At 40.9% G+C, this 243,793-nt stretch overlaps 5 protein-coding genes across 9 annotated transcripts; 3 read left to right on the plus strand and 2 right to left on the minus strand.

Moving 5' to 3' along the window:
• The first annotated feature begins 83,765 nt into the window (after positions 1–83,765).
• FRMPD1 (FERM and PDZ domain containing 1) lies at positions 83,766–130,923 on the plus strand. The gene is made up of 15 exons (XM_036855768.1): positions 83,766–83,866; positions 100,044–100,201; positions 101,059–101,161; positions 104,702–104,747; positions 108,086–108,193; positions 111,517–111,612; positions 115,951–116,076; positions 117,157–117,276; positions 118,126–118,262; positions 119,311–119,437; positions 119,581–119,676; positions 121,470–121,652; positions 122,484–122,631; positions 124,876–125,682; positions 128,434–130,923. The coding sequence occupies exons 1-15, from the start codon at positions 83,766–83,768 to the stop codon at positions 130,815–130,817; spliced, it is 4,740 nt and encodes a 1,579-aa protein (XP_036711663.1). The 3' UTR covers positions 130,818–130,923.
• A 4,480-nt stretch (positions 130,924–135,403) lies between these two features.
• On the plus strand, positions 135,404–148,669 carry TRMT10B (tRNA methyltransferase 10B). The gene is made up of 9 exons (XM_036856578.1): positions 135,404–135,458; positions 138,727–138,929; positions 139,386–139,494; positions 140,120–140,244; positions 142,237–142,389; positions 143,552–143,630; positions 144,279–144,346; positions 147,505–147,628; positions 148,224–148,669. Exons 2-9 carry the CDS (start codon positions 138,744–138,746, stop codon positions 148,328–148,330), a joined length of 951 nt encoding a protein of 316 aa, XP_036712473.1. The 5' UTR covers positions 135,404–135,458; positions 138,727–138,743; the 3' UTR covers positions 148,331–148,669.
• On the minus strand, positions 148,496–155,395 carry EXOSC3 (exosome component 3). Of its 2 annotated transcripts, XM_036856580.1 has the most exons (4): positions 155,040–155,393; positions 154,141–154,290; positions 151,782–151,933; positions 150,267–150,697 (listed from the first exon to the last, which is right to left on the minus strand). In XM_036856580.1, exons 1-4 carry the CDS (start codon positions 155,361–155,363, stop codon positions 150,496–150,498), a joined length of 828 nt encoding a protein of 275 aa, XP_036712475.1. In that variant the 5' UTR covers positions 155,364–155,393; the 3' UTR covers positions 150,267–150,495. The 2 variants fall into 2 exon arrangements, with proteins under 2 accessions (XP_036712476.1, XP_036712475.1); XM_036856581.1 differs by lacking the exon at positions 154,141–154,290 and having other exon boundaries at positions 148,496–150,697; positions 155,040–155,395.
• A 7,944-nt stretch (positions 155,396–163,339) lies between these two features.
• DCAF10 (DDB1 and CUL4 associated factor 10) lies at positions 163,340–209,435 on the plus strand. 2 transcript variants are annotated; one of them, XM_036856576.1, is made up of 7 exons: positions 163,343–164,509; positions 178,173–178,286; positions 190,576–190,773; positions 199,725–199,927; positions 201,611–201,724; positions 204,069–204,214; positions 205,144–209,435. In XM_036856576.1, exons 1-7 carry the CDS (start codon positions 163,959–163,961, stop codon positions 205,510–205,512), a joined length of 1,695 nt encoding a protein of 564 aa, XP_036712471.1. In that variant the 5' UTR covers positions 163,343–163,958; the 3' UTR covers positions 205,513–209,435. The 2 variants fall into 2 exon arrangements, with proteins under 2 accessions (XP_036712472.1, XP_036712471.1); XM_036856577.1 differs by lacking the exon at positions 201,611–201,724 and having other exon boundaries at positions 163,340–164,509.
• A 5,117-nt stretch (positions 209,436–214,552) lies between these two features.
• SLC25A51 (solute carrier family 25 member 51) lies at positions 214,553–243,574 on the minus strand. Of its 3 annotated transcripts, none has more exons than XM_036854632.1 (3): positions 243,267–243,574; positions 239,300–239,422; positions 214,553–222,916 (listed from the first exon to the last, which is right to left on the minus strand). In XM_036854632.1, the coding sequence occupies exon 3, from the start codon at positions 222,874–222,876 to the stop codon at positions 221,986–221,988; it is 891 nt and encodes a 296-aa protein (XP_036710527.1). In that variant the 5' UTR covers positions 222,877–222,916; positions 239,300–239,422; positions 243,267–243,574; the 3' UTR covers positions 214,553–221,985. The 3 variants fall into 3 exon arrangements, with proteins under 3 accessions (XP_036710527.1, XP_036710525.1, XP_036710524.1); XM_036854630.1 differs by having other exon boundaries at positions 242,685–243,574; XM_036854629.1 differs by lacking the exons at positions 239,300–239,422; positions 243,267–243,574 and adding an exon at positions 239,148–239,282.
• Positions 243,575–243,793: the final 219 nt, after the last annotated feature.

A 243,793-nucleotide genomic window follows, 5' to 3' on the forward strand; every position in this document is an offset into this window, starting at 1 on the left:
TTTTCTAAATGGAAAACTCAGGTACAGAGGTTAAATATTCACCCAAGGAAAATTAGGTGGTAACTGTAGAGCCGGGATACAAACTCAGGTAGTTGGGCTGCAGAGTCGTTGCTGTTAACTACCTGTGCCCTGGTGCATCTCTAACCTTTCAAGGTCATATACAACTCTCATTCTGTATCTCCAGCATCCGATCTGGGGCTGGGAAGGTAATGGGCTTTGCTGAGTGTCCCTGAACTGAATGGAACCAAGCAGACTCAGCCTGTGCCCACCTGGAGTCTGTGGGAGGCTCTGTTTGACTCAGCACAATACTTGAGAGGAAAAGAATGCTAGCCAGTCCCTGGGGGCTGTCAGCAGAAGCCCAGTCCAGCCAGCTGATGTGGGATCGTCGGCAGGATTCCCTCTCACTGCACAGAAACAGGAAGGAAAACCATGGGTACACAGGAGCCCAGAGCTGGGGGTGTGAAGAAGCAGCCTGCTGGTTCCATAGCATGTACGGAATCTCACTGCACCAGCCCCTGTACTGGGCACTGGCCACTGTGGATACAGAGTTGGATTGTCCACATTCCATGCCCTGGAGGAGCTCCATGCTAGTACTGGGAAAGGCTACCTATCTGATAGGAGCCAGGAAATTGCCTTAGGACCCCTGTCCTACTTTGTAGGGCCAGACGAGATTAATTCTCAATCCTATTGTCTCTCTTGTGGAGTTTTAAAATTCAGCTCACTGCCACTAACTGGATTCAGGAGATGGGTTATATAACTTTCAGATCTCTCAATGAACTTTCTGGATCAAGAATGTAGGGTTATGAATAGCCAAAGCAATCTTGAGACAGAAAAACTGAGCAGGAGGAATCAGGCTCCCTGACTTCAGACTATACTACAAAGCTACAGTAATCAAGACAGTATGGTACTGGCACATAAACAGAAATATAGATCAATGGAACAGGATAGAAAGCCCAGAGATAAACCCACGCACATATGGTCACCTTATCTTTGATAAAGGAGGCAAGAGTATGCAATGGAGAAAAGACAGCCTCTTCAATAAGTGGTGCTGGGAAAACTGGACAGCTACATGTAAAAGAATGAATTTAGAACACTTCCTAACACCATACAAAAAATAAACTCAAAATGGATTAAAGACCTAAATGTAAGGCCAGACACTATAAAACTCCTGGAGGAAAACATAGGCAGAACACTCCATGACATAAATCACAGCAAGATCCTTTTTGACCCACCTCCTAGAGAAATGGAAATAAAAACAAAAATAAACAAATGGGACCTAATGAATCTTAAAAGCTTTTGCACAGCAAAGGAAACCATAAACAAGACAAAAAGACAACCCTCAGAATGGGAGAAAATATTTGCAAACAAAGCAACTGACAAAGGATTAATCTCCAAAATATACAAGCAACTTATGCAGCTCAATACCAAAAAATCAAACAACCCAATCCAAAAATGGGCAGAAAACCTAAATAGACATTTCTCCAAAGAAGATATACAGATTGCCAACAAACACATGAAAGGATGCTCAACATCACTAATCATTAGAGAAATGAAAATCAAAACTACAATGAGGTATCACCTCACACGGGTGAGAATGGCCATCATCAAAAAGTCTACAAACAATAAATGCTGGAGAGGGTGTGGAGAAAAGGGAACCCTCTTGCACTGCTGGTGGGAATGTAAATTGATACAGCCACTATGGAGAACAGTATGGAGGTTCCTTAAAAAACTAAAAATAGAACTACCATATGACCCAGCAATCCCACTACTGGGCATATACCCTGAGAAAACCATAATTCAAAAAGAGTCATGTACCACAATGTTTATTGCAGCTCTATTTACAATAGCCAGGACATGGAAGCAACCTAAATGTCCATTGACAGATGAATGGATAAAGAAGATGTGGCACATATATACAATGGAATATTACTCAGCCATAAAAAGCAACAAAATTGAGTTATTTGTAGTCAGGTGGATGGACCTAGAGACTGTCATTCAGAGTGAAGTAAGTCAGAAAGAGAAAAACAAATACCATATGCTAACACATATATATGGAATCTAAAAAAAAATAAAATGGTTCTGAAGAACCTAGGGGCAGGACAGGAATAAAGACGCAGAAATAGAGAATGGACTTGAGGACACGGGGAGGGGGAAGGGTAAGCTAAGATGAAGTGAGAGAGTGGCATGGACATATATACACTACCAAATGTAAAATAGATAGCTAGTGGGAAGCAGCCGCATAGCACAGGGAGATCAGCTCGGTGCTTTTTGACCACCTAGAGGGGTGGGATAGGGAGGGTGGGAGGGAGACGCAAGAGGGAGGAGGTATGGAGATATATGTATATGTATAGCTGATTCACTTTGTTATACAGCAGAAACTAACACAACATTGTAAAGCAATTATACTCCAATAAAAATGTTAAAAAAAAAAAAAAGAATGTAGGGCTAAAGTGGTGGCAAGGCTGGGTAGACAGGACTTGAGAAAGGACTCTGCAATTAAAATGGCTAGAGAGATTGTTGGATAAGAGAAAGGAGAAAAAGAAAGACATCTGTTCTTATGTTCATATAACACTAGGACCTATTTATCCCAGGAGGGAGGAGAGAACATTTATTCTCTGTGTTAGCGATGGAACTGGCTTTGGGGTCAAGTTTCTTGAGTGATGAAGCAATTTTGGTAGTCTAGGATTCATTTGGTGATGAGCAATGAAGGTGATGCCTGGTTTGCCTGGATAGTCCCGGTTTATGCTTGTTATACTGGTGGCATTATTGAAATTGCCTTGTTTCACTCTAAAAAGTATCCTGGTTTGGATGATAAATTTTATAGTCATGCTGCCGAAGGACAAAAAAAAAACACCTGCATTTTTCTGGTGGGCTTGAGTTCTGAGTTTTAAAGCCAAAGAGATGTTGGAGTATAAACATCTCTTGCTAGATAGGCTTTTCCTCTGTTACCACCATGCCTTAATATGGACAAAAGTCAATCCTTTCCCCCTTAGCTTGGCTGGAAAATACAAAACTAAAATTTACTCTAAAAATTAATAGAACACCCACCCCCCAACCACCAATCTCCTATAAAATAGAAAAACAGACACAGGGTACAAATTCATTAAGTTTTTGCCATAGATCTACTTGACTGGCTCCATTTAGAGTTATCAGTTCTTGGATCTTTTAGCTTTCCTCCACCTGGAGTTCTGGGGCACACAGCCACACAGAGGCTGGAGTGGGGTGCTGGTAGGGAACCACAGATGTAGGGGGGAGCCTGTCAGCCTCTCACATGTCCTGCTATTTTATAGGACCCTAGTCCTTGAGGTATCATCTCCTGACTCCCGGGGGAAGGGAGGGAGGAGAGTCGTTTTCTCACCCCTGGAGATCTGCTTGAAACATAGTCACTGTGACTGTAGTGATTAGTAGAAACTTGCGAAAGAATCAAAGAGAAGGAATGAAATTGGTGTTTCATGAAATTTAATTGAGCATCGCCCTGCTCTTTAGCAGCAATCAGCTCAGTTTATGTGACCACCTTTACAGATGGAGGAAAACAAGGATTTGGGGAAGGAGCCTTTCTTGTGTGTCCTTTGCTCTCTCTCCCCTCACTGGTCCATCTACCTGTGTCTGTGTTGTTGTGCTGCTATTGCTAAAGCCATCAAACGAGACCTGTGACTGTACTCAACCTTAGTCATCTGTTTGTTACAGAAGCATTTTTGGACTGTTTGAACGGCTTCATCACCTCGTTCCTTTGGATACAGATGGAGATTAGGAGGAATATAAATAGACAATTATTGAGCATTAGGCCTGTCATAGATATTGAAGGGAATTACAGGGTCAAGAAATTATAGTCAAAATTCAAAGAGACGTAAAAAGGATGAGACATTGTTTAGGTTTTGATGTTAGAAGCTCATTGTTTCAAAGATCTGGGAGTGTGTGATAAAACCATGCCAGCTCTTTTTTTTTAATTTTTTAAAAATGTGTTTATTTCTTGTTTCTTTTTTTTTTTTAATTTTATATATTTTTTTATACAACAGGTTCTTATTAGTTATCCATTTTATACATATCAGTGTATATATGTCAATCCCAATCTCCCAATTCATCCCACCACCACCACCGCACCCCCACTTTCCTCCCTTGGTGTCCATATGTTTGTTCTCTACATCTGTGTCTCTATTTCTGCCCTGCAAACCGTTCATCTGTACCATTTTTCTAGAAAACCATGCCAGCTCTTGTTTCCACCTTCCCAACATAAAACAGCTAAAGATCACTGAATAAATTAATAAGAGATAGCAAGGGTGTGCTTCCTCAAGGAAAATTCCCCTAAGAAGCTTGCCATTTCAGGAAGACATGGGTTGTGGGTTTTGTGAATCAGCTTTAAAAGGAGCCAGATGAGCTTATGACCAGTGATAATATCTGTAGCTACTGAAGTCGAGACAGGGTAGTCAGTCAATTCTCATGCTTCCTTCATGTCACATTCATGTCACAGGGGCCACACGAATGGGCTGGGAATGTTTCCCTGCAGGGTCCTTGCTGATACTCAATTTCCTCTGATAAATTGCCTCATTCTTCACATCAAATCCTCTTCAAAACGAAGTAAATTCTGGGTTGATGAAACAACACACTGATCATTTAAGAAACGTGACATAACCTACCTGTGAAGATTATTGAATGTGTGCAGAAGCCTTCCAAATTTTAAACTCTGTGGGCTAGAAACCAATTCCAAGGCACTGCCATTGCGCAAAACCTTGTTTTCGTTTGCAAATCATGCCCAGGAACTGTCATCAGAAACAACTTGTCAATCTGAAAAGCAACCACACTCATAACTTTATAGTAATGATAGAAATACTGAGAGTATTTAAGTTTGAATAAAAACAATAGTTAAAATGTATCAAAGGCATATTGTGTGCCAGGTCCTGTCCTGAGTTTTACATGCATTGTCTTGCTTAATACTCCCAATAATAAGTATTCTTACGTAGGCATTATTATATTATTATTCTAATTTTACAGATGAATATTATTACAGCCCAACTTCTCTCTAGAATTTCTGACCAGACGTCGACTGTCTACTCAACCTCTCTGTTTGGATATTTAATAGGCATCTCAAGTTTAAAGTGTCCAAAATTTGGCCGCTAACATTCGTTTTCTCCTTCCCCTTCTTCCAACAAACTTCCACCCCTTCAGTCTTCCTCATCAAAGGTGATGGCAACTCCAGCCTTCACGATGCTCAGGCCGAAAGCCTGGGAGTCGTCTTTGACTCCTCTCTTTTCGCTCACACACCACATCCCATCTGGTTAGCAAATCCTGATGCTGCACCTTCCAACTATATCAGAATCTGACCACTTCTCACTCCTCCACTGCTACTACCTGGTTCAAACTGCCATCCTGTCTCAGCTGGATGGCTGCTGTGACCTCCGTCTGCCCTCGCCCCCTTCAAGTCTATTCTCTTCCAGGTAGCCAGACTGCCCCTGTTAAAATGAAAGTTCAGAACCCTCCAACAGCTTCTCATCTGACTCAGAGTGGAAATCAAAGCCCTTACAATGGCTACAAAGCCTCATGAGGGGCCAGCTTCTTTTCTGATCTTTACTTTGAGTTTGCACACTCTGAATTTTATGCAGTGTTTTGTGCATATGTGAATCTGTGTGTTCTTCTGGGAGAGTCTATGTAGTGGTCACCAGATTCTCAAAGGACTCAAAATCTCCCAAAAGCTTAAGAATCACTGCTTGGAGGAAACCTCATACTTGAAAATCCAATTTAAAGAAGGCATTTATTCAAATTATAAAATGATTTGGAAAGGATTCTTTATTTTTTTAAAAAAAAACATTGAGTTGTACCCTTTAATTTATTTTTTAAAAATATTTATTTAATTAACTTATTTATTTGGTTATGCTGGGTCTTAGTTGCGGCAGGCAGGCTCCTTAGTTGTGGCTCACGGGCTCCTTAGTTGTGGCACATGTGCTCCTTAGTTGCGGCTTTCCGACTCCTTAGTTGTGGCATGTGAACTCTTAGTTGCGGCATGCATGTGGGATCTAGTTCCCTGACCAGGGATTGAACCCGGGCCCCCTGCATTGGGAGAATGGAGTCTTAACCACTGTGCCACCAGGGAAGTCCCAGAAAGGATTCTTTATTTAACAAAAGGAATCATTGAAAGTGTCTTGTGCGTTTACAATACAATGAAATTAAATATATTTAATTATTTTAGCAGACTCTTTGTGACCCAAGTGCATCAGTTCTAAGAGGATTCAGAGTAAATCAGGCTACAATAAAATCTATGTGTAGCAAATAGATGTTTGAGCCTCTAGCTAACAGCTCTCTTATTTTAAATAATAGCAAACCTATATGCACAGTTTGGGGCCTGTTATGTGTAAGGTATTATATTTGGAAACATTTTTTACATATTTCAGTACATAGAGCTGGGCACAGAGTAATGATGTCTGTCTCTGTATGCTCTTCTCCCCTTACCCCTCATCCTAGAATTTGTAGCATTTCACAGATCAGCAAGCTGTGAAATGAGATTGGACCCAAAGTGATTCTCTTGCCAAGGAGAGAGATCAGCAGTGATTGCAAGTGGGTCAGCCTGGATATGGGCTCTTGGGTCCCTGAAACCCCAGCACTCAATTGTCTTCTGCATCGTTCCCTCGACCATTTATAGACTAGAAACCCTGACCTATATCCCAGGGGTGTTGTGTGGATTAACCAGTAAACTATAATTAATTGTGAAGTAAACATTAATTATTGTTTTCACGGTCAGTTCTGGTCTGGGTTCCTGACCTGGAGAGAGAACCTGCTCGTACAGTGGCCTCTGTGTGGGTTCAGAGCACCCCAAAAACCTGTGAGGGATGTGTCCTCCTTTGATGTATGTTAGGAGTACTCCAAAGAGTCGTAAAGCACTAGATTTCACACTGGGGAGGTGTCCTGTTTGTGATCGCAGGGAACCTGGTCTCCGTCTCCAACACTAGAAGGGCTGCAGAAGCTGCTGATTTGTTCTTCATGGGCGCAGAGGGCATAACTAGGACAAATGGGGAGGCAGACGTTAGCCCAAGAGTGGGAAGAACTTCAACAGCTGGAGCAGTTCAACTATGGAACCAATGCCTGAAAAAGCAGGGAGTTCTTCCTGACCATGGAAAAGTTCAAGGAAAGGCCAGATGACTTTTTATTTTCAAATAATTTATTGATTGATTACCTACCCTATGTGGGGCATGATGCTAAGTGCTGGAGGAACCCAAATGTGAACTAGACAAGTACTGTGCTTTTAGCACAGATGTAAGAGGGAAGATAAAATCCATTCATCCATCCATCCATCCACCCATCCAATGAATATATAGTCGTCCCTCATTATTCATGGGAGATTAGTTCCAGGACCTCTCTCCCACGCCCCACCCCAACAGATACCTAATCTGAGAATGCTCGAGTTCCTTGTATAAGATAGGACAGTACAGCCTGTATAAAATAGTATAGTCTGCCCTCCATATCTGTGGCTGCAGAACCCTTAGATACAGAGGGCTGACTGTATATAGAGGTATCATAGCACTGAGTGCTCTACAGTACTGAACAAAGCAAAGACTTATGTGTCTTACAGGTGGTATATGAGGTTGCCAATAAGAACTCCTAAAGCATGAAGTTATTGTTAGCCTTTGAGACTGAAATTAGGAAAAGTTAACAAGAAACAAAATCAATTGGCTAATGGGGATATAACTAGGAAAGCTTAAGTATAACAAATCATAACATGCTTTGGCAACTGTGATGACTGTTAGTGTAAACGGGGTGGTCTGCCTGGAGCTAGAAGACAGGGAGTCAAAGGAAGAATATTTGTGAATTTGTTCCTAGCATGATCTGAATACAAGGTAATGGGCCAGGGACTGAGGACATCAGGCTTTCATAGCTCAGTGACACTGGCCTTTGAGATCATTCAACTCATACTCTTTTCAAGAACCTCTTCCTCTTCTCCTGCCTGACTCCTACTTATCTTCAGGTTTTAACTTAAATGTAACTTTCCTGGAAAAGCCTCATCTGTACTCTCACAATACTATGTACTTCTCCTACACGGCACTTATCACAGCTGTAATTTATTGTTTCTTAGCATCTCTCTTCCCCACTAGACCAGAAGCTGAATGAGGATAGAAGACGTGTCAGTCTTATTCATCCCTATAACCCATTGCCTGGCACATAGAGGTACTCAGTAAATATTTGTTAAATGACTGGATAAATAAATGAAAGACAGAATGAATCTGATTTCCCAGGAAGATTTTTCCTATAAGGGAAAGATTCCCTGAGCAGTGAGATGACTTTTATTTCTGGAATTTTGGAGACCTCACTTAACAGCAGGATTCTAACGTAAGGTAGAAATGCAAGTGAACAGGAAATGAGCTATGGGACTTCAGAGATGGAATAGCAATTGTGGAAGTGGTTATGTAAGGGAGGGCACCTGACCTGAGTACCGAATCAAAGATGGGATTTGGCATGTGGAACTAAGGGGTGGAGGGTGAAAAGGTTATTCTAGCCAGAGATGAACAGCATGAACAAAGATGCCAAGTTTGGAATTCAGAGTGAAGGTAGAGGAGTGATGGGACATAACATGGGGAAAGCAGGCTGGGATCCCACTGAGACAGGCAGGATAAAGTGTTTGGACTTATTCATCTGTTGGTAAGCTTTGCCATAGAGGGGATCCCTGCATTGCATGGGGGTCAGTTCCTTTCACAGTGTTCCAAAAGATATAGCGTGGACAATGACACGGATTGGATGACTCCAGGAGAAGGCCAGCTGGCTGTCTCCCTAAAGGTCCTCACAGTAGTGTGTAATTACCAGGGATCTCATAGGGTCCAGGTTCTGGCCCTTTGTCTGTCAGGCTCGAAAACCTGTTTATCCACACTCAAAGGTTAACCTAATCTCATAAGGCTACTGTATATAACCAGGATGCTAATTTAGTAATTCACAAGGAAAACTAGCATTACTAAAGGTATCAAATGTTCAAGTCCTATGACTAGAGCCCTGTAAGCAGACCACATAAGAAGTCATATTATAATTAGGTGTCAGTTTGTTAATTCACAAGAAATATATTGCCCAAGGATGCCCAAGTCCAATGGCTAGGTAGTCATTTCCTATAGGTGGATCTACATGAGAAGCCAAACTACAATCAGTTCCTTGATAAACTTGGAGTTTAGGACAAGGGGAACTCATTAAAAGAATGTTTAGAGACATCTAACCTAGTCCTCTATAACAGGCAGGTACTTGTCACCATAATTACCTAGGTCACCTTTTTAACCAGAACCCCTCTTCTCTGGATGGTTTTAGATGGACAGTGATAAGGTTTGCTTGTCTGACCTCCTTTCCTTGCATTTTCATGGCTGGTCAACCTCCCTTCTGACTGATACTTGCCTTCTTTAACTATATTAACACTTCCAATCGGATTTCATCAAGTTCTCCTGGTCTGAGAACCATTCTGTTTCTTTAGGATGGCTTAGCAAATCTCCGCTGTAATCAATGTTGTGTTGATGTCCCAGTTTAACTCTCAAGAGGACAATCTCATTTCTGATTCTTTCAGGATCACTCACTGTTGCCCCTAGTACTGACAACACTTTCCAGTCTCGAGATTCTAGGGCACGCCAAGCCTCCAATGGCTTAGAACAACCTTATATTTAACATTGTCAGATTGTCACAAACTAGATAAAGCCTCAGTGGTAATAACCTTTCCATTCCATTCATGTGCTTTTTTGCAATCAAAACACACGTTCATATCTGTTATCATTCTAAGACGAAATTCTTTACCTCAAGAGGTAAAGAGGGCAGGGATTGGAGTTGCTCATGGTCACACTGTTAACAAGAGGCAGAAACAGAGCTCAGATCCCAGGCCACTTTCTAGTATATTCCACTCCTTCACCATGTAATAGAGGAGTTTTCTTTTAAATTCCACATACATTGAAAAGAAAAATCAAATTACACTAATGTTTAATTTATCCACTTGAAGGTTGCGCAGAGAAGTCAAGTGTTGAGGTTTAGCATGAAAGCCATGATGGAGAATTCCAGTGTCAGAACCAGGGCTTGATTAGCAGTAGAAATGCCCAATCCTGTCCCTACCTCAAGGAGGCAGAACAATGGGATTAGACAGACCCCTGTGGGCAGAGCTGGCAGGAGCAATAGGAACAAAGACCAGATCACAGACTGGAAGGCCCATGGGTGAGCCCAGAGTTGGGAAAGAGGGGGCTGGTATCCCTGAGGATGTTGCCACCAAGCCACAGGGAAGATGGGGTGAATGGCCCCTCTTAGTCTTTCTGGAATCAAAACACTCTTTCCTCTAAGCACTGCTGGATATAGGAGGATACAGTCTCACTCTTTGCTTCCTTGCCCCAGACTTTACAGAAAACACCTCCCTTTGTGATAATGACCATTAATGAGTACCACCCTGTGCCAGGTCAGGGCTAGGGATATTATTTTGCTCCTAACAAGCTTGAAGATTGTATTGCCTCCAACCTCCACCCAAGAAACTGTAACCCTTAGAGGTTAAGTAACTTGACCAAGATCACTCACTAATATATGTTGGAAATGGATTCTAAGGCAGTTTGGTTTGATGTAAAACTCAAGCTTTTCCCATTGTGCCATGCTGACCCTCAATACATTCATGTCTCAGAATGAGCAGTTATAATTCAGGCCTTTTTTGTCCTCCAATCCTGCTGGTCAGAGTGTGAGAGCAAGAGACAAGAGAAAGGCAGGAAAAGTGTTGCATTCATTACATGCTAGAACCAGACAGTCTGCGTTCAAATTCAGGTTCTACCACCTGCCAGCTGTGTCACCTGGGACAAGTCATACCCTCTCTGTGCCTTTTTTCCTCACTTGTAAAATGAGGAAAATAATAGTACTTACCTTAAAAAAAATGATAGTACTCACTTTATAGGATTGTTGTGAGACTCAAATACGTTAATATAACTAAAGTGCTTAGAAGAGTATCTGGCACATAGTAAATGCTCAATAAAATTAACCATTAATATCTTTTTATTAAATTGAGATCTTGACCTCATTCCAGTCTGACCCCTTCTTTGGATGTGGAAGACACTGCAGACTCATTAATTCCATAATTCTAAGCCATCTGCTGGGGTGGGTCACTTTCTAGATGGGCCATCTGAACTATTTTAAGGGATCATCTTAACCATTTTAAGAGATCCCTACTGATGTAAATATCAGACTTCATCTAGAATTCTAGGGTCATACCATGGATGGTCCCTACAGTTTGCCTCTGCTGTAGCCTCCTCCCTACTTTCCTAGAAATGCCTGTCTAAAGGGACTGGTGAGTTTACTGGAGATTTGCCCTGATGTGGTGCCAGCAGCCCACAGGTCATTAGTGCTCCCCAGAGAGCCCATTCCTTGCTTGCTTTGTAGCTCAGCAGACTCCTGAGTCTTCTCAGCCAGTGACATTCCAGATACCTGAGCTGGCAGGAAAGGGTGGGGCAGCCCCAGTTGAGTCCAGAAAGGAAACTAGGTCTGTCCACACAGACAGCTACAGACCAATTAAAATGGTGCATAAGCTAATTAAGGACTGTGAATGAGGTGCCGCTTCCCTGAGGTGCCACGTACATGCCAGATAATGACAGCCTTGGGCCGGAACCTTCTATGACTTGAAACTGGATAACTTAGGTGACAGGATTAAAACAAAAAGGACAACAACCTGCAAGACATAACTTCATACTTTCAAATGGAATCTTTAATACAGTTCAATTTCAGAAATATTTGTGAAACAATTAGGGCAGGAAACAGTGCTGGACATTATGGGGACACAAATGGGTGACACTCAGTCCCTGACTCAAGGGTGTCAGTTCTCCATCTCTACTCCCACTTCTTATCAGCACCTACAGTTCCTCTCACATGCACTATTGTAATCATCTCTTAACTGGTCTCCCCATCTCCTGTGTTTCCTCAGCCACAATCCATACAAACAAACTTTGGTCGTATAACACTTCACTCAAAATGGATTCCCACTGCCTACACATTAAGTTCAAATATCTTACCGATATTAAAGGCCCTACAGATTGGCCCAGATTAACCCTTCCAGGTTTTCCTCTAACTTACTGCTCTCCTCCATGCCAGCCTTATTGGTCTACTACAGTTTCCTGAAACACACTGTCTTCGTTTTCTCCTCATCTTCCTGCTTTCCCTGAATCTGTTACAAGGCACAACATGGCTTCCCTTCCCATCTCTGACTAGAGAGATCTTGCCCACCTTTCAAAACTCATCTCGAGTGCCACTTCTTCCCTAAAGCATCCCATGATGTTGGCTTCCTCTATTGCGATGTCATCAATCCCACGTTATCCTGCATTGCACTTGGTTTATCCTTCTCTCATGTCTGAGTTTTCCTCCAGCCAGTCTCCTGAGGAACTGGTCCTGGGATTGACTTTGTCATTTTCCTCTCCCACAGCATAGCTAGCACGATCCTCATGCAGAGTGAATTATACTGAATGGAATGGGGGAGATAAACCCAGCCCAAAGTGACTAACATAAGCCAAAATGCCACAAGGTTCTATGACAGAGCTCCAAAGTGGAATAAAATTCACATTGGAGTGGGGATGAATATATTCCAAGCAGGAAAGACTGGGAAAGTTTTCATTTTTTCATGTAAACCTTCCCTGATTTCTCCTCCTCTGTGACTTGTGTCCTTCCTGCACCTCCCACCCCCAGCCCCCATGGTGGTATTCACAACCCAGTATTGTAATTGTTTGCTTATATGTCTGATATATTTCCTAGACTAGAAGATCCTTGAGGGCAGGGACCAAGGCTTAATCCCTGTTATATTTTTGTACCAAGTCCAGAGCTTGGCACATAGTAGGTGCTCAATAAATATTTGTAGGGGGAGGAAAAAGAGGGTGGGAGAGAGGGAAGGGAGGGTTTATTCATGTAGAGATGGGGGAAGATGAAGGCTACAAAGAAGTTGAATTCAAAGGGATACAGTCATATATGGGGACCCTGCCAAATTGTCTTGGTGGATTAGCTTGATACTGTAATGAAGGTGCTCACTTCTCACATACTGCTTTTTGTAGGTGCTAATTGGCACTGAGTAAATAAGAAAAAAAAAAAAACCAACCTGTATTCCAAGATCCTTTTGTCCCCCTCTTCCACCCACACGCTGGAATTGGCACTGTGATACTTTCCTCAATAGAAGATAATTAGGAGGCTGTTGGCAGCTGCAGTCCATGCCTGCTCTGTAACAGAGGGTCGCTGTGATTGCTGGAGCATTCACTAACACAAAGACCAGTCAAATGGCCACTAAAGTTAAGGTAGCTCTTAAAAAAAAATCAACCGCTTCCAGTTGATGCTGAAATTCCTTTCCCTTCACTTTTACACAAATAGGCAAAATTAGGAGTGGAACATTCACTTTTATCTGCCTCCAGTCAGAGGGCCACAGCATAGTGGAAGGAGCAGTGGCTCTGGCATTGCTGAGAGCCAGGCATGACTAGCAGTTTCACCACTTACAAGGCACACAGCTTAAGACAAGTGCCTTGGACTTCCCTGGCAGTCCAGTGGTTAAGACTCCGCACTTCAATGCAGGGGGCGTGGGTTCGAGTCGGGGAACTAAGATCCCACATGCCGCTAGGCCAAAAAAAAATAAAACAAAAATAAATTAAAAAAAAAAAAAAAAAGAATGTTCACTGTTATTTAAAAAAAAAAAAGACAAGTGCCTTAATCACTGAAGCTATTTCCCTCATCTATAAAATGGGAATAAATACTATCTTCTTTTGGGACTGTTGTGAGAATTAAATAACACGTACCATAAATACCTTAGTCCAGCACCCGCAATAGAGAAAGCCCGACGTAAATGTTAGCTATTGATCATCATGATTATTTTAAAAAGCTATTCGGGGTAAGGACTCAAGGGCTTAATGAAGTAGACAGCTGTTCTATATTTCAGAAATCCTGTTAAATGTTCTAGTTGTCTGGTGGGGTCGTTTTAGAACCCTTGGTATTCCTTTCACCCCCTGTTTTTATTTTATCCCGTTCCTGTGCCTGTATTTATATGCTACAGAAAGTATGGCACAGTTATGTTGTGTCTTTAGCAATAATTAAATTCCTTCCTGACCCCAGTTTATCCTCATCTTGTTTCCTACTACTCCAGGCCCTACTAGGAACACATGATAAAGCACCTTCTTTCTATAACATTTTAAAGAGTGGGTGTTTGCAAGAGCTTTGCAAGAGCTTTGCAACTTGAACTTTGAAGAACTCCAATCCAAATTGACAACATTCTAGGCTTTGGGTTAAAAAAATTATTATGCTTGTAAGATAATCTGACATCCAGTATTTTCATTATTGCAGTTTTTCATTTTAATTTTTCTCCGTTTGCTTGTTAACCATTTTGGTACAGAAAGTGAAAACATTTTCTCACGTGTATGTACAGTGATAGCTGGAAATTTGTGGGGAGGGAGGAAGGGAGAAAGAGAATAATCGATATAACATCATAACACTTGATAGCAGGAAGGTGAAGAAGAGAATAAATGAAGAGGGAAAGCAGTAGGGAACAGCAGAGTCTACACTGGGGTAGACCTTCGACAATTGCTGGCTGGATACGTGAATGAACTGTAACAGAGCATTAGACTGAAGTTCCCGCAGAGAAGCAAGACATAATAGCTATCAGATATCTAAAGTTGTGGGGCAGACCATCGAGAAGAACCAACAAAAACATTTAGCAGAAAAGTGGTTACATGACTCTTGCACTGTCACTGCCATCGAGGGTCCAAAGATGCCACTCTTGGAAGCTTTTGAAGAGGATTTCTTTGGAGGGAGCAGTGAGTATAAGTGCCACTTGTGGCCCCGGGGGTTAAGGGATATGGGTGCCCCCCTCACCTCACTGCAACAAGACCACTCAGAGCTTGAGCTGTGTTTCCTGCAGTTATGGGCCCCGGGGACTGGGTCTGACTCCCTCCCTATAAATTTACAGGAAAAGAGCAGGGCTGGCTGATGCTTTGGCAGCAGAGCAAAGGAGACTGCTGCTGCTTCCGGATTGGCCAACACTCCCAGAACTGGTTCAGGCAAAGAATGCTCCAAGGAGCAGATATGGGCCCTGCAGGGGAGAGCCAGTGTGGGATGCCCCTTAGATCCGTTTAGCAGGGAGTTCGAAGAGGCCCCAGCAGAGGAGAAGCTGGATGAGGGCTGCAGCGTTTTCTAGGGCTGGGGGAAGAAACTCCTGCCTGAAAAGAATGTTCTTGCTCAGGTTAAGGGACCCTCTCAAGTGAGAGGCCACCAGGGTTGGGGGAGGAGAGAAGGTCTCTGAGGAACTCACAGTAATATCACATAAGAGAAAGTCAGTTTTAGACAACTGCCAGGCCTAGAGAGTATGACACCACCATCTCACCAGGGTCGCAATCAAGCAAGCCCTTTATGCCCACCTTCCCTCTCCACCTCTCTTTCTCCAGGAGGAGTCAGAAATCTCATTTAGCAAGATGGGAGTGTAACAGGAAGGGAAGAGAAGATTTAGATCCTGGTTTCCCACCTGAGAGCCCCCTGAATGAAGTTAGAAGTTTCTATTACTATTACATGGATGTGGATATTTTAATTTACTGATTTGAAGCCGTTTATAACTGTGACTTAAAGTGAAGCTAGGACTTGTGTCTACTTAGGAGTGGCCACCAAAGCCTAGGGGCATGCTTAAGTTTATATCTAGTGACAGAGGAAGCTCTGTCCCCATTCCATCCCTGATAAGTTTAAAGGGCGGTGGAAGATTTAAAATAGTGTTTTTGTTATATTCCATGAATTCTGGTTATTCAACGTACCAGCTACAGAATGAATAAATGAACAGATGAAAAAAATGAATGGATGAGTTTATATTAGGATGCACTATGATTCAAACTTAGGGGGTTTTAAAAATTGAATTCTTGTAACATTTTATCACCTTTGGAAGGTGTATGGTTTTAGGTGGAGATTACTGTAGCTCTTAGCTATACTAAGGTCCTGTATTGAAATTAACACCACCCTACCTGTTTCCTGTTACCTCAAAAGCTGTAGCAAGTGAAGTGGGTCACCAATGTCTGTCCCTCACCTCCTTTTACTCTCTTACTACATTCATTTCCTGCTCAAAACCTTAGCCAGCTGTTCTGCTGAGAAGGTGTGGAGAATTCATTCACACTCAGGTGTAGAAGAGTCAAGAGTTGGCTACATGCTTATTTCCAGGGACATTTTTGCTTTAGTAGTAGAAATGCCTGAGTTCAAAGCAGTGATGCCTTCATGGTGGCATGATTTGGGGCATTTGCAGAAGGCAAATGTTGACAGAGACTTCTTTGGGAAGGGGCTCCTCAGCATCCTGGGAACCTGGTCTCAGGACACATGGGCGGCTGCGCAGGTGCATACCATACTCCAGCTTAACTTGCCTGAGATGGTGAATGTGAAAGCGTGGTGTGAACTATAACGTACCATGCAAAAGTGAGCCAGCATTATCATTATTCTTTAATAGCTGCAGCTACTCACAACAGACTTGTAAGCTCTTCTTAAAAGATTAGTTACCCACAGAGATGTTTTTGCTGTCCTTACCAAATTATCTCCTTTTGACTGGAATTTCTTGAGCATCCCAAAGGGCCAGAAGCAACTCTCATACATCATGACGGACATAGTTCTGAAAACCAAAGATTTAGTCCCTCACGAGGCATTTTTTCCTTCTCCTTGTCTACTTCCACCTGTCCAGAAGCATTTCTGCTTCAGATCCTATCAGTCTCACCTTGCAACTGAGGCAAAGCCTCCTGCCTGGCCTGAGCTTTTTTTTGTGTTAGAAATGATAAGAAACAGCTGTCTTCGGATTAATGCCATCACCCCTGTTATGATTCAGCCATTCAGCTTGTGGCAGCAATTGCATGTTAGATGAATGTCTTTCTAAATTCAATCACCCCAAAATAAATACATTGCAGTAGCCTCATTAAACAAAATTGGATGCAAGGAGAGGATGGGGCTGACCGATAGGAAATGAGAAAGAAGTAGAATATTTCCAAGCTGCACGCATTCAATTGCCCTTCAGAAACCTCTTCTAGGACCTTGTTCAGCTTTAGAACCTTTAGGATTTTTATTTTAAAGATGCTTATGTGTGTGGTACCACTTTCTCCAAAGAGAGATCCTTTTTAAAATGGCATATGATAAAATGTATATATCCATATTAAGAGATAGTCATATAAAATCGGCAAATGTGCAAATGTGTTTGTATACAGCATCTTATATAGGACATTTAGCATAAATTAGCCAGCTTATTCAGCTGATTATTCAAATATTTTAAAGGTTAACCACACAGGTGCTGAGCGGATGTTAAATTCAATCCGTTCATGCGTTCATTCATCCAACACATACTTGCTGAGACCTACTCTGTGCTGTGTCCCATGCTCTTCATTAGGGGACCACCATGAACCAGACAGCCTCTGCTGGGAAAGCTGCTTAAAATAGGGTGTGGGATCGGATAGACACTCATTACAATACTGAGAGGTTCAACATGCTAAGTGCCATAAGAAAGAAATGCCAAAAGACTCATGGGAGTTTAGAAGAGAAAGTGGTTGCTTATTAAGAAACAAAATCTTCAGGCAGGAGGCAGCATTTGGGCTGGACCTTGAGGTCAGTGAACAGTTTTAAAGTTGAGGCTTTTCTAGGCTAAGGGAACGGTGTAAGCAAAATGAAGATCGTACATTTTGGTGAGGGGTTGGGGGATGGAGGGCACAGACACACACGGGAGAGTACCACATGCTGGGCTAAAGGGTTTGAACTTTATGCCGTAGGCACTTGGGAAGCATGGTAGGAATGATATGATCAGAATTGTGCATCAGGAAATTTAATCCAGTAGCAGGCTCTGGTTAGAACTGATTGGAGGTGGGAGGTTTTAGAGACCATCGCAAAAGTTCAGGCCAGAATAAAGAAGGACCCAAGGTAGGATTGTGACAAATAAGCACTGGAGAAACAAACATTAATTATTAAAAGGGAAAAATCCATGAGTTTGTGACTGTGGATGTTTTAGGCTCGCTGTGTTCCTCTGAGCATTAGATTTATCTGTACAGGTTAGGGCTATGTGGGAGAGAGGTATGTATGATTCAGGGTCCCGGGGGAAACAGTATCTAACTGAGGTGAGATTTTAATGAAGGCACTACTTGCAGAGGGGTGGGTGGGATTAAGGGAACCAACAAGAGGTGGTGAGGCACCCAGAGATTAGCAGGAGTAGGAAGATTTAACACCCGTAAGGGCAAGGGGAGGAAATAGTATTCCCAGTTTCCAATGAGAGCTGCAGCCATGGAGGAAGGAGAAACAAGGGAGCAGGAAAGAAATACCCTTACCTCTCCCCATTGCTGCACTTTGGTCTACTGGCTCCTTTCATTGGCCAAACTCAACTGAAAAGGTGCCTCGGTAATGCAGTTACAGGTGTGGACCTCTCAGGGCACAGAGCAGGGGGAAACATGGGCAGAAATAATGACAGGGGATAGTAGGGGGGACAAGTGGAGAATAACATACAGTGCTAAACTGTATTGTATGTTAGGTGATATTTAGTGTCCTGGAGCTTCTTAAATCCTAGGGATTTCAAACAGAGGGATTTCACCATGAAACCTGATTTCAATATGATCGTTACTACACACTTGATAATAAAAGCTGGTAATAAAATCTAAATAATGAAAGATGAGGGCCTGGGTATATAATTTAACTGTTGAATCTCAGTTTATCTGTAGAACGATGATAATTCCTGCTTTGCCTACTCTGTAAGGTAACTATGAAAATAAAATGAGATAAAGGTTGTAAAAGTGTTTTTTAAATTAATTTTTGACATAAATCACTTGAAAGATGTGAAGGATTGTTCTTACCATCTGGGATCGTTCCTTTTCAGTTTTGGTGCTCTCCACTCCATAGCACAGTGTCTGGCCCAGGGGGCTGCTCCATTGACATTTACAGCATTGAATTAACTTGAATTCTGAACACACATCCCTTTTCTCCCATGATTCGTGCACAACCTCTTTCAATCAACCTTGTTACTGTGGGACTTTTTACCTTCTTCAACATATTCTATTCTGCTAATAAGCTGTCAAGAAAAAACTAAGGGGAATTCTCTGGTGGTCCAGTGGTTAGGACTCCACACTTCCACTGCAGGGGGTATGGATTCGATCCCTGGTCGGAGGACTAAGATCCCACATGCCACGCAGCTCAGCAAAAAAAAAGACCATTCAGAATTAAAATGATTAAAAAATATTTAACTTCACGCCACCAAGGGAAAGTTCCTTCACATGTTCTCAGAGTGAGTATTGTTAGTAGCTTTGACCAAGGATCCCAGGTCTGGACATAGGATTCCTTCCCTGAATTTACTAGTTTCCTTTCACAGCCTAAAACCGCTGCACACACTGTGATTTGGAGGAGGTACAGTCTGAAAGATGAAAAGCCCTTCAAAGCAGTATGAAATCTCTAAATCCCATGTGTGAAAAGACTCAGTTCTTGTACTGTAATTGCTTTTCTTAGTCTGGCCCTCAGGGATAGACCCTAGAGGAGATATTAGGCTGGTTCCATCTCCAGTACTTATGATTTTGCATTCAGAGCTCTGATTCTGCTGAAGTCTGTTAGATGAAATGCAGGCAGGCAACTGCCTGCCAAGAAGTCATTTAAGGGAAGACCTGTGACTGCTGGCCCGGCAAGCATCGGGAGACTCCTGCACTCTAGGGAGTGCTCCCCATTGCTGGTCTCCAACATCAGCACGAATAAACCTCTCCTGAACCCTGGGCAGCTCCTAAATGCTTACGGGGTCTCCTGGCCACAGACCTGCCCCAGGGCCTATTGATATCATTGCTTTCAGAGCCAAAGGACCTGGAGAAAACGTGTAAGTAGCTAAAGGAACTGCAGGTGTGGAGAATGAAGACGAGATGTGTGCGGGAGATAACTAGGATGATGTGGTTTTCACCCTGCAGCCATCTCTGGGCATGAGGGGCGTGAGGGGGCTGTCTCCCTCAAAGAGGACACCTTCTTGTGCCTACAGCTTTGGCCCTCCAAGCCCAGAATGCTCCACCCCACTAAGTTGGCTGTATGAGCAGTGCTACTCAAAATGCAGTCCATCCATCAGCACCATCAGCATCACCTTGGAGCTTGTTAAAAATGCAGATTTCGGGCCTCGCTGCAGACCTACTGAATCAGAATCCCTGGGAGACGAGGCCCTGAAATTTGTGTTTTAGCAAGGCCCCTAGGGGTTTTGTGTGCACTTTAAAGTTTGAGAAGCATGGGTTGAGGGTGTAGAGATTGCTTTGCCCAAGAGTGTGAAGATCTTGAGGGTAAAATCATATGCAGAGAGGTGACTGTAAGTTTATCTTCATTCCCTTTAACATAACAGAGATTCAGACAGAATTGGGCTTGTCATTGTCAGTTCTTCCATCTTCCAGGCCATCTTTGCTAATCCGGTTTTTCTTACCTTTGCCCAGAGTTGTTTATTTCAGCTCCGATGGTCCCAAAAAAGCATAGTTCTTTTACTCTCCACGCTTTCAACCCCAGTTTGAAACTGCAGTCTCAAGGTCCTCTGAATTCCAGCCCAATCCCTTTATCTCAATTCCCTGAGTTTCAGGATTTCCCTGGTCTTTCTCCTTCCTGGCTAAAGAGCTGCATTAAATCCGTGAGAAACTTTTAAGTTTTTCTTTTCTGTTTTCTGCCTTCCTCAATTTCTGAAATAATAATTCTCCTGACAAAATTTTATTTCTTACTTTTATATCAGTGGCATCTTCCCACATCACTGTCCATGAGAGTTTTAGCATTCAGAGTCCTCTCCTTTCATCTCCAGTCATCATTTCCATTTTTAAAAATTTATTTATTTATTTATTTTACACCTTTATTGGAGTATAATTGCTTTACAATGTTGTATTAGGAATCAGCTATATCATTTCCATTTTAAACAACTCATTTTATTTCATCATGCCTTCCCCCAAAGTGGGTGACTTCTAATCTCTCCAGTTTTGGAATGCTGGGTGGAGGAGGATAAGTACTCGGGCATTATCACAAGGTTGACAGATTTTGGTTGGGAAAATATATAGCCTATTCTGCCTTCAAAATAATGGGAAGAATAGGAGGTTCCTAAGAGTTATCAGCAGAGTCCAACCAGGCTTAAGCTCAACTCAATTAAATAAACATTTATTGAGAGCCTAAACAACGAACAGGATGTATATTATTAGGTGCTCAGGAATAGGACCATGACATATGGCACAGTTAAAAGCAGCATAAGCTCAGACAAAAAGGAAAACCCAATACTGGTAGATCCTAATTACTAATGAGGCTTGCTCCTCTGCTCATAGTAGACACTTAAGAAATATCTTTGTTAAACGAAGAAAATAACTTTCAGACTAACATGCCCTCAATTATATGTCTTTTTATCTGTTGCTGTGAATTTGGGTTTCACAGAACGGTTTTTGTAGTGCTTTATGTTGCAAGGCTGTGTGCACCATTACTTCCAGTCCTGGTTGTCTTCCTTCCGCTTCTGCGATAATGGATGGGGCAGCAGCAGGATGGAGTTTTACTGGAAAATGTGAAGGAGACACTTGGAATGTAGACAAAAGAGAATTTGTAAACATATTAGTCTTGGGGGAAATCTTACTGCAAAGTGCTCTGAAGAATGTATACAGAGAGAAAAAGGACGGAGAAAAAGAAAGGGCAAGGAAGGAGAAATGAAGTTTTAAAAGCAAACAGAAATAATAGCTTAGACTGGATGTGTTTGTTTCACTAATAAACCTAATGACACAGGAGTCTCATTTGATTATTAGAAATTATATTAAAACTTTAAATATAAAACAAATTTTGTAGATACAAAGTGCTTATCAGACCCGTTAATTCTCTGGGTTGGCAACTAATGCAGCTACGTGAGGGGCAGTCACATGGCGTTCGCATAATAAGGAGAAGGGGGTGAGGTCCAGGCCCGGCTTTACCATGGTTTAATGTGTGGTCTTCGGCAAACCTCTTCCCTTTTTAATGCTCCAGTTTATTCTATGTAAGATGAGTAGTTTAGACCATGTCAGTAGTTCTAAATGTGTGGTCCCTGAACCAGCAACCTTGGCATCATCTGAGAACTTGCTAGAAATGTGAATTCCTGCTTCATCAGAAACTCTGGGGTGGGCCCAGCTATGTCTTTTAAAAAGACCACCAGGAGGGGCTTCCCTGGTGGCGCAGTGGTTGAGGGTCTGCCTGCCAATGCAGGGGACACGGGTTCGAGCCCTGGTCTGGGAGGATCCCACATGCCGCGGAGCAACTGGGCCCGTGAGCCACAACTACTGAGCCTGCGCGTCTGGAGCCTCTGCTCCGCAGCAAGAGAGGCCGCGACGGTGAGAGGCCCGCGCACCGCGATGAAGAGTGGCCCCCCGCTCGCCGCAACTAGAGAGGGCCCTCGCACAGAAATGAAGACCCAACGCACCCAATAAATAAATAAAGAAATAAATTTATTTAAAAAAAAAAAAAAAAAAAAAAAAAAAAAAAAAAAAAAAGACCACCAGGAGATTCTGATGCATGCTCAAGTCTGAGACCCACTGGACTAGCTATTCTGTGTTTCTGTAAATGAAGTAATTGAAGCACACGCAAAGCAGATGCAGGCAATTGAGGCAGGTGTCGGTGCTCTAGGCCAATGCACAGCTGCTTGGTTGTGGAGTGTCGTGAGGTTGCTGTATATGAGTCACAGCCTCATCATTCCCTCCCTCCAGTGCCAGTGGCCCATCGTAGGCACACTAAGTGCATGCCCAGGGCACTAGCAAAGCACCCACCAATGTTATTTTTGTTTAGAAACATTTGATATCTCATGTTTTCCAAAAAACATTAAGTACATAGTCCTCATAGGAAAAAATCAGAACGCTGTTAAGACCTCTTTATATTTAGTTTGGTGCTTAGGGCTTTTTTTTTTTTTTTATTTTGAAATTCTCAGGGTAGGGATGGGGACATGGTGGGCTCTGTATAACCTTTTCAAACTTTAGGGTATTTAAAGTTCTCCATCCTGCCCTGCCTTTCTCCTTGCTTTTCCTTGAGGTTTGCAGTAAGTAACTTACCGTACTTCTCAGACTCTAAAAAGCATATCTTTTTACCTCTGAGATTGGGATGTGTCTTACGATTGATGGTGCCTTAGAGCCGATGAAATATAGTATATTGTTGGCACTGTTGATGTTCCTTAGAAGTCATTCTATGTCAGGCTTTCACCCCTATCCTTTTCTGAAGTCTAAAACTCTCTTATAACCCCTGTGTCTGGAATTAGAAATCATGTGCAGTGTGCACCATAGTTCAGGCATTCTTCACACTCAAGCAGAAGGTATCCAGTTGGTTCTTGGTAAAGCTCCCATGGCTGTGGTGGCCCCTAGGATATTCATTGCTGGGTGAGCAGCTTCCTCTGGGCAACTTGACTACTTCTGGGGAATGATTATTGTTCTGGAAGACAGTGTAATGGGTGGAAAAGGCCTTGACACACAGCCTGCCCTCAAGGAGCTCACATACTAGTGGACACAATATCAATGTCCACAAACAATAATAGTGTCATAGGCTAAATGACATAATAGAGGCAAATATAAACTTCTACAGAAGGGAGAAATTTAGTCTGTCTGGGTTTGCTGGGTGTGACTTCACAGAGGAGGTGACACTGCCCAGGTCTTCAAGAAGAATGGGAGATGACTAAATGGAAAAGGAAGGAAAGAACAGCATGTTCAGAAGCACTTGGGTACATTGACAATGTGAATTTTATGGTATGTAAATTATAGCACGATAAAGCTGTTTAAAAAATTTTTTAAAGGAAAATACTTAGAGCCTCAAGTGCAGGGTACATTTGAGAAATGACGAGAAAATCATGAAATGACAAGCAAAGAGGGTGCTTGCATGAGCGGTAAGAGATGAGGCAAAACGTTTGGTTGTTAATGAGATTGTAAAGTTTTATCTGTTTTACTAAGAAATTTAAGTGGACAGAAATTTAGGAGAGAGCTTTGAGTAGAAAACAGAGATTGGAAGTAGGCGGGATGGTCTGTGAAGCTGTGGGAGTTGTTGCTATTGGGCAGGAAAAGCTGCTGTCATTTAGCACTAAATGTAACTAACTTTCTTGGCAGCCCAAGCAGAAAGAAATGCATGGTGAGTTAGATAGCTTTCATTAACTGATCAAGGGAAGTATGTCAGTTTTTCAAAAGAGACAAATTGTTTTCCTAGTGCTAAACTCTAAGGAATTTCTAAAGTGTATCTTAATATCAGGGTCTTTGAACAACACAGTTTAAAATAATAATGTCACGGATTTTGCATTTCTTTATACTAACTCCTGAGTCCATGAGGACGGCGACTCTGTCACTCACCTCTGTAATTCTAGAAGTCCAGGCTCGGTAATACTCGTGGAATTACTGAGTGATTCTCAGAGGCAGTGGGAGACCTGGTGCTCAGGACCCTCTGCTTTCCGGAGAGGAGACTGATGCAAACCCTAGCAACTGGGGCTGTGTTTAGTCATTTAGGACCTGCAGAGCAGGTGCATCATAGTGATAGTGGTGGAGAGAGGATACTCTGCAATTAACTCATCCTGGGATTTTGGATTAGGTTCATCTGTGTATAACAGATATTCCAAAATAACGGTGGCATTAACACACAATGGATTAATTTTCTCTTGTATTTTCACAAAATGATCTCACCCATGTGTCCAGCAACCAGATATAAAAGTAGAACATTACCCCTCTTATGCCTCTTTCCAGACACTAGCCCTGCCCAAGGGTAGCAACTGTATTGACCTCTAACGTACATGAATTAGTTTTGTCTGGTTTTGAACTTTGTTAAATGAAATTATTAGTATGTGCTATTTTTGTCTGGCTTCTGTTTTAACCTCTTTATTGTAAAATCATACATAGCTCCAGAAAACTACATACAAATATGTAGTTCAATGAGTTCTTATGACCTAGGCCAAGAAATAGAATGCAAGCCAACCCAGAGGCCCTCCCTGTGCCCTGCTGCAGTTTGAACGCCATTCCTCCATAAATAATCACTCTCCTGATTTTAGAATGACCATGTCCTTGCACTTCCTATAGTTTTATCACCCAGCTCTGCATCCCTAGACACTATATTTTAATCTTGCCCATTAAAAGAAGTTGGTTATGTCATTTAAATCTCTTTTAATCTACCAGCCTCCCTTCCATTCCTTTCTTTTTCTAACAATTTATCTGTTAAAGAACCTAGACCATTTGACCCATCAAGTTTCCCACAGCTTAGATTTGCCTATTGCACACTCATGGTGCAGTTCAATGTATTCCTGTATGCAATGTTCTTTGCATTTCCTGCAAAACTGGCAGCTGGATCCAGAGGCTCTACAGACTTGGGTTTGTTCCCACTGGCAAGACCCTAAGCAGTGTAGGATTCTTTCATCAGGAGGCACGTAATGTTCAGTTGTGTCTCCTAGTGTGATGTTAGCAGCTGTGGGAGCCAAATGCCAAGATCCACTAATTCACTGGAAGTTGCAAAATGGTGATGTTCTAACTCCATCATTTCTTTTTCACTTATAGGGTGGAATATTTTTGATAAAGAGATGTTTTCCTTCACTGACTAGTATTTTGTTACTCAGAGATAGAGTCAGCCAGCTCATGAGACCTGATTGTACACATCTCTTCCCAACCCCATGCTCACCTGTCACATTGCTAGCTCGAAATTGGCCATGGTAGCCTTTACACCATGGAAATTGGCAAATGATGCAAATTAGGGCTTTTCACCCCTAGAGAGCTAGTTGTTAAACCTTCACCAGCATATAACTGGTACAGTTCATATAGGAAAGGCAGGATAAGTACTTGATTCTTCCTCTTTGTTTACTCCAACATCATCCAAAGGTGACCAAATAGGTTTTTAAAATATATCATTATGAATTCATGGATTTAAACATGTTGAGTGAGCTTCAACCCAGTGCTTTTATTATCCTTATTGAGGCTCAGATTATCCCATCTTACGTCTGTGTGTAGGTATGATAGCTCCAGCCATTTAGGCTTGTGATTTATTTGAGTTTATTGCCACCTTTTTACTATTCTTATGCCATTGGCCCCATCTGTTATATTCTTTTTCCTATTCTTCTTTGCCTTATTTTGGATTAATCAACTATTTTTTATTGTTCCAATTTTTTCCCTCTTTGAATTTCTTAATTATACATTCTTTCATTTTAGTGGCTACCCTAGAGATTATAATATATAACCTCGACTTCTTATAGATCCAGACTTCTTTTATCTTGTTGTTCCACAGTCTTTAGCATAGGTTTCCATCTTCAAGGTCACCTCACGGTCCCAATGGCTGTTAGAGTGCCGGCTATCATATCCACATCCCAAGCAATGGGAAGGAGAAAGGGGGAAGGGCAAAAGGGAGCATGCCATTAAAGATCTTTCCTAGGACTCTCTTCCCACGACTTCTTCTTCTTCTTTTTTTTTTTTAACATCTTTATTGGAGTATAATTGCTTTACAATGGTGTGTTAGTTTCTGCTTTATAACAAAGTGAATCAGTTATACATATACATATGTTCCCATATCTCTTCCCTCTTGCATCTCCCTCCCTCCCACCCTCCCTATCCCACCCCTCTAGGTGATCACAAAGCACCGAGCTGATCTCCCTGTGCTATGCAGCTGCTTCCCACTAGCTATCTGTTTTACGTTTGGTAGTGTATATATGTCCATACCACTCTCTCACTTTGTCACAGCTTACCCTTCCCCCTCCCCATATCCTCAAGTCCATTCTCTAGCAGCTCTGTGTCTTTATTCCCGTCTTACCACTAGGTTCTTCATGACCTTTTTTTTTTTTTTTTTTTCCCTTAGATTCCCACGACTTCTTCTTAAATCCTAACGCGCACCTTTATCTGAGGTACAGGCTAGGAAATGTAAGGTTTTGGTTAGACACACTACCCAGGACTCTGCTACTAAGGAGGAAGTACAGAATGGATACTGGGTAGGCAATGAGCAGTTTTTACCTAACTTTCCCTCTTTAGACCTCATCTGAAAAAGCAGGCAGTTGGACTAGACAACATCTCAGGCAGTTTAAGAGTTCCAAGTATAGTCAAAGAAACTTTTATCTCTCTGCCTTCTTAATAATTTAAAGACAAACTAGCAAACTTTTTTCCTTAATGAAAATTCTCTGTTTCCTTTCTAAAACACATTTTTATGTTGTGAAGAAAATTCAGTGTTGAAATCTAATAGAAAAGTAAACAATTGAACAAAGCTCTCCATCTGGTTTTAGGAAAGAACAATGTTCTACACCTTCTCTCCCCATCTCCCATAATGATTTGGTTTTTGTCATCAAAAAATTTGAGGCAAGAGATTCTTTTAATAATTTGGACACAGATTATTAGAGTAGTATTGTTCAAGTGTTTCAGGAATGCAGCAGTATTAGAGTAATACAGTAATTTGTCTGTGGATGGGGATGGATGGTGTAGCTACAAGTACACAGAATTGTAGACTGAGAACTGTAGGGCTCAGAGGGACCTTGCACATCATCAGTTTTCCTTGTAAGAGAAGGAAATAGAGTCAGGGATTCCTGGGGACTCAGGTTTGAGTAGAGGTGGATGCCAATCAAATTGCTCCCCTCTACGGATAATACTCTGTTGTGTCTACCAACACTACAGTTGATGGGGCCCCATTTTGCTCTCGTTGGTTGAAAATTTGCCAGTCTATGAGAGGAGGAACCCTAGCACAGCCCTCATTCTCAGAGCGTTGCTATTAGTGCCTGAGCTTGAGGCCCAGGAAGCAAGATGTGGCCTTCTCTATGTGCCCCATCAAGGAACAGGCTCTGGGGAACACAGAAGGCTGACTTAACTCCTGAAGTCTTCCATCCATTGATTCCAGCCCCACTTCCCAGCCTCCTCCCATTGGTTGTGGCTCTGCCCTGTGAGACTCACAGAACACACATAATTTTGTTTTGTACCACATGGGCCTCCAAAGAGTTGAAAACAGCCATCATCTTCCCTCATATTTCTGACTTTTCCCCTCTGACTGAAATAATGCGTTTCCATAACGGAGGACATCTGCAGATGTTCACTGAAGATTGAAACAGCCTCTGCAGGGTTTGATACAATGCTGTCACTTTACATACCTCCTAGGAGCACATCCTCATGAATGGAGGGTGCTAATGTTGCAGCAGCCTCTGCAGAGGCTGAAGGCCCACGGATGGAGAGCCCCCATACTTTTCTGGGTTTGCTGATCAGGCTTCCTTTGCTGATTTGGGTCCAGATTTTTAAGCTGCAGGGCAGTTTGTGAGCAATCTAAAAGTGCTCACCGTACACTGTGAGGGTGGCACACCATGAGACAAACAGAAACTTTCATGTGTTTTTCTGGTAATGGTGAGAAGCTATATCCAAACATCCACAGGCTAGTTCCTCCAGAGACTTACAGTCTGTGAAATCTCTTATCCCAGATTGGGACTCAGCCCATGCACGGGACACAAAGATAACCTTCCCATAACTGACTCACAGAGTATCAGAGCTTAGAAGAAACCCCAGGGATCATCTGGGTGCTCTCTGGATGAGAAAATGATGCATAGTTACATCCATAGTTGTTCTAGTACACCAGCTGCTCTAACCAGTCATATAGACCAAATAACCCATTCTTTTCCCTTCTCAAAACAGTTGTTTCCCATGGAAAAGAAACTCATCACCTTGGCTGAGGGAGATGTTCTCAAGATACCCAGGACCTGTTTCAAGATCCAGGGCAAGTGAGACTAGAGTCAGAGATTGATGGAGGAATAGGATCCAGGCATTCCAACTCCCAGCCCAGGGCCAGGCATGTGCCTCTTGCCTCCTAGCTTGGTCTCACACGCACACAATGAAATAGAAAGAATCCTTCCTTGCCTTTGCAGAACCATGTATTATAAAACAATTATTCTGAACATGGGGATTCATTTTCTGTAATGCTGATATTCCATACCAGGATCCTTTTAGGCTCAATTAGTCTCATAAGATAATGGAGGGCAATGGAAGTTTGTATTTTTAAATATATGAGCAGTTGTTTAGACACCTTTTGTTTGTTTCACGCTGCTGCTCCATGGAGAAGCAAGTGCTGGGTGAAGTGCTTATATAAAAACACAATAATCAAAATGTTGCCGATTAACTTAAGTTCTAACAGCAATAATACTGAGCAGGTACTTGATACAACTCTCCTGAAATCTGAGCAATATTCAAATAGGACCCAAGACTACAAACTTAAACTAATAACTATTGATTAAATATTGATAAATGCATGAAAACACATTTAAGCTTCACTTACAATCAAATAAATGCAAATGCATTTTTTAAAAAATTAAATTTCCATTTTGTTACCTACAAAATTAGCAGCCCACTACATTGCATGAAGAGCAGTGCTTGGTTTTGGGTAATGCTCTTTCCAAGAAACCCTAGGACTTGAGAGAGTCCAAAGATGGAGAGTAGGATGAGGAAGGACCTCTCGTATAACAAAGAGTTTGGGACTCTGAGGGTGCTTGGCTGGGGAAGTGAAGACTCAGAGTGTCCAGATATCTCAAGAGAGTCTAGTAGGAGAGGGGTTAAAGCTGGTTTACATATGTCTGTAATGATAGAATCTGAATCAACAAGCAGAACCCACAGGGAGGCAAGATTCAACTCAATACAGACACTCCCCTATTTTTTTTTAATTTTTTATTTTATTTTATTTATTTTTTTATTTTTGGCTGTGTTGGGTCTTCGTTGCTGCATGTGGGCTTTCTCTAGTTGTGGCGAGCGGGGGCTACTCTTCGTTGTGGTGCGCGGGCTTCAGTAGTAGCACGCAGGCTGTAGAGCGCAGGCTCAGTAGTTGTGGCGTATGGGCTTAGTTGCTCTGCGGCATGTGAGATCTTCCCAGACCAGGGCTCGAACCCATGTCCCCTGCATTGGCAGGTGGATTCTTAACCACTGTGCCACCAGGGAAGCCCCCCAGACACTCCCCTATTTTTTTTTTCACTCCCCTATTTTTGAACATAATGTGCTTAAACATTTTTTGTTGATTAGGTCGTATTTGCCATATGGTAAAATATTCATAAGCTATGAAAGGATATACAGTGAAAAGAAAATTGTCTTCCCGTATCTGTCCTTCAGCCACTCAGTCCCCCTCCCTGTCAACCAAGATTAGCAATTTCTTGTATATTCTTCCATAAATAGTCTATGCATATGCAAGCATACCATAAGCAGATAATACAGACTATTCTACATACAGTCTTTTTTCATTCAAAGCTGTTTAAGATGATTCTCTATCAGCCCACATAGTGCTACCAAGTTATTTTTTTTTTATTCTTTTTAAGGAACGCATGCAACTCTTTGTGTGACTGTACTATAATTTATTAAGCCCTCCTCTATTAGCAAACATTTAGGATGTCTCCAATCTTTGGCCATTATATAATATACTGCAGTGAATATCTTTGTACATATGGAACACGTGTAAATACATCTATAGAATTAGCTCCTAGAATTGGAATTCCTGAGTTAAAAGATTTTTTTCAGCGTTAAAACTTAAAAATATTGGGACTTCCCTGGTGGTGCAGTGGTTAAGACTCCGAACTCCCAGTGCAGGGGGCCTGGGTTTGATCCCTGGTCAGGGAACTAGATCCCACATGCATGCCGCAACTAAGAGTTCACATGCCACAATTAAGGAGCAGGCGAGCCACAACTAAGGAGCCCGCCTGCTGCAACTAAGAACCGGTGCAACCAAAAAAAAACAAAACAAAAAAAAGGAAAACAAACAAAACTTTAAAATATTTAACACCATTACAGAGTTCAAGATTCATAAGATTCAAAGGGTATATGTGAAAAGTTTAACTTTCATTTCTGTCCTCAGCCTTCTAGTTCTATTCCCTGAGTCAACCAGTGTTATCAGTTTCATATCTATTCTTAAAGAACCATTTCCTTCCTTTTTCATATACATATGGTACCACATTATATTCATGATTCTGTGCCTTGCTTTCTGAAAAATTAAGAATATATCATGAAAACCATTCTCAATCAGTAGTACGAAAGAGCTTTCTTATTTTTTTTTTTTTTGGTTACACGGCATTCCATTAAATGGATGTACCATAACTCACCTGTCCTTTAATGATGGACATTTAGGTTGTTTAAAATGCACATTTTAAAAATTTTCAAAGATATTGCCAGATTGCTCTTCACAGAGATTGTAACAATTTATACTTCCACCAATAAAGTATAAGAGTTTGTTTCTTCACATTTCAACAACACAGTGTATTATGAACATTTTTGATCTTTGATATTATGATAGGTAACACATGACATCTCAATGTTACCTTTATTTGAATTTCTCTCACAAGTGAGATTGAGAATTTCTATCGATGTTAGAGCCATTTATAATTGCTTTACCATAAATTATCTATTCCTATCTTTTGCCTATTTTTCTACTGGGTTGTTGGTATTTTTATTATTGATTTTTAGAAACTTGATATATAATAAGGATATTATCCTCTTGTTTGGCACATGTATTGCAAATATTTTTCCGAATTTTTCTTTTTTAAATTTTTTTCTTTTATTTTTGGCTGTGTTGGGTCTTAGTTGCGCATGCGGGATCTTTCATAGTGGCACGAGGGCTCTTTGTTGCGGTGCACAGGCTTCTCTCTAGTTGAGGTGTGTGGGCTTAGTTGCCCCACGGCATGTGGGATCTTAGTTTCCCAACCAGGGATCCAACTGGTGTCCCCTGCATTGCAAGACGGATTCTTAACCACAGGACCACCAGGGAAGTCCTCCTAGTTTTTCATTTATTTTTTGAATATGTTTATAGTGTTTTCCCCTCCATGTGGGATTTTTTATTTATGTAATAATATCTATTCATCTTCTATTTAATGCTTGCAACCTTTCCCATATTTTCATCTAGTACTTTTATGGTTTCACCAATTAAATATTTGATTCATTTGGCTTTTATTTAGGAATAAAGGGTAAGATATAGGAAGTAAGGGGTTCAGTTTTTTAATTTTTTCAGATGGTCATATAATTTATTTAAACTTTAGAGCCTTTTGAAGGTCAGGACCACATCTGATGCATCTCTCTATGCTCCAAACTGTCTCTCACTAATAATAACTAGCACTTAATGAGCACCTACTAGGGCCAGGATGTCCTTGTGCTGAATGATTCCAAAGCTCTTGCACTTGCCAGGACAATACTCCCCCTCATCTAGCACAGTGCCTTACCCAAAAGCTCCCAGTCAACGTTACTTGAATAAATGAATAAATTTGCATATACTTAATTTGGGCCATATATGATTCAGGTGAGCAATTCGTAGGATCCAGTCAGGCCAAGTTGATACGTCTGCACATCCAGCATGGGGTTGGGCTATTACAGTGGCCTAAGCTTTAGCTCTGCCACTTACCTCTGACCTCTAGGCAAATAGTTTAACTGTTGTGAGCTTCTGTTTTCCTAGTTTGTGAAATGGGATAACAATACATAGCTCAGAGGAGTACTGTGAGGGTCAAATGAGAAATTGTCTGCATAAGGGCTCTGAAGGACATCAAGATGGTGTGCCTTAAGGGATTATGGTTCAAGTGTGGATAGTGCAGATACCACTAGTGGCACACCCCTATTATACATCTTTTTCTGGTAGGACTGAAAGAAGAGGGGGAGGCTGATCAGAGGACAGAGTTGTGGGGAAGGCAGGGGCTATAAGTAGATATTTCTGTTCCCCAAGTGTTCATTCTCTGGGCATAAACTGAAATTCCCTCTGGAGCCACACTAATGGACACATTAGTATCAGTTGACAAAGTACCATATGCTCTGAAATGTTCTCCCATTAAGCTCCATGGGAAATAGCAGGAATTCATGGTCCATTATAGGAAACCTGCCATGACTTTAGACTCTAGTAAAACACACTCCTAGATCTCCTAGGCCCTGGGAGGTCAGGCCATGCCCCCAACTACATGATGATGCATAAGACAAGGTCTGTAAAGTCAGGTTAACCTTGTCTGTCACTTCTAGGCTCATAAAGTCATCTTTTACTTTAAAAAAAAATGTATGTTTTAATAATGGATTATTTTGTGAATGCTCTTGCTGTTTGGTTTCAAGCTAATTAGCATGTGTAACAGTCATTATTCAGGGTCTAGCTTATGAAAATACACATATCTTCAGTGTCATTAACAAGTACACAGTTTTTCATAATTCACCACCTTAAATTTGTTACCTCCAGTATTCCTTTGCAAAAAGTATCTCTTTTCATATCAAAATTTTTTCATAAAAAAGGAAAAAAGAAAGCAGACAGACCCACGCTCCACAGCAGACTTAAAGTATCAGGATCTGGGAGTTTCAACGTGCATAATAATACCTTCATTTTATCGAATGTCTACAACACCCCTAATCATATGCTACGTACTTTGTCCTTATTATTTAATTTAGTCTTCACAACACTCTTCAAGGTCAGTATTATCTCCTCCTTATGATGAGAAAACTGAAAGGTTACATTAGTTGTCCAAGGTCACAAAGCTAGCAAGGGACAGAATTGGGAATTCAAGCCTCTACCACACATCCTTTCCAGAACATCCCTGTGAACATCCCTGTCTGTTTCAAAACAGACTGAAATACAATGTTGCAGTACACAGTACATAGTAACAAAACATGAATAAAGCCTTGTTTTTAGGAAAATCTAGGTCATCCATCTCTCTCCCTAGCCTACACTAAAGATGGAAGAGAATGCCTCCAAGACTTTCCCCTGTGCCTGGAGCCTCTCCATGCACCATTTCCAGAAGTTAGGTTTGTAAGAGTGTTTTAACTGAAGAGGGTCCAGGCTAGCACTGCCCCTTCAATCAGGTTTGCTCTGCCTTTACCTGTCTTCCACATTGGGCTCCGTTTAATAGGATTTGCACTGAATGAAGGATTCCACTGTCTTCCCCTCCGCCAAAGTTAGACAAACACTGATGTAGCCCGATTCTCTCTCTTATAGATGAAGACACTCAGACCCAGAGCAGCTTTGAACAAAATCACCCAGAAATGTAGGACAGACTCTTTTCTCTTTAAGGTTTTAATTGCTGGGTTACTACAGGGTAACTATTGGGGTGACAAAGCCAATCACCATGGGAAGTATGTTACAAGAGCCCTTCCAGTTTGTTGACCGAATAGGGGATGGTGGTTGACCCAGATTTAAATTTTGGCTTCATTGCCTACTAGCTGGATTTTGAGCAAGTTACTTAACTTTGCTGAGTCTCTTCATCTGCATAACAGACACCCTAATATCTGCTTATTGGAGTTTTGTGATTATTAATATTATATTTTAAACACCTCGCATATAATAGGTTTTCCTTCCCATCCTCAGAACCTTCCTATAGGCTATTCTCTCTGCCTATGAGGTCTATCTTCTCTCTCCTCCCCAGGTAGCTAACTTGTACTTATTCTTTAGTTTCTTTCATTAGACTCCTTGGGTTAGAATCTAAGCTCTGCCACACATACTAATTAAGTGACCTTGGGAAAGTTAGCCTTAGTTTTCTCATCTATAAAATAAAGGTACTAATAATATATACCTCATAGAATTATGTTAAAATGAGATAACATAAATGCTTATGACTAACAAATATTAGGTCTCAATAAATCTTAACAAGGACAGTAGGGTCCACAAAATAATTTTGGAGAGCTCTCTTTCTGTCACAAGTAAGCTATTTACATTGTCTAGAAGCTTATGACATTTATACTTTATTCTTGGAGTTCAGAAAATTTACCAGGACGTGGCAAAATCCATTCTGTCAATCTCTGTCTTTTAATTAGTGTATTTAGACTACTTACTTCTAATGTAATTATTGAAATGTTAAGACTTAAGTCTGACATTTTATTACTTATTTTCTGTTTGTTCCCCCCTTTCCATTTCTCTTTTCTTTTTTCTGCCTCCCTGTGGATTACTTGGGCATTTTTAGGAATTCCAGTTTGATTTATCAATGGTGTTTTTGAGTATATCTCTTTGTATAGTTTTTTAGTTGTTGGTCAAGTATTAAACTATACATACACAATTTGTCACAGTCTACTGGTGCTGACATTTTATCACTTCAAGTAAAACGTGCATTTAGGTCCCTTATTTATTCTCTCTCCTTTTAAATATAATTGTCTTAAATATGACCTCTATATACACCAAGAACATATGACAATATTATAATTTTTGCTCCCACCAAACATAAATCTAAAAACTTAAGAGGAAAGTAATAATCTATTATATTACCCAATATTTTTACCTTTTCTGTTATTCTTTCTTCACAGTTGATATTCCAAGTTTCCTTCTTTTATCGTTTCCTTTCTGTTTGAAGAATTTCCTGTAGTCATCCTTTTAGGGTAGGTCTATTGGTCACAAATTATATTAGTTTTTCTTCATCTTAGTTTTTCACCTTCATTCCTGAAGGATATTTTTACTGAATATAGAATTCTGAGTTGACATCAGTTTTCATTCAGCACTTGAAAACATCGCACCACTTCCTTCTGACCTCCATGGTTTCACATGAGAATTCTGTTGTCATTTGAATTGGTGTTCCCCTCTAAGTCATGTGTCATTTCTCTCTGCTATCAAGACTCTTTTTTGTCTTTAGCTTTTAGAAGTATAATTATGATGGCTATAATTATTGAAATGTTAGGACTTAAGTCTGTGGATTTCTTTAATTTTCTCTGAGCTTCTCCCTTCTGAAGTTTGTGCAGCTTCTTCAATCTAGGCTTATGCCTTTTGCCAAATTTGGGGGATTCTCAGAGACTGTTTCTTCAACTACTTTTTCATTCCCTCTCTCCCCTTCTCTCGCTCTCTCTCCTCTCCTTCTGGGACTCTGATGATATGAATTTTAGCTTAACTTTGTTCTTAAAATTTTTCCCCCAGTCTGTTTTCACTCTGTTGTTCAGACTGGTTAAATTCTATTAATCTGTCCTAAGTTCATTGACTTTTATCCTCTGTTATCTCCACTCTACTATTGAGCCTGTCCAATGAGTTTTTCACTCCTTTTATTGCATTTTCCAGTTATGAAATATCTATTTTGGTTATTTTTTATAACTTCTATTTCTTTGCTGATAGTTTCTATAGTTTCATTTGTTTCAGGAGAATCAATAAGTGCTTCTTTAAGCATTTTTATTATGGCTGCTTTAAAAGCATTGTCAGGTAATTCCAAAATTTGTAGTTTCTCCATTTTGGCATCTGTCGATTGTCTTTTTCTCATTCAAGGTGCGATTTTTCTGGTTCTTGGTGTGATGAGTGATTTTTTTTTTTTTTTTTAACATCTAATAAGATTCTGTGTTAGAGGCAGCATGGCCTTAGCTATGTAATTTGACCTGTTTAGAATGCACAAATGGAATGGAAGGGATTTAAGTTTTATATTTAGATGTTCATTTATAAATTTATTTATTTATTTTAGCTGTGTTGGGTCTTCGTCTCTGTGCGAGGGCTTTCTCTAGTTGCGGCGAGCGGGGGCCACTCTTCATCGCGGTGCGCGTGCCTCTCACTATCGCGGCCTCTCTTGTTGCGGAGCACAGGCTCCAGACGCGCAGGCTCAGTAGTTGTGGCTCACAGGCCCGGTTGCTCCGCGGCATGTGGGATCTTCCCAGACCAGGGCTCGAACCCGTGTCCCCTGCATTGGCAGGCAGATTCTCAACCACTGCGCCACCAGGGAAGCCCGATGAGTGATTTTTAAAAGCTGTATCCTGGACATTTTAGGTATCATGTTATGGATTCTGGATCTTATTTGCATCTTCTATTTTAGCAAGCCTCAATTGACACTGTACTGGTGGGGAAAGGGAACACTGCCTCATTACCTCATGGGCAGCAGTGAAAGTCTAAGTTCCCCATTTAGCCTCTACTGACCAGGGGTAGGAGAGTAGGAGTGTTGTGTGTCATTTTTTTCTAGGGTGTTTGTCTGGAATAGGGTTGGTTTTATCACAAAGGCTTCTGTCTTATTAGGCTGCTCTTTCCCATTCCTTTGACAATGGAGATCAGACTTTTCTTGAGGCTGTTTTTGTCCGTACCTATTGGCATTTCTTAGCTGTGGGCTTCTCTAGTGCCCAGTCTGGGATGTATAGGAGGCAAAAAGAAAATCTAGGGAATTCATGGTCATGTTGTTCATTGAGTCCTGAGGTCCCTAACTAGTCTGCTTTCTCCATCATTCAGAGTTTTCTTACCTTTGTTTTATACGTTATGTCTAGGGATTCAGGAGGAATAGGGAGAAATGTATCTCCTGCATCTTGTCCAGAACTGGAATTCCTAGGTATGTATTTTTAAATTACTACTCTGTAGCATTTAATGAGTCTTTTCTATCTGAAAATTCAATTTTCTGGAAGTCTATACAATTCTCCTATTATTTCTTTGGTTGTTGCATTGCTCTCTTCTTATTTTTGCTCCATTTGGTACTCCTATTATTTGCATATCTCCTAGATACTTCATCCATGTTTTTTTTAAAATTTTTCCCTCATAATTTCCATTTCTTTGTATTTTTGGATTGGTACTGTGGGATTGTTCTCCTTTTTCATCTTTCAGACCATTAAATCAATTTTTGGTGGTGTTCATTCTATTCTTTGCTTCCACAATTGAAATGTTTAAATTTAGAAATTTTTTTTTTTACTTCCAAAAACCATTTTCCCTCATTCTTATCACTTTTCCCCCAATCTCTACTTGAATCTCCTTAAAACTCTTATTTTCAAAACTTACTTTTTCTTATTTTAAATCTATCTGAATATGAGTCCTCTCTTTTAGTTATCTAGCTTGGTCTTTCTCCTTTAAGCGATTGAGCCCCTTAACTGATCTCTGATCTGCTTTGGCTACTCATACCAGCACCTGGGCAAGTCAGGCTCTTGTGGCCTCTTGGGTAGCAACAGCTGAGCAATTGTGGAAGGAAAGAAAGATGCCTTTTCTCCAGTGACCTAATGGTGAACAAAGCTGGTCAGCTGGGTCCCTCAGGCTGAGGTGACGTGGGAGAGGCTTCTAGGATCTTCAGACACTCCTGGTATGAATGGGAAAGGGTTGGGCTGCTGTGTGCCAATGTGTAAGTTGTTTGCCACACAGGGGTACCTGGTTGAGAGAATATTAAGAGCTAAAATCAACTTGCTGAGCTGTTTACCCTGGTGTGGAGCTACATCTGCCTGAAAGAAGGAAACATTACTTCCTCATTTGCACAAGAGCAGCTGAGGGGGATGCCTTTTTCTAATCCACCTTAAGATGCTGTACAAGCTAGCAGTGGCCCTGGGAGGGGTAGTTTGGCCCACCTGTGGCATTCCCTTCTAGGGAGGTGAGCCCCAGTGGAATCGGGGCCCTCACTCAGGGCTATGTGCAGGAAGTGGGCAGGGACAGTTCCTCCTCACCTGCTAAGGGGTCCTATTCAGTTGGGGCCAGCTGGGCCCCTCAGGTAGCTTCGGAATTGAAAGCCTTTGCTGCAGGCTCACTAGTGAAGCAGGTACTTCCCAGGTTCCTGGGCCTTGGTCCTCCCTGCAATTTTAAACAGTGTGGCAGAGACACCATCCTTCACCAGTCCTGCACTGGCTCGGTCTCCCCAGGATGTGTGAGGTTTCCTTTAGGCTTCAGCTGTAGGCCCTAGCATCCTACCCTCTCTATTCACTGTATGTCTCACAGTTTGTGTCACTTCTACAGAGAGCTGAGTGAGAGAAACAGTGTCAGCTCTAGGTGCAAGCCCCCATCTTTAGAGAATCCCCTTGGATAGTCATCCTAAGATCATTTAGGAAATTTTTCCATATTACAATTCTGTTGCAGTCATCTTTTTTCCCCATAGGATAGAGCTGTATTACCCAGATAAACCTGAACTTGGATCCCATTTACCACCAGCTCTATGACCTCATGCAAATCATTTGACTTCTCTGAGCTTGTCTTAGTTTCTTTGTCTGTAAAACGAGGGTCATAATGTTTGTCTTCCATAACTCAAGGAGCTATTGAGAGAATAAAATGAGACGATTGCTCTGTCTAGTGCTTTCCAAACGGTAAAGTGCAATGAAAAGGTAAAGGAGATGAATAAAGTGGTGATGGAGAGATGTGGCATCCGCTCCTGGGGCCATGGGGAGCAGAGCAGTGGTGTGAAGTTGCAGTCACCCAGTAGGTTCCGAGCAGGATCAAGCCTGTGGGAATTGGAGCAGACATAGTTGGCAAGACCAGAGTAGGGCCATGCCAGACACTGGCCACAACCTCAAGGGCATGTCTTCTTCTTAGGAGCTGATCTTCCAAAAGCTGAACTAGCAGAAGAAAAGAGAATTTTAAAAAGAGGTAAAAAGGAAAGAGTAAAAGATGCTAAAGCCACTCATATAGTTTCAAAGCTGTCCCTCAGAACACTGAAAGATTTATCATGTAAGGAATGAGATAAAAACATCTGACAGGAGACATAAAGATCTCTAATATATTTCTTTTAATTGTGATAACCATTCCCAACCCTATGCAAATATCCCATCCTTTCTCTCTGTTTCCAACCAAGTCATTAAGTCTATTGCATTAGCAATAGATTCAAATACCAGTTTTATCAAGGAGCAGAGAATGTAATTAGGAACAGGAAAAGAAATTAAGCAGGCAACGCTTATATGAGAGCTAAGGAAGCAATCCAGAAGGAAGATGTGTCTTCCACACCTCCACCCTTCACCCCTCCCCCAAAAGGAAAAATAGGTCATCTTTGAGAGAATGACTGTGACAGGAGATCATGTAAGGTTTGGAAAGTACTGGGAGACTGATCTCTCTTCACTAACACACAGACAGTGGACTTTCTAGCCTAACTCCCTATTCTTAGTATTTTACAGTGAACTGGACAATTCATTTTTAAGACATGAGCAGTGAATGTCTGCCTATGTGTCCTAGAGTCTTGGGAGTAAGAACATGTTGTTGTTATGCCATCGTTTCTCCCTGTAGGGCAACAAGAGGTAATATACTTGTTAATTTACTTGTCCTCAAGAGGTAGTATAATCCTCCTGATAAGCACCCAGTCTCTTTTTCAGACAACAGCAGAACCTCTGTTTCTGACTTAATATTTAACTTCCTTAAGGTAGTTACAAGGTATCATTCCCTCCTTTTACAAAAGAGTAAACTGCATCCCAGAGAGGTCATGTGACTTTCCCATAGCCACGTGGCAAGGTTAAGGACAGAACTAAGTTCTAGAACTCTAGGGCACTGCTTTTCTACAAGCAGCTGACCACGAATGCTGGCATGGATGTTCCTAGTGGTCTTGCTGCAATACTCCAACAGTCCATGAGTCTTGGCTCACCTAAATCTCAATGAAACTGTCTTCATTATAGTTCACTATTAACTAGAGCTTGAATATTAAAAACATGTCATCAGTTTATGTAGTATAATAATACTGCCTTAACCAAAACATTCCATTCTCTATCCAGTCTGGATTGATGTTTAAATCACTATACTTCAAAAAGCATAAGTTCATAGGAGGGCACTCAACAATGTTGAATGAATGACCACTTGGAGGCTCATTAAGGAACCATGCCATTTTATATCTGAAAGAGACCTTGAAGGTCATCCTGTCCCACTCCTCCTTTCCTTTCTTTTGCAGCCTGAAGAGTGAGGGGATTTGGAGGACAGCACTGGAACCCCCTCCCTTTTTTTTCTGTTTCCCAGACCAGCATTCTTTTTTCCACCTGCACTGCTTTCAGTTAATTTGATACAAAGGCATTAAAATTGCCAGTTTACTTGTATTCTGGTATACAAAAGAAGTGCTTCTAACATCTAATTTTAAAACACTACTCCATACAAAATGACAGGGCAGGTTTGGGGTTTTGTTTGTTTGTTTGTTTGTTTTTATTGTATGGAATTTGATCATTCTGAGGAAGAGCAGAAACTTGTCCTAAATCACTGAAGACAGTAAAGCTGAAATTTGAAGCAGTAAACTATTCTATTTTGGGAACAATAGATATGAAGTCAGGAAGAGTTAGGCATTCTAAGAAGGAAATTGTATAGAAAAGCTTACTAATAAGTCAGCTCTCCAAAGTATTTGAATGCAAAGGAGATTAATACAGATAAAGGGAAGGTATGGGCACTTAGCAGATGACGAATAATAACACATTCATGCCATAGGGAAAGCAAACTTTTAGCTGAAATGGTACTTATGGGAAATAAATTCAAACCTCAGATGTTTTAGTCAGGAAGTCTCATTAGGATGCAACACAGCTTCTCATCATGGGTTATTACACAGTGTCACTAAAAAAAGGAGAGACATCTGAGAGGGACAAGACACGACCAAATAGCAATATGAGAAATTTTAGTCTTGCTGTGTCTTGCTCTATATGAATATTGGATCATTAGATGCTATCCTCTCACCAAAAATGACTTCAGAATGACAAAAACAGAGATTAAAAGTGATCTATATTGAAATGACAGCTGTTAGGGTAAAACTCTTTTGAGAATCTAATGTATATTTTATTCATTCATGTATTTATTCATTTAACAAATATCTATGGGGTTCTACGAAGATGAAAATAAAGAAGATAATGTCTTTTACAAGGAGGTCTCAAAAAAGACAGATGTAAATAAACCATTGTGGTGAGGTGTGGTGTGAAGAATATACCAAGCACAACCTTTGGTTCTGCTGATTTTATCTAAGCTTTTGAAATATATAAACGTTTTTCTTTTATAAAAACAAAGAATATACCAAGCACAGCCCAGGCACAAAGGAGGGACTGGGGAGACCTCAGAGAGGGGAAGATATTTTTGACCAGGATTTAAAGGAGGAAGAAGAGTTTGTCTAGCAGGCTGTGGTAAACATGGGGAAATAGGGAAGGCTCCCAGAGCGAGGCAGTAGCTTATGCAAAGTATTTGGCAGTATGGGATTTAGAATCCCAGATGGATACCAGTGCAGCTACTTTAAAGCCGTGGATTCGTAGGTAAGTGGCATTACTTCTTGGAGCCTCAGTTTCCTTCTCTATAAAAGGAGCATAGTAATCTTGACGGCATATACTGATTATAAGCATCACTAATAGTGCTGGCTAGCAGGTAATGAATGCTGTTTCATCTCTAATAACTCTTTATAGAACACGCCTAGGTTGCAAGTCATCTTATTATGTTCCCTCTGCAGAGGAAGAAACCTAGAACTGAGAGCTTATGGAACTTTCCCAAGATTACATAGGTTAACAAGTGGCTGTGTTAGGATTTGAACCCAGGCAGTTTGGCTTGAGACTGTTTGTTTTAGCACAGTGTTCTATGCCTTTTATTACATGAGATATTGTATGTAAAGCACTTTAAAAAGTGACCTGTAGCATAAGTTAATAAGTTATAGCTATTTTTACTATTATAAAGTACAATTGCCCTAGGAACATGAGGTTTTCGGTGTGCAGGTATGGGGTGAAGTGGAGATGGGGCTGCAGCAGTAATGCATTGGATGGCTGAGGGCTTCATGCCATGCTAAGGAGTTAGAGCTTTATTGCCAGGCTAAGAAGGAACAATGGAGTTACCTTCAGCAGGAGAGTGACTTGTCAGATTTATGGATTAAAAAGGTTACAGGCAGCATGTGGCAGATGAATTGCTAATAGGCAAAACTGGAGGCTTTTACTACAGCTTCACCAAGAAATGGTGAGGCTCCAACTAAGGCAAGGGCAGCAGGATAAAGAGGAGGGGATGAGTATAAGAGATGTTATGGACACAGAGTTGACTGGATTTAGTGACCAGTAGGATATGAGGACCAGGAAGAGGGAAGAGTCTAGAATGTTCCCTTGGTTTCTGGTTTAAGTCCCACTACCAGTTGAGATATGGAAGCAATGCAGAAGGGGTAGTTTAAGGAAGATGTGAGTTTGGTTTTGGCTCTGTTGAGACTGTGGCACCTGAGGGGCATTCGGGAGTTGCAGCAGCCAGTTGTGTCTCTGGGTTTGGAGCACAGAAGGTCTGAGCTGAAGAACAGAATTGCAGTGGATAAAACTGCTCAGTTAGGGTGAAGAGAGAAAAGAGACCAAGAGGGGACATGAGCAGCCTTGGTATTTAAGCAGCAGGCAGACAAGGAAGGCTGAAGGGGGATGAGGGATCAGAATGGCTGAGTGGGAACTCAGGGGCCAAAGGTGAAATTGTTGACACAAATATACATAAAGCACCTGAAGATGCAGACACTTCTGGCATGGGCAGCTAGGACATTGTGAAGGACAGGACAAAATTCCATGGGCGAAATTTGTACTCACTGGACAAGAGGGTTGAGTTTTTATTTTCCTTTTTGACAAGTGAACTCTTCGGTCTTTAATATGCATTTGGGAGAGTAATTTGATTATTAATCTTTATCTACAACACATAATTTTAAAATTTAATTTTATTTAGAGATAATTGTAGATTCACATGCAGTTTTATAAGCAACAATATGGAGAGGTACAACATTTAATTTTTTAGAAGCTTACTTTATTTCCTCATGGCTTCAGAATTTTCCATCTTTGTTCACTTTCCCTAATGGTGCTTATTGTGGGGGCAGAACTCTGTACACTCTAACTAGAGAGGACACAGGTGACGGAAACAGACCCCAAGGAGTGAAGGGCTATCTCAGCCCATAGATCTGGGTGCACAGGAGCTGGGGCACTGAGAGAAAAGGGAGTTTTGGGTGGAGGTACCTAGGAGGCCTTTTAAAAATGGAGACTCTCAGGAGACCGTTTTTGGATAGAGGCCTGGATTTGAGAATGAAGGATGAGAGGAGGTGGGTGCTGGAGGGCCTTTCTTCATCCAGGCCAGTTGGGCTCCAGCTCCAACTGCTGCAGTGCTGCTGGTTTGTTTTTTGGGGTTTTTTGGGTTGGGGCGGGAAAGGAGGACACACTTGTGAACTTATATTTGTGCTCCATTCCACCACCAAAATGATCTAACATTGATGGCACCCCTTCCCTACTCAAAAACTCCTCCCATGGTCCCTGCTGACTCTGCTGCTTCAGCTCTGGGCTCCTGACCCTCCCCACTGGGCTCTCTCTCACTTTGGGGGTCTTTGTGGCTGCGGTCTGTGCCTAGAAGTCTCTCTCCACACTGGGCCCTTTCATTGGCAACCCCGTTGGCCTTTCAGGTTTCTGTTTGGAGGGCATCTTCTCCAGGAGGCAGTCTTCCCTCAGCCAGTGTGGGCACCAGCTGCCATGCCCCCCTTGGCCCCCTAGGATCACACTATGGTTACAGGAACTGCACTGTATTAGCAGTCTGCTAGACAGTACATTCTGTGAAGGTAGGAACTGTGTTTTATTCGAGGCTGTATCTCCAACGTCTAACACAGTACAGGGACCTAGTAGGTGTTGAGTAGCTATTTCGACAAGAAAGAATTCTTTGACAGAAGCATGCAAACGGGGTGGGGGGGGGATGGATAGAGAGGTGGTAGCACAGGAGCCAGAGGGGTGGGTGGGTAGCCCAGGGAGTCAGAAAAGGGCTGAGTGCAGAGTCCTTAGGGCACCCCAACATTTTAGGGTTTTAGGGTTTGAGAAGCCCTCAAGAAGACTAGGAAGGAGTGGCTAGAGAGATCAGAGGAACCAGTGCCCCAGAGCAGAAGGAGTTTGCAGAGGCAGGGTAGGTGGACCATAGTGCCATATGTGGGCCCACCCCTTCCACCTCCCCTCAGCCCGAGGGGCTGTGTGTGTGTGTGTGTGTGTGTGTGTGTGTGTGTGTGTGTGTAGGGGGAGCAGTCGGGATCATCTTCGTCCCGCAGAGTCCCGTGTAGCTGGAGCTCTTCAAAACGCCTTGGAGTACAAGAGCCAGGGGAAGGGAGGTGTGAGAAAGGGGGGTCGTTCCTTGGCACTCTCCTGGGTTCCTGTTCTGGCGCCACCGCCGCCGGTCCGGGTGACCTTGAGGAGCCCCTTCCTCTCCCGGCCTCAGTCTCCCGGTGGGTAACCGGCGGACGCTGCGTGCCCACGCGGGAGCTAGGGAAGGCCGGCGGAGGCAGGGCCCGGGTGGGAGCGGGACCGCCCACTGCGGCGGGCCGGGACCTCCCGGGCCCGCGGAGGCGGCGCGCGGGGCTCCTCCCCCGGGGCGAGGGTCGCGGCGCCGGCAGCTGTCGGCCCCGCAGCTGCAGCCTCAGCACCTGCCGCGGCCAGACGGCGCGGGCGGGCGCGGCCTGGCCGTGCGCCCCCCCCTCCGGCTGCAGCCGCGGCGCGGGAGGCGGAGCCCGAGCCGAACCCGAGCCGAGCCGCTGGCCGAGCCTTGCCCGCGTCCGTGCCCGCCGCCGGGCGGGGCCGCCCCTCGCCGAGAGCGTCAAGCCCGCCAGGTCCGCGTCCGCGCGGGTGGCGCCTCCTTGCAGGTAAGGGCGAGGTCCCGGCGCCGCAAAGTTTTGGGGGGACTGCCGGTCCCTACGCCCCGGGCCTGCGCCTCCGGGAACTGCAGACTGCCTGCCCCGCGGCTTCCTCCGCGCCGCCCTCCACCGTGCGCTCCGCTTGCACCTCCGGCCCCCGGTGACCCGCGCCCGCCTCCAGTCCTCGTGCCCCCACTCCCGGCGGGGGGCGCGTCCGCGGTCTCGCTCAGGGCCTGCAAAGGTTAAATCTTTACACAGCATCAATGTATTGCTTAAGATTTCGAGATCTGCATGGTATAGTGCAAAGAGCGGCAAACTGGCAGGTGGGAGACCAGGGTTCAGGTGCGGCCACGGCCAGAGCCAACTTTCTGAGTGATCTCGGACCAGCCTGCCCTGCTGGATCTCGACGGCTACACCTGGACCGGGAGGGGTTCGCCAGGGACGATCACCTGAACCGCCCTGCCTGTGTTGCCACTTTGTGAGTCGAGGGGCACCCCTGAGTGTCTCAGCTCCACAGCTCCTTGGGGGTGGAGAGGAATGTTGGGACCTACAGAAGTCAGTATCGGGGGTCACGTAGCTTATCTGCAGCAGCTTTGGCTGAGCTTCAGGAGGGGTTTTGAGTCAGCCTCTGGAAATAAAGGATGCTCCCAGGGCTTGGAGTTGGGGCCCTGGCTCCTGGTGGCTCCTCTGCCCTCCACTGACTAGGTAACCTTGGGCAAATACCCCTCCCGGTTTTGCCACCTATAAAATGGGGCGGGCGGGGAGGCATTGTGCACTAGATCATCATTGAGATACATCCGCGGTAAACGTGCAGAAGTGAAATGTCCGGGTCTCTGAATTTGGGGTCAGTTTGCACAGAGGCAATATTTCACCAAGAATCCACCCAGCACTTGCAAATGGGCGTTAAGAAAATAAAGGAGGTATTTGCAGTTTGCTTTGGGAGTCCCAAAATAGACATGGTAAGGATTGGTGAATGCTCGCCTTCCCTCCTTCAGTGCTTTGGACCATCATAAAATATTCAACGGCATAATGATTTGTTTTCAAAGTGGCTTATAGATCAGGAAGCATTTCTGTTTGTGAGTCAGTTATTTTAGTAAAAACCTCAAAATACTTGTTTGGGGGAAAAGTAATGCACTGATATAGAGGTCCTGACACAGAGGCCAGCATCTTCTCCTATCTAGTCTAAAGCCACGGCTGAGGTGTTTTCCAATCAAGACGAATCAAAATAACTTACAGGTCAGGCATCCTTTGGTGGGTGTTCAACATAGCAGTGATTGGAGAGGCCAACAGTTCCGCAAGTGCATATTTTCTAGGACAGGTGAATTCTGGTGCAGCCACAGCAGAACAAACACAAGGTAGTTAACTGTGACATCCTAGAAGGTGAACTTTGTGCTTTTGTCCAATCTCTTATCCCCCTTGTGCTGCAGTTAGTTTCTACCCAGTGTGTGGGTGAAATCCATTACTATGAAAGGATTCTTATGGAAGTGATTTTATTATTTTATTTCCTTCCTAGACTTCCTGGTTTTAAGTTTCAAGCTTTATGAAATCAGAGGACTAGTGAGAGTGTTTTGTGACTGGAGCAGGAAAATGGCAGAGTTGTGGCACATAAGTTTGCCTTTCCTGAACTATATAGTTGAAGCTAATTTGTCCAGAGCCTTTGATCTCTCAGATGCATTCAAATGCCACCAGTCTTTCTCCTCTTCATTCTTCAATGGTTCAGCAAGAATTTTCTCAACTTATTCAGGAGGAAACAAACAGGAAAAATACTGACAGGCTCTACCCTCAAGGAGCTCAGATTTTAGTGAGGAATAAAGAGGATTATACCACAGGGCATTCTGGGCGCTAAACCCTGGGACCTCTGGGAACACTGACGGGGGTGAATTCTAACTGGGGAGACTGGGGAAGTCTGCACCATGGAAGGTGGAAGGAAGAAGAGGATTCAACAGGTGGTGAAAAGCAGAAAGGCCACCTTAGGTCACGGAACTAGAATGAGCACAGGTACGGAGGCAGGAAAGCACAGGACCCAGATGGAGAAGAGCGAGTCTGGTGGAAGCACAAGACAAGGCAGAACACTTCAGAGGACAGTGGAAAGAAGTTCAGGAGGCTCTGACCCTGGGCTGGAATCCACACTGGTTTGGGGATGTTGGACCTCTGAGCCTCACTTTTCTCATTTGTAAAGTGGGAGTAGTAATAATTCCAAACTCACAGAGTTAAATGAGATCACAGGGTGTAAAAGTGTCTAACAGAGTGTTTGCATACAATGGGTGTTTGATAAGTTAGTTCCTCTTATTAGCAAGTTCACAGGCAAGCTCCCTAAGTGTTGGAGTATATAAACAGTACTTTTGTTTTAGCAATCTGTGTTGACTTAGAACCTCACCACCAGGATGGAGTTCCTGTGACAGTGTGATTTGTATTCAAGATGCCTCCTGATTCAAGGGGCAGGGGCTTTTTGTTATATGGTGCGTGCTCAGACCAAACACTGACGTTAACGGCAGCCAATGCCCTGTAAATACTGTTAAGTGGTGGGAGGCCACAGAGGGGTTAATTGGAAGATGGAATCCCTGCCTCCACAAGCTTATCATTAGTGCTCAAGGACCCCAGTCTGGGGGATTTGACAGACACAGTTATAAATAGATCAGCCTTATCCATGTATACTGGGAAACTGGGTGCCGCTCCCGTCTGCCTTAGTGTAGGCAGGGGCATTTGTAGTAGCCAAGGAAGGAGACTAGGACAGGGGGGTAAAGAACAACATTGCAATACCTTACGTCCCTGGGTAGCACCATGTAGCATCCACAGTACTGTCCTTCATTTGTTCATTCAACAGGTATTCATAGAACACCTACTCTGTGCCAGAGAATTATTCCAGGTACCCCAGGAATACACTGGAACAAAAGGCAAGATCCCTGCATTCCTGGAGTATAGATTCTAGTTGGGGAAACATAATAAACAAGTAAATACATAAATAATTACAGGTGGTGCAAAGGGCTGGGAAGGAAATAAGCAGCGTAATGTGAGGGAAGGTAAGGGGGGGTGCTCCACTTGAGGGTGGGCGGGGAAGGCCTGAACCTTCAGACAGGAAGGCCTGTCTGAACCATGGAGAGGTAGAGAGAGGGAACCCGTCATGCCGAGAACTGAGGGAGGGTAGCCCAGCACTGGAAGAGGCTGGGTAACTTTGTGTATGAGTATGCAGACCCTGGGGCCATACCACCTGGATTTGAATCCTGGCCCCTCTGACAACTAAATATATTTCACGGTCAGGTTATTTAATCTTCTGGGCTTCAGTTTCTTCATCTGTAAACTGGGGATAATAACCCTACCTGATAGGGTTGCTATGAGGATTAAATGCGTTGCTGTATGTAAAGTACTTAGAATAGAGCCAGGTATGTAGCAAGCACCAAATGAAAGTTAAATTAAGGGGAATGAGCCGGGGGCTGGGGGAGGTCTGTTCCAGGCAGAGGGAACAGCAATGCAAAGGCCTGGAGGCCTGAAAGGGCTTGGTGTGTTCTAGGCCCAGGCGGGCTGTCTGTACAGGTGTCATCCCCACAGTTATTGAGGAGACTCTGGAGCAGGTACTCTGCCTCTTCAGTACAAAACTATGTTTTAGGAGTTTTGAAAAGAGGAATACCCAGCCACAGCACTCCCACCTGCAGGATCAGGCCCTGAGTGGTGTGGTGAGCTGCTGCTGCTTTGGGGACATCTCACTGTAGACTCCGTTCTGCAGGCAAGGCAGGAACTGGTCCAAGAGAACTTTGGCCACACTGAACTACAGAAGCTGGAGCCCTCGGGGATCCCCAAGTTGGTCTGCTTTGGTGGACACCATCCAAGTCTATTAAAGTTGTTGACAGTTCACCTCAAAAAAAAAACACAAAACCCTATCTTGCCTTCCCTTTTCTGGCCCCTCCTCCTTGACTCTCTGTTCCTCCCTCCCCTCTTCTCCTTTCCCCTCATCCCCTCTCTCTCACTGCAACCCTGAAGAGCAGTGCCCGTGGAGATGCTCATTGATGTGCCAAAGGGAAGCTTGAGTGAGGCTGAGCCCATGGTGCCACCAAAGCTAGCCTTGCCCGCTCGCTGTGGGATACCCAATGGCCAGCATACCCCTCCCACTCCATGCTGGGAACGACACAGCAGGGGAGCATAGTCATTTGTGACCTACCAGCTCCCTTGATCCCTCCTCCTTGCAATCTAATCACTCATCAAGTCCTGTCATTTTTACTTCTAAAATCTCTCCCAAACATGTCCTTCTCTTTCCATTCTCTCTCTGAATGTTAGGCTTGTTTCTTCTAACATGTGGCCCAGAGGCCTTCAGTGGGTCCCTTGTGTATGGAGAATGAAGTCCAGGGTCCTCAGCCTGGCAGACATGATGGGCTGTCTCCATCCTGTCTCTCAGTCCCCCTCCTCCCTCACCTGGTCCTCCGCACTTAATCCCTCCCACCCCCCAGGTCTCTAGGGCTTTGCTCATCCATCTGGCCCCTCTGCCTAGCATATGCCTCAGCCCTGGTGGTTGTGCCCATGCCTGAAGGCCCAGCTCAAATCCTATTTGCCCTGGGAACTGTCTTCCAGAACCCTTTGTCCCAGGGTCTTCACCTGACGTCATCTTCACCTGACGTCCCACCTCTGCACTTGGTACCTCTCATGGAACAGCATCGCTGTCAACCTTGAAGGATTCTGTGTGCGGCCACTTGTGTATGTAGCCATGGCCTTGAGAAGTCCCTGGAAGGGTGGGCATAACACCCTTCTTACCTCTAGCCCACAGCCTTTCTCACAGAGCCCAGCCCTAGTGATATGCGTTTGCTGTACTGGAGTGACAGAAGCTGGGGATTTTCCTGAGTTCTGAAATGGTTTGAGTCAGGCCAGAAACATGCTGCTAATGCAGAGGGGGTGTGGTCCTCAGCTGAACTCACTTGCGGCATTCAGATGCCTCGAAATGTAGGCCCTTCATTTGATGAAGAGTTGATGTAACCTCAGAGATGAGTCTGAGTTTTGAGTTTAGCTATTCAAGATCGCCTATTTTAATAAATATGCTATGTAAAATTTGAACCTTCAAGCTAGACAGACTTGGCAGTAATTGTTCATATTGTAGAAGGATTCTGCCCTATACCAAAAAGATTCGGTATGGAAAGCTTTCAAATACCAAACATGCATGTATACTTAACACCAATCAGTATATAAAATTCTGATTTATGCACAGCTGTTGTAGCTGTACTTCTACCATAGTCAAAGATATACACCAGACTTACCACACATTCACGGAAGCAGGGTAACACAGTCTTAAGTTTGTTTTGGTAACTACAGATTACATTATGCAGCTCTGCAAATGGGAGGATTAAAAAAAAAAATTAACTATCTGCTTGAAGGACAATAGGAAGCTTGATTTAGTGCCTGGCCGATTGAAGTAAGGGTAGTAGCCATTTATGTTCACTGAAGTGAAACAGTAATTTCAGGGACCCACCTGGTGTTTGGAGACCTTTTTGCCAGTGGTTAGAAATGGTTCTGGCTTCCGATCATTTCACCAGCTGGCTGCTAAATGATGTGTGCGCTTAACACTGGTTCTTATGGAAAAAAAGAAGAAAACTCTAATTACAAGCTAGAAATGGGTACGGTGGTAAATCTGAAAGTATGAAAGTGTGTTCTTTTGACCTTTCTTGACGAATGATCAGAGAAGCTCAGCCATTTCAGTAAAAGGGTAACATGGCAAACTTTCAAAATCCTGACTGGAAAGAGCTTCAGAGGAATTCAGATGCAACAGTGCTTAGTTCTCTGAGATTTTAAGAGAAGACAGATGTGCAGGCAGATGCAAAATGCTGCACTTCCTGTTCTCTGAGTATCCAGAATGTAGGGTGTAGGTTAGAACTTGTTGCAACCAGTGGCAACAATGCCAACTGCCATCCCTGCAAATAACCTCTCCAAGGCTAACGTGTAAGCGTCATGTGGTTAAGCTTCTGAGTTACTGCTTTGTTGTTTACTTTGTTCCACATGTAGAATTCAGAAGGATGCAAAAGGAAAAGCAATTATCAAAATCAAGATGAGGGTGCCATTGATTTGTTCTTATAAAAGTAATTCAGTTGGTAGCTGGAGTGTGTGTTCTCTCTGGTTTTCCCTGGAGAAGGACATCAAGCCCAGGCTGTCCAGAGCTCCTCTGGTACCGGTGTGCTGTTGGCTCCTGGCCAGCTTAGAGGTGATGTCCATATGGAGGTATATGCTTTTCCTTTTCCTTTCCTCCCTGGGGATGAGGGACATTTTGAATATAGAAACAGGAAGAATTATTTCTTTTTGGAGCTCATTTCTGGGTAGTTGCAGTACTTAGTTCTTCACAAAAGCTGTGTCATAAGTTTCAGTGAGAGCATTCCCTGTCTATATGCTGAAAAGCTAGATTCACACAGGATATTTTAGCCAAAAGGCATAGACCTTCAAACAAAGTTGCCAACTCTGGAGAAGATCAAGTGCAGCCTTTGTCTGGTACAGGAATCTCCCTAGCACACCCAGCCTCTGTGCTCGGACCTGCCCATCCCCCAGGCATTCCTAGTCCCTTGTTAGTTGGCTCTGACTGTTAGAAAGTTCTTCATTATGCTGAATCAAGCTCTTCCTCCAGGCAACGGCTGTCCCATCGGCCTTGATTTTGCCCTTTGAAGCCCCACACAAAAATCCATTTCTTCTTCCCCATGACAGCCTTTTTAGCCATTTGGACATTCAAACACAGGGATTAGGTCCCCGAGTCTTCACTTCTTCAGTCAGAGTGCCCCCAATTGATCCAGTCCCCTGAAAAAGACAGAGCTAAGAATTGGACACAGCTGTGCAGGTGGGGTCTGAGGAGCCTGACTTCAGAGTCTGTCCTTATATCAGCACAGCCTGCCGACCAGTTAGGCCCCCTGGGGGGCCCCCTTAGAGTTTGCTCTCAGCTTCCTCTTCTGGGCTCTACACTGGGCAACTGGGGACCTGTGTGCATGTTGGTGTCACAGAGACCTAGTGGGCTGTGGAGGAGTGTCCTGGACCAGTGTCTGACGCAGAGTGGCTCTGGGTGAGTCGGCCCCCTCTCTGGGACTCAGATCCCTCATCAGTCCCATTGCTTGTAAGGTGCTTTGTTCGTTTCCTGTGGCTGCTGAAACAAATCGTCCCAACCTTGTCTTAAAGCAGCAGACATCTATTCTCTCACAGTTCTGGAGACCAGAAGTCTGAAATCAAGGTGTCAGCAGGGCCACACTCCCTCTGGAGGCTCTAAGGAAGAATTCTTTCTGTGCCTCTTCCAGCTCCTGGTAGCTCCTGGCATTTCTTGACTTGTGGCTGCATCACTCCAGTCTCTGCTTCCTTAGTCACATTGTCGCCTTCTCTTCTGTCAAATCTCCCTCTGCCTCACTTTTATAAGGACACTCATCATTAGATTCAAGGCCCACCTGACTAATCCAGGATAAGATCCTTAATTATATCTGCAAAGACCCTTTTTCCAAATCAGGTAACGTTTTCAGTTCCTGGGATTAGGGTGTGGACATATTTTTTTAGTGGGCCACCATTCAGCCTTTGGCTCTTTCCTTTTTCTACTTATGTGACTGTCTTTTCTTTCAATCATATTTGGACCCAGCTCTCCAGGGGCAGCCTTGGGTCTTCATTCTGCGTGTTTCACGTCTCTTCCTTCAGCATCATGGCTGCTACTCTGAGGGTGCTGAGGCTGCTCTAATCATCCCTGCCCCACAGATGTGGGAGGGGCTCAGGGATTAGGCTGCCCAGGCAAACGCAGGTGTTTCTGGTCCACACCCTCATCTTCACTAGCGTGCTCTGGCTGGTCAGTGGAGTTTTTATCAATGGGAAGGAGAAGCTGTGCCTATTAAAATATTCATTACCAGTTCTTAGACTTATGGGCAATCCCACAGTGAATGTGCTCTGGGTAGAGAAGGGACATATAGAGGAAGACTTAATGTCCTTGCATTTCCCCTCTAATTTAGTCCAAGATTGGTTCATTGAACTCGAGGGAAATTATTTATATTCTCAGTGCCCAAGTACATATCTCTTTCTGTAAGAGATGAGGAAATGCTGCTTTGCAGCCCTGAAAGTGCGTTGTAGTGTGATCTTCTTGCCCTTCAGCTAGCTGAAGTTCATGGTCCTTTAAGTGGGGTCTTCCATCTGCTGCTGGCTAATGAGCTCTCCAAATGCAATGCACAATAAAATATGCTTTTCTCCAAAAAGTGTGTGTACCACTTTGTTTGCACTTGACATTCCAGAGTGCCAGAGAGGCCTAGGGCAAATGGGCGTGTTGGGTCTGGTGAAGCAGGTGGTGGAGCTGAGAGGAAGCAGAGCGAAGAGAGTGACCTGAGAGGATCTGGCACCAAGCAGCTCCAGACTCTCTGCTCATGGCTGTCAGTGCTGCTCCAGGGTTACCGGCTCACAACCGCCCAGAGCATCCTCCTAGACCGCTCCTCCACTCAGGTCAATATGCTTTGCTAAGAAAGGCCTGCACAGGGATGGGGACAGGAGTGGGTGGGGAGGAGGGAAGAGACAGATGAATCCGATGGTCCCTGCCTGGCCTGCAGCAAGTCAGTGTGGCGCAGGGTGCTGCATGTTACAGAGACTAATGGGAGCCCAGCAGAGGGCTGGCCATGCCTCAGGTGAGATCCAGGAAGGCTTCCGGGAGGGATTGGCCTTTGAACTGAGTCCTAAGGGGACAGGCGGATAGAGAAGGCCACCCAAAGTTGCCCTCAGTTGTGTCCCCACCAGGGCCCCAGATTCCCCCTTCCTGGTCACCCCACCAGACCTGACCTGGAAGAACCTCAGGTTTGAAAGGGGCCTTAATATCTAGTAAAGCAGCTAGTCCACTGCACTGCTCGGAGCCCTAAGGGCAGGGGAGGGAGAGCAGTTCAGAGATTTCTGCTTCTCATTTTGCTTACTGGGTTTAAAGAACAAAGATTTCCCATTTTGACAAGGCTTGTTTAATGTAGCTGCTTGGAAATATCCCCACATCAAAATGTCCTGCTTTGTCTGGGAAATTTCTTCCAGGCTGGGAGAGCTCCCTTCCCCCACCCTGTCATCCCTCCACGATAACACTCCCCAGGCTATGTGGTCATGGGGTGTTTCCATGTAACCTGCCCCACTTGACCGTGAGCTTCTCCCAGGCAGGGACTAGGCCTGGTTCAATCCAGAACTGAGAAGAGGCGGGGTCCTGGGCAGAGGCTCGGCATACAGTATTGACTAATGAAATGAAGGACTGTGATTATGACGACTGCCTTACTTGCATCTGGCTCCCAGCTGCCCTCATTGCTTTTACAGTCGTCAGCGATATCCTAGCTAAGTCAAGGGCAAATGTGGGCCTCTTGTGTTTCTCCATCTTACACCTGTTTCTGCAGTGGGTCTAGCCTGTCAGCCAAGTGCTAGCGAGGGGTGGTGCCCGCTCTCTGCCCTTTCAGAGGGTGGGGAGGCTGCAGACCTAACATTCAGCCTCTGGAGCTGCTGCCTGTCACCCTGGGACATGGCCAAGGCCACCTGTGACCTCTCTCTGTCCAGCTGGCTCTTCCTTGGTACCCTGTAGCCTCAGGACTAGGGTCAGAGAGAAAGTGGGGTGCAGGAGAAAGCACCTGGGCTTTTGACTCTGTCAGACCTGGGTTTACTAGCTATGTGACCTGAGGCACATTATTTACTTGTTTATGTAATTGATTATCTGTGAGTGTTAAACTTACACAGGGAGGACAGGATTGCTGTTTTCCACCTGCAAGAGGTAACTATTCAATACATGTTCATTTCCTTTTTATATTATCTGAAGGGCTGTCACGGAGAAGAGAGATAAAACTTGTTCTGTGTGTTAGAGGCTGTCCAAAACCAAACTTAGTTTTCCCCCATGTTGTCATCCTTCCCAAGTTCCATCAAACCCCTAAGCCTCCCAATTTCTCAAGCATTGCTAATATCTTTGATTTCTTTCTCTCTTCCACCTGCCAATTACCACCAGCTCTCGGTGTATTTGAGAGGCTGCGTCCCCTGTCTGGGCCTCCGCTTCCTATATGTGGACTGAGTTATTTCTACGGTCCTTTCCAGCCCTGGCATGACATTTAATTCCACAACATAGATTGATCATCCACTGTGTGGAGGGTGATGTTCTAGGCCTCAGGGCGCACAGGACTGGAAAAAAAGTCATCAGCCTTGTAGAGGTCATGGCCCAGCGTGGGGACAGACAAGCAAAGCAGTGTGGTGAATGCTGTAGATGAATTCAGAGCTGGGGGGGATACGAACTAGAACAGGGAGAGACCAGCCACTGGATGTATGGGCTCTTTGCCCTCAGGGAAGACTTATCTAGAAATGTTGCCTGCATGAATGATGGAGACTAGTTCCTCCCAGGTGGCATTAGGATTTTCACTTTGAATGGGAATTATCAGTATGGAAAATCCTAGCAGAGATGGCATATAATAGGGGCCTTCTTTTCTCTCTTCTCCTCCTACCTCCCTGCAAAGAAAAAAATCCAAATCTCCAGAATATATTGACCTTTATGCACGGAAGCTTCTAAGATATGCAGCATAGTTTAACAAGTACTGTTTGTGTGCCAGCGAAATGTCTAGGTAGATGCAGAATTACAGGCCTGAAGAGAATTAATCCATCTTTTGCCACGATTGTGTTCAGAAGCTAATTTTCAAAGACAATTTCCATTTCCCAGCTGTCTGGATGATGCATACATGTGCACTCTCATCCCTTCTCTTGTATTTATTCTGCCCAATTTAATTTGGTTAGATTCTATAGGCTTATATTGATTGCCAATTATAAGTTAAGCCCTGTGTTGAAAAGCTAGGGGTACAAGAGAATATACTACTATCCAGAGGTTTCTTTCTGGCTGGACTGATAAGTCTTATACTCAGGAATCAGTGAACAGAGCCATCTATTCGTTGGTGGTTGCTGAGGAGACTGGTGTGAGGGCCAGGATTCCTGTCCCAAGCAGAGAGGTGTGGAGAAATGGATGGTTGGGGATGCTTCTCAAGAAGGCTTTTGGAGGAGTCTGTCTGCATTGGAGATGGGCCAGGGAGTACAAGCAGAGTTGAGATGCAGGGAAGAGAGCAGTTCAGCAGGTGAATTCAGCAGGAGCTAACTTTTCTTTTCCTTTTTTTTTTTAACATCTTTATTGGAGTATAATTGCTTTACAATGGTGTGTTAGTTTTCTGCTTTATAACAAAGTGAATCAGCTATACATAAGGAGCTAACTTTTCAGTCTCGTCCTTAGCCCCTCATTCTCATGCCTTAATAATGAAAATATTCCTTCAACGCATGACGCTTTAGCATGCCTCAGGACCTTTGCTCATGCCGTTCCCTTTGCCTAGGCTGCTCTTTCCCCTCTCCTACCAGCAGAACTATGAGTTATCTTTCAATTCAAGTATACTTCTGCTTTCCGGGCCTCATTGACTTTCCCTCTCCTGGTTTCTCATAGTGTTCCATTTATACTTCGGTGCCTAGAGCATTGCAGAACCCCAAGAGATAGCAGGTGAATAGATGGATGAGTGAATAAATGACTCATTATTGGGTTCTTAGTCTGACTTAATGCTGGAACTGTGAAATGTTTGTTGAGAAAGGAGTGAAGGGCACCAAGGTGAAAATGTGGGTGGCAGGTGCTGAGCAGGGAGACCCTGGGGCTGCCCTTGGAGGTGGAGTGGCGGAAAAAGTACTCTTTGGAGAGGGAATAGAACGTTGGCTTTCTGATGAATAGAAGCACACAGTTAAAAAAAAAACTCTGCAAAAATACTGTAGACACAAAAATTTGGAGAAAAATTTGCCTTTCAAAGGACTGCAAATAAAAGCAGCAACACCCCCTTCATAAATCTACTAAATTAGGGATCAGTGAGCAACTGGAGGAAGTAGCTCTCCTACTGCTGGGGAGTGAGCCTGGGATAACCTTTCTGGTGGGCAATCTGACTGCATCTAAAGCCTTACAAACTTGAGCAGGCTTTCACCCAGCAGTGCCACTCCTGGGAATTTATCCTAAGAGAATAACTGAAGATGTATTATGCAAAGATATTTATCTCAACATTATTTGTAATACAGACACTGACAAGATAAACCAAATGTCCAGCAGTAGAGGATTAGCTTTACAAATGACACTCCTCTCTATAGGACATAAAAAATAATGCCATAGAATAATAGAGACATGCAAATGTTTATAGCGTATTGTTCTAAGAGGAAAATCAGGCTATAAACCAGTATATACAGTAAGTTCCCAATTATGTCAAAAATGTGTATTTTCACACAAAAAGGCCAGAAGGGTAATTAGCAACTTGTAGATTATAGTGGACAATTTTTATTTTCTTCTTTCCAAACAAGAAAAATTTCAAAATTTTCTACCAGACACACATATCACTTTAATTATCAGAGGGGGAAAATGAACGTTATTTAAGAAGAAGAGAGAAGCTTTTGGAGAGCATTGTTTGAACTTCAGTGGGTTGAAAGCAAGACAGGCACATCGTTTATTTTGCAAATTCCAGACAGGTAGTGTTTTCATAAGGAAGAGTGGTCTTAGGTCCATTTATGTGAGTGTATTTATAGAAGTGAAAGCTTTGGGGGGAAGGAAATAGATTGATTTTTTTTCCCCTTGAACTTTTGAAATTATTGTTTCCACTCCATTTGTAATTGAGCCCAGGGAGCTATTCTTATTTCTTCCTTTCTTGGGCACTGCGTTAGATCTAAAAATGTTAACTGGCTTAGACATGGGTTTTGCTAAAATGATCCCCCTTGAAGTCTTCACTAGACTCTCTGTCATGCTTAAAAAATGGGGTCCCAAGAAAGACCGCCTTTTGAATGTTTTGCCCCCTTATCCTTGGATAACCCTGGATAACCCCAGATAACCAAGTCGGGAACCACCTTTGCCTTGTTGTGATCATGGGCGCCATCAGCCGCATGCAAGGGACTCAGGAGGAGGCATCTGTGTTGGGTGCTGTCTGTTGGGAAGGTTTATTTAGAGGCCAATCTGGCATCACCTTATCCTGTGGACGTAACATTAGTCTGCAGAAAAAGAGATCAGAGCTGGGTAGAATCTCTTTAAATATTAATTATAGTGATGCCTTTTGCCACACATCTCCAAAGAGCTTGGAGCATTTCACAAACATTACCTCATCATTAATTTTCATAGTGTTCTTGAGTGAGAAGCCGATGGCAGGTACTGTGGGCTCCATTTGGGGCAGAATATAGCATATATTTTAGTTAAACTTAGGAGTTGTCCTGACTATATATCCGTTGATTTAAAAAGTTGAGGCATCTTTTTTTGGCGTCTTCTTTCACAGTTATCCTGCATCTTCCATGGCTTAAATTGCCTTCCTGCATTTTGTTCCACCAACATTTGAGTGCCTGCTGTGAGCAAGGTACAGTGCTGAGCACTACGGCTAGCAGTGAAATGTAACCTCCTTAATCCGACACTTAAGGCCTTTGGTGAGATGGCTTCTACCTGCCAATACTACCCTAAATCCCTCACCCCTACCTCGCATACCCTTTGTCCCCCACATCCCTCTTCCTGAGCTGGTCTCCAGGATAGCCCTGTGCCATTTCCCTTCTATGCACTCCCGTTGCCCTTCTCCAGCCCCAGTACCCTTCTGGCCACCCCTGCAGGCCTCACTCTCCTATGCTTCACAGCCTGGTCACCTTGTCCACTAAGCCTGCCCTGATATCATCCTACTGTATCCACAGGTGGATGTTACCTCCCACCATCAAACCCAGGCATTCTACCAGCCTCTCTGTTGTGGTCCTTACTAATTTTTACTTTGCATTTTAGTAATTTATGTGCACTCCTTAATGACATTTCTAGCTTCTTGACTGCAGAGATGGTCCATTTCATCTTTCTGTCTCTCAGTGACTTGCCCATGTTAGACGTACAAGTACTTGTATAGAGGAACGAAATGGGCATAATTTCAGGCCAGAGTTCACCAGTTTGTGCAGGGCCCTGCGGGGTACAGAGGACAGAGGTCATTGATAGAACCCTGCTTGGCCTGACCCCTCCTTTGATCCTAACCACTGAGGCCCCTTGCTGCCTACAGGCCTGTTCTGTCCTCTTCCTGCACCCACACTCACACCATCTTTCAGCTAATACTTGTGTATTAAAAATCATTCTTCCCTCATGGCCTTCTAGGGAGACACAGGAAGAGAGACAATTGGAGTGGTTTTAAGAAGGTTACCTCTGTGCTCATTTCTTTCTTGACCTCTGTTGTGCAAATCATCCACACTGCCAGGGACCCTAGAACTTCAAAGGGCTTCATCCAGAGCATCTCTGTTCATGAGCTGGCATGGGGGCTGGGATCGTCTCGTGCTCCACCTGTGGCAGGCTGTTGAGGCTGGGCAGGTTATTTAATCTTCCCGTGACGTCATTTCCCCGTCTGTTAAGGGGGGATAATGTGCTTGAGGGTGACCTGCCTCCCTGGGATGCTGTGAGACTTATCGACTTAATGCTGTTGCTATTAAGTTGAACAGAAGACAGCTGGGCAGAAACAGTGAGAGACCAGGCACAGAATAAACTCTACAGCCATCCAATAGACGCCTCATGAGACCTCGGGCATCACCTTCTGTGTTGCCCTTGGCACAGAGGAGGCCAGTTTGCTATTCAAGAACCTCTAGGGTTTCCTCTCTCAGCCAGCTCAAGTGGCTTAAGGTCTTGAGGATGACGATGGCATCTGGAGGGCTTCTGGGCCTGTTGAGCTGAAAGGAGAGAGGCCAGACTCATGTTGAGGGCATAGCTGCAGCTGTGCAGTATCAGCGGATAAGTGGGACCCGTGCCACAGAGACCATCCAACTTTGCCCACATGGCCCAGCAATCGGTTTTACTCCGGCTCATTGACGAGCTTTGGGAAGGTCATTTGATATTCACATTCTTGTGGCCACAATCTTGGGAATGTGGCCTTTTATCTTTAAAAATAGCTGTGTGCTGGGAGGCCCAGGAGCAGTGTCCTGGGATGGGAGGGAGGTGCCAGCATTGGGAAGAGGGGCCGATTTCTTTCCTTGGAGGACTTGCTTTACCTCTGCTCGACTGGTGAGTTGATGTTTTCTCATTCTGTAACCTGTCCTATTTTCTCTAGACTGTTGTCAGAAAGGGAATGGTGTTTGTTTTTTTTTAATTGTAATATCTTTACTGTATATTTTTTATCTATTTTTATGGCATATTTATTCTTGAGCACTTATTATTATACATGAAACCTATTTAAGTAAAAGTTCTTTCAGTCTTCATAATTGTACTTTATTATAGGTTCTTCTCAAATTTAATTGGTAATTATTTCTCATGTTTTATGTTTTGAAATTGCAGTGTCTTTAATCATTTTATATATAGATGGGATAATCATTAAATACTTTTGGAACTAAACTGCCAACAGTTTTTCAAAATTGTGAAATCATAGGATGTAAAACCTGACACTGGAGATTTTGGGGTGTTTCACATGGTGCAATGATGTCCTGAGAAGGTAATGAGTGGTCTTTGCTTACACAGCTAAGTGGTGACAGAGTCAGGACTTGAACCCAGGTCTCCCTTCTCCAAAACTCTCTAGTTTATCCTGTAGAATTTAACTTCTGAATTACAAGTGAGAAGGAAAAAAAATCACTCTCCAACTTGATTTTTCCGTGTGCTTTAATCTAGTTAAAGATGAATTTTCTAGCTTTAGGAATGCCTGTGTCATGTACCACAGCGGATCCTCCTCCCCTAAATCCTTTGATTCATTTTCCAGTCTGCATGGGTGATCCTTAGAGTGTGGTCCCTATCAGCATTACCTGGAGCTTGTTAGAAATGCGAAATCTCAGCCCCACCCCTCAGACCTACAGACACAGAAACTATGGGGGTGGGACCCATCTTTTAACAAGCCCTCCAGGTGATCCTATACTCAGCACTAAGTCAGAGAACCACTGCCTGACAGGACTTAAATCATACCTCACCCCCGCCCACCGCGTTTGACAGCCAGTGCAATGACACACTTTGGCTCTTTGGTAGATTTTGAGTTTTCTTCACCGAAGAAGGAGCTTCTCTGTTGCCAGTTTTTAATAATAATTCCCTTTCTTCATTCTGCTTCCTTTCATCATCACAAAACACACACACACACACATCTAGCAGGAGTGAAATATCTGTGGGCAAATAATGAAAGTAAATAGGGGATTTCAATAGAAGCAGGTTTGTAGATAGACAAAATGTCCCAACCACCGAGGTATATTTCTTAAGTTTCAAGACTTGCTGCCTCTCTAAGGACAGTGATAAACTAGACTACTGCTGACTGTATTGTGCTATGTTTTCTATCATTTGTTATTTTATTCATTCATTCAACAAATATCTTAGTACCTTCTGTTTGCATGGCATGTGGTAAATGTGAGGGGAAAATGTATTTGAATTTATAGTTTATCAGGAAGTAGAGACTATGTTCAGATATAACTGTAATATGTCAGCCATTGATAAATACATGAGAATCATCTCCAGTAAAAGGGTTGTGGAAGCATAGAGGTGGTAGAGAGCATGTGTTATGGAGGAGGACATCATGGGGGACTTCATGGAGGAGGTAGCATTTGAGAGAGTCTTAAAGGGAGGTAGGCTTTTGACATGGGGAGTTTGGGGGTGGGTAAAGAACATTCTAGGCAGAGGTAGAAAAAAGATAAAGGCATGGCAAGGGCTCTCAGTGCATTTTTGTCTGCATCAGGGGTTATGTGAAGGTGACTAGGAGGAAATGAGGCTACATAAGTAGGTCAGTGCCAAAAGGAGGAGGATCTTCAAACACCCACTTAGGAGTTGTTCTTTATCCTGAAGGCAATGGGAAGCCATTGAAGGGTTTTGAATGAGGGCAAGGCATGACCGCAGCTGTGCTTTTAGTAAGTCTAATCTGCCATCAGTGTATGAAGTAGATTGAAATGTGTGAGAGGGAGTAGGGGAGGCTTTTGTTTTTATTCTGTAACTATTTTACAGCAGTATGGTGATATATTGGAAAAATCATCTCAATGTTTATTTAGGAAGTAATTGCTTTTCTTATGATAGTCACTGGATTTTGAAATAAGCTCCCAGGGCATAGATTATTGTCCAGGGGAACACAGCTCTAGTTTTATAATGAGGAATCTGCAAGAAAATAGAAATTGCTTAACAGAGTAGCTTTATAGAAAACTTCCAGAACTCCTTTCTTACTTCTTTGTTTTCTTTCTTTCTTTTTAAAATTAATTAATTAATTAATTTATTGGCTGCACTGGGTCTTTGTTGCTGTGCGCAGGCTTTCTCTAGTTGCAGCGAGTGGGGGCTACTCTTCGTTGCGGTGCGCGGGCTTTTCCTTGCAGTGGCTTCTCTTGTTGCGGAGCACGGGCTCTAGGTGCGCGGGTTTCAGTAGTTGTGGCACGTGGGCTCAGTAGTTGTGGCTTGTGGGCTCTAGGGCACAGGCTCAGTAGTTGTGGCACACAGGCTTGGTTGCTCTGCGGCACGTGGGATCTTCCCACACCAGAGCTTGAACCCATGTCCCCTGCATTGGCAGGCGGATTCTTAACCACTGCACCACCAGGGAAGTCCTGTTTTCTTTCTTAACGTTTTCTTTTTAACAAAAAGTATTTGTATTCATATTACTCAGTAATGACCTGGTAATGCCAGGTCACATAAAATCTATAAATACTGGACTTCCCTGGTGGTGCAGTGGTTAAGAATCCGCCTGCCAATGCAAGGGACACAGGTTCAAGCCCTGGTCTGGGGAGATACCACATGCCACAGAGCAACTAAGCCTGTGAGCCACAGCTACTGAGCCCACGCGCCACAACTACTGAAGTCTGCGTGCCTAAGCCCATGCTCTGCAACAAGGGAAGCCACTGCAATGAGAAGCCCACGCACTGCAATGAAGAGCAGCCCCCGCTCGCCGCAACTAGAGAAAGCCCTTGCACAGCAACAAAGACACAACGCAGCCAAATAAATAAATAAATTAATTAATTAATTAATTTGTAAAAAAATCTATAAATACCGAATTCCTAAAATGTGGATCTTTCTTGCTTCTTCTTAGTCAGCCTCTAAAGCAGGTTTCCCTCTCATTCATGGCCTTACTTTGTTAACACACCTGAATCAAACTCATTTTACAAGGATCTGCCTTATTCCAATGGTAGCTCTAGTAGGAATAGTTGTAGGAAACTTGAATGTCATAAATTTTTTAATGTGCTTTTACTTCTAGTATTTGTAGTATTGAGAAGACTGTTGTTGATTTTTTCAGTAGGGCTATCTTTATAGGGCTTGGGCTTTGGCTAGTCAGTACCATTGGTTTCAGTCATTCAACCAATATTTACTGAACATCTCTTAAGCACTGAAGAATCACAGTGACTCAGACAACCATGGTCATTGCTGACATGAAGCTTATAGTCTAGCAGGGGACATATACATACATGGTTCTGAGAGAGGGAAACTATGGAGTGGCCCACGGTGCTTTGTAACCACCTAGAGGGGTGGGATAGGGAGGGTGGGAGGGAGGGAGATCCAAGAGGGAAGAGATATGGGGATATATGTATAACTGATTCACTTTGTAATAAAGCAGAAACTAACACACCATTGTAAAGCAATTATACTCCAATAAAGATGTTAAAAAATAAATAAATAAATAAAATAAAGTGGAGTGGCCCATACTGGACTCTTTTCTATGCTGAGGTCAGGGACAGAAGGCAGAAGGCTTAATCAGGGCTGAGTTTCAGGGTTTCTGGGCCCTGCCGTCTTCACTGATCTCTGGCTCGAGTTGGCATCTGTTCACAGTTGTCGGCACTGCTCCTAATGGCTGCCATCTCCGAACAGCTGACCTGATTCCCTGAATCGTTTGCTATAAACCGGGCAATTCTACAGGAGGGAGAGGAGGTTTATGGGCAGAATGCTTAATCAAGGCTTAATTAAGACGGCCAGAGTGGCCTGTTGGCTTGAACCCTTGTACAGGGTCCTGATTGGCAGGCGGCACCTGGCATTCTTGGCTGTCTGACAGCTATCAGCTGTTCCCAAGCCCCATGCAGAAATAAGCAGGACACACACTGCCACTCTGGTTGGTAGGAGCCCTTTTGTAGACTCCCTGGAGCGTTTTAGACATCCCTTTCTCATGGGCCCCAGGCTCTGCCTCACATTGTTATGTGAGTTGTTTATCTAGGTGTCTTATCCTCTCCATAACACAATGAACTCTCCAAGGGCAGGGGCTGTGTCTGGCTAACCTCAGCCTCCTCTACCACACCCAGCACTGGGCCCAGCAGAAAAGAGCGTGCTAGATATGAATTGAATGAAAAGCATTGATTTTTGGACCAAATCCCTTGGCTTGAGATGGTTGCAGAGACTAGACTTGAGAAATGCAGGGACATGGGGGCCCACAAGCCCCCAGTGCCAAGTCTATGGGAAGGGTGAAGACTTTTAAAGAAGACCTCAAGATCTCTCTGGCCAGGACAGAGCCTGATGTAACAGGTCATGCGGCAGGCATGTCTTAGGCCCAGCTTTGGAAGCCATTCTTAGTTTTTTGTGCTATAGTTGTGGTTGTTACTGTTTTTTTTAGCTTGATAGATTTGGAATCCTGCCTTCCTTCTCTGGACCCAGACACATAGAGTCACATCTCAGTCCACCAGGCTGGCAAGCTGCTTCATTTGAGCCATGCTGGGAGTCTTCAGTCTGAACTTCCCAAGTACTCTTCTTGCTGTGGGTTTTGTTTTTGGTGCCTGTGGTACCAAACGTGCCCAGAGGATATTGAAATGAGTTGGCATGTAATGACATTTGATGACTCATTTGATAGTAAGAAAAACAAATCTAGCCTTTGAGTCTACATTCCATAATTTTGTTGAATTATACCCAAATGGTTGTCAAGAGAATTTTTCTTCACAGTTCAGAGCATTTGTAATAACCAACAAGTCTATGGAGAGGGAAAAAACTTCACGTTGAATGTAAAGGGGGTACTAAAAGCTTCAGGATCTTATGATCTCTGAGATGGAAAGGCCCTAATGGGCTTCTGGTCCAGCACCTGGATACTTTGTGCACCTGTGTAGCAGCAGGTAACCCCAGGGAAAACGTATTATCATGAAGGTCCCAATCCCCAAGGCCCCTTTTCAGGATGGATCTTTTGGCTGTCTTGACTGTATTTGAAATGGTTGGTCACATATTCTTTTGTGCGTGTGTGGCAAAATACACGGAACATAAAATTTACCTTTAAAAAATCATTTTAAAGTGCACAATTCAGTGTCATTAAGTATATTCACTATGTTGTGCTACCATTACCACTATCTAGTTTCTGAATTTTTTCATCGCCTCAAAAGGAAATCCTGTACCCATCAAACAAACATACCCTATTCCCTCCTCCCCCAAGCCCCTGTACTATATAATTAGATAATTATATTATCTAATTTACTGTGAGGTAGGTGAAGTCAGTTCACTTCACAGATGACAGGTTCAGGGAGGCTAAGGTACTTGTCCAAAGATGCACAAGTTAGTGAGAGTTGGGATTGGAACCCAGGTCATGTCCAGGCCTGTGCACTTGACATGAGAGGTCTCTGGGGAAGAGCCTTGAGCCCAGCAGCACTGTCAAAGCACAGAAGGAGAGGATGAGGATGTGACCACCACATGAGATCTCCATGCCCATGAGACTGCTTTGAAAACTGCAGAGGACGTTGCAAAACACTCACAAACTTTGCTCACGTCTCTCCAGCAGATCACTACTTCCATTCTGCTCTGAATTACAATTAGGTGTTTATAGCTCTGATTCCCCCAGTGAATTACAAACTCCCTGAGGGTGAGAACTGTGCTCACTTGTCTCAGTGTCCCCCTCAGCCCCTGTACCTGGCACATTGCTGCTGATCAGTGAGTGTTTCCTGAATGAATGTGTGGATGCTAGCCTTGACTCGGGAGGAAAGGGAGACAGGAGCCAAGATGATGTCTGTCCAGGTATGTCACAGCTAAGGGCTTGACTAGAGATTCGACTTAGAGAATTGGAAAGAAAGAGAGGAACTCTGTGGCCTTCTGGAGATATGAATGGGAGAACCCATAAGGGGATCTCAAAAAGTGAACAAACTTTGGCCTGACCCCTGGCTTCCAGCTCCATGACACTGATAATCTAATTCTCTTTTTTCTCCCTAGCACTTACCAGTTTTTAACATCCTTAATTAATTTCCTTTATTATGTTTGTCATTTCTTGTCTAGTGGGAGCCTCCACTAGAACATAAGCTTCATGAGGGTAGTCAGTTTTGTCTATTTTGCTACACTCTTTCCCCAAGTCCCCTGACCTAAGCAAGCACTAATCCTTTCTGTCACTCTAGATTTGCCTCTTCCGGACTTTCATATGAATGGAATCATATAACATGTATGTCCTCGGTGACTGGCTCCTTTCACTTAGTACAATGTTTTCAAGGTACATCCATGCTTGACCCTTAACTTTACAGGTAGGAAAATTGAAACTCAGAGAGGGAATGTACTTGACTTGGGTCATGTGTCCTGCTGATAGGGCTGATTGCAGGTGTTCTGTCTCCCTGAAGTGCTTCTGTTCCTGCCCAGGGTGGACCAAGAGCCTTGGCAGCTACAGCCAACTCAGCAATGTCATTTTGCCATCCACCTTTGGGGCTGCCTACAGGGCCCCTTCAAGCATAGCTGTGGTGAGGTAAGGCCTTGCAGATAGTGTTATTGTTGGTGGCAGCTTTTTCCCACGTTCTTTCCAGGGCTCACTGTCCATCTGATAAAGTAGATGACTTGTGTGACGAGTTTCCAGTCTCCTGGGTCCTAGGGCCCTTAGATCACTAGCAAGAGAAACGCACAGGCTGGGGCCCCATCGTGCTGACTGCTCCTGCTGCCACCCTGTTGCTCCCAGAGGGCCATGCAGAGGCCATCTGCACTGAGGTAGATAAGAGGCTATGCCCTTCCTGAGAGACGTCTAATCCTGTTAGGCAAGTGTGAAATCTGGGTGGCATGGTGATGCCTTGAACCCATGTTTTCCAAAGGCTTGTTTTTGTACCACATGGAACCCAAGATGGTTTTAGGTGATACAGGAACAAACATTTTTCTTTAAATAGTTGTATATTTACTTTAATGTGTATCGGGAAGAAACCCATATCTAGCATGATCAGACCTGTGATTTGATGAATATTATTGTTTAGGCTGAAGGTAAAGTAAGAGGCGCTGTACTATAGAATCTTTTTATGCAGACTGTGCATGTTACAGGTGTGGTAGTCTGGCAGTTGCTGACATGGTCCCCCTGCCTTTCACACTTTCTCAGACCTGTCATTTTTCTGATAAAGCATCATCTTAATCCGAATTCCTTTTAGAAAATTTTATTTATTAATTTGGCTGCACTGGATCTTAATTGTGGCACGCGGGATCCTTGTTGTGGCATGTGAACTCCTTAGTTGCGGCATGCATGTGGGATCTAGTTCCCCGACCAGGGATCGAACCCGGGCCCTCTGCGTTGGGAGTGCAGAGTCTTACCCACTGGCCCACCAGGGAAGTCCCCTCCTTTTAGAAAATTAATGCAGGTGTGAGAAGCAGCCCATTCTCTCTCACTGAGCTAGGATCACTGTAATGAACCAAGGCAACGTCAAATCATTGACATAGAAACGTAAATATGCGTTTCCCTAAAATCTTTGCAAATAACTTTTTCTTTTGGCCTGGAACTTCAAGAATTGAAACTGCCTATTGTTCTAGTGTTCTGAGCTTACCGTAGCATTTCAGACATCTATAACCTGCATTATTAATTTAACAAATGTTAGTTGAGCTCAAGGCATTCTGCTGGACCCTGCAGGGATTGTGAAGAAATAGGATGCCTTTCTCCTGCTCTCAAGGAGTTCACTATGTAGGGGGCAAAAATCAAGATCTGAATCCATATGAAGTTAGGAAGCACAAGACAAGAGCATAGACAAGGAGGTCAGGGACTAATGGCGGGTAAGACACAACACAATAGCTCTGCGATTGGGGAACCACGTGGTTCATGGTAGACCGGTAGGCAGGAACCCACCCTGGATGTGGTGGAGCTGGAGCTGGGTTTTGAAGGTTAGATAGGATTTGAATAAGTCTCAGAAAGTGAGGATATCATGAACAAATGCACAGGAGTGGCCACCTAGGGCTGTTTTGAGGGACAGAGAAGCATTGGAACAGAAATAACGTGATAGGAGGAGGATGGGGCCTTGGGTCCCCTTGGCCACTTGGAGGAAGTTTTTTTTTTAATAATTTTTTAAAAATAAATTATTTATTTATTATTTATTTTTTGGCTGCGTTGGGTCTCTGTCGCTGAGCGCAGCTTTCTCTAGTTGTGGCACACAGGGGCTACTCTTCGCTGCGGTGCGCGGGCTTCTCATTGTGGTGGCTTCTCTTGTTGCGGAGCTCGGGCTCTAGGTGCGTGGGCTTCAGTAGTTGTGGCTCAAGGCCTCTAGAGCGCAGGCTCAGTAGTTGTGGCACACGGGCTTAGTTGCTGTGCGACATGTGGGATCTTCCTGGACCAGGGCTTGAACCCGTGTCCCCTGCATTGGCAGGCGGATTCTTAACCACTGTGCCACCAGGGAAGCCCCGGAGGATGTTCTTTAACCTCTAGAATACTCAGCTTCCTGGTCCTCAAAATGCAGTTATGGATTCCCACCATTCGGGACAGTCATGAGAAGTAAATAACATGCTATCAGTTATACATATGTTAGTTCCCTTCCTTTTCCAAACTTGTCAGGTGAGAAATTGAGTTGGACATCTGGGCAGAGGTTGGATATTAGAGATGGGAAGCACTGGAGGACATAAGAAGGGAACTGATGAGATGATACAATTTTAGAATTGGCAGATTCTTAGAGAAATTCAATGTTAAGATAAAAGAGATAACCAGAGGTTTGGAGACTTGTACAATTCCAGGCTTAATTAGAGTCAAAGTCAGGAAGAGAATCCAGGTCTCCTGACTTTCAGCTCAGTGGTCTTTTCAGATTCCTTAGCTTTGGAACTTCCCGGGTGGTCCAGTGGTAAAGAATCTGCCTTCAATGCAAGGGACACGGGTTCGATTCCTGGTCAGGGAACTAAGATTCCACAGGCCGTGGGGCTACTGAGCTCGCGCACCTCAACGAGAGAGCCTGCATGCCGCAAACTACAGAGCCCACATGCCCTGGAGCCTGCGCGCCACAACTAGAGAGAAACCTGAGCGCCGCAACGAAGATCCTGTGTGCCGCAACTAAGACTGGACGCAGCCAAAAAAATAAAGAAAATAAATAAATAAAAGTAAATAAATGTTAAAAAAGAAAAACGATTCCCTAGCTTTTATCTAGAAGTATGTTAGAAATGCAAATTCTTGGGCCCTCTAAACCTACTGAATTAGAAACTCTGGGGCCCCAGCAATTTGTGTTTTAACCAGCCCTCCAGATGCTTCTAATGCTTGTAGGGAACCAGTGTTCTGGGTTTTACTAAGAAAGAATGGGGGGAAGGATATGAGGAAAAGCAGGTTCCTTATTGGAGTTGGATATTACTTACCACCAAGGGAAAGGGGGCAGAAGGGTTAAGCTAGGTGCCAGAGAGAAACTTCTTTTTTTCAAATTGAGTCATAATTCACATACCATAAAATTCACTCTTTTAAAGTATACAATTCAGTGGTTTTTAATATATTCACAAGGTTATACAGCCATCACCACTGTCTAATTCCAGAACATTTATCACCCCCAAAATACACCCCTTACCCATTAGCAGTCAATCCTCATTTCCCCTTTCCCACAGCCCCTGGCAACCACTAATCAATGTTCTGTCCCTATGGATTTGTCCATACTGCACATTTCGTACAAATGGAATCATACAATGTGTGGCCTTTTGTGACTGGCTGCTTCTACTTTGTGTAATGTTTTCAAGGTTTATCCATGCTGTAGCACGTATCAGGACTTCATTCCTTTTTATGGCAGAGATAAACTTCTTATACTTCAAACTTTTGTCTCAGATTTGGTCATACAACTTAGCTTTACACTACCTCAGAAAAAGAGGTTTCTCATGGGCACATCTGCATAGAACTTTATAGTTTTCAAAGAATTGTCACAACATAATGGAATGTAAACCTTTCACCAACCCTGGAACATAGCTGGGCAGGGATCATTGTAATTGTTCTTACAGATGAGAAAACAAGCCAGAGAGGGAAGTGTTGGTGCTCGACCAGTGTACTACTGTGCCCGCTCACTGAAGTGCAAGTAGGAATTTGGTGGGTGACAGGCAGGGCATGTGGACTAGGCAGAGGAAACAGCGTCTACAGAGGCATGACAGTGTGAGAAATCAGGGCGTGTTTGGGGAACAGTGGATAATTCAGATCTGATGGTGTGTGCACTGTGAGGGAGATGAGACAGACAGGTAGGCAGGGGCCAGATCACAAAAGGCTTTGACTGCTGCTCCAAGGCTGGGAGGGAGGCAGTGGGAGGGAGTGGTTGAGTCTAGCTCCAGAGACAAGCAAGCTAATCTGATTGGGAATTCCAGTTCTGCCACTTGCTTGCTATGTAGTTTTGGCCAAATTACTTAACTTCTTCATGCCTCAGTTTCCTTTTTGTAAGTGAGGATTGTAATAAGCATTAAATAAGAAAACACATATAAATTACTTAGCCCAGTGTCTGGCACATAGTAAATGACAGCATGTTAATGTAGTTGCGTTTTTAATATTATTGTAATTCTTGAGCTCAGATGTTATCCTAAAGATGAAGGGAAACCACTAAAGGATTTTAAAAATAAAAGTGACATGATTAGATTTACATTATATCATTTTGGCAGCCATATGGAGGATAGATTGATGGAGGGTAAGTCTAGAAGCATAGAGACTGGCTAGGAGATTATCGTAGTATTTCAGACAGGATCAAAGTTTGAACAATGGCTGTAGCACTAAGAAAAGAGAGTTGGTGAGAGATTAAGGTAATTGGTAGCAAAGTCAACAGAACGTGGTGACTGGCTCAATGTGGGGCATGAAACAGGGGAAAAGAGTCAAGAATGATTTTTGACTTGGGCAGTTAGAAAATTAAATGGTGGTCTCCTTCAACAAGATGTTCCACCTTGGAGGAGAGGATTTGAGGAGCAGAGCAAAGAAAGATGGTGAATTCTATTTTAGATATGACTGACTCAAGTGCTTACGGGACGTCTTGGTAGAGATCCTAAAGAGGCAGATGATTCTCAAAGCAGCTGAAACTGGGGGAGTAAATGACATCGCCCGTGGAGAGTGTTTAGAGCAGTGAACCTCAAACTTTGTTATAGGTTGGAATCACCAGGCAGGGTTGTGGGGGGTCTTTAAAAACTACCAGCGTCTGGCTTGCACCTTCAGACATTCTGATTTGATTGATCTAGGGTGTGATCTGGGATTGTTAAAAGCTCCCCAGGTGATTCTAATGTGCCATGAAGTTTGGGAACTACTGGTTTAGAAATAATAGGTGTCACATTTAATTAGATAAGAAGGGAGCTGAGAACTAGAACCTAGAATTAGATGATGGAGGGAAGAGGAGTAGCTGAGTAGGTGTAGTCTGAGAGGCTGGAGGAGAGTGAGAAGACAGATGTCACAGGAGCCAAGGGAGGAAGGTCAAGACATTTTACCAATTATTTATGTTAGTTTAAGAGAAAATGCTAGTTTGGTAATTTAATTTCTCTCATTATTCGAAAGGCTGGATGTTTGCCATGCATTTTGGTTTCTTGTTTGTGGTTTTTTCCTTGTGTCATCAGTTGGTTTATATCCTCAGACCTTGGGTATATTGGAGATTAAATGTTATAAGAAGATATATAGAGGGAGAGAGAGAGTTTGTTTATTACTGGTGTGTAGAAGTTCCACCATTGCATTTTGTGTTCCATTCATTCATTTGTCATTTATTCATTTAACAAACACTAAGTTTATTGAATATCTATTTATGTTGGGAACTGGAGGTACAAAGATGACTAAGAGAAGAAACTCTGCTTTCAAGTTGTTTATTATCTGGTCCAGGCCAGCACACAATTTGGATTCATTTCACCTCCTAAATCATAGACTCCCAGGCTTGGAAGGCACATATTGATCTAGTCCCCAGCCAATTTTGACTGCCCCTTATAGGATCCCTGACCTGCTAATATCTTTTACATTTCTTGCACACCTCAGTGATGAAAAGCTCTCTCTTCACCTGGGTAGCCCAGTGCCATTTTGATAGCTCTGATTATGAAAAGTCTTTTACAAGATGGACAAAATGGTTAAATGTTAAAGCTAACTCCATGGGTGCATGGAGATTCGTGATTCTATTCTGTCTGATTTGTGTATGCTTTAAAATTTCCCTTAAGAAAAACTAAAGAGAAAAGTTGTTTACATTGAATTGGTCTTCTTGAACTTAGATAAATTTTTACTTTAGGTTTCATTCAGAACAAGTCCAGACTCCTTTTACACATACAGTCCTTTTCAATACTTGTGATTGTCTGTAAAGCCTCCTAAGTCTTCACAACTTTACAATTTTGCCCAGGTTAGTTATTATCTCCGATATGTTGAAATTGAGGCCCATATGCAATCATGTCACCTGTAGGCACTGGTGGTTTAAGTTCCTTTGCTGTATTTATCTCTCATTTCTCTTTCATGTTGTATCACACTTGCTGGCTACTATAGTGTTGTGATGAACACTGTAATTTTATTTTCCCTTTAAGTGGAATGCTTTTATATTTCATTCTAAAATGATATTGAACTGCCTGGTATTTCTGTTTTTTTAAATCAAAACAAGGAGACTAAACTACATAGGACAAATGATTTTCCAGCATCTTATGATATGCTCACCTATTTTATTATTTTTTCTATTTGTAAGCTAAAACATATTAATAGTTTTCCTTAAATTGAACTTTTCATTCTTAGGATAAATCCAACTTGATTATGGTGTATTATCCTTGTAATGTGTTGTTGCCGGATTTTGCTGGAGGTAATTTTTTAAATTAAAAAACAGTTTATTAAGAAGAATTTTTATAGTACACAAAAGTCAAGAGAATAGTAAAATGAAGTTTAAATACCCATCTCCTAGCTTCAAGAATTATTAACATTTTCTGGCCAGGATCTTGTTTAGGAATTTTGTATTTAGTGAGTGAGATTGGCCTCTATGTTACTTTTTAGTGTAAGCTTTGTAAGATTTTAAATTCAGGGCTACCTTTGCATTATTAGAAGAACTTGGTAGCATGCTATCATTTTTCTTTGTTGAAGAATATTGTCTATTAATTTTTGAGAGAGAGTTTGAAATAATTCTCTGATAAACACAACAACCTTCAAGTTCTGTGTGGATTTTTTAATAGATTTTTGAAAAATTCACTTTCAAAATTTCTTCTGCAGTTATAGATTTACTCAAATTTTTAATTTTAGTTCTGGTTCTTTGCTTTGGGGGGTAAAGGTGTTGAAGTACCTCAGTTTCCTGGAGCTGATCGGCCTTAGGATAGCTGCAGATAGAAGTAATTTGTGGAAACCATAGAATAAATGAGCCAAATACACTGACCACCTTGCCAAGCATCTCATACCAGCAGGCAGAGAACAGAAAGGGGGTTGACCCTTTCCTGAGGTAGGGGCTGCATCTTACTCATCGCTCATTCTTGGTCACCTGCACTGAGTGTTTTTTCTTTTTTTTTTTTGACATCTTTATTGGAGTATAATTGCTTTACAATGGTGTGTTAGTTTCTGCTTTATAACAAAGTGAATCCACCATACATATACATATACATATATCTGCATATCTCCTCCCTCTTGCATCTCCCTCCCACTCTCCCCATCCCACCCCTCTAGGTGGTCACAAAGCACCAAGCTGATCTCCCTGTGAGTGTTTTTTCAATGAATGTGTGTTTAGTGAATTAGATTTATTTCTAATCAAATGTAATCTTCAGCACATCCAGGAAAGATCAACATCTTGGATTTCCAGAGGCTACAACCAGGGTGTTTCATTGGTGAGAATCCTATTTTCATCTTTCAGTATGGGTCTTAGAATCTTCTCCTTTTAACACCCTACGTGGAAAGTATTTCCTCCACTATGCCCAAGGAACTGGTCTAGGAAAATCCCTTCACAGGTACGAATGCACTTATATACCAAAGGGTTGATATGGAAATCTTGGGAGACACCATTCTATGAGGCTGACCTTGTTACCCAGGAGTCTGCCCCTCAGGAAAATTGAAGGACTTAACAGGAAGACTCTAGAAAGATGCATTCCAAATATATCTTCCAAAACCACCCATATTACTTAGCTTATCTAAATTGTGTACAACATGTATGACACTCTCTAGTGTTTTTTCCCTAATGTTTGTCTTTGCTCATTTCTCATTTTGTTAATAATAACTTGTATCAGAGTGGTTTACTGTTTTTGTCAATCTTTAAGAACCCACTGAATGAATAAGCATTTTCAGAACTCTAATGAAAAACTGATGAACTCATAAAAGTGCTAACAAAAGATCAAGATGAAAAAAAAATTAATTACATGGGACTGAGTGAACTGATGAGGATGAGTATAATTTTTGTGACTTTCTGTTTGAAAAAAAAAAAAAAATCCCACAAGGACTCAGAGGCAAAGAATATAGAAATCAATTTTCACTGCAAAGTAAAGGAGCTGTTACAGTGGAGGATTACTGGACTGAATGTCAATATTATGACATAGTATGAGTGTGTTTCATGTTTGGTAATTGCAATCATTGTTGCTTTTGTTGTGGTCATCCATGTACAATGCTTGGTGTCAGTCTATTTATCTCTTGTAAAAATAAAATACAGTGTGTGTGTGTGAAAAAAAAAAGTCTTCTTTTAAAAATAAAAAAAAAAGAACCCACATTAATTTCTTTATTAAGTGAAACTTTATTCTAATTTTCCAGTTTATTTCTGCTTTTATTTTAATTTTGTTCATTCAGTCATTCAACAAACATTTATTGAGCCTATGTGACAGGTCCTGAGAGAGAATTAAAAGGGATAAGACATGTTCTCTATGCTCAAGTTTATGACAGTATAATAAGAGGAAAAATAGTGAAAGAAAAAAACCACTAAACTGACAAAAGACCTTCACTAGTAGGTTAAAAAAAATCACAGAATGACTCCCAGGGATATCTTTCAAGAACAGACTCTTGTAAAGCTTTTACATTCCCCAGAGAGAGAAATAATGAACGGAGTCTACATCTGTACCTAAATAATATGCTACAAAGCATATGAACCTAATCTTTTTCAAATTATCATATTCTTTTCGTCTTTTACTTTTTTAAAAAAATTTGTTTTATTTTTATTTATTTTTGGCTGCATTGGGTCTTCGTTGTTGCACGCGGGCTTTCTCTAGTTGCGGGGGGCTACTCTTCGTTGCGGTGCGCGGGGTTCTCGTTGTGGTGGCTTGTCTTGTTGCGGAGCACTGGGCTCTAGGTGCGTGGGCTTCAGTAGTTGTGGCACGTGGGCTCAGTAATTGTGGCTCGTGGGCTCTAGAGCGCAGTCTCAGTAGTTGTGGCGCACAGGCTTAGTTGCTCCGCGGATCTTCCCGGACCAGGGCTTGAACCCGTGCTCCCGGCATTGGCAGGCAGATTCTTAACCACTGCGCTACCAGGGAAGCCGTTTTTTCCCTTGTAAAACTGATTTCAAGGCTGATTCCTTAGTCTTTGACATTTAAGAACTTGAGCTGATGTGTAAGGAACCTTCCTTGAGGCATATATCTGAGAGCTTCTTTTTGTGCTCTTTATATTTGAAACATATTTTCCAGCTCAAGAAATTTACCTTTAACTCTTTCTTTGATTACAATTTTGTGCATTCCTTTTCTCTTTTCTCTGCTAGCTCCTATTATTTGTAAATTGAATATCCTCAATCTGATTGTAGCTCTGACAGTTTCACTTAAATTGCTATCTGGTTTTTTTTTTTTTAATTTCAATTTAGTGTAAGTGATTTTTAACTCTTCACTTTCTCTTCTATCCATTGCTGCCTCCTTTGATGTTTTTCATTTCTCATTAGCAGTTAATGGTTTCCTGAAGTTCTTTGTTATCACCTCTTGTATCCCTTTTGAAGGGTTTATATCCTTAATTGTCTATTTGTAAGATAGCTATCACCCTAATGTATTTGGTCTTCTTCTCCATTTGCAAAATATTTTGAGTTTGTTTCTTCTTAGTACTTTGTTCCAGACAACCAGAAGTGTGTTCCGTTTGAGGATTCACGCTCTTTAAGGGATTTTGCCAAATTAGTGTGTGCCCACAGGAGGGTGATCTAAAGTGATCCTGTCTTATGAAGACCTGCTGAAGGAACTGAGGATGTTTAGTCCAGGGCAGAGGAGGCAAGATTGCTATGTTCAGGTCCAGAAAGACTGATGTATAGAAGAGGGAGATGATTTATTCTGGAGGGTGCACTGGTGGTGGGGCGAGGAAGAGTGCTCGGAGGGCAACATTACTGTGGAGGACCGAAGCTGCGGAGACAGAGGTGTGGAATTTAGCTTTCTGTAAAGCAGCTGGTCTAACAATGAATGACAGAACAATTAGAGGCCGGATGACTTCTTGGCAATGGGATTGTAGAGAAGATTCAAATGTTTGGGAATTATCTAGGCTCTTATTTTCTTCCATTGGCTCAGCAATCCAGAGGCAAATATTAAAACCATTAGCAGGTCATTTTCTTGACTTTAAACTGTCCTGCTCAGGCTTTGCTGAGTCAGGGAGCACTTATAATGGCTTGGGTGATGTCATTTGTTTGGTCTTCGGGGATTCCTAGATGAAGGCATGTCCCTACCCACAGTCCAGATATATAATGCAAATTAATTCTTTTAATTAGAGCCATATATGTTTACAGAAATCAATTAGCTCAGCTGTATTTGTGTTTGTAATAATCCTCTGTAAGTAACCACTGCAGTTTGATGACCTTCGAAAGGAATGGAAAATCATTATGGATGAGTCTGAGATCCTTGGCAACACTGCGGTCATTTGGAGATTGAAACAACATAGTGGTCAGAGATTTTGTATCTTACAGAGATGTGGTGACTTCAGGAGTTCCAGCTACGCCAGGGGATGTGGGTCTTTGAATTTTGAGACAGAGCACAACAAATATCATCTTGTCTGCTTTTTAGATCTAGTAGAGACCTCAAGTCACATGGATGGAAAAACTGCAGAAGTCATCTGGTCCCTGAACTCCACTGTAAGGTCCCTTCTACATCCATAAAGAGTTAGTTATCCAGCCTCTGCTTGACTGCCTTCAGTGACCAGGATCTTGCTAATTCTTGAGAAAACTCATCCTGTTCTTGGATCACTAGGAACACTAGAGAGGTCTAGCCTTAGCCTGAGCTGGAGTCTCCCTCTCTGTGGCATTCCCCCGTTAATCTTGGCTCTGCACCCCAGAAACATATGGCATATGTCTCTTCTACCTGGTGGTCTTTTGGCCATTTGGGAACCATGATCATATAGGCCACCTCCAAATCTTTGCTGAATAAACATTCTCTGATTTTTCAGTGAGTCTTTATATGACTTGGTTTTAAGTGTCCTTAGCATCCCAGACCCCTACAGGAAGGTGCTGAAAGTGTGATGCTGAGACATAAGGCAAACCAAGTTAACCTCCATATCCTATAATTGCTAGCTGACTCACTCCTGTTAAGGGCCTGACTGAGGCAATTGATACTTGAAAACAATATGCTGTAGGCTTTACTGGACATTTATTTTTGTATCCTTTGTGATTAGTCTCTGTGTTGTCAGGACACTAGAACCTACATTCTTGACCCTCCCTAGTAAGTCTCACAGAAATATGATGTGGTTTTGTGTCCTTGGCAAAAGGACATTAAATAATCCTTATTGTAAAAGAGCTTTTGCAATAACAAGAAGGCAGACATTCTAGTAGAAAGATAAGGAAAAACCAGAAATAAAAAAGTAACAAAAAAGAACCATAAATGGCCATAGTGCATAAAAAATGTCCAGATATACAAGTAATCAAATAACTTCAAATCAAAACTATTGACATAATGAGCTCTGATCTGGAAATACGTCCATGATACATTCACCAGTTAAAAAATGCAAGATGCAGACCACTGAGCATAGCATGATTGTATTTTTGTGGCCTATATATTTTAATATACGTAATATAGGTCTCTATAGATTTAGGGCAAAGTTAGAGTGAATACCCACCAAATTGTTAACAGTGATAATCTCTGGAAACTGGATTGGATGTTTGAAGAAAGATACTCAATTTATGTAATTTTTAATGTGATGGAATTATATGTGACATTGACTTTTGTTTTCTATATTTCTCAAGAAATATATATTTAAACTAATAATTAGATGCTACTTTCCATCCCATTAACAAATATTTTAAAAATAATATCCAATATATATGAGAATGTGGATTGTATTTACTTTTGTCTTCTGTATTTTTCAAAATATAAACATTTAAATCATACGTAGGCACTATTTTCCATCCTGTTAGCAAATATTTTTAAAATGATAGTATTCAGTATTTACAAAGGTCTGTCCTGGCAGGAGTGCAAATTGGTACCTTCTTGGAAGCAACTTGACAGTACACATTCCAAATTCTTAAAAATGAACATATGCTTAAATCCAGTAATTTCATTTCTCGGAATTATCCCAAGAAAATACCTGGGAAGTAGCCATTTACCATGAATAAGGATATTCATTGTAAAGCTTTCATAATAGTGAAAAATTGGAAACAGCACAAACATCCAATGATAGACTTATTGAATAAATTATGATATGGCCAAAGAAAATAATACTATGTAGCAATTTAAAATGATATAAATGCTTAAATTAATATGCAATTATGTTCATGAAATATTAAGTGGGAAATCTATAATATCTCATTTTAATAAAAATATATAGCATGTATAAATGTAGAAAAAGAATGAAAATTAACAATTGATAACTCTGGGAGGTAGAATTACAGGAGAGTTTATTTTTATAGTTTTCTGTGTGTTTTACTACAAGCATATATTCACTTTTTAAAATTAAATTAAATAATTAAAAGTAGTTAAATAGTTCTAAAAAATAGTACTAAGGGCTTACAATAGAAATCAGCAGTCCCTGCCCCACTCCTCCTCAGCTTCTAATTTCTTATTTTAGAAGCAACCTCTTACAGCTCTTCTAGCTGTTTCCTCTGTTTTATTCTTCCATATATCTGAGAAATATGCTTGAATTAGTTTCCTAATTTATTAATTTTATATATTATCTAATTTTTATGGTAGATGAGAATTTAACTCTTATACCACTATACTAGCTTTCCTTTACCATGTTCTCCCAGCATCATTATGTCACTGTTTTTGAGAAATCATTTTTCAGTGTTTACATTATTATGGCAATGTAAATATTATTCAGTGCTGAGCCAAGTAGTGAACTGTAATTTTGTTTCCTTTCTTGTACAACTTTTTGTTTTGGATTTCATAATTCTCTGGTTTTGATTTGCTTAGTTTTCCACATACTTATTGCTAATACTTTTTCACACCTTCCAACAGCCTCTCAGTGAAATTTTCTGCAGAAACACATTAGATAACCTATCCATTCTTATTTCTTTTCCCTAAGACCTGTGTCTTCATGCACCAGTCTATACAAGTTGCTCTCTAGGTCTTATATACAGGCATTACCATAGTACATCCCTTCACGGTCATCTTGGGTGCTCACTTTGCCTCTTGTCTGTATTTCTTCCCCAGTTTCCTGGATCCCATTCCTTCTTTCTTTCTTTACTTCCTTGTTTTGCTGGAATACATCCTCTAATAGCATCCTGAGAAAGTGTATATGAGAGGTAAATTTTTTGAGACCTGAACATTTTTAAATGTCTTTACTATTTGATTGGTAGTTTGGCTTGGTATAGAATTCTAGATTGAAAATTATTTTCCTTCAGGAATTTGAAGGCATGGCTTCCATGTGTTCAGGCCTCCATTGTTGTTACTAAGAAGTCTAATGCCGTTTTTATTCTCAATTATTTGTATGTGATCTATTTTTTTCTCTCAAAGCTTTGAAGATATTCTCTGTTTATTCTAGTTTCTGAATTTTTACAACGTTATTTCTTGATGTGGGTATTTTTTCATTCATTATGCTGGGCAATTAGTAGATGTTCTTAATCTGGAAACAGGCTTCTCAGGGAAACTTTACTGACTTATTTAACAATTTCCTTACCTCCATTTCCTTTATTCTCTCCTTACAGAGCTCATGTTGGATGAATATTGGACCTTCTGGATTGATAACTATACATTTCTAATTTTTTCTTTTTTCCCTGTCTTTGGCTTTTGGTTACTTTTTCTATAATATTTCATTGACTACATTTCTCAACTTTTCAACTGAATTTTTATTCCAGCTATCTTATTTTTAGTTTCCAAATTCAGGTTCTCTGGTTGTGCTATTTCAAAGAAAATTCTCTTCTTGTTTCATGGATGTAATACCTTATCTTTCTGAGGATCTGAATTGTAGATTAACATTTTTTCTTCTGTTTCCTTCATTGTCTCTGTTCCTTCTGTTTGTTTTGATCTGATTTTTATAATACAAGTTTCCTCAAATATCCATTCATGTGTAAGAGTGAAGCATTAAAAACCAATGACTGGAAGCTTTGCATGACGGGTGGGGCTCACTGACAGGTCACTGACAGATTTCAAGGCAGGGTGATCTGGCAGCAAGTTGCCATAAGCATCAATATCTGAAGGTCTTTTCTCTGGTGCTGTTTAGTTCTCCACAAAAGGATTCTCTAGTCTCTTACTTTAGATGTAAATTCCTAGCTGCCAGTATTCTGGGAACTGGGCAAAGGAGGTCTTGTCGTTTAGTAAGAAGAATTTTTCTTAATCCTTCTGTTTTCACTCCTGTATTCTGTGTTGTGCCTGGTCTCCCCAAATGTGCAGCCTCTCTTGAGGATTCTCTAAAGAATAAGTCTTTTGCCCCCAGAAGGCTAAGGAAGGGATGGTTGTCTAGGTGGGCAAGTGCAGTGGGCCTTTGGGGCCTGTGAATATAATTGCTGCTTTATGCAGACCTGTTTCCACGTTTTCAGCCCTATGCCTCATCCCTGCTTTCTCCTATAGCTGCTGCCTCTAATTCCTGAGCCATCATAGGGCAAATGAGCACATTTTCCATCAGAATCCCTTTCTGCAAGCACATTGGTTTCTGTTTCCTTTGCTCTGCTCAGTTATATCTCCTCCAAACAATTTCTATCTTCCAGACATTGTTGACATCTCTCGTCTATGGTCTTCTCTCTTGTTCTCTTTATTCTGTTGGTTTATCCCCTTTTTATTCCTTTAATTTATAAGGTTAGGAAAAAAAAGAGATTAAGACATTGTTTCAATTCACCATGTTTAGCCAGAAATCTACTCTCATTTTTATAATTTTAAAAAGTGAGCTGTACAGAACTGAAGACAGTATTCAGGTCTGCTGTCCCCATTGGAGAAAAAAGCTAGACTGACACATCCCTTGATCTAAATAGAATTTATTTTTGGTTGCAGCCTATGTTTTACACCCATTAATTTGTATTTGGCTGCCATTTGATAAAAAGTGTAAGTTTCCGTGTTTCTAAAGTGATGAGTTTGGGTGTCCTGCTTTCATTTTTATATGAAAATGGTTAGTGCACTCCTAGTATAGATCCCACTATTATTCTGCTGATTACTGATAGATTCTAGTTGCTAATATTTTATTTGGGATATTTACTTTAATATTTATAAGGGAGATTGTATTTTTGCCTTATTGTAGTGTTTTTATCAGAATTGGTATCAATGTTATACTGACTGATTAAAAAGAATTTGGAAGATTTCTTTCTTTATGCTCTAGAATAGCTAACATAGCATTGGGGAAGATAAACTAAGCTGGCTAAAAGCAGCATGATATCCTGGATTGGATCCTGGAACAAAAAAGGAGCATAAATGGAAAAACTGATGAAATCTGAATAAAATTTATAGCTTAGCTAATATTAGTGTACCCATGTTAATTTCTTAGTTTTGACAAAGTTACAATGATTATGTAAGATGCTAACATTAGGGAAAGCTGAATGAAGGGTATATTGGAACTCACTGTATTATCTTTGCAACATTTTTACACATCTAAAATTATTCCAAAATTAAAAGTATCTATTTACAATAAAACAAAAAAATTGTCAGGGTGAGCTACGTCTTATAGATTTGTAAGAATTCACCTTTGAACCTGTCTGCCTGGAATTTTTTGGAGTGTGCTCTTTAACAACTTTCTCTTCTATGGTAATTGTCTTTTTAGATTTTCTATCTCTTCTAGGGTCATCTTATATCATTTATATTTTCCTTGAAAACCATCCGTGTTATTAAGGTTTCCAAATGTGTTTGTGTAGTGTTAAGCAACATAATCTCTTATAATTCTTTTTTATTTTCTCTCTATCCATGGTTATTTCACAATGTCATATCTTATTTTGTGTGGATATTTATTGGGTTGTGAAATTAATTGGGTGAGTTGAGACCAGTATTTAAAAAAGTAAATAGAAAAATATAAATATATGTTGTTTTAGGAAAATTTAATCTCAAGCATATATACTATTTTTCTTGGTAACCTGATAATATCTGTCAAAGCACAAATGCTTATAAATTTTGACCTCGCAATTCAGAATCTGGAAACTTATCCAAATATATAATTGCATATATGCAGAAATGATATTTGTACAACATAACTCACTGCAGTATTATTCAGAATAGCAAAAGATTGGCAATAACCCAAATGTCTATCAAGGGAAGACTACTTTTTAAACTACAGTACATTCATACAATGTAATGCTCAGTAGCTGTCAAAAAGAATGAAGAGGCATTCTTTGTATTAATGTGGAAAGATATCGATGAAGAAAGCCTGGTGCAGAACAATGTGTATGGTGTACTATCCTTTGTGTTAAGAAGAGGACACATAAAATCTATATTTGTATTTGCTTGTATAGGCATACAGAAACTCTGGAAAGACAAACATCTCAAGTAGGAGAGGAGTGATTATGTATGGGTGTGGGAACTGAGTGGCTGGGGGCAGGGAAGGATAGAGAGGAGAAAGTTCACTGTACAAAAATCTTTTTTTTATTATTATGGTAAGAACGCACTTAACGTGAGATCTACCCTCTTAACAAATTTTTTTTTTTTTTTTTTTTTTTTTTTTTTTTATAAATTAATTTATTTATTTTTGCTGCGTTGGGTCTTCGCTTCTGCGCGAGGGCTCTCTCCAGCCGTGGCAAGCGGGGGCCTCTCTTCATCGCGGTGCGCGGGCCTCTCACCATCGTGGCCTCTCTTGCTGTGGAGCACAGGCTCCAGACGCGCAGGCTCAGCAAGTGTGGCTCACGGGCCCAGTTGCTCCGCGGCATGTGGGATCCTCCCAGACCAGGGCTCGAACCCGCGTCCCCTGCATCGGCAGGCAGACTCTCAACCGCTGCGCCACCAGGGAAGCCCCCCTTAACAAATTTTTAAGTGCACAATACAGTAACTGTGTATCCTTTTTTTTTTTTTTTTTTACAATCTGGGGTTTGGATTATACAAATTCAAAATTTCCTATTCAAAAATTAGATATAAAATATTGAGCAAAAGAAGCAGCACTCAGAAGAGTTGGCACAATGTGATTAGAATGCTTCCATGTCCATGCAGTTCCTGATGCAGGCAAAATGGAGCTGTGCCGTCCAGGGATGCACACTTAGTTGAGGTGGGAGGGGCAGTGTCACACAGAAGGTGTGTCTCTGACAATGGGTCACAGTCACAGCTTGAGAAGGCTTATCTATTTTATTCCCTAATCCTTATGTTGAACCGTTTAAGACGTAAAGCCTATCTGTGTACCACAAGACTGTGGACTCCTTAGGGCAGAGGGCTGCTAACGTTGTTCTCTCTGTAGACACTGAGCATCTGTGTATGTTAATTTCAGATAGAAAGAGAGCCCTAGTTATTTGATCAGCATGTCTTAAAATTGGCAAATACAGGAAGCATCATAGTGATTTGTCAGAATTCTCTTCCAAATATTTTGATTAGCTTCTTAAGAAAACTCTTCTTCCTTTTAGGTAAATGGAAGTGCTGGAGACCAGTTTATTCCAGACACGGAAAGCACACAGAATAGAACAAATGGTGGCAAGATGGCTCCGGCGCTCCCGGGACAGCTCGGCCCGGTAAGGCTCCTGGGCTGACAGAGATTTCTGTCTGTAAGGGTTCGGTGTCCCCGTGGGAGGAAGTTTTGCAGTCTTGGCAGCATCTGGGGATCACTGTCTCCGGCTTGCTTTGTTCTTAACACCCTGTGATGGAAGAAGTGTAAATGGGTCAGCAATTTCGCTGGAGTGCCTTTCTCTCTGTCCCTCCCCCTGCATCCTTCAAGGGGCACCCACAGACACACAGAGATACTCACACATGCATTTACAGAGACACGCACATTCACACACAGATGGACTTATACACACTGACACACTCGCACACATGTGCCTACACTCTGGAACACACACTGTTTTGAATCCACACTCACACATGATCACTGTCCCAGTCTCTGGCTGTCTCACACACGCCCCTTGTCATAGTACTTGATGTCAGGCAATCTGCTGTTTATACTCTTGCCCTGTCTTTGTTTACAGCAGCTGTTCCTTCCTTGCAGTCCCTATTTCATTCTAAACAAAATGAAATGAAATCAAATACAGATTTGATTTGACTGCTACAAGAGAACTTAAAATATGTTCTGTTTCAAAGCACTCATTTTCAGTCTCAGATTTCCCATCTGGCGCTGACACGGAGATGAAATATCACGTGTCAGGTGTTTCTGAGACACATATTCTTCCAAAGGAACTGGAAACAGCTGTTGTGCTGCTGAGCAATAAACCTTGCTCAGGGCTGCACTGCCCTCTGGCCAAGTGCTCAGATCCTCAGACGCTAGGATGGGATAAGGCTGGGAGAATTAGCCCTATTTTACAGGTGAAACCCCGAGGCTCAGAGAGTGACGAGTCTATGACCATCCCCACCCCCTGCTCTGAAACCTTTGATGGGTCCTCATCTCCTATAGTATGAATTTAAACATTTTTTGGTTAGACATTCAAGGCGCTCCATGGTTGACCCACAATCCATTACAGCTATTTGTCTTACTGTTCTGCTTCATTAACATCATACTCCAGCTGAAATGATCTACTTGCTATTCCCCTACTACAAGCACCCAACTTCCCCTTCCACCCCTTAGACCTGGGTTTCTGTGCCACATCCCTTCCTCCCATCTCCATGTGTCGAGAACCCACTCACAGTTCAAGGTCTAGCTGAAATGCTGGGTCTCCCATGAAGTGTTCCCCAGCCCACAGTCAGAATTAATCTCTCCCAAGGGGCCCCATAGTATTTGGTTTGTAGCATCAGCATTGTGCTTCTTCTGGTGTGTTCAACTTAAATTTGAGCACATCCCTTTTCTTTCTTCTAGACCACAAGCTCTGTGGAGGGCAGGGAAAGTACCGGCCACATCTCATAGCCCAGAGATGATTGAGTTCCAGGAGATTGCAAGTAGTCAAGTAGTGCTTGGTGAATGAATGGGAAAACTCCTAGGTACATTGTTTTCTAAAGTGGATTCTGCAAAACCTAGTCCTGTGTGATGCTCTCTACTAAAAAAATGTTCCATGGCCAGATATATTTAGGAAGTGATGCAGCCTATATCCCACTCCTACCCACCCACTCTTGGTGATTCATAGTGCATTTTAGCACATTAAAGGCTCTGAGAAGTCCTGCAGAAAAAGACCTGTGTAACTTTAACTTGATGTTGCCTGAATATTTGACCTTGGAACTCTCTAATATCTAGCTTCTCTCACAGAATGTAAACAAAAGGCAACATTGGCCTCTAGGAAGCTTTTTTTTTTTTCACATCTATTTTGAGATATGTTTTACATACCATAAAATTCACCCACTTAAAATGTACAGATTTATTTAGTGTATATACAGTTTATATTTAGTATATATACAAAATTATGCAACAATCACCACAGTCTAATTTTAGAACACTTTCAGTACCCCAAAAAGAAACCCCATAACTGTTAACAGTCATTCCCCGTTTGCCCCTCCCCCAGCCCTAGGCAACCACTCATCTACTTTCTGTCTCTATAGATTTGCTTATTCTGGACATTTCACATAAATAGAACCATACAATATGTGGTCTTTGTGCCTGGCTCCTTCACTTAGCATAATGTTCAAGGTTCATTCATGTTATAGGATGTTTGGCATGTAGCATTATTGCCAAATAATATTCCATTATGGAATATTTTCTATGTCCATCAGTTAATGTACACTTGGGTTGTTTCCATTTGGGGCTATTATGAATAATGCTGCTATGAACATTTGTGTAAAAGTTTTCCTTTGAACATATGTTTTCATTTCTCTTGGGTTTGTACTTAGGAGTGGAATAGCTGGGTAATTTAGCAACTTGATGTTTAACCTTTTGAGAAACTGTCAGACTGTTTTCCAAAGTGGCTGCACCATTTTACATTTCCATCAGCAGGGTATGAGGGTTCCAATGTCTGCACATCTTTGTCAGCACTTGTTATTATCTGTTTTTTTTTAATAGACATCCTAGTGGGTGTGAAGTGGTACTGTATCTCATTGTGGTTTTGATCTGTATTTTCCTGATGGCTAATGATGTTGAGCATCTTTCCATGAGTCTAGTAGGAAGTTTGTTTTCCAAGTGCTTGAGAAAGAGCAGAAAAAGAGGGAAAGCTTCCTGGCAGTGTCCATGGAAGACATCATTTCTGTGTTTCTAGGATAAATCACATGTAACCTTATTTAAATTGTTTCTCATCTCTAATCCTGCAACCTTGATTCAGGCTGGGTTCTTGGTGTCCTCAGATTACTTGAAAATGATCAAGAACTGGAAAGCATAAATAATTGCAGTTTCCCTGGAGTAGAGTAAATGGTACCACCTGCCACCCGGTTGCTTAATCAAGAGACCCGTGAGTCAAACTGAATTTTCCTCTCTTCCTCACACTCTGTTTCCACCCCATCAGCAACTCTTGTCAGTTCACCTTCAAACATATCTCCGATCTGTCCACCTCTCTGTCCCTGGAGGGCACTGCCATGGTCACTCACTCTTTCTCTGCTCCACCCTGAAGCCATAGTGGACTCTTCGGGATACAGACTGCTCGTGTCCCACATTCTCGCCCCAGGCTCTACCCAACCCAAAACCATTCAGTGCCCCACCTGCTATTGCGCCACGGCCTGCAAGTCCCTTTATGATCTGTTCCTGGTCTAACTCTCCAACTTCATCTTGTTCCTCCTGCTTCCTTGGCAGAGTGCTTACCCCCCTCACCACACTTTATAATAACATATCCATTTATTTACTTGTTCTTTGTTTACCCTCCCCCACCTGTTTATTATATGACTCTTCTCCTCCAACCCTCCTGCCACATATGAGACCAAAGACCATGACTGCCTTGTCTTACAAAGTATCTTCAGCCCTAGAAAAGTGCATACATAGTATGTAGTAGATGTTCAATGAATTTTTATTGATTAAGGGCTTTCATAGTAAGGGACTATATTATTTATTTATATTTATTTAAAATATATTTAAATTTTACATCCTTTCTTCTTCCAAGAGGAATTTTTGATGGCTTATAGTTTTAAAACACATAAAAACTTTTAAATAAAGACTGGAAATTTTGTAAATAGATTGCAAACCAATTAGATGTAGGATTTAGCATTTGAGTACTAACATTGGCTCTGAGTTTCCTGATAGCCAGGTCAAGAAATGAAAGAAGTACATTGAAGTGTTTTTTATAGTCCAGAAAAAAGGCAACATAGGGACTTCCCTGGTGGCGCAGTGGTTAAGAATCCGCCTGCCAGTGCAGGGGACATGGGTTCGAGCCCTGGTCCGGGAAGATCCCACATGCAGTGGAGCAACTAAGCCTGTGCGCCACAGCTACTGAGCCTGCGCTCTAGAGCCTGTGAGCCACAACTACTGAGCCCACGCGCTTAGAGCCTGTGCTCCACAACAAGAGAAGCCACTGCAATAAAAAGCCCATGCACTGCAATGAAGAGTAGCCCCGGCTCGCAGCAACTAGAGGAAGGCCATGCACAGCAACGAAGACCCAACGCAGCCAAAAATAAAAAAATAATAATAAATAAAATAAATTTTAAATAAAAGGAAACAGAAGTTAATCTGCAGTCATATAATTTTACATGCATCTTTTAGCAATCCTGTTTTTTTTTCAGACTTTTAAAAGCTTCCACTCATTTCAGCCAGTTGTACTTGCTTACTTGTAATTGCCATTTTTTCCATAAAAGTTAAACTTTATCTCTGACACTAATTGAATTGTCTAGGAGGAAATTAGTCAAAAATAACAATTTCCATTTCCAAACATTATTAAACAAATTGTTAACTTTTATGAACCTTGGTAATGTTAGAGCTTTATAATGCATCTTAAAATGGATGTTTTTCTGGGGAAGAGTGTCAACTTTTAAAGTTGCTTTGATTTCTTCAATTTTAAATTAATTTTCAGTGGGTGGTTATTGTTAAAATCACTAGTCAAATTCGGATAGTGGCACTCAGTTTGAATGTATGTGTGTGCTTGTGTAGATTGGAAGCCTAGTGATACCTATAATTGTAGAAACACAGAATTACTCAGATATTATTAAGATGACTACTCTCTTACCACTTAATTTCACATTCCAATATAAAAATAACATTTACAGTATCAATGCTTTTTTAGAAATAACTAACCCCCCAAGTGGTCTCTGTGACATGTTTTGAATTTCTGTAAAAATAGTGTAATACAAACTACTTAATAAAAGCTGCAACATAGTGACATTACATTATAAACTAATTTTTAACCATTTTGCTTTGAACTAAATTGTAATCTTCTTAACAGCTTTGTATAACTAGGGAGATGATAAACTGAGAATGACATGTTATAGAATACTTTTCTACTTAATTATGCCATTTTTTTGTCTCCTACAATTTTCAATTTTTATATAAATGATATTCTCTTGGTGATTTCTTTGATTGCTTCTAAGCTTAGAAAATCCTCACCCAATAAGTAATTTAATTAATTAATTTTCAATTTGATAGTTTAAGATATTTTATTTTCAATTTTTAAATTTGGAGTTTATTTTTGTATAGGTTGTGAGATGTAGATCTAACTTGGTTTTTTCCAAAATAAGTAATGTTTGCATCACCATTAACTGTGAGTGATCTTTCCTTTCTTCACTTTATTATATATGAAATTCTTGTGTCTGTGAGTGGGAAATTGTATCTCTTCCTGGACTAGCTGTTCTGTTCCATTGATCTAACGGCCTGTTTTCACACACCTGTATTAAAACTATTTACATTTATTATCTATTAAACTAGACTTTTATTACCCTTCATTTTCCACTTTTTTACTCTTACCTACCTATTCTTCCATGTGAACTTTAGAATAATTTTATTGTATTATTAAAACAATTTTGCATAAGATTGACTGAATTCTCTTATGCTTAATCAGAAATAGTTTTATAGAGCAAGACTTAAAAAAAATAAAGAGCTTGATGAATTTGATGCCTTCTTCTTGGTGCTTGGTTTTATCCTCAGGGTTTAAAAAGATTTCTTTCCTTCAATTTATCTTGAATCTTAATGCTAGTGAACACACATGCACATGTTTACGCACATGTGCACACACCCACATGTACACACAGGCATACATATTCACACATATGCACACACGCACACACACATGCATCATGGCATCATTGTATCAGAGCCCTGGCTATTGGTTTTGCACTCTTTACAAATTTACTTGTTCATTATAACCATAGTCTGTTTACTAATTATAGGGATGGTATCTTTGACCTTTATAATACTCCTAATGATGTAGAAAGACCATTTCAGGTACCAATTTTTTATTGCTTTTTGACCCATGGGCAAAAGCGGAAAGATTCGAACAGAACAGGTTAGAAGGCTCCTGTGCTGCATCTGCAGGGTTGCCATTGTCTCCTGAACCTCCTTTTTAGAGTAACAGTGGAATAATTTCTCCTCCTCTCAACTGTAGGCCTTTGCACTGTACTTACAATATGTACATTCAGTGGTCCCCTAGAAACTTTCACAGCCACAAGCATAGTCCTATGATTATGACTACATGATAAATTTCTTTCTGGTACAGGCTGCTACTTCTATTTCTTCTTTCTTTGAATAAACTTTAGATTAAAAAGCCAGCTTATACCAGACATTAGCTTTTAAAATCACTCAAGCTGAACATAATACAGTGTTTAACCATAGATTCAAAGTAGTTTCTCCACATCCTGCTGGAACTCAAAGGTGAATTCTTTGTTGTTACAAGATAGAGGCAAAATATATTTTCCAACGTATTAGAGAGCAGATAAAAAGCCAGACAATATTTGAAACCTAATCTATCTCTATCTGTTATTTTTTCTTCTCAGCATTATTGATCAGCTCAGTATGAACTTATGACCCATAAAATACAGAATTAGTCTACACGAGGCTATTTTCATGATAAATTTTACATGTTTTTTCTAGTTCTACCTTAGGCTTGATCCAGTTATCTGACAGGAATTCTATTAGTGTCACCAGGTCTTATGCTGTTCCAAAGTAAAATCACAGCAATGACCTCAGATTTATGATTTGAAACCATTACAGAGGCATCAGACATAGGTTTTTGGATTGTCGGCGCTTAGTTTGATATTTATAAGGTTCTTCGGACGAGGAAATTTTGCTACAGAGATCATTTCCTTCAGTTCTCTGTCAAATATTGAACATTCTTTGTGAGGAGAGGCCGCGGTTTGGTCCTGTTCTTAAGCAATCCCTTTCCAAACAAAAGCTGAAATGTGGCCTTTGGGGAAAATGTCAAAAAACAGACTTTGGGCCAAAGTTCCTGATACCATCCAGGGATTAGTCAACACAGCAGGGCTTCATTTGTCTACCATTGTTGAGGAGCACACCATTCCAAATGGAAAAGTCAGATAAATGAAGCCTACCCACTTGAAAAGCATCAAAATGGATTCTGTTCTAAACATGGTAAGGTCTGTGTTTTTCTTTTGGTCTCCAAACATTTATTAAGCCGTGCTCTATGCCTAGCATTGAGTTCAGCACATGGGGCAAGAAAGACACGGTTTTGCCATATGAGCTGTTGTCTAGAAAGGACAAGAGACTTCACACTGGTCATTTCAAATATGATGTGTGTTTCAAAAAGGGATGTACAGGTTCTGTGTACAGGTTCAGCAGAGGAAGAGGAATATTTCTGCCAAAATCAGAAGATCGAGTAGGAGCTGGGCAGATAGTGTATGGTTGGGTGTTTTGGGAAATTTCTAAAGAGTGTTATGTTAGGGGTTGGGCGGTATTCTAGGCAGAGGGAAGCCCTTGTGTATTTGAGGAGCTCCAAGGATATTAGTTTGGCTGGAACAAAAATATCGAGAGAACAAATGGCTTCATTGTAGAGGCTTCAGTGGTGGGCAGGCACTGTATTAAGCCATATTAAGGATTTTGGATTAGGCCATTTAGTCAGGGCAGATATATGAGCAGGTTTGCATTTATAATATCAGTCTGGTTGCTGGATGGAGAATCATTCAGGTGAGACAAGAATGAAAAGTGGGGAGACCAGCTAGGAGACTGTTACAGAAATCTTCTTCAGGACAGGTAACAGGGTCCTGAAATAGAATGGTGGTCATGGAGACAGAGATAAGTGGACATCTTGGAGATCTTTTGTAGTACTGACGGATAGGATATTAGGGGTGAGAGCAGGGTAAAGTCAAAGATGACTCCCAGGAGTCTGGCTTGAGCAACTGAGCCTCGTCCTGATACCATTTACTGAGCTCTGGGACATGGAAAAGATGGGTCTTGATTAGGACGATTGTCATAAGGCTGAGCTATATTTCAAATTAAGCAAACAAAGGACAAATGACAAACATTGAACTCTGTCACTTACATTCAAATTGTCTGCTATTTATTAGTGGTTAAATATACATTTCCACCTTTGCTAATCATATTAGAGGTACTATTTTGCATCATGCTCTCTCTATATAGTATTTTGCTCATGTATTCACCTAATAAGCACAGATGCTTTCTGTGGGCAAAGTTCTTCACTCGGTACGGTGAGAAATACAGAGGTGGGTAAAAAGCGGTTCCTGCATTCTGAGAATTTACAGTCTATTCGGAGTGGTGATATATGGAATCAGTTATCACTGAAGTTGAGGTGCTGTGGGCCAGAAGAGCTCAGAGCTGAGAGAACTTGTGTCTAGCTAGGAAATCAGAGAAGGCATTTGGAAGAGGCAACATTTGAGCTGGGCTTTGATTGGCCTCACATTTTCCTGTGAGGTAGCTGCATGAACTGAGGCCCAGATGCAAAACTGGTGCAGCAGGTAAGATTAGGCTGGAGTGATGGCCTGGGAAGGAGAGTGGGTAGGGAATGTTGGCCAGGGCCTGAGACTTAAAGACAAAGGAACATGAGAGTAAAGTTGAGGAGTTTAACTTTTACCCTGTGGGTGATGGGGAGCTGTGGGGACAGAATAATTTGATCTACCCCTTAAGAAGGGGGTTTGAACCACAGTTTAGAAGATGCTCTGGAAGGGTATTTTCTAAGCTGTGTTTCCATGTATGTCTAAGATTCACAGGCTTGTGGTACTTCATTGATGTAGAGTCTTGGGGCAATTCCTTACTGTGCTTGATTTATCTGTTCTCTGTTGAGTGGTTTCAAGTTTTTCCACTATTCTAAATAAAGCTATGGTAAATATTTTTGAATATTCAAGAGCTAGGGTCTTTTGAGTTCGTACTCTGTTCTAGGACTTTATGGCACAGGGAACACAGAGATGAATAAAAGTCACCCTTATCTTCTAGGAATTCATAGTCTAGTGCAAATAATATTTTATTTTGGGGGAGGGAAGTTATTACTTTGAGGAATGTCAGTCAAAATGGTAACAGAAGGTCAAAGAAAATGATCAAATTTTAAATTCATATAATAATTTCCCTGATTATTTTCCAGAGGGATTGAATAGCCAATTTATACAGTCAGCCTTAAATACCAGGGCCCACACATGTTGGACTTTATTATTTTTATTCATATTTGGTGCTTTAGTAGACATGTAATAGTTCTCTGTAGTCCTTTCAGTTGTGCTTCTTCAATGACTAAGGTTGTACATTTTCTGTTATTTACCAGCTTTATGTCTTCATGTGCAAGTTGTCAATTCACTTGCTTTGAGCATGTGAAATCTGGGTATTTACTGCATGTATTTATGCCCATTCTGCATATATTTTTATTGTAAGCTTTTTCCCTCTAGGATTTTATTTTTTTAATTGATTTACTTATTTTCAACAGTTCTATTTAGATATAATTTACATGCCATGCAGTTCACCCACTTAAAATGTACAAGTCACTGGTTTTTAGTGTATTCACAAGGATGTACAGCCATCACCACAATGAATTTTAGAAGATTTTCATCACCCCAAAAAGAAACTCCATACGTATTAGTAGTCACTCTCCATTTCCTTTCAAAACCCTCCTTCCCCAGCCCTAGGCAATCACTAATCTACTTTCTGTCTCTATAGATTTACCTATTCTGGACATATCACATGAATGGAATCATACAATTTGTAGTCTTTTGTGGCTGACTTCCTTCACTTAACATAATGTGTTCAAGGTTTATCCATGTTATAATATATATCAATATTTCATTCCTTTTTATTGCTGAATAATAGTCTACTATGGAATATTGTCTTTGTCATTTCATTAGTTGATGTACACTTGGGTTGTTTCCACTTTGGAGCTATTATGAATAATGTTGCTGTGACCATTTGCATGCAAGTTTTGTGTGGACATATGCTTTCAGTTTTCTTGGGTATATACCTAGGAGTGGAATTGCTGGGTCATATGGTACTCAATGTTTAGTCTTTTGAGGAACTGCAAGACTGTATGAGGGTTTCATTTTCTCCACCTTAGCCAACACTTGACCTATCTTTTTGATTATAGCCATCCTAGTGGGTGTAAAGTGTTATGTCACTGTGGTTTTGATTTGTATTACCATAATGGCTAATGATCTCTTCTTGTGCTCCTTGGCTATTTGTATATTTTCTTTGGAGAAATGTCTATTCAAATTATTTGCCCAGTTTTTATTTGGGTTATTTGTCTTTTTTGTTTAAGTGTATTATAAGAATTCTTTATGTATTCTAGATGCAAGGTCCTTATTAGATATATGATTTGCAAGTATTTTCTCCCATTTTGTGGGTTGTCTTTTCACTTTCTCAGTGGTGTCCTTTTTTTTTTTAATAAAATTATTTATTTATTTATTTATGGCTGTGTTGGGTCTTTGTTGCTGAGTGTGGGCTTTCTCTAGTTGTGGCGAGGGGGGCTACTCTTCATTGCGGTGGCTTCTCTTGTTGTGGAGCACGAGCTCTAGGCATGCGGGCTTCAGTAGTTGTGGTACGCGGGCTCAGTAGTTGTGGCTCATGGGCTCTAGAGCACAGGGTCAGTAGTTGTGGCGCACGGGCTTAGTTGCTCCACGGCATGTGGGAATCTTCCCGGACCAGGGCTCGAACCCGTGTCCCCTGCATTGGCAGGCGGATTCTAAACCACTGCACCACCAGGGAAGTCCACAGTGATGTCCTTTTAAGCAGAAAAGTTTTTAATTTTGAAGAAGTTCAGTTTATCTATGTTTTCATTTGTTGCTTGTGCATATCTAATATGACACCAAGGTCACAAAGATTTGTTCCTATATTTTCTCCTAAAAGTTGTATAGTTTTAGCTCTTGTATTTAGGTCTGTGATTCATTTTGAGTTAATTTTTGTGTACAAGATGAAGAAGTTATAAACTTTTATCACTTAACATTTCTCCTTGTGTCCTATTCTGTTATCTAATCTTTTATTTATTTGTATTTATGTATTAGCTATTGAAATTCACATTCAAACCATCCATCTTATATCTTATGCCTGTCTCTAATTTTCTAATCCTTAAAAATGTGCCTCCTCTCCGGAGGCTGACATAAAGGGTCCATATTTAGTTCTAGCTTTTATAATTCTCTTTTGACCTTTTTGAAATATAATACTTTGTATGGTGTTTAGTACTGCAGTGTGGTGATTATGTCACCATGTTGAGTTATTTCTGGCTAGCCACCAAATATTTTAAAAGATTTTCTAAAGTTTCTATTCCGTTTCATTGGTGAAGACCACGCCATGCAGTTTTGATCATCGCCTCTGTCTGACAGGAGCAGATTAAGACTGTGATCTATAGAAGAGAGGAAGATGGGTGTATGCACACACAAGTGTACCCACACATGAGTGTGTGCTTGCACATCTTGTTTACCCTCATTCTTGCAGCAGTATTTAGTGTTCAAGAGCCCAGGCTCCCAGGTCAAATAATCTAGGTTCAAGCACAACTCTTTTAAGGCTTCTAGGCTTCAAGTTTTCTCATATTTTGGAGACCCACTCTACATTAAAATGTACACACATCTCACAACAAATATTTTATATAACTATATAAGATTTGACAAATTGACATAAAGTACCTTTTAAGGTATTTGCTCTAACATCTGTTAATACAATTTTGAAGTTAGAAATTTTCTTTTTGTATATGAGAGTCTCGTATATTTTTCATACATTGTCATAGGCTCTAGATCTGTGCTGTCCAATATGGTTGCCACTATCCAGAGATGGCTGTTAAGCCCTTAAAATGTGGCTAGTATGACTGAGAGATTAAATACTTAATTTTATTTGATTTTAATTAATTTAGATGTAAAGACTGATCATTCAGTTATTGGAAAATTTTAAGTATGTTCGGAAGGACTTGGGCCTGAAAATTTACTTTTTAACTGTAAATTTTATGAAATCTGAGAATTTCTGCTGAAAATATAGCATCCAAGTTGATATGCTTTGTAAGTATAAAATACACGCTGAATTTTGAAGACATAATATGAAAAAAAGGGTGCAGAATAGCTCATCAATAATTTTTTTATTGATTACATGTTGAAATGATAGTATTTTGGATATATAAGGTTAAATAAAAATATATTAAAAACCACTTGTTTCTTTTTTCATTTCTTCCCCCCTTTTCAGGTGCCTATTAGAAAAGTTACATTTACAAATGTGACTTGCATTATACAGCTGTGCTGCAGTGCCTTTGAAGAAAGTAGCCCCAGTTTGAAACTCCCTCCCCAGCTATGTGACTTTAAGCAGGTTAAAGTCTCTCAAAGCAAGATTCAGTCTTCTTATCTATAAAATAGGGATAATAATCATACCTACCTCACAAGTGTGTTGTAAGGGTCAAATGAGCCATGAAAACAAGTTAGATCACTCCTTGGTACATAGTTAGTGCTCAATAAATGTTACAAATGATTATCGTTGTTGTTGTTATTACTGCTACTATTACTGTCATCAATTTATCAAGTTTTTTTTTTAATTTGGAAGGATTTTTTTTTTTTTTTTATTCACACACACACACACACTGTATTTTATTTTTACAAGACATAAATAGACTGACACCAAGCATTGTACATGGATGACCACAACAAAAGCAACAATGGTTGCAATTACCAAACATGAAACACACTCATACTATGTCATAATATTGACATTCAGTCCAGTAATCCTCCACTGTAACAGCTCCTTTACTTTGCAGTGAAAATTGATTTGTATATTCTTTGCCTCTGAGTCCTTGTGGGATTTTTTTTTTTTTTAAATTCAGACAGAAAGTCACAAAAATTATACTCATCCTCATCAGTTCACTCAGTCCCATGTAATTACTTTTTTTTTTCATCTTGATCTTTTGTTAGCACTTTTATGAGTTCATCAGTTTTTCATTAGAGTTCTGAAAATGCTTATTCATTCAGTTCAGCAGTACAGTCAGTTACCAGAAACCTGTACTTGTCAGAGTCTTTTCCATGAATTTCTTGAAGATGAAACCCTTTTATAGGAACATATTTGCAAAATCATCAGAGTACACCCAGAACTGTCTGTAAATGACAAAAGACTTAAAAATGACCACGGTTAAAGATTTGATGAAAGTTCATAATAATGCAGTTGACAAGAAAATTAGTTATTTCTGAGATATACATTTAAAGTAATAACTAGGATTATTACTTATAACATTATACCAGAACATATAAGATTTTTAGAAATTTCATGTAATGTCTGAAACATTTATATTAACATATTTCCATACATATTTCCATACAAATACAAATATAAGATTTTTAGAATTTCATGTAATGTCTGAAACATTTATATTAACATATTTCCATATATATTTCCATACAAATACAAATATAAGATTTTTAGAAATTTCATGTAATGTCTGAAACATTTATATTAACATATTTCCATACAAATAACCCAATGAAAGTTTAGTATTAGTTGTTTTGTTTGTTTTTTTATACTGCAGGTTCTTATTAGGCATCAGTTTTATACACATCAGTGTATACATGTCAATCCCAATTGCCCAATTCAGCACACCGCCATCCCCACCTCACCGCAGTTTTCCCCCCTTGGTGTCCATATGACCATTCTCTACATTTGTGTCTCAACTTCTGCCCTGCAAACTGGCTCATCTGTACCATTTTTCTAGGTTCCGCATACATGCATTAATATACGATATTTGTTTTTCTCTTTCTGACTTACTTCACTCTGTATGACAGTCTCTAGATCCATCCATGTCTCAACAAATGACTCAATTTCGTTCCTTTTTATGGCTGAGTAATATTCCATTGTATATATGTACCACATCTTCTTTATCCATTCGTCTGTTGATGGGCATGTAGGTTGCTTCCATGACCTGGCTATTGTAAATAGTGCTGCAATGAACATTCGGGTGCATGTGTCTTTTTGAATTACGGTTTTCTCTGGGTATATGCCCAGTAGTGGGATTGCTGGGTCATATGGTAATTCTATTTTAGTTTTTTAAGGAACCTCCATATTGTTCTCCATAGTGGCTGTATCAATTTACATTCCCACCAACAGTGCAAGAGGGTTCCCTTTTTCTCCACACCCTCTCCAGCATTTGTTGTTTGTAGATTTTCTGATGATGCCCATTCTAACAGGAGTGAGGTGATACCTCATTGTAGTTTTGATTTGCATTTCTCTAATAATTAGTGATGTTGAGCATCTTTTCATGTGCTTCGTGGCCGTCTGTATGTCTTCTTTGGAGAAATGTCTATTTAGGTCTTCTGCCCATTTTTGGATTGGGGTGTTGTTTCTTTGATATTGAGCTGAATGAGCTGTTTATATATTTTGGAGATTAATCCTTTGTCCGTTGATTCATTTGCAAATATTTTCTCCCATTCTGAGGGTTGTCTTTTCGTCTTGTTTATGGTTTCCTTTGCTGTGCAAAAGCTTTGAAGTTTCATTAGGTCCCATTTGTTTATTTTTGTTTTTATTTCCATTACTCTAGGAGGTGGATCAAAAAAGATCTTGCTGTGATTTATGTCAAAGAGTGTTCTTCCTATGTTTTCCTCTAAGAGTTTTATAGTGTCCAGTCTTATATTTAGGTCTCTAATCCATTTTGAGTTTATTTTGTGTATGGTGTTAGGGAGTATTCTAATTTCATTCTTTACATGTAGCTGTCCAGTTTTCCCAGATTTGGAAGGATTTTTAAACCAGTATTCCATCAAATTTATAATTTCGTTCAGTACTTACTTTCATTTTTCAATATGTAATCTTCCCAACCAGGAATCCAGCCTCAGTTTTACTTGTGTCTTCCTTTATTGCATCAGCTTATTAAGAATGCCTAGCGCCTAATACACCTTCAGCTACTCTGTTTTTAATGAATTGTTGGATGCTTTTTGTGGCCTGTGTTTTAATGTGTTTATCCTGCAACTCCACTAAGCTTATTTTTCAAGCACTAGCAATTCTCTTTGTGAATTCATTTTCTAGGTGTAGATCATCAGCTGTTTGGAAAAAAGAAGGTATGCTTATTATTCCTCTTATCATTTTTCCTTCTCTGATAAGTATTCCAGGCATTTCTCCTGCCACATTAAATAGGAGTAGTGTCTAGGGTGTCCCTCCTGTTGCTTTTTCAAAGGACCACAGATGTTGATTTTTGCCTTTCAGTGCACTATATTATTTATTTTACTTAGAAAGGCCCTTTCAGAGCTTTAAAGTTTTCTTTTTTTTTTTTAAATCAGGAATAACTATGGGTTTTATTCAGTATAAATTATCAGAGATTTCTGTTTCTTCCCTCTTGTTAAGTCTGTCTTCTAACACTTCTCAGTATTACCCATATGCTCACCTAGGAGAAATCCTCTCCTTACTCCTAAGAGAGCTCCTTGATGGATAATGTGCATAATAAGGCTGGGACTTGTCACCCGCATTTTGGTTTCCACGAAGCAGTTTTTAATATTTCCTGTCCTTGTTGAAACTTGAGATTATTATAAATGACAGAGAGGTGATTTTCAGATAACCGAGGTCCTATTGCATTGGGCAGAGTTCCTGACAGTGTTTGGTAAATAGATGAGAATAAATGATAAACCTTAGCTGCAGAGCCCCGAGGGAGCTGTTACTCCTCCACATTTCTGTTGTTTATAATGACAGTAAATACCTTACCCCATCACTATTTGACCTTCTTCAGAAAGAACCACTGATTCTTAGAAGGAAAAAAATCATTTGCCACAGACAAATGAAAAATAGCTCATAAATTCGCTTTGTGGTATTGAGAGATAGAAAATACAACTTTCAACTTACCTGCTTTTAGATATATAGAGAACATACATGTTTTTAACAATTAATATAGAGGGAGTCTGCAGTATCTGAGATTTTATATTGGAATCCTCACAGTTACAAAGTTGAAGGGGAAGCAATGTTCATTATAAAGAAAAAAAGAAAAAAATCACCAAAGAAACAATTCACCTGTAAAAATTAGTCATCATTAGACATCTAAACTGAGCAATTCCTTGTTCCTATTCACAGTCCATGTTTTTCCTCTTCTGTACCTCTGCTGAAGCAGTGCCCCCTGCCTGGAATGCCTGTCCATCCATCCATCCATTCATCCATCCATCCATGCACCCATCCATCCATCCATTCATCCATCCATGTATCCATCCATGCATCTATGCATCCATCCACTCAGCCGCAGTTACTGAATATCTTCTGTGTGCCAGGATTTGGGCTGTGTAGATATACCCTCGACATCTCTCAGATGCCACCTCTTCTAGGTAGCAAATGCTTCCCTGATTCCTTCTCCTCTAGCCCACAAAGTTAAAACTGCTCTACCTCTTCTCTGAGTACCCACAGCACTTCACGACCTCTCTCTCTCTCAAGAGGAGAGTTGGTGTCCACTCAGCTCTGCATCTTCCTCCTCCAGAATGCCTAGGGCTGACCTAGTTTGTGGCCACCAACTAGACTCCCCTCTCTGTCTTTTTGACACACTCCTTCTCTTCCAGGGCTAAAGATGCTGCAGCTGATGGACCCCCTGGGATCCCAACCCAGACCATCATCCCTGTGAAACACACAGTAAAAATAGACAAAGACGATCTCCTCCAGGACTATGGATTTCACATTTCTGAGACCCTTCCCCTCACAGTGGTGGCCGTCACAGCAGGTAGGGGCTGACTGGGAAACAAGAAAGGATTTTGGCTTCTTGGGGGGAAATATCCCTTGTTCTCTTCCCATCTCTCTGTGCTATAACATAATGTAGAAAATGCTACCCCAGAAAGCTAGACAGGGCACATTTAATTTCGACCTAATTCTGTCTAGGGCTTTGCGCCTTCCTGTGGTGCTGGGAGGGAGGAGCTCCAAGTGCACTTGCTGATCTGCACCCCAGGTCCACTGGCCTCAGCCAGGGATTTGCCCACCCGTGGCCCCTGGCCAGTCTCAGGGACAGTGACAGTACTGGGACCAGCAGGCCCTCCTCTCTGAACCCTGCATGCTCTGAGCTGGGGAGAGTTTCTGGGCAGACAGTAATAGAAATTATTGATTTGTTTTCACTTGAGTCTCTGTAAAATATAGGCTGTATCAGGGTGAAGATGAGCAGGCTGGGAATATGTAGTGTTTTTTGTCATACTTCAGCTATGTATTGATGTGAGATCTGGGACTAGTTAAAATCTATTAATTTGAATTTACACACACACACACACACACACACACACACACACCAGAGTTCTTTAGCAATGAATGTAGTAGATTCACTGGCCAGCTCTGTTGATTCAGGGAGTATCTGCTAGTCTTCTTTCCCTGGACACTCTCCTAACATCCCTTGAAGGTGATGGATGGTAGGTACGTTATCCATGCTTTGTAAACAGGAAAACTGAAATCCACGTGAGCCCAAGTCTGGCCAGGGGTGGGGGTGAGCCGGTGCCCTGGGGACTGGATCAGGCTGCCATTCAGGTGAGCTGCTGTGACACATGGGGTCTGGGCCCTTCTGGCATGAACACCCGTTACTTCTTTTCTCTTCAACAGGAGGCTCCGCTCATGGCAAGCTTCTCCCTGGTGATCAGATCCTCCAGATGAACAACGAGCCTGCTGAAGACCTTTCCTGTGAACGAGCGGTGGATATTCTGAGGTACTAAATTGTCTTCCGTCATCCACAGAATTATTATATATATTATTATATATATTGCACAGATTATTATAGAGCAAGGATGGGAGACAGAAAGGGCATAACTGATATCCCTGGGATTTAAGTAAAGTCCAGGCTCCTTTAAAGCAGCAATAACAGCCTTGTTTTAGAATTCCATCTCGGTTACTATCTGCCGTCTTTCACCTGCCTACAGAAGTGATGGGGAGGCACAGGGTGCTATATTTATCACCCCCCTGCAATGCCCAAAACACTGTGCTAGGCGCTGCAGGGAATGTAATTATGAATAATACATAGGCCCTACCCCTTAAGGATGTATAGGGTTGTTGTAACATATGCCAAAAATTAGACACTAAGTCTGCTTATTGTTCTTTAACCCTTTTAATATCTCTTCCTAAATGTTCTTGGTGCAGCCTGGTAGGCATATATGTAGTTCCATTGGTATGGCACCTACAAACTTCTACCTGGTGTCATGGTGATTTTTGTAAATGTCTCACTTTCTGCTTTGACCATGATCTCCTTAAGACCAGGCACACAGTGGGTGCTCAGTGGAATGAGTGAATGTGGTTGGCACTGACAGTTGGTGACCCTGGTTTTAAGACAGAGGAAGTGAGTGACAGGAGTGAGGAGGCCTGACAGATGTTCTATAGGCACGTGCAGCCTTTGTCTTTTAAAACTTTCACCCAACACTGTTTTAATGACTTTAATATAAATAAAGGGAAACGAGAAATAGAGTTAGAGGAAAGCCAGCTTGAAGATACTTCAAGTTTGTACTTTAGTCTGTGCCTTTTTGTGAGTGGTGGTTTTCATTTCTGAGGGCCTATCGTGTGCAGCACACACTGAATAACAGGCAACAATAACAAAGTCTGAGAAGGAGAAAATGAAAATGCAGGATGCAGTCTCCAACCTCAGGAAGTCCACAGTCTCGCTGCGGAGAGACATAAGATTTACAGAGAATCCATCATAGTGTAGAAAATAGAATCCTCTCAACCACGCCCAATATTGCTTCAAGATTGCCAGGGAATAAGGTGAGTGGGTGGGGCAGCCAGGAAAGGATTTGATTATTTCATTTTAAAAAATGAAATATGGTTATGGAAATCATGAAGTTTGCTTTCCCAATTGCCGAGTGGTTTTCTCAAAGAATTTCTCAATTCCAGCAAATGAATTTTAGATTTTCACTGCTACTAATATCTCTGCCAGGCTAGATAGATCAAACTCTGACTAATAAACAAAAGTATTCACAGTTTAAAACAGTAGACCAAAATTTGGATGTTTAGGTAACATTGAACCCTGATCTGTTCAATGGGCAAGGAACCCTGGAGGGCAAAGGGACTCCACTCCGCAGACACTTACAGGATGGTAGTGCAGAGACAGCTCATGTATACCCCGCTAAGGTTGAGGGCAGACAGTGCCTCAAGAGAAGCAGCGGAAAGGGGCTGTAAACGCTGGAGATTCCTTCAACTTGTGGGGAAGTTGTGGTTTGACAAAACAGAGAAGAGTACAGAAGTATTTCAGCTGGCCAAGTTCTACCTTTAATGCTGGGTAGAATTTGGGCCACAAAGATGGAGGTGAAGGATAATCCATGCAAAGTGATAAGGAGGAGTGACTGGCTGGGGAGTAGGGGACACTGAGCGGTTCAATTTGTCTAAGGCACTGGATACCTAGAGAAAAGTTCCAGGAAGTGAGGCCCAGATGATGGAGGGTCTTGGTGCTGACCACAGCGGTTCAGGGGTTATTCTCCTCCTGGAAGACTGAGCCACTGAAGACTCGTGAGCGGGGATGTGACCTGATGTATGCTTGCATCTGCACTCTCAGCTACGTGCCTTGTGTGGGAATCCCGGAACTGCTTACTTTTTTAGCTTAGTTCCCAGTGTCATTGCCATTTATAAAAGTAAAAAACCAAGCAAACAAAAAACCAACAAAATCTCTCTATTCCTCCGATTATCTATCTGTGAGGCCAAACTGTCCTTTTGAGAGTACTTGGACGCTGGTTTGTTGTGAATTCTCTTGAAAAGACCTGTTCTTATATAAAATGGAAAAGAGTCAATCCCCAGGCACTTAGAACCTCAGGTTGAGTTTATCTATTAGAGGAAGTAACACACTGGCAGCAGCTGGCCTAAATGTTCATATTGCAAGAAATCAAATGAAATTATTTTGCAAACTGCTTCTCTAGCAATGGCAGAGATAAAGGAAAATATGAATCGATTTTTCAGTTCTGTCCTCTAAAGCAAAGTGGAAGTTTGGCACTTATCTGGTTGATTTGATCACTTTTGGAACCTAAGAGATTATATAACAAAACAAAAATGTCTAGTATTTGATTAAGTGATTGGGCCCGCCAACCTTGTGTGCCCAAACACCGTAAACTTGTTGGCTTTTATCTGATCATGGTTATCCACATTCATTTATTTTATTTCATGAATGTTTAGCCAGTTTTCTGAAATAGCAACCTAAGTTATCTGTGCTCTGTTTTCTCTTAAAATTTTTTTCTTTTTTTTTTTTTGGACATAAACCTAGCTAGTGGTCATAGCAACCGGATGAGTTTTCCATCATATAGACTAAATGAAAGATAAGTGGGGACTTCCCTGGTGGTGCAGTGGTTAAGAATCCGCCTGCCAATGCAGGGGACACGGGTTTGATCCCTGGTCAAGGAAGATCCCACATGCCGTGGAGCAACTAAGCCCCTGTGCCACAACCACTGAGCCCGCATGCCACAACCACTGAGCCCGTGTGCCGCAACTACTGAAGCCTGCACACCTAGAGCCTGTGCTCTGCAACAAGAGAAGCCACCGCAATGAGAAGCCCGCGCACCGCAACGAAGAGTAGCCCCCGCTCACCGCAACTAGAGAAAGCCCGCACGCAGCAACAAAGACCCAGTGCAGCCAAAAATAAAATAAAATTTAAAAAAAGAAAGAAAGATAAGTGACTTAATTTAGTGGCTGTAGGTATGGACTAGATGGTAGAGGCAAGTATCTGAAGATTTTCTTAAGGTAGCAGTGGCATCTGGGACAGCTTAAGTTCCTTCACAGATCACTGCTTTCTCAGTGTCCTTCTCAATTTTGCTGAGCCAAAGAAGCTGAGGCAAGAGAGGCTGCTTTGTAATTCTACCAGTCTTTTTTTTTTTTTTAATTAATTAATTTATTTATTTATTTATTTATTTATTTATGGCTGTGTTGGGTCTTCGTTTCTGTGCGAGGGCCTTCTCTAGTTGCGGCAAGTGGGGGCCACTCTTCCTCGCGGTGCGCGGGCCTCTCACTATCGCGGCCTCTCTTGTTGCGGAGCACAGGCTCCAGACGCGCAGGCTCAGTAGTTGTGGCTCACGGGCCCAGTTGCTCCGCGGCATGTGGGATCTTTCCAGACCAGGGCTCGAACCCGTGTCCTCTGCATTGGCAGGCAGATTCTCAACCACTGCACCACCAGGGAAGCCCTCTACCAGTCTTTTTGACCCTAACACACACACACACATGCACACACACACGTGTATCACCCAGAATGATGACTTTTTTTACCTTTATTCTTTTTTTTCAGGGAAGCTGAAGATTCTCTTTCAATCACAGTTGTTCGCTGCACATCGGTATATCTCTTTTTATGTCTTGTGTGTTAGTTTCACCCTTCTTGGCCCCAACACCCTGTACCCCCAGCAGAATATCCCCTGTAGAATAAACAGCCTGTGTACCAGTATTGTGGAGGACACAGATGTGGGTCCAGGCTTCAAGAACTCATGGTCCAGCTAAGGAGACAGACCTGTGATTATGCAGAGTGGGATGACAAGGGTACCAAACTAGGAGTTTCAAGACAGGTCTGAGTGATATCACTGTGGAGCAGTCATTTAGTTTCAGTTTTGACTTTTGTAAAACAGAGATGAGGACAATAACTGCCTTGTCTATCTAATGGGTTGTTCTGAGGACCCAATAACGTGTTGAGTGTGAAGGCACCTTGCCGCAAGGCAAGGTGTGGCACAGATGATGCACAGAAAGGCGCCAGCCATCCTAAACCACTGTAGGCCTAGGAGTCCTTTATATGTGATACAGGGGAAAGTATATAATCAGATTGTAAGAGAAAACTACCAAGGAGGAAAAGTTGACAGAAAATTCTCATTCTGAGAGACTTTAGTACATACCCCTTAGCCTTGGCCACAAATAGACAAGAAAATAAATAGGGGCATAGAGAATTTTAATAATGCATTTAATAATCTAATCCAACTGACCACATACCAGACCACCAAAAAAACTAAATTCCCCAAAGAAACAACTGTATAAGTCTCTTTTCCAGAATATAATAAAACACAAATTGATAGCTATCAAAAACTTAATTAAAACCACCCAGTCATTTGGAATAAAAATGCAATCTCCTAAGTAAAGACAGAATCAAATGGAAAAGCAAAAATTACCATTATAGACTAGATAGAAAATAATTAAAATTTAGAACTCTACTTCTTAGAACTTATTATATACAGTTGAAGCTATACTCAGAGAAAAATTCATAACCTTAAAAGTGATTTTATTATTTAACAAGAAAACAGGTTAAGTAAATATTCAGTGCAAGAAGTAGGAAGAAAAGACTAATAAAACAAGCATAAAGCAGATTAAAGAAAATGATAAAAATTTAAATCTAAATGATGCTTTGGAAAACAGAAAAAATTGGAAAGTTGATAAATAAATCCAAGGGCTAGTTCTTTACAGGAAAAAATTAAAAAATAAGAGAACTTTAGGGAAAAGAAATATGTGGGCCTTACATGAAGGAAACTAGAATAATACTGAAGAAAGTAAAATTTTTCTTTAATATAAAAGGAGTTACATATGATGTTCCTTGATGGGAAGACTACTGATATGTCGGATTTTCTCATGTTAATGTATATGCTTAAGGAAAATTCAGACTCCCTGTGGGACTTTTATTTGGATTTTGACAAAGTATATCAAGGTGAGACTTATCAAGAAAATCTTTTTTAAAAGGAATAATGAGGATGGCCTTGAAATACTAGATTTTAAAACTAATAAAGCTGCAGTAATTAAAATAGTGTGATATTGATGAAATGTTGGCTATATCAATCTAATCAAATAGAAAGTCCAAGAATAGATACCAGTATAAGAATTTAGTATATGATAAATATGGCATTCCAAATCAGTGGGAGAAAAGATGATTATTCAAGAAATTGTACTGGGACATATCTCACACCATTTGATGTTAAAGACTTAAATATAAAAAACAAACCATAAAAATGTCAACAATATGGATGGGTGTCTATCCAGTCGTAAGTTGCAGAAAGAATTCCTAAGCATTTAGGGAGTGGGAGAAGGTACAGTGGAACAAACAGCTGTTTGATTATGTGGAAAAAATTAAATTTCTGTGGTCCAAAAACTTCATAACACTAAAAAGCAAAGAAATTGTTGCCTCCTCTCCTTATTTGAAGTGTTATTTTTTGTTTGTTTGTTTCTTAGAAGTAGAACAGGAAAAAAACCCCACCTAAATAGGACTAGGATGTTTGCCATAAATATGACAGACCAAGTGTTTTATGCACAGATAAATGGAGATTCTTCTATTCTAAATAGAAGAATTTATCTATGAAATAATGTGAAACCAATACGTAAAATAACAGTATACTGAAAGCTAATCGCTATAAATGATCATGCAGGTGTTGAGAGATTGTTTTCATTTAGCTGATTATCATCTCAGTGGAGAACATCTTAATCTTAATTAGGTAGTTCTTTTCCTACTCTATTTCCAAGAAATGATAGCAAAAGCTAGCACTTGTTAAGTAAGGAGAGAGGGAAACAGCATATAGCTGCCTCCTTTTAAAAAATAAAAAGTATAGGGAGAGGAAAATTAACATGTTCCAGTACCATTCCTAAGATTCCTATGCGGTTCCCAAGAAAAGAGGAGTATGAATACTGTACTTTGGAGGTCCTGCAGGGAAAGCTGATATTAGCCCAGGTGATGGCCCCTGCGCCCCTGAGAAACGCCCTGAATATTGTCTAGCCCACTCGGGCCTCTCACCAGAAGTTATATGATTGTAAGACAAATGATCATACATATTTTACTTCAGCAAGAATGCTCATCTTTGTCCGAGTGGATTCTTAGAGTCCTCAAATGATTTGAAATTGATTAGGAATTATAAAATCCTAAGTTGGAATATTAATTACTGCTTCTCTAGGACATAGAATTTTATGATTAAAATATGTTTTGGTTTAATTGTATAGATCTGTATTTCTATTAATTATTTATAATACATTATTTATTATAATATTAATACTAATATTTAATGTCTTATTTAATTTGTGCCAAAAGAAGATCCTACAAGGTAGATATATTGGTTATCCCCCTTTTACAGATGAGGACACTATAGCCTCACAGGCACGTGGTCTCACATGCGGAAATCAGTAGAGCTGGGCTTTTTTCAGGTAGTTAGACTCCAGAACCCATGCTCGTTAGCATGATGCTGTTTCTGCCTCCTGGTCCAGTTCCCATATTGTGCAGAAGAGAAAACTGAAGGCCAAAGAAAGGAGTGTGTACACACACACACACACACACACACACACACACAAACACACAACTGGTTTTCTTCCATAACAATTTGTGTTTGAGGTAGTTCTCAGAACTGTTAAGTAGCTGAAGTTGGGTTGGAATTCAGGTCTCTTTGCTCACAGGCCAGTTCTCTTTGTCTTCATCATACCACAGCCTTTGGCCACTGTATTGAATCTTGAGCTGTTCTCAGACGCATAAGAACATTGGGTTGAGATCCCTAAATTTTATGAGAAGAGATCTTTAATGGGATGTCGTCCTTCTCTGTGGGTTTTAATTGAATTCTCAACAGCTGTCAAGCTTTTGCTTTTGTTTTTAAGAAATGAGAAGATATACATGGCTTTTATGAAAGTCCCACATTTTTCTAAAGTGTGTCGTGTTAATGTTTTGCAGGGAGTCCCCAAGTCCTCCTTCCTAACGGAGGAGAAGCGAGCCAGGCTGAAGACTAACCCCGTGAAGGTGCACTTTGCAGAGGAAGTGCTCGTCAGCGGACACAGCCAGGTGCGTCACTGGTCAGGGGGTTGAAATGACTCTTCATGAAGTGGGTGAGCTGCCTCCTGGCATGTATCTCCTGAAGACTCTGGAATCTGCAGCACAGAGGGGATGCAGAGGGAGTGCAGCGGGCTTGCTGGAGGCTCTGTGCCCCCTTAGTGAGGCACCTGCAAACGGTGGACAGGGAGGGACGCACTGGGTGTGGCTCTGTCATTCTGTGACTCCATTTTTCTGCCCTTGAAATTTCAACAGATTCCGATTGTTCATTTCTCATTCTAAATCTTCAAACTTAGTGTTTCCTCTGAAGGTGATATATTGATAGTAGTGATGGTGGCCGGGTTGGGGGTGGGGGGGGCTTTGGTTTTTTTAAAGAGTTCATCATCTGTTGAACCTCTATTGCGTGAATTTTGGGTACATAATCCTTAGTCATCACCATATCCTGCATGGGAGGTATTTTAACAAAAGAGGAAGCAGAGGCTTAGAGAGGTTAAGAGAATTAACCTCTGAGATCCCATAGCTAGAAATACAGGAGCACAGGTCTGTGTGACTTCAGTTCTTCTGTTTTCCACTGTGATATGCTGTCTAGTTCTTTTTGATATGGGAATACCCAGGATTGGTGTGGTTGGATATGAGGGTTCAGAAGACAAGTTTGTAAAGGGAAAATATTGGCTAGAGTTTGATGTTTTCAATGTGAACTGTTAAAGACTCATATATTCATAATTTAAATATTTTCCACCTGATGGTCTGTAACTATTACCATTCTGAATTCAGTGATCAATAATAGATTTTGAAACTTTCACATCAGAGCTTGTCCTTATCTGATTTTCTTAGCATAGAGACCAGTGAATGGGGAGTCACGGCCATTTTAACACAGGATTCAGGTGATCTGGTTCACATCTGGAGAGCCCTTATTTTCTTCTTGTCCTGTTGCTTAACAGACTCCACCTTCTGTTAGACCTCAGAGTAAAAGGTGGATTTGTTCAGGAAGGTCTAGTGGGAGGCCTAGTGTATTAATCAGAAAAGACCTGAGATCCTGTCAGTCTGAAGTATTTGAGTCTCTGTGTGTCCATGTTTGTGAAGATGGATCAAACCTCTTCAGCAAATCAAATTTTGATTCAACGTGTGTTTTTAAGAGTAGTACATAGTAAAGAGAAGTAGAAGCTAGAACCAACTAACAGAACAGGTAGAGAATAAGGGTTCTGCAGATGTGAACCAGATCCCCTGGGGAGACTTGCAGCTCAGGGTACCGAGTCTCTGTATCAGCCACGTGAGGCAGAGACAGCCAAACCAGCGAGAGTTCATCATTGTGACCTACTTTTTCATCCTCTCAAGTATTTAAAAGATGATAAAATCAGTTGCTAAACTTTCTCCCTTGAAACATACTAAGACCCTAGAAGAATCTGAAATAGGAAAACAACATTTGGGGGTTTGGGGGTTTTTTATTATTGAGGTATAGTTGATACACAATATAAGTTTCAAGTTTCAACATTGTGATTCACAATCTTTAAAGGTTATATACTCCATTTATAGTTATTATAAAATTTGGGCTATATTCCCTGTGCTGTTCAATATATCTTTGTAGCTTATTCATTTTATACATAGTAGTTGGTACCTCTTAATTCCCTACCCCTACCTTGCCCCTCCACCCACTCCCTAGTGGTAACCTCTAGTTTATTCTCTGTATCTGTGAGTCTGTTTCTTTTTTGTTATATTCACTAGTTTGTTTTACTTTTTAGATTCCACATATAAGTGATATCATACAGTATTATCTTTCTCTGTCTGACTTAAGGAAACCAACACTTCAAATATGCTTAACTTTGCTAACCGTTAAATAAATGCAAAGGAAAATATTAAGAACTGCTACTTTATACTTAGTAAATGAGCACAAATAAAGAAAAATGTAAACCCTGATGCCAAGAAAGTAGCTACACTCATGTACTAATTGATGGCTTTGTAAATTGATTTAATCTCTGGGAGTAGAAGAAAAGAAAACTTAATGAACGCCATAAAAGTGGGCCAAGGATCACATTCTCATTAATTTAAGTCTATAAAATAATTTAAATGCAAAAATCCATGTAGTTAAAGATATCTGTTTTACTGATAGATAAATTGCAAAAAAATTGAAAAAATGTTAAATGTCTAGGGCAGAGGAATGGTTAAAGAAATTCTGATATTTCAGCTCAACAGACTATTTATAAGTCCATTAAAATTATAAACATTAAACCCACATGAAGAAGTGTATATGTGTTGAGTAAAAATGCACATAGAATAGTGCATGTTCTATTAGTGCGGCTCTCTAAAAGCTATTTACAGGTATAGATAAAAATTGGAAGAAGCCTTAGAGAAAAGCCTTAGTTATGTGATGATGTTATGGATGTATTTTTTGGTAAATCACAAATAATAAAGTATCAAGGAAAGCATGTCATACTTAGGAATTCCAAAGACTAAGATTTCTAAATACCCTAAACCAGAGTAGTGAGATGACAGCATGAGCGGTGTGAAATCCCTCATCCCTGACTGAGTGTGAAATGGCACTGGGATATGACCATATTCCTTTTTCTTCCATAAAAGTACTGTGGTTTAAAAAAAAAAAAAGTTATGTAGAGTGATGAATGTGAGTCTTGCTTAAACGATACAAGTGGCCTTATATTTAGAAGATACAAAATTCTCATCTGAAAAAGGCTGTCAGGGTTTTGAAAAAAGATGGTAAGCTTCTAACCCAGGTGGGCTTTGTACCCAAACTCTTTGCAGAGATTAGAGATGGGGGCAGTTGATCGCATAAATCCGGAGTGATGGTTGGGATGAGTAGAGGCGGAGAGCAGCCCTCTGCCCTTTGGTGTTGCTTTACTGTAGGGAATGAAGCAGTAAAATGTTGAGGGGGCTCTGAGGGAGCTTCCTACCCCCCATTTCACCCAACCCCACAAGGCACAGTGCAAGAATCTCAGAAAGGCCCATCTGGGACGATGTGCCTGCTTGTCACCTGACTTGCCAAATTGCATCCCATAAGGGAGGCAGCCAGCAGTGAAGTGTCAGCTGATGGCCGCGTGACATTGTACAGGCTCACACAGTGCTGTCAGTATGCTCGTGGCAGGGCTCACTCTTCACCGTCTTCCAGTTCTAGTGGCTATCCCTGGAACAAAGCACGCCTGTATCTGTGTGGCATAGACCTCATCCATTGGAGAAATCTCCAAATGTCAAGAATCAATCTACAATGTGGTGAGGAGGTTGGGGAGAATCCTGCTCTCCGCACCAGGCAGGGCCAGGGAAGCTGAGGATCTGTCACACCCAGGGACAGGAAGGGACAGTTTCAACACTACTCTTGCGTTTTCCAGGGTAATTCTCTGCTGTGTATGCCCAACGTGCTCAAGGTGTACTTGGAGAATGGACAGACCAAAGCTTTCAAGTTTGAGGCACACACGACTGTGAAGGTATTCGGAATAAACTTGAATCTCTTTCCCAGTGAGAATTTGCTGGCTCCCAGGACCCCGGGGGCATCTTGCCAGGGAGCTACCTTGGTGATCTCACAACCACCATGGTCTGAGCACCTGCAGTAAGCCAAGCACTGTGTTATCTCATTTAGTTGCACAAACACCCAGCAAGCTGGTATTTTAATCACCATCTTGCAGGGGAGGAAATCAGGGCTCAGAGAGATGAAGTACCCAATACAACTCATAAGCGGTCACCCTTAACCACTGGGCTTCCCTGCCTCTTGTATGGGACTCCACCTGCTACCCAAAAGACTAGAGTCGCTAAAATCCCAGGCAAGGTGTGCGGGCAGGTCCAAGCCCCTGTGAATTCTGTTCTGGATGGAAGTCAGTTTGACTTACATTTAACAAGTTCCCCCAAAGGAGATACTCTGAGGCAGGTGGTACAGAATGAGGTAGAAAGTGGTCTCTGTCTCCCAGGAGCTTGCAGTCTAGTTGAGGGAAGATGGACATTCTTGGAGCTCCCAGTAGTCCAGGGCAGGACGAAGTAAGGGCTGTAAAGAGAGGGACAAGGAAGTGCTCAGCACGCAAGGGAAAGAGCACCATCTTTCCTTCTGACCATGTTCTGTCCTGCCAGGACGTCAGAGAAGGCTTTGCAAGAAGCTGGACCTGAGCTGAGCTTTGAAGGGTTTCTCAGACTTCAACAAGCACAGGTGGGGACAGGGTTTTTGAGGGGTTAGAGGATGCACATCAATCTGAAGAAGTCCCATGAACTAAGGCAGAGAGCCTGTAAGACCGACATTGCTAAGGAAGTAGTAAACCATCCCACAGGACTGGAACACAGGCCATTTTCTCGTGGGAGGAGTGGGAGACGGCACAGGCTGTCTGGGGACGGCCTCAAATGGCAGGCAACGGAGTTTGGATTTTATCCATAGACAATAAGGGATGGCACTATAGTTTCTGAACAAGGAAGCAAATAGTGTTAGAGGGAGGCACCAGGGAAGAAGCAAACAAAGGAGTTGTTCAAACATTAAAAATCGTGTAAAAGTCAACACTGAGCCCAGCTCTTCTGATACTGGGGGAAGAGCAGGTTCAGGTGGGCATGTGCAGCTATAGGTACCGGACAGTAGCCAAGATAGACACACACACACACACACACACACACACACACAGACACACACACACATATGCACATGCACTTGAGTGCACACGTGCATACTCAATGCACGCACACACACCAGTGTTCCCTGGCACCTCCCTTTGGCAGTTCCTAGGGCTGCCCCAAATGCCCTATCCCATTCTTATCTTGGTGTGACTGAGGAGAAGCTGGAGAAAACCTGTCTGACCCTGGGAAGCTCAAACCCAAAGGAGGGTTTGGATTTGTTCAGTGTTCACTACATGTCTGGCACTTCCCCGGGTACTTCCTCGTGCACTATCTCACTTAATGCCCCCAGTAACCTTGTAAAGTGACAATTATTAACCTACTTTTCAGATGAGAACACTGGCCCAAGAGATCCCAAACTTGTCAAGGTCAGCTAGCTTCTAGCTGGCTTCCAACTTGGTCTGTTGTCTCTGAACCCTGCACTGGAGGTGGCCACGCTGCCATTCTGCATGAAAGTTGTGCAAATGCGTTAGACAAGGTGTCTACTTCTGTCATCTTTGAGCAAAGTGCATTGGAATGGAGGGGATGATTTATTTAAAGTGAGTCCCCCTTTGGTGGCCAAAAAGACTTTGAGATGATTTACACACACCGCAGGGGAATTAAAGCCAAGATGACAGATGGAGTTGGAGAAATGGGCAAGGAGTTAGCTGGTATAATACTGGTTAATTTTACTTATCTGTAGTAGCCAAATTTTTAAAAAGCAAGTCTTTTAGCTCTTTATGACAGTGAAAGAGTGGGGGATATAAACAAATCCCCAAATGGGTAAAAAAGGGAAAAACCACTGTCAGTTCATCAGTGACTTCTCTTCCCCACTCCCTTATCAAGAGAAGCAAATTTCTTACATTAGAAAACCTCTTTCTCTAAATCAAGGAAAATAACATGTCATTTGACCCAGTGAACATTTAGTGACTCTTTTGTGTGTGCCGACAAAGCTGTTGGTGATACAGAAATAAGTTATCCCGGGTCACTCCCTTAGGGAGCCTAGAGTCTTGGGGTGGGGCTGGGGTGAGGAGATGAGACCTGGGGTTATTTCACAAGGAGACTGTGGTGGGTACAGTGTGCTCAGAACCAGGAAATCGGGATGTGAAAATGGTGTGGAGGAAGAGAGAGCTTCCAACTGGGTGGCAAGGAAAGGCCCCCAGGATGTGATGGCCTGTGAGGCCGACTTGGAAAGATGGACAGGAATGGGTCAGGAGTGGTAGGTGAAGACAGCTTCCCGGGCATGTGGAATGACACCAACAAAGATCCAGTGATGGGAAAGTTTGGCAAGTATATGGGGCTTGCAAGCAGGGTGCATTGGAAAAAGCAGCAGAAGATAAAGTGGGAGAAGTGGGCTGGCACCTGATACTTGAGAGCCTTGAATATTAAGATAAGGAGTTTGGATTTGGGTTAGTGGGCCATGGGGACCACTGAATATTCTTGAGCCAGGGAGAGCATGAGAAGTACAAGGCTTAGACAAGTTTCTCTAGATCAGGGGTCAGCAAACTTGTTCTGTAAAGAGGCAGATAATGAATATTCTAGGTTTTGCAGGCCATGGGGCTTCTGTCATGGTTACTCAACTCTGCCATTGTAGAGAATGGGCATGGCTGTGTTCCCATATAACTTTAATTACAAAAACAGGCAGTGGACCAGATTTGGCCCACAGGTGATGGTTTGCCAACCCCTGCTCTAGATACAAGGTGGAGGTCAGAGGGGTAGCGGGGTGGGGTCCTTAGGGCACCACTCAGCAAAGCCAGGAGAAATGTGTGAACTCAAGCCAAATGGAGAATGGAGAGAGGGGACAGAGTCAAGTGAGGTGCTCTCCATCATGGCCAGCTCACAGTAGGCATTGAATTAATGTTGTTGAGTTACAGAAGCAGATAGACCCTTCAGGACTTAGTCACTGGTCAGTTATGGAGGGCGATGGAGCAAGTGGGAAGAGGATTCAGAATTGGGAGCTGTGAGGAGCAGGTAGCACCTGATGGTGTGGCACTTACTAAATCTGAGATTCTGGCAGGACATCTATGATGAGTCTATGATGATTATTTATTCACTGAGTGAAAGTTTATTGAGCATCACTGAGTGCCAAGCTTTGGGGATATAATGGAGCACAAGACAAGCAAGGTTCACATTCTGGGGAAGGTTAGCATCTAGCGGGGTAAATGACAATAAGCAAGAAAACAAATATCAGCAGCTAGCGTGTATTGAACACTTGCCATGTGCCAGGTGCGATTCTAAATGCCATATATGGGGAAATTAATTTACTGCACACAACCCCTGAGAGAGGTGTGAATATTATGACCATCTTAGAGATGAAAACATTGAGGCATAGAGAGAGTAAGCACTTTATCCAGGGACACACAGCTAGTGAGGGGAAGTCTAGGTCTAGAGCCCATTCACTTAACTTTACTGTACTGTCTTATCTGTTACTAGAGAACAGAGCTGTCGTTGAAGAAAATCATATCCAGTAGTGATGAAGGAAATCAACAGGACCCGGGACAGAGAATAACAGGGACAATCACATTTAGACACAGCGACCAGAGAAGTTTTCTCTGAAGAGAAAGAAACAGCCTTGTGAAGAGTGTGGGAGGAGTGTGCCAGGCAGAGGGAACAGCATTGTGAATGCCCTGAGGCAGCAAAGACAAGGGGCCACTGTAGTGAACGAGGAAAACGTGGCATGGCAACTCTGGTGGCACAGTATTAATTATCATGTCATCCCATCAGCCCCTCTGAATAGGCATCCTTATCCTCCATTTCATAGGAAGAAACAGGTTCAGAAGCATCAGGTTGATTTCCCATAGTTGCATAGAGAGTAGGTGGTGTGATTCTGTCTGGTAAGCAGTTGATGATGCAGACTCCAGAGAGAGGATGAATCTGGAAACCTTGAAGAGAGGCATGAGGCCCCAAAGGATAGCTTCAGCCTTTGGAGTAAAGCAAGAGAGGGTGGCCGTATGGGTGGTGCTGGAGCCTTGAGGAAAGGGGAGCGGTGGGTGTAGGACCTTGAGGGGCAATGAGAAGTCCCACATGTGGCCCGTCAAGATTTGGCTGCCTGCGTTGGCAGTGGACCCAGTCAGTATAGGCCTTTCTCTCCCCATCTGCACCGAGGAGCAGAGGGAAAGTGAAGGGAGTCCTCCCCGCTCTGTGCCTGAACTTGAGGGCTGGCCTGTTCCTTGGTGACCCTTATGCCTCTGTGCCTGCAGGACATCATCCTCACGGTGAAGGAGAAGCTGTCGATCCGAAGTATGGAGTACTTTGCGCTGGCCCTGGAGGAGCAGTACAACATCTCACGGCTGCACCTGCTGCACGAGGAGGAGCTCATCCAGCAGGTACCACCTGCTCCTGCTCCTGGTGAGGAGATCTGGGCTGGGCAAGCTGCACGCCTCAGCCAGAACCTTTGGGTATAGGGCTGAGTGCATCTGCAGGGTTGATGCGCTTTCTTGTGCCCGGAAGGCACAGAGCTCACTCAGCCTGGTTTTTGTATGAGGTAGGCAGGCCCCCATGTTGCAGACAAGGAGACAGAGGCTTAGAGAAGTAAGGTGACTTACTCAAGGTAACACAGCCAATAGAGCTCTATCTTTTGCTTCCAATTCTGATGACCTTCCTCTGAACCTGCTGCCTTTGAGATGTCAGGGGAGCATCTGTTGCTGTGTCTAAGCCCTTTTTGTGAGACTTGCCCTCTGAGCTCGTCCCTGACGGGAGGACAGGGCTAACACAGTCAGTCCACCTGTACCACTCAATCTTTCAGCCATTCAGTGATATGTCATACCAGCTTTTTAAAGCCAAACACAAGTCAGTTCCATAATTTTTAAGAAGAGAAACAGCATGAGCAAGGCATGAGCTCATGGAAGCCGCTCTGAGCATTCTTCATTGCGGATGAATTCCTACCATGGTCACTCATCTTCTAACACTGCTGCTTACAAACTTTTTTTTTTAATCGCTTCTGTTCCATTAGCATTGGAAAAAGAAATCAAGTTAAATCACTAAGATCGTTGAAGTGAAAAAGAAGTAAGGTACAGGAGAGAGAGATACACACACACACACACACACACACATATGTATATATATAATGTATAATATACTATTATTTGTGGAAAAGAAAAGAATGTACATTTATAGGAGCATATATACACATAGACTGTCTCTGGAACAGTATATAAGAAACCAGATGCAGAGATTTCTTCTGGAAAGGGGTTGATGGGATCAGTGGGAAACTGCTCTTTTGAGTGTTTTACATTTTATACCCATGGGAAAGTTAAATCGGTGGCAAAGGTCTGCACTGACTTGGGAAGCACTAAAACTGAAATCTCCTGGGACTGTCTTTCATTGTCTTTTTTTTAAAGTTGTTTTGTGGAACAACTGTGAGAACAAAAGCAGAAGATGAATCGTGTCTCTCTTACGCATCCCAGGTGGTACAAAGGGAAGAGTCACATGACTACCGCTGCCTCTTCAGGGTGTGTTTTGTTCCCAAGGACCCCCTGGACCTCCTGAAAGAAGACCCCGTAGCGTTTGAATACCTCTATCTGCAGGTGACCCGGTCTGCCCTTCCTAAAATAAGAGTGGTTGTTCTCAAAGGTGGCACATTGGGTTATTTTGAACATGAGCTCAAGGCAATTAAGCAAACCCCTGGTAGGGATTATCTTTATCTGAGGGAGAGTGGGCCTGATTATCCCTCAGCATTCCTTTTTATGTCACTGAGTTGCTGTGTTAGGAGATTTGCAGTATATTGATGAAATTAAGGCTTAGTCCTCAATGTAGATGATACATTTTCTAATACCATTTAGGATCTTTAGAGTTACAGTTTTTATTGCTAAAAGGGGCATTAGTGCTTCAGAGCCTTACTTCAGAAATGATGAAACTGAGTCTTGGAAAGGTCACATAATTTGCCTGGGTCACCCATTTGGTGGTGGAGCCAAAAATGGGTTCCTTGATCTCCTAGCCTGATGTTCCACCTGCTGTACTTCCTTAGGTGAGGTTTATTATGTCATTTTTATTCTGATGAAAAGATCATTTGGGAGACATCACCATTTTACAGATGAGATAACTAGGTGTATTGACTTGCCCAAAGTCTTATAAAAATAGTGGCAGCAAATAATAACAACAACAGCAGCAGTACTTTATATTTGAATAACACAGCGTCCCTATACCTGCTTTCAAATGCATTATCTAATTTAAACCTCAGAGAAGCTATATAAGGTAGATGTGACTATCCTCGTTTATCAAGGGGAAGTACCAGTGCGCAGATAGTCTTAGTCAAGTAACCGAGGTCACACAGCCCAGAATTGGCAGAGCCAGGTCTCAAAGCTGCCTTTCACCTGAGAGAACAAGGAACACAATCTGTTCTTGTTTCCCAGTTCCTCTGATCTAATCTCTCCTAGAGCTGCAGCGATGTGCTCCAGGAGCGCTTTGCCGTGGAAATGAAATGCAGCTCTGCGCTCCGGCTCGCGGCCCTGCACATCCAGGAGCGGATCTACGCATGTGCCCAGCCACAGAAGATCTCTTTGAAATACATAGAGTGAGTGGCAGGGGACTTCTGTGTCCCGCCAGCAGCAGCTGTGTTGCATTTGTAACTTGGCTGGCCCTGGGCCAGGATGGCCAGATTCACAGAAAGCTGGTAGTCACCCACCTACCCATCTGTCTGTTGTCTTCCCATTCATTTCCCTCTCCACCCTGTCCAACCCAGCCTGGCTTCCCCAGATATCAGAACCTGGCTGCTCCCTCTGGGGCAGAAACCAACTCCAGATGGAATGACACAGGATCCCTTTGTAATTTCCCAGTTCCTGGGAGGATGTCTCGGGAAATCAGTTGACAACTTCAGCATAAAGCTCTTCTGAGGGCAGGAATGCCTTGAAAATTCATTTGGTGTGAACCAATCGTGTTGCATTAGATTCCTATTAGGGTAGTTTCAAGTCCTGAGGTTCTGATACCTCCTGATTCTCAGCTTAAAATTTCACCTTGCTCTGTGTGGTGTCACCCCGATTTGCTAACCTCTTGCCTGAGCATCAAAATCGGATGGGGAATTATATTTAAAAAAATAAAACAAATCCTTGGCCTTACCCCTGATATACTAGGTCAAATCTCTAGGGAGTGGTACCTGAGAATCTGTATTTTTAATGAGTTTGTTGGGAGGTTTTGAGGCTGTTAGGCTGGCATCATTCTGAAGCATGGCCTCAGGGATTCACAGGTGCTGTGTGTTGCCCCATGAGAGTGTGCTATACAGGTGTGATGAGTAATGAGCTCCTAGAATAATCATGGGGTTTAATTCCTGAATGGCTGGTTTTTGTGGAGTGTTTGTGTGTTTGAATCCATGGATAGATAGATAGATAATAGATAGATAGATAGATAGATAGATAGATAGATAGATATTACACAAACACACACTCTTCATGTATATATTTACATACACTCCACAAAACCAGCCATATATATCTTCTGCTGAGAAAGAAGCTCATAATTACAATATTCTTAGAACACTAAGTACTGAATCAAATATAATTATGCCCTTCATTAGAGTCAAGTACACTGTAAAAATGGGCCTCCTTGTCTCCAATGTCTTGTGGCAGGAAGGACTGGGGAATAGAGAACTTTATATCTCCAACTTTGCTACGAAACATGAAAGGAAAAGACATCAAGAAAGCCATTAGCTTCCACATGAAGAGGAACCAGAATTTGCTGGAACCCAGACAGAAGGTAATGTAGCCACGGCCCCTGTCGATCACACAGCTGTCTGTTGTGAAACCTCAGGGAAAGAATTTTCAACATTGACTGCATTTTAGGCAAATGAAAACTCTGACTTCAACAGTCTTTTTCATTTTCTTTTTTCCTTACTTAAGCAACTTATTTCTGCTGCCCAACTACGTTTAAATTACCTACAGATCCTTGGGGAACTCAAGACATACGGTGGGAAAATCTTTAATGCTACTTTAATGGTACGTATTAAACAACTGTGGGGTCCTACCCTTATAAAGGATGCAAGAGGTTCTCTGAAGATCAATGTATCTTTTAGCCTAAAATTCCTGAGGACTGGGTCATGGACTAGAATTTGTTTGGGAAACTAAATATTACACCATCGGGGAGTGTCTATCAAGCCATTGCTTAGAGCCAGCCCTCTGACAGATGCTGGGGGAGGCAGAGCTGAATGAGACGTGATTCCCACCCTAAAATGATGGAGCAAGGCACCCAACAAGACAGAGCAAAGCCACAAGAGGCACAGGACCATTGCTGTGGGGTTTGATGACGGAGGCCACCACTGCTAGCTTCAGGTTGAGTGGGGAAGAAGGGGTTAAGGAAAGGCAAGAAGGTTGGATTTGGCCAGATTTCAGTACAGAGGAAAGGCGTTCTGAGGGCAGGGTACTGTAAGAAGTTTACCCTGGAGCTTTGGGTATATGAAGGTAAAGAGGAAAAAATGGAAATCATGAAGGAAAGATAAGAATGTTAGACTGACTGCCATGCTGGGGCCCCGATTGTTCAGAAGAAGGGAAGAAGTGAGGGGTGGAAGGGTGAGAAGGGAAAAGAGAAGCAAAAGAGCCCCCTGCTGTGTTACCCATTCCTCCCCTGGCCTGCTTTTTGGAGCCTAGGCCTAGAGCTATGTGCTTTGCTGCAGTCAGTGATGGGGGGTGTGGCCTAAGGGAACTCTCCCTCACCACTCAGTCAGCCCCAGAACTCTCCAGCACAAAGCCAGACAATTTACCAATTATATATATATATATATATATATATATATATATATATATATATATTTTATATATATAATAGCAAAGCTCCTTTCAGTGGATTTGGTGTGCCTCTCAGTCATTTACAGCAGTGATGGGTCAATTTAATCAGACTGCTGACCTAACAATGTAGATGGAAAAAGAGAATCAGTGTTTTGAGAGAAAGGAAGAGCATCAGATAGTCAGAGGAAGGGAAAAATAGATTGAGTCTTTGTACAAGTAGAGGACTAAATAGTAGAAAAGAGACTAGATCACAGCAAGGAAACTTGAAAGTACAAGAAAAACTATCCACTTTTCCCAAGGGCTAAACCTGCCCTCTGCCAACTGTCTAGATCCCGTCCCCAGCCCCTCTTTACCCTTCCTGTCTAAGGAAAGAACTGGTAGTGGGAAAAGAAACCAACCACGTTGAACTGGCTCAGGGTGCTTGCTGGGTACTGGGGGTTACAAATGTAGATACATGCAGACTCTGTTGTCAGGGCCCTTAGCATGGAATATGACTTAAATACAAAAAATTACAGTAAGAAGTCTTACCTCAGTGCTATCAGAGAAGTGCAGAGGATGTGGTGTGAAAACAACACAGGGGAAAAGGACTGTTGTGGTTTGAGGAGCAGGTCAGGCCGATGTTTTCTGTAGGCAGTAGGTTTTGATGGAAGCTTTTAAAGAAGGGTCAGGATTTCAGTAGGTAGTGATGACAGGCAAGGGATTCCAAGAGGAGGGCACAGCATGAATATAGGCACATAGGTGTGAAAGTATATGGTTGTGTTTATGGAACAGGTCAAAGTCCTGTGGTTTGATTCTCTATTGTGAAGTGTATTATGGGAGATAAATTTATACTTAATTTTTCTGTAGATGGGGCCCAGGTTAGGCTATCACCTAACCTGGTAGTCTAGGGGAGTGGTGGTGAGGACCTGAAATAAGAATCAAGGGGTTTGGTATCATGTCCTACATGTATAATGTATTTTTTCTCTAGCTTGTGAATGGAAACTAATTCCCTTTCCCCCCTTCTGCAGTTACAGGATAGAGAATCCTACATTGCCCTTCTAGTTGGAGCCAAGTATGGCATTAGCCACATTATCAACAGCAAACTCAACATCATGTCCACGTTGGCAGAGTTTGCAAACATCAGTCGTGTAGAGCTGACAGAAGAGTCTGAGAAAGTGAGCATGGTCAAAGTGCATCTTCAGGACATCAAGGTAATACATGGGGAAGAGATTTTTGAGTTCAGCTTCTGGAACCTGGGGCTAAATATTCAAGGGTAGTTTATATGAGTTTGGATATTAAGAAAGTCTAATGTCCAACATTTGCTTAAGAGGTGGAATTGTCCATCCTGTCCCATCAAAGGGAAAGTGATGAACAGGGTGCATTTTCCTGGACAGGTCCTAGAAGGTTTTTTATATAAACTGAGCTGGACCATGTACTTTCCTGATGGGTTCAGAAACTTAGATGGGAGCACCAGAGGGTTTTATTACATGCATGGGACCAGAATGGCTGCCCAAGATTTTGGGTGGCAGCAATTAAAATGGGTAAATGGTGTGGGGTGCTTCCTGAGCCTCTCTGGAAGGTCCTACAGTTATCCTGCCTTCCTTTGATTTAATCCCAACATGCTCAGGGATGGTGCTTGATTCTTCTTATCCCCCTCTCCTCCTTCTCTACTCGCTCCTGCTCCTTTTCCTTTTCTAGGTCAGGTCTTGAAGGGGCCCCATGGAATGAATGAGCAGGGTAGGGTGGTTGGGATAGGGGGCTGTGGTTGGGATAGAGGGACAGGAGACATTGTGGAGATTGGATGGGAGGAACCCACTGTGCATGTGTGAGTGTGTGTGCATGCACGTGTGGTTGTGGGTGTGCACACGTGTGCACACTCATTTCAAGTCTTGTAGATGAGAAAATGGGACACCAGGGGGCCTGCCTGTGGACCATGGCTGGATTTAGTTGGAATCTCTCACTGGCGCCACATGGCCTTGTTGCCAGTCTTCAGACTATCCCTTAGCCCTTTATAAGCATAAGAGCTCTCTTTACCTTCAAAGGTTCTGACTTTGCTGCTGGAATCCAACAGTGCAAAAGACCTAGCCTGCCTGATTGCTGGGTACTACAGGCTATATGTCGACCCAGTTACCTCCATTTTCCTCTGGCCGGGAAACAAACAACAGGTGCACCGGGTATCCGCTGAAGAAGGTGAGGTGCTGAGGCTTGCCCCAGTAAGGACAGGCCCATTTCACTGCCTTGTAGGTCAGGGCATCCTAAAAGGAGGTGGTGCATTGAATGGAGCTGAGACTCCCACTCAAGTGCAAGTAAGCAGTTGATCTTTCCAAAATCCTAAATAGAGAAGCTTTCTTTGTACCTGAGAGTCCCCTAAAGCCAAAGAAGGCTATGGAAGGTCTCTGATTCCCTGTAGTATTTTCTAAAATCATCTCTAAGATCCACTGTATTTTATCTTTCTTTGCCAGTAAAACAAAATGTCACTTATTTGTTCAGAAAATACAGCTGACCTAGCTTCTCATCCCATTCCTGGGTACTCTATTGCATTCTCTTGAATTATAATAAAAATTCTCAACCTCACACGTTTAGAAGAAGGGGATACCTGGAGATAGAAGGGAAAATCATATGATGTAAGGAATGAAGTAGAGGAGGCCAGGATGAGATGAACATTTTCCCAGGCCAACTCCCAGTTTCTACCAGGCTTTTGCTTCAGTGCTATTTTTTTTTTTAATTGGAGTATAGCTGTTTTACAATGTTGTGTTAGTTTCTGCCGTGCAGCTAAGTGGAGTTCCCTGTGCTATATGGCAGGTTCTCATTAGTTATCTATTTTATACATATTAGTTAGTGTATATATGTCAATCCCAATCTCCCAGTTCATCCCATCCCCCCTTTCCTCCCTTGGTGCTTCAGCACTATTGATGCAGCATTTTCCCAGTGGTTTGCTGATAAATGTTTAACAACTGTCTCTGCAGGGAAAAAACAAAACAAAACAGAATTCTAATTTGAAGCAATTGCCTATTTCCATGGCATAAACACTCCCACCATGACTAATTTCAAGCCCCTGATGTGCTGTCACTGAACATGAAGGTGGGGAGAGGTGCTCAGTAGCGCACCGTTATATGGCATTTCCTCCATGTGGATAAAATAGGCATAAGTAATCATAGATATTGGATGATACTAAAGTAAAATAATTAGGAAGTGAAGATTTTGTGTGCTTGTTACCTTTGTCTTTGACACAATTTATGAACAAGGGATGATACTTCTGAATATGGTCAGGGAGACAGCGCCCCATGGAGTGGTGCTGTTGTGGAGGCCCGCTGGGGGTGCAGGGCAGGCGGCAGTGGTCACAGGAGGCCTCCAGAGCAGGAGGTATTTGAAAGAGGTCATGAAGAACATGGTGGAGTTAACCAGGCAAAGAAGGGAGGAGAGATCCTTTGAAGCAGAGGGGACACAATGGAGGCATGACACAAAGGGTAAGGTCGTGACGTGTGAGAAGCTCGCTGTAGTGGCTGGAGCATGGGAAGGCTGCGGCGGGTGACCAGGCTGCTGAGAAGGGCTGGGGGCCGCACTGTGACAGGGTGACAAAGTTGCTGAGAAGAGATATGGGCCATCCTGTTAGAGGGTGACCAGACTGCTGAGGGGATCAGGGCCATCCTGTGAGAGGCCCCAACCTTAGTAGGAGAGCTTAGGTGCTTCCCTGTAGACAAGAGAAACCAAAAGAGGGTTTAAATAGAGTGTAATGTGATAAGAGAGAAGTTTAGAAGGATCACACCTGGAGGCTTACGGTGCATGAGAAATTGGAGACCTGGCTCAATGCCCGCCCCCAGCCCTCTCACCATGAATCCCTCCCAAGTACCAGCAGTGGATGACTTTCCACTTTCCTAGAAGTCCTATAGCACCAGTAGGTCCCTAGGCCAGGCTTCAGAATGGTGCCAGCCTAGCAGCCTCAGAAGTCCCCATAAAGTTGCTAAAATACATATTCTTGGGCCCCACTCCCTAGATATCAGACTCAGTTCATCAGGGCTAGGTCCAAGGATCTGTTTTGTTTTGTTTTTTTTTAATATGATTCCCTATCTGATTTTGATGCCCAGTCAGGACAGAGCTGAGAGTTTTAGGAGGGGCTTAGCAAACCAACTAAATACCCAGATGTTTCCATGGACAGATAGATCTCCTTGGAGATGGAGGTAATCCTGTGTCCTTTAGTGGTTGTTCAGATAGATGTGGCAAAGGAGACTTGACACTGTGGGGAGAACATGGAATTTGGAGTCCCATGGACGCTGTGTCAGTCAGTGTAGCATGATCTGGGCCTGTCACCCTTCTGAACCTCAGTTCTCACATCTGGAAACTGGGAGGGCAGGCAGAGAGGGGGGCGGGAGGACACATAAGCATCTGCCTGTCCCCAAATACTGTTTGTAACCCTTGGTGTCTCCTGTGTTGCAGGCTATGAATCCAGGGCATGCAGTGACTCCGAGGAGTCCTCTGAAGTGGACTGCGTGTTGGAGCCCCTCTCTGACAGACACCTGCTGAAGCTGGGCCCCTGCAGACCACTTGTAGAAGAGGAGCAGCCTCCTGGGGACAGCTCCACGCCTGAGGTGGCCGGGAAAGGCCCAAGCACCTGCGGGGCCAGCAGCAAAACAGACAGTGCTGAGTCGGAGGCATCGGACTCGGCCAACACTGAGAGCCGAGGCTGCAGAACCAGTGGCTCGAGCGAGTCCATGGATGCCCTGGAAGAGGATGACCTGGACGCCTGCTCCTCCAGCAGGTCCGGCTTCTTCCACCTGGGCTCAGTAGGCTTCCCAGAGAATCTTGATTCTGACAGCCAAGAGGAGAGAAGCAGGATCGAAACCAGTGGCTTTCTCTGTCTCCTGGACCTGGCTCAGAGAGCCAACCCTGAGTGCCAGAAGACAGAGTTTTCTGAGAGTCCCGCTCCTGAGACCTTCAGCTGGGGACCGGAACTGAGCGCGGTCAGGCTGGACCCCAGGATGTACGAGGGCAGCCAGATTGACTACTACAACCTGTGCACCAATGTCTCCCCCGCCAGCCACCTGAGCGACAGCTCGGACAGCACAGCTTCCCGGCAGGGTCGGGGCCTGGCAGCCTGGGCCCAGCAGGGCGGGCCTGAGGCCCAGCCCAGCTCCACGCTGCAAGCACTGGCCCCGTGCCTGCCGCTGGCCTTGGAGGATGGCAGTTCGGATGAGGAATACTATGATGCAGCTGACAAGCTCACACCCCCAGATGCCTTCTCAGGTGAGCCCTCCCTCGTAGATCTGCAGATTGTGCAGGCAGCTCCTCAGTACCCACCGGGGGCCCAGGCCAAGCTTGATGGGAAAACAGGTAGGTAAAGCACGGTCCTTTTTCTCTTTTGAGGTGGGCCAGCTGGGCTCATTGGATCACATTACAGGCATCCCAACTTCAAGTAAGGGCTACAAGGGAGGTTCAGAGAACTGTGGGCAGGCAGAGATGGGTGGCACTAATTCAACAGTGGGAATCAGGGAAGGCTTCCCAGAAGAGGCAGCAAATGGGCCAGGCGTTGTAAGATGGACAGAATTTACACAGAAAGAAAAGGGTTTGACAGCCCAGCAGAGGGAAGCAGCTGTGCCATTGTTGACCCCAAAGCTTTAAATGAGGCCTTGAAACAAAAAGAACCTAACTGACAGGCTGTTGGTGGCCCTGAAGGGACCCAGACATAAGGCAGGGGGATCATGTTTCTTTCAGGATCCTCATCCCTTCCTCCACAAAGAGTGTGGGGTGTCTTTCCACACAGAATGACTTCCTAAGCTGACCTGAGATCCTTGCGGGACATTTACACACACACACACAAACACACACACACACACACACACACACACACTCTCACTCTGCACTCTGAAGAAAAAAATTGGAAAATAGCACACAGACATTAGGGGTGACCTACTAAGAGCTGGGGAAGCTGCAGCCCTTTTCTTTGTTCCAGCCCTTTCCTGTTGCTCCCTGCCCTCTAGTGGTTTCCCGTTGCTCGTGGGAGAAAGGCCAGCTTCTTAGCAGCCCCCGCAAGGTTTCTTGAGGCCCTCTGTGACATGGCCTCTGCCTGTTTCTCTCCTTCCCCCTGAGCCCTCTCCATGCATTCCTGCCACACAGACCTCCTTGCCATTCTTTAAAAGTGCCCAGCTCTTTTCTACTTCCAGCCTTTGCGCATGCTGCTCTTTCCACCTGAAACATTCCTCACCCTGATCTTTGGCTGCGGATGCCCATCCATCTATCAGGCCCCGACTGGAAATTCACTTCCTCTGGGAATATTAACCAGCCTGCCAGGACTAGGGCAGGTCTCCCCATCCCTGTCACACACCCTGGGTGCTTCCTGCCTGGCACTTAGCACTGCCTGTAGTTGCATATTTATTTCTGTGATTTTTGTATTGACGTTTCTCTCCTTCACTAAACCGAAAACTCCTTTGAGTGTGGGAACTGTGCATTTCACACTCATCTCTGTGTCCTGGCACATAGTGCCTGGCAGTTGCTGCTAAATGGATGAATGAATGCACTCTCCACCATCTACCCTGACTTCATTAACTGACCTAGAAACCTATGGCCAGATTGTGCCCTGCTTCCCACAGAACCCAGCCAACTGCCATCCATGCCCCCAGCCTTGCCCTTCTGGGTCAGCCATTGTGCTAGAGGCAAGATGGGCGTGAGACAGACCATCAGTCAAGGCCTTCCTTTATGGGAGTCCAGTCAGGGATATAAGGTCCACACTGGATACTCCCTCTTTTACAGAGAGCCAGTGAGGTGCTGGGGAGACAGCCCAGACCTGGGACTCCTGAGCCTGGGGTCTGGTCTGGCCCCTGACTCACTGTGGGAGCCTCTCCCTTTTTAGGCTTCAGAAACACCCTTGGTCAGTGGCTGTAGGTGGCCTAGAGCGGCAATTCCAAAACGTGGCTGGAATTCCAAAACATCGAAATCACCCAAGGGACCTGGTTAAAATACTGTAAATTCCTAGATCCCAGCCTCAGAGATTCTGATTTAGGAGGTCTGAGGAGCAGCCTAGGATTTGATGAAGTTTTTAATAAAGTTCAGCCAGGGTGCAAAAAACTGGTCTAAGAGCCCTCTGATCCTCAGGTGCTAGCCTGTGATCTTAATTCCTTCCGGCTGATTCCCAGGACTTCTTCACAAAAGTGCGTCTCCTTGCAGAAAGATCCATCCTGGTATGCACAAGACCCCTCATGCCCATGACTGAGAGTCACAGCCACTTTTTGTCAAAAGAAAGCTCGCTTGGAACCCTCACCCATGTAGTGACAATCATAACAATGACAGCACTGGCTCCCTTTAGTGAGCACCCATTAAGCACAGGCCTTGTGCTAGGAGCTTGATACGTACTAAGTCATCTAACCAGCATGGCAGTGCTGATTGACACCACTTGTATTGACTGACTTGGGTTAATGTAAGCACAGAGAGAAAGTGTTGGAAGGATGTAAGATAGCTTAGAGAATTGCCAGCAGAGGTGAAGACCTGGTTCAGACACAGGCAGCAACCAGATCAGGGGGTGGGGTAGCAGGATTCTTAATTGTACTGTCAGGATACTGTGGCTGCAAAGAATGGGCTCTACTGTTTTTTGTTTTTTGTTTTTTTAATCAATGTGTTTGAGTTTGAAATTTTAGGAAATTTTGTGACTGACTTTCTAGGTCATAAATCTGACCACTTGGCTGATGTGGGTAGGGCCCCTTCATTAATAGTTCCAGCAGACTGTAACCATTGGGGAGATGTCATTCCCCAAAAGGAAGTTGGGGTACTGTGACCAAAAGATAAGGCAATGGATCTTGGGCAACCAAGAACCAAAAAAGGTCTACCACGGTGATCATCCCCATCTTTCAGAAGAGGAAATTGAGGAGCTCAAGATTTAACATGCCCACGGTTACACAGCCCAGCCAGGATTTGAACCCAGGCAATCCTGAGTCCTGAGCCCAAGATCTATAAGTCTCTTTGTTTTTCTGCTTTTCATGTTCTTTTTCCTTTCTTGATTCTCAGGGCTCAGAGCTGCTTCTGCTGCAGACACCAGTGCCACAAGCTCACAGAATAAGGCCAGCACTTGCAGCCCTGAGGACAGCCTGAACCCTGGGCCAGGGGGAAGAGAGCCAAGCAGAAGGGGAGGGGTGAAGAAGTATGCCAAGACCCTGAGGAAAAGAAGGTCTTTCCTACAGACCGACTACACCTGTCAGGTCTCATTTCCCCTGATGCCATCAGCTTCCCTGGAGAGCGTGGACGACGTGTGCTACTATGACCGGGAGCCCTACTTGGCCCTCAGTGCACCCTCCCCAACTGTGTCCTGTCTGCAAGACGTGCAGGGTGAGCCTGGCCTCCTGGAGACCAAGGCCCTGGGGCTGCTGGCTCCCCTGAGGGAGACCAAGAGCAAAAACCCAGCCACCCGGGCCATGGAGATGGAGCCTGAGACCATGGAAACCAAGTCGGTAATCGACTCTCGAGTGTTTTCTATTTCTGCCATTCGCCTCCGGATTGACCCCAGCCATAAAGAGAATTCTGGGATTGTCCCTCTGACCGCCAGTGTTGCCAGTTCCCCAGCAAACACTCCTCACAGTCCCAACCCAGGCTCATCTGGCCCAGATACGGCTCAGCTAGGGCTTCCCCAGACCTTATCTCCATTTCAGGACTCGGATGGCAGTGCCCCCCGAGAACTTGCCATGGAGCTTGGGGACAGCACCTCCTCCCTCTCCAGTGCTGACTTGAACCCAGACAGAATCTGCCTGACCATCAGCCCAGGGCCACATAATATCTCTCAAGGAGACACACTAGAGCTGGGAGGGGTCCAGATAGAAAGAGGACTGGGATCTCTGTTTACAAATCATATGCAAGAAACTGCCCCCCAGGACACAGGGTCTCTGTTGTCTCCTCAAGACAGGCCTAGAAGTGGTGAATGTGGAATAAATTCAGAAGAGAAGATGGCTTCTTTCCCTACGAAGGAGGAGCAGCAAGGACAACTATCTTTGGAACATGATAGAGAAGTTACAAACAAAAATGGCACCAACTTATTTCGTGATGAATCTGAGAAGGATCCAAGTGACCCCAAGGGTGACGTGTTGAATGCTGTTCCACAGACTATTGGTGTCAGTGCTCCAGCTGGTGGCATGGTAGCCTCCCTCTCCTTGGAGACTCCTGTAACAAGGACTGAACAGACCCCACCACATTCCCCCAGAGACCCCCAAGGACAAAGCAGAGAAACCCCAGGCCAAGCCTGCCAGGCCCAAGAACAAAAACTATTGGCAGAGCTGGATTTAGACCCGCGTTTCTTGCTTAGGGACCAGACCATTTCATCAGCTTTCCCTCTGGAGGAGGTCAAGGCAGAGCCACCTAACCATGTGATAGGGGAAGATACCACCCCTAGGGACACTCCTCAGCAGGTCTGTTTGAATCCAGGGCCTTCTCTGCCAGAGCTGCTACCGTGTTCCCAAGAGGAGCCCCACTTAGAAGGTTCAAATCATTGTTCACTGCCAGAAAGCAAAGATAAAAGCCCTAGCATGTGCCTTCCTAATGAGAAGTCTTTCCTGTGCTTTGCCCCAGAAAGCTATCCTAAAGTTTCTGCCAGTCTCAGGACGGCCACATCTTCGGGGTTTGCAGGCGTGAATGAGACTGTGGCCCCTAGGACTGGGATGGAGCAGTGCAGCTGCCAGTTCTCCTATGCCACGTGCTTCCGTGGCCTGCAGCCAGAGGCGGAGGAGGAAGACAGGGGCCTGGAAGCACACCCCACAGCCCCCCTCACCTCGCCACCCTCTGCAGGAGGCCAGCTGGCCCTGCCCTGGAGGCCTGCCCGGGCCCACAGCTGCAGCACTGAGCCCCTGTCGAGGAACAGCCACATCTGGCCAGAGTACTGCGCCAGGGCTCTGAGACAGCTGAAAGCTGCCCCTGCCAGCACCCCCGAGGGATTCGTCCAACTCACGGAGAGCTTGCTGGAATTACAGGACATTTTAGAAGCTTCCTGGGGAAATGGGAACACGCACCCTTCCGAGAAGTGCACCTGGCACTTTTCTGAAAGCCGGAGCCGCCTCTGCATGGGCTCCCAAAAGCTCCTGTTGAGCTGTCAGCACGTGATCAGAATGGACCAGTCCCCCGAGGAGATGCAGGGTGCTGTGCGCGACACCTTCCAGCACCTGGTCCAGCTGGCCAGCCTGTGCTTCCAGTTCACAGCCTGCAGCCGCTGCTCCACCCGACACAGAGAGGCAGCGGGGAACCTGAGGGATGTGGTGTACACCTACCACCAGTTTGTGGAGGCCGCTAAGCTCACCTGCGAGAGAGGCTACCATGACCTGAGTGTGAAACTCTTGGCCCGTCAGTGTACGGCCCTCACAGCCGCTGTATTCTGTTTGACCCAGAAGTTCTGGGTCTCCACTGACCTGTGAGCAGGCCAGTTGCCCAGACCCCCTGCCCTGCCCTGGACACTTCCCTGAGCAGCTCCTACCATTCCTCTGCCCATCTCTCTCAAATGTTTATTATTTAGAGTGTTCAAATAAACCGCTGCTTAATCTTTGCCTGAATCATGCAGAGTGATGACAAGTTTGGGTCAAAAGCATCCGCTCATATTTGTTCAACAAACATTCACTGGCTTATTCATAAAGATGAGTAAGACGAGCCCCTGCCCCTGGCCAGGATGCTCACAGCCCCTCTGGGTGGGTACAGATAAGCAGATTGCCATCAGTAATGTGTGTACCCTAGGAGGAGCATACCCTGCGAGTGTGGAAGCAAGAAGTCACAAACTGTCCCAAGAAGGCAGGGATGAGGGAGGAAGGTGGAGTCACTGAAAAATTGTCTTGACTTCTCATATCACACTGATTTGGCAATAACCTCTGCAAATAGGAGTGAACACTTGGGATATTTGATAGATTCCACCTTCACAAGTTTTGGTTTGCAGCACCTGCGCCTGGAGGCCTGGTATTCTTGGCGGCCTCGCTGCGATAAGCATAGGTTGCCACTAGGTGGCAGTAAGCACCTTAGTTGCATGGCCCCCCATTATCCAGGTGTGTGCTCTGTGCTTTACCTGAAATTAACTCCACCCTCTGTCCGTTTTAAATATCTAAAAAGGCAAACATTAAAACCCTGAACTAGATTTGCCTTTTTAAGAATAATATTAGAGCAAAAGAAATATATTCAGTACCTTTCTAATTCCAGTAGAGCCACTTAATCCCTGTTAATCTTGGTGGGACCTTGGTCGGACATGCTACTTAACCTCTCAGTGCTTTGGTTTTCTCTTCTGAATATTGGGGATACTAGTGCCTGCTTTGTAGGGTAGAAATCTAGTAAATACTCAATAAAAGTTAGTAATAATCCCCAAAGTTTATGGATTCTTCTCCTAGTCTGAAACCCTTCCTTGCATTTTGTTTTCAGACTCCAGGAAAACTGACCTGAAGACAGCCTTGGGAGGCCTTTTTCCCCTGGCTTTTCTGTCCAGGCAAAAGGTGGTTTAGACCCTCACTTTGGGCTATCAGAGTTTACTCAAGGGGTCCTTCTGGGGCTCCTGATCAGTTGTGGACTCAGTGCTTCCTCTGCAATTTGTCTCCTCTAAAGCTCCCTAATTTCTCTCCTTCACCCAGCAAAAGCAGGGCAAAGGTGAGGGTGTTAAGTGACATACCCAAGCTCTTGCCAATCAGAAGGAAAGCAATATTTGGGGAGAAGAGAAGAGAATCTACTCATCCCCTGTTACCAGTTACTTGTTAACTAGTAGCCAGTTAACCAGTACTAGTGCCAGGAAAAGATTTATTTTCTTAAAAGCCTGTTTCTTTTCACAGAATACTTTGAATAAAATTTAAATAAGGCTCTTGAAAACAGATTTAAAGTGATTTCATGACAATGGAAAATAGGAACAATAGGACACCCAAATACTAAAAATTGTATGATGCTAAACAGGACTTGAATACTTTTACTGTGTTCACAAGCTTAGGGAAGGAGCTCAGGACTTCAACTCAATCAGAGCTTGAATCCTGGCAGTGTTGTTATAGCTGCTTCTCTGGGCCTCATTTTCCCGAAATGACAAAAGGAAATAACACTCGTCTCATTTAGTGACGGCCTACAATGTGCCAGATGCCTTATTTAGATAACTTGAATACATTTTCTTATCAACACAACACCCTAAACTAGAGATTGTTAAATAATACACATTCAGCATTATTGTGAGAAATAAATTCTCATGGAAGGCAGGATGGAGACTGTGAAGCCTCAGGCACAGGCACTCAGATGTTTGTTTCCTTCTTCCTTTGCTTCCTCTCCCCTCAAATCCGTTAGCTTCCTTGGGTTGCTACTGTATGGAGCTGGCATTTTTGCTCTGAGCCCCCATGAGGTGTACTAAGTCCCAGAAGTTCTGAAGCAACCCCTCACTGCTTGTTGAGAAGCTAAAGTACAGGGAGTTTGCCATGTTTAGCACTTTCTCTGAGATACACAGCTCCCTACGTGAGAGCAGGACAGGACTGCCTACTCCCCAACACAAGAATCAATTGTTTAATGACTGAGAAACGACTGGATATTTACATTCCTTCATTTTTGCACCCACCGTCATATTGGCGGATTTATTTCTTTAAACAAACATCTATGGTACACCCATGCCAGGGTGCCTGATGTAGGATTATGGATGTAAATAGTTGGGTGAGAATCTTATCTGCAAGGGCTCCTGGTCCAAAAGGTAAGACGACATGTAGAGATAGAGACCCACCTAAGGCATGGTGTGCTCAGGACCACCAAAGAGAACAGATAAGGTGCTGTGAGAGCTCAAAGGAGAGAAGTAATTTGGGGGTGTTGGGGGGGAGTGGTGATCAGGGAAGGCTTCCTGTAGGAGGCAGCATTAATTAGAACTAGTATGTCAAGAAGTGTTGATTGGGGACTTCCCTGGTGGCACAGTGGTTAAGAATCCGCCTGCCAATGCAGGGGACACGGGTTCGAGCCCTGATCTGGGAAGATCCCACATGCCATGGAGCAACTAAGCCCATACACCACAACTACTGAGCCTGCGCTCTAGAGCCCATGAGCCACAACTACTGAGCCTGTGTGCCACAACTACTGAAGCCTGCGTGCCTAGAGCCCGTGCTCCGCAACAAGAGAAGCCACCACAATGAGAAGCCCGCGCACCGCAAGGAAGAGTAGCCCCTGCTCGCTGCAACTAGAGAAAGCCCACACGCAGCAAGGAAGACCCAATGCAGCCAAAAATAAATAAATAAATAAATAAATTTATAAAAATAAAGTAGTTTAAAAAAAAAAAAAGTATTGATTGAGTAGCTATTGTGTGTCAGGTCCTGATTTTGGTAGATAGGAAGGTAAGTTTTTCTCAAGAAGGGAGAAAAATCACTTGTTTGTTTATCCTGTTGACAAATATTTACTGTGCATTGGCACCGGGAATACAATCACTAACATGATAGATGTAAGTCCCCTCAAGGAACTTATTATCAGCAGGGAAGACATAGGGAAAAAAAAAAAGATTACTGATAGGTGAAGATTGAAATAAAACGAAGAGTGCCAAGATGGGGCTGGGATGACCCAATCTTCCCTGGGGTCGGGGGGGGCGGGCGGGGTGGTCAGTAAAGGCCTCTCTGAAGAGGGAAGGTTTAAGCAGAAGCTTAAAGGGTAAGAAGGAGCCAGCCATGTAAAAAGTGAGAGAAAAGGGAACAGTAACTGCAAAGGCTTTTGTTGTGTTTAAAGCATTTCAAGAAGACAGGTGCGACTGAAACACAGCAAGCTGGAGGAAGAGTGATAGATGAGGTCGGAGGGTCAGCCAGGAACCAGGCCATGCAAGGCCTTGGGGAGGTTAGATTTTACATCCAATTACAATGGGAAACCACTGAGGGGTTTGGAGTAAGGGAGACACATAATCATTCGGTAAATGGATGGAGGCCGGAGGGGGCTGGGCAGTGATACCAGCTAGGTGGCCTTTTCTGTGGGGAAAAGCCCCACTTTTGAACGAGCTTCATGAGCTCATTGAAAAGTGAAGAGACACCAGAGCAATGGCAGGGAGGGAGGAAAGGTATCCGGTACAGCTGAGTGCAAGGTGCAGGGACTGGCAGGTGTGGTGAGAGCAACTGAAGACCATCTGAGCCACTTTGCAGGTCGTGCTGAGTGGAAAGCCAAGGCCAGCTTCTGAGCAGAGAAGACAGCTGGGTTTCCGAAAAAGCCCTTTGAGGAAGAAAGCATGTTTAGTTTTAGTATTTTACAAGTTGCTCCAGTAGCAGATTATAAAGGATGGGTTAAAGCATGGACTGGGGACGGGGTGGGAGGTGCTGGAGAAGCTGTGGAAAGAAAAGTCCTGAGGGGAAACCGTGAGGCCAAGGACGGATCCAACAAGGCTGTGGTTTCTTGGGCAGGAGGTATTTCAGGCTCATTCATGGTAGGGTCTCTCGAAAGCGTGAGACCCCTAGGACTGCAGGAATAAAGGGAAGAGTGGTTGATAGCTTTTATCAGGCCAAGGCTTGGACAAGTCGCTTCAGGTCTCTGAGACACAAGTTTCCCCGTGGATTTGTGAGGCAAGAAAGAGGAGGGAGAGTGGCCAGAGGCTAGACTCATTCGTGATCTGCCCAAGCCGGGATATCTGTTATGATCCTGGATGGCCAGCTAGTGGTGAGGGTAACTATGTCAGCTCGTGGGCTCTTCTGGTTGTGGGGAAGCCCAGGGAGACCAGGGAAAGGCAAGGCCCCCAGGTTGCGAGATGAGGGGTGGTTCGAGTCTGGTTTCAGCCCACCTTCGCCGTGTCCAGCCCTTGACAGCCATCAAAGCGCCTGGTCACCTGCAGCAGCCCTGTGCGGTCGGCGAGCGGCTGGGATTGTATGCCCAGCTAACATGCGAGGAAACGGAGGCTCAGTGAGGCGCGGCAAGCTTCTGACGGGACGCAGCTCCTTAGTACCACCGTGGGCACGGCAGCCGAAGCCCAAGTCTTCGCGGAACACACAGCCGCTAGGCTGAAAACGACAACTCCCAGAATGCTACTCGGAGAGGGGCAGGAACCGGAAGTAAAGTCGGAGGCGGGGTTTGGTAGGTTCCTCTGCTGCTGCGTGAGGTGACGGGTTCAGGTACGCTGGGGCCTCGTTGCCGGCAGGGGTGGGGGCTGGGGGTCCGGCCTGGGAGTGCCGCCTCGTTCGCGGGCGGGCCAGATGCCCGGGGAGCAGGCGCCCGCCCGGCAGTCGTGTGGCCTCATGTCCCCCACCTTCTTGGCGCTATTCCTTCCTGCTTCCCGTCGTACTCTCAGCTTATGGACCAGGCTGGGCCTGCACGCGGGGTACACTCGAGATTGGGGTCAGGGTGTTCTAGTGCTGAAGGTGACAGAGGAGTGGAGCCGGCTTTGGTGGCTAAAACTTAGAATGAGGAGATGAGAGAAGCCTCCATCACTTAGCGCCCAGGGATATGCTCATCAGGTGGGACTTGGGTTAGAAAAAAGTTTTGAGGCCTCTGTCAACGCAGAGGTGGTGGAGTGGAGGATTTATTAATTCAGCAAGTCTTTATTGAGCGTCTGTTATGTACGAAGCTCGTTGCCAGGCACTGAGGATGTAGTGAACAAAGCAAACAGAACACTTGCTTACATTATAGGAAGGGGAAAGTTCAGACAAAAAAAATAAGTAAGAAGTGTGCCATGTTGGATAATGAAATTCTGAATGAAGTGAGGAAGGTAGTCATATAATTATCTAGGGGAAGAGGATTGAGGTAGAAAGACCAGCAAGTGCAAAGGCCCTAAGGTGGGAATATCCTTGGTATGTTTAAGGAACAGCAACAGCAGGTAGACCAGATATTGCAGAGAACAATGGATGATCATTAATGATCAATATAGGCCATTGTAAGTGTCCAGACAAATAATCAGTAAGCAATCTATAATAGGAATAGAAAAGAGTTTTATTCTGGCCACATTGAGGACTATAGCATGGGAGACACAGATTCAAGAAGCACTTGAATTGTGTTCCTTCAGGCTACAAAGCGGGGCAAGCTTATAAAGGCAAAAACTGCAAGGTTACAGTTAGTTAAATGGGTTATTTATCAAGAATTGTAATTGGAGCTGGCAAGAAGTAAGGGTGCTTATTAAGTTAGGATTGGTTGGGGTCTGAAATGGTTGCATAGTTACAAGGGGAGACCTTGAGACCGTAATATTGCAGCTGGCCAGTGTTGTTCTGAGTATGACTGATGGTGTCCTTGGGTGTGGTACAGTTCAGAGAAAATTCAAGTTCTCAGTGATGCAGACGTGCCTGAGACCAGATCTTCAATGGCCACCCAACCCCATTTTTGTATTCCTGAACTATTACTCCATTTTAATTTCAATGTCATCAACTTGAACAGGTATCTCACAGAGATATATTATGAATTACCAATAAGTTGCATGAAAAAAAGCTCAATATCATTAATAAACAAATGCAAATTAAAACACAGTGAGGTTCCACTACACAAAAATGGTTAAAATTAAGAATCCTGACAACAGCAAATGTTGGGGATGATGCAGACCATCTGGAACTCTCACAGACTGCTGACAGCAGTGTGAAATGTTAAATCACTCTGGGAAACTGATGGCAGTTTCTTACGAGTTAAATAGCACCCATCCTATGACCCAGCACTTCTGTTAGTACTTAGCCAACAGATATGAAAACATATGTCCACAAAAACGCTTGTATGAGAATTTCTTGGCCGCTTTATTCGTAAAAGCCACAAACTGGAAAAATCTCAAATGTCTATCAACAGGAGAATAAACAAATTGTGGTATATTCATGTGTGGAATACTGCTCAGCAGTAAAAAGGAACAAACTACTGATACATGAAGCAATATATATGAATCTCAAAAACAAGTTGTGGGGCAAAATGTCAAGTTCAAAAGAGTACACACTGTTTGAGTCCATTTAAATAACATTTTATAAGCCACAGCTAATCTATGGTTATAGAAAAAAGAGCAATGATTGCGTTTGGAAAGCAGTGAGAATGGGATGGAGATTGACTTGGAAAGTGCAGAAGGAAGGGAACTTTCTGGAGTGATGGAAATGTTCTATATCTTGATGGGGTGTGGGTAATACAGGCCCTATGCACTTGTCAAAAACTCATTGAGCTGGTATATTCCCATCCCTCACTTCCCACACCTTCAAACCTCCCCCCACCATCCCTCCCGACACACAAACTTGTTGAGCTACACCCTTTAAAATCTTGGCATTTTATTGTGTATAAATTATACCTCAAAAGAATTTAAAGGTCAAGGTAACTAAGAGAAGAGCTAAAAATAAAAGGGGCTAACTAAAGTGATTTGAATTTTAGTGTTTCATAGGGAAAGTTGATGAATCAAGAAGTAATGATGAAAAAAGAAGTAATGATGTAAGCATATGATTTCAGGTTAAGGAGTAAATTACCAAAAGAACTAAAAACACCTGGTTAACAAGCGTTGCCCCCTAGAGGTGGAAGGGGTCAGAGAATTGATCATTACTTTTCTTACAACTAGGTCTTTTTACCATGTGCATGGATCATATTACATAGATTTACTTTTTCAAAGATACACTTTTCCTAATATGTAGGTAGCACACTAGGCTCAGAGGAGCAGCTGTGAGCAATGGTTATACCATTCTTTGTCTGTGACACTTAGCTGTAGACTGGAACACTTCTTAGTCATATCTTCCTCAAGGATTTTGAACACCACTTTGAAATTATTACATTAGTTAAGTGTGTTGTAACAATGGTTCTTCATATTTTTCTACCTCGGCACTTCTGATGGATATTAGCCGTTTCCACTATGACTGTGGCTTTCTGCTACAGTGATACTGAGTCGGGGGAGGGAATATGTGCAACCTAGAATTATTGATTGGTTTTGGGCCACTCTTTACCATAATTTTTGGCTAGCTCTAAACCTCCCAGGATGTTTCTAGTACAGGACTTTACATAGAGTAGGTGCTCAGTAAATATTTGCTAAAGGAATGGTTTTGAAAATAAACAGAAACATAATGGGATAGGTGGATTTTGCCATCTCTCTCTTGCCCTCAACTCGTACGTGCATTTCAAAGAATACAGTAAATGAACTCATTATCTGTGTCACTGCAGCAGTGAATAATCATTGATTTCTTGGGGTTGTCAGGAGTTGTGCTTGTCTTCTAAGAAGTGAATTTGGCTTCCTTACTCCTGAAAGGTTTCTGTGCTGACTTATTTCTCTAGAAGACACACATGCTTTTCTCAGTTCAGTTAATCTGTGTTAGTATTTTACACACTTCTCTACTCCTTAAGTAACGCAGTAACCCTGTTTGTCATTTGGATATAGGGAAATACCTCTGCAAGTTCAATAATGTAATGTCTCACATAATTGTACCTTTTCCTAATCTGGGTGAAAAGGACAGAGGACTAAGCACATGGACTGGAAGTTAGAAGGGAGCGCTCAGGAAACAGAGTCACACGTGCTGCAGGAGCAAGAAGTCACCCTAGAGGACACAGGTGAAGATGGCATCTCTGAAAGCTTCCAGCTTCTACAGATTGACGTGGAATGTGAGCATCGAGAAGAGATGACCCTGCCTACAAGCAATGCAGTGTGGCGCTCGGTGAGTGGAGTGGATTGTTTATGGTCACGGGCTTTGAGATGACGGAATGTCCTAGAGACCCCTGTTCTAAGGATAGATATTGGTAAAAAAAAGACTGGGAATGAGTTAGGTGTATTCCCAGGGATGAGTTTCCTGGTTTAAGGTTTCAGTTCCATTTGAGTCATAGAAAAAGTAAGTAAAATTAAGAGGAATTTTTGTACACCTCAGAAGGGTCAGGAAATCTCAACTCTGTCCCTAATAAATTTACTGTGACCTTGGGCATGTCACATCTCTTTTCTGGGGTTCTGCTTTCTCTAAACACAATCTAGTCCATTTTTGTTTTTAAGACTAATACCCTTTTTCTCTCCTAACTTTAATCTAAATTTAAAAAATAATTAAGTAACTATTTCTAATATTCATTTTCCTTTTTGGTGCTTAAGAAGTTCTCAAACAATTTTGTTTTCTGGATAACATAAGAAAAATGTCCAAAGAAAACAGAGACACTGGGAAAAGATAGTTGCAGCAAAGAAGAGTAAGAGAAAACAAGAGAAAGAAAGAAGAAAAGCCAACCGTGTAGAAAATTCAGGTAACAATAAATCAGATTGCTGGTGTAATTATATTTATTTCTTAGCAAACCGGTATCTGCCTGTTCCTAGGAGAGTAGGGATAGTGTTTTTAAGTAAAACAAACATCTGGGAGATAGGACCTATTAGCCTGTTTTGTTGGGAATCAAAGTATCAAAGAGAGCAACATTTGAGGCTGCCTTTCAAATATAAGCTGTCTAGTGCATGTATGTGTTTATAAGCCCAGAAGTAGAAAGAATGATACCAACAACAGCCAATGTTTATTCAGTACTGTGTGCTAGGTTCAGTGCTAAGAATTTTACATGGATTACCATAAGGGTAAGTGCTTTTATTATCCTCATTTTCTAGGTGAAGGGATTGAGGATCAACGAAATTAAATAACATGCCCAAGATCATATAGGTAATAAATGAACAAACTGAACTCTTCTTAGATCCAGCAGTGTGCTCCAGAGCACTCATTTCACCGTTCTGCTATACCTAAACTGCCTAATGAATGAATACCTTGAATGAGCTTCCAGTTTCTCTTCATATGCAAAAAGTACTCACCTGGCTGGGGAGATTTATTTCTTACTGAATAACATTTTTCAGTTTTTCCATGTTTATTCCTTTCTGATATTTCTACTCTAGGCATCTACCCCCAGCACAGCAAACGTTTTCTGAGATCCTTAACCAAGGAAAGACTTTTGGAAGCCAAACACTCAGGACCAAGACTCTGTATCGATTTGAGTATGACCCACCACATGTCTAAGAAGGTAAAACATCCACTGAACTCTGAATTCCTGCTCACGTGAGGGAGGTCCAGGTGGGAACGGCTTTCACAAAGAACATGACCAGCTCCAGCTTCTGTGATTCTCTAGTAAACCAGCAAATGTGTTTAGTTTTCTACACATGGCTACTAAGTTCTGAGATGGCTGTTGTAAAGAATCAGGAAGAGAATAGACATATGGTTTAGTTTAAAACTTTTTCCTTTGTCTTCTGTTTTGAGCCCACTGCCTTTGACTCTGTGCTTATGGTATCCCCAGTCTAGATGGAGCCTTTCAGGTTTAATTCTCCAGAGGTGAAATCTTTGGCCTTCTGCCAGGGAGAGGAATATTTGCCTGGTTGCATGTTGTGGGGAGATTACCTGGTGGGAGGTCTTTCTACAGTGTGTGTGTTTTTAAAAGCCGCCCATTTACCCTGTTGGTGAAGGAGGGATTTTTCACCCTATGATTCTGGGGATGGCTGAACACACAACACTCGACACTGGACAGATAAGATCGATAGCAGTTTATTGGTCACATATACTCAGCCCGAGGGGAGGATGACACTGGATATCATGCAGGGCCACATGGAATTGCACTCGGGAACAGAATGAACAACCAGGGGCCTTGGGGGGTAGGTTTTGTAGTATCAAGAAATTAGATTCCTACAGGAAGATGTGATTGGTTTGCTGGAATAATTCCATGGGCTGGCAGAGAATTGAAACCCACTACTCAGAGATAGCAGGAACCCTTTATCAAAGGAATCCCTTTGATTAAAAAATTTAAAAAATTGTTTAGCTAGTGAACCTTACCCATGGGAGCAGAATTGGGAGGGGAACTTGCAGTTAGGCCATTCAAGGCCTCTCATTTTCACCAGATATCAAAGTGGCACACAATATTGGGCCTTGATTTTAGGCCTTACACCACAAAAGAAATCTGTGTTTTCCAACGTCCCTGTTATACGTGCTAGTGTTTGCATGTTTTTCAGAGAAATTAGGATCTGGGATTCTTCCATGGAACCTCTAATTATATCCCTCTGAAAAGGTCAACTAAGAATTTTCTAATGTTTATATTAATTGAGATATCAGATTAAATCAAATCCAAAGCTTTGTTTTTTTTCCTGCACTGAACCAAATCAGGCCAGATTGTGAAATTACCTTTCTATACGGGTGATGTCTCTAAATCAGGATGGAAAGTTAAAACTTCCAAACCTATGACAGCTCCTGAAGTTAGGGAGAAGGTGCCAAGTTTAACTGATGGAGTATAAAAATGTCTGCACAGTAATCTAGTCTCTTTTTAATAAACAGTAACCATCACATGGTAAGATTTTTTTTAATATATAAATTATTTATTTTATTTATTTACTTTTGGCTGCATTGGGTCTTCGTTGCTGGGCACGGGCTTTCTCTAGTTGCAGCGAGCGGGGGCTACTCTTCATTGCAGTGCGTGGCTTCTCATTGCAGTGGCTTCTCTTGTTGCAGAGCATGGGCTCTAGGCGTGGGATTCAGTAGTTGTGGCTCACAGGATCTAGAGTGCAGGCTCAGTAGTTGTGGCGCACGGGCTTAGTTGCTCCGCAGCATGTGGGATCTTCCCTGACCAGGGCTCGAACCCGTGTCCCCTGCATTGGCAGGCGGATTCGTAACCACTGTGCCACCAGGGAAACCCACATGGTAAGATTTTAGGTAAAAGCTAAAAGAAAAATTTTATATATACATATATGTATATATTTATATATACATATATATCAGCAGATCCAGAAGGAGAGAGAGGTCTTGGTTTTCTGGGCTAGTATCATTACCTTAACTTTCATCTATAAGGTGTGATACCATGGGATGTAACACACGTGCATACATGCATGTACTCACTCCTGGAGTAAAAGGGCCATTGAATTCATGAGCTTTCCCAGAGTAATATTCAGTGAACTTACTGAGTAACCATTTGTTGATAATGAATTTAGAAAGAGTGGGCATGTTCCTACCATAAGTTGTCCTTACTTCTTCGAAGGAATTAAGTAGACTGGCTGGACAGATCCGAAGGTTGTATGGTTCAAATAAAAAAGCTGACAGGCCATTTTGGATCTGCCTCACTGGATTCACCACAGACAGTCCCCTGTATGAAGAGTGTTTGAGGATGAATGATGGATTTTCTAGTTATCTGGTAAGCCTCATTTTGCATATTATTTAAATTGTCATGTGAAAAGTAGGTTGGAGGGGGTAATAGTAAATTTTTTTTACTTTTTCACATTTCAATGTAAAAAAAATATGTTTATGTGTATATGTTATATGTTTTTACTATTACAATCTTTAAAAACTTAGAACCTCTCATCAGTTCTTATGTTTTAAAATTTTCATCCTTCCACTGCATTGGCAAACTAATATTACCAGTATCTAGGGCTGTATTTTGTATCCAGTGTATTGTATGCTAGACTATGTACCAGGAATGTTTTAGGGACATGCCATGATTCCTTTCTTGTTCTTAGTAGTGCAGAATTAGGGAACATGAATTTTGGGGGAAAGAGAGAGAATCCTTATGGAAGTAATATGGATTTAAGATGAGTTTTAGGGAGTACTAAGTTACTTTCAATACTTTCCCTAGGATCTCTTAAATGTAGTGATTGATATACAGGCAAGAATCCAGATCAGTGCCTAAGAAGTGCCACTAAAAGTGCCCTTGTGTGTTTGCATTATGTAGCTGAGACTGGGTAGTGTGGCCTTTTCCAGGGAGGTCCTCAGAGGCACTGAGTGTGAAAAGCGCCCTGTGTGGTGCTGCACAGTTAGTCATGGTTGCTGTTACCTTAACGATCCCTCCTGTAACACAGCCATTCCCAGCTTTACTTTTCTGTATGTGTTTTATGATTCCTGTATGTGAGCCAAACAGATCCACCCTAAGAGCTGCGCAGTTCAGTCCCCTTGCTTTCCTGTCTTCATGCTTTTCTTAGGTGATTCCGTCCACTTTGAATACTTCTTCCTTTTGTACGTGTGTCAATCTCACCTCTTCAGAAACCCAGTTCCAGCATTCCCTTTGCTAGAACATTGTCCCTGGTGTTGTCATTCCCTCTCTGTAGTCCTGGGGCATGCTCCCTGTATGTCTCTTAGGGCCTCATACCACTTTCTGTCTCATTTTGTAGGGTCGAATGTCTGTACCTTTCTACTTCCGCTACCCAGCTGAGCACTTTCTGAGAACAGGTTGTCAGACATGTATCCTCTTGATGTACCTGGAGCCATGCCTGATAGAAACTACACGCCCTGTAACTAGTTGCTGCAGCGTGGGCTATGTCTTAACCTAGTTCACACTACATTGGATTGTTTACATTTTTCAGCTAGACATAACAGAAGAAGACTGCTTTAGTTTATTTCCTCTGGAAACCCTTGTGTACCTGACTCCTGACTCAGAACATGGTATGTACTTTACTGCATGCATTCATGTAGCACATTGCATCCAGCCCTTTATTTCATTATTCCTGGGGTCAGAGTTTGTTAAAGCCACCCAAGGTGTATCCAAGAAAAAAAGGAATGGACGTTAATTGCACACCTCTTATGGACAGAGACCTCACTGAATGCTTCATATTTGTCCTGCCATGTGCACACAGCTGCACAGATTTAGGGTCTCCTTCCTCAGCTGGAGCTTGTGAGTTACCTGGTAATCCTCGTGAGTTTTCCTTGTCACCTCCTCACATCGACCCTTCTCAGATTGATGTTAGATAAATATTTTTTTTCCCAGAAAATCATCTATTTTGCATAATTTTCAATTTTATTGTATTAAGTTGATCTCAGTATTCTCTTCAATATTACCTTCCTTTGACATTTTGCCTCCTTTCTGAATCCTAATGGTGTTGAGTCTGCATATCTTATTAGATATGTCTAATTAATTGACATTTAATTGATCTTTTCAGGGAATTAGCAAATCTAATTAGCAAATCTACTATCTTTTTGTTTTCTATTTCATTAAATTTCTACTTTTATCATTAATAATTCTTTCCTTTTACAGTCTTTGGATTTAGAAATTATAAAACAGACTGACCTCAGTGGCCTTCATTTTTTCATTAGCTCTTGAAGATGTTGATCTAAACAAAGTTTACATCCTTGGTGGACTTGTGGACGAAAGCATTCAGAAGGTAGGTGTACATTTTAGGGCTGACAACTGCATTTTGAAAAGTGGCGCTTTCTTTTAGAGAAAGAAATCCTTGCCCTGTCGTAATCTTAGGCCAAAAGGCCTAAAAGCTCAGAAGCAATGGGAAGTAGGAGCCTATTCTGCCTAGGTTGGCCCTCCTACTTGCCAACTTCTCTCTCTTCTCATCAGCAATGTCAGCAACACTGACCTGACAGAATCCAGTCAGGGACTGGAATGGGAAGTATTTGGTAATTACATAAATAACCATTATTGAATTCTTTTCTTCTCTCCTCTCTTCGGTTCTGCAAGGATGACTCTGATCTTGACCAAGGAAGCTTTGACTCAGCATTCTTACCAGCTGTTTGTTCTTTGTGAAAGAGCAGTTTGTTCCTTCTTAGGCCATATTCCCTGTTGACAGAAGTCTTATCCCATAATCTCTACCTTAGTAGGACCGTCCAGATTTCTTTTGTTGAATTGGAATTTTATTGGAATAATTGGAGTTTTGAAATATGTTTCTCTTATACAAATATTTGTTGAGATAATTTTTTAATAGTAGCATATTGCATAGTTAATAAATAATGATATAATGGTTAAAATGTATAAAAAGGAGCACAGTGAAAAATAAGTCTACCTCTCATCCTTGTCACCCAGTATCCGCTGCATGAGGCAACCATGGTTTTCTTGTGTATCCCTCTTGATATAGTCTGTGATCACACAAGTATGTGTTTATGGGTATATTTTATATATATATACTTTTTAATATATGTGAGTGTATTTTTTCATGTATATATGAGATACATACACATATTTGACACAGATGATACTTAACTGAATTGCATTTATTCTAAAAAAGTCAGAGTTCCATGACTCCATAGTGATAATCTAAAAAATGGGCAGGAGGTGGGGGGAGGAGAGAGCTCTAAAGAATGCCAGCTAATAAATGACAAATGCATAATAGAATTGAGAAATCATCATTTTGTCACTCTCAGAGTAATCATTGATTCAGGGAATTGACTGAACGAAAGGTTGTGAGGGAACTGACTATTCCAAGTGGTCTCAAAGTACCAGCCCACAAAAGTGTACCATTACAATAAAGTGATCTGGAGGTCACCATCTTAACAAATGATCAAACTTAGAATCACCAGTAGTGACATGTGCCTCCTGATGTGATGGAATCTCACCTGTGAAGTATTCTTATTAGAAAATGTTTAAAACTGAATTTATCATAAACAGATCCAGGATGTGCGACATTCTACAAGACATCTGGACCAGACTTTCAAAAAAGTCAATGTAGTGAAAACTGAAATAGTCATGGGGGCTATTTAAGGTTAAAAGAGATTAAAGAGACATAACAACCAAATACAGTCTTCCACAGCAGAGTGACATCCCCTTTTTTGAAGCAGACAATTCTAGAGGGCCAGTGAGCAGTGTATGATCTATAGATGTGCAAATTTAACACACTGTCCTCTTTTTATTTTCCACCAACATTTAAACTGAAAAATAACTGGCACAAAGATTTGTTTAGTTGTTACTTAAGAGTTTGGCTTCTTCACAGAAATATGCTAAGAACAAGATTTCTTCAAGGGGAGTCATTTTATCTTTAAATGTTCAGAGAACAGAAACTAGACTGTAACTCCTTCAGGGCAGCATCCAAGTTTCCTACTAACTTTGAATTCTGTACTTCAGTTCAAAGTGATTATAAAGGAATAGACTTAAAACATAATCATAGCTCATATATGCAAAGGACTGTTATCCTTCAAAGAAGTCCTTTGAGTAGCTGTACCTTTATCCCATCTGAATTGCATCACTTAAAACATTTTTGGACGTTCTCTTTTGGAATTGTGTTTCATGTGAATCTGAGAGGCAGGTAGTCCAGTGTCAGAACAAAGAAGGTGCTAGGCCTGCTTCACACTGTTCCAATTGGTTAGACCATTCTCACGGTGGCCAGTCAATATGGGACAGTAAATGAAAAGACATTGACAAGCTAGAACAAGTTCAGAAGGGGTTGACCTGAATAATGAAGGGACTCAAAACTAAATCATAGTCAAGGAAAAGTCAACAGAACTGAGGCTGTCAGTCTGGAGACGAGAGGATTCATAGGGCATGATCCCTGCCTTCAGGTATCTGAATGGCTGTCTTGTGGAAGGGCCATTTTACTTGCCTGGTGTGACCCTGGGGGAACAGAGCTAGGACAGATGACTGGAAGTCTCAGGGAAAATAGAAAATTTGCCTCAATATCAAGATTTCCTATTAACTGCTACTATCAAAATTGAAATGGGTTACCCTAGGATGCACGAACTCCCTGTCACAAGGGTTGTCCATTTAAAGCCAGAGGCCATCTGGGAGAAAGTTCATAGAGGATAGACAAACATTGGATGGGTGGTTGGAGTGGAATAGTTAACTACCGAGGTCCCTTCCAAACCTAAGTATGCTAATTTTCTCAGTAATCTAAACCTTTAATCCTGAAATTACAAATAGGTAGAGGACCTTCCCAGAGCTTCTTACAAGGTAGTGAGTATAATTTAAACGTCAGTCCATGACTCAGGGACATCTTTAAAGGGACATTAGTTACTGTACTCTGACGCTAAATGGCCTCAGATTGTTGGATTTTTTGAGTTCTGCCTTCTTTTTGTAGTTTTCAGAGCCTTTCCTTTTCATTGGGCTATATGCTCTCATACCTTAATGCTGTCTTGTTGCTGGTGGTATACCTGACTCGAATCCTGTCTCCCTTATTTCTGATCTGCTGCTACCAATTGGCTATGACTGAAAACTCCAGATGTCCAGAATTGGGTCTTACTGAGTTAGGGCTAGGAGTCTTCTCCTCTCATTGATTAGACGGCTTGGATTTTTGGATGCAGATTGTGGCTGCAGATGTGCCTCTTTTTACTTATTTCCTTCTTGGTTGTAAGTAGCAGTGAGTGGAAGCCAGCAGATAAATGAATCCCAAATAAGTGAGGTGTTGCTGCACAAGCCATTTTTCCTTATCTACAGTTTCTTCCATTCTACCATAGGCTACTTAATTTTAATACACTTATCATTTAATTAGGATTACAGATGGAAATTGGGGTGGTGGTACATGAGGATTCTTACAGTTGCTCTGCATATTACAAGTGAGACTATCCTTGTGTATTATTTTATAAGAAAAATATTTGTGATTTACAGAAGGTGACATTACAAAAGGCCCAAGAACACTCTGTCAAGACCGCTCGCTTACCAATCCAGGAATACATGGTCAGACGCCAGAATGGGAAAAACTATCATTCAGAGATACTGGCCATCAATCAAGGTACTGCTCACATGGCCCATGCTTAACGTGTATTAGTTCTGCTGCTGCTTCTTTGCATTGTGTTTCAGTATAAACGGCCTTGAAGCAGTCTCCCCTGTGACTGATGTGCTTGGACTTTATTGTATGTACTTTGTGACATGTATTCTGGCCTCTCAGAAGCAGTTTTCATTTTCTTCCTGGTTCCCAACTATGTTAAAGATAGTTGAAATTGTTCCCTTGTCCTAGAATGCCATGCCTTCAATCTATCATTGAACAGTGAATTCCTGTTTGTCCTTCAGGATTCAGTTCACAGGCATCTTGGCTGCTCCCCTCCACATCCCAGGCCATGTCAGGGCCTGTTTTGTTCCAACTGTACTGTGTTCCTCTCTGTAGCAGCATTGTCCATTCACAGGCCTGTATCTCTCAGTGTAGGCTGAGGTCCTTGTAGGCAAGCAGGGCCTGTGTCTTTGCCTCTGTCTCCCCAGGATCTAGTACCATGTGTGGTAGAGTAAGTTTGTTGAATGAAATATTCCAGAACACTTTTTTCCTCATTAGTCATTTACTAGTTATTTTTCTTCTGTGTGGTCACTATGTTTTCTGTTTACCTTTCTAACAGTGTTTGATATCCTGTCCACTTACTTTGAGACTCAAAACTGGCCTGAAGCATTGAAGAAAGGAGTTTCTTCCAGAAAAGGCTATACTCTTCAGAACTCAGTGGAATGATGGACAGCCTAAGATTGCAGCTGCAGGAGGCGAAGTTGCTGGAGTTGCCTTGACCAAAGAACAGATCAGAGGATGGTGGTGGTACTCATTTGCCTTTACTTGACATCTTGGCTCTTCACTGGGATAGCAGTTACTAACAGGGACCATATTTTATGCTCTTTTGTATCTCCCATAGTGCCTGGCTCACAGGAAGTGCCCAGATATATGTTGACTAACTAAAAAGTTTACATAATAATGAATTAGCCCTAAAACTACATGGCTTTGGATGTGTTAATTCATCTTCTGTACATCTATTTGTGAAATACCTACTCTTTAGAGATAGCTTAAATAATCAAGTAAGTATTACTCTATTGAGTCTGATTTTTCACTAACACGGGCATCATAAAGTTGTATGACTTTCTCCAGCCATCTCGATCATGCTGGATTTTCCCCAACTCAAGTAATATGTTGTAACATAGGCTTGCAGAGTCAGCCTTTTCCTTACCTAGCCCTGCGTTAAGCCCCCCATATAGCACTTTTTTCCATCTATGGCTCCTACTCTGTCTCCCCTATTCTGAGTATGAGCGTAGAGGGCTTCTCTCTTCTGAACAAGTAGCCTCCTAACAATTTGTGGGAGTATCTTTGTATCCTTCTGAGCCTTGTACAAACTAGATTCTTCATATATACTTGTGATTAACAGGTCAAAATGAAAAGCAAAAACACAGTATTGATAAGTCTAACTTGAAAAGAGCCAGAAAATACATTGCATCTGACACAAGCATGTTAGGTAACCTAAATCTCAGTGATCTTTTCTCATGTCCTAGTCAGGTAGAGTTGCTTCAGTTACTCTGGCCAGTTTGGGTTAGTAAACTTGATAACTAAGCTGCTAGCAAATTCAGAAAATGTATTCTATATCTCAGAAGAGCCAAAACGTTACTTCTCTGCTCTGTCCCCTCCCCTTCACAATTTATTCCCTCCAGAGCTATGATCACTTGTTAAATTATATCAGTTTACTACTTAAAAATGGCCCAGTCTTCAGGAAACATCTTTAGGAATACATAATGCTGCTTGGTCTTTATCAACATATTGAATGAGTTCTATAATCTCTGTCATCCAATAGGGACCTCCTATAGATAGGCTTCAGGGTCTGTAACTCTTATCATATATATTCTCAGGGAGGTCTCTGACCCCAGAACCACTGACCTGGATCATCTGTCAGGCTTCATTTTCACCTTTAAAGGCTTTGCTTAAAATGCAAATTTCCTCTCCAACTCCATCAAAAACCTCTACTATTTTTTCAAAACCCAGGCAGGTAGTCTTTTGTTTGGCTTCCTGGAAATGATCCTAACAAAGTTAAGATTTGGCTAGACTTGGAATCAGAGATCCTAATCATTGTATTATCTACAGAACAACAAAAAACTAGACATGTCCAAAATATCCTATAACATGAAAATGAAATATTATACTATTGAATTTTTAATAGCAATCGTGAAAGAAATATATTAAATGTTGTTTGAAGCAAAGTATGTAACAAAGTAGTATATAAAGTATAATCCTGTAGTTCTAATTTGAAAAATATACATTCACAAATAGTAGTTGAGAATGTAGGCCAAGTTAAAGTCTGTGCCTCAGTTTCTTCAACTGGGAGGTTAAGTGTCTTTGCAGTTACTAAGAATAAATGAATTAATCCATGCAGAACACTTTTGGAACAATACTTGATACGTGGTAAGCACACGGTAATTGTTAGCTGTTACATACTCACCCATTAAACAACAGGATTACAGGTGGTTTTTGTTTGCTTTATATTTTCTATGTAGTTTACATTTTCTTTGGTGAACATGTTTTACTATCATCAGAAAATAACTGTTATTTTAATGCTCACTTCCAGTTTATTATAGAAGCTGCACTCTAGCAAAACTAAGGGAGTGAACATCAAATAAACCATAATAGTAACTTTTTGTAAAAAACAAAAAACTACATCATTACTTTATAATGATTTGTCTCACCCACAAGAACATGAGTGGCAGCCAGTAACTTTTCAATAAAAATATTTTATTTAGGACTCTAATTAATAAGACATCTTGTCTTCTGAAGATTTAATGGGGAGAGGTTCACCTGAGAAACATTCCCCCCAGGAAAACCCAGAGTCTCTTGGCTCAACTGACCCATAAAAAAGCCCACATAGATCAACTTTCTGCCAATCTGGAGAAGATTTGTTTTCTTTGATCTGCTGTCATGTGTTCACAAGCTTCTAAAATGTTTGCCAAAATCAAAGTCTGCTGAATGGTTTTTGCCTTAACCCATATTCTTCCATTCATTCCAAATACTATCTCCAGTGGGTAGAGTTTTCCCACTTCTTGTAGGATTTCACAGTCTGGAGCTAGCAGCCTGGTGAGGAAGAAAAAGAAAATGAAACTTAATAAAGTGGCAGGGTGTGACCTGACTTTCCTTTAGAAGTCTCCTTTTCTGAGCAGTTCTCCACAGTTATTCAGAGCTCCACCAACATCATCCCAAGAACAAGCCACATGACAACGTTTGCTGCTCTCTATCTTCCAAGAAGCTTACCACAGGTCACAACGGTGGACTATCCTCTACAAAGAAATCAAACTCCCTATGTCACCTTTACAAAAAATGTATAAAGTTCTTCTTCCACATTGTCAGAACACCTTAATTCTGGACTTTCAAACTGTAGCTTTTTTATTGTCTATGGTGCTAAGAGAACACTTTAACCTTATTTTCCTGACCATGTACGTTATTCCTTGGTACTAAATTCAATACTTGGAGAGGAGCGTTGACTCTTTCAAAACACAAAGGTGCTGCTTGGTTAATAACATACTTCTTTAATGTCTTGAACTAATTCTGCAAATCTGCAGAATAAGTAGCAAAGAGATATGCAAGATAGCTCTGAACCTCAGTGGCTCTAGGAGTAAAGCCCTTTAATAGGGCATAGCTTTGGGTAGGTAAAGGTCTAAACTTAACAAAGAGAATCTGCTTCTGGGAACTATTAAATCTACCAGGACAGAAAAGCAGGAGCTTTCTGTGAATGTCTGTATAAGCTTGAGGATCATGTCAGCCTAGCTTCATTTGGCTTCCATTATAAGAGAAATTTGATGATTTTGTACAATAGTAAATTGCACCTGTATACAAGTGACTAAGAAGTGGGGGAAGGCCAGTTTTCACATTTGGTCTGAGTATATCAGCTATAAGGAACAACCAACCTTCCAGCAGAGAAATCCAGACTCCATATCAACACAGAAACTATAATGCCAAATACATCCAAATTTGATGTATTCACATTGAGAGGATGGGACTAAATGCATGAGTTTACTACTGTGCTAAAATGGATACTGGTTTTTAACTTTGAGGAGCTATAGCCATTGTTATGAAGAACCTAAATCCCACAGATAAGTCAGCTTTCTAAGAAGGTATAATACAAAAGACAACAGGCAAGCCAGAAGGCATCAGGACTTACCTTCTAATTAAGCCCAAAGTCACTTTAAAAAGCAGACCATCCTGTCCAATCACACCCATTCCACAGGCTCGTCCACAGCTGTCAATACAGACCATCTCTGGTTCCATATCTTTATTAGCAACCACAAACTGGCCATAGATGAGATCTCCAACCTACAATGATAATTAAAAAACAGTTCATTTCCTCTCAGCAAACCATGCTATAGGTGTTGCTGTTGGTTCTTTTCCATAGGCAGCAATGCCAGCCACCTGCAGTTCTGTGGCTAAATGACTGACTACGCTCCAGGATTCTCACAGTCACTCTGGAGTTGTGCCTTAAAAGAAGGCAAAATTAACGCATGTACCCCCACCCTTCCCCCACCAGAAAAATCCCCAGACTGGGAGCCATCTCAAAGCCAGAGAATAGGACTTACCTGGTGGCACAGTGGTTAAGAATCTTCCTGCCAATGCAGGGGACATGGGTTCGAGCCCTGGGCCAGGAAGATCCCACATGCCGCGGAGCAACTAAGCCCATGTGCTACAACTACTGAGCCTACGCTCTAGAGCCCACAAGCCACAACTACTGAGCCTGCGCTCTAGAGCCCCTGCGCCACAACTATTGAAGCCCACGTGCCTAGAGCCCGTGCTCCACAACAAGAGAAGCCACCGCAATGAGAAGCCCGCAAAGCGCAATGAAGAGTAGCCCCCACTCGCCACAACTAGAGAAAGCCCGTGTGCAGCAACGAAGACCCAACATAGCCAAAAATAAATATAAATAAATAAATTTAAAAAAATTTTTACTTTAAAAACCTCAAAGAGTTGAACTTCAAAATGACAAAACTAAGGAAATGGGAGAGTAAACTTGTTCTGTTAAGTACCTAGTATTGTTAGTTCCTCAAGAAACTAGAGAACAAACATTCTCTGCCTTTAGAAGCATTTGGTTTCGGAGGGCAGTAGGGATGTACATATAAACAAACTTCATTCAAGGCTGAATCTAGTAAATAAGAAAAGTGACTGAAAATTAGGGATGTTTTTATGGAGGTGGTGGTGCTCAGCCTGGGTCTTGAAAGACAAGCATGTATTCCACAGGCTAAGAAGGGGAAAGAGTAATCCAAGCAGAGGGAACAGCATAAGCAAAGGTACAAGGGCAGGAAATTATGAATTCAGTAGTGCTCTTAAATAGTTTGGTGTGGTTCAGGCAGTGCCACATGGAGGATATAATTACGGATGAGGGAAGACCTCTGGAGCATAATGCCAAGGAAACATGTAGACTCTGAAGAACTTTTTTTTTTTTTTTTTTGAGAAAGGGGTGTGTGAGGCTGTCAGCTCTTAAAGGGAGGGGCAAAAGTGTACAGGCAGGCTTTACTAAGGAGGTCAGTGACTAAATCCAATCAAGGGATAGCTAAGGCCTGAACTTGCAAAGTGGAAACAAAGGGGTGGATGTGGAAGATCAGAGAGGCTCAAAAAAGGATCAGTAAGGGGCTTCCCTGGTGGCGCAGTGGTTGAGAATCTGCCTGCCGATGCAGGGGACACGGGTTCGAACCCTGGTCTGGGAAGATCCCACATGCCACGGAGCGACTAGGCCCGTGAGCCACAACTGCTGAGCCTGCGCGTCCGGAGCCTGTGCTCCGCAATAAGAGAGGCCGCGATAGTGAAAGGCCCGCGCACCGCGATGAAGAGTGGCCCCCGCTCGCCGCAACTGGAGAAAGCCCTCGCACAGAAACGAAGACCCAACGCAGCCATAAGTAAATAAATAAATAAAATTTAAAAAAAAAAAAAAAAAAAAAGGATCAGTAAGATAAAGCAACTAAAGACACAAGAGAGGTGAGGGAGAAAGGGCAAAGAAACCACCAAATTTCTGGCTTGCTTGGATGGACAGGAAGAGTATGGCCATGCTACCTGAAAAGCCCAAACTGAAAACTTGAGGTAACAAGACTGCTCCTCTGTCAGCTGCAAAAAGGGATTGTTGGGAAACAGTGATGTGACTGAAGCTGTGAAATGCCAGTCCTGGGACCCACATCCAAGATAGATGGATGGCTGATATGGCAATTTCCACCACTCTTCTTCCTCTCTGAGCCTATGCTTACTTCCTTGTCTGATGTATATGGACATAACAAAAAAAAGAGAGAACACATATAACCTTCCAACTCAGTAGAGATGAAAACATCCAACAACATAGCAAATGTAAAATAAGTATGTGGTTCCGGTCCCAGAGCTGGAGCATCTGAAGGAACTCTTGAAGCCTGGAGTGATTACACAGATCCTCCGAGATCATCCTATACAACTAGGGAAACAGGATCATTCCGGTAGCCTTCTGGATATTTGAGTGTTTAGGGGACGGATATTTCTCTTACTTTTGAAACCAAAGGTCCTGTCATTACCTGCACATTTGGTCTGTTTCTTTTAGTTGCACCTTCAAATGCCAAGTAAGACAAAGAAGCTGGCTCACTCCCTCCAACATCCACTTTGAATATATCTCCAGACTTAGCTGTCACTATGCCAATCACATGGTCTCCTTTCACTGGGACATACTACAAAAGGAAACAGAATGAGAGCACAACCACAAATGACAATCATTTTTAAGACATCTTCACCAAGTCCTTAGTGGTTACTTTATGTTTGTCATTGTAAATATTTAGAAAATATTTTGAAATCCATGTTTACAAATCAATAAAAATCTTACAACAAACCTGATTATGTCACTTTCAGTAATAGGAAAACAATCACATGATAAACTCTCGGGTTTCCAGCTTCTAACAGTCTGTTCATTTAAGTCACTATCCCTTACCTCTTCTGTATTCTTATCAGAAACTCCCTAGCTTCTGTTTGCATATGAGTCCAGTGACACAGGGGGTCCTTACAACCAAGGAAGGCCATTCCATTGTCAGACAATATTTTCCTATGTGAAAGTTCTTATTTATTCTAAGAAAAATTGAGCTCCCTGTGACATCTATTCATTAAGCCTGGCTCTTTGGGACCCCGAAAGACAAGTCTGCTGCTCCCTGGCCTATGGGGTTTTGAAGACAATAACCATGTCTCACAGCCCTTATCCCCTTACATGCCAAGATTCCCAGACTCCTTTCTCTCCTGGTCGCCCGTCTCGGGCCACGTTCCAGCTGTTCACGGTCCCTCTGAAGGAGATGCAGAGGTAAGCACAGGACTACGGTGGCTCTTGGCTAGCCTTTAACAGAGGAGGGCTCCAGGGCCCCTTCCGTGCTTCATCCGAAGAGTATTCCCAGGCCTCTCCCAGCCGTACAACCCCTCCGGAGTCCCAGCTCACCCGCTTCTGCTGCGAGTCCACCCAGTAAACGCCACCGCCGCTGCCACTGCCGGGCTCCTTGTGACGGAGGCGGCCGCACTTGGTGACCAGCAGCCGGTCGCCGCAGCGCCGCAAGCCCGGGCCGCACACCACGCGCCCCCGGGAGCGCGCTCCGGCGTTCAGGCGCAGCGGTCGCTCCCCTGTACCTCCTGGGCCTTCTCCGTCCTCCTGTTCAGGCAATAGCAGCTCCTCACCCGGGAGCACCACCTGCTCTAGCACCGCACGCGCCGCCCGAGCCCTGTAGCCCGCCAGGGATTCCGCAACGACAGCCGCCGCCGCAGCCATAGCGGGCGTCCTCACACAGTTTCCGGTTTCCGGCTCCGCGTCCAATCGCCAGCCCGCCCCAGGCTTTCCGTTTCCGGCAGCACAGGCCTGTGGGACTTGAACCTGTTTGTGAAGCCGGATAGTTCTGGGCCGGCGGGTTCCCTCAAGGTGGCCATGATTGTGTCTCTAGCCGGCCGCCTGTCTTGCAGTCTGTACGCAGGTCCGCAGGAGAAACGCGCAGCTTGAGTCAGTCGCGGAGCCCCCACTTCCGGTGTCTCGGATCGCACAGTGGGATACAAGACGCCGCCACTTTTCTTTCCGTGGGAACCTTGGGAAGGTAGCAGAGGGCCTTCAGTAGTTAGCTCTCTCTTCTGACTCCGGCCTCAGAAGGACTGCTAACCTTTTGCCAGGAAAAGTATTTTCTTTTTCAGTGGGAAACTTGTATCTATCCACATTGTGGAAGACACAGAGAAGAATCAAAAGAAAATGAAACGTGTTAGTCTTGCCGCCACGTTTGTCTCCCTTGCTAGGCTGTCAGCTAGTTCTCATTCTTGGTAGCGCAGGTTCTGGCACGAAATAGATAATACCTGGTGAATGAATGAATGTTAACATTTTGATGTGCGTTTCTCCCTAGGCTTTTTTTTTCCCCCCCGCAAATATATACATATTACATGCATATTTCCACATAATTGAGCTACCCATACATGGCCTGGGAAAATCAGTAACTGCAGTTAAATCCTTGCTGCTGCTGTCCCTGGAGCACGCTTTAGTTGCCTATGTGAGAAGCAGCTGAATTGCAAATCAATAGCACGTCAGGTCTGCCCTTCTGAGTTTCAGGGTTCTCACTTGAAATAACAGTTTCATCTGTCAACTGGCACCTCCAATTAGCACTCAGTCAGATAATCCAGTAGGAGTCGGAGCTCCTGGGGACTGGAAGGGCTTGGCTCAGACCGATGGCTTTTAGCTGTCCTCCATTTCTTCTGCCCATCTCTGAGGTATCTGCTTCCAACCTTAATTTTTAGATTTTTAGGATGTTTAAGACAGACGATCTCTAACATACCCTCGAAATTCTGTAAGATGCTTCTGAGCCAACTGAATAAGATAATAGAGGCCAACTGAAGTGTAACTGTTGTTTTGCAGTCAGATTATCGCAGGAGCTGCTCTTGGTCGGTTACCTTTGTAGAAGGGATGGCATAGATTCTTTTTCTCTCCTCCCCACTCCAACCCAGTTCCAGAGGGTCTGGATCCAGCAGGTATTCGGTGACCAAGACTACCTTGATCGCGGCTGACCCAAGGCCATGCCTGTATGGTACTCAATGACGTCGGGTCTGGGCCAGAGTGAGAGGTCAGGAAATGGTCCCTGGATTGTCCCTCAGGCACCCCCACGTCAACAGAGGAGTCTCTGTCAGAAACTCGGCCCAAACCTGGCTGAGGAGGCCTATCAAGGGCACTTCTGTGTGGGCGGCACGTGGGCATCCGTCTGGCTCATTCCCAAGTCCACAGATGAAATCAGAGGCCTGGAGAAGAGTAGTCACCTGAGCCCTGAAGCTCAGGCCTGGAGGGGTTGGGTTGAAAGCATCTCGCAGGCGGTGCCCTACGCGGCGGGCCCAGAGTGCTGGGCACTTGGGAAGGCCACGTGGCTTTCACGCTGCGTGCCACCGTGTCAGTGCTTTGCCGCCTTGGAGTCGTGCGGCCGATGGTGAGTGAGCGCACATGGCCGAGGCCAGGGTGGCGGGCAGGCCCGGGGATGCAGAGGTCCGTCCACGTGCAAGTGGCTGGAAGCCAAGACCGCAAGCAAGTGTGCGGAGACCGGCTCCGAGCCGCGGACCCGGACTAAGGCAGCGCGCCGGTCCGGTGTTGGGGTCCGATTGGGCCGCGGTTGAGAAGTTCGCGTTTCGGAACGGTGTGTGCAGCCTTTTCTTGGTGTGAAAGTGGCCGCTGTGACTGGGGAATGCAGATGAGGCCCGGGCCAGTGCAGTCGGCGGCGCGCCTTCCAGCGTCGAGGCTGCGCCTTGCTTTCGGCCAGAGCGTGGGGTCTTCCCAGCAGATCCCCCCGGGTGGATTAGGACCGCTTCTTGTTTGGGGGGCTTGACGGCCTGGAGCCAGTGCAGCAGGGGCGGTGCTGCCCTCGACTGCCTCTGGGATACACCTTACCATTTCTCAGTATTTCCCTCGGGGAAATGACTGAATTGCCCTTCGGAGAGGTTGGGCCGGACCACGGCCTTCTGGACCCTTTCCCAAAACTTCCTCTTTAGAAATCTGTGCTACTTGAGAAGTTGGAAAAGTGGTATCTCTTGGTTCCTTTTCTTTGTTGACCGGTGAAGTCTGTAACTTTCTATCAACAAGACTAATTTAGCTTTTGCTCTGAGCCAGAAATTCAGCTGAATCACCATCCATGCCCTGGGGGAGTTCACTGTCACCACGTGAAAATACCAAGTGTTATGATGTCTGTAACAACCTGATTAGGGTGTCAGCCCTGAGAATACAAAGGATGAAATGTTTGCCTCTATGTGGGAGGAAGGTAGGAGTCAAGATAGGGGTCCTGAAGGAAGTAGTATTTGAATGAATCTTTAATTTTGTAAATTTATTTATTTATCTATTTATTTTTGGCTGCGTTGGGTCTTCGTTGCTGCGCCCAGGCTTCCTCTAGTTGTGGTGAGCGGGCTTCTCATTGCGGTGGCTTCTTTTTTTTTAACATCTTTATTGGAGTATAATTGCTTTACAATGGTGTGTTAGTTTCTGCTTTATAACAAAGTGAATCAGTTATATATAGACATATGTTCCCATATCTCTTCCCTCTTGCATCTCCCTCCCTCTCACCCTCCCTATCCCACCCTGCCTATCCCACCCCGCCTATCCCACCCCTCTAGGTGGTCACAAAGCACTGAGCTGATCTCCCTGTGCTATGCGGCTGCTTCCCACTAGCTATCTATTTTACGTTTGGTAGTGTATATATGCCCATGCCACTCTCTCACTTTGTCACAGCTTACCCTTCCCCCTCCCCATATCCTCAAGTCCATTCTCTAGTAGCTCTGTGTCTTTATTCCCATCTTGCCCCTAGGTTCTTCATGACCTTTTTTTTTTTTTCTTAGATTCCATATATATGTGTTAGCATACGGTATTTGTTTTTCTCTTTCTGACTTACTTCACTCTGTATGACAGACTGTAGGTCCATCCACCTCACTACAAATAACTCAATTTCGTTTCTTTTTATGGCTGAGTAATATTCCATTATATATATGTGCCACATCTTCTTTATCCATTCATCTGTTGATGGACACTTAGGTTGCTTCCATGTCCTGGCTATTGTAAATAGAGCTGCAATGAACATTTTGGTACATGACTCTTTTTGAATTATGGTTTTCTCAGAGTATATGCCCAGTAGTGGGATTGCTGGGTCGTATGGTAGTTCTATTTTTAGTTTTTTAAGAAACCTCCATACTGTCCTCCATAGTGGCTGTATCAATTTACATTCCCACCAACAGTGCAAGAGGGTTCCCTTTTCTCCACACCCTCTCCAGCATTTATTGTTTGTAGATTTTTTGATGATGGCCATTCTGACCGTTGTGAGATGATATCTCATTGTAGTTTTGATTTTCATTTCTCTAATGATTAATGATGTTGAGCATTCTTTCATGTGTTTGTTGGCAATCTGTATATCTTCTTTGGAGAAATGTCTATTTAGGTCTTCTGCCCATTTTTGGATTGGGTTGTTTGTTTTTTTGATATTGAGCTGCATGAGCTGCTTGTAAATTTTGGAGATTAATCCTTTGTCAGTTGCTTTGTTTGCAAATATTTTCTCCCATTCTGAGGGGTGTCTTTTCGTCTTGTTTATGGTTTCCTTTGCTGTGTGCAAAAGCTTTTAAGTTTCCTTAGGTTCCATTTGTTTATTTTTGTTTTTATTTCCATTTCTCTAGGAGGTGGGTCAAAAAGGATCTTGCTGTGATTTATGTCATAGAGTGTTCTGCCTATGTTTTCCTCTAAGAGTTTGATAGTGTCTGGCCTTACATTTAGGTCTTTAATCCATTTTGAGTTTATTTTGGTGTATGGTGTTCAGGAGTGTCCTAATTTCATACTTTTACATGGACCTATCCAGTTTTCCCAGCACCACTTATTGAAGAGGCTGTCTTTTCTCCACTGTATATGCTTGCCTCCTTTATCAAAGATAAGGTGACCACATGTGCATGGGTTTATCTCTGGGCTTTCTATCCTGTTCCACTGATCTATATTTCTGTTTTTGTGCCAGTACCATACTGTCTTGATTACTGTAGCTTTGTAGTATAGTCTGAAGTCAGGAAGCCTGATTCCTCCAGCTCCGTTTTTCGTTCTCAAGATTGCTTTGGCTATTCGGGGTCTTTTGTGTTTCCATACAAATTGTGAAATTTTTTGTTCTAGTTCTGTGAAAAATGCCAATGGTAGTTTAATAGGGATTGCATTGAATCTGTAGATTGCTTTGGATAGTAGAGTCATTTTCACAATGTTGATTCTTCCAATCCAAGAACATGGTATATCTCTCCATCTATTTGTATCATCTTTAATTTCTTTCATCAGTGTCTTATAATTTTCTGCATACAGGTCTTTTGTCTCCTTAGGTAGGTTTATTCCTAGATTTTTTATTCTTTTTGTTGTAATGGTAAATGGGAGTGTTTTCTTAATCTGACTTTCAGATTCAGTCTTCCTATCCCCCAGCCTTTCCTCCTGACCCCACCTGAGTGGAGACCTTGAAAATTGTTCCCTGAGGGCCTCTGTTGCCAACCAGAAGCTAAACGAGATAGGTGCATCATCCCCTTTTCCCTGCTGAGATCCTCCTGCCTACGCGCCAGACCTTTGCTCATCCAGGATCAATCTCTCAAGCATTGTCTCCCTAATGACCATAGGATATACTGTCACACCGTGGTTTGCTGAACTATTCTTCCTATTTTTAGGTGGTTAATGGTTTCCAGTATTTTGCGTCAGCAAGGGTAATGATTATTAGTATAGTCACTGGAATCAAATACACTTGGACTCATATCCCAGCTCTGTCACTCTCTAGCTGTGTGACCTTGGGGAAGTGTGTGACCTCTCTGAGCTTCAGTTTCTTTGCCAATAAAATGGGGAGTGATAAAAAGCATTGCTTCCTAGGATTTTTATAAGAATTACATGAGATAGTGAATATGAAGCATTGAGTACATGCTTAGCACATATTCATTGCTTAAGTATCAGCTATTAATTTTGCAAATATTGTGTCTTGTTTAGGATTAAGTGGGGACAAAGGGATAATTATCTAAGCTTCACTTTTCTCATACAAAAAGGTTGTTAATTGGGGGTGCTTATGTATTAAGAGTCTCTGAGTCTTGTTTCTGAGGTTTTTGATGCAATGGGTGTTTAGAGGAGAAAGAAGTAGTTGGAGTGAGCAAAGAAGATTTCCTGGCAGAGCTAGAGTTCCAGGTTTGCATTATATTAAACTTGACCAAGATACTTACCTGTCTGGAAAGTTTATTTTGGCCTGACTTTGCCTCTGTACTCTAATCTTGGGTGTTTTCATTAATGCTTATTCTGTTAGGCCTTGTGTTTTATTGGCTGTATTGTGATGGACAGAGATTCTGCTTCTAACTGTGTGTTTTCTTGCAGGTCTGTGTGAACTGGAGAAAGTCTGACCTCCCTGCCTGGGAAAAGGCAATGCTGGAATTTGCACTTGCTATTTCCCGAGCTGATGACATAACAGATGACCATTTCAAAAAGCTCGAGGTGCATGGCTTCAACCAAGAAGATGCCTGGGATATAGCTGCAATTTCAGCTTTTTATGCCATGTCCAACTGCCTTGCTCATTTTGTCAATCTTGTTCCCAACAAAGAATTCTATTTGATGGGCAGAACCAATGATGTCAAAGACATCAAGAGTGAACCTGCTGCTCCCAAAGTATAAAAGCCTGAACAGAAAGGCCAGTGTTTCCAGAACATTGCATTATAAGACACCAGTTGGGAAGTAATTTTTTTAAATGTTTAGTCAATGGATAGGGAAGAAAGTAAATAAATTTGTTCCCTGCCTGCTTGATGAGCTAGATCCTAAGGGACATGTGATATCTGGGCCTCGGGGAAACCTTTTACTTTTTTACTTTTGTTGTGATCTGAAAGGAGCATCAGGGACAAAGGAGTTCAGAGGATGCTTTAGGCATTTCTGATGAACTGATATCTGTGAATTTCAGCAATTGAAGTTGAACATATTTTAGCTTTTAAAAATAGTGTTACATAGAAATTGGTCTATATAGACTGTGGTTTGAAATCAATTCTGTGTTAACATGGTGGTATATAAAGGCTCTGAAAGGCAGTGGGTAAATAGAAGCAGGCACCAAGTTGTTCTATCTTTAGTGCCTTCTCCATTAACCTCCAGTGATTTTTGTTTAAATCATGGTCATCTCAATAGAATTTTAGTCCTTATGTAGTTTATCCTTATTTTAGGTTTTAGTAAAAATTATTTGGAACAAGAGGGTGCTCATATTTTAAGCAGAAGTGTAAGAAAAAACCGACCCTGACATTACTAAGCGACTCGTTCTGCATGTTACAAACACCACTGCCTTAAGTGTGTGGCTGTCTTAACTTTTCAGGAGTCATTTTCATTATCTATCTGATAGAGGTACATGCAAACCTACAAAATGTTTTTGTTTCCATTTGACTTCTTTAGATTCTCTAAATTGCCAGGGAATAGTTCTTAATCAGTTTGAGGGCGATAGTGAGTTAATTTTGAATTGCCTGAACGGTGAAACCTGGTTATCTTGAGACAGCACAACTCTTGTTGCAGAGCTTGTGTTTTTCTGTTGGAACTATATCTTAAATACCTTGGAATATGTAACCTTTTTTTTTTTTTTTTTTTTTTTTTTTTTAAATTTTATTTATTTATTTATTTATTTATGGCTGTGTTGTGTCTTCGTTTCTGTGTGAGGGCTTTCTCGAGTTGTGGCAAGCGGGGACCACTCTTCATCGCGGTGCGCTAGGCCTCTCACTATTGCGGCCTCTCCTGCTTCGGAGCACAGGCTCCAGACACGCAAGCTCAGCAACTGTGGCTCACGGGTCCCAAGCCCTCTCCGCGGCATGCGGGATCCTCCCAAACCAGGGCTCGAACCCGTGTCCCCTGCATTGGCAGGCAGACTCTCAACCACTGCGCCACCAGGGAAGCCCTGTAACCTTTTAAAATTGACTTTTGAGGGGAGGAGGCAGGGGCATAAAAAAGAAAAAAAAAAGGAAAAAAATTGAGTTTTATTTTACTTATTGAGAAAGTTAATAACATTGGTGAATATATCATGGTCAAGGTTTTATACACCAAAATAATTTTAGCCATTGGCCATAACTCGGGAATCAAGTAGAGGGCCTTTATTAAGTATTTGTTGCAGCCAGAAGTTGTAGGTCACTAAGGGAGATTATTTGTTAATTATAAAATAGACCTCTACCCCTAACATGGGGAATATCTCCAGAGTAATGGCTGCCTTGATCTTCTCTGAACACTGGACACTTGCTTCTTGCCATTTTTCAGTCAGCTTATGGAGAGGAGAGTTGAATACTAACTTTGCTGGTGGGAGGAACTGCTGAATGTTCAGCCCTCTCTGAATCTCATTCCTTTACTTCTGAGGTCTTTCAGACTATCCTAAACAGTCACCAAATGGGAGCTTTCTATAACTCAGGTCTTGATCAAGGCCTAGAAGGGTTGTCAGTTCTTATACCTACCTCTTCTTATACCTCAGGCTTCCCTTCATTGAAGACTCTCCTTCCCTCCCCAAGAAGCACACCAGTTCGTTAATCTTTTTCTGCAAACAAGTCCTATGTATTTATCTTCAACAGCAGTGGTGAAGGGCCTTGCATCTGTTATGCCCTCCATGCCCTGCTTGGCAGAGGTAAGCAGGACTGACGGTGGGCTCTATTGCTTGTAAGGTTGAATTGATTCAGGTCTTCAGCTCCCTTCAGTGACTCCTGACTGGATATATGTTCATTCCTGCAGAGAGGAAGGCTTTGGCCTTGATAAAGTCTTGACCTAGTAGGTCAAGTAGCTGGGAGTTGGGCAGAGCTCCAGCGCACCAGTAAGCCCCATTTTCCAGGCACTGTACAAACCAGGGCTTTCTAGTGCAGAAGTTAATCCGAGTCCCTAGATTCTCAGGCTGTGTAGGCAGTACACCATGCTACTTACTATGCGTGAGCAGCCCATAATATGGTCATTTCTTACCTTCGCTGGTCTCAGTGTAGAGATGATTATGTAAACAGTACATAATCATACCCAGCCTCTTGGACTGACTAGTCAGGCCCTGTCATCCCCAAGGACACAGTCTGGTCACTGACAACCACATACTGACAATGTCGCAAGCGGTGGCCAGATGCTAACGTTACTCCATGCAGCCCAGGCCCTGGGCATCCTCAGTTGCGCGCCCACGCAGCTAGTCGCTCCAGACCTCCAACCCTCCGGGACGCGGTACCCACAGTCGGGCGGTGTCCCCGCTTTCTTGGTCCCCAGCGGATGATGGCCGAGAGGCGGCTAGGGTTTCCCAGCCGGTGGGGTTAGGCCGCCGCACGCCGGAAGTGGCGGCTGGGGCGGGAGCGCTGAGGTGTCGGCGGGCGGGGCAGCAGCCAAGAGCCGGGGGTCGGGGCGTTGGCCATGTTTCCCTTCGGGCCCGGTAGCCCCGGAGGGGAGAGGGCGGCCGGAGCCGGGGCTGAGGAGCCGGCACCCCATGCGAGACAGGGGGGAGCTGCCGGGCCGCTCCCTTCTCCGCCTCCGTCGCTACAGCCGGGGGCTGACGCAGCCCCTCCCCCGTCGCCCTGCGGGAGCCCTCGCCGCCCCTGCGCCCCTTCGCAGCCCCAGGCTGGGCGCGCGGGGGAGCTCCGGCCGCCCGGAGCTCTAGAGTCCTCAGCCGCTTCCGCCCAGGGAGAGCAGTCACCGCCCTCCCCGCCGCGGCGGCAGCCCGGGCCTGACTGCAGGGCCGGGAGCCGGGGCCGGCACTGCCTCAGCGCCCGCCTGGGCGGCCCTGGCGCCCGGCTGTTCGGGTGGCTGAGAGAGCGCAGCCTGGGCCGCGGGCTGTTCGTGGATCCGGCGCGAGACAATTTCCGCACCATGACTAACCTCTATGGTTCCATCCATCCCGCGGACTCGGTGTACCTCAGCACCCGCACCCATGGGGCCGTCTTCAACCTCGAGTACTCGCCTGACGGGTAAGCGCGGCCCATCGGAGGGCGGGGACCCGCCTCCGCGTGGCGCGGCTGCCGGTGGGCGGCTGCCCGGGGCCCGCTCGCTCGGCCCGGGCCGGGGTTTGCGAGTCCGTTTGGGGCGGCCGGCCTTCGTGCCCCTGGCTCTTTATGAAGCGCTCTGTCGCTATTGCAGGCTCCGTCCGGCCTTTGGAGGTAGGCGAGCCCGGGACTGGTTTGCTCCCCCTCAGGACCGGCGCTCTGTGAAGGAGAAGTGCCAAAAGCCCCCCGACAGGTCTGTCAGAGACAGTCCAGAGCTAGGGTTTGCTGGCACACCATAGATGCTCAATAAGTACACTTTGAATAAATGCCCGTTCTTTCCCTGTCACACTAGGCTTGTGTTTTTCCCAGCTAAGCTTGGTCAAGGGTACGGAGCCTGCAGACTCTCTGTTCCCTGTGCTGACTTGCCCTGAGGGGACAAGTGCGCGGTCCGTCGTTCCTTTGCTCCAGTAAGATACTAAGACACTGCAGAGAGGTATGTTGTGATGTGGGACATCTGTGAAGTTCCAGGCTAGACTACATTCTTCTGTTAAGGGTATCCAGCCTTTCTCCTGGCTGACTAAAATTTCATGTTTGGCCTCGGTTTACTTTGGGCTATGGAGAATTTTCAAAGTGATATATGTATGTATATATATATATTTTTACTGAACGAGGTAGTTTATTACTCAAAGGGTGAGAATAATCAGGATATGACGTTAAATTTATGAGCGCAGTCAAATTTCAAATTAATTTTGTACATGTGCACATACATGAGCAAAAGAAGCTTTTTTCTCTCTGAGAAGGTGGGTAAAGCTAGATTGTGTTTTTCTCTTTGCAGTAACTGAGGAACAAGGGCAGAGCGTGGTTAAGGTGACTCAAAAGAAAAGAGGGATACAACTCAACTAACAAATAGAGGATTAGTCTTCAAGGAAGACATACAGGGTTCTCAGAAATTGGCCAAGATCAAGTATAGAATATTATTCTAATTAGAATAGAAATTACAGGTAAGGAAAAGATGATTAACTAAATCGAAGTTGTAACTGTAAAGCTCACCAAGTTCACATGGTTAGCACATAGGAAAAAGAGGATTTGAACTCAGGCAGTCTAACTCCAAAGAGTTCATAATCACTGTACTAATACCAAATTACATGGATAATTACCTTAAGAATTAGCATTTTCCTACCTGAAGATTAATTTAAAATCTATTATAACAAATATATTCTAACATTAAATATGGCATGTTCATCTATTTTGAATACTTGTACTGTTAATCTTAAAATACCACTTTTTCAATAGGGAGTTGCTTTTCAGTTTTCTGTAGCAATGAAAAACATAATTTACAATTCTCATAAATATATAAATTGGCGCTTATTATTCTGGAGCACTGAGGGAAGAAAAAATCTGTTTCCCTCATTGGCTCAGAAGCAGCTACTAAAATAAAAAGCTATAACTTCCAAGATTGTTGGCTTTCCTGCTGACATTAGTGAGGCTGGGGCACCAAGCATGAAGTACACCAGAGCCATTTCAGCTTCTGCTTTCAGGAGAACATAGAATGGTAAATAGAAAAGGACCATATCATTAGGGAAAACACTTTATTTCCAAGTTTCTAAAATAGTATTAAAACAATAAGGGAAAAATGCAAATTATAAAGTAGTATGACGGCACAGCAATCACAACTTTTTAACAAGCCCTTTCAACATTCAGTGCTAATTGCTGAAACACTGAAATAAAGTGATGTTTCAATTATTTGGTTTTAAACAATGACAGGTTTAAGATTCACCTGATTAAAAACCATCCACACCAATATAATAGCATATCATAAGATAATTGGCTAACAGTTTTTGCAAATGGCAGTTGTTAACATATTTCTTCCACACACATAAATGTTGTGCTGAGGAGGGGAGTAAGATGTTCTTTTCTACCTTTCTTTTATGATGGGTTGTAGAAGCATCCATCTCTTCCTCTCCTATATTATCAATTTGTGAAGTTGGACTACAATTCATTTTCTCCTCTTCTTGCCTCTGGAGTCTGTCTGCTACAGCCTGGATAGCTTCTGTCCATTCTTCCCTTTCCTCTGGAGTGTCTACATGAAATGTTCTCTCTATTAACAGTGGTCCACTGGAGACATCTGATAATAAATGTGTTTGGCTTTGATCGTTCTGTTTTCATTAACTGGCATTTTGCTACTGAAAAGTTGTTGAGGGGATAAGGTAAATCCACATCTTGGGGTTTCTCTTTATATCCTATGAATTAGCCATCTGTCTTCAAAAGGAAGTATCTTGGCCTCCAGTTTTTTATATATTCTCCCCTCTTCTGAACCCAACCTTCTTTCACAGTGGTAACATCGCTCATGATGGTGCCCCTCTGAGCCCCCAACTTGGAGAAAAGGTACTTTGTGATACCACCTTTGAGGTTTGGATTCTCTGCTGCTGCTGCCCTTCCCACGCTCTAGTGATGACTCAGCCTCCAAAGGCAGCGGCTGCCTGCAGCTGCTCTTTGGGTGGGGGGGGTGCGGAGTGGGGAGGGCAGGCAGCAGTGGGCTGCAGGGGAGGGAGGGAGGGAGCTGGCTGGGCCGTGGAGCTGGAGCGGGAGGCTCAAAGTGATATATATTTTTTTAAACTTTGTTTTGTGAGTACAGGAACAAGTTCAACAGCAGTCAAAGGAAAAAATTTACACATGGTTCCACCATGAGCGGACATAGATAATACAACTCTTACCCCATCAAGGCCTCTGGATTCTTAGTCATTTGCTTAGCTGTTCATTCATTCATTCATTCATTCATTCCCTCCCTCGTTCAGCAACTATTGGGTTGGCCAAAAAGTGCCTTCTGTTTTCACCAAGATCTTTATTGAACAACATAGTCATCCTTTTGTTCCACTATCTTCTGCCATTTTTCAGGCAACTTTGTAATTCCATCTTCCCAAAACTTTTTATCTTTTTGAGCAAAGAACTGTTCCAGGTGCCTTTTACAGTCTTCCAGGGAATTGAAATTTTTTCCATTAAGAGAATTTTGTAAAGACCTAAATAAATGGAAATCTGAAGGTGCAATATCTGGTGAAAACGGTGGATGAATCAGAACTTCCCAGTCAAGCTGTTAACAGTTTTTGCCTGGTCATCAAAGAAACATGCAGTCTTGCGTTATCCTGATGGAAGATTATGCATTTTCTGTTGACTAATTCTGGACACTTTTCATCAAGTGATGCTTACAGTTGGTCTAACTGGGAGCAGTACTTGTTGGAATTAATCGTTTGGTTTTTTTTGGAAGGAGCTCATAATAGAGGACTCCCTTCCAATCCCACCATATACACGGCATCACCTTCTTCGGATGAAGACCAGCCTTTGCTGTGGTTGGTGATGGTTCATTTCACTTGCCCCACGATCTCTTCCGTTCCACATTATTGTACAGTATCCACTTTTCATTGCCCGTCACAATTTGTTTTAAAAATAGAACGTTTTCATTACGTTTAATTAGAGAATCGCATGCTGCAGAAATAAGGTGAAGAAGGTGTTTTTGCTTAACTTATGTGGAACCCAAACATCAAAGCGATTCACATAACCAAGCCGGTGTAAATGATTTTCATTGCTTGATTTGGATATTTTGAGTATGTCGGCTATCTCCCGCATGGTGTAACGTTGACTGTTCTCAATTAATGTCTCAATTTGATCGCTATCAACTTCAACTGATCTACCCAACCATGGAACATCATCCAGCAAGAAGTCTCCAGCATGAAACTTTGCAAACCACTTTTGACACGTTTGATCAGTCACAGCGCCTTCTCCATACACTGCACAAATCTTTTTTTTGCATTTCAGTTGTGTTTTTACCTTTCTTGAAATAATAAAGCATAATATGCCAAAAATGTTGCTTTTCCATCTTCAATAATAAAATGGCTACACAAAAATTCACCAATTTTGATAAGTTTTTAAAAAATGCACACTGATATGACAGCTGTCACATACAATCTAACAAAATTGTTTTGAATGAAGTCAAAGACACCTAAGGGCTACTAGAGCCATTTTACAGAAAAAGCTGAACGAACCTTTTGGCCAACCCAATATTTGTTGAGCGCTTGCTGTGCTCCAGAGGCAGAGGTGGCAATGGTGAGCAAACCAGCTAATGGCACCGCTTTCATTGGTCTTGGGACCTATTGGTTCAACTAGACATTAATAACCATACTAAATAATTTCTTAATGTATATTTACAAATTGTGATACAGGCTTGAAAGAATCTTGTGGATTAGAGTTTTCAAGGTTTCCCTGAGAAAGTGACACTTGAGCTGGATTGGAAAAATGAGTAGAAGATAAATTAGTCAAGATAGTGTTTGGAAGGGGATAGAAATACTTTAGATGGAGGAACTGGTATGTCAAAGGACCTGTGGTTGGAGGAGCAGCATGTCATGTTAGAGAAGCTGAAAGAAGATAGGTTAACAAAGTAAAAAATTGTGCTGAAGAAAGACATAAAATGTGCTAACAAAGGAGCAAAGCAGCAGAATCTGGAATCACTGAGCAAGTACACCCTGTTTCCTTTTACTGTTGCAAATGCTTTTTCTTAATCAGACTCAGTTCTGGGATCTCTGGGGTTTCTGCCTATAGCAGTTGACTTGTAACAGTGACTGTGCACCTGAATACAGAGAAAATTGGTGAGGGGAGAAACTATTTTGCTGAAGTTTATCCATGGAACCTCCTCTCCCCAATTCCTTCCTCAAGCCCTATTCCTAAAGCTTCTCCCAAAATACCAGGAGTCTATTCCTCATAACCCTTCAGTTCCTCTCTTCAACATATCCCAGTTCCTCTCCTCCCAACCTCTGGCCTTCAGAAGTAGCTGTTTCTACTCTTTGGAGGTGGGATTTTAGGTAGAGGGTGAGAGGGATAGAATGAGTTATGAAGAAGGAATTCTCATTGCCAGTTCTATTAGAATGAGGAGTATATTACTGATAGTTCTTGTTTGAATCTGGGCTACATTTTCCTATAGTAACATTTTTGTAAAAGGTGGTTAGGTACTCTAGTACTTAAAATAATTTGATAATGTGTAATTATGCAATTAATATGTACTTACTTTAGAAAACATAGGCAGTAAATGAACTAAAAGAAGCTAAATATCATTTATGATCCCAGAGATTGAATGGCTATCTAAGGAAATTTTTTCCTTGTATATATTTATTTTATTTATTTAAAAAAAATTTTTTTTTTTTTTTTTTTTGGTCACGCTGTGCAGCTTGTGGTATCTTAGTTCCTTGACCAGGGTTTGAACCCAGGCCATGGCAGTGAAAGTGCCGAGTCCTAACCACTGGACTGCCAGGGAACTCCCTGTGTATGTTTATTTTAACATAAAGATAGAATCAACTATTTTGTAGCCTGCTTTTTTTCATATAATATATTGCAAATTATTTATGTTAATGAATATATTTCTACAACATTATTTAAAAATTTTCATTAGTTTAAATAAACTCTCTCTAAACAAATGTTTTAGATTTGTGTATGCCCGTATGGTAAGTCCCTAGAATGAGTCAAAGGTTATGAAGATTTTGGATACTTATTATTAAATTGCTCTCTGTGAAGACTGTACCAATTCTTATTCCTATCAGTCCCATATGAAAGTGCTTGTCTTCCCATACCCTTGCCAATATTGTACATTGCCATACTTTTTCATTTATGTCAAGGTGGTAGGTGAAAATGGTTCAGTGTTTTAATTTTTTAGTCTTTTGACTACATCTACTAATATGCCCCAGATTTTTATAGGACTAAAAATGGTTTTATATAAAATGACATACTGTGTTAAATGAAATGATTTCTCATATCCTTCAGTCATATATGAGTTAAATCAGCTTACTGGATACCGTAACCACTGTCACAAGGACTTCTCAGTACAAAAAGAAGAGGTGATACAGAAGGTAAGAATTAAAATTGTGAATTCGATAGAGACCAGACTAGAATTTGGCACTTTAAAAAAAAAAAAAGAAAGGATACATGGACTAGAAGGTAATTTCTAAAGAATTCCAAAAATGTTTTAAGCAATAGCAACACTGTCAATATAAATCTGTCACCTCCTAAAATGACATTTTGAAAAAAGAAATATGATGTTAATAGATTAGATAATATGGGACTTTCTTAGGCTATCCTCTATGAGAACACATTAGGCACTGCTGTAGAGAAAATTAGTGTATTGGAAAATAGAAGTGAAGAAGTTATCCAAAATGCAGACAAGAGAGACAGAGACTGAAAATATGAAGGAGGCTCAGTGACATGAAGCGTAGAGAGAAAATGCATATCATGTACTTGGTCAGTTCCTAAAGAAAATGAGATAGATAATAGGGTAAAACAAATTTGAAGCAATAATAGCTGAGAGCTTTCCAGAATTGAAGAAAGGTACCAAACCATGATTTAAGAAGCCCAGCACACCCCAAGCAGGAATTCTTCCTAGCCATGTAGTGAAACTGCAGGACAACAAATATAGAATCATAAAAGCTAGAGAAAAAAACCTTCAAAGGAGTAACTATGTGAGTGAAAGCCAATTAGTCATCAATAATCATGTAAATTAGAGGACAGTCGTGATTATTTTTTACTATGCTGGAAAAAACTGCCAATCTAGATGTCTGTACCTAGCAAAGATAGGTTCTTTGTTCTTGTCAAGAACAAAGATGAAATAAATACATATGCACCCAATCGCAACTGTAAGGTCAGAGATATTAGAAGGAATGAAGAACAAAGGAAGTGGAAAATTTGTATGTAAAATTAAATCTGATTTTCTCTTTTGGGATTAACAAAGGTGTAGCTAAAATAGTAGACAACAATAGCATATAAATTATGAAGGGATGCTCTAAATTCCTTTTTTCTTTTTTTTGAGGGAGAATTGTGATATATTAACTTTAGGCTTTAATGTGTGTGTACCACCAAAAGACAAGTAAATATATTATTTCCAGACTAGTAGAAGAAAAATTTTGGAATGAGAAGAAATAATTCCAAAAGAAGTCAAGAAAGGGAAAGGAGAAAAAAGTAGAAAAGGTATAACAAAAAGCACAAAGAATGGCTGAAAATAAATCCAAATATTACTAATTATAATATAGAAGTACTAGTACTTCTTGTACATAGGATAGAGAGGATATATCGAACACATCCTAGAAGGATAGAGAAAGACATATCAAACACATTCTAAACAAAAGAAAGCTGGTGAGCTATATTAATATACAAAATAAGCTTTAAGGCAAAAAAAAAAAATTACTAGAGACAGAAGGTTACTTCATAATGATAATAGCTCAGTTCACCTGGAAGATAAAACAGTTCTGAAATTGAGTTTTTTTTATTTATATACATCAAAAATTGATAACTTCAAGGAGAAAAGAGAAAAATTTATCATCATAGGGGATGATCTTAATACACAGCATACCTCAGTTAAACAGGCAGACACAAACATAAGGATACACAAGATAGAAACAGCGCCACTTAAAATCTTGCTCTAAAGGGCATGTATAGAATACTGCATTCAGGCCTGATATTCAGCTAGTACACATTGGTTCAGCTGTACCAGTTGTTAAAATATTAATATATATCCATGGTGGTTGAGTAGTTAGTTACTGCTCCAAGCTCACTGAGTGCCTTCCTAGTGCTTAAGCACCTTCCATAGGATCTCCCAGAGTAACCCATTATATAGCAGCTAAAGATTTAAGAACTGGCACAGCAAGCTGCCAAGAAACATCTCACTAGAGAGCTTTAGCATCCACTCTAAGCTCTTCTCCCATGCCAGGTATCCTCCCCCACACAAAAAAAAATCCATAGGCAAATGCTGAGCGACCATTTGGCTCCCCTTAGTGTGGGGCTGCCTGCCTTTCTCACACACTCTCCCAGTCATTCTCACATGGTCATTTGTGGGAACTGCAGCCTCTGGGGAGATCCAGAGAGATGAAAAGAGCAGTCAGATGAGAGTAATGGCACTACTGCAGGCACCATCCAAACATTAATTCTCTTGGCAAAGTGTGCATGACCATTGCAGGATACAATCCATGGCAGGTGAATGAGGTCTATGAGGATGGTTTATGGATGAATGACTCCTGGGATGTACTTCCTTAATTTTATCATTCTTACTGAATTTCACCTTTATTTAGTGGGATAAGTTTGCCAAAAGCCACTGAATACATGCCCACCATGGACATTAATAACACTCTATTAATGAACTTGACTGCCAACATAAGTAGTCTCTTTACCAGAAACATTTAGTTGAGAGAACTGAGAAGCTGAAAGGTCATGAAACACAAAGGATTTGTATTCTGGTTTATGCTGTTAACTGCTGTATTACATTATGTCTCATTTGGGCTGAGGGATTAGGTTTGATATCATTAAATATGATGTATCAATAAATTATTTTGTGACTTAGTTATTAATATAATTGAATATAAAAATTAACAGCAAGCATTATAAGGGCCAAAAAATTTTTAATATACTTACTGTTAACTGCAGCAAAAGCTGAAAAGAGAATTCAGCTCCCATCAACAATTCTGTTGCTATTAAGAGTGATTTTTTTTACTTATCAAGTCTACAGGTTACTTGATAACTACCTATTTATGAGGAATTTTTAAAAATTGAAGTATAGTTGATTTATAATATTATGTTAGTTTCAGGTGTACAGAAAAGTGATTCAGTTATATTTTTTTTTCAGATTTTTTTCCATTATAGGTTGTTACAATATATTAAATATAATTCCCTGTGCTATATAGTAAATTCTTGTTACTTACCTGTTTTTCGTATCTGTCAATCCCATACTCCTTATTTATCCGTCCCTCCTTCCCTTTCCCCTTTGGTAACCATAAGTGTGTTTTATATGAATGACTGCCTATTTAATGTGGAAATTCTTGGAGGGGCTTTATGCAATTTCCTGTGGCAGTTCATGGTTCAGACAAAGGCATCTGGGTCAAAAAAACGATTATGGCTACAATTTCCAAAAATTAATAAATGATTGGGAATTACTAGAATAACTTGATGAACAATTTGAGTTAGAACTAATACCACTTGGCAAGCATTTTTATAACCTATAGGTTAGTTTAATTTTTTAATGTTTTAAAATTTTTATTCATGTTAATTTATATTACTATTGAATATTTAATATTTTTTTGAATATCACATTTGACTATATGTAACAGCTGCCTCATGGTTTTTTTTTTGCAAACATACAAGGATTTAAAAATTGCTCTCTTGTAAGGCCACATGTTTCAAAAGATTATCATTAAGTAGTTTCTCAGTATAATGTGATTGCTAGAAATTAATAACAAAAAGATAACTAGAAAAACCTCATGTATTTTCAAGTTAAGAAACATTTATAAATAACTCATAAGTCAAAGTAGAAATGATAATGGAAATTAGAAATATTTAGAACTAAATGATAATGAAAGTACCATGTCGCAAAAGTTGTGGGATATAAGTAAATCCTCACTTAGTAGGAAAATTATAATCTTTAATAAACTAGAAAGGAAGACAAGGAAAATTAGTTAGCTAAGTATCCATCTCAAGAAATAGTAAAAATAGTGAAGTTATAGTAAAGTAAATCTGAAGAAAGTAAAAGGAAAGAAATACAGCAATAAAGAGTAAAATTAGTGAAATTCTAAAAATTAAGTAGAAATACTCAACAGAAACATCTGTCTTTGAAAAGACAAAGAATAATGAAAAACACTCATTAGATTGATCAAGAGAATACCCAAATAAACAATATTCAGAATGAAAGGGGGACATAATTTCTGATACAAGAAGTAGAGATTGTAGCTTTCCAGAAGTAGCAGAGTAGATGGTTTGGACCAACCCTCCAACTGAGAATAATTAGAAAAGCTAGAGAAAAACATAAGTATCTAATGTAAGATATAAAAAGTTATGTTTGAAGGGATTAGAGAATTGAGGCAATGAGGAAATTGCAGGGCCAAGATCTGCAAATGGAGGGTAGCCAGAGATGTGAACCCACCGTTTTAGCCAACTGAATCTAGCAATATGGTAGAAATGAAAGATTGATTTGACATTAGAAAATAAATTAATGTAAATCACTACATTAACATATTAAAAAGAAAACTATAGGATAATTTCAATAAGTGTTAGAAAATGTTTTATATACTTTAATGTATATTAATGGAAAAAAACACTCAGCAGATTTGAAGTAGAAGAGAATTAATTTCCTTAATCCAATAATAGGAATCTACCAAAACAAATAAACCCTACAGCAAACATTGTGCTTAATGATGAAATGGTGAATGTATTCTTGAAGATAAGGAACAAGATAAGAGTGCACGCTATATTAACATTTCTATTCAACATTGTACTGAAAGTCCTAGCCAGTGCAACAAGGAAAAAAAGTATTAAAAAGAACAAAGCAGGGACTTACCTGGTGGCACAGTGGTTAAGAATCTGCCTGCCAATGCAGGGGACATGAGTTTGAGCCCTGGTCCGGGAAGATTCCACATGCCACAGAGCAACTAAGCCCGTGCACCACAAGTACTGAGCCTGCGCTCTAGAGCCCATAAGCCACAACTACTGAGCCCACATGCCACAACTACTGAAGCCCATGTGCCTAGAGCCTATGCTTTACAACAAGAGAAACCACCGCAATGAGGAACCCACGCACCACAACGAAGAGTAGCCCCCACTTACCACAGCTAGAGAAAAGCCCGTGCGCAGCAACAAAGATCCAACGCAGCCAAAAATAAATAAATAAATTTATATTAAAAAAAAGAACAAAGCAACTGTATATAGATGATATGATTATTGACAAAACCTAAAATAACCTATGATAAAGTATTAAATAGCAAGATTGATGATAAATAATATTTTAAAAATCAGTTGCTCTTCTGTACACTAGCAACAAATGAAACAATTTTAAAAAGAACATTTAGAAAAGCATCAAAAAAAAATCTCAAGTACCCAGGAACAGATACAACAAAAGATAGGCATGACCCATATGGAGAAAATCTCTGTTGTAAATGGAGATATGACATGTTCAAGGATTGGAAGACTCCATATTGTCAAGATGTCAATTCTATGCAAACTTTTCTTTAGATTTATTACAATCTCAATTAAAATCCACATGTGGGGCTTCCCTGGTGGCGCAGTGGTTGAGAATCTGCCTGCTAATGCAGGGGACACGGGTTCGAGCCCTGGTCTGGGAAGATCCCACATGCCACGGAGCAGCTAGGCCCGTGAGCCACAACTACTGAGCCTGCATGTCTGGAGCCTGTGCTCCGCAACAAGAGAGGCTGTGATAGTGAGAGGCCCGTGCACCGCGATGAAGAATGGCCCCCACTTGCCACAACTAGAGAAAGTCCTCGCACAGAAACGAAGACCCAACACAGCCAAAAATTTTAAAAAAAGAAAAAAGAAAAGAAATTAAAAAAAAAATCCACATGTGGATCTGTGCGTGTGTGTGTGTGTGTGTACACATAACTTCCTAAGTCAATTCTAAATGTATAAGGATGTTCAAAGGTCCAAGGATTGTTACAATACTCTTGCTAAGAAAATCTTGAATATGTGGGAAACTATGCATATTACTGATGGGATGATTCAATACTGTATGATATAAATTCTACCAAATTAATTTGTAAAGTTACTGCATCCCAATAAAAATACCAACAAGATTTTTTAGTAGTACCTGATAATGCTATATCTAAAATTCATTTGAAAGAGAAAGTATGACATTAGCACCCCCCAAAAATGTTTATTAGGGCAATGAGAGGCTTGCTTTGCCACTTGTCAAACCTTTTAGAAATTAAAATAGTGTGTTGGTATTGCATAGACTAGAATATAGAGTCCCCCCAAAAAAACTTGTGTATGATAAAGGTGGCATTTAGAAAAGTATAGGCTTTGATGTTTGGACAAATGACATCCATTTTAAAAAGTTACAAATCATGCCATGTACAAAAATAGATTGTAATCTATTGTAATAGATTTTTTGGTATTAAAACCAAAAAAATGGGGCTTCCCTGGTGGCAGAGTGGTTAGGAATATGCCTGCCAATGCAGGGGACACGAGTTCAAGCCCTGGTCCAGGAAGATCCCACGTGCCGTGGAGCAGCTAAGCCCGTGTGCCACAACTACTGAGTCTGTGCTCTAGAGCCCGCGAGCCACAACTACTGAGCTCACAAGCCACAGCTACTGAAGCCCGCGTGCCTAGAGCCCGTGCTCTGCAACAAGAGAAGCCACCGCAATGAGAAGCCTGCGCAACGCAACGAAGAGTAGCCCCCGCTCACCGCAACTAGAGAAGGCCTGCGCACAGCAGCAAAGACCCAACACAGCCAAAAATAAATAAAATAAAATAAATAAATAAATAAAAAAAGACTATCAGTTTTATAGGTCTCTCTCTTTTTTTTAATAGGTCTGTTATGTACAATGTTTAAGATTAAGACTCTCCCAGAATCATTGATTCATTACTTTTATGCACAAAAAGGAGAAAATTTCATTTCATGACTCTTCTGACCAACAAAAAGAAATGATTATTTATACATCTTCTAAAATTACATATATTAATTTGAATACTTTTACTCATGATGGTCAACTAGCACAAAAATCCTACAAAAATCCTTCACATATTAGTAAATTTTTGAAATCCAGATACCTCACAAAAGGGTTTATGCAGACACCCTTTAAAGGATAATTTCATGATTACTACATATGGAAAAGATTTCAATTTAGTAGATTTTTTTCCCTCCCCACTTTATCTAAAAAGTTTGTTCTGAATAGAAAAATTTGGCCATTTAAAATTCCATCTTATGCACTTTCATCTTAAAGTGTTATTTATTTGTTATTGGAACTATAAATTGAGAAGACCTGAACTTTCAAAGACTCAGGATTTCATTTGCTAGGTCTGAATCTGAAAGATCAGCGCCTACAGAAAACTAAGGCAAAATAAATGACAATAGATTTTCAGAAATCAAAATGGGGTTTATAAAAGGTTTATAAAAATACAACTTTGTAATAGGAAAGGGCTGAAACAAGAGATAATACTAAAAATCCATAAAGGAAAAGGTTAAGTTTGACTATATCAAACTGGTTTGGTAGGGTATATGCTAGACCTTTTCAGTGCATTTTTATAGATACTGATGAAGAAATACCTAATTTTGTTGTATATGATTTTTTTCCTAAGTTGCCTCATTTATGCATGTTTTTCTGCAACCAGCTTTTCTCATTTAAAAATATGTTTTAGAGTTCTTCATATCCACATAAAGTTATCCCTTTCTTTTTAAATGTTGTACTATATTGTAAAGTATTATATACTATGGCTTATATAATCAACCATTCCTTCTTTTATGTACATTTAGGTTACTTTCAATTTCTCCCTACAATGAAGCATATCTTTAAATGTGCTTCTTTGTATTTAGAAATGATTATTTCTCTAGATCGAATTCCCAGAAAAAAATTGCTGAGTCAAAAGGTATGCATGTTTAAAATTTTGATAGATACTGGTACTCTCCACACAAGCCGCACCAGTTTACACTTCACCATAATGTATGAGAGTACCATTTCCTACTACTACTTTCAACAGTGAATAGTGTCAGTCTTTTAAATATCTGCTACTAATGTGGACAAACAGAAGTTATTCATCTATAACTTGTGTAGTTATAAATAGTTGAATATCAATAACCAGAGAATGCTAAAAAACTAAATAAGAGAAATGTGTCATTTGCTTCCAGGTCAGTGCTGACAGTTGCTTGTGAACAGACTGAAGTTCTGCTTTTTGATCCTATATCTTCAAAGCACATAAAAACACTTTCTGAAGCTCATGAAGACTGTGTAAATAATATAAGGTTAGTATTGTAGTGAAAAAGTGAACTTTATTAATGTGACCCAAAATATTCTGTTTTGGAAGTTAATGAAAATTTATAATGCCTTGTCCAGCAGTACTAAGTGATACACATTTGGAATTGTGAAACTTATCCCTTTAATTATAAAACTTACTGTTAACCATTTTGGATTGGAATCTTTCTGAAATACATTTTCACTTCCATATGATCTCACCTTTTCTCCTTGTGTATTAGGGTCATCATTATGAATCTCAGCCATGTATTATAATAGTCCTGTAATGCTTTTGGGCAGTCCCATTGCTTAGCCTCTCTCACTACCAGCCCCCAAATTCATACTATTGAGGGAAAAAAACACATATGCACAGAAAAACTTCTTTATAGCATTGTTGGAAGCTCCTTGAATTCTCAATAATGTGCGAAGTAAATAACAGTTGAATAGCTTGGTGGACTAATATGCAGTCATTAAAATGATGGTTACAGAGACTACATATCAGCATGGACAAATGCTTGCGATAGTACAGGTTAAAATCATAAAAATTATATAAATATGACATGATGCAGAAGAAAAAGATTAGAAGGAAATATTTTTAAATGCTTACAGTGGATGTGTTAGAATGAATGGATTATGAGTAATTTTCTATTTTCTAAACTTTATATAATGAGATTATATGAGTTTCATAATGATTACTTTTAATGTTCAAAAAAAATGAGGAAATTACTTCCAGTCAAGGTGACATATTGAATTTTGATGTAACCCCTAGCTCCAAACATACAGAACAATAGATTAAATAGCACAAAAGATACAGCCAGGCTCTGAAACAACATAAACGTCTTTGTGGCCATATGGCCAGACTGGAACACAGACACAAAGCTGTTACAGGGTTGAAACCATAAGCCCACTGGGTTTTCAGTCAGGCACTGACATATAGTAGTTTAGCTCCTGTCAGGAATCAAAAATGCTAAAATTGTTTCATGTGAGGCAGGAACCAGAGCCAGAATTACTATATGAAGCCAGGGGTTTAGTTGGAATGAGGCTGAAAAAAGGAAAAAGCTGTTAGTTACCTGGGACTGTAGGTTTCAGATGATAAAAATACAGCTTCATGACCAGGAATTGAATGAAGCCATTGTTGAGTCAGTGATTGAAGGTATATATGTGATAGCTGCAATATTATCATGAAACTGGAGGCCTTAATGTCATTATGAGGCCTAGTAGTGGATTTGGTTCCAGAAATCCAAGTGGGGGCAACTATAAAACCATTAAATAGGAAGAAAGAGAGAGAAAAAATTTTTAAATCTTTCTTGCTCAAAATAAGCCTATAACCAAAATTCCCAAACTCATGAAGATATCTAATATTAATATCATAACAAAACCAGCAACTAGAACAGGCATTTTCTCTGGATGAAATTAATTTTTTGGAGTAGTCCAACAAAGACTTTATTTTAAAAAAATGAATTATTTATTTTTTTTCGACTAGGTAATACATGCACGTGGTACAAAATTCAAAGGTACAAAAGGGTAAACAGTGAAAAGTAAGTCTGTCTCCCACCTCTGTCCCCTAGCCACCCAGTTACCCTCCCCAGAGGCAACCACTATTACGTTTCTTGCTATCCTTTCTGAGATAGTTCATGCATGTACAAGCATATGTACACACATATACATAAACTTTTATATAAGTGGTAGCATTCTGCACATACTATTATATACGTTGGCTTTTTCACTTAATGACATATTTAAGATCATTCCATATGTGTACCCATGGGATGATTTTATTTTTTTTAACGGCTGCATAGTATTCCATTGATTGGAAGAAACTTTAAAGCATTTTTAGGATGCTCAAAGAAATAAGTTAAGGGATACTTCCCATTAATAGAGAGCTCAAAATTATGAAAAAAAAAATAGGCTAATGTGGAAAAAAAACAACTAGAACTTTTGTAAATTAAAAATATAGTTGGTATATCAAAAAACTTAATAAACGGGATAAATATTACCCTTTACATCACTGATGAGAGAATTAATGGGTTAGAAAATATTACTAAAAAATTCACCCAGAGATTGATTGAGATGTATAATATCTCAGTTACAGAAGAAAGAAGTTGCAGAGATTGGAGGAGAACTAAATTTTGAAGACACAAAGGCTGAGAATTTTCAGCATTGAAGAAGGACCTGAATCCTTGAATCAAAAGTAAACTCTAGGGCTTCCCTGGTGGCGCAGTGGTTGAGAATCTGCCTGCCAATGCAGGGGACACGGGTTCAAGCCCTGGTCTGGGATGATCCCACATGCCGCGGAGCAACTGGGCCCGTGAGCCACAACTACTGAGCCTGCGCGTCTGGAGCCTGTGCTCTGCAACAAGAGAGGCCGCGATAGTGAGAGGCCTGCGCACCGCGATGAAGAGTGGCCCCCGCTTGCCACAACTAGAGAAAGCCCTCGTACAGAAACAAAGACCCAACACAGCCAAAAAAATTTAAAAATAAATAAATTAATTAATTAAAAAAAAAAGTAAACTCTAGAATCAAGTGGGTTAAACAAAGATAAAGCTACATCTAGACAGGTTGTGGTGAAATTCTGGAATATCAGATAAAGAGGAAATCTTAAAAGCCACCAAAGTTAGAGGCCAGATTACCTACAGAGGTACGATAATTAAACTGACTGGTTTCTTATCAACAACAGTTGATGCTAGGAGAAAAAGGAGTAATATCTTAAATACTAAGACAAAGTAATGTTTAATACCATTTCATATCCAGGTAAATTGTTATTCCAGAATAAAGAATTTTGATTCAGTGAAATTGTAAATGTTATTAATTATTAATAGCAGAAAGATAATAATTTAGGATTTTTGTGGGGGAGGGTGCATTTAAAACAAAGTTAAAACGAAAACTCTAGATTAGCACTATCCAATACAATTATAATTTTAAATTAAAAATTGTCTAGTAACATTAAAAAAAGACATGAAATTAATTTTTAATAATATATTTTATTTACTCCAGTATGCCTAAAATGAGCAATAAATATGGAAAGATTTTCAAGCTTACTAGTTATCATGGAAATGCAAATAAAAATAACAATGAAGAAATATCAAATATTGACAAAGATGCTGAGAAATAGAAACTCTTAGACATTAGTGATGGAATATAAATTGGTAAAATTATTTTGAGCAATTTAGCAATATCTGGTAAAATTGAAGATCGATTGTTTAAAACAAATTAAAGCACATGTGAACAAGGAAATGTCTAAAGAAGGTTCATTACAGCATCGTTAGTAATAGAAGTTGAAAACAAATCTCCATCAAGAGGAAGATAAATGAATTGTATACTCATACGATGGAATACTATACATCAGTTAAAATAAATGAACTAGAAGCATCAGTATCTGAGATATATCAGAAATTCAAGGTCGAGCCAGAAAAACAAATTGTAGAATGAGCTGTACAGTGTGATACCACTTATATAAAGTTTAAAAATAAATAAACATAAACTTGATGAAGGCATGTATTTGTTTGTTTGTTCTCTGCTCTATCCCTAGCACCTAGAACTGTGCCACATAGTGGGTGCTCATTAAATATTTACAGAATAAGTTGAATGCAAAACAAAACTGTAAATTACTTATGGATACATACTTATGAATTCATAGTATTAAAAACTTGCAAGGGGAGTGACAAACAACAAATTTTGGATAGTGGTTCCCCCTGGAGAGGGAGGGAGGGGAGTGGGATTGGGGAGGGATATACAGGAGTCTTCAATTGTGTTTGTAATGTTCAAAAAAAATCTGAAATATAACCAAATGTTAATATTTGATAAAGCTGGGTGGTGGGTATCACAGATGTTTGTTATATTCTTCATAATTTTCTTTATGTTTCTAATATTTTACAATTTAAAAATTTCTTATCTCAAAAAGACATGTCAAGTTGTTTGCCCCTACTCAAAATGACCTCTAATTTGCTATTAGAATTTGTGTTCTTTTTCAATGTCATTTCTCATTTGCTGCTATCAATGTGCCTGCCCTAGTACCCCACACCTACAAATTTGAATTTGCTTCTTATCTGTTTGTTAGAAAAACAGATTTTGAAGCTATTTAGAAGTACATATCACTTAAATGTTTTGAGTAAGATCTGAAGGGTCCTCTAGCATGAGCTTAATTGTGTATTACTTATTAATTTTTTGAGTGCTTACCATGTGCCAAACCTTTTGTGAAGCACATTTGATACATTATATTGTTTAATCCTCACAGTATCCCGATGTGAGGCAGATATTGTACCCATTTTAAGGAATGAAGAAACTGCAACTCAGATAAAGAGATTTCCCCGGGGTCTTTTTATAGGAAGTGGTAGAGCTGGAATTCATACTCAGTTCCATTAGACCACCTCACTGTACTGTTCAGAGATACGGGTATGCATTTCCTGGTTTGGTTCTAGATAGTCATTTTCCACATACTTAGTAATGTCTTCTAGTTCATTTCTTAGTTTTGAGGTTTGCTTATATTGTAAAATAAAAATATTGATAGTTGTGGAGAGTATTTTCTGTTGCTTCATATGAAAGGGAAAAAAATATGTAATTTAAATTCTTAAGCCCAATACACAGCCTTACTTCTCATTCATGAGGACTCTGTATGAAGATTTAAGAGTCCATTTAATAATCAAGGTCCCCCAGTTATGAGGTTAGAGGGGCAACTGAGGTTATCCTAAGAATATTTACTTAGTGATATGGCAGTTAAAAAATTAGTACCCATTTAAATATTCCAGGATCTGCTTTTCCCTCCCACTGTCTTTGTTGGTCTTTTCCTGATTGTTACATTTCAAACAATATAATGTAGGAGCAGTGCTTATCATGGGGAACATGAAATTTCTGATCTTGCAAAGGATGTAAAATTTTGCAGGGCCTTGAGAGTGATGTTAGAGAACTGGTGAAAATCATTGGCAAATGAGGATCTGACAGAGTTAGACTAGTTATCAGTTAGAGAAAAGAGAACGACAGAAATGATGACATGATAGAAACTTCAAAGAATTATGTGAATATCCCACAGGACTAAGGAAAGGCCTTTGGGAAAATTGATAAAGACCTTGAATGTTATACAGAAATGGCCCTCTTTTTATTATAGTACAAAATTCAGATATGAAGTAAGGATGTCATATTGTGCTTCATAATTTCATTGGAAAGATTATGCAAAAAACCCAAACATTTAATTTATTCTTGTTCTAAGAATTTGCATATAGTTAAATAAATTTAAAAAGGCCTTTTTTGATGATTTTTAGTTTTTTTTTTTTAATATACAACACTTTCTTTCCCTTGTACAATGAAATGTTGGTACCTGTTTTAAGAAAATTCAATTTCAATTGCTGTTATCCTTTACCAGTCATCCTCTGATAATGAAGACCTCAATTTATCCAGAGCTGTTATAGTCATATATTGGAGTTTAATGGAGACATATGGAAAAGTTCTGTAATTCAGAAACTCAGAGATTTCAGTGTGTGTGAAGGAGTGTCTCTTGTTTATTAGAGACCATGTAGTTAAAAATACTTTATAATTATTAACTTATTAGGTAGACTAAGTTTTAATTTGAGAGGATTGGGCCAGACCTCCAAGACTTACCTACCACTTTACACTTTCTGTGTCTGCTTACTTTGGGATAAGAATTGTTGAGGGTGCTTTAACTGGTCTCCTAGTCTACATTCTTAATTTTCTATAATTTATCTACTCTCTTTACCAATGATTCTCCAGTACCAAAATTTTTAACAGGTAATACTTTGAGGCAAAAATGAGAAAACTAAAGTCTAAGTATTGAATTTTTCATTAAAGTAAACTTATTCAATTAAAAATTATTAACTTTTGTTCCATGATTATATTTTATGAATTACTGATATTAAAATATCCATGCAACAATAGTAATTTTTTTCAGTGGGCTTACTGACAAAAATTTTTAAACCAATCCCTCACTTTATTTTATTTTTTATGAATATAGTTTTGGAACCTAGCCAGCTCAGAGATCCTTCTGAAAGTCTTAACCAATCATGTCACTTTCTTGCTTAAAACCCTTCAGGGTGGACCACTGCGGCCTACAGCAATATAATCCCACTGGGATTTTGAATCCATATGTGCATTATTTTCTGTACGAAATAAAATAGCTTAGTGTTTTTTTTCCCTAAATTTTTCAAATATATAAAGATGCTTCTATGATCATGATCAATTTATTTTAAAAGTTTGACTTGACTTTCCAGTAGCCTTTGTTATTTTATATTTTTTTAAATCGTCTAATTCCTGTCAAGTGTGGAAGTCATTGAAATATTTTTACTTTTAAAAGCCTCATCAGTAAAGGTAAAACTATAAGGGGAAAAAATGGATTTGACAATATAATAATTAAATTTCAATGTGAACCACATTTAAAGATAGAAATATATGGAAAACATATTCAACATACTGTATTTGAAAAACTGAAGAATATTAGTCATATTATAAACAGATTTTGTAACTCAATAAAAATAATATTGCAAGAGGAAAATCAGCAAGGAACATGAATAGCAATTCCCCAAAGAAATATAATCTTCCAATTAATGTGAAAAAAGTTCAACTTTACTAAAAATAAGTTTCAACTTAAAACAAGATGATATTTTTTTCCTATTAAAAAAATACCTGTGTGGGAAGAGTTTGGAGAAGCGGACACTCGTAACCGCTGGTAGAACTAGATATTGGTATGTTCTTTTGAGGACAATTTGTCTGTATGTAGCAAAAGCCTTACCTTTTAAAAAAATCCCTTTTTACTTAACAATACATTTTTCTGGAAATGTATTTAGAAAAATAACTAGGAATGTGATTAATATTTGGCTGTTAGCATATTCATCATAGTGTTTTGAATAGTAATAAATTGGCAGCAATCTAAACATCCAAAAATTGCAAATTAGTTTAAAAAAGAGAAAAGATTATGGTTCACTCATACAGTGAATGCTATTCAACCATTAAGAATTATTTTGTCAATAAATCTTTAATGACATGGCAAAATAGTTGTGAAATAATATTAGGCTTGAAATACATGAATTAGGCTAAATATCAATTACAGTGGTTATTTTTGGTGGTGGATTTTTTTCCATTTAAAAAAATATTTTCAATGGGCATGTATTTATAATTAAGAAATAGTTATTGGGAATCACTATAGAATAATACCATGATATATTCTCTACTTGTCTCTACTTTTCCACACACAGCACTTCTAACTTCTAACTGCTGTTGCCTCTCAGAGTACACCATCCCCGTACACACCTTTGTACCTTTGCTTACCCCTTGGCCACTTAGGGTTCCTGCTCATTTTTTTAAAGTCAGTTCAAATGACACCACCATGAAACCATCCTCTTTTCTTTGCTTACTCCCCACACATTTATTTTGTATAACTATGTATTTATAATGTCTTCTCCACTAGGCAGTGAACTTCTATCTTATTCATTCATTTAATAAATATTTGTGAGTGGGACTGTGTGTGTTGGGTACTGCAGATCTAATCATGAATTATGCAGACAGGTTTCCCCTGCCTTCAAGGAGTTTATAGCCTTGTAAATTTATTCCTTACACTGTAACATTAAGTATTACCATAGAACTGTAGAGTGCTTTGGGAAATAGAAGATCAGTAAATCTGGCCCAGGCTGGATAGAGAGAGAAGCCTTCCTGGAAGGGATGATAGCTGGCTATTAAAAAGAAAGCAAGTGTTATCCAGGTCAAGAGGTAGGGAGGATGTGGTTTCAGGTAGCAGAAACAGCCTGTACAAAAGCCTGGGATTTTAAAATCGTGTTAGTTTCAGGAAGGCCATTATGGTGTTGTGGATATTGAGATTGATTTCTGAGACAAAATAATTATATATAATTCTAAATAATAATAATTCAAAATAATTATATATATATATACATATATATATCTTAGAAGAAACTCCAGAATTCATTTCTTCTGTGAGAGATTGGGTAGTTATATATAAAAGAATATGTTAGAGAAAGCATCCTAATGTTGAATTAAGCAGAAATTAAAATGTGATAGGTAGGTTATTATTTTTTAAGTGTTTGTATAAAATGTATTCTAAGGATTGAGAAATTAGCGTAAAATAATTAAAAATCTGAATTATAGAGTATTTTTTTTTAATTGTCTATTTTGTTTTTGTTTTTATAGAAGTATAGTTGATTTACAATGTTGTATTTTCTGATATACAGCAAAGTGATTCAGTTATATATATATATTTTTTCATATTCTCTCCATTATGGTTTATTACAACATATTGAATATAGTTTCCTGTGCTATACAGTGGGACCTTGTTGTTTATCTATTTTCTATATAGTAGTTTGTATCTGCTAATCCCAAACTCCTAGTTTATCCACCCCCCTTTCCCCTTTTGTAACCATAAGTTTGTTTTCTAGGGCTGTGAGTCTGTTTCTGTTTTGTAAATAAGTTCATTTGTATCATCTTTTAGATTCCACATATAAGTGATATCATACCATATTTGTCTTTCTCTGTCTTACTTCACTTAGTATGATAATCTCTAGGTGCATCCATGTTATTGCAAATGGCATTATTTCATTCTTTTTTATGGCTGAGTAGCATTCCTCTGTACATATATATCACGTCTTCTTTACCTGTTCATCTGTCCATGGACGTTTAGGTTGCTTCCATGTCTTGGCTATTGTGATAGTGCTGCAATGAACATTGGGGTACATGTCTTTTTTTGAATTAGAGTTTCCTGATATATTCCCAGGAGTGGGATTGCTGGATCATATGGCAATTCTATTTTTAGTTTTTTAAGGAACCTCCATACTGTTTTCCATAGTGGATATACCAATTTACATTCCCACCAACAGTGTAGGAGGGTTCCCTTTTCTCCACACCATCTCCAGCATTAGTTATTTGTACACTTTTTAATGATGGCCATTTTGTAAGGTGATACCTCATCGTAGTTTTGATTTGCATTTCTCTAATAATTAGCAGTGTTGAACATCTTTTCATGTGCCTACCGGCCATCTGTATGTCTTCTTTGGAGAAATGCCTATTTAGGTCTTCTGCCCATTTTTTGATTGGGTTGTTTGTTTTTTTGTTATTGAGTTGTACAAGCTGTTTGTATATATTGGAAATTAAGCCCTTGGAGGTCACATCGTTTGCAAGCATTTTCTCCCAGTCCATAGGTTGTCTTTTCATTTGGTTTATGGTTTCCTTTGCTGTGCAAAAGCTTATAAGTTTGATTAGGTCCCATTTATGTATTTTTGCTTTTATTTCTATTGCCTTGGAAAACTGTTAATTACCTATTTTGTAATCTTGACTGGTCCTAATAAAATGTTGCTAAGTGAGATTATTTGGGGAATGCTTTTGAATTAATAGATAAAAAATGATGGTATGTTTTCTCTTTTTTTACTGAATGAAAGATTTTTTAAAGTTCTGTAGTGCTTTACAATTTTCAAAAGCTTCACACAGATGATTTCATATAATCCCATAATAACCCCATTTTTTTTCCTCCCTCCTACCCCTCTCCTGCCCCTCCCTGCTTCCCTCTCCCCACTGGTAACCACTTATTTATTCTCTATATCTGTGTCTGCCTTCTTTTTTGTTTTATTCACTAGTTTGTTGTATTTTTTAGATTCTACATATAAGTGATATCATATAGTATTTGTCTTTCTCTGTCTGACTTATTTCACTTAGCATAATGCCCTCTAAGTCCATCCATGTTGCTGCAAATGGCAAAGTTTCATTCCTTTTTATGGCTGAGTAGTATTCGATTGTATATATATAACACATCTTTATCCATTCATCTGTTGATGGACACATAGGTTGATTTCATACCATGGCAATTGTAAATAATGCTGCTATAAACATTGGAGTGCATGTATCTTTTTGAATTAGTGTTTTTGTTTTTTTTTCAGATATATACCCAGGAGTGGAATTGCTGGGTCATATGGTAGTTCTATTTTTAGTTTTTGAGAAACCTCTATACTGTTTTCCACAGTGCCTGTACCCATTTACATTCCCACCAGCAGTGTATGAGGGTTCCTTTTTCTCCCCATACCCACCAACATTTGATATTTGTGTTCTTTTTGATGATAGCCATTCTGACAGGTGTGAGGTGATACCTCATTGTGGTTTTTTAATCTTTTCATGTGCCTTTTGGCCATCTGCATTTTCTCTTTGGGAAAATTAAAAATTAAAAGATGGGTTGTTAGTATTTTTTTTTTTAATCACAATGATGCGGTTGGCCAAAAGTATTTTTTGATGTTGAGTTGTATAAGCTGTTTATATATTTTGGATATTAACCTTTTATCAGTTGTATCATTTGCAGTATCTTCTCCCATTCAGTAGGTTGTCTTTTCAAACTATTTTGTCAATAGTTTCCTTTGCTGTACAAAAGCTTTTAAGTTTTTAAAAAAATCTTATTAATTTATTAATGTAGTTTACAAACTAATTTATGCATAGCCATAAAATTATTTTGAAATATATATAATCACTAAGTAACAACAGCTTCCCACCCTAAGTCGTTTTTTTTAATTTTTTTAAATTTAAAAAATTTATTTTATATTGGAGTATAGTTTGTTAGTTTCAGGTGTACAGCAAAGTGATTTAATTTTATATATATATATATATATATATATATATATATATATATACACTTTTTCAGAGTCTTTTCCCATATATTTCCCATGTATTACAGAGTACTGAGTAGAGTTCCCTGTGCTATAGAGTAGCACAGGGTCCTTGTTTTTTTTTTTTTTTTTTTTAATTAATTAATTAATTAATTTTATTTATTTTTTGGCTGCGTTGGGTCTTCATTGCTGCGTGCGGGCTTTCTCTAGTTGCGGCAAGAGGGGGCTACTCTTCGTTGTGGTGCATGGGCTTCTTATTGAGGTGACTTCTTTTGTTGCGGAGCACAGGCTCTAGGTGCATGGGCTTCAGTAGTTGTGGCATATGGGCTCAGTAGTTGTGGTTCGCAGGCTCTAGAGCACAGGCTCAGTAGTTGTGGCGCACGGGCTTAGTTGCTCCGCGGCATGTGGGATCTTCCCGGACCAGGCTCAAATCTGTGTCCCCTACATTAGCAGGCAGATTCTTAACCACTGTGCCACCAGGGAAGCCCTATTTTTACTTTTTATCTTTTAAAAATTTATTTATCAGACTTCCCTGGTGGCGCAGTGGTTAAGAATCTGCCTGCCAATGCAGGGGACACGGGTTCAAGCCCTGGTCCGGGAAGATCCCACATGCCGCGGAGCAACTAAGCCCGTGCGCCACAACTACTGAGCCTGCGCTCTAGAGCCTGCATGCCACAATTACTGAGCCCGCGTGCCACAACTACTGAAGCCCGTGTGCCTAGAGCCCACGCTCTGCAACAAGAGAAGCCACCGCAATGAGAAGGAGCCCGCACACCACAATGAAGAGTAGCCCCCGCTCGCCACGACTAGAGAAAGCCCGCGTGCACCAATGAAGACCCAATGCAGCCAAAAATAAATAAATAAATAAATAAATAAATTTATTAAAAAAAAGAAAATTTATTTATCTATTTATTTGGCTGCGCCACACAGCTTTCGGGATCTTAGTTCCCAGACCAGGGATTGAATCTGGGCCCTCGGCAGTGAAAGCGCAGAGTCCTAACCACTGGACCGCCAGGGAATTCCCTGTGGGGAGTTTTTAAATTACTGATTCAATTTCATTGCTGGTAATTGATCTGTTCATATTTTCTACTTCTTCCTGGTTCAGTCTTGGGAAACTGTACCTTTTTAAGAATTTTTCCATTTCTTCTTGGTTGTCCTAGAAGTGAGATTATTTGGGGAATGGCTTTGAATTAATAGATTAAAAATTATGGCACTTTAGTAGCAATTTTTGTATGTAAATGTATTCTAAAGAGAAATGTACTCTAAATAGAGATGTTATTGGTAGCAGAGTAAATATTTCTCATAATCTTGAACACTTTATGCTTAACATGTTTCACTTGCAATAAGTATTCAAAATCTCCTGTCTCCTATTAAATTGTCTCTCACCATTTGTGTTTCCTATACAGATTCTAAAATTCGTTTTCTCTAGCACTGTTCTCTAAACACCCACCCCTACTTCTAGTTTTGAATAAAAATAATGTAAAACAGATAAAATTGCAACATGGCCCTCACTAAATCATAGTATCCTTCTCTGTGGTTATGTGAATTATACTTACTATTTATTATATATTAGAATCACTGGGTTTATACAGTGAGTTTGTAGTCCTTTTTTGATTTGTTTTCTTGATTCCTAATACAGAGACTGCTTCTCAGTTTTTCTTTAATAAGAGATTAAATGAACTAGTTTTTCTTTTCTGCTTTGTAGATTTCTTGATAACCGGCTGTTTGCTACCTGCTCTGATGACACTACAATAGCACTATGGGATCTGAGAAAACTGAACAGCAAAGTATGCACTTTACATGGTCACACTAGCTGGGTGAAGAACATCGAATATGATACTAATACAAGACTCTTAGTAACGTCAGGATTTGATGGAAATGTCATTATTTGGGACACCAACAGGTTTGTGAATAGGAGATCATGTTAGGATTATGAACAACAAAAAAATGTTTTTAAGACGGTAAACAAATTCAGTGTTCTGTCTTAGCTCTCATATCTCTTTAGGAGAAAGAAACTGGCTTTGGGAAAAAACAATCAGAAAGTGATTCCATCTTTCATTCCTTGCACTTAGTCACATATTGTGACTAAAAAACTTGGAGAAAATTATGTGGAAAGGAGACCAAGTAATATAGTTAATGATGAAAACTGGTTTATAAGATGAGTTTCATGAATTTAAGGAATTTAAGGAAAAATATTTTTGTTATTATTTCCTTTGTGGAACTGAAATGTTTTTCACTCTTTGGTCCTTCAATTCTAAATCTATTTTGTAATTTTTGCACTTTGTTTTCATGCATTAAAAGAGTGGTTTCTCAGTTGGAGTGGTACTGATCCTTAGGGGAATGTTTGGAAATAATGTGTGGTACAGTTTTAGTTGTCACTACAGGAGAAGAGAGGAGGATTTCTACTGGCATTTCGTCAGCAGGGATCAGAGTTTCTAAACATTCTGCAGTGCATGGGACAGTTTGCACAGGGGACCAGTCATCCCATCTAAAATGTCACTAATGCCTGTGTTGTGAAACACTTCAGTAGAATATCTCCTTATAGAGAATTGAAAGAGTTGAAGTTTGGGAAATAATTATAATATTCCTGTTGCTAGCTTTGGTAAAATGACAGTACAGTAATATACCAGGAATGTTTCTGAAATATTCTTTTTAGAGCTCATATGTAAAACTAGGGGGATATTCTTAAAGATTTCTAGTTATTCATATTGTTTGAGCAAAGCATAGAGCTACTGAGTATCTTTAAACTAAGACAAGTGTACCTGTTTAAATTTAGGACTAATTATTTTTTAGTTTAGAAATAAAATTTGAATAGGAATATAACTTCCAAATTAGTAGAAGGATAAAAGCTAAAAAATACAATCAATCCAATAGAGGCAGAGAAGAAGGGGGGAAAATCATTTTTTTAAAAAGACAGGTAAATTAGGAAGCACAAAAATATGATAGGTAGATAACCGAATATCAACAATTAGAATAAGTATATATGGACTAATGTAGTCAGTTATTAGATAGTACTAGATGGATTAAAAAACAGAAACAAACTCTGTGTTCTTCATAAGGAGTATACCTAAAACATACAAACACAGAAAGTTTGAAAGTAAAATGATGGGAAAAAATAAAAGATAAATACAAATCAAAGAAAAATAGTTATATCTACATAAATAGCAGACAAAATAGAGTTTAAGGCATACAGCATTATTAGTGATTTTTAAAAAGGTACTATATTAGAAGCTTTATTTCACTAGAACATAAAAATTCTTATCTTGTGTGTACCTAATAACATAGCCTCAAACCATAAAAAGCAAAAACGGACAGACAAGAAAAAAGTGAGAATCTCCATCTCAGTGGAAAATATTAACATCATTCTCTCATTTACTAATAGATAAAATAGACCAAAAAACTAGTAAGTCTATAGAAGATTTTAATATTATTAATAAGCTTGATTTAGTAGGCATATGTAGAATTCTGCTCCCAAATAGTGAATACATCCTCTAAAGCAAAGTTTGAACATGTACAAAAATTGAGCGTGTTCTGGACTACGAAGTAAGTCTCAACCAATATCAAAGAATTGTTACCACACAAACCATTTTCCCTGATCCCAGTACAGTTTAATGAACAACAGGTAAATAAAAATTCCCAGGTTTGGAGACTTATAAACTTACTTCCTAAATAATTCATGGTTCAAAGAAAAAAATCATAGTGAAATCAGGAGACAGATAGACTAAAAATTAATGAACTAAACATCTTACTCAAAAAGTCTGAAAAAGATAAAAAAGGGTAAACCTGATGAAAGTAGATGTATGGAAATGATATCTTTTTTTAAAAAAGCAGAAATTAATGAAATAGAAAATGAAATAGAGTAAAGATTTTTTAAAAGCCTGCTCTTCTCTGATAAGATACATTAAGAAAAAAAGAGAGGACACAATCTTAGCAATGAGAAAGAAGACAATAAAAACTATAGAGTAAGATAATAAGATCAGCTTTTGCCAATATACTTGAAAACTTTGATGAAATAGTTTGCACAAAAAAATACACCTATGCAAAACTGATCGAGGAAGAAATAGAAAACCTGAAATAGACTTATTACCAGGACTGATATTTAACCATTATGCACTGGTTCAGCTGAAAAGGTTGTTAAAAGATTGAACTTCTTCCATACTAATTGATAAATAGTCACTGTCATGAATCATCCCCACGTGTCATATCCTGGCACCTTCTGGGTACCGTGGCACCTCTTCTAGAGATACTTTCCTCAAGCTCTCTCCCTATGATCTAGTAGCTGAAGCCCCCCTTACATAGCAGACTAATCGCAGGATCCAGTTCCAGCACTGCCACCTGCATCAGCTCTAGTTAGTTTTCATGCAGGGCTGGTTATTTAAATATTTCGAATGTCACTTCTGCCTTAGCTATTAGAGAAATGAAAAAAATCAATTAAAACCTATCTACTGGGACTTCCCTGGTGGTCCACGCTCCCATGCAGGGGGCTTGGGTTCAATCCCTGGATGGGGAACTAGATCCCACATATGTGTGGCAACTAAGAAGTCCGCATGCTGCAACTAAGACCCAGCACAGCCTAAATAAATTAATAATAATAATAAAAGATTTTTTAAAAAAAAGAAAGAAAAGCAGCCCGCATGCTGCAATGAAGATCCCGTACACAGCAACGAAGACCCGGTGCCACAAAATAAATAAATAAATATTTAAAAAAAAACAAACCTATTCTACTAATAAAACAGCAGCCTGTCAATTTTACAGGTGACTTCTACCAAATATTACAAGAAACAGAACATTCCAATCTTATTAAACTGTTCAGATTCCAGAAAAATAGAATTTTACCTCAGGTATGACCTTGATAGACAAACTCAAAATGAAAGGTCAGTCTGTACTATGAATGTAGATGTGAATATCTATAAAAGGGAAATTGGATCCTGTAAGATATTAATCAAAATATCATGACCACATGGACATATACACTACCAAATGTAAAATAGATAGCTAGTGGGAAGCAGCCCGCATAGCACAGGGAGATCAGCTCGGTGCTTTGTGACCACCTAGAGGGGTGGGATAGGGAGGGTGGGAGGGAGGGAGATGCAAGAGGGAAGAGATATGGGAACATATGTATATGTATAACTGATTCACTTTTGTATAAGCAGAAACATAACACACCATTGTAAAGCAATTATACTTCAATAAAGATGTTTAAAAAAAAAAAAAAATCATGACCAAGTTGGGTTTATTCTAGAAATGAAAAGACTTATCAATAGAAATTCTATAGTATAATTCATCACACCAGGTTAAATAGAAAAATCCATATGATTGTTTCAACTTAAGAATAAAATTCAACATTTGTTCATAACTAAAAAAGAAGGGACATCATTACCAACCTTATAAAAAAATAAAAGGATTACAAAGGAATACAATGAACAACTCTATGGCAACAAATCAGACAATTTACATAAACAAATACCTACAGAATCACAAATTACTTAAACTGACTCAAGAGCAAATAGAAAATCTATAGATCTACTGACCTACATAGCAAGTAAAGAAATTGAATTGGTTTAAAATTGAATTTTAAAATCTTCCCACAATGAAAAGCCCCAGTCCAAAAGGCTTCACTGGTGAATTTTACCAAACATTTACAGAATAAATAATATTAATCCTTCACAAACTTTTACAGTAAATAGAGGAGGGGAGAGCACTTCCCAACTCATTTTATGAGGCTAGTATTACTCTGATACCAAACCAGACAAACATCATTAAGAATAGAAAACTACAGACCAATATCCCTCTCCCAAAAATTTGATAAAAGTCCTCAACAAAATATTAGCAAATCAAACCTAGCAACATATATAAAGGATTATATGTCACAACCAAGTGGAATTTATTCCAGGAATATAGATAGGGTTGGTTTAACATCTAAAAATCAATATAATACATGACATTAATAAAGGTCAAAGCCCATATATATGATCATCTCAATAAAGTCAGAAAAAGCACTTGACAAAATCCAACACCCATTTGTGATAAAACTAGGAATAATAGGGAACTTCCTCAACCTGATAAAGGACAGCTATGAAAAACCTACAGCTAAAATCATATTTAATGTTGAAAGACTAAATACATCCCCCCTAAGACTGGGAACAAGGCAAGGATGTCTGCTCTCACCACTTTTATACAACATTATATTGGAAGTACAACTGCACTGGAAGTACAGACAAGAAAAATAACAGGCATCTAGATTGGAAAGAAAGAAGTAAAACTATCTTCATATGTAGAAGATATGATTTTATATATCAAAAATCTTGAATTCACAAAACTACTAGAACTAATAAGTTCAGCAAGGTCATAAGATATACTAGATTAATATATAAAAATCAATTGTATTTCTATTCATAAGCAATGAACAGTCCAAAAATGAAGAAAAAAATTCCACTAATAGCATTAAAAAAGAATAAAATACATAGGAATGAATTTAACAAAAGAAGTACAAGATTTGTATGCTGAAAACGAAAACGTTGCTGTAAGAAATGTAAGACGACATAAACGAATGGAGAGACCATTCCATGCTCATGGATTGGAAGACTCAATATCATTAAGATGGCAATTCTCTCCAAATTAATCTATGGATTCAAGGCAATCCCTATCAAAATTCCAGCTGCCTTTTTTTTGGACAAATTGGAAGACTCACACTTCCTGATTTCAGAAATTTCTACAAAGCCATAGTAATCAAGACAGTGTGGTACTGGCATAGGATAGACGTCTAATGTAAATTAAGGGAACAGAATTGAGTCCAGAAATCAACCCTTATATTTATGATCAGCTGATTTTTCAATAAAGGTACTAAAGTAATTCAGTAGTTCAGGAAAGGATAGTCTGTTCAACAAATGAAAGTGAAAAGAAAAACTACAGGATGGGATATATTTGTAAATCACATCTGCTAAAGGATTTGTGTCCAGAATAAAGAATTCTTCTAACTCACTTATATGTATTCAGATAACCCAATTTAAAAATGGGCGAGATATTGACATAGACATTTCACCAAGGGTGATACACAAATGATTAATAAGCACCTGAAAAGATGTTTGACATCATTAGTCTTAAGGGAAATGCAAATTAAAACCAAAATGAGATACCACTTCACATCTAATAAGATGGCTTTAACAAAAAAGACAGCAACAAATATTGGCAAGAATATGGAGAAACTGGAACTTCATATATTGCTGGTAGGAATATAAAATGGTACAGCCATTTTAGAAAACAGTTTGGCAGCTTCTTAAAATGTTAAACATAGAGTTGCCATATGACCCAGCAATTCCACTTCTAGATATCTACCCAAGAGAAATGAATATATATGTCCACACAAAGAATGCTTATAATAGTGTTATTCATAATAGCAAAAAAATAGAACCAATCTAAATACTTATCAACTGTAAAAGGATGAACAAAATGTGGTATATCTATACAATAGAATACTATGTGGTACTGAAAAGGAGCAAAGTACTGTTATGTGCTACAATATGGCTGAACCTCAAAAAAGTTAAGTGAAAAAGCCAAACCAAAAGACAACTTATTGTATGATTCTATTTATATGAAATGTCAGCAATAGGCAGGAAGTAGATTAGTGGTTATCTGTGGCTGGGAGTAGGAAAGGGAATGACTGCTAATGGGCAAGAGTGATTTTTTAGAGTGATGAAAATGTTCTAAAATTGGATTGTATTGATGACTAGACATAGAAGGAAACTGATCAAAAGTAGGCACTAAAAACCTATAACACAGTTTTAAATGGTGAAACTTTAGAAGTTTTCTCTATAAAATCAGGAAGGAGAACATGCTTGCCATTACTACTGCTGTTCACTATTGTTTTGGGTTGGAGGGAGGCAGGGTCCTAGTTGGTGCAGTAAAATAAATAAGGATTGGAATATATAAGGATTGGAAAGGAAAAAATGAAACAATATCATTCTCAGATGATATGATTGTCTGTATTAGGGGCTGGCAAACTTTCTATAAAGGACTGTGTAATAAATATTTTAGGCTTTGTTATATTGTCTCTGAGCAGCCATAGACAATGCATGAATGGGTATGGCTATGTTCCAACAAACTTTTTATATAAAATCAGGCAGTGATCCAGATTTTGCCCATAGGCCACAGTTTTTAGACACCTGGTCTATATAGAAAACCCTAGAAATTCTACTGACAGATTATCAGAATTAATCAGCATTAACTAAGATTGTTAGATACAAGATCAAAATGTAAAAATCAGTAGTGTTCCTATACATCACTACAAACAACTCAAATTTTTTTTAAGTACATAGTTTTTAGTAATTAAAAAATTTAGTTGGGGACTTCCCTGGTGGTCCAGTGGTTAAGACTCCATGACTCCACTGCAGGGGGCACAGGTTCGATCCCCGGTGGAGGAACTAAGATCACGCATGCCATGTGGCGCAGCCAAATTAAATAAATAAATAAATAAATAAATAAATAAATAAATAAATAAATGCTCTTTAAAAAAATTTAGTTGGTACACAGGAATAAATTGCAACAGAAGATCTGTATAACCATTATGGAGAAAACTGTAAAATTTCATGTAAGTTATTGTAAGACCTAAGTAGAATCTATGGATGAGAAGATTCCTCTAAAATTAAATATAAGCAAATTTTAAAATGAAGGGTATAAACTCATAAGATGGGGAAATAGGAAAGGAAGCAATGACAATAAAGTTTTAAAATCTGGAAGGCAGGAAGATGAGTGGCAACCGACTCAGCAACTCACTTAAACTTACTTATTAGTAAGTACAAGAAAGCTGAATCCTAAACTGGCAGTGGGAAAAAGTTAAGAACTTAAGAATATTTATACAAAATCCTCAAAAATCACAGGAACTGGCAACTCTCGGTACTCTGTATCAGAAAGGGTAGCTAAAATAAGGATTCAAATGAAAGATATTTAAGAACTTATATCTCCTCCCTTAATCCACACTGCTGGGCTATTTACCTTCTCGCATTTCAGCAGGAATTTTGAATTTTATTCTCTAAAGAGGTAAAATAGAGAATATCTGTATTAAAGGATGCCAGACACAGTTGAAGGCTTGGGTACCTTACCAAAATCAGGGGGATTGAGTGACCATATGCACACTGAATATTGAATTTAGAGATCCTCACAAGTTCTTTCGGTTAATGAACTAAAGGTACTGACATTAGGAGTTCCTCAAAAAATGGCTTCACCCTATTTAGTGAAGCTCAAGCCTACCCTTGCACTCAGAGTTCCCAGTCAGCTTTTTAGTTCCCCACTCTTAATTATGAGCAGACAGCCAAACATAATCAGACATTTGACAAAAATTTCTACGAAAAGACTTACACAAATGGGGAGATATCTTGGAAAAAGTAGAGACTACATGGGGAGAAGAAAACTTAAAATTTTAAAAACCTATCAATATCCTCAGAGAGATAGGAAAAGTTATTGCATGCTTGAAGCACTGCATGCTGACTGAAGGATGCTACAGAAGAGAGAAACAGAGGGGACTTTTAAAGTACTGGTATTGTTCTACCTCTTAACATGGGTGATGAATCACAGCTGTTCATTTTTCTTTAAACTCTACATATGTTTTATTTATGTACTTTTCTGTAGGGATGACAAAGTTCACAGTTTTAAAAATAATAAAAAAGGAAATAAAATGGGGACTAAAAAACATAGACAAGGAATAAAAATCTATTCAAAAGATCATACAGATTTGAAATAGAGCCAAATAGAACTTAAAGTAAGGAAATAGAACTATTGAAGTTTATAAAAACAAGTAGCAGACACAGCTTAAAAAACAGGTATAAGAAAGATATTGAGGACTTCCCTGGTGGCGCAGTGGTTGAGAATCAGCCTGCCAATGCAGGGGACACGGGTTCGTGCCCTGGTCTGGGAAGATCCCACATGCCGCGGAACAACTGGGCCCGTGAGTCACAATTACTGAGCCTGCGCGTCTGGAGCCTGTGCTCCGCAACGAGAGGCCACGATAGTGAAAGGCCCGCGCACCGCGATGAAGAGTGGCCCCCGCTTGCCACAACTAGAGAAAGCCCTCGCACAGAAACGAAGATCCAACACAGCCATAAATAAATAAATAATTAATTAATTTTAAAAAAAAAAGAAAGATATTGAAAAATTACCAAGATGGCAACATATGCAAATGAGGAGATAGAAAACATGAAAGAGCAGTTATTAGACAAGGAGAGTCAAATGGGAATGTTTCAAATATCTATCTAGAGCTCCAAAAGAATAGAGAAAATAGGTGAGAGGCAATATTGGAATAATGATGGAAAATTTTCCAGAATATATAAATAATATGAATCTTAAGATTTAGAAAGTCAAATGAATCCCAATGAAGATAAATGAAAAGAAATCCAAATTTACATGTCATAGTGAAACTGCAGTACTCCAAAACAAGGAGAAGATCAACCAAAGGGAAAAAAATTATCCAAAGTAACAATTTGACTGATAGTAGGCTTAAAAATAGCAACACTAGAAGCCAGAACTCACTGGAATATTATCCTCAATATTCAGAAAGAAGTAACTATCAACCTAAAGTTATAGGCTCAGCTAAACCCTTAATCAAAGAGTGAAATAAAGATTTTCAGAACAATAAAAAGTGAGAGTTTATCTCAACAAAATTTTAATATACTTCAGAAAGAAATAATAATCTTTAAAAAAAAGTTAGAGATGGAAGGAGTGGTGAGCAAAAATTTTTCATGTGTATAAGTCTGAGTATATACATCAAGTGTAAACTCTAGTTTGAAGGGTAAAAATATGACTATCACTGAACGCTTATATTTATGATAACTCTAGGTTTTGTTGGTTTGATTTCTTTTGTAGGTGTACAGAAGATGGGTGTCCACATAAGAAATTCTTTCACACACGTTTTCTCATGCGAATGAGATTAACACCAGATTGTTCCAAAATGTTGATCTCAACGTCCTCTGGATATCTCTTGATTTTGCATGATCTTGACTTAACCAAGTCTTTAGAAGTAGGCAGCTATCCCATTTTGAGAGCAAGAAGAACAACGTCAAGTTCAGGTAAGCTTTCCTTTTTTGATTAAAGAAAGTTTTTTCTAAATAATCTCAGACATGGGGATGGTATATGTTTCTATTCTGAGAATGATAGGAGAAAGAAGGGAAGAAAGTTAAAAGATATTCTTTGGAAAGCTCAGTAATAGCTTTTTTCCCAAGGAAGTGTAATGATCTACATGTATCTCTGACATAGTATTAATTTGTGCCTCTGTATCACAAATGATCTAGGAAGAATAACTTCTAACTCTAAAAAAAATTTCTGTAGCCCTCTGCTAGCCAGAAAGTCTTCATCAGTATTTGTAGATCATTATTATCTCAAAAATTAGTGATGGCCCAAAGTACTGTCAATCTTTTTTAAGTTTTTCTGGAACCCAGCAGAGCTGTTAAGTTATAGTCAATATAGAGTTTTAATTTTAAGTCTGTATTGCATCCTAGACTTTCAGATGTCCAGACACAGGTAGTTGGTGCCATCTTATCTCATGACCTATAAACATCCTCTTGCTAAAGCCCTGTTCCTTTTCCTGTTGCCAATTCCACTGGACTTAAGTGAAATGGGGGCTCAGGAAAACTTTGTACTACATTACATGATAGAGACTATATTATATCTACCTTTAGGAAGAAGAGGGCTGATATAGGAACATACTCATTAGTTATAGTATTGTGTTTATGAACAAGAACTCAGAAAAAAAATACTTAAGCATTTGGAAAACATAATGTTCATAAATTGTTGTTTAAAATCAACTTCAAATGGTTGGAATCTTTCTCTATGCATGGGGCCACTTCTGAAGACTCCTTTGGGAATGTGCAGGCCTCATTGTACTGCAGTTGCCTAATTTCACTGCTAAAAGTAGAAATTCAAGTTTTACCAACTTATTTGCAAGCAAGGGATTTCATTAATATGCAAGTACAGTCCTTTTCATTTCAGATTTTTTTTAGGTTAAACATTAATAATCAACTTTAGCTTAGTGAGAAGTAGTGATTTAGAAGGTCTAGTTGGCATGTTTTGCTTAAAAACCAGGAAGGTTTTCTGTCTTCTAAAGGTAATTCTGATACTTAATACCATCCAAAGAAATTAGATTAATAAGAAGTCCCCACAGAAATGTGCGGCCACAAGAAAAGTGTGAAATAGAGACTGCTATTTGGAGTGAGACATCAGACTCACCTATCTGATATTCATTTTATTTTCCCAGATTTCAATGTTAAGTTTGTATTGCATTTCAAAGATAGTATTCACATAATTTCAGTAATGATGATAGAAGTTGTTGGTATGCTTTAAGAAGGATCTGTTCATGTTCTCGGTAATGGACCTGTTGTTTGGATGCCATTCTAACATAAAACAACAGGCTGAACAGCTCAGTTTTCATTCTTGCTGAATTTTCTTGTTCCATTTCACTACAGAAATGATGGGAAACCTAAGATGTTCCTATGTTTATTTGGTTTTTCATTTTTATTTCACTTAAGGAAGTCATTGATGTAAAGGGTTTTAGAAAGGGACTAGGCCTTAGATTGGACATTCCAAAGAGCTATCTTGCCCACCTCAGTCTTTTTTATAGGCCACTTTTAGGTGGATATGTACTTGCCATGTTTCAGATGAACTTTAACAATATGGTTCAAGTAGATGATTAAAAAGTTAAGAGGCACTACCAGAGTTTTGCTAGCTTTACTGTCGGAACGTTTTGTATTTTCAAGATCTTACCACTTTGTCGAGTTCATCTGGTCCTAGAGTTTCTGGTTCACCTTCTCATCATAGTGATTCCAATTCATCTTCTGAGAAACACATGTCACGAGCCTCACAAAGAGAAGGTAGGTCAAAAGTTGGATTTCATAATCTTGAATATAGATTCTAAAATAGCTTTTTTTGGTTTGATTTTAATCCTTAAAAATAAAAGCCAATAGAGATGAGGCTATTCCTTGCTCCTCAGTAACATTTTCAAAAAGCTAACCAGGGAATTCCCTGGCAGTCTAGTGGTTAGGACTCAGCACTTCCACTGCAGGGGCATGGGTTCAATCCCTGGTTGGGGAACTAAGATCCCGCATGCCACACAGTGTGGCCAAAAAAAAACAAAAAACAAACAAACAAAACCCCAAAAAGCTAACCAGTCTCTAGGGTTGAATATCTTGGGCTTACATTTTTGTTGGAATTTGAACTTTAGTTTTATTTTCTGGATTTAGTTTGGTCTAGTTTGGAGAGGGAATAGTTGGGAGATATAGACTCCAATCAAGGTTGTTATAGAAATTAAATGAGACTATGCATGTGATAGTGCTATGTAAATATAAAGGGATGAGTTTATCAGGTGCTTGTGAAAGTTGCCTGGTTCCAGCCCAGCAGACTTTTTGCTTTGCCATTTCCTTATCTCAGCAATGCCTGGCAGCCTCAGAGGGGTTGTGGGATAAAGAGCTATAATCTGGCCCCACTCTACTTTTGCCAGTTTTTCCCCAGCCAGTCTGGGAGAACTAGCTGCTCAATCTGTTCTATCCACCCCTTAATTGAAATGCTTTCTACCTATGCAAATTTCACTCATCATCCCTCTCCGTACTAATTCACATCTTAGCTCTTATAGCACTTTTTGTTTGTTCTCCTCTTGATGGACTGATGGCCAGATATATATATTTTTATAATTTTGGGTCACCTTTTGGAGATAAGCATATCTCCTACCTAGATATTTAGAGGCAGGACTATACTTAGACTTCTAGTTAGTGTTTTCCCTGGGGGGCCTCATCTGGTAAGTGCTCAATAAATGCATTCTTGATTACTTTGCCTGACTACTTCCAAGAATGGTTTGAGAGACCTTCCTAACCTAAACCTATAGACTATCCACCATCCTGTCCTCTGGATGTTGAAGACTATGATGTCTCATTTTAAGGTTAAATATTCCTCCTCTTAGAGATTTATGCCCACATATGTAACATTTCTCCTGTGGATTCTTAGGGATGTAGTACAAATAAAAGTGAAGTAACTTTGGTTCAAGTAAAATTAAGGAGGCCCTTGACCCTCCAGTCTTCCCTACCCCATCTCCACCCTGGCCCTGTATGGTTTCCCCCTTTTGCCAGCTCTTGAGCAACCTCCAAGGAGCAGAGCTCAGAAACCACTGCTAACTTATTCAGAATGGGTTTCTTTTCTGCTTTTGTTATAGATTTTCAAAATTCCTGAAATAGGGTTTTTTTTTTCTAAAATTGTTGTTAAGGTTCAATCACATGTGAAATAATTATTTAGGTATAATTTGGTTGTGAGAATGTAATTTAGATCGTCACAGGTTTCTGTCAATGCTACAGTAATCTAAAGGGAAGCTTTTAAAAGAAGATAACACATCTAAGTGCAAAATAGTTCACGAAGGGTCTGACAGAGGCAGCTCATTATCTTTAAAGCAACTCCTTCTATAGGCAGAGAAGTGTTGAAATATTTCTCTTGATAATAAATTTCTAAGCTGCTTCCTTACAATGTGTATGAAAGTGGTTCTCCACATACTTGAGGGATATGACATACTCCCATTTGTAACAATGGCTCACTACAGCAGTCAATTTCATTGGGAGTCAGGTAGAAAGAAATGATGGGCCATAGCAGAGTACCAGGAATATGTACAATTGGCAGTATCTCCCACCCCTTGTTTTGACATGTCTCTGTGTGAGTTGTCCTCTCTTACCTCCAAAATTATACATTGATTTGTTGTTTATAGTACTGTCCTTGGGGGCCATAAGTCCTGCTCCTTGCACACATCTTTCATCTATATAAAGGCAGTCCTCATGGCTTCCAGGTATTTCCTTCTCTGGACTAGAGAGCATCAGGTCCTCTGAGATGAGAATTGTTGTCTTTTACTTTTCCAGATTCCTTTCATGTCACATAACTTGAGATGTAGATCCAAATCAAAAGGATTCCTAGTCAGCTTTAACACCTTAGCCTTAGGTTATTATTGATTCCTGCTGCAGGAACTTGGATTCTTTAGTTCTATCATACACCCCTTCCCCCATACCCACCCCAAAGACACATACCCCATACGTTGAGGGGCACCATGGTTTTTTACATGTGGTAGCATAAGGGGCAGATGAAGGAATAAAGGCATGAGGGTGGCTGCCAGAAATCAAAGCTTTGATGAGCTACCTTAGTCCTTTGATAATACAAATTCCACATCCTAATTTTCTCATATCTCAGGAATTTCACCACGAAACAGTCTTGAAGTCTTAACCCCTGAAGTTCCTGGTGAGAGAGACCGTGGAAATTGCATCACATCGTTACAGCTGCACCCAAAAGGCTGGGCCACTCTTCTTCGGTGCTCAAGCAACACTGATGATCAGGAGGTATGGGCAGCAGCACTCCACCTTCAATGGGGCTGACTGAACAAACTGCCATTGCCATGTGTGCTCATGGTGTCTTTATCCCTTCAAAATCCTTCCTCCTCTCTGGCCTGTGTGTGGCAAGCAGGAAGTACTTTAAAGGAGTCATCAGCTCAGATTGAGCCCAGCTTAATTCTTGTCTCCTTCATCTCATTGTAAAAAACCCCTTATACAGTAAACATAGGACTAAGCTAAGCTGGCTAAATGGGAGGTTTTGCTATAAGCCAATGGAGTATTATGATTTCCTCTTTTTAAAAACCAGGGAAAGCTTTGGGAAAGGAAGGGACTGAACTGATAACTAGGGGAAAAGATCTTATATGACCTTATGATTCTCCTTACTCTGGAAAGCAGGAGTCTTTCCAGAGCTAGCTAGCTAGCTAGCTAGTCACTAGCTCTCGAAGCCACAGCTAACAGAAGGAGAGAAGAGTCTTTGAAGTGTGTAGGAGGAGAGGTATTCTAGGGCTTAGATGTCTTAACCCTAAAATATCAAGATTCTTGTTACTCTCAGAAAAGGGAATTATTACTTCAGAAGTCACAGTGGCCTCAGGGAATAAAAGGCTTTAAAGTGTCATAGTACAGAATAACCTTGATATGAATGTAGATAAGACAGTATGGGACCTACAAGTTTTGTTAGTTGGGAGAGGGGTAGCATTCATCTGAATGATTTCTTGCAGCAACTCTGTAGCTTTGGCATTCTGTGGAGCTTTTTTTTAAAAAAAAAGATTATCTTAGCACTGTTTGGGACTCTGTAACTTTTTGTTTTTTAATTAGTTGAAGTATAGTTGCTGTACAATATTGTATAAGTTACAGGTGACAGTACAGTTATTCACAATTTTTAAAGGTTATACTTCATTTATGAGGCTCTATGATTTCTCTCTCTTCTCTCCCTCTAGTGGACTTGTGTCTATGAATTCCAAGAAGGAGCCCCCGTGCGACCAGTCTCACCTCGCTGTTCTCTACGACTGACTCATTACATTGAAGAAGCCAATGTAGGCAGGGGTTATATCAAAGAACTTTGCTTCAGCCCTGATGGGCGAATGATTTCTTCCCCACATGGCTACGGGATTCGCTTGTTGGGATTTGACAAACAGTGCAGTGAACTTATTGACTGTTTGCCCAAAGAAGCCAGTCCCCTGCGGGTGATCCGTTCTCTGTACTCTCATAATGATGTGGTACTGACGACAAAGTTCTCTCCAACGCATTGTCAGATCGCCTCCGGGTGCCTTAGTGGACGGGTTTCTTTGTATCAGCCAAAGTTTTAGGCACAACTTACATCAAATAAGGAACTCTTCTGGTGTTTGAATTATATATTACTTCAATTTAGGTGAAGTATTTTCTTTTTAGAAGATCTTAAAAGTTTGGGTCAAGATCCTAGTTCTTATGGGTCCATGAACACACCTGTGACCTGAGTACTTGGTCGTCCAGCATCACAGGGGCATCGCCAAGTTAGACTCCAGGCAGCACCATCTTTTTGCAGCATTCCTAGGCTCCTGCTGATCTGTGCCACTGAACTCCAGTTCTGCTGGTTGTTTTGCATGGTAGCTCTTGTCAAATTTCTTTCTTTTAATTCTCTTTTCTGTTTTTTGATTTTGGTGTGAATTTTGTGGACATTTGGCAGGAGTTTTGGTTGGATTAGGAGAAACTCGTGATGCTAGTGTTGAATAAAACCCAGAAGTTTGATGTTGGCATACTGGTTGTTGAAAAGAAATTTCATCTTATCAGTATACTTGGCCTTTTAAAGTTGCTGTTGTTTCTCTATAATGAGCACAGATAATGGCATTATTCTTACAGCTGTTATAGTTTTGCAGCAAAATGTCTTTTAAGTTTCCTGTTAAAATTATACATATTTTTCACCGTGAGAGGGATTTTGTTGTGAAATTCTAGAAAAAAAATTACCACCTCTCTTTGTAGTTTATTTGTATGAATTTTTAAATCTGTAGCATGTGTCCTTACTTGGTATTTTGTTCCTGTCAACAGCATTAGAAAGGAAAAGAGAAGGAATGGGCTTTGGTCATTTCTATTGTATAGAAGAGGATTTGTTTATTAGATTATACTCTCTATCTGGCCACACAGTGATGAGAACAATGTGGCTTAGATTTTCTGTTTCCTCTGCCAGATTATTTGAATCACAGAGGATGACAGGTGGATGGAAAATCGAGAGTAAAGACGTTGTGTTTTTCTCATCTTCCCTGAGCTCAACTCTCTTACCATTAATGAAGGGAGAACTGTGATTGTCTTCAAGCTGTTGTCATAACTGTGGTGGTCCGTGACTTGGGTGTCATGACTAAGACCTTTTGTTGTGTTTTGTTATGGAACACAGCAAGTAAAAAGCATCACGCCGGGGCCAGGCATAAGGCTAACTACTCTGCTTTTTTGAAAAAAGTAAGCAGCTTTTTTCTAGTCTCCTCCACTTTGAATGGGACTGTCCTTAGAAGAGATTTGCCAGAGGCTGGAGTAATTTGAGCCACATGCTAGCTTTTTCCCTCTTAGAACACATTCTCTTAGGCCAGTGGTTCTCAAACATTAGGGTGCATTATAATCACTGGGGAGCTTGTGAAAAATAGAGAAACCTGGCCCTCACCTTAGGAGGTTCTGATTCAGCCAGGGAGAGGACAGGAATCTGTATTTTTAACACGAACCCCAAGTAATCTGTATTCAGGTGGTTCCTGGATCACAGCTTCAAATATTACTACCTTAAACATCAGTAAATATTTCTGTACCCATCAGGTGCTTAACACAACTCCCAGAAGGTGTTTTGATTATTAAAAAAATAAGCAAATAAAAGCAATTTTAGAGGTAGAAAGTAACTTGAATGGACTCAATCTCGTTATTAGATGAATGAGAGAAGTTAAGTGACTTGCCTAAAGTCATCCTGCAAAATTAGTGGCAGAGCCAGGACTTGAATTCAAGTCTCTTAATTCCTTGCTCAGGGCAATTTCTACTGTATTATGCTGGCTGTTAAAACAATGACTTATGAACACTTTTTTTGTCTTTAAGTTGTATTATTGTGAATACCTTTAAACTGGCCAGTAGATTGAAAAAGGAAGGCATGGGAGTATCAATGCTGAGAATTCCAGCCATAAGAAGAAAAGTGTTTTAAATCTTATAGAAATGTTTAAGCAACCCAAATACATGAATAAAAATGACACTTTTTGTAGAACCTGCCAGACAGCCATTCACACATGTACAGAGGTTACATCTCACTTGGATAATGTTGGCTCTGGGACAAATTTTAAAAATTAGATTTTTCTTACCATGGATATTAAAAAAAAATTGGAAATTTTTTAGTCATCAAAAAAAGTACCCACAGTGAAAACACAGGTTTGCCATAAACTTTCTTAAAAACAAATATTTAAAAGAAAATAAAGTTTTGGAGACAAAAACACCTAATGTTGACATTAAAAATAAGCTACTAAGTACAATGGTTGTATTGATAATCAAAAGAAGTTTCCATATATCGCATCTCCTTGGGAGAGCACTCCATGTCAGATGCTAGGCCCAAATGTTGCCCAATTCTAATAAATTTCAGTCCATTATTCTAGGATATCTATCATGTGTCAAATAATGTACATACTTTACTACTAACTCTCACAAAAACTGCAAGGTAGGTGGCATGAGCACCAATGTACTTTGGGGGAAATGGAGGGTCAGAAAGGTTGATTTGCCATAAGTCACAGAGCTGGCATGGGGTGGCAGCACTGAGATTCAAACTCAATGTTTGTTTTAGTTCCAAGCCTGTGCTTACTACTCTACCATTTTGCCCTTTAGTTTGTAAAGGATGGTAAACTGGCCTGTTAATTTACTTATTTAACACCCTCTGGAAGTGGTTTATTTCAGAGCTGGCTCATCTTCTGCACCACGCAAAAGAACATTTACAAGATAGACAATTTCCATTAGAATTAATGCCATAAACTGCAGGGCACACATACGGTCCGTTCCTAACTAAAAACCCTCATGTAGGGTAAGTAGCTATAAAATAAAGAAAAATGGAGGATTAATAGCCTTATACAAAAACAGAGCCTCACAGATAAGAATTAAAAATTAATAGCAAACTCAACAAAACCTTTGTCCTCTCTGAGGTATTGTCATGATTAGAAAGTCATCAGGGGATATTAATCAAGGAATTAAGGGGCATCAGGAATGCCATACTATTGGAGGAGATTACACTTAAAATTTCAAGATCCCATTTCACTCAGTGTATAAAATCTAATCTGGTGTTTTTAACTCTAAAATTTTATTTAGTCATTTTTATTCATGATAATTGGTAAATGTATTATAATTGATAATATAATTGTTGGTAAGTATAGTATAAATTATACATCTGTTTTAAAAAGCTTTCTGCAGAACAGTATATTTATGGCAAAGCTATGTTGAATGAGTTTAAAAACATCAAATATACAGTAGTTCCTTATTTTCAATTGTGAAAATGAAGTGGCTGATGCAGAAGAGACCTCTACTTTTATCTTTTGAAAATGTCTGTGGTCTTTTTTCTCAGAAGCCCAAAGAGCATGTATATTTTGTTTCTCCTTGTTACATCCCTGAGAAGAGGCTATACCAAAAATTTTAGGAAAACAAGCATGGAAAAGGTAAATCACATATTCCTCACTCCTATGTCTAGAACCAAGATCACATCATATCATTAAGGCTGTTTTCTAGAAAGTGCAATATAGCAAAAACGCTCTGAGACTCTTTTAGGAGCCTAGTGTTTCCCATATTAGAATATATGGTGTTGGCATCCATAAGAATCTGTTAAGCTTGTGTTTAACAGGAGAAATGGTCTGATAACTTACTGATGACAATCATCCCCATTTAATGACCAGCAGTCACTGAGAGCTAAGAAAATTCAGTAACACAGTGTTGGTCATGAAGGAAAGCATATATATTAATGTTGGGATAATTAATGCATATATCTTAAGTGCCAAAATTTAAAACTTGTAATTATTTTTGATGCAAGTCTTTCAGATATGTCAGTATACCTACCCGCCTTCTTCTTAAACAGCATGCTCAGTACCATTCACTTTTTCATGATGAAAGTAAAAGTTATATTCATGTGTTATTACAAATATCTAATGAGCTCTGATGTATGTAAAATAATTCATAAATTGTAAAGGGCTATAACAAATTGATATTAATTATTATAAAGTGATTCCCTCAGCCTTGAGGTATATATAATCATTTGCCTCAGATTCCTGGTGTGGTTTTTGTTTTTTTTAATTTAAAAAATTTTGTATCTGCTAAGCAGTTTGTTTTGCTTATATAGTGGTCTCCTACCACACTATCAATATACCTGCCTCTAACAGGCTCCCCACTTCCTTCTAATGTGCTGTGTTCATCTGTTATGAGCTGGGACGTGAGATAACCAAGCCTGCTTAGTTTCTAATGGGCTGGATGAGCTCTGGGTGCACAGTCTGTGAGACAGCTCTTTTGGTTGCTCACCAACTTCCTGACAGGTTCACAATAACCTTCTGGATAATAGTTCCCAGTTAAAGCCCAAGCTAGTGATTTTTTTCAGTTGCCACTAAGTAAAATACTACAAGCTAAGGATGCTGCTAGATTAAGGAGAAGCAATGTACCAAAGTACAAGGAAGCAAAAACAAAGGCTCTGTAGTTGCACAGGGGTCTTTCATGCTTTTAAGAAAAAAGAAGAGTGCAGAGGGAAAAAAAAACCAGTGAAAATCCAGATAGACTTAAGAGTATTTTTGATGCCATTAAACTGTCAGTAATTATTAAAATACATGGTTAAAAAATAAAATAAAATATATGGTTAAATTATCACACATTGTACAAAGACACAGTTAAGTCTCAGTGCAAAATGAGAGTGTACCGAAATTTATACCCTGAACACAATTCTTAAGAATTTCTTCCATTCAAATGATAATGGAAATTAATATCAAAAGGAAAGTCTCAAATTTACCTGTATGCCGCTTTTTTAGTTGTAAATGAATTAGTGATAGAAAAATGGGTTTTATCAAAAGCTCCAGGGAATACATCTCACATGCACACACCTCCTCTATACATGTGTATATAAATGTCACTATAAATGAAAATGCCAGAGATAATAAAATAATTTTAAAAATTTAAATCTGGTCCAAAGTACTTAAAATAGAATTGTCAGCTTTCCCGAGTTTTTTCCTCATTTAGATTTCATGGTTTTTACACTAGAAGTTGAATATTTGAATTTTCTTTTAAATTTCATTGCATCTTCCATTTCCAAATTGTGCTTTCTGATAAATTTTAGATTCACATTTTCAGGACATTTGGAGTATTCCAGATAATATGCCAGACACCAGAAAGTTTTCTCTCTAGATTCTGAGGTGCTGTTTCTCACTAGATTCTCATGCCAGACTGTAAGCTCCTTGAGGGCAGGGACTCTTATTTATTCTTCTATTCCCAGTGCCCAGCAGGATCAATAAATTATTGTTGAATGAATCAAGTGAATCTTCACCATATGTGGCCTCAAATTTCCATGAAGCCAGAATTGTGATGTGCAAATTATTCAGTACTACAGGAATCCATCATTTATTATAATGAACAGACTATTCATGGGAGTAAGATTTTGTTCTGACCATAGGTCAGAAAAACTAAGCATTTCTCATTGATTTGGAAAACTGCGAAGACTCAGTTTTTCATTCAACAAACATGTGACTCCCTACTAGATGCCTAGTCTAGAGTTCAAGGGACAAAGATAACTAAGGTTTTAGTATTCCTATAACTGCAGTTGATATAGACTTAGATGCAGGGCTGGCTTCATGGGTATGTGACCTATGTAGTCATTTGAGGGCCTGCACTGAGAAAAGCCCCATGCTTGGTTTAATGCTCTGCTGAAGCCATCTTGAAATTCTTAATTGCATTATAGTACCTTTTACCTACCTTCTAGTAAAGATATTCACATTCATTGAAAACTAGCCATAAAGTGAATGATTTAGTAAAATAACTTCTAAAATCTAAAACTGAAACAAAAGTACCTCCCTCCCACAAACTTTTTTAACAGATCAAATGTTCTTTATTTCAGAATTAGAAAAGCTTTCTAAAAATGTGACAAGTTTTTACCTTTTCAATTGAGTTGTTTTTCAAATGGATGGTAGAATTGTAGGTGAATTTATCTACATACATACCTACATACAATTTTAAGGTTTTAATAAACCTTTTATTAATATATGCACTGAATATTTTAATTTAAGTCTACCTCATAATGTGCTTTTAAAAAATAAATGCTACTTTGAAACATTTGCCACACTTTTTGTGTGTGGTTAACCTATTTAAAAGGTTGATGGCGGGCTTCCCTGGTGGCACAGTGGTTGAGAATCTGCCTGCCAATGCAGGGGACGCGGGTTCGAGCCCTGGTCTGGGAAGATCCCACATGCCGCGGAGCAACTAGGCCCGTGAGCCACAATTACTGAGCCTGCGCGTCTGGAGCCTGTGCTCCGCAACAAGAGAGGCCGCGATAGTGAGAGGCCCGCGCACCGCGATGAAGAGTGGCCCCCGCTTGCCGCAACTAGAGAAAGCCCTCGCACGGAAACGAAGACCCAACACAGCCAAAAATAAATAAATAAATAAAAATTTTAAAAAAAAAAAAAAGGTTGATGGCAAACTTGCATTGCAGTGGTTAGGAATCTGCCTGCCAATGCAGGGGACACGGGTTCAAGCCCCGGTCTGGGAAGATCCCACATGCCGCGGGGCAACTAAGCCCGTGCACCACAACTACTGAGCCCACGTGCCACAACTACTGAGCCCACGCACCACAATTACTGAAGCCCGCGCGCCTAGAGCCCATGATCCGCAACAAGAGAAGCCACTGTAACAAGAAGCCCGCGCACCGCAACGAAGAGTAGCCCTCCCTCGCCACAACTAGAGAAAGCCACACACAGCAACGAAGAACCAAAGCAGCCAAAAATAAATAAATAAAATAAATAAATTTTAAAAAGATTAGGAGACCACCTGGGGCTAGATTAAGGGAGTGCAAGTCCTGTTCACACCCTAATCTTGTCAGAGACCCCACCTCTGGAAAAAACAACAACAAAAAACTTGCATTTAGCATTAGTTTGAAAATTTTTGTTTACATTTTGTTCACTTTTAGACCAGAATCAAGCATAAGGCTGTGACAGAGGCAGTGGCTTGGTGGTTCTTGTTAGTGATATTCTACACTTTTTTGATCATGTAACTCTTAACAGAAAAAATTAGAGAATACACTCCAAATTTTGATCATTTATAAATTATCTACATATTGTTATACTGATCTATTATGTACATTATAAAACATGTATAGGGAAAAAGGAAATTTTAAAAGGATAAGATGTTTAAAAAATCAAAGTTCTACATTACCTCTTGCACTTCCAGGGTTCACCTTGTCCTTCCACTGGCATATGCACACTTCATTTTTTGAAGCCTACTGTTCTAAAACATAGAAATGGCATTTTGCACTGAAAACACACTTACTAAGATCTGAACCATTCACATCTGTTCACTAATGTTCTGGCCATTTACAAGTTTATTTGATATGAATCGTGTGTAGAGTTGTATAAATTATTCAGTGAAAATTATTCATACCAATAGGAAGCATAGTTGATCAATTTTTGTCAAGCTGTATACAGTGATTGGTTCTCATATAGATAAATTTAGAACATGCTATTTTTCACACTGTTCCCTAGAATGACATTTTCTTGTGTTATTTAACTGTGATTGATGGTTCATTTTGCCATACTATTTTAAATTTACTAGAAAAATGACAATCCTACTTGGGATCCTTTTTTGGGAAGTCACTGAAAAGAAAAATAGAGTGAATGCCTTTCAATTTAGATTGTTTTGAGAAATTAATCATCCTTTAGCTAACTTAACTAACCATAGCACTAATGATCACTATTTCAGTTATTCCTGAAATATGATTGACATATTTTGGACTATTTAAAAATAGATTTTTTTATTTAAAAGGAAGTGATTTTAATGATTTATATTTACATCAGTTTCCTATTACTGATGTAACAAATTACCACAAACTTAATGGTTAAAACAACACAAATACATGTCCACTGAGATTTCCTTCTAGGCCCTTCCCTTCTGGCAGAGAACATGAAAAGTGGTGCAGGCATTAGCATCACCAGGAGGGCTTGTTAAAACAGATTGCTAGGTTGACATCCAGAGCTGCTTATTTCACAGGTCTGGGGTGGGAGGCCCCATTCTGCATTTCTAACCAGTTCCCAGTTGATGCTGTAGGTCTGGGGACCACAGTTTGAGAACTAGGGATTTAGAAAATGCAGTTAGGGTTTAGATTTTTCATGGATGACAGTTCCATGGATCTCTGTGAAGATAAAGAAAGCCTGTTTGGAGAACATATTAACTTTGGAGCTTGAGAGATGGACAACCATGCATCCCATCAGCTACACCATCCTCCTTCAGCGAGAGCTAAGACTTCCCTATTTTTAAATGGTATTTAAGTTACTGTGCAGTTAATTACACTAGGATCATCTTATCTTCTCAGGAACAGACCTGGTGCTGTGTGCCTTATCTTCTAACTCCACGAGAGGAGCCGCTACAGAAACACGCTGTGAGCTCCAAACAGCTTCCAACTGCTGCGGACAAATTTGAAACAGGAACAACAGAAGCTCTAAGCAGAGCACAGACAACTCAGAACAGCTTTTAAACCCTTTTTGGGGGGAAACAGCTGTCTCCTTTGAAAGCTATTTAAATTATGGGTACAAGAGGCTGCTGTGCTTACATTAACTTGCAAAAGCCCATCACTATAAAAGATTAGTTTTTGGGTAAAATGAAGGATCCAAATTTCACTGTAAAAGGATTACTTTATAAAAGTTAAATACAAAGTATCAGATCTGTTCTGAATACATTGTATTTATTCTTAGGCAGTTATTACTGAAGAGGTTTGTGTGTGTACATAATAAATGCATGTATAAAAGAAGGACTTCCTGGCCTTTATTGAAAGTTGCAGAGTATTGGCGGGAAAATCATGATCCCTACCCTGGTCACTTCAGGGGTGAGTAGACCACTCACTTTTGGGGCAGACTTAAGAAAAACATCAGTTCATCAGCCACCATGTTACTCACCAGCCCTGTCACAATCTGGTGTGTATTCTGGGCTTGAGAGAGAGGAGGTGGCCACCACGTCATTAGGACTAGTGGGAAGGACAAGTTAGTAATATGCCATAGGCCTGTATTCCCCTCTAGCACGTATTTCTGTAGTATCCTATGACTTCATGGCAGTCTAGAATAACTAGCATACTAAAAGAACTGAACTGAGTCTCTCAATATATTGTGACATCAAATATTGTGATAAACACCCTAATGATTTTTCTTAACATTTTATTATGAGATGTTCAAACATACAGCAAAGATGAAGAATTTACAAGATTCTACTGTCACCACTTTACTAAGCTTGTTTTAATCAGTTATCCAATATTCTATCCATCCATCAATCCATCTTAATTTTTGATGTATTTTGATGAATAATTGCAGATATCTGTACCCATCCTTTTAAAACTCCTCAGCAATACATATCATTAACTAAAGTTCAATATTTTTCTGTTGTAAAATTTCCATACAATGAAGCGCACAAATACTAACAGTATGTTTGCTAAATAAGCTTAGGCCAATGTATACACTTGTGTAACCCAAACCCCTATCAAGATATAGATCACTACCGTTACCCCAGAGGCAGAAAGTTCCTTCATGCCCCTTCCCAGAGTTAACCACTGGGGGTTTTTTTTCCACCATATTTGCCTCTTCTAGAACTTCACATAAATGGAATCAGACATTATGTATTCTCCATGATGATTTTTAAAAGACAAATTCCTAAAAAATTCAGTGTCTCTGAAACAGGGAAAATAATAGTGATAAAGATAACACCTGGGATCAGAGTATGATTCATTCATTGAATAGGTATTATGAGAACCTCTAGTCCGTGGATACAAAGATCAGAAAGACAGCCCCTGCCCTCAAGGCATTCACACTGTCTTGAGGGATACAGCACAAACATCTTGGCCAGAGAGCTGGGGTTGAGACAGTCATCACGTGCCACAGGAGACCTAATCCAGCCTGGGAGCCAGTAGGGAATCAGGGAAATTTAAGGTTTTACCTAGGAACTTGTCACAGGCAGCCAATGCTCTGTGTAGTCCACAAGCCTAGAATCTTATAACTCGAAATGATTTGTCCTTAAAAGGGCAGCTTTACAGTACTGAGCAGATGTAAGGCAAATCTGCTAAACAAAATAAAGAAACTATAAAAGGTACAAATTGAAATTAGGGATGTTTTCTTCTCTAGTTTGAGTTGATATACATTCAAATGTATTTAGCATTGCTTCCAAACATAAAAACACCATGCTTTTCTGTTCCTGGACCACAAGTGGCAGAATTTTTGAAGGGCTCCAAACAGCAACAGCAAAGCTTTAAATCTTCTTGGACTTTGCCTTAGCTTTCTCAAGGCTTATCACACCCATTGTATCTCCAAGTTTAGGCCCTCACCTCCTAACTCCTTTTCACTCGTTACCTTCATATTTTACACACAAATTACAAATGAAAAGTACCTGGATCCCTTGCATACCCACTTTTCCCTATTATCTGTCTTGAAAACTCTATGGCTCTTTTTCAGTGGGGAGTGAGAAGTGGGGAGCCCAAGAAAACCTCGAAATTTGTTTAATCACTCTTTTTCAGCAAAGTATGAGAGGGGTAAGGAAAGTTTGGAGGCTTCCTTTTTACCAACAGGAAAGGAGAAAGCTATATACCAGGTGCCTCTTATTACTATAGATATGATGACCCTTGAAAGAAATTAGTTTCTTTTCCCTGTTATCATCTGAAACAAAAAGGTATATAGCATCTCAATGTAACTAAATGCATTCCCCCTTTTTGGTGTACTCTGTAAGGAGCAAGCCACTGCTGACTAATGACTGGTTCCTGAACTGAATGATGATGGTGAAAGGTAAAGCAACTACTGAGGTGGTCTCCTCTAAACAAAACAAGCCACTGCCTTCATGGCACTTCTACAGTAACAAAGCAGCAATGACACGCTAATTATTTTAAGGAATACTTTCTTCTTGTCCTTCTTGGTCAGCTTCACTCAGCTGAGATCCACAATTCACAAACAGTGCAAGAATAAGAAAATTGGAGCCTGTACATTGGAGTCCTGACTCGTACAGAGACTTGTCTCAGATTGGCTGGATATTTCTGAGAGTAAAGGATAGGTGAATGTATAACTGAATCACTTTGCTGTACACCTGAAACTAACACAACATTGTAAATCAACTCTACTCCCATATAAAATAAAAATTAAAAAAAAAAAGATAGCGAAGTGTTACACATGAAAGAGGAGAGCAAAGAAGAGCCTCATCATTTAGCTCATGTATGTTATGGGCTGAATGCTTGTGTCCCCCACGACCCCGAGCTTGCAGGTTGCAGCCCTGACCCGCAGTGTGATGGTATCCGGAGTGCAGCCTGTGGAAGTGATTAGGTTTAGATGAGGTCAAGAGGTTCTCTCTCTGCCATGTGAAGACACAGAAGTCTGTACACCAAGAGGTCTCTCACCAGGAACCAAATCTGCCAGCACCTTGATCTTGGACTTCCCAGTGTCTGGAACTGAGAAATATCTTGTTGTTTAAGCCTAAATATTTAGTCTATGGTATTTCATTACGGCAGCCCAAGCAGTGTTAAAATTTGTTTCTGAAACAACTTCCATGACCCATCAAGGAACTAAAGTCAGACAGGATATTCCAGAATGCTGTGATCCTAAATACTCGCGCGTCCCTTCACTCTTGATTCTTAAAGAAACATTTGTCAGACATCTACAAGGTGTCAGGCACTGTGCCAGGAACTTGAAACTGTGGAAACTAGAGCAGAGTCCCTGCCTTATGGAGCTGACATTCAAAAGGGCCAAAGGCATCAAATGATGACAATATAATTAAAACAGGTAAGTGCTATGAAAACAGCACAGGAATGTGGCAGCACAAGAATACGTAAGAGGGGAACCTGACTTGGTCCTTAAAGTGTGAGCTGGCTTCCCCGAGGAAGTGACATTTGAGATGAGACATGAAGGCCTCAGTAAGAGTTACTGCGTGAACCAGGGGAGAGTGCAGGGTTCAGTGCAGCGGGACTCCACATGGGTAAGGCTGGGAGGCTAGAGAGTACAGAAGTCCCCACGGCAGTGGCTGGGCAGGGCAGTTTTAGCTGGAGATGACAACAAGGGAGACAGGGCCTGGATCGTTTCATCTAGAGAAATGACAGGAATATGAAGAATGGATTGAAGGCAGATGAGAATTTTGATAAATCCTATTTTATCCTCAATTTCTACTTCAAAATCACATATACTCATCTGGAGAAAAAGTTCCCTACTGGAAACTAGACGCTGAAGGGATTAAGCTGGGACCAGCCTTTGGAGACTGGGAGGCACTGCAGCTAGCAGACCTCCCTCCGGCCCCTCCCCCGTCACACCATGAGAAATGCTCTCTACTCCCCTCTGCCGACGGGTTACAATGACATTTCATCAGATGATGTGTCAAACCCCTTTTATGAATTCTAGAGTTCAGGATATTCACTTTTATACTGAATTTCTAAAAAAATTTCTAAAACAGGAGTGTTTTAGAAGCATTATATGGCAACTGCTCCCTTACTTGGTGGTCCTCATCAGGCAGCCTCAACTATCCCTAGAGTCAGGAAGCACCTGAGAATTTAATGTGTAAACCAACAGTGTAGCTAATATGATTTCAGTCTCCTAACAGAAACAAGCAGTATGAAATCAAAAGCAGATATAAAAAACTCAAAATGCACAAACATCCAGATCATTTAGCTTGGGGGTAAGCATAACCTGAAGGTACATAATTACAACAGAAAGTATTGATATACTGAATTTACCAAAACAGTTTATACTCAGTAGGGAAAAGTTTATTTCATTTGAGAACAACCTTTAAAAAGCAAAATGCTTTGTAGTTAACCTATCTAGAAAATTCACTTATCTGGAACTCCTCTTGACCAAACAAAATGGATAAATGAAGAACTGTTCTACCTACAAAGTTATCAGGTGAAGTCACTAATAGTCAAAGTAGTGTGCTGAATGTTTTACCAACAAAAAGACTAATAGACTAATCTACCACAAAAAGGAAAGTGCTACTAACCCTAACCCAACCACAAGGGAAGACCAGAAAAATGGACTTAAAAAAAATTTATTCCAATCAGAAATACCAAAAGAAACACGTTAACTCTGAAACATTTAACAGATTTCATTTAAACTCATATAGTCACAAAACTCAAAATATCAAACAAAAACAACCACTTTTAATAATGAAACTTTAAAAAAGGAAACATGTAGACTCCTCCACAATTTGGGAGCCATTTAGGCAAGCAAATATTCACTATTAGGCAAAAAGACAGCATTAAAAACTAAAAATCCTCAGATTTAAGGGGAATGCCTATTCAAGTCTTTGATACACATTTATAAGCACGTGAGAAAACAAAGACTATTTTAAAAGAAACCAAGTCTGAGTGCTTACCCTTTCTTTAAATGTGATCTCCCACCTCGCTTCCATCTTGACTGCATGCCCCTCACATGACAGTACTTCATCTACACTGAACAGTGTTGGTCAACATGATTGGCTTACCATGAAGCCCTCCAGTACCACCCATTATCCTCTTATTAAGGTTTGTACAGCCTTATAACTGAGTATCACCACTGTAATCAAGCCAGGGAATTTCAGGTCTCCAAAGATGATTATATATGCACAATTCTGTCTCATTGCACAGTTCGTAATATATAGCAGGTGATTATATAACCAACCATAAAGTAAGATGAATATTGACTATTGAGACAAAAGTATCAACTTTGTCTCCAACCATAAATGAAACAAAGACACATACATTTGCCACCATATAGAGGTTGTGTTTACTCTGTAGTACAGTCCTGAGGGCTCATACCACTCTAAGGGTGTTAAGTATAGAATCCATAACATATTTCTGGTGGCATCAGAATGAAGTATAGGAGGCAAGACCAGAAGTGCCCTGTGCTCATGAGCTGTCTGTGCCACATATGTAACAGAAAGGCCACTTTTAAAGCTTTGCAGATAAAAGTTATTCACTCATGTTTGCCTTTTCAAAATTATTACCATACTAGTTCAAGCTGAAGGCAAAAACAATAGTTAGAATCTCTTCCTTACTAATAACACATTTTGACTTCTTTTAAATTTCAGACAAAGCTGTTGGCTACCACAAGTTCTGTTGAGTTTTTTGTCAAATTTAAGAAAATATAGGACAACATAAAACCAACCCTGGTAACGTATTTGCAGTTTGGTCTTCAAAAGCTGTAAAAAGTGACAAAGAAATCAAAAAATATGAGTTAAAACCATTAAAAAATATTTGTTTGTAAATGCCACGTTTGAGATAGCAGAAAAGGAAGCATCCTCCTTCAAATTCTCACTTCACTTGTATTTCACAAAAGTGCTTTAGAATTTAGATGTCTATCACCTACATGGAGTGTATAGGCAAAAGGAAGCCCCGTGGAACTGAAGGCCAGTGGAGTCTACTCCCAGGGTCAGCGTGTGACCCCAGGCTAACTCACCAGCCACATGCTGAGCACTCAGATATGCCCAGAAGTGCTGGACACACACGTGAGCGAGGGGGTCAGGCACCACAGTGCCTTTGCCACTCATTCCTGAAACTCAACCCACTTGAAATCCTGACTCTATTCCATAGGCCAAAGGATGCTACTCTCATTTATTTCGTGTCAAATTCTCGTTTTCTCAAATCCTTACATCTGCATCTTGGTTTCCAGAATTAACTGCCATTTCCAGCACAACGCTGTCAAACAGAGCCTTTGTAAAGCTAGTGAGCTTCATGACTGCCTGGCAAATGCTCGACAACGCCTCCTAATCCTTCACAGCTGGAAGGAGGACGTTCCTGTCATTTGACCAGCCACCCTGCACTGAGAGGTAAACATCTTTTTTGGACTATCTGTCCAGAAACTGAGTAAACTACCATTGAGACCCTGACTTTATTTTGGTCAGCATGTGCACATATTCACATGCAATTACCCAGAATGATGAAAGACTGGTAATAAAACCCACGTGCTCTGCTCCATGTCAGATGCTGGAAGGTAATCTTAACTACATACTTACAGATGTGGATTTTTAAAAGATTGATAAACCACTTTTCTAGGATGTCTCGTATGTTGTGTTAGTTATTCAACTGGTGTATGAGTCACTTTGCCTTATTTATCTGGGAAAAAGTAGTTTAAAATCTGATTCCTTTGACAAGTAAGTTTTTGTCTGTTAGGTGAGGGATAAGTATACTATCCACCAATCACCAACTTCTAGAATTTAAAACTAACCCTTCAAATATCTTTATTTAGGTTTTATCCTCTCAAACTGTCTTACTGTTTAAATGATAAAATGGTAAAACTGGGTTCCCAAAACGTAAAGATCATTAACAGAAGTCTCTATTTCCAAGAGTAAAATAAAAAAGACAGCTTAACACTGTGGGGTGAAAGCTATCCTGAGTTTTTTTCCCCTTCCCCAGAACACTTAGAAACCAGAAAAAAAATCTAAGGTCCTATTAATAGACTTCCAAAATAAAATTTTATGGAAGCATTATGTTGTTTTTTTAAAGGGAGTTTCAAGAGAACAGGATACTTGACTATGACAAACTACTACTCAAAGGAAAAAATACCAAAACTCCAAAGCTCTTCACTAAGTTGGCAAGAACAATTCAAAGAAGCTGAGCTAAACAGAATTGGATCTGTAATGCAATTACAGGTTTCCCCCGAATTCCTGTGGAACTTTTTGTAAGCCGAAATGGCATAGAGTGAGGAAGCAATCACCTTTTCTTGTAAAAGCAAAAATCATCTTCGTATTTCTTTTGGTTAGTGAAAACAGGTACTAATATAGGTCTTTTGTAAAAGCAAAGTGGCATAAAGGAAACTCTGGAGAAGCGGGGGATACCTGTAATATGAACCTTCTTAATGGGATGAAACACCTTTAACAAAATTTAAGTCTCCACATTTTTTGACAACGAAATAGTGAAATTAATATAAAAATATTTTGGGAAGGTTTAAGGTCATATTGAGAAATACAGAGAAAACTTTCTACCCTAGAAAGCAAAATGGGAGATGTCATTAGTTGCTTTAGTCTACCACATCTAAAGAGAATTAATTTGGATAATGACCATCCCAACAGGTGCTTAGTTTCAAAACGAATACAATTTATCATGAAAATCCTACACATAATAAGCTGCTTTTCTTCTCTCTTCTGCTCCTTTGTCCTACCATGTGTATGTTTAAGTTAACAAAAACTACCCTTTGTAACTCCTTCTAAAAGCAGAGAAGAAATGGAGTAATAGAAGTAAGCCTGAGAAATCATGGGACCCTAAGAGCCTTTTCTCTGGCTGGTCATGGCCACTTATGCTTCAATACAGAAGACTTTTGGAAAAAAGAATCATGTATCTTGGCTGGTAGTTTCCTTGTCAAAAGCCATCAGATAGACAGCTATTAACCAGGCAATTAGCCTAAAGTTCTCAGATAATGACTAAAAAAATACAAACAGAACACCCTCCCCAAAAAAAACTCCCAAAAACCTTAAATTTTCCTACTGAAACCTTTTATTCTGCATTTGTTGGTGCTTAAGAAAAACAGCTTTGCCCGTAATTCATTGTGCCCTGGACTTATAACACCAACTTGTATTTGGCCAATTAGAAACAAGGCCAAACTGCATTCTTCTTAGGTCTATTCAGTTGATTAATGGCACTTAACTGATTTCTTTCATATAATCTTTAACAAGAACTCGTAAGTTGCATTAATTATGCCCCAAGAGATGAGGGACCGATGGTAATTCAGATGGGCACCTCTGAAAAGATTTGTCAGCTTCCTGTCCCGTTCTAGCCAGATTTTTTGGAAAACCTTAGGGAAAGACTGAAATTCCCCACCAATCTGAGATTGCATGCGAGTTTTTACAACATTAACTGGAAAAAACAAGATTCCCAACATGGCACCCAACAGGCCCCCGCAGATAAAATCATTGACCAAATGAGCACTGTGGGTTGTTGCCGTGGGCAGGTGCTCCTTGATGGGACCTCGAAGGCCAAAAAAAAGGACATTGCTGAATCCGTTACGGAAAAGAACAGGCACCAAGCCTCGATAATACTCTCTAATTCCATGGCATTTCAATGCTTTGAAAGCCTGATAAGTGTTTGTAAATTTGTCATGATGCTTGTGGTCTTGAAGCAATGTTTGAACTCTTTCCAGTGGAGTGAAAATTGCTTCTGTCGTTCCTGCAAGTACTGCGGCCAGGCTACGGGTTGCAAACTCTGGGGTACTGATATGCTTACGGAGAAGGCAAGATAAATCCTCATAGAGACCAAACATAAGTGCCAGTGTAGTCGTCTTCTGCATTAAAGGGGGAAGGATTCCGCGATACAAGTTTCGAAATCCATCCCTCCTCAACTGAAGTACTGCATCCCGGGTTTTGATTCCATACAGCTGTTGCCGAAAGAGGACCTTCTGAATGGGAAATGTGATGGCTATATTGTTGAAAGCCGCACAGCAGCCACACAAGTAATGCCTCATTTCACTAACATTTGCAATATGAGGTGCTATATCTTGCTTTGAAGATGTTAGGATTGGTGGCCTCTTTTCATGAGCTTCTGAATCCATCGTGTTGCTTAAGATCTTCTTCAGGAAGGATTTTTTTAACCTACAAATAATAAAATGATAATAGGTAAACCTTTATATACAGTGCTAAACATATGAAAATTTCCCCTAATCCTTCCTCCAATTTCTGGACTCTATTACATTTTTCCCTTTTAAACTAGATCAGTATTTCTTCAAGTATTTTTGGAGGGCCCTGAGGCCCTTTCAGCAGTCCAGGAGGTCCTCCCCTTTCCAACTACATATCCATGTGAGGCTGGATTTTCTGCATATACTTCAACTAAAACAATTTATCACAACAGAACAAATGCAGAGGTAGATATGAGACTCCACCAACCTTTTAAGTCAGACATTAAACAGACTTACAAAACTGTAAAACATACTTATTAATTTTTTAGGGGGAAATAATTATTTTTCATGAAAATGTGTTGATTATATCAACATGTAATGGGTTTATCATTGTTAAAGTGAATTAATAAATATTTTAAAATTTTGTTTTTATTTCTAAGACCATGAATATTAATCCATACAAATAAAGGCTCTTTGGGGTCCACAAAAATTTTTTAAGTGTAAAGCGGTCCTGAGACCAAAAAATTTGAGAACCACTGGACTAGTTCATATGTAATGCCTACACTACATAATGGTACATGCTATTATCCTTCTGAAACAAAGTCCTCTCATGAGAAATAAAATAGCAAGACATACATTCAGTCATTCTGTTCACTAACACTTACTTAGTATCTACTGTAAACTAGGCCCTCTGCTAAGTGCTAGAGATTCAAAGACAAGGAACTTGCAATCTAACAGAAGGCTCTGTCAAGGTATACAATCACTCCACAGTGTAATATCTTCTATGATAAATATATACTATGGGAACACAGGTAAGGGACAGTGAGCATATACTTTGTGAGGTGGAGGCTGGGAGAACAGGGTCAAGGAAGGCCTGCAGGTATATACTAAGCACAATTTTCACATATTTAATGCTCAAAACAACTCCATAAAGTAAACATTATTTTCCCAGTTTTACAAATGGAAAAACCAATACTCATCTTCATCCAAGGTACAGTTAGTAACTGGTGGAGCTGGCATCTTGAAATGAAGTCTGCCTCCAGAGTTCATGTTCCTGCTGTCATACCACAGATGGCAATGACTTTGGGAGGCTGCCCTGGGACAAAGAGTGGCTGTACCAGACCATGCTGAAAAAGATTTGAAGCCTAAATACACAGGCTTAGCCCACTGAGTGGAATGAAGGCAAGGTCCTACCCCTAGAATACATCTGCTTTCTAAAATGGCAAGATCATTCCTTGCCAGTCATCTATAACCTGATTAAAAACAAGCAAAGCACTTAACAGACACTTTCCGAAGAAGATGTGCAAATGGCCAACGGACATATGAAAAGATGCTCAATATCACTTATTATCAGAGAAATGCAAATGAAAACCTCATACCCATTAGGACAGCTACTATTAAAAAAAAATAAAAGAAAATAACAAGTGTTAGTGGGGATGTAAAATGGTGCAACCACTATGGAAAAACAGTATGGCAGTTCTTCAAAAAATTAAAAATAGAACTACCATATGATATCATCACCAATCCCACTTCTGGGTATATATCCAAAAGAATTTATTGTAGGGTCTCCAAGAGATATTTGTACATCCAAGTTCACAGCAGAACTATTCACAAATAGCCAAGAGGTGAAAGCACCCCAAGTGTCCACTGACGAACAAATGGACAAACAAAACATGGTATGTACGTACAACAGAATATTATGTGGCCTTAAAAAGGAAGGAAATCCTGTCACATGCTACAACATGGATGAACCTTGAGGACAAGTGAAATAAGCCAGTCATAAAATGGCAAATACAGTGTAATTCCACTTATATGAGGTACCTAGTCAAATTCATAGAGATGCATAGTGGTTATCAGGGGCTGGGGGAGGTGGGAACAGAGTTATTGTTTAATGGGTATAGTTTCAGTTCTGCAAGATGAAAAATTTCCGGAGATCTGTTTTATAACAATGTAAATATACTTAATGTTACTGAACTTACACTTAAAATTGGTTAAGATGGTAAATCTTATGATTTTTTATTTTTAATTTTTTTTTTAATTTATTAATTTTTTTTTGGCTGTGTTGAGTCTTCATTGCTGCGCGTGGACTTTTCCTAGTTGCAGCGAGCGGGGGCTACTCTTTATTGTGGTGCGCGGGCTTCTCATTGCGGTGGTTTCTTTTGTTGTGGAGCACGGGCTCTAGGGCACACGAGCTTCAGTAGTTGTGGTGCGTGGGATCAGTAGTTGTGCCTCGCGGGCTGTAGGGCGCAGGCTCAGTAGTTGTGGCGCACGGGCTTAGTTGCTCCACGGCATGTGGGATCTTCCCAGCCCAGGGCTCGAACTCGTGTCCCCTGCATTGGCAGGCAGACTCCCAACCACTGCGCCACCAGGAAAGTCCCTGATTTTTTTTTTTTAACCACAGTTTCAATTATAAATAAATAAGAACAAAATAAGTCAGGTAAACCATCTAGCTCTTTGACTTATGACAAAAACAAACAAAAAACAAGTTCCTTTTTTTCCCCCTCCCCATACACACACGCTGCTGTAAACCGCTAAGCATCAGGACAAAAGGTGCTAAAGAGAAATGTCATCATGTGACGGTAGAGCAGAGTGAGGCACATAATCAGAAAGCATCAGTTCTTGAGGAGCTTATATGTGCAGGTGCCACAGACATGTAACATAAAATATGGAACACACATACACGACTCTAATTTTCCTTCTAGAAATATAGCCTAGGGAAATAATTATTAACAAGAGAGGTAGACAAAGACTCAACTATAGGACAATTACAATGCTCTTAACAGAAATACGGAGTAAAAATTAAATGCGCAACAGTAAGGGACACACTGCATAAATTAAGATGTAGCCACCTGATGGGATGTCATATAGGTACTAAAAATAAAGGAGTATTTATATTTAAGGTTCAGTATATTAATTTTGAATTTTTAATAGTATTAATGAAGTTTCAGATAGCAGTGAGTCCTTTTTTTGATCAATAAAGTGTTACAGAAGAAAAAATAAAGGAGAATATTTTTACTGACATGGCACAATCCTGTTTTTATCAATGTACATATAGAAAAGCCAAAATAAGTAGTTTACATTTTCTAATTTCATAATAATGCTGTATTTTCCTTTTCTATATTTTTCAAGTTGAATTTGTCTCAATTTACTCTGTTTTCAAAAGTTGGAGACTGAAAAAACTAAGGTCTAATCAGGACAAGGCCAACAGTGACAGAAGGATGTGACAAAGTTCCCAAGTGAACAAAGGCAAATTGCTGTACCTCTCTGAGGCTGTTTCCACAGTTTTAACGGGCCAATGCCACCCACCCTGCACACTGGGGCAGAAGTCAGCTGAAGAGTACAGTGCACCAGGTCCCACTGCTGTTCTGGGGACACAGTGGGCACTGTACTGTTTGTTGTATTTGCTTCATTCAGACTTACAGGATAACATTATCAAGAAGACTTTCATTTACTTTTGTTGGGAATTTCTTCTTCTTCTTTGCCTGCTTTTACACTGGCCTCCTCAGTATACTAAGAGATTTTAATTCAACCAACTTATTCAACTCCTTAACGTTCAGAGATTAGAGATAAAAGGACGCTGGCCTCGGGAGATACGACATGCAAACAATTGGACCACAGTGTGGTAAATGCAACCACAGAAATACATAGAAGGTATAAAGGCCCCACAGAGGAAGGGGTCATTAATTAGCTGTCTGGAGGGAAAGACAGAGGGGTCTGAGGGCTCTGAAAGGTGAATAGGACTCTGGATGCACCTAAGGGTGAGGCACACTTTAGCCAAAGGCAGCACAGGCTAAGGTGTAGGCCCCGTGTCAAAGGAGCAGCGGCATCACATCCCTGAGAAGGGTGTCTGGCTGGAGCTTTAATGTGGGTGCGAGATGGATGGGTGGCAGACAATGATGGAAAAGCAGGCTAGGACCTGCATTATCAGAGACCCTAAGGATGATCCCAAGACCCTCTGATGCTACTATGTACTATTTTTTTCCTTTCTCATGTGAAGCTAATAGAAACATTATTTTCCTAAGCATGTTACACCTAGATCTGTGTGCCCTTTTCCTAGAAGACAGACTACATTAAGAAGAAAATGTAACATCTGTACACTCTAGCCCAATGCCTCTTTGTTTGCAGTTGGAGCTGGCTTGCTATCACATTTCTATTAGAAAAGATAAACATGCCCTCAGTTGAGAAGAATTATGCCTGGAAACCACTGCAGGCCTGAAGTCTGCCATAAGGAAGGTAATAAAAGGGGTCAGGAATCTTCTCCCCGCTATCACCTGGTCACACCTGGAGAACTAGACAGCACCAGAGCTCCAACCTTTCACTGTCCACCCCCAACACCAGGGCAGCCACACTATCCCTGGGCACCAAAACTCTGTGTTCATTTGAATAAACCTCACCTTTGGCAGAGGCTGGAGGAGTGGGACTTGTCTCTAAATGCTGCTTAGCACTATCATGATGGGGAATAAAGGGACAGTAAAAAAACTGTCCCCTGACATTCTAAAAATTTGTTCCACTGCAATTTAAATCATCAAAGGAAGGTCTGGCTCAGAGAGAGGAATTATTTCTAACTTTGGCAGGTATTAAAGCAGTTAGATTATGAAGTCACCAATATGCTTCACCAAGAGGCCAGAATCCTTGGAGCTGGGCTGCTCGTAGATCCAATAAAACAACAAATGAATCATTTAAACAAAAATTCACAAAAGAAATGTATATTACTTTAGAAAAAGTTACACATTAGGACAGGGAGATTAACCAAGATGGCGGAGTAGAAGGACGTGCTCTCACTCCCTCTTGCGAGAGCACCAGAATCACGACTGGCTGCTGGACAATCATTGACAGGAAGACCCTGGACTTCACCAAGGAGGATACCCCACGTCCAAGGACAGAGGAGAAGCCACAGTGAGACGGTAGGAGGGGCGCAATCAGAGTAAAATCAAATCCCATAACTGCTGGGTGGGTGACTCACAGACTGGCGAACACTTATACCACAGAATTCCACCCACTGGAGTGAAGGTTCTGAGCCCCACGTCAGGCTTCCCAACCTGGGGGTCCGGCAACGGGAGGAGGAATTCCTAGAGAATCAGACTTTGAAGCCTAGTGGGAATTGATTGCAGGACTTTGACAGGACTGGGGGAAACAGAGACCCCACTCTTGGAGGGCACACACAAAGTAATGTGTGCATCGGGACCCAGGGGAAGGAGCAGTGACCCTGGGGGAGACTGAACCAGACCTACCTGCTGGTGTTGGGGGGTCTCCTGCAGAGGCGAGTAGTGGCTCTGTTTCACCGTGGGGATAAGGACACTGGCAGCAGAGGTTCTGGGAAGTTCTCCTTGGCGTGAGCCCTCCCAGAGTCTGCCATTAACCCCACCAAAGAGCCCAGGTAGGCTCCAGTGTTGGGTTGCCTCAGGCAAAACAACCAACAGGGAGGGAACCCAGCCCCACCCATCAACAGTCAAGTGGATTAAGGTTTTACTGAGCTCTGACCGCCACAGCAACAGGGAGGGAACCCAGCCCCACCCATCAACAGTCAAGTGGATTAAGGTTTTACTGAGCTCTGACCGCCACAGCAACAGTCAGCTCTACCCACCACCAGAGCCTCCCATCAAGCCTCTTAGATAGCCTCAACCACCAGAGGGCAGACAACAGAAGCAAGAAAAACTACGATCCTGCAGCCTGTGGACCAAAAACCACAGTTACAGAAAGATAGAGAAGATGAAAAGGCAGAGGGCTATGTACCAGATGAAGGAACAAGAAAAAACCCCAGAAAAACAACTAAATGAAGTGGAGATAGGCAACCTTCCAGAAAAAGAATTCAGAATAATGATAGTGAAGATGATCCAGGACCTCGGAATAAGAATGGAGGCAAAGATTGAGAAGATGCAAGAAATGATTAACAAAGACCTAGAAGAATTAAAGAACAAACAAACAGAGATCACCAATACAATAACTGAAATGAAAACTACACTAGAAGGAATCAATAGCAGAATAACTGAGGCGGAAGAACGGATAAGTGACCTGGAAGACAGAATGGTGGAATTCACTGCTGCAGAACAGACTAAAGAAAAAAGAATGAAAAGAAATGAAGACAGCCTAAGAGACCTCTGGGACAACATTAAACGCAACAACATTCGCATTATAGGGGTCCCAGAAGGAGAAGAGAGAGAGAAAGGACCAGAGAAAATATTTGAAGAGATTATAGTCGAAAACTTCCCTAACATGGGAAAAGAAATAGCCACCCAAGTCCAGGAAGCGCAGAGAGTCCCATACAGAATAAACCCAAGGAGAAACACGCCGAGACACATAGTAATCAAAGTGGCAAAAATTAAAGACAAAGAAAAATTATTGAAAGCAGCAAGGGAAAAACGACAAATAACATACAAGGGAACTCCCATAAGGTTAACAGCTGATTTCTCAGCAGAAACTCTACAAGCCAGAAGGGAGTGGCATGATATACTTAAAGTGATGAAAGGGAAGAACCTACAACCAAGATTACTCTACCCGGCAAGGATCTCATTTAGATTTGATGGAGAAATCAAAAGCTTTGCTGACAAGCAAAAGCTAAGAGAATTCAGCACCACCAAACCAGCTCTACAACAAATGCTAAAGGAACTTCTCTAAGTGGGAAACACAAGAGAAGAAAAGGACCTACAAAAACAAACCCAAAACAATTAAGAAAATGGTCATAGGAACATACATATCGATAATTACCTTAAACGTGAATGGATTAAATGCCCCAACCAAAAGACATAGACTGGCTGAATGGATACAAAAACAAGACCCATATATATGCTGTCTACAAGAGACCCACTTTAGACCTAGGGACACATACAGACTGAAAGTGAGGGGATGGAAAAAGATATTCCATGCAAATGGAAATCAAAAGAAAGCTGGAGTAGCTATACTCATATCAGATAAAATAGACTTTAAAATAAAGAATGTTACAAGAGACAAGGAAGGACACTACATAATGATCCAGGGATCAATCCAAGAAGAAGATATAACAATTATAAATATATATGCACCCAACATAGGAGCACCTCAATACATAAGGCAACTGCTAACAGCTATAAAAGAGGAAATCGACAGTAACACAATAATAGTGGGGGACTTTAACACCTCACTTACACCAATGGACAGATCATCCAAAATGAAAATAAATAAGGAAACAGAAGCTTTAAATGACACAATAGACCAGATAGATTTAATTGATATATATAGGACATTCCATCCAAAAACAGCAGATTACACGTTCTTCTCAAGTGCGCACGGAACATTCTCCAGGATAGATCACATCTTGGGTCACAAATCAAGCCTCAGTAAATTTAAGAAAATTGAAATCATATCAAGCATCTTTTCTGACCACAACGCTATGAGATTAGAAATGAATTACAGGGAAAAAAACGTAAAAAGGACAAACACATGGAGGCTAAACAATACGTTACTAAATAACCAAGAGATCACTGAAGAAATCAAAGAGGAAATCAAAAAATACCTAGAGACAAATGACAATGAAAACACGACGACCCAAAACCTATGGGACGCAGCAAAAGCGGTTCTAAGAGGGAAGTTTATAGCTATACAAGCCTACCTCAAGAAACAAGAAAAATCTCAAGTAAACAATCTAACCTTACACCTAAAGAAACTAGAGAAAGAAGAACAAACAAAACCCAAAGTTAGCAGAAGGAAAGAAATCATAAAGATCAGAGCAGAAATAAATGAAATAGAATCAAAGAAAACAATAGCAAAGATCAATAAAACTAAAAGTTGGTTCTTTGAGAAGATAAACAAAATTGATAAGCCATTAGCCAGACTCATCAAGAAAAAGAGGGAGAGGACTCAAATCAATAAAATCAGAAATGAAAAAGGAGAAGTTACAACGGACACCACAGAAATACAAAGCATCCTAAGAGACTACTACAAGCAACTTTATGCCAATAAAATGGACAACCTGGAAGAAATGGACAAATTCTTAGAAAGGTATAACCTTCCCAGACTGAATCAGGAAGAAACAGAAAATATGAACAGACCAATCACAAGTAATGAAATTGAAACTGTGATTAAAAATCTTCCAACAAACAAAAGTCCAGGACCAGATGGCTTCACAGGTGAATTCTATCAAACATTTAGAGAAGAGCTAACACCCATCCTTCTCAAACTCTTCCAAAAATTGCAGAGGAAGGAACACTCCCAAACTCATTCTATGAGGCCACCATCACCCTGATACCAAAACCAGACAAAGACACTACAAAAAAGAAAATTACAGACCAATATCACTGATGAATATAGATGCAAAAATCCTCAACAAAATACTAGCAAACAGAATCCAGCAACACATTAAAAGGATCATACACCACGATCAAGTGGGATTTATCCCAGGGACGCAAGGATTCTTCAATATACGCAAATCAATCAACGTGATACACCATATTAACAAATTGAAGAATAAAAACCATATGATCATCTCAATAGATGCAGAAAAAGCTTTTGACAAAATTCAACACCCATTTCTGATAAAAACTCTCCAGAAAGTGGGCATAGAGGGAACCTACCTCAACATAATAAAGGCCATATATGACAAACCCACAGCAAACATCATTCTCAATGGTGAAAAACTGAAAGCATTTCCTCTAAGATCAGGAACGAGACAAGGATGTCCACTCTCACCACTATTATTCAACATAGTTCTGGAAGTCCTAGCCACGGCAATCAGAGAAGAAAAAGAAATAAAAGGAATACAAATTGGAAAAGAAGAAGTAAAACTGTCACTGTTTGCGGATGACATGATACTATACATAGAGAATCCTAAAACTGCCACCAGAAAACTGCTAGAGCTAATTAATGAATATGGTAAAGTTGCAGGATACAAAATTAATGCACAGAAATCTCTTGCATTCCTATACACTAATGATGAAAAATCTGAAAGAGAAATTAAAGAAACACTCCCATTTACCATTGCAACAAAAAGAATAAAATACCTAGGAATAAACCTACCTAGGGAGACGAAAGACCTGTATGCAGAAAACTATAAGACACTGATGAAAGAAATTAAAGATGATACCAACAGATGGAGAGATATACCATGTTCTTGGATTGGAAGAATCAACATTGTGAAAATGAGTATACTACCCAAAGCAATCTACAGATTCAATGCAATCCCTATCAAATTACCAATGACATTTTTTACGGAGCTAGAACAAATCATCTTAAAATTTGTATGGAGACACAAAAGACCCCGAATAGCCAAAGCAGTCTTGAGAGAAAAAAATGGAGCTGGAGGAATCAGACTCCCTGACTTCAGACTATACTACAAAGCTACAGTAATCAAGACAGTATGGTACTGGCACAAAAACAGAAACATAGATCAATGGAACAAGATAGAAAGCCCAGAGATTAACCCACGCACCTATGGTCAACTAATCTATGACAAAGGAGGCAAAGATATACAATGGAGAAAAGACAGTCTCTTCAATAAGTGGTGCTGGGAAAACTGGACAGCTACATGTAAAAGAATGAAATTAGAATACTCCCTAACACCATACACAAAAATAAACTCAAAATGGATTAGAGACCTAAATATAAGACTGGACACTATAAAACTCTTAGAGGAAAACATAGGAAGAACACTCTTTGACATAAATCACAGCAAGATCTTTTTTGATCCACCTCCTAGAGTAATGGAAATAAAAACAAAAATAAACAAATGGGACCTAATGAAACTTCAAAGCTTTTGCACAGCAAAGGAAACCATAAACAAGACGAAAAGACAACCCTCAGAATGGGAGAAAATATTTGCAAATTAATCAACGGACAAAGGATTAATCTCCAAAATATATAAACAGCTCATTCAGCTCAATATCAAAGAAACAAACACCCCAATCCAAAAATGGGCAGAAGACCTAAATAGACATTTCTCCAAAGAAGACATACAGATGGCCACGAAGCACATGAAAAGATGCTCAACATCACTAATTATTAGAGAAATGCAAATCAAAACTACAATGAGGTATCACCTCACTCCTGTTAGAATGGGCATCATCAGAAAATCTACAAACAACAAATGCTGGAGAGGGTGTGGAGAAAAGGGAACCCTCTTGCACTGTTGGTGGGAATGTAAATTGATACAGCCACTATGGAGAACAATATGGAGGTTCCTTAAAAAACTAAAAATAGAATTACCATATGACCCAGCAATCCCATTACTGGGCATATACCCAGAGAAAACCGTAATTCAAAAAGGCACATGCACCCGAATGTTCATTGCAGCACTATTTACAATAGCCAGGTCATGGAAGCAACCTAAATGCCCATCAACAGACGAATGGATAAAGAAGTTGTGGTACATATATACAATGGAATATTACTCAGCCATAAAAAGGAAAGAAATTGAGTCATTTGTTGAGACATGGATGGATCTAGAGACTGTCATACAGAGTGAAGTAAGTCAGAAAGAGAAAAACAAATATCGTATATTAATGCATGTATGCGGAACCTAGAAAAATGGTACAGATGAGCCAGTTTGCAGGGCAGAAGTTGAGACACAAATGTAGAGAATGGTCATATGGACACCAAGGGGGGAAAACTGCGGTGAGGTGGGGATGGTGGTGTGCTGAATTGGGCAATTGGGATTGACATGTATACACTGATGTGTATAAAACTGATGCCTAATAAGAACCTGCAGTATAAAAAAAACAAACAAAACAACTAATACTAAACTTTCATTGGGTTATTTGTATGGAAATATGTTAATATAAATGTTTCAGACATTACATGAAATTTCTAAAAATCTTATATTTGTATTTGTATGGAAATATGTATGGAAATATGTTAATATAAATGTTTCAGACATTACATGAAATTTCTAAAAATCTTATATTTGTATTTGTATGGAAATATGTATGGAAATATGTTAATATAAATGTTTCAGACATTACATGAAATTTCTAAAAATCTTATATGTTCGGGTATAATGTTATAAGTAATAATCCTAGTTATTACTTTAAAATGTATATCTCAGAAATAACTAATTTTCTTGTCAACTGCATTATTATGAACTTTCATCAAATCTTTAACCGTGGTCATTTTTAAGTCTTTTGTCATTTACAGACAGTTCTGGGTGTACTCTGATGATTTTGCAAATATGTTCCTATAAAAGGGTTTCATCTTCAAGAAATTCATGGAAAAGCCTCTGACAAGTACAGGTTTCTGGTAACTGACTGTACTGCTGAACTGAATGAATAAGCATTTTCAGAACTCTAATGAAAAACTGATGAACTCATAAAAGTGCTAACAAAAGATCAAGATGAAAAAAAAAATTAATTACATGGGACTGAGTGAACTGATGAGGATGAGTATAATTTTTGTGACTTTCTGTGTGAATTTAAAAAAAAAAAAAAATCCCACAAGGACTCAGAGGCAAAGAATATACAAATCAATTTTCACTGCAAAGTAAAGGAGCTGTTACAGTGGAGGATTACTGGACTGAATGTCAATATTATGACATAGTATGAGTGTGTTTCATGTTTGGTAATTGCAATCATTGTTGCTTTTGTTGTGGTCATCCATGTACAATGCTTGGTGTCAGTCTATTTATGTCTTGTAAAAATAAAATACAGTGTGTGTGTGTGAATAAAAAAAAAAAAAAAAAAAGTAAAAAAAAAAAAAAAAAAAAAAAAAAAGTTACACATTAAATTTACACATTAAAAATACATTTAATAGAGCAGGACTTCCCTGGTGGCATAGTGGTTAAGAATCTGCCTGCCATTCCCTGGTGGCGCAGTGGTTAAGAATCCACCTGCCAATGCAGGAGACACAGGTTTGAGCCCTGGTCCGGGAAGATTCCACATGCCGCAGAGCAACTAAACCTGTGCGCCACAACTACTGAGCCCGCGAGCCACAACTACTGAGCCCGTGTGCCTCAACTACTGAAGCCCACGCGCCTAGAGCCCGTGCTCCCAACAAGAGAAGCCACAATGAGAAGCCTGTGCACCACAACAAAGAGTAGCCCCCACTCGCAGCAACAAGAGAAAAGCCCGCGTACAGCAACGAAGACCCAACGCAGCCAAAAATAAAATAAATAAAATAAAATAAATTTATATTAAAAAAAAAAAAAAAGAATCCGCCTGCCAATGCAGGGGACACGGGTTTGAGCCGTTCCAGGAAGATCCCACATGCCACGGAGCAACTAAGCCCGCTAACCTAGAGCCCATGCTCTGCAACAAGAGAAGCCACCGCAATGAGAAGCCCACGAACCGCAATGAAGAGTAGACCCCGCTCGCTGCAACTAGAAAAAGCCCGTGCGCAGCAGCAAAGACCCAACGCAGCCAAAAATAAATACATTAAAAAAAAAAAAAATGAAATAATGCTATTTGCAGCAACGTGGATGACCCTAGAGATTATCATACTAAGTGAAGCAAGTCAGAAAGAGAAAGACAAATACCATTTGATAACACTTATACGTGGAATCTAAAATATGATACAAATGAACTTGAACTTATCTTCCAAATAGAAACAGACTCACAGACATAGAGAACAGACTTATGGTTGCCAAGGGGAAGTGGGTTGGGAGAGGGATGGTGTGGGTGTTTAGGATTAGCAGATGCAAATTATTATATAGAGAATGGATAAACAACAAGGTCCTACTCTATGGCACAGGGAACTATATTCAATATCCTGTGATAAACCATAATGGAAAAGAATATGAAAAAGAATGCATATATGTATAACTGAATCACTATGCTGTACAGCAGAAATTAACACAACACTGTAAATCAACCATGCTTCAATAAAATAAACTAAAAAAAGACATTTAAAAAAGATGTATATTTTTTTAAGAGAAAAATAAAATTGTAAATTAATTAAATACACATACATCCTCTCCTCCAGGCTCACGGTCCCAACCCAGGTCCTCTTCATCTCCTGCCTGACTACTGCCAAAGGCTCCTTACCTAGTAAGTCCGACTCTAGTCACACACTCCATCCCATCCCCACCAACCTATACATCATTTAAAAAATACACAAAAAGAACACACCACTAAGTGAAAAAGGTGTACAACAATGTGCTTAAAAATCTGCTAACAACAGCAGATATCACAATGCTTTGAATGGTTTTGTAGTATTCTATTGAATGGATATATTACATGTAATTTACTCTATCTCCTATTTATGGTCACCGTTTTTTCCTTTTTTCCTTTTAAACAATGCTGCAACGGGCAACTCTGTACCTACACCTGGTGAACTCTCACAAGTTTATCTGTAGGGTAAATCTTTAGAATGGACTGCTGGCTCAAACAGTAATACATTTTATTTATTTATTTTTTTAATTTAATTTTTTTATTTTTGGCTGCGTTGGGTCTTCGTTGCTGCATGCGGGCTTTCTCTAGTTGTGGCAAGTGGGGGCTACTCTTCGTTGCGGTGTGCGGGCTTCTCACTGCAGTGGCTTCTCTTGTTGTGGAGCACGGGCTCTAGGCGTGCAGGCTTCACTAGTTGTGGCACACGGGCTCAGTAGTTGTGGCTCATGGGCTTAGTTGCTCCGTGGCATGTGGGAACTTCCTGGACCAGGGCTTGAACCCATGTCCCCTGCATTGGCAGGAGGATTCTTAACCACTGTGCCACCAGGGAAGCCCAGGAATACATTTTAATTTGATAGCTACGGCCAATTGCCCCCAGAAAACTTACTGTGATTTATATTTCCATTAAGTGTATGCCAGTCCCAGTTGCCCTACCATTTCCAGCACCAGGTATTAAACAGTAATTTCTGGGGCTTCCCTGGTGGCACAGTGGTTAAGAATCTGCCTGCAAATGCGGGGGACATGGGTTCGAGCCCTGGTCTGGGAAGATCCCACATGCCACGGAGCAACTAAGCCGTGTGCGCCACAACTACTGAGCCTGCGCTCTGCAACAAGAGAAGCCACCGCAGTGAGAAGCCCATGCACCGCAGCAAAGAGTGGCCCCCACTCGCCACAACTGTAGAAAGCCCAGGCGCAGCAATGAAGACCCAACGCAGACAGACAGACAGACATACATATATACATACATAAATAAAATTCAGCGTTTTTCATTTTTATTCACCATTTGAGTTTCTTTTAGTACTGTAAAATTTCACATTATCCATTTTTCTGTAGGCACTTTGTTTTTTTCCTTGTTGATTTGGAAAATTTCTTTGTGCATGAAGAAAATCAATCCTAGTTATGTTAATCAAGTTGTGGCATATACTTTCCCTACTTTGTATCATTTTTGTGATGCTGAAGTTCCTAATATGGATATGAAATCTACTGATCTTGGCTTCTAGGTTTTGTGTCCTTCATAGAAGGCCTTCGTTATTCTAAAATCATAAACAAGTAATCCATGCTTCCTTCTACAACTTCTATGGTTTCATTTACCATCTGTATTTTAATTTCTCTGGAATTTCAGTATAAGGAATGAAGCAAAGATAAGAGATTGCCTAGAAACTGACTGATGAGCCTTCTTTTCCTCACTGGTTAGCATCATCTAAATACTCACAAGCATCTGCATTTATTTCTGCACTCCACTCTGTTCCACAATACCCTTGTATTTCTTCTCTAGGTCCAACTGATTTTAACCTACTTTAGCATCAGAATAGATTTCATCATCTAGTAGGGCTTTCCCTTTTACTCTTGTCAGAATCATCAGTTTTCCAGGCTCTCACACTTATCCAGGTAAATTTTAGTGTATTTTTGTCATATTCCTCCCAAAAATCTTGGTATTTTATAGCAGAAGTGACTTTATAAATTTAAAGTACTGTCACTTTTTCAAAATTGAACCTTAAAAAAAAAATTGTACCTTACTTTACAAGGATGTGGTATCTTCCTGTTTGTTTCTTTTTACAAACCTTAGCATTTAAAATTTTTTCATATAGACCTTCAAAGGTATTTTACCTTTTCAGTCCCTATTATGAAAGGGTTCTTTTCTTCCAATTAATTTTCTAACTGCTTTTTGTCTGCATATGAGAAAGCTACCAATTCCTGTGTATTAAAGTTAGAAGCAGCCAATAGTCCTCTATTTCTCAGTTTTTTGGTGGATTTGCTTGTTTCTACTATATATCACAAATAATTCTGCCTTCTCCTTTATAGTATGCATCCTTTCTTCTTATTGGATTGGCATATACCTCCTGAACAAAATTAAATTATGGTAATAGTAAATATCCTTATACTTTGACATCTGTGACAACTCCACAGGGATTAACTGTGAAGCATGACACCAGCTTTTGGTTTGAGGAGGAAGTTCTTGTCATCTGAGTGTTCATAATCCAAGTCCTAGCAGTTTCAAGTTTACAGAGGGAAACAAGTCATCATGACACAAAAATATTCACTAATCAATTGGCCCATATAAAATTTGTTCCCTCTCATGTAATATTGCCTGTTTGCCATCTATCCCTGCCCATCTTTAGGACTGTTCTGCAAACATGAAGTAGAGCATGTCTTCCCAGTACTATCATATAATTTCATCTGACAAATTACACTATAACTCCCAAAACTTCATTCTGCATTCATTCTAAGAATCAGTATATCTGCAATTATAATTGAAGCCCCTGCCCCCTGTTACTTACTAGGAAATTGTGTTTCCCATTAAAAATGGATTCCATTTTTCTAGTACTAATGGTCAACTGATAATAAGGGTCTCCTAGAATTTCCAAACGCGGGAGGGATACACATTGATTCCTGTTTTACTACCACCTCCATCCCTTTCCACTGCCACTAAGCCAGGAATCTATCTTGAACTTTGGTCAGATGCTTTTACGGAGCTACTAAGAAGATCATACGGATACTGGAAACAGAGCCAGTGTAACATTTAACAGATACAGTTAATTGCCTGGGTTCAAATTCTGGCTCCACTACAAATCTATTGTGTGACCTTCAGCAAGTTACTCAATGTCTCTGTGGCTTAGTTTCCTCGTTTATAAAATAAGAATGTTACCTACCTCATAGGCCAGCCAATTAACTGAATTAATACATGTGAAGCACCCAGGAAAGTAGTCTACAGCACAGTAGGTGGCTCAACAAGGATAAACTATTATTATTGTTCTTTTCTGATGTATTTATTTGGTGTATACCTTAGTGTATTTCTTGCCCTTGCAATACGGAGGTGAATCCTACTTGGCCACAGTGAAATATTCCTTTAATGTATCACTAAATACAGTTTGCTAACATTTTATTTTAAAATTTTAAAATTTCACATCACTATTCATAACATACCAAGTTTCCAATTTCAGTACTATCTTCATGTCAAGTTCAGGTGTCAATGTCCCACTGGCTTTGTAAAAGAAATCTGTCATTTTTCCTTCTTTAAGCTGGTGAACAATTTAAATCTTATAATTATCTTTTTCTTGAAAGTTAAAAGAATTCACCTGAAACACCATCTGGGACTGGTGTTTTGGGGGATGGTAGCTTTTTGATAACCTTCTCAATTTCTTCCATTGTTAGGTCTGTTAGGTTCTCTCTTCTGGAGTCAACTTTGATAACTGGATTTCCTTTAAGAAAAAAAAAAAAAGTCTGGTTTATTTATATAGTCTTATAAAGCACTTGTTGTTTTAAAAAAACACTTCTAATCTTGTGTGCCTATATTCCCTTTTTTCTTGAGCAGGGTAGTCAGTTTACCTAATTCACATTCCTCTCATCCCAGCAAAGAACCAGTTCTTAAATTTACCAATTTTACTATTTTTCAGTTTTTAAATTTGTTTTTCCTCTTTATCATCTCATTTCTCCTGCTTTGTCTGGGTTTATTTTCTTCTAATTTACTGAAGGGAAATTTCTTATTTTTATTTATTCTTTGTTTCATAATTTGAGTGTTTAAGGCTATGTATTTTGCTTTAAGCAAAACCTTCACTATTACTTTTTAAGACAGTCCATGGAGAGTTTTGGTCTAATTGGCAGTCACCTTACCATCTGTACCATCTAGTGTTTCTTCACCACAGTGGCTTTGACCTGGGGTGATATGCACCCTTTCCAGAGTCCAAGCCTGTTTAGGCTTCGGGCATCGCAGCATATCCTTAATTTATGCTCCGGAGAAGAGCATCTTTCTCGTGGCCCACAGGAAAGATCCTGCAGGGATGGACCCTGATATCTGGCAACTAGCCTCCAGTCTTAAAAGGTTTGATGACAAGTACACCTTGAGGTTGACCTTCATCAGTGGCAGAACAAAGCAGCAGCAGGCAGCCAAGTTCACCAAGTCCTTGCTAAGTTTTTTGACCACAGCAGGACACTGGTCATGATGCATACGAGCCTGAAGTATCCAGGCTCCATAACAGTCTCACCCCAGAAAGACAAATAAAATAGCCACTTCTAAAAGCAGCCATCTTTCTGCTGGATCATGCTGAAATACAGGGTGAGGGGGAAAGAAACTGAGATCTTAAAATGAAGAAAGAAAGAAATGTTAAAAATGTCCCTGTTTTGTTCTGAACTTTTAGTCCATCCAGGAAAAACAGGATTTTCCAGCACAGATATGAGAAGTTGTAGCTCTGATATCTAGGTGGGAACTCCCTAACCTGCTGCTCCCATTGTTTTGACGTGCTTTTCTAGAAGAGCATTTTTCCTAAAAGCTGTATAGACTTCCTCAACACCTGAATTACCTCATGTAGTATTAGCATTGTGCCAAGGAGCATCTGAAGACTCAATTTTTAAACTTGTTAACCTGTTGCTGACTAATTGTGCTAACTCCCCTTTCAACAGCTGTTTCCCTTAATTCAGATACAACTCCTTATGTATGATAGCTGTCCTTCACACACAGCTTTTGTGAGTATGCATAAATCTGACTTAGGGAGAATTGAAAAAACAAACAAACAAAAAAACCCCCACAGCTTTTTAATTTGTTCAAAACAGACATTCTGTCTGTTACATTTTGTGCTCTTAACCAGTGAAAGGAATCAATGGCATTTTAAGAAAAATTGTTCTATACATGCTTGAGAAGTTTGCCAGGGTACAAAGTTTGATAATTATTAATCAATTAGTCTTCTACATCCTTACTTCTTATCATTTCAGCTGCCAGACAGGAGTTTAAACTCTTATCAGTACTATACTTGCCAATCTAATATAAACCAACATTTAAAAAACAATTTAGCATAGAAATACTTTATGTAATGCTTTGCTCTTCTTCAGTTTCAGGACTAAATGTTAAAATCAACAGAAATATCCAGATTTATGTGTTGTTATACCATAACACGTTGTGACAATTTATGAATGTAAAAAAGTTTCATTTTTACATACTGAACACATAACAATATATTTTAAATTATAAAGTCACTACCTACCAGCTGTTTAACAATATATGTTCCTTGATAACACAAACCAAGTTACTTATACACTTGAACAACAAAATTTTGTCCATGTTCACTTTTAATTTTTACTGGAATGGCACTTGCATTACTTTCCAAAATTTTGCAAATTAAAGTTACTTCAACTAGTTCTGTCATGATTCTTTGGGTCTGTTATTAAACAGATAGAAAACTGTGGCTAACAGAAGTTAGCCAGTCACTTATTGACCGCTGTACTGAACTATTCTAAGAAATTTAAAGAACATTAGTGTACATTTAGGGTCTCAGATTTTTAAAAACAGGCCTGGACATAGGAAAAAGGAATGTAATGAAACCTTTCCAGACTTTACAGATTTAAAGCTTTCCCCCTCATTTTGTCCTACACACCAGGATCGTGTGAATAGGTTCTTAATTTGGCAAGAGAAGAAAGGCTAGTGTGCACAGTATTCTGTAGCAATGGACTTTAAAATTTTTCATGTTTATTCTGTGAACATGACTAAATTTCTTTGCTAAACTTTTCCCTAGATTTAAATTCTTTAACATGTATAATAATTCTTTGCAATTTATTGCAAAATTTATCTACCATAACTTTACATTTGTTTGCTACCTAAAACACTCAACCTATGTCAACATTAGGAAACAAAGTTAATTAAGCTGACTTTTAAGCAACTCCAAGTGTCAAACTTCTGTGGCATAAGAAAACAGTGTAAAGTCTAAATGCTCACTGTAATTTATAGCCCACGTGGATAAGACCGAGATGTGATCCATCACAAAGGTCTCTGTGCAAAAACTGGGGAGAAAGCAATTGTAATTCTCAAAGGATGTTAACTCCCACAAGTCAGCAGGTCTGAGTCAGCATTCAGGACAAGATTAAACTGGGTTCTAGTCCTAGTTAGGACACTATCTTGTTACTATAAATACAAAGCAATGTCTACAATTTAAAAATCCATTTCTCTGGGCTTACTTTAATCTACCAAAGGAGAGACCAGACAAGTCCACTCCTCTTAAAAGTAACAACTTGTGATCTTTCCCCGAGATGCACTCAAGGTGACTCCAGATCCAAAGCGCCCGACCTGTGCTCTGGAACCACTAGCGGACCTAACCGGTCCTAGCACCCTTTGATTTTATGGAATCCTTTCGAAACAAGGTCAGAGGAAGTTCAGACTAGAAAGGGCACTACACACTTATTTAAGGTTTTCTGTTTCACAGCTTGCAGGTAGAGAAACAGAAGGTGGGGATTAAGACCAGCCGTGTACAGCTCTAAGGAGCAAAAAAACAAACAAACAAAAAGGGTAAATATAGCTGAGGCACCGACACGCTCCACCTGGATAAGCTTAATACTAAATAATTGGTACAGAGATTTTCAGTTAATAACAATGCCCCCCGCATCTCCAAAAAAAGCACTGTACCACCGAGTTTCCCACAACGCGAAGCAACATGGTGTCGCAGAATAACCATTGTCTGGCTGTGTGGCTGAACTTACCGCTCTCCAGGCGTCCATTTCCCCGGTCTGTGGTAAGGGGGAGGGGAGGGTGGCGGACGGGGTCGACCAGGCCCCTTCCGTCCCGGACATTTAACGGAGCCAGGGGTCCCGGAATCCCAGACCCCGAGGGGGCAGGCTCCCTTCCGCGGTCCCAACGCCGCTCTCCCGGGCCGCAGGCAAAGCCCGGCCCCTCCCCGCCCCGCTCTCGATGCGCGCCGGGAGGCACCTTCCTTCCTGGGGCGCGCCCAAATGAACGCACTGCCTCCTCCGCCGGAAAGGCTCGTTCCGGCAGTCGGACGGCGCTCCCGGCCCAGCGAAGCCCGGCAGCGGGCGGCAAAGCTGGGAGGCAAGAGCTGGGCCCTGAGGCTGCAGGTCCCACCCGGGATGGCGCGCGCGGGAACGGCGGGGCGCCCCGGGGGGGCGCACTGCGCGCGCGCGCGGCGGGGCGGGGGGTGAGTCCTCAACGGCCGCGCCAGAGGGCCGTGCAGGCGGCCTTCTCAGACCCTCTTTCGTGCTTCCACTCACTCCACGCGGAGGCCGGGGGAGCCCCGTGCTTTCCTCTCGGCCGCTTCCTGTACTCACCCATCGCCCCGGGCGCCCGGCTCCACGCCCGGTAGCGACCCGCCTGCAGGCTGGCGAGCTCGCGAGCCCGCGAGCCACCAAGCCGGCGCAGGCGCAGACCTTGACCGACCCGAGCTCAGGGCGGAGCGTGACGCGCTCTTTTCCGCCGAGCCCGGTCACGTGAGGGAGACGCTGCGGCGCCGCCTCTCTCTAAACCCTCGGAGGGTCGAGTGACGCCGGCCAACTCCTGGCAGCGGTTCGGCGCGGCAGGGCAGGTGTAGGGTCACCCATCACACCTATTGTCAGGCTTTCGGGTTCCGCTTGCTGGAATACCGTACCCTTGCTGCCGTACGGTGGCCTTGCCGTGCCACAAACAGCCAACGCGTTCTCTAGCCTGCGGGAGGACCACTGGGAAGTGATAGTGTGGGTGGCAAGCGCACGTGCGCCTAGGCCTTGAAAGTCCCCGCCTCGCTTCCCTTTGTATCCTTGGTTAGATTTCATCAAACCCTCGGAGTGGCCTTGTGTCAGCTACTGATACTGCAGTTCAC

The sequence above is a fragment of the Balaenoptera musculus genome, chromosome 6, assembly GCF_009873245.2.
Source record: "Balaenoptera musculus isolate JJ_BM4_2016_0621 chromosome 6, mBalMus1.pri.v3, whole genome shotgun sequence".
Classification (NCBI taxonomy): domain Eukaryota; kingdom Metazoa; phylum Chordata; class Mammalia; order Artiodactyla; family Balaenopteridae; genus Balaenoptera; species Balaenoptera musculus.

What these genes read in the sequence shown, in the direction of transcription:
- TRMT10B (XM_036856578.1), top strand. Translation starts at nt 138,744, where the DNA reads ATGGACTGGAAGTTAGAAGGGAGCGCTCAGGAAACAGAGTCACACGTG. An exon ending in CAACCGTGTAGAAAATTCAG is followed by an intron (nt 139,495 to 140,119) that starts GTAACAATAAAT and finishes TTTCTACTCTAG; the next exon opens with GCATCTACCCCCAGCACAGC. An exon ending in CCCACCACATGTCTAAGAAG is followed by an intron (nt 140,245 to 142,236) that starts GTAAAACATCCA and finishes ACTTCTTCGAAG; the next exon opens with GAATTAAGTAGACTGGCTGG.
- FRMPD1 (XM_036855768.1), top strand. Translation starts at nt 83,766, where the DNA reads ATGGAAGTGCTGGAGACCAGTTTATTCCAGACACGGAAAGCACACAGA. An exon ending in TGCTGGAACCCAGACAGAAG is followed by an intron (nt 119,438 to 119,580) that starts GTAATGTAGCCA and finishes TCCTTACTTAAG; the next exon opens with CAACTTATTTCTGCTGCCCA. An exon ending in TCTTTAATGCTACTTTAATG is followed by an intron (nt 119,677 to 121,469) that starts GTACGTATTAAA and finishes CCCCTTCTGCAG; the next exon opens with TTACAGGATAGAGAATCCTA.
- DCAF10 (XM_036856576.1), top strand. Translation starts at nt 163,959, where the DNA reads ATGTTTCCCTTCGGGCCCGGTAGCCCCGGAGGGGAGAGGGCGGCCGGA. An exon ending in AAGAACAACGTCAAGTTCAG is followed by an intron (nt 199,928 to 201,610) that starts GTAAGCTTTCCT and finishes TGTATTTTCAAG; the next exon opens with ATCTTACCACTTTGTCGAGT. An exon ending in ACGAGCCTCACAAAGAGAAG is followed by an intron (nt 201,725 to 204,068) that starts GTAGGTCAAAAG and finishes CTCATATCTCAG; the next exon opens with GAATTTCACCACGAAACAGT.
- EXOSC3 (XM_036856580.1), bottom strand. Translation starts at nt 155,363, where the DNA reads ATGGCTGCGGCGGCGGCTGTCGTTGCGGAATCCCTGGCGGGCTACAGG. An exon ending in TGGACTCGCAGCAGAAGCGG is followed by an intron (nt 154,291 to 155,039) that starts GTGAGCTGGGAC and finishes TTCCTTTTGTAG; the next exon opens with TATGTCCCAGTGAAAGGAGA. An exon ending in ACTTTGGGCTTAATTAGAAG is followed by an intron (nt 150,698 to 151,781) that starts GTAAGTCCTGAT and finishes CTTCCTCACCAG; the next exon opens with GCTGCTAGCTCCAGACTGTG.
- SLC25A51 (XM_036854629.1), bottom strand. Translation starts at nt 239,227, where the DNA reads ATGACAGATTTCTTTTACAAAGCCAGTGGGACATTGACACCTGAACTT. An exon ending in GTACTGAAATTGGAAACTTG is followed by an intron (nt 222,917 to 239,147) that starts GTATGTTATGAA and finishes TATTATTTGTAG; the next exon opens with GTTAAAAAAATCCTTCCTGA.